General features: G+C 37.0%; 1 protein-coding gene across 3 annotated transcripts; it reads left to right on the forward strand.

Moving 5' to 3' along the window:
• The first annotated feature begins 8,628 nt into the window (after positions 1-8,628).
• LOC117208836 (carbonic anhydrase-related protein 10) lies at positions 8,629-234,336 on the forward strand. Of its 3 annotated transcripts, none has more exons than XM_033450241.1 (10): positions 8,630-9,917; positions 130,782-130,829; positions 161,675-161,811; positions 182,228-182,419; positions 207,500-207,595; positions 214,897-214,963; positions 231,747-231,901; positions 233,024-233,149; positions 233,949-233,997; positions 234,083-234,336. In XM_033450241.1, the coding sequence occupies exons 1-10, from the start codon at positions 9,863-9,865 to the stop codon at positions 234,148-234,150; spliced, it is 993 nt and encodes a 330-aa protein (XP_033306132.1). In that variant the 5' UTR covers positions 8,630-9,862; the 3' UTR covers positions 234,151-234,336. The 3 variants fall into 3 exon arrangements, with proteins under 3 accessions (XP_033306131.1, XP_033306132.1, XP_033306133.1); XM_033450242.1 differs by having other exon boundaries at positions 8,632-9,917; positions 234,101-234,336; XM_033450240.1 differs by lacking the exon at positions 233,949-233,997 and having other exon boundaries at positions 8,629-9,917; positions 234,101-234,336.
• The last annotated feature ends 54,022 nt before the right edge of the window (positions 234,337-288,358 follow it).

The following is a 288,358-nucleotide window of genomic DNA, read 5'->3' on the forward strand; positions in this document are numbered from 1 at the left end:
GCTGGTAAGGGCGACGATAAAGGTAAACGACGGTCTCGTCACATCTTTCAACGCGTTCCCGGGCCCGCTCCTTTATTTTTTTTCTTTTTTTTCCTTCCGCCCTTTCAACCCCCTCGACCCTCTTGTTCGCTAGGCTCGGTGATCTGTGCAGCGTCGCCATGGTCGCTCGATTCCGCCCGACGAAATGGAATATCGATACGCGGGAACATCCCGAGGGAAGTGTAGCGAATATTGAAAAATTCTTGGCTGAAAGATGAAAAAAATGGACCAGTCGATCGGGGAAACTGTTCCAGGGAAAAGGGTTGGTGTTGGCCGGGGATGTTTGCACTTTCTTTTTTGCACCTTTTTTCTGCCGAGGATATAATCGGGGCCGAATCGATCATCGAAGGGAACAATCGTACACGGAGCAGTTTGCTTATTCGTGAAATCTTGCCGCGTAACGAGCGTTGAAAAATCGGCCGATTGACGATTTCCACGCTTCGCGAATTTATTCTCATAACAGTCCACCTGTTATCGCGGCCCGCCGCTGATAGGCAATCAACTTTTTCCAACGATCGACGAATAGTCTGTATACGTAGATGTGTATGTGTATCTATACACGTTGAACGTGCATGCTGTATTTTTCTTCCTCATTTTCTATCGAATCACTGATCGTCCATGTGACTACGGATATCCGGATTTTCGTTCTGAAAAGATTTTAGGTTGTTATTATGTGACTGTTCATGACAATTGGAAGCTTCAGAATATATAGCGGTATAAGTCAGTTCATTGTTAACTCTTATAAAATGGTGTTTTACATTTACCGTTTTAAAACATTGGTGATATTTGTTCAAGTCCTTAAAACGTCGATCATAACACGGGATAACAGATACATTTATTTGTTATCCAACTAAAGGCATGATGCTTTTAAAAATTGCAATACTAAACTAGACTCAAGTTCTCAAAGTCTTGATATTATTATCATGATTTTCAGCCTATCAATCGTATACTCGTATATTATAAAAAAAGTGTTTGATTGAATTATAAATATGTTGAACAGGGTTAAAGCTTGTTTTTGAACTTGTTGTTTAATTTTTATTTCAATTTTTGTTTAAGTTTCATTCAACGATAAATCAGGACATGGACCACTTTTCGTCACGCCCATACCGCTATGTGAATTTTACTTCATTTTGATTGCTAGAAAGCATTATCGTGTAAGAAGGTGGGAAACTTTGACAAGAATCGTTTCTAATATGTGTCCCACAATTTTATGTTTATGCTCGTAAGGATAGATTTGTTTGTAATTGCAAGCGTGTAGTTGCAAGTACATAGAAGATATTTTACCGGGGAAGTTAGAGGATGATTTATGATAACTGATATTCACTTGTGTACGAAGAACACTCTGTATATGTTAGATACTTATTTTGAATACCGTAGATATCGCGAAATTGGAGGTTGAAAGATGAGAAGTTAGATGTTTGTGCTTCTTCGTTGAAATGATAAAAGCTATGAAAATATTTAGCGGTCTGAGAGCTGTTACGTCAAACATTTGTAACGCATTTAATTACTCTTTCAAGATGGTTTGTAATATATTTAACTTCTTGGTGTACCATTAAATTTCGAGGAATTTCCTGGTTAAATGCCGTTTCATTTTGTTCGAATCTCCATGTACACAGTGACCCAATAGGAAACAGTTTATATTATTTTCAAGATGAAGTAATTTTGTAAAACAAAGAGATAATTTCATACATAAAATAACTTTGTACAATACGTTAACTCTTTAGTAGCAAACGATGATTCTGATTTTCATTATCACTGTATGGCACAAGAAGTGAATAGCACGTCATAGTTATGATTTGACGCTAAGATGCAAAGGCTAAGAAGTTGATCATTTTTATTAATTTCTCAAAATATTTTCATACATAACGTATTTCAATACTGGTACATATTTACATACTAATTATGCAATAATAACACAAAATTGTAACGCATAATATTATGTGCTAATATTACAATATTAGCACAACATTTTAAACAGTGACATTCATAAGCAGTTATTACTATAAATAATTTTTCATTCTGCTTTTATTTTTCATGGTAGTGCATTTTATTTACTAGATCACCGGGGTCAAAGGTTCGGGACCGGGAAATTTTCACGAAATAACAAAAGGAACACGCGAAATAAACGTGTCTACCAGGTAATTATTTTGTTTCGACGAACGGTTTTATTCGAGCTCACTTATTTAATCCGATATTTCTGGCTCCAATTAGTTCTCTCAGTTAGAATTTCGAAAACTGACACGATCAGACCGTAGAGACCTGCCAGTCTGACTGATACCTTAGCCTGACGTTCGCCTTTAAACGGTATATTGTTAATTGCACGAGAAGCGGTGCTACAAATTCATCCGCGTGCGTCAAGCGAAATCTAATTTCTTTGTTGGATAGCCACGCTCGGTCTGTATTTTAATGATCGCGCAGCAACGATCGGTTTGCTCGCGGAATGTCAATTAACCGTTGATCGAAATATCGAATTAAACGTACATAAACATGTATCGACGGTAGCTGTATGTCTACATCTGTTGTTTGTTGCACTAATTTTCCATACTATGCCGTTGGTTTTATTATAAAAGTGATAGAATCAGGAAAAGTAGATATTTTTTAAGAAATCGGCTTGGAATAGAAAATTGTTAACTGTTAATTACTATATTATGAATGTTTATGATTTTGTGGAAAATTTGAAGGTACAAAGTACACGCAAATTATATGCGGAAATACAGGATGTTCCATAGAACTGGGGTAAAACTGGTAAAATACAAGACAGTACTCTTGTGTTTATGTTTCTCTTTCTTTTTAAACACTAAACAGTTAAAATACTTTTTAAGAGACGCATTTTCAGAAATAAATACCTCAATACTTTTATATGAATAGCAGAAATAGCGTATCAATTGGAGTATGAAAGATATATATGTAGTTGAAAAAATGGAAATGATTTTGAACTTTTTGCGAAGAGTCACGAAAGAAAGAAAGTAGTCAAAATCGAGAGAAAAGAGTTTCAAGACTATCGACAATCCTTCCGAATAAGAATCCTCATAGCGTCAAATTACTTTATTCCATTATCATCAATTTATCATGAAAGATACTTTTTCTGTAGCATTTAATTCTCACTAGCAAAGACCAGTCCACAACCCAACATCCTTACATTCACCACTAAAACCGCCAAATCCGGTCGCTGCGTACAATCCAGACAGACTCGCCATTCCCCGCTTTCTCTTCGAATAAATTCCCAATTCACTTCCCACCCGCTTTTCTCCTTTTTTTCTTTTATTCTCGCTTCTTGCAAATGCAAGGACGCGACCCGGGGGTGTGCGCGAGGGGTGTCTGTAATCGGGGAGGGTATGGGGAGACGAGGGACAGGGGACGGTGAACGCGGCTCATTCGAAATTTCGATTAAATGGGATTTCGATATGCGCGAAACATGTCCCGAAGGGAAATTTAGCGAACGCTGTAGCCGGGGCCGGCCAGTAGCTGCTTCGTCGGGGAACTGAACGCAACGCAACACGGTTTCGAAGGGGGTTGGGGGTTGGGGGTTAGAGGAAAGGGGATGGAGGGTGAACGAGGTAGTTTTCGCCGATAGAGTCATTGGCCGTTCGACTGGATAATGCGAAATGAAATTGTCACAATAATCGTTGGCGAACGGTATACGCCGCGGCTGGATAAACTTGGACAGCTATACGCGGTGGTCAGTTTATCCCGGTATAGTCCAGCGCTGTAATTCGCGCGAGCAGGAGTTTCGCATCTGGGGGAGAGGGTCGGTATAATGTCGATGGAGAACGCGCGCGATGTTTGCTTAAACCGGGTTGAATCGACGAATAATTAAAATTAAATAATAAATTAGGCGGCCAAACGGGGCTCGATCGATTGGATAACGAGATAAAAAACGAATAATAAATTAATAGATCGTGAAGTTTGTTTTATTGGATTTTCCTTTTCTTCGGTCGGGCAAGGGAATGTTTAGGAATTATTCCAAGGTAGAAGTAATTTGTCATTTTCTTGAGGATTTTAAAATCGGACTCTTGGCGTGTTGATTCTTTTTGAATCAGTGACTTGGAGTCGATTTAATCCTTTCGTCATGGTTGAAATATTTTTACTTTTTAATTAGAATTACTCTGATTGATTCTTTAAAAAAATATTTTCCGATCGTCACATTATAAAATCTACCCCTAGTTGATATATCAGCAGATTATATTGGTCACGTGATTTATATTGGACAATTGACACTTTGTTCATTAGTAGCTTGCGTAAACCATACGTACGTGTATATATATGTAGGTCCCGTTAATAGCGAAAGGATTGACGCAGAAAATTGGCGCCGATCAAAATCGAATAACAAATCGAATAGCCCAATTGATATATCGATTAACGCATTAAGGAACAAAGTAACGAATCAAATAACCGAGTAAGCGGGTACACGCGGAAATTATTCGAACGAATTCACGTTGCGTGGAAATTATTCCAACAGTATGATATTCATTTGGAACACGTTAATTAATCATTAAGCTTAATTTAAAAATTTGACTTCGGTTCTTCCACAGGAAAAACCGTGTCCCTTTGTAATTTTTAACAATCGCGTTTCACGTGTCTCCCAAGTACTCGACGTTTCTCGGAGTTTTAAAATTTCCTCGTGGTTCCTCACAAACTCTCTCACGATCCATTCATTTTCTTCTTGTATACAATACTTTTTATTTCTACTTTTCAATGTATTTTCTTCTGAACTTTCTTTATCTCGCAATTTTTGTTTCATCCTCAGCTTCGTTCGAATCTCCATATCGTTGGAATTTCGGTTTCACGTCGTCCATTTGCATATTTATCGGTCGGTTCGGTTATCCGACACGTACGTGTATATTTTTTAATTATGTCGGTGGTCTCCGTCGAAAAACGCGCTCGTTGGCACGAAAGTCGCGGACAACGGCGACGTTCGGCCCCGTTAAAACATTAATTTCGTCCGCGAGACTCGAAACACCGGCAACGCGCCGCGTTCATTATTAACGGCCGCGCTTTCGAACAACCTCTTTCACCCCCCGGGGCGAATTCCACGCGGGATTCAATAATTCACGGCCGCGTTTTCTTCTTTATTACAACCATTAAACGGACGGTTCTTGGTTTAGTCGGCAAGTTATTACATCATACGTGTTGTCACGAATGTTAGTTTTACTCGTCAATCATGCGATCGTTTAAATAAAATTCGTGCGATTAAAGATGCATCGGCCGAATAAAATCACGATGAGTTAAAATTAAGTACTTTCAACGGTAGATTTTAATAGATGATTCCGTTTCGCAGACGGGTTTTTAGTGGATTTTATTTTGGTTGAGGGAATATCATTTGTGACGGACGGGGGATCGGTTTTGTACTGTAATTTTGTAATTTATTCCGTCAATATGCATGCAAATGAACGTCACGCGATAAATACGTGCACTTTATGGATGTGAAAATACGTTTCCCGTTCAGGTTTTACAAATATCAGCCAATACTGACACGATACATATTTTATTCGATTTTAAATATTTCTTACGGGGCGACGAATTCATTTCACTGTATATTATTCGGAGAAGTATCTGATCTAGACTCGCGATGTATTTTAAACGAAGAAGTGGAGAGTAAAATACGAACGAAGTAGTATTTTGTGTTATATGGTCAGACGGGTGGCCAATCAATTCATTCGTCACTGCTTAATCGTAAAATGATATAAATCATGCATAGAAACTTTCTAATATAACTCAGAATAAAAAATAAGATGTGTGTTGCAATAGGAATCAAGTAGTATTACCTGGCACATGGCCAGCCGTGCGATCATTCGGTATTTCTCCACAGAATTCTACGAATCTTTTACGGCGCATTTTTAATATAATCAACAATCTACAACAAAGGATTGTCACTTTGAATTGTTTAAAATAAAAAATGGAAAATAATAAGCCAATAATATGCCCAGATCATAATAGAAGCGAAGTAGTCTTCATCAGTGCTTTTCTATAAAATTCTACAATTTTTTTTATAAGTAAAGCAAAGTTTTAAAGATCGTTATCACGACGAGATTTTGAAGAGGAAAGAAGGAAGAGTACACCAATAACTTGCACATGTATTATAATAGTAACAAAGTTGTATTAGTTTGTGTGTAGTCGGATAATTCCATTCATTTGCCATTTTCTCATCTTAAAATCGTACGAATCTTTTACGATGTCTTTTTCATATAATCAGCAAACGAAACAAAGGATCGTTATCATCTCCTAAATGAAAGAAAGAGAAAAAAATGTACCAATGATAGGAGATTTAACGGTAATAACATTTAAAAGGTAAAATTTTCAATCGGATCGTCCACGGAATAGATTTATTGTGCGCAGTGAAATCCGTTCCAGCTTGGACAGGGAAATTTTATTCTCTTTTAGGCATTAAACTCCTCCCCATAGAGGTACCAGCAGCGGTTAATGAGGGACAGCTATTCTCTTTTTTTCTCCTTTCTACCTTCACGAAAGCCGTTCTACGCGAAGCCGAAAATTGGTCGACAAAAGACGCGAATAAAGCGAAAGACGGGTGGACAAAAAAAAAAAAAAAAGGCGACGGTGAGAATATCGATATGCGGGTAAAGTAAAACAGAATCGAAATGAGACAGGGGGCTGATGGTCCTTTGAAGAACCGCCGATCAAAGCACGACCTGGCAGCCAAAAACTTCTTTTTTATCACTCGACGAATTCATTTCCGCCCTGTTTCTGCTCGGTTATTATTGAAATTTGCTAAATCGCCGAGCGAAAATCTGCCCATCTCTTGAAAGGATCGACTAAGAATTCACCGCGTTAGCCTATTCCATGAACGTTTTTTCGATTCTCCTGAACGAGTCCTTTTTCCTCGATTGACCGCGAACAAGCTGAACTAATCGAAGTCTCCAGGTGTAAAGTATCGCGATTTAAGTTGTTATTTATCTAGCGTATAAAGGGTTCTGTAATCTTTCAATGTGAGTCATTTCATAAAAAAGAAGAGATACTTTAATGCTCTTAATTTTTAAACATTCTCCTCGAACAATATTAATTTTTAAAGATCCTCCTGAAACAATAAACGATGCTTACAAAATTTCTCTTGAGACAGATGTTTATAATTCGAAGATCTGTACGTATAAAAGAGTCAGAACTGAATACGAAATGATAGTCTGCTTGCCTTCGATACGGATGCATCGATCGATATTTAAAGTTGTCCTGTGTTAAACGAGCTATAGATCAACGCGTTGTTTATTACAGATTACACTGTCACCGCTATTGGATAATTATTTACGTCTCTGTAGAGGCAGCAGAGTTCACGGCACTGCTTTGATACGGAGAAACTAATTAATAATTACATCGATCGTGTATGACGCGTAGCTCGTTAGTGCATCGGTAGCTTGCATTACTTCCGATATACCCGATCGTGTTGTAGAGATTAATTAACGATCGCCGATGAGTATCGATGCCAGTGGAATTTTCTCGTAAAAACTTCCCGAGGTGTCGAGTATTCTCGTGTTCGATATAACGTATTGAAAATCAACGGGATACGATGTTAATGATGTTCGAGTGTGTTGTATTGTCTCTTGTATTATTGTGACCAACCAATAGTAGAATTATGACATTCTAAAGATGAAATCCTAAAGTTATTACGAGGAAAAACTTTTTAGTACATTAGAAATTGTAGGTTTATATTGCTCTTGGAATTCCTTTTTAGTATTCGATGTAACATGGTTTTAATTTCATCTACGAATGATGCATAAATCGAAAGCGTACGAGTGCGTCAAGGGAACACTGTGCAAATTTTCATGCAGATTTCAGTTTGCAGAGTCTCTTTGTGCTTCGTATCGTGCCACAAGTATCGCATATCAATCTTACCGTTAATATTAATGTCGAATGCACAGATGAAAGTTCTCACTCATTTCAACAGTTGTTTTTAATCAAAATCATAAAAACATATACTTAAAACTCTGATATTTCCAGCGATAAAGAAATAAAATTTCGTGAATACCGAATTACCATAATCTACTTAATGCACTTAAATTAATTAAATTAATTAAATTGATTATTGGTATTAAAATTATCGATATTGATTGAATAGATATTGAATTAATATCAGACGATTCTCCATAGTCTAAGAGAAAATAAAAATATATATTTAAAACTTTAGTATCTTTAGTGTTAACGAAACCAAATTTCTTTTATTTTTAACAACCCTTCAGAACCATTTTTTTAAGAACAGAATCATTTTTCAAAAATCTGCGAGAAAATAACCGAACGATATTGCCACCGACGATATCCCGATTCCAAGAAACACAAGAAGAAGTCAAAAGAGACCGGTGATATTTTTGAAAAGCGTAGAGTGAGACGAGTGGCCGTTATACTAATTTGACGGGTGCTCGTTAACGATCCCTTTGAGGTCATAACTTGTGCCGCAAGTTGGATTCCCGCGCGCTCACGCTGACACGCTCACGTTGACACGCTCACGTCACGCGATCTTGTTACGTGCGCGCGTGCATACGTGTGTCTGCGCTTTACGTGCGCGACTTTCTCTCTGTTGCACCCCACCAGACGTACGCCTTAGCCGCTGCTCACAGTCAGTTCGCTCCTTGAAAAGCGCCGCGACGCTCGCGAGTCGAACGGCGAGTCACGCGTAACCACCGTGGGCTGGTAGTGCGTTTGCGCGACCGATCGCCGCGCGGCCTGTCGTGTGGCGGCCTGGCTGCCGATGGTGGGGGTGAGAAACGTGCTCGTCACCCTCGAAGAGCGCCTCGAGAGACTCAGTAAGCGCCGCGAGTTCGCCGTGGCCGGAAATCTATCGTGGCGTTCTTGTTCGTGTTTCATGGCTTTCGGCCTCTGACGCGCCACTTCTCGACTCTGTCGCTCCTACGAGTGCGTACGTCGAGCTTAGAAATATCGTTGTTTATCATTCGAATACCTTCGATACATGTAACACGCTGGAAATTGCTAACAGATCGAACTGCGATATATCAAAGTTTAGTGCAAGAGTCGAGTCGCGTTTCGTGTAAGAAAGTTGAACGAGGTCTGGTTCCTTGGTGATACAAAAGGATTTCGTTCCGGATGGTGCGCAAAGGAAGAAACAGTCGTGACCAGACTGGTTGCTTTGTCTGTTAAGATCCGTAGAAATTCGACACACGGTAAAAGCAATTACGTTAAGAGGTCCCTGAGTCGGGAGCAGTGTGTCTCGAGAGACGATTCGGTCTCTCATCCCTCGCTCCTTGCGGCAAGCTTGCAAAGGATCGCGGGACAGTTTGTGGTTAGCTGACGTCATCAAGAACAAACAAGCAGATCGAAGATCCGCAGGAAGAGAGATATTATATATCTGTGTTGAGAGACAAAGAGCCGCCTAGGAGTCGTTGTCCCAACAGAGGGAAAATCAGAAAAGGGAATATCAGTTGCTAGAAACGTACGGAGGAGACAGAAAAGAAGAGAGATTTCATCTGGAGAAGTCTGAATTCCTGTCGGAGCTTCGTTCTATTCGATGATGATTTAAAGTTTTTTTTTCTAATTAACTGTAATTGTTCGTTTTGACTCTCCTCTCGATCATCGAGTTGAAATCAATCCGAGTTGATTGCTGATATTTTCCATTTGGATAGTAACGGCGTGAACATCTATAGAACTCCCACGGAGTTCTCGTGCAAGATGATAACAAGTGTCAGGATCGCGATGAACGTCCGCCTGTCCCTGGTCGACTGATCGCCAGAGACAGTTCGAGAAAGAGGGAGACGAGGCTTTTTCCATCAACTAGATTGAAAAACGATGTCCGACAGAAGCAAGTGAGGATCCCTTTTCTTGCGTGTCCCCCCTTTTTTCGGTAATCTCTACTCGACGGAAGAAGATGTGCCTGCGACACTTGCTGCTCTGCCTGTTGGGCGTCATCGTCATCGTCAACGGTGAGCTTTTGTCTCGTTTCTTTGTAGGAAGAGCTTCCCTGACTTTCAACGAAAGGGATTGGTAACGCTGGATGTCATTGAAATCTGGTGATATCATAGAAAAGAGCGATGATTCGTGTAACAGTGTATTGGGAACTTAGTACGAAACGTTTTCGTGTAAAGATCTGTTTTCAACGAGGATTAATTGGAATATTTATCAAAGACACGTGTATTTTAGTTGCATCGAAAAGATTTTATTTTAAAAATAACGTCGATATGCAAACAGATGTTCGAGTTAATGAAAATGATGATGTGGTGAAATTCGTCACTAGGTCGATTATATCTGTCTTATTTGTTAATTGAAGACAATTTTGATTATTCTCAGAATAAAGTGTAACATTTCTTTAGACTCGTTCAATTTATCGAGCATGAATCTTTTCGTGACACCCAAATTTTTTAAAACTTTTTATCCGTAAAACATTACAACGTCGAATCTTTTCGTGTTAATTTAAACTATAAACCAAACTCCGATTCTGACACTATAGTTTACGATTGCTGGGATAGCTACCTAGATTGGTTAACCAAGCAGATTATGACTAATTAAGTGTGCACGTGTATTTAACGAATATCTGAACATGATTTTTTTGAAAAATATATACGAGTACGTACGTGTCCTTCTGTTGGACGAGTAACGAAGATTTCTTCGATTTTACCATGGTTTCAAAAACATTCCATATAAATAATGATTATTATTCTCAGTCCTTTGCGCTCCATTGATGCTGCAGACGTTAATAATGTGAATATTGTTTCTGATATTATTTTAACCGATGAAAATTGAAGAAAAACGTTTTTACACAGTTACATACGAAAACTTTTGGTTTCAACAAATTCTACCATAAAAATATTTTGAAGTTGGCGTATGATCGTGTGAAAAATATTTTCGCAGTGCAGAGAATTCATACTAATAATAGTGTCAAATGAATGGCGTTTGGCCATTACATATATAATGCACAATCGATGTAGTATAATATCGTATACATAGTATTACAGAGTGTTGTATGGTAATATTATATGATATGTGCACTGCTATTCATAAGTCCTTACAGAGACCGTTAGCAGATTTAGGACAGTGATAAATTAATGTTTTACATACCAATTAAAATTGACAGTTATGAACTGTCTGCATTACAAAGAACAAAACTAGATTATACAATATTTCTACAATCCTATTAGGAACTTATTTGGATAGGTATTTCTTTTAAAAGTTAAATCTTGTTATCAAATGTTCAGTAAATTATGAATGGGTGTAAAGACAAGAAATCATATTCATATTATTATTATTATTATATAAAATATCCAAATTAAATTACTCTTCGCAATAAATAGTAGATAAAGATAGTAGATGATAGTATATTCATAAAAATATGAATATGTATAAACATCTGGAGACGATAATATATAAAATCAACGTAAATAATACACGAAAGAAATTGAATGAGAATCAAAATAATAGTCGAGGCAAATAGTATACAGTATGCAAACATTTTCGGCCAAATAGATTCTCCACGCCACAATCTAAAAGAGATATCTAATACCACTTTGTTTAATAAAAAAATAATACACTGAAATGAACACTGTCGTATACTTATTATATAATAATAGTATAAATTCTTTGTATAAAATATCGCTTTTAGCTGGACATGTATCTGACCAGAAACTTTTGTATCACCGCCGTAAATATGATCAATTTACATATCTACCGCTCGCTGATAAATTGGGCTGCAAAATTTTTTGAAAAAACAGCTAAATAGCTGCTCTGTTTTGTTAGTTTCATGCATCGCGATTTATCGAGAAAATCGCTATGTAAACATTTTATGACCAGTCTTGATTTGGTTTAAAACGGTCAGAAAACTGTGCTGTTGAATTGAACTGTCTGAATGTAGCAATTGTAGAAGTTGTTTTTATCCTCCCAAAAGGAGTTGGGTTCGTTGACGCGTACATTGTAGGTTGATAGGATTGTTCACGTGGATTTCCTCGAAGGAGGTCGTACAGGAGCCGTTTTTGTCCCGTATGACGAAGGAACGCGAACTCGGAAGTGTCGTAAAGCGCCAGACAAGTTTGCAGCTAACCACCACCTGACCGAAACTTTTTGCCAACTATTCTTTTTTTTTCCTTCCTGCCTCCGCGCTTCGCTCTAAATTAGTTAATAAAGTCGGAGAAAAAAGAAAGGAAGCTCGTTTAATCTGGTTTTAAACGAGTGGAATACGGTTAATCCTCGAGCTGTTGACGCTCGAGGACATTCGAACTTTGTACCATTTATGTAGCGACGACTTAACAAACTTTCAAAAAGAAAGGAAGAATTTTAATTTCCAATATGAATACTGATAGTGTTTTACTTTGTTACTCTAAATTAATTGTCAACTTGTTAAAGAGCAAAACCTAGCTTTAACTGTATCATGGTTGGTTTTAGACGTAACTTTTACCTCCAAATTAAATTGCCGTGTTGTAATAATTGCTCTTTTTTTGTAAGGATATTATTTTACTGAATCTATCATTTATCTTTCAAATTTTCAACTTCGTCGTGTATAACATTTTTATTTCACTAATACTATTATTCTTCCTTACGATAAATTAGTTTCCAAACTTTCGAAAAATATTGTCTAACGTTAATGTATAATTTAATTGAATATAAATCCTAAGGTGATACCAATCGATTTTCATCGCAGGGATTTATTACGAGTGATCTTAATCGCCTCAGAATTCGATTTTATCCCCAATTTTCGAATGATCAACTCTATTAATTTCTACGTAATTAAATATTCTAATTGTTCGACCAAACACGAAGACCGGAAAAGAAAAAAAATTGGTAGTCGACTGTATCCCAATTTATCCCCAATGGGCGCAGAAAGCGGAAATCCATAAACTATCGGAGTCTCATCCTGCGAAAAAGACGAAGAGCGAGAGAGGATTCTTAATCCTCGCAGGAACGAGCCTAAAGTAGATGGGGTAGGACGGGTTACGGAACGTCACGGTAGAGTTAAGTGAAGCTAGATTACGGACGTTAAGTCGTCGAGTGGACGTTAAAGCAGCCGTGTGCCCGTTCCCAAAGAGATTTTTCGGAGTTGCCGGTTTACAGCAAATAGTTGCAAGGAAAATAAAACAGGGAACAACCCCGCGGGCTAACGCGTGTCGTTTTTACACGTGTCGGCAGATTTTACGGCGTGCCAGCCCTCGTAATCTACGCAGAGCGAGAGACAGAGAGAAACGGTCGGATACACAACAGTGAGGGAAAGAAGAGAAGCTAAACGGAGAGAGAGAGAGAGAGAGAGAAGAGATATAGAAAAGAAAATGAGAGAAAGCGAGAGAGGAAGGCGAGCTAGCAATGGACGAAGAAAAGGGGGATTGTAAAAAAAGCCACCGCGGATCGTGGGGTGTTAACGCGCGCATTAACAGAGCTTTCGTCGGGGGAAATAAAAAACGATATGCATGGATGGACGGTGGATTTTCGTGTCGACCATAAAAAAAAAGAAAAATAAAAATAGAAAAAAATCCTGCAAGGTGAAAGAGTACGAGGCCGTGAAAGTGAATCAAAACGCGTTGTTCCTGCCTTTTTTCCTCGCCTGTTTTGTACCTTTTTTCCCTCTCTATTCTTCTTCTCCCTTTTAGCCTTGTATCTTTGTCAAGAGGGGAAATAGTCGATGTCGATTCGCTTTAGAACGGGGAAATGAATGAATGAAAATGCGTGGCGTTTTATGAGTTCGTTTTCCCAGCTGCTTTTCTGCCCGCTTGTACACAGCTATTCTCTCCGTTTGCCTGATAATTCTTTCAGTTTTTTTTCTGGTTCGTGCTCGTTTCTCTCGTTCTTCTTCCTCTTTCGCGGAACTCTGACGCGCGAAAGATTCGTTTAGCACGGATCGATCGGTTTTCTAGGGAAATCGAGCAAACGAACGCCGGAAAATTGCACTGTTTACATTCAATTACTTACCAGTGTACCTTGCAATAAACAAGATTACGCGTCTAATGAAATATGTACTCGCCTCGACCCGTTTAATTTCATTTGCTCGTTCGAGTGTTCACCGCTGCAATTCACCGGTTCGCTCCCTCTGTTTCTCAACCCTAGCTTTTATTGCTATCGTTTCCATGAAGAAACGGTTCGTTTATTGTTTGGAATTAAGTTATATTCGTTTACATGCAGGCTTTAAAGTTAAACGACTCTGCTACAAGCGGATGGACAAATCGCTGTGTCACTTGAGGATCGTACGGTTGCTTGAAATAATCGCAGGATTAGCACGTTCGCAACGTTAGAAACGAAAGAAATTATGTTGTTGGTATATTGGCTAATGTGTTGGTAATATTTTGTATAGGGTATAAGTGAAGCGAAAAGTGTGTCGTAGTGTCGCAAGGATAAATCAAATGGATGTGTTTGTAGTTATCTGAGGTGGCTGATCAAGTAGTGTCTTGTACTACTTTGTCTCGTTTATTCTTTTTCTTTGCTTTACGTGTAAAAATATTATACTTTAAGCATATAAACATCAAATATATGATATCTAATATACATATATAAATTATATATGATATTTAATGTACATATATAAATTTTTTGCAGATACATCTATATGTACATATAAATGTATAACATCTGTGGAATATTTATACATCTGACATTTTATTCCATTTTGAGTTTGTGAAAGATATTCATTCTGACAAACAGACATATTTTATCTCTAGAATATAATTCTATTTTCAATTTATTATCTAATTATTATATACTGTACTGAACAATGTAATTTATTTCATTCAAAAGCTCGTTGGCTCGTTCTTTTCAAAAATATCGGTTTACCAGCAAGTTGGCTTTCATACATTTCGCAAAACATATCCATTCTGACAAGCAGCCACAGTTTATTTCCATAATACAATGTTATTTTATTTTATTATATAATCGACTAACTTCCTGAAAAAAGAACCTACAGCTTTATGATAAACATCTATATGTATATGCTGAATGTATCTTTTATTTCAAGTTTCAGTTCTTTACGAATCATTATAAAATTATAATGCTATCATTAAAAACATTAAAACCGAAACTTCTACCATTCGGTTCATTTTATCTTATGAAATTATTTGTCTTAAAAGTTTCTCGATTAATTCGTAATACCCAATAAGGTAATTTATTCTTTCCAAACGTCGGCGATTTATTCTTTTCAAATGTAGCGCGTATCCGGCATGCTGAGACGTCAGTTAAAAGCGCCGGTTCATTTATCGCGTGAGCCTCGAGCAGGTGAAACGAAAAGAGATAGACGAACAGGTAACCGCGACAGAAATCAATCTAGGCATAGGGCGAGACGGTGGTGCACGGTAATCTTCAGATTTACTTTTATTAATCCCGGTTGATCGACCCGGTTGCCAACCGAACTGCGAATATTTGTCGGCGAAATTTACCGAAATATTGCGGCCATTACGGCGTTTTCAAATATTTCGTAGCGAGCAAATATTTATAGGGAGCTCTAAAACTGTATCGTGTATTCGGTCGAAATGAGGAAGTAAATTTTTCTCTATTCCCCGGCATCGAGCCGAGCGTACGCCCATTTCCTCTTTCGCCCAAACCCCTCAAAGATTCAACAGGACTTTAATCGTTCACGAGCTTTTCGAATCGAACATAATTGTTTATTCGTCAATTTTCTGCGAAGAAATTAATACCGTTTCTCTTTTCTTTGTTCCATTTTTTCCTCCTTTATTCCTTTGTGCTTACGTCGGATCAACTATTTTGATTTAAAGTATCGAGTTTCTTTACTGTAAGTCGGTTTCTAAAGAATTTCGACGAAATTCAGGTGGAATTTATGATAGAAAATTTATTTCACACGATTCGTTTTCTATTTCAATAAGTTAGCAAAACGTTTTCGATCAGAGTGCAATTTTATCTGTAGAAAGAAGATTTTGTTATTTTACGTCTACGTTTCTAGACTTTTCAATTTCATATTATTGTCGGAATTATCGTCGTTACATGCGTTTAAATGGAATTAAATCATGAATATGATAAGATACATAAAATGGCTATAACCATCAGTGAGTCGCGCAGCAAAATGCAGTTTCCAGCGAATTTTAGTAATTTAAAGAGAGCTGTCGTATAAAAAATGCTGGCGATTTTCCATGGTGAGGACACGGTCGTTTCAAAAGCGTTACGCTAAGCACATTAATATTTAGGATGTAGTATTTGCATTTAAAAAAGTAAAGGTCCCTCAGCGGTGTACAGCATACGGATACTTAGAGAGCGCTATCTGTAATCTTTTACCACTTTTCATGCCACCTAAACCGACGCTAACTTCCCCGTTAATGTGATTACGTTCTTCCATTTCACTTGCTCGCACTTGTCCCGTTAATACATTACGCGGAATCAGACGTTAATCTAGCGGAGATTAACTGTGACTGACTTCCCACGCACATTTTAGGACTTTTAACCATAGCGGCGATAATTGTCGTCAAAAATGTTATACAACTGGCTTGGAAATTCTTTTTGTGCCATATAATTTCTTTGAAAATTGTTGCGCAATCAGATTGTACTATATCCAGAAAGTGTCGGATGATTTTGCAAATAGAAGTTATTTATTGTTATTTAAAGTATCTTCTTTAGAATATTTTTAGTATCAATGACGCTACATCGATTATAATTCAAGTGATTATAGCAGCGACGAGATTTTTATGATCTATGACTTTCATCTAATTTTTTCAAGTTTAACTTCACAATTTATGACCTATAATTGATCTTCAATCTTAGTAATGCGATATCGATGAACTCTTGTGGTCTTTAAGCGATCTTCGACTTTAATGATCCTTCGTTACTTTCAAGTGACCTGTGGAAATTCTCCAATTATTTTAACGCTCAACGAAATAACTTCGACGATTACGTTCCCGATTTAGAATGTCGCACTTTGTCTCAGAGTACAACAATCGGCAACAGAAATTTTTACGACGACATTTTGTGCAGGCGTAGACGTAATTCGCTTAAACATAACGCAAAGTTTAATTATCTTATTTGCACTTAATCGCTATATAACAATATCAAGGCATAGAGATACTTCATGTTCCTATTTTAAAAAAGAACAAACCAATGATATTTTTGAATCTAATTGATTAACGTGTAGACGTTTGGGATTAATTAGTCGCTCTATAACAATGTCAAAATACCCACAATTATGTGAAACTGCCTTATGTCTCCATTATGTAAAAGAGCAAGTATAATGGAAGTGAAGTTGAAACTACTATTGTTACGTTAAACTCGAGCCCCGCTTCTGGCTACTTGGAAGTTAAAACCGGAGTACGGAAACGTGGCTGGAGTCCCTCATTCGCCTCCGTCGTCCTTTTCGGTGAAAGGAAACGCGTGTCAGCGTTATACATTGAAACGCAATCAAACAAACAACCGAACGATGCGCCGTCTGCAGCGTAATAGCTTTGTCTCGCGATTTTGCTCTCACGTAATCTACGTGAACGAGGGGTGCATTCGAGAATTTCGTTCGTTACAATATTCTTCCTTTTCTTTGTTCTGAATGCTGGTTCTGCAACCATCCCCGGGTTAGGGGTTGACAATAATTATTTATTAATTAGTTGTTATTTATTTATCTATTTGGCGATGTTAATCTAGGTAGTCAGCTCAGTAGAGTCATTGTACTATGTGTAAATGGGAAGTTCGCCAAAGTATGTGGGATAGTACAATTGCAAAAGACGTACTCCCTTCTTTTTCGATCTGTCTAAAACATTTCCGTCAATGATAAAAATATCTGCGTCCTCTTTTTGAGATCGATTATCGCTGAAAATAGTCCTAGTGCACTATATATAAATTATACCTGGATTCCTCTCATTAACTTTGCAGAAAGAAGTAGCAATAATTCCGATATGAAAATTTTGAACGTCTCTGATTCTCAAGGCACGACACAAATGAGTCGTAAGATCGAGATAATAGCTTAGAGAAGTGTCGTAATTTTCAATCTGGATCTTGGTAGCTTCGGAACAGTGCAGCTTTAGCCTGCGTCTAATCGTTCACATTATCGCATAAACGTGCTATCTCGATTGAACCTCGTCGACTGTTATCGTCGTTATTGACAGCAACCAGCTCATAATTATGCGAGAACCTCGATAAAACGAGACTCGAGGCGGGCTTGAAGTGACTAGTCTAAATATTTCGAATATACGTGTCGCGTCGGGATTATTAGTACTTTGCTCGATGTCTTTGTTCAGAGGATAGTCGATTTAATTAACTAAATTCTCAGTTGGTATTTTCTAGAGGAACTGATAATAGGAAAATAGAAAGGGACGTGATAAGACTTTATACGATTTTGTTTCAGAAAGTTTCAGACTGTTTGTTGATATTTCACGCTTAGAGTTTGTAGAGTTTGGAAATTACCGATTTTTAGAACAAATTGAAATTAATATTCCTGGTACACTTAGTACTTTCCATATAATGCGGAATCCTAGATTTATAAATTTCAGAAAAATATGGATAAATTTATTATTCGTTTAATACCGCGTCTTAAACGATTTTATTTTAACTACCTACTAAAAATATTATTTTCGTCAAATTGAATGTCGTTACCTCCTCACCTAAAATTAATCACTTCACCAAACAATTAAAATATCTTCGTCACTGTCAATCCTCCCTCTAATACGTAAAGACAAATTAATCTCCGATGTAGCAAACAAAGCAACAGGAAAGACAAAGAAAACATTCATAATCGGTGCTGTAAAACTATTGGAATATGACAAGGTAAAAGATCGTTAGCGAAGGTGAAAAAGAGGATGAAAGCGATAGTTGGCAGAGTGTTTGTCCTGATTCATTATCGGCCGTGGCCCGACGAGTACGGTTGTCAGTTATTTCGAGCAAATTGTTATTCGCCGTCGGCTCGAAGCGTCAATCAACGTGATTGACGGCGCGTCGCGGCGCTCAGCGTCGTCAGAGGCGTCCTACGCCCTGTTCGTGCGCGATTCCGCCCCTTTTTTCCGCCCTCCTTCTGAATTATTCACCCGTTTCGAAACAACTATATCCCTTCGACCACGTTAATTGCTTCTACGCAAAGACGTCTGAAGGTTCTTTCCAAGTTCGAACCAGGCTGATGGGTCAAAAGTTCGCGAATGAATACAGAAGTGGGGTTTCCTGCGAAACTTCCACGGAGAAATAGATGGAATATCGAAGCGTGTGGGAGGATGGTTTGTATTTAGCTTGTACTGTAGCTTCTGAGACGATTCGCGTTTTAGGTTATTATTTTGTGTTCAGAATGTTGTTCCATTACATGTTTCTATATCTTTCAGCGTTTGGTCCTTAACGTGTAATATTATTGCGGTGAAATTGTTTTTTATTGTTTGAAAGTATAATTTGTGAAATATCACCGTATCTTTCTAATTATATTTAATCATTCGTAATCTACTTTATACACGTTAAATATTAGCAGTGAACTTAAAGAATACATAGTGCAGGAATATATTTCATCTTGGATGACAATGTTGTATTCAAATTTCTTACGAGATTATTTATCATACTCTAAAAAGATGATTTACTCATTAACTTGTTACTTATTCATGTCGTTGATGCGAAATATGTAAGAATAAAAGTTGAAAATTAAAATAACGAACTTAATTGCATTAGGAAGTTCGTCTTTAAAAGACGTAGCTTTTCTTTCTTCTATTCGATGATACGAAACACGCAACTGCAAGAAGAGGATGAAATACCATGAAACGAAAGTCCATTCACACTTTCGACGAGGAGTTTATCATCCTGACGGAAGGATGTTGAGATTATTTTCTCGAGTTTTCTTCGCGGCTCGAAACTGCCTCGCACAGGATCGACCAGGCTTACCAATTTGAAATGATAATGCTCGAGGTCTGGCTCGAGATAAATAGCAGTTGCATCAGCGTTCTTCTTCCGGTTTGAGGGCCTTGCAAGCCACTCGAGGACACTCGAGGTACCGCGTTGCCATTCTCAGGCCTTCGTGACGCGTAGAGATTGGCGTAGACTTTCGATGAAGATCCTTGATTATGACGATAATGGCTGTTGATGGCGGACCATTGAAATAATTAAACAGAGAAACTTAGATTTTTCGATTAACGCGATCTTTTTTTATACTGTACGATTACTTGCTTTTCTCCTTTATTCAAATCTTTATATTACTTTATATTATAGCTTATTGGAAACCGCTTTACATGTATTATTTAAAAAAAGAAAAATGTTATCGAAGACCTTGGAATCGATAAAAATTTTCCATTCATTTTGTCTCTGGCTCTGACTCTGTTTTTATACTTGACAAACTAGTTGCAAGGTACAGGCAAACTTTTTCGATCCTGACTCTATTAGTTTTGTGTGGTTAGCGTGGCGGAAACTCGTAAGTAACTCGGCGGTTCAAGATATAAACGCGCAAAGTCTAGAAATAAGACTTTCTGGACGTTCTGTTCTTGTCAATGGTAGTCGAGAACCGATTTTAGCATCGATGTTTTCACCTAGAGATGTCACGAATGAATCAATAGGCAAGAGGGATTTTATTTTTGAAAGGTCTCTCCAAATATGGACTCTGCAAAATGGTACTTCGAGGATGCATAAGTTATTCGAAGAGTAGGTATTTGTATGCGCCTGTATTTTTTATTTCATCGATCCGAAATGATTCCATTCAGAACAATGTTACAGCTGAAGAAGATTTATCACATACTGTGTGTATGGTGAATTTGTGTTCACTTAGTTTTTCTTTCTTATACTAACTGTATCGTTTACTGAACAAACACGAGATAAAGAGGCCCGTGACATCATCAACTTAAATACCTCCAATTTTAAATCTTGACACTTGAGACTTTCCCCATTAAGTTTCTCATAAATTAATTTGTCATAAAACTTGATTCACTATAAATGAATAAGTTAACGTTTATCGATTCGTCATTTCACTGCAAACACGCGACGATAATAGAAGCAAGTAAAATTTCAGCCCTCTCGTTCGACGTAGAGGAAACTGGCTGGGTGCATCTGTATTTGTGCATGGGTGACTCGTTGTCCTCGTCGTCTTACACCGCGTTTCTCGTATGAAATACTCATCGTGGCGCACATACGATATCCAACGAACGTATCCCGTGTTTCGCGTGCGTTTCCGCGCGGATGGCCACGCTTATAGCTCGCCAGGCGGAAACGCGCCGCTGCCACGTCGCGTCGGTCTGCAGACGTTTCCGTGACAGACTGTCAAGTTGCAAGCAGTCGAGTCTGTTACGCGATTAGTCGGATCGATCGTACGTTATCTATTCCATATGTGTGACATTCTTATTTCATTACTTTATATGACGTCATGATTGTATTGTATATTTCTCGACGAATGAGAGATGACTTATGATTCAATTCGATGAAAATGCGTCTGATAAAAATACCTAGTTCTCTAACATGATTGCATACTTGTATTGTAACTTTCTTATAGGGTGTTAATGCATGTTTTTAGATAATGAGGTTATTTAGTATTTAATAAAAAACATACACAAGAAACACAAAACCTATATCACAGACGCGAGATATAATTTTGTTAAGGAGGATTAACAAGCTTGCAGGAAATAAATTTATTTAATACTTAAAGCAAATTGCTGTACATACGACGATCCAGGTCAATCGTATACTTAACTGTACGAACGTAAAGAGCAGCAGGTTTAAATATCTTTTGATGAATGGATTTAAGAAGATGAAGATACAGAAACGGGTTGTATTAAAATCTCTATTTAGGTGATAAACAAACTATAACGAATTAAAATGATCTAACATGAAATTATGATGTTGAGATTAAAATAAATGCCATCGAATATATTAGAAAATTTAGCTTTTATCGATGAACAAAATTGGCTAAGTGATCATTCTATTAATTCTATAACCATTGAAAATGCTCGGAAGTAATTGCAAGGGACAGGTTTAAGAGAAACGGAAGAGTCGAATTCACGGGTCAACTTTAATTCAAGACAGAATTACGAAGCAGAAGAAACGGAAATGAGGGAAATCTCCCCCGACTGCGGGGGGTTTCATAAGCAAGGGGGGTTCAGAACGAATTCTTTTCAACTACGAGACACCTTCGCTGTAATGCTCGGCATGTAATATGCTGTTGTGTGCAATATGCATCGCTGCCGACCAAATGGAGTTGGAAGGGCTTTCTCATTCCTAATTTAACGCGATGAGATTCGAAATGGCGAATTCAACGACGGGCAAAATGTTCTGTACAAGAAATATTGGACGAGCGAAAAACGATTAGAACACGTGAAAAAGAAAGATTTGTCCGTTCGTTAAGCCTAGAGACGGTAGTTAAATTATCTTAATTATTGTACGTAATTGGTTTTATTTGTGCCGATGGTGATATTGAATTAGTAAATTATTAACAGTATTTATGTATGAATATTTGTGTATTGCTAGGTTTCCTTTAATTGGATATTCATACGTTAATTAATATTTTTGATATTATATGTGATACGATGTATTAAATTACGCTATTTAAACAACTAAAACGTATATTATATGAATGGATCATTGTGTATTTTATTGTGTTTAATATGTATTATGTTTCACACATTCTATTTTATTTATTTCTCTTTAAAACTGAATGACCGGTGTTTCAATGTGATTTTTGTTTTTTTACTACCATTATGTCAGATTTGTTACTACATTTTACTTTTTTTTTTTTACGAATTTCATGCAATTTTTACAATCTTTCCGTTTATAAATCCACGCAATTTACGTTTAATAACTCATTGGTAATTTCTGTTTCTACAGTGGAACCTTTTACTCTGGCGTTTTATATAGATTAGATTTAGTAATGTAACGTAATGGAAATTTTTAATTCAAATGCAAGCAAATTACTGGAGCGTAGGATTACCGGAGCGAATTACTAATACATCAAGGATTTTATAAATTAATTTATAAATATATTTTAATCCTCGTTGCTCGTACTATATTAACTTCTCTATTATCTATTCATCTCGATGAAACTTTAATTAACCAGTTACCACTTCAACTTATACCTGTATCACATATCACGAACAGTTATCATTCTACATCAAAGAGCAAAATACTAATTTATCTAGAGAACAAAAAAAAAAAAAAAAAGAGAGAAAAGAATTGTTTGTTCAAAATATTCAAAAAAATGCTAAAATTCATATACTTCCAAATTATTCACACTACTGTTACTATTTCTGTGGTTTATTTACATCAAAATGGTTGTCCTAGAATTATCGATACGACGAGGTGCCCGAGGTGTAAGCAGAAAGCTAGAACGTAATCGCGATCTAAAATTGCATTAAATCGGTCCGTATGAACAAGTATCTCTTGTACTGCCGTTAATAACGTTAATGCTGACTACTGTGTGCACAATTTAATTTGAAACCAAATTACGTGGTAGAAGCATTATCTAAATCGGTATTTTCATCGTACAATGTCCTCTGAATTAGAAATTACGATTTCGACTGCAGATCCCACGGCTATGAATTATCGTAGTATTATCAAATTAATGTTATTAATCGTTAATAACTAATTGCAGGGTTAATTAATCCATTTACTTGTCTAGTGTACGCAATTATATAATACGCAATGTTATAGAAACCAATTATGTAGCGACAAAAGGAACTGAACCTTTCATACTTGAAAATAGGTAATGATAATTGGTCCTTTACATCTCTATTAAGTAAGATTATTGCTTTGTTACAAATTATGCATTCCGCATAAATACATTGATCAATAAATACATTGAAAAAGATATGATTCTGTGTTGAAAGAGAAATTTGATTGTACTGTCATTATATGTCTTTTGTACGTGCATCTGCAAAAGGAAAGGGATAACATCAAATTAAGTTCCTCTTGAATCTATTCAACTTTTATTTAGAACATTTTCTCATAAAATAATTTGTTTATGGGGAATTTATTGTTGGATACCTTGCTCTGTATACTATTGTATAGTATTGTATGAGTGTCGTATTGCAAGCATATCATATTCCATAAGCGAACTAGAAGTACACTGCACACACACCACCATACATGATAATTGTGCAACTACATGAAGTTCAACCTTGGTTCAAACGTAGAAGATAGAAAAATTTGTCTGTCATTTTACTCAACTATTTCTATTTAAGGAGCTCAGAACTATACTTACTAGGTACAACTATGTACCTTCTTTTGCATAAATTGACACATGAAATCACTAAAAATGGACTATTAAAATTTTCCAAAAATTTACTGCTAATATTTAATGTTCAATATCAGTTTACAATTACACATCGTCCATTATACCTTCTACTACCCGATCACGATATTCCTTATCAAAATTAACTAATATTTGTCAGTAATTTTTAATAATCACAAACATGTTCGTTAATTTAAACTAGACAAATACTTGAAGCACAAAAATGAAATCTCATCTGTAGTCTTTCCTTTACTCAGTCCATTCTAATAATTCAGGCGAAAAAATTGCCTAAATTGCCATAAAAATCTATAGTATTCCAGCATAGACATGTTTGTCGCACTTGCGAGTCGCGATTTAACGAGCTCAAAATGCACGCACGGCGCTTCGGTCGCGAGCTCGGTTTTTCCAGCCGCGAAAAAAGCGAGATTATCGCGACGGAACGTGCCGCGGGACATGGAACCGTTGCAACGTCGAGCTTCCCTGGGGACGAAGGAGGTTTTTCAGGATCGAGGCGAGGAGCGATGCGATAACAAATACCGTGCGCCATCTTTTTTCGACGCATTGCGTTATTTAGAGACGCAGTCGAGCATTATAAGCCAGCTCGGCGATCGTTTAAACGCGGTACAAATTTTCCTTCGTTTTTCCTTTTTTCTTGATGTCTTGTCTGTTCGTTTAGAGTAATGGATTAAGTTTGATTATTCTAAGATAGCTCGGACAACTATTAAAATAGTCAGCCTAAATTTACACGACGTTATAATACACTAATAGACCCTAATATCAATTACCCTAGTTAAAATTAATGTAAATTGCGCTAATGTACGCTATTATGGAGGACTTCTGCTTGAATTTCGCAATTGAGGATTTGGATTTTTAATACTTGTCATTTTTACGTAGTCGGAAATGACATCGGTAATTAAAATCGACATTCTCCGCTTGATACCAACTGGGGTAACTTAATCATACTTTTCGGCCTTACTTTGGATTATTCTCAGACCAGTGTGTGTTCCAAAGATAATCGTTCAAATTATCTTCTCCTTTAATTTTGAACTACCTGGCTAACTTGTTCTTTATTCCATCCATCCACAAGCTTTTCACTGCCTCCCATATAAAAATCAATAGTAATATTTGCCAAACATTTTTATTTACCATATGATTGTTTTCACACATATTTTAGAAGCTAAGGCTCTCGTTCAGAATCGATACGCGTGAAAACGGAGAATTTCCAAGAGAAGGAGAGAGAGAGAGAGAGAGAGAGAGAGAGAGAGAGAGAGAGGGAGAAGGAGTGAGAAGGGGTGAAAAATGCATTAAGCCGAGCTGGAAAATATCAGGATGCAGAGAAGAGGCTTATTGCGAAGTATCGTGCATATAGTCGAGTGTTGGAGCGTTTGGTATGGTTGAAACGCGAGAACAACGTGCTAATTAGGAGCGTAATCGTATTGTGTGTGTCTATCAGAGGGAGCGAATCGTGTAATGTTTCGCACTGGTAAAGGTTTGTTGATTCAATAGCAATGGGTTTCTCTAGTGAGATTGATTGATCATTGATGTTTTATACGGTGGCTAATTATCGTTGTTGACGTGATCAGATTTTCCAGTGTTCCTTCGTGGTTACTTCCAGATTTGGAAAATGTTGAATCCTCGCAAAATTGATTTATCTAGAGAGTTTGATATTTATTCAAACATAAAGAATATCTCTTCATAACGAATTTTTGTACGATATAATTAACACTTGAATTTCATTTCATTCTTGTTGACGTTGGAGACAAGAAAATATAATTAAAACAAGATGACAACTCTACCAAGGTTATGATTTTATACTTACTATCAGTATAGTATCAAATGGAAAAATTAATTTGAATTATTATTTTTACTTTCAATACCATTGCGAAGCATATTTTATATTTTTATTACATCTGTTTCGTAACTTTATATTATATTATATTTTTACCAAATTACTTCATAAAAACAGTTATAACTGTAATTTATCCCCTAAAACCTTCCCTTTCTAATATTAATACCTAAAATATTTTCCAACCTGTCTTTCCTATATTCTATCCAGAATATCCTGTACATCTTCCTTATTAGAATTTCCTGTAGAACGGAAATAGCGAAATTGCGTTCTGAGCTGGTAAAAATCCTATTGGCAAGGCCGATGAAATTACGAAGAAGATGGGAAAAGTATGTTGTCGTGAATTATAATGCAAGTGACACCGCGTTTTGCTATAGCATTAATTTCCTGTCACGCTATAACGACCTGTATTGTGGTTGCAATTTGCGGTTAAAGTTCGTACGCAGCCTTGTTGTTCATCTTCGTTTCGCTATCATCGTTGCGCCTGGTTTCGCATTTTGCTGTTGTTGTTAATAATAGTCATGGCCCTGTAGTTTTGACCACGGAACGTTCGAAATCAGTCGTTTCGAATAAATGATAGACGACATAACTAAAAATTTCTCTAATTTATCGTCTAAGCGAGAGTGCCTACGGCTAGCCATTTACAATTGCACGAAAATGCTGTAATACTCTCCTGGTGGTTCATTTTATCTAATTAAATACAAATTTTCGATGCAAACGTAATTCCGTAATTGGTTGAAAAAATGTTCTGCTTTAAATATTTTATCGAAGATATACAAATAAATTTAAAATATTACATATTAATTCAATTCCACCATTAATTTAGTAGCTTTTTAGATGATCGTTGAATTCTTAACGACCATTTCCTTATCATAATAACTTCATCACAAAGGTAAAGGTCACTAATTATTTTGAAATGGGGAACGGTTCTTCAAATAAAGTACTGTTATCATCGCTAAGGAGAGTATCAATGATTACTCGTGTTGCAATCAAGACGATAATTGGACTTTATCGATGTTCGAAGTACTGATTTCTTAATTGGAGCAGTAAATTGTTTCTCATTATGATTCTACGGGGTTTAGGTATATTCAAACTATCAACGTATTATTATTTAAGTAAGATATATATCCGCAATCTTTTAATGATATTTTTCAAAGCATCTCAGATCTTGTTTCCTACAGGATCAGCCGGAACCTGTTTAAAAATAATTTCCAGCCCTTCTCAGGCACCAGTTTAAAATAATTAAACTTTCCAAATTCCTTTCAAGATGAACGAATCTTCGAACTTGGTCCCCCCTCGATCTAAATTCCATCGAGTTGAAAGAGTGTTCGAGTGGCGAGGATTTCTTGAAGATTCATTAAATTACAGGAATTGACGAAGGGAAAGTCACTTGCCTGCCACAGATTGTCTATATCGTTCCTCGTTTCCCGGACACCAAGTACACGTCGTTTCTCCCGAGATTCCTCGCGTTCGAAACGATTAACTGAATTCCTTGGGGCAGTTGTGCACGTACCGGTGGAAAAAGCATGGGTTCTTTCTACTTCTTCCTCTTACTCGTCCATTCAATTCAACCCCCTTGATACGTGCCCCTTGGTCTAGTTTACACAAGCATTGTCGTGGCGATTAACGTCGAGGAACTAGCTACACTTAGCAGTAATTTAACGACGATAGTGTGTGTTTAGGTTTATACGTGTTTTAGGAACGTGAAATCAGAGGGTGTAAATAAGGGTGAGTTCTATTCGAAGAGGAATACTTGATTGATGACAGATCGAGGGGGTAACTTCGCTTAGGGGAAAATATTTAAACGAAGTTTAGAAAGAATTTTAATCGATGAGAAATTGTTGACTCGAAGAAGCTGAAATTAGAGACTTGTTATGTTGGGTGTTTGATATATGCGAGATAATTTTTGAAAATGGCTAAGAATATTACACGATGAAACTACAGGTGAATTTATCGTTTAGTTATTAACTTTGTTAAAGTACAGTATTATGTATTGAAATTGGGGCGCAAGATCTAGCGTGGGAAGCTTAAGAGAGAAATTAAAATGAAATTTGCTTATATTTGTGAATTATCGGCTCGGTAATTGTCATAAAGCATATTTAAATCTGTAAAACGATAATAAATAAAGTCTGTGTGGAACAGAGATTTAGATCTTCTTTATATTTTATGGCAAAGGCTAGGCATTGCAGTAAGTAGAATAAGGACCGTATCCGTCCAGACAAGTAAGATATTGCTCATTAGAAACACACCTTTTCCCTTGTTGTAAAAAGACACATAGCGCGTTAAGATTTGAAGGATGTTGATCATTTTCATTCGTAAGTAGAATGAGGATGGTTAGATAAATGGAATATTAGCTATAGAAAGACATTCATTTTTTTTCATTTTTTTAAAAAAAGTGCGTAGTTCACTATAATTTGAATGTATTTTTATCAAAAACAAATTTATGATTGAACTAAGCTATAATGTGTTGCAAATATCTACACAACCTAAAACGTGAACGAATGAATATCTTTATTATTTTAAGACTACTACTCAAAGTTTTAAATTGTTCTTCGATTCATACAGAAATTCGCAATGGAGTCAGCAAACTGAGTACAGTATCTAGCGATCGTTGGATCCATCACCATAATTAATTTTCTCGCATTCTAAAGGGCGCGGAGTCATCCCGACGTTTCCGACCGTCAAAGATGATTAAACCGCCGGCCCGTTATTACGACGATTTCACGGCTCGGTCGAGGTTATTCGGTAAGCAGCGGGATTATAGTCACGGATATAGGGTAATAAGGATTCGAGGTGGTAAAGACGAGAACTTGAACGTACGTGACGGGAATCGGAGCTCGAAGAAAACTCGAATTACTTTGACAAACTTCGCCGTCATACGTGCTTCCTCTTGCTTTCTCTTTCTCTGTTTCTACTTCGTTCTACGAACAATGTTTTCCCTGTCTCATTTCTCGTGTCGATTTTTTCCAAATGTTGCATCGACCTGGTTACAAGTAGACGACAAAAGCTCTACGTGCTGTCAAGAAAGTATTACTCTTTGTTACAACTGTTTGTCTTCTATCGTGATTTTCTGAGTTGGTCGTTCCGGCTCTCGATCATTTTTTGACTTAATGGTGGCATACGATGGCTCCGAGCTCTAGGTCTTGATATAGTACTTTACAGTACAACGTTATAGTCACGTGACACTTTTTTGAGATAGTTCGGAAGTAAAGCGCTATCCGTTAAAACGAAAGCTACCATAAACGCCTGAAAGTCGGGCCATTTGGGTGGCCGACGTGTTTTATAACATCGACGTATCAAGCTGCCACGAGCAACGAATTTTCGTTTCTAAATGTGCTGTGAAAACCCATAACCCGATTTTCGTAGATTAGTCGAAGTTTTCATTCATCGTTATTTTTCGAAGACTACACTGGCGTTACAGTGGAAATAATTTTTAGCCTTTAAAGTATAGAAATTTTCAATTGAATTTTCCCTTGTCCTCTTCCCTTCATCCACAGCTTTCTTTTACTTCTTTTATTTCTCAGAATATATGTAGTTTGAGGAATAAAAGTTCTTTACGTATAACGTACGGGATGCTCTACAGGTTACAAATTTTCCTGTCGTGTTCGATAGGGTAAAACGTAACTAAAAGTCGGAACGAAAGTCTTTAACTTTGTTAAAGCTGGAATGACAGTATGGAACGCGAGAACAGTTACAATGTCCTGGAAAAAGTAGCTAAATGATATTTACTAGTTCGTATATCGGGTTACGTTAATAGCTAGGTTTATTGAATTAATGTTTCATTTTATCGATAGATTTAAATATTTGCAACATTTCGTTTTGCGGGTCATTAATTTGTTTCTCTTTTATTTAGAAGCATGTACGATAAATTAAAATTGATTGAAAGTGAATCCATTATGGCTGCTTTTATATTTTTATATCGAGGAATTAACGAACGTATAAACGTACATATTTATACACGTCTGAAAACAGATGTGCCTTTTTGTATATTTAATTAAATGATTTAAGATATAAACGGATAAATAAACGTTATTGACGTAATTACGTATACCGAGCATTTCGTATAACCATATTATACAATTATGTTAACTGGAAATTAAAAGAGGGTATATTAATACATTAATATATACATAGAGAATAATTTGTTTGGAAAAGTTTGAATCGATTTTGAAAGTTACATGCAGATTCAAAATGTAAAATACGATTTTGATAACATGAGGTTAGTTGAAAGCACTCTTAACTTCAAAATCGCTCTTATACTAAAATCTAAAATTATAATTCATCTGGTGTTTTCTCTACAATTTCCATTTGTAAGCTACACACATTCATCATATGCTTACAATCTGTTAAAAAGGATAAATGATATTTATAAAAAATGATTATATAAATATCAAGACAATCAAGAAGTTTCCTATAAAAAAATGTATTTTACTCGTACTCTATGCTCCTGATTCTATATAAACATCTTTTTTAATATCCTCTACATAATCTATAGAATGTTTACACACTAATTTTTATAACTACTAGAAATACAAAAGTTGTTATAAAAGTTTCAATATTAAGAAAGTAGAATGTTTCTTTGATATTACGAATATCGAGCATAATTTGGATCTCATGGTTTCCCAAAGAGCGATGACACTTATTAAAATTATGATTCTTATTCCCGTAAAAATTTCACCAAGGCTGCAACCGCATTCTGTGAGACAAGGACAATCTTATTACTTCTTTCTCCAGGGAAAATGCGCTAAGACCACGAGAGAAGGGAAAATTGGCTCTTTCGAGATGCATCGCGTTAGTTTTAGAATTTCAGATCAGAATAATACGGACCATAATACTTACAGTAAAGATCTCTCTGTGACAGTCAGAATGTTTGAAAGTAGAATGAGGAAATTAGTAGACTAAGCAGGTGTTGGATGGCGTACTATCAACTTTAATTCGCCATAGTCTAAACTAAAATAAACTCTTCAGATTAGGCAAAATATATTAATTCGATGCATATTACAATCTATTCTCTTCCACGATACGTTTTCATACATAAAATACGTAAAATACGTGATCGACCTTTCATAACAATAAATGCAAAACACTATTTTATGAAAATAGTGACCTTAACTCTACTGTCCTGAAATTTTTGTATTTCAATCTTGCTCTCGCTTTAGCAAACGAAAGGAACGTGTAATTATTCAAGAATATGTTTAACATAACGCTTTTTATATTTTCATCAAACTATCTTTTAATATTAGAAAAATATAATCCGGTTAAAAATAACCGAAAGAATTCAGCAAGGTTGGATCGCTGTAATTCTCAGCCCTCTAAATATTCTCATAAATGTATGAACACCTTCGACCTAGCACATCTAAAATAAGAAGTTTCCACCTAAAAACTTTCGGGCTTTTTCGAATAGAAACTATTCAGAAACGCTGTTTCGCTTCGCAGAAGATCGAACTCGCTCGATATCCTCGCAGTCAGTGGAAATTATATCCGGCTCGTCGAATTGATATCGACTTCCGGGTCGAAGATCCACCGGTGTCTGGACAGAGAGAAGCTGGATTTCCGACGACGAGTAAGTCCCAAGCAGGAGTCGTAAGTCGGTCGACAAAACGCGGCAAGCTTCTGGGAAGAGTTACGGCGAGGATACTACGAGGTAGAGAGAGCGTTCTTTCGAATAAAAGTAAGAGAATCGATGGAACTATCGCGTGGATGTAAACTCGATATCGGCGTCAGACAGTCGGACGATTCCTCGAGATGGTTGAGACGCAAGGATTTCCTCGTTGTTCCCCGTAACGGAAGAAGTTTTCGGCGGGAAAAGTTGCGACGACGATATGGCCGCCTCTTAAAACTTACATACGTACGTTTCGACAACGGGAAGCTGGGTCGCGACGTTCCCACGGGACGGCTTTTAACGCGTCGGCTGGAAGAATTATCGACGTGCCACGAGATACGCGAGATCTTCTCACGGTAACACGAGATCTCGTCACGGAGCGGATAACAGACTCACGAAAGTATTCGAATAGTTGTAGATGCGTTTTATGAACGTATTATGTGTGTTGTACGAAATGTATCGAAGTAACAAGTAATGAATTTTGGAATGTCATTAGTACTGCTGTGAAAATCGACTGTCATAATCGTGGTGGTAAAGTTTGAGGCAAATTTGAAAATACGTCACGCAAGAAGCCGACAAGAAGCAGACTGACTGGAAGAAAAACCGAAGGATATCGGAAAAGCATGATGAATTATATCCCTTATCTTTTATAGGATAGCAATTTGAAAATTTACTATTAATCAATTCGCATAATTCATAAATTGACATAAGTTTTTTCTGTATCTTATTATTATTTATTCTACCAAGGTGTTCCTTTTCTCAAATGTATCATATTAAAATACTCCATTTGATTTACGAGAAAATATCAAAATTAGAATATCTACAAAAATGGTCTTATCGTGTTTCTACCTTGTGGTTTTCCTGTCTCATTGCAACACTCTGTCACTATACTTGTATCAATCTATTAGGTTGTCCCAAAAGTTTCTTTCGTTTTATATGAAAATAATAGATGCACAACATTTTTTCTTTTATATTATTTTATTGAGTTATGTATGATCCATTTTGTTCCAATAGAAAGGAGCTTTTGGTGCAATCTAATACATTTTTTCAAAGAGCCAGTAACTTTTACTACTCATAACTTTAATTCTAGCCATCAAATACATTACAATGTTATTCTACTTCAAATAACATTCAAATCGATAAAGTAAAGGAAAAGAAAAATAAAATGAAAATGGCAATAACAATAGAAATTAATATGTTTAAAATATTTTACTTGTGATCCTTTCGTTATATTTTGTAATATTATGGTAGACGTTTTCGCCATTGTACCGGGAGCCCATGTTTCTGTTAAATTGTATTCATCAATGTAGAATTATCATAATACAGAAAAATTACGTCAATATATTACGTTACATATCCCGGAATTTTCTTCTATATAATTTCGTTATTTATTACCCATTTCACAAGCTCTAATGTTTTTTATATAATTAATACGTGTCTAGAATATAAAATTAAAATCTGGTTTATTTCCTGAAGAAATCAATGCCTCCGATACAAGAGTATGTAGTATGAAACAATGACAGAAATAAATAAAAATTGCGAACATTGTTAAATTCAAAATTCAAAATTATGCCAACGATTGAAGGTATTATACATTATGACATTCAACTCTTATTGTCAATTATTACACTGTAAAAATAAATCATTGAAATTTCACTATAATTTTCCTAAAGCTGCGTTAATGGTTCGTTAGTAACATACGTAACAAATTTATTCGAGCATTGATTGGAAAGTTGCAGATTTATCAGGAACCATCGAAAGCTTTCATAAAACGTTCAAATAACGTAACATTTTCTACCTTCGATCAGAAAACATCTTATGCCTAGGTAATCACGATTCACGTCGTAGAAATCGTTTTTTTCTGTCTATTCCTGGTTTTCCCTGGCTTCGAGGAAAACGAAGCTCGATAATGTTTGCCGAAAAATCGATAGCTATTAAGTCGCTGACCCGAAAGATTATCGAACGCTGTTCCACTTTCATTCTCGCTCGTATCTTTTCCCTTAAAAGTAAAGATCCTCTTCCCGTTTGATTTACATTCTGGCCCCGTGATCCCGCTTTCTGTCTGTTTTATAAGAAAGCAGAAAGACGCCTCTTTCGTCGATGTGATGGGTTCAGCCATCGTCAGGGGAATTTTTCGCATGGCCAGAATTCGATAAATAAGTCTCGGAAGGTGCAATAACAAGATTTCCTAATATCTAGATATTTCACATGTATTTTGTCAGCAAAAATTCCCACGCAGTTACCCCTAGATATTCATCAGTTTTTTGGAATTTCTTGCTTGCTAGAATTTCGAGTTATATATTTGTAAAAATAACATCGATATCATTTGTATTTGAATATACATTATTGGGACAAATTGCAGGATCGCTACGTGTTCTATAAAATTCACGAATTTGAAGAAGTCACGTTGTTCGTTCTGGTTTTGTTACTTTGGAAAAATTTTTAATCAAAAACTAGGAATTATTAGAAAAAGCCAGTATAAGAGTCTCATGGTGGGTACGACTGGAAAAGTGATTTCAAATTTTTTACCAATAGCATAGAGGCAGGTCATGCTGCATCGATCACTCTATATTTTTTTTACTTTAATTTGGACTAGAATAGACGAAGTAGAATAGACCACCAGGTTTATGATAGAAAATAGATAGAATTTCAAAAGAAGTGATTTATAACGTACATGGAATTTAATGAAAGGGGAAAAGTTGTTCTGAAGTTGAATAACAGGGACTAAATAAATGGAAAAAATAAAAATACTGTAATTTCATTCGCGATTTTGAGGAAATTTGGCCACTACGCGTTATTCGGTATTGTACGATTATCGTAAAGGATCAATCAAATTTTCATTATTTCATTTCGATCAAAATTTTCCATGAAATGGTCAATTAAAATATAACGATTATTCCCATTGGTCGGAAACGTTTCACCAGGTTTGGTTAGGTTAGATCAGCAGAATCTTGCCTTGAAACTTTATTCGCCTACTTCCTGTGATACGAACATCCGGCCATGAATGTCTGTGAAACTGTAGCTTTTCCTGTTTCCTGCTGAATGGGGAGAAATGGGATTTGGGGGATAAGTCGTAAGTCGACTAACAGGGAATGAGGAAATGAAGGGAGGTGGTTGGCGGCTGCAGCGGAGGATGAGTATAGAAGTTGCAACAAAAGGCCGAGCGAGAAATTATCGACTTTCATGAAGCTCATGAGATTTATCGTAATAATAACAACGAGCACGGGAACACGTTCGTAAAGCGTAAATCGAGAGCATCGTGAATGTCTCAAGAAACGCATGCCGCCATGTCTCCTGGAACTTTCAATTCTCGTGGTTGAATTTTCTTCTCCCAACTTCTTCTCTTTTACGAGCTTTCTTTCTCTAATGCTTACATCTGTGAATTATTGGCTCGATAATTGTCACAAAGCATATTTAAATCTCTAAATAAATATGAAACATAAAATATTTTGTGCCTTAATATATGATAAAAAGATTTCATAAGTAAATAAGTAGAACGAGGAACGTGTCTAATCAGACGAGTGACGCATCAGCTATTACAAATACATTTTTTTAAATTTTCTAAATAAGTTATAGAGATAAAATTGCAGAGATTTTGATCATTTTCATTAATAATTATTTTAAATAATTATAATAATTATTCATAATTATAATTTTCTCCGAATTCTTTCGGTCAATTCTTTGATTCAATTCTTCGTACCTATTTGTGATTATTTTTTGGTCGAACAATTTCATTCAACCATTGGAATAAGTAGTCCTCGTTTATTCGAAGATACTTCCTGGAATAATTTTCCCTTATTTTGGACACTAGCTTTTTTCCTAAACGTACGGCCGAACGAGGAGAATTTGAACGAACTGGAATTTGTCGCGATGTTGGTTGATTTTGGTGCAATTTGCTTTTAGCGAATAACTCGGTTAGGGGAATTTGCTTTAAATTTACTTAGTTAGCGAAGTTTACCCGGTGGAGCTAATTTTGGTAAAATTCACTCTCGCTAATTAAGACTCGGTTGTACAATGGGCAAGTTAAGACACGGAGACCGAGGAATGATGCTTTTTACGGTATTAATAATTTTATTCCGAAGTTATACCACGCTCGGGGATTTTTAAGTTATATTCGGTTTGCGAAACAGGCTCGGTTGAACAGAGATCTCCGAGATATAAATGAATTACGAAGTCTGGGTTAATGTAGTTTTCTGAATAATGCAACGAAAAAATGTTCGTATTTGCTCAATTTAAAACAGTTGAGACTTGCCTCCCTGCCTAATTAGTCGACTTATTTTTCTCGGGTTCATTAATTAACTTTGCCAAAATTCTTTATGTGGAAATCGAATAACAAGGAAAGCAAACATCCCATACAATAAATTTTCCTAAATACTAAACATTCTTCGATGATATCGTATGTTTTGTATTTAACAATTAACCATAGATCAAATAGTTTTACGGCAATATCTTTCTTGTTACCACAGGCGTGTAATTCAGATTACAATCGATAATTATATTTATTAAATCACTGTGATATAGAATTTAATGTAACACGGATGCTATCGATTATAAAAACTCGTATTTACTATAGTTTAACAATATTTAATAGCTTAATAGTTCATTATAAGAATAAAGTTCAAAATCGCATTGCTTTTCCATAATTATTGACATTCAGCGAAACTGTAGGATACTGTGAGTAAAATAATAATCGAAAAGGAGTTTACGATCGACAATGTGTCAGTTCGTGATCGCTGGCAGCATCCGTTAATGGGATCCGGGAAACGAGGGTGGGATTAACCAAAGAACTTTTAGAATCGATAGACCTTTAAAAGGAAGTTTGCGGTTATAACCTAAGTTCGGCAATAGAATTCCTGAGTTATGGCTTGTTCTCACACGCGAACGGAGGTCCCGTTTAGACTGATGAAAGTATGGGAAGAAAATGAAACGAAGAGAACCGAAGGGTTTCATCGTTTCAATTGCTTTTCCAATCAAAACTTGCTATTGCCGCAAATTATTTAAGTTTCCGTGTAGAGTAACGTATTTCATACAGTCTAGCGGATTGAAATATACTTAGAAAATCGTCAATTTTGAGATATGTTTCAGTAGGAATTGTTGACTCTGTTTAAATAAGCCTTTTACGAAAGTAGAATAACGGAATAGAATGATAGAGTTGTTTTAATTGTTTTCTGATAATACATGATGTTTTGGTGGATTTTCATAACACCAAAAGATTATTAACTAAATTAATTACATAGTTGACGTGTAGAAGTAAAATATCTTTTCTTTGTTTATATGTAAAATTTTCGTGAAGGATTTTATTTCGTAATAACAATAAAGTTAAGATTTCTTCTACGTGGTTGTGAATGTATAAATAACGTTCATTTGTTGGCCATCGTCGTTCGTATCGAGTGTGACGCAATCGGGTACTAAAAATTTATGATATATTTGATACGAGACGGTATGACATCGATATATCGACGATATTGCTAGTTAAATTCAAACGACGCTCGTCCTAGCACCTCGTTCAAAAACGCCTTCTATATTTCGCGTAGAATTCCCTTGCTATGGAAATTGTAAAATCAAAATCGAAATAAAATTGCTTTATATAGAACGTGTTTCACACTTCCTAAGTTCGGATCTTTTTGAAAAAAAAAGAGAGTTAGGAACGTTGACTAGCGTGCTTTTATCGATACAAAACAAAATTGTTACTTTGTAAACAATTAAATCCAACATTAATTTATATATTAATACGTAAATTTATACGTTTGTTTACAATATAATTGTATCACATACGATACGTACGAAAGTCTTATGATATGTACTTTTAATCGGATTTCTGAATTGTGTTTCAACCAAATTGTAAGTATATTAATAGTACGTACTTTAAATTAAATGCCATTTATTTATAAGTCTTCATTAGGTTCATTTTCTCTAATTTTAGAACCAACATATTAACTGTTCCAAGACTTTTAAACGGGGATATAATCAAAACGAAATCAGCCAAATCAAACATTGCTACAATCTCTCGTATCAATTTTCCGTTATTAGCTCAACTTTCCCTATAGTCAAGCTCTCTTTTTTTAACCGCCATGGGCTTGTAGAAGAAAGAAAGAAAAGAGTACGACTCCCTTAAGAGCAAAACTTTTCAAAACGTGTAAGGTGCGTGCAGTGTAAGAAAAAGCTCGTCGAAATTGTTGAACAGAGGTCGGTTTAATTTCAGTGAAGAAAAAACGAGTCATAAAGTGGCCACTTGGTCGAACTCAACGAAGGATTTGGTGGACGATGTCGGGTCTTCGTCCTCGTCGGTTCGTCAACGGTTAGAACGAGCGATGGAAGGGAACGAGGGATGGAAGTGACAATAACGGCGAAAGACCATAACGTCGTAACACCAATAAAACCATACTGCTGCCAGTCGGAAATGAAATGAGCCGACAGTAAAAGCGCGGGAATGCGACACGATGCATATAAGTTCCCGTTTATTTCAATTTGCACAGTTAGTCTACTTATGATCTTCTTGATTCATGACTCATTGCAGTCGTACTTTTCGAACGATTAGCATTGGAGGGGATATTTCTTGTGGTTGATTTCGATTTGGATTGGTTTGAACAAGTTTGGATGGATTAGACTGCTGCGAATAAGTTTGATGATAGTGGAGGACCGGTTAAGAGATTTGGTATGAGTTAGTTTAAACGATGATTAATCATGGTTGAATTTGAGTCAGTCGAAGATGGAATACATTTAGCTTGCTTATTTTATTTTTCAATATTACGAATTTGGAATTTATTAAATTTGAATATGTTAAGATAAGGGGAGAATATCTTTTCTTGTGTATAATATTTGTTAGATTAATTATACGATGTATTCTGAAAGTCAAACGTTCTTATAACTTCAGTATGATGACATATTTGGTCGTATGAGTTTTATGATCGATCGATTAAATATTTTAAACAGTCTGAGTACAATTTATCATGTTACACGTCGGTAAATGATCCTTTGAAACAAAGTCTTTTATTAAGCAATGGCAGGTTTTACAGGGTACGCAACGTTTTCCATAGAAAAAAGTAACGAGGAACATTGCCCGTTGCGCGACCAAGGAAAGATTTCCGATCGACAGAATTATTTTCCAATTATTTTTGCCCGCTCAATCGGTTCGCCTGTGCATTGCTTCGCGAAGAACGCCAACGTTCCAATAGTAGACGGAACGAACACATTCTTCTTCTGTATCGAGTCATTTCTTTGTGAAATAATACCTTTCAAAAGAAACGCCTCACTCTGATTAATTCGTATCCTTTGACTTTTCTTCGTTATCAACAATGGTTGTTTAAATAATCGATATTATTACCAACTATTGATTTAATCAAGCACATTAAAAGAATGAAGAATCTTATATAAATTTGTGTTAAATATTATTATACAATTATTACGTTAATATCACGTTATTCAATTTTTTCCAAGTTAATTTATTAATTACTATATATTGCTACGCTTGTTTAATGAATTTTCTGTATTTTAATCCCGCGATTATTAGAAACCAAATTCGCTATATAAATTATTGGGAAAGTGGATATTGCTTCGTTGACACTAGAACTACCGATAGTTAACACGAAGCTATTTCTACCAAAACCAGTCAAAATGATTGGTCTTTAAAAAATACGTAATAATAGAATATTTTTATATTTATTTATTTGTTACTTTCTTATAGAAATAATTCCATGTTATGCAGTACATTTTTGGTATTATTAATCCATCTGGGACGATGATCCCTAAACGAGGGTTGACACATTTATAAAATTGTAGAACCAGTCATTTTGACTGCTGTGGTACTTCTAGTGTTAGCATCTAGCGATCGATCCGGAATTTTCCTGATATCTGATATCGTCATATCGAATGATACGCAGTACAAATTTTACAAACGTGTGGCAAGTTGTACAAAACGAGGAAACTGGTTAATTGAGGTTCGATAAACAGATTGCAGGACCCTTTTACACTTTCACAAGTACCAGTCATTTTCACTGCTATTGGTATAAGTAGCCTTGATACAAAATTATTTTCAGTTTGAATACATAAAGAAGAAAATAAAATTCGTTATATTATTCCTTTAGTTATCGTTACGAAAGTCATTAGATCATCGCGGGGAAAAAAGTATAACATGAAGTAGGAATTTTAAAATAAAATTGTAAAACCAGTCAATTTGACTGATATGGTAGTTTTAGTGTTATGTGGACATAAACTATAATTACCGTAAGGGGCCTGTAATCGGCCGTAGGACAGCCATTAAAATCGTGTTATTTACCCAACGTCGGTTCACGATACTGATCGTTTAAGAAACTCGGATTTCGTGAACGTTGAAATCCCTTGATAAAACCAATATTATCCCGGTATCGAACTTGGTGAACTCTATAAATTTCCTTCTTATCGGCTCGCGAAATTTACGAGTCTACCCTCTCGAGTAATCGCGAGGACAAACACACCTGCATGTATGCACGGCGTTTCCTAACACGCGCGGGATATGTTCGAAGAACAATCTTAAATGCTGAAAATTATACGCCAAGTGTGCTTGTATATATAAACGTGCAATTTGTATATTATTAAATGGAATATCTTAATAGGTTCACAGACAACAATCACATTCATCTTTGTGTTTGGAGTCTAAACATGCAACAAGATTTTTTAAGGACAGGATTTTTTAAGGATTTTTTTTTTTGCTTTTTAAAGGACAGTGGATCGTGTACGTAATACAGTCAGAGAAAAAAATAAGAGAAGAGGCAGTGAAAGTAAGGTATCAATGAAATTAGTACCGAATTAGTACCAGTGTTGTATACTTGAGTATTATTTTTGGATTGATATCTATTTCCATTATCTGCCCATTTATCTTTACATCAACTTAATACATACGATATCCTACTGACTCGTGAAAAATTGCTTCTGCGATGAATTAATAATTTTCTCATTAGAGCTTTCTATGCTGCTTTCCTCTAAGCTTACAATAAATTTATGAATTCGTTAGTAAGTGACACAGCGAAACGAACTAAATTCTAACAAAAGAGTCTGCCTCCAATTATACGAATTACAACCCAGTAACCGACCGAACGATATTAATGTAGTCGATGGTGCGTGGTTCGTGTTCATTCGGCAGGTCGTCGGAGAAAACTGCGAAATTGGCAACTGGACGCGAACTGATGACATCAGCAGCGGTTCGTTCGGATGTACGAAGTTAATGGGACAAAATATAATCCGCGGAACGGATCGAACGATAACTGAGGCGAACGTTGGACCAGAAGCTCCGGATGGACGCGTCGAATCGGCAATACTCACGAAATTCGAAAAGTATTTGATATTCGTGGCTCGTTCAATCAGTACTAGTCCGATTGAAATAAACTTATTAAAATCGTACGGTACAATTCGATCGATGAACTATCGATAACATGGCATATATGTATACGTATTACATATACATATATTTATACGAGCCTTTTCAATTAAACTTTCTCTGCGTCGAAACACCGGGTGGTACGGCCGCGGAATAATGCAATTGCGATCGCAATATTTCGAGCGTTTTCCCGCGGACCAGTCGAACGCAGGATCGCGAATGCAGTCGAGAAATTACGTACGGTTTCGTTGGAAACGATGTGCTTGTTCCGTTCCCTTTCGCCTTTATTTAACCAACTCTTTTGTTTTTTCCAATTTTCTTCCTGTTCCTTCCCCTCTCCCTGTATTTCCATTGTTTCATTTCTGTTTTATTTCTTTTTTTAATTCGATTCAGGTAGCGCGGGTCGGTTTCGCGCACTTTCCACCCCCGAAGCATAACCCTGTCTCGCGTTCGATTTTAATTACGAGCCCGGCGAAACGTCTAAAAACGCCGACTCAAATGGCTGTTACCGTCGTTGGCAAAATTACGAGTCGTTTTACGTTTACGTGGTGAAATTATAGCGAGTGAATTGGCCTGTCTTTATTGCGAACCAACCGCCAGTCAGTTGCGTAAAAGGGAGACTATTTATTGAGCACAAGCATCGCGACGATGGTAGTTGATGTTGCTAGTAAAGAGATGGCTCGAAGATTTTCCTTCCGTTTGTTAATCTTTCGTGCTTTCGTTAGAAGACTCTCTGAGCTCTCGATGGTTCACCAAGTTTCGCAGTTTTTCATCAATGAGTCGCGAAGATATCGTTTTTCATTCGCATCGATTGGAGTCTATTTCCGTCGAAAGTGCGAGTTTGTCGATTTTTCTCGAGAATCTTAAAAAAACGTGTTTTTGTATTTGTGAATGGATAATACGAGGCATTAAGAGCGAAATTGATCTCTGACAAGGAATGAACGAACCGAGTAATTTAGTTGTTGAAATAAATGTGAGAACGAAATATTCAATGCAACAACGGCTTTTATTTATATTACTTGGGTTCGATTTGGAAAAAAGCGAATTCCTCCAATTTTGTATGATTTCCAGTTTATTGAACTACGGTTTATTGGAATAATTTAATGCTATAAACTCAAAATATAAAATATACAAACAATACACGAAATATTTGTCGCATTCTGTTGTTTGTTACATTTATACTTTGTGCGTTATGCGAGAGTACGGACTGGAGAAATTCGATCGTTGTATGATTTTAGATAGTAGAATCGAAAAGATACAGTTGCCAAGCCTTGATTAGATATATGCCAGTATAAGTCTAATCTAGGTTAGATAAGTTTAACCTTGTTAGAGTAATCTAACGCGGATCTTAATCCAGACGGAATCCAGACCTACCCGAAGTTAGGTTTGCAGTCGTACACGATTGGGCTGCAACTTTGAAACTTAATTAATGTCGAAGTCTATACTTCCTTTTTCATTATTAGTTATTTATCTGAACCTGGTATAAGTATCAATATTTGTTTTCAAAATTCACACAGATGAAATTCCACAGGTACTCTCTTTTCGATTAAAGAATCTTTTCAAATCAAATTTTAGAAACACGCTAATAACTCACATTCCCTTCTGATATAGAAGTTCAACGTTTGTGTTAATTTCATTTTCCAACTATAACTAATTCAGTATCATTTTAAATGTATCTTCTAATAATAATTATCCTATGACGGACGAACAATTTCATCTCTTTAGATTGATTCATCTCTAATAATTATCTCAAATTCAGTTATTCTTTCAATTTATGCTCTTTCAAAGAAATACCATCTATGCATACACAATGTTGCACCAAATAGTCGAACAGCGATTAAATTTACATTGTACGATTTATAAGTAAAGCTTCATTAAAAAATTCTAATCAAAATTCCACCGAAGTCAATTATACACCTAACGATAATTTATCACCAATGATTATATCGTGGAGCTTAAGGGAGGCTAAGTATTTCATTGATACTATAAATCCAAAGCTTGTCCCGTTTCTAAATGGACAGCACTCGCGATAGATTTGCTGGATTCGAGCTATATATTCAGCGAAAGACGTTCCACTTAGCTGTGTATCATCCTCGAGAGTGATAATTTCAAGTTGCAACGGCGCATAGCAGTGGCAAGCGTAAAGTCGTGAGGACGGAACGTCGGAATGGAAGTTAGTTCGAGGCGGTCGTTGGTATCGGCGTTGCCGGAATCAATGCACGGTATTGTGAAAGGGCGTTTAGCAGGAAAACGTGGGCTGCTTGGTGGCTAACTATATAACGGGTGTTCTCACAACTATCTCTACAGCTATAATTAACGTTCACGAAAATGTGCAAGTTGGGAGAAGAATGTAAAAAAGGATTGAAAAGGAAATTACGAAACATAGATTAAATGGAATCCTGTGTATTTGTCGCACGTTATCTATGCACGGGACAGAGCTTTTCTGATCAGATTTTTTTTGGAGTGTGAAAAATCTTTCTATGGTTTGATGGATGAATATTACAATTTATTAGAATCTTTTGTTTTAATCTAATTTTGTTTTAATCTATTTAAAGATAAACTAAGAGTTTAAGATAGGAAGGAACATTCTCTAATTAGTAGAATGCAATTATACAGAGTTGAACGAGCGAAATAAAATTATAAAAATAAAGATACGTGTATCACGCATTACTATAACGTGTTAATTGATGTTCTTCCTTTGTCTACATTTTAATTGAAAGAATCTATTTAATTTCAAAGCGGCGTTACCGAATTGTATCATGAAAATGAAGGTTTGCCTGCTCCGAGAGTGGTGAGATGAAATCAATACCTGAAACTTTAAAGTACAAAGGTAAGGAAGTCGCAGCTTTGCAAACCGGCATTGTGGGGTTGTAATTGAACTTCGTGTAAACGAAGTTGTTCGTGGTTACGATTGCAATCTTTGTAAATACGGGGAGAAGTTTACTAATTTCATTTCTTACCTAATCTACGGTCCTTTGGCATTAATTTAACGGTATGCTAATGATAGTACTTTATTATATCCAATTTATCTCTACCATCTCTTGTTCTCTCCCAACATTTTACATTTATAATACTAGAACTACCAAAACTGTTGAAAGTACCAATTCGAAATTTATCATAGAATTTTTGTAGATTTACAACTGTATATTTTTAAAATGATTTTTTCATGAAATATATGGATAAAAGCTTTTTTCTTTTTTTGCTTTCTATGCAAGTTTTATATTTTAGTCATTGGTAATCACTACCGATCAAACTGGTAGTTTGAATAATAAATCTTTACTAGCAGTCGATTAATCTTGAAAACAGTTTTCTCTGCAACGAAAAAAAATACGTTTGATTCATTCTATGTTTATTTCATATCTTCTTTTGGAACTTCTTCTTCACCACAACAAATACCTGTATCCGAAAAATATACTCGCTTTCGAATGGTCCACCCCTTATACGAAGAAGGCGAAGTTTTATCGAAGGCAAACGATCTCTCGAGTGGTCGTGCTTGAGTTTCGCAAAGCGGCGCCCTTTCAAGATCACTGATATCGGTTGACCGAGCCGAGTTGGACCGATTGACCGACTCTGAAACCGCTGGTCAGCCAAAGTGGCGGAAAATGAAGAAAGTGCACGAGATCATCTCTGCAACCATCTTCCAGACTCGCAAAATCTTTTATCCTTATCGATAAACCATTTCTATTACGCGATTAATAAATTAAAGCTCTCTCGACTTTTTATTTGGCAAAGGCGTATGTTAAGGCTGATCTTACCGAGACTCATTCTACTTACGCTCGAAGTTATTCTTTTATTGTTTCTCTAGACTTTTAGCTTGTTAGGAAATGTTATAAAATGTACAAAAATAAAGAAGAAAGAAAGAAAGAAATCAATAATGGAAATTTTATGTGGAGAAGATTGAAAAAGTTGTACTTAAAATTTAGAAATAATAAGATGGGTAATCGGAGTAAGTTAAACGACAGAATAAAAAGAAATTGTAGAGGAAAATTTTGCTTGGTTTAACGAGTCCTACTATCTAACCGTAAGATTTTCTCGCACGTGGGATAACAAATCGTGTTGGTAGAGCTTATTAAAAAATTAAAAATTCTTTACCACGTTCTCGTTAAAAAAAAAGAGGTACAACGTAATTCAATTACTATAATAGCTTTGTCTTTTGCTTCGAAGTTTAAATGAACTTTTCGTATAATTCAGAAATTAGGCTCATTCCTCGCGGATACTATCTTCATTGTTGAACATCGCCTTTAATAATCAATTTCATCTCGTTATTATAGTCCACCATACATTATCATGTTGATAACAAAGAATAAAATGGTTGTTCTTTTACCTGTGTATGTATATTTTGTAATTAAATTACGTCCAAAATAAACAAGTATCTGGGTACTTCTGTGCTGCATCGTGACTGTAATAATTCAAAAAGCACGAGTTATATTAAAAAGTTCACTGATTATACGTAACATAAAGTCAAAGAAAAACACGTGACAATTTTAACAATGCTTTTAATAACGGTTTTATTAATATAATCAATTCGTGCTACGTACACAATCATCAATTCGTCCCGTAATATTCCCGAGGAGTTTAAATATCTACCCGTTGATTATTTTTCCAAACATTGTACACCAATGTTTATTAAATCGATTTCTTTCTTTTTACTTTTTAACGCATTCTTGTTACTTGGTAACATAGTTATATTTCCAAAATACATCTCAATATATTTTCCTCAATATATTTCTACATTTTTGTTCCTTTCTATATTCGATTACATTTTTATACTATCGAGGAATAAACTATCGTCACAAGCGGATAAATTTATAAATAAACTATAACTCGAACTTTTCGGCGTAGCTACTACTTCCATGAACTTCTATGAAACTTCCAGTTTTATAGAATTACGATGATAATAAATCTCCTTTCTAAACGAAAAGGTATTGAACAACGAAAGAAGAATATAAATTTCTTAAATTATTTCTGTCCGAACAACATATAAAGAAGTAATTTCTCAAAATATTTTATTTCACCTGAAAAAATCATGCATTTAAATGTCAAAAGAAAAATCTCTTCATTTCCTCCTTTTTCTCCGCTCCACCACCAAAAAGCAACCTCCCTGGGACGCAGAGACTGATTGTATGAGCGTGCAGCTGCGTCCTCCAGGATCTTCCTTTTTTCTATTACGGGACATTTACCCAGGAAAAATAATGCTCGCGCACATTTCACTCGCGTTATCTGTTGGCCGGTCCAGCACCGGCTCTTCATTCCTCTTACAATCCTCGCGTTGCTTTCTGTTCTCTCGCGCAAACGACGCGTCTGACCGCGAAGAGAAATCTGCCAACCGGCTCCTCTACCCATGTCACCATCCGAAGAGCTCTTCGCGAATTGCGTTTTCTCATGCTACTTCTAAGCAAAATATACACCATTGATCATTTTCATAAATATACTGAATCTGTAACAAAGTTGTGTTAATTCGAAATAAACGCTACAGATATCAACAGACTGCGGGTGTATAAGGAAATTTCAATTTGTGCGAACACAAAGAAGTGAAATCTACGTGGAAATTCATTTTATCAACTAGACATGCATCTTTCGAAATATTTGTAGTCTGGATATCGATAATACCTTTCTTGTAGAAATAAATTCTCCGAAGCAGTAAAGAATTCTAAGGAAATTTTCTTGTTTTAAATTTCTTCATTTTACGAAATAAAATAATCGTAAGGTTTCATAGTCTATGTACAGTAACTCGCCTCAGTTGTATTCTGGTCCACTGAAATGGACTTGAACGTATCGATATTTTGTGTTTTTTTAAAGTTTGTATTCTGTATCGTATCATCGTTTACGTCATAACGCGCTTATACTTTATTGGGATACACAGTTACGAAATGTATAATTGGATCGCAAGTAATTTAGATATTTCTCTATCCATCGTTCCTTGCCTATTTCCAAATTTGTAAATAAATTGATCCTGCAGTTATCAGTGAAAATTCAACCGAAAAGAAATCACACTTACACCAATGAAATTCATAGCATCAGGCGAATATGGAACGCGAGAAATGAGTCCTAGATTCTAATTACGAGCCAAGTTCCCCAGGTCGTGTCGTCGAAGATTTTCATCAGAGGAGGGGAGAGGAGGCGCACCTCCGGGTTTCAACCCTTGTCGTCGTCGCGTACGCGAATCGAGAGTGCACGCGTGCGTACATCACGTCACAAAGACAGATTAGGAAACACGTGTGTCGCGTGTCATCCGCGCCACGGATAAACGACAGCTGACAGATATTCCAAGAGGCAGAACCAACTGAAACAGCAGGATTCCAGATAGGTATCACAAAGACCAGGAGATAAAGAGGTTCGTCAGCTGACTCGTTAATGCCAGTGTATTTCTAGCGTAAAATAGAATTCTTCCCAATTTGAAAAGTAAGTCACAGGCGAAAATTGCGTGCATAAAGCGTTTTTAACGTTTAGAATCGACAGCAAAAATATGTTGTTCATGTTTGGTGACACCTTATATATGAAAATCAGAAAAAGAGAAGAAAAAGACAGAGATGAAAAGAGAAGGAACGTAGATAGTATTATAGAAAAGTGGGTGGGATTTCATTCCGTTCTCTGATGAGAATCTTTTTTGCGAGGCGCAGAATTTGCACAAGCCTGCGCCGAAAGCTATAAACCCGGACCACGAGAGAAGAAACCGTCGGGAAAAACGTATAATTGTTAATTGTCTTTCCTAGACAAAAGACAGAATAAACCGCAATTAAAGTTTTTCTTACGCCCCCATCTTTTTGCCTGCTTGCTATCTGTCCTTTCCGCGAGCTTCCACGGTTTTTATCGTCTTCGGAAGTTTTCCCTAACCCCTTCCCTCTGATTGTTCATTTTCGTTTCGAACTCGAAAAAGAGAGAGAGAGAAAGAGAGAGAAAGAAAAAGAGAGACTCCCTTTGTGCGCCGTTTTAAAAAGGTACGCCCTCCACGATGTTCCATGTTGCGGACGAATGATTGTTTTAATAAGCCTTTTACATTTTTATTCACTCTCGTTCCGACTGTAACGAAGTCTTCTTCTACGATTCTGCTACCTCGTTTCCTTGATTTCGTAAAGGATGTACAAATTGTAAATCCTGTTCTGTTTATCTCGCTGTGATTCGAGTTTCAATTTACATCGTATCTCCACGTTATTGGAAAATGATCTCTGTAGTAGTGTTCCAGTTTTCTTTGATTTATTCCATTTGTCATAATATTACATACATACTACATATTAATGCTATGTACCGAAAAATGCTACAAACTTGACGAAAAATCGTCTTCAGATGATTTCGTAGTTCTTTATATTTCTTAATTGTCGAGTATACCCGTGAGAACTGACATTGTATCCAGCGGCAAGAATATTATTACGAAACTTTGGATCCGTTGGTCTTCGATTTTCGATATTATAACAGTTTCCTCCGCGAAGCAGCGGAGGGACGAAACGGTGGGTTTTAATTGAGATTTTTTTGCAACCATTTCCCGGATGGTATCTCGTGTTACAAGATTTCACATTATCTCCGATGGAAAATGACACCCATTCGGTTCGCGGCTAAGGGTCTCTTCTCAATTAAAGTTTGTTGCAAAGGATCGAGGTGTTTGCAACAAAGTTCCCTCGTAATCGTTGGGTTAAGATTGAGTTACTTCCGAGTGACAACAGAAGCTCGCTAACAACTTCGTTACTGTTTCTGCTTGAATATAGAATTCGTTCGGCTTTTGGTAAATTTGCGCTCGCATCTTGTTTATCTTCGCAGAAATACCAGTTTATCATTGATTTGTACACCTTGATAAAACGTACGTACTGTTACTACAAATCGATCAAAATGTCTGAATGCGTGTGAATGTCTATACTGTGTGCGTTTCAGAAGTTTCATTCTGCAAGACAATTACAGCCACCACTCGCAATCGTCGGTTGACGTTCGTCTTGTCAAACGTATACAATGCACACACGCGTCTATGCGGGTTTCCTAATCTCTCTTTAATGTAACAAACACATGAGTCCGGTTATAGTCCAGTCTGGAACGTCACGTACACGCCGGGGACAGCTATTCGTGGATAGTGCCGCACGCGTGATTAATAATTGCCACGGTATATGGCTCGTTGAAAAATTGTTTAGCCACGTGTTTAGATAGAAGCACGTTAAACCGTGCTCAAACGCCATTATTCGCATGGAAATCTATTTTCGCGTATATGCGAACTGCGCCAGGCTCGTATCAACATTTTCGCACGTTATTTATCTATTTGTCGCGTTTGTGATGCCATCTGTGATTAAAACGATGGCGTGGAATTTATTCCCTATCTTTTATGTTTACTGATCTTTTTTAATAGAGTCATGGTCTGTTTGGTGAAATATTTTTAGGAATTTTTGAATAATTTGTATTCTATAAATATAAAATGTTGAAGATACAGAAGATTGGAAGTAGGTCTATTTGTATCTGCATATGGCATCGTCAATTAAACAGTTTGACAAGCTTTTTACGTTCCGCGTCAAAAAGGAAGGCTCGATACGATTCGTTGATGAACATTTTGGACGAAAATGACACTGTAATTTGCTCGTAGAGAAAAAACGAGGACGCCATTGATTTTGTGCGTTTTCTCTCGTTAACGTGAATGGAAATTGCTGATCGATGAACCTGGTTAAAAGAACAACATCGATCGAAATTAATAATCATGTACGTTCCGAACGAACTAAATTAATGAGTTCCGATAAATTCGATATTGATCAGACTTTGCTTAGTTGAGAGGAATGCGTTGAATTTCTGTTACGTATACTCGAGATGCAATTTGTTACACGATCGACGTATCTCTGTCGATATGACTGAATTTGTGTGACGCGACTCTAGAGAAGCGTACATTTGTGTGTATCATAATGATTTCTCACTTATTGTTATTCGATACGATAAAAGCTTATGTAAATTCATGCATCGACTAGTCAATGCGTATTTACATTTGCTAAATCTTATGCTTTTGTTGCAATGTTTTACATATGTCGGTAAAAGTATACTATATCTTTACAAGAAAATTATCTTGAATGTCAGAACAGACGAGATAAATAAATTATCATTATAATTACTGTTATATACAGTGCAAGACAAATTACAGAATTCCATGATAATTTATTAACGATTTAATACCACTCCCTCGACTCTTACACGAATTTAGTTAAAAACACATATTAACTGAATTCCCAGAAAGCTTACAATTACACGAACCATTTAGATTATAGTCGATATCACGGGTTAATTGATTTTTTAATATCCAAAATCCGTTCAAGCGACCCGAACGAAATTCGCAAGCACGGATGCGATGGAATCTAATATCGTACAGGTAAAAATGATAAGATAGTACGGTTCGAACGGGCCGCGAACGCGATTCACGCGCAAAACGATGCATTTTTAATTACCAGGCGATGCATCGATGCCGTCGAGCGCGGCAGTTTTAATTAGCATGCTTGAATTTGTCGCTTCCCATGGAAATTAGGAAAATAATATTTCCGATAATGCCGTGCCTTTCTACGACCGCATTTTCCATTACTTTCTCTTGATGGTTTCCGGAACGTTCGCGATGAAAAAGAGAAAGGAAATGGGGGAACTATGAGGACTGATCGATCGTCTATGCGATCAGATGATCGCTTTAATTGTCGCTTATCAAAGAGATGAGTCTTTTTACGAGCTTAAGAGAACCTTCCTTATCTTAACTGTAGAAATCTGAGAAACTGATGGATAGTCTCCGTATAAAGAACTTTACTAGAATATGTTGTTATAAATGTTGATGAAAAATTGTGCCAGAATTTATTCCACTCTTGCAGATGCCAATATTCCATGGTATATCTATCGGACTTTTAAAATCAATTTCATCATGTCGTAATAATAAATTGATGATACGGGATCTAATCTGGAAGTACTATACGTAAAAGGAGAAAAGCATACTGGCTAACTTTAATTTCAAACTTTCCAATTCAACGATCTAGCGCCCGGTTTTACCAGTAGCCTCAATTAACCGACCTAAAAATACCTCTCTCACTTGAGTTACATGTCTGCAAAAATTCCAGCAACTCCGCACATCCCATCCCCTATCTTTTCAAATTTTCCCGCTACACCCTCCCATGCACTTGCGCACGCTGAATAAATACAAACCGCTACCACAGAATACACACGTGAAAAAGAAAAGAGAGGAGAATTTCGAATTTTCAGCTTCCAACCGACAAAAGGAAGATACAGAGAAGATACACATGTACGTAAAAGTAAAAGGACAAAAAGGAAGGCAGGCAGGATGTTGGAAGGTGTCGACGAAACGAAAGTCGACGACGAATTTCTGAGATATTTTTGGCAAGAAAATTTCGGGAATTCGACGATGCAACGTGCCGCGAATTCTTGCAGGAAATTTATGGATCCTCGACGAAGTCTCGGTCGCGCTTCGTAAGGGAGCGAGAGATATAATTACGACGGCGAAGCGTAAGAGGGGATGTGAGAGACGCGAAACGAAGGGTCGAATAAGGATGGAGGTCGTGCAGGGAAAATAGGGTTTCACTCGTTAATACCCGGAGTTGGTAGCCACGTTAGGGAGCAGTGAAAATAACGAGGCGTAAATCGATACAATAAAGCCGGATAAACTGGCCGTTGTTTAACTTTTTCGAGATTGCTCGAGGCCGCAATTACTCTGATAATCGGCGGCTAATAGCGGCTGCCCGGCACGATTCATCGTTGTCCCTGTAATTCTCTGTTTACCTGATTCCAATTGGATATTTTCGAGAGTCACGCCAAGATGTCTAAGCGGTTAAGGGCTATCGAACTAGCAAGAAAGAATGCAACGGTTTGCGCGTTAATTGACGAAGAGATTGTTCGCTGTATCGATCTTGTTTATAGGAGTTTCGAAGTTTTCTCGATCCTTCTCGATCTCTGAAGTTATAGTTACTAAGCCTCTGACTTGCGAGATACCTGGGTACACGGGTTATTCGTGAAATACCCGAAACTCGCTGGAAGTCCCAAAGGAGAAGCCGCTGATCGGACATTATTAAAATATCAAGATGATATACACATACAATGATCGAATCGAAGACAGGTTCTATTTTGTAGTACTTAAAATTGAGTACCAATGTCTGCTTTGTATTATATGGTATAGTAACCTAACCTCAGAAGGTATCAAAACTCAATTATTTCATGTATTTGAGTGTTTCATGATATACCTGGTTAGCCGGGTAATTTTTTTATACCCGGTTATCTCAGAGGTTCAGTTCAAAACGCTAGCTCTAATAGTCGTTGCTATGAAATACCTCTATGTAGGTAATTGATACTCGATATTTATTCTTTTCTATTCTCTATTTATGATAAAAATGTATAATATAAATACTGACATAATTAAGTATAATATTAATGAATTAGGTATGACACCGACGAATCCACTCCACTAATGTTAAACTGTCTACTATATTTCCAATAGAAACTTAAGTGTACAAAAATGGAAAATCTTGATATATTAGTAGATATATATCCCCATATTTGTCATACTAATTCTCTTTGTTAACCTGCTGTTTAATAGCAGTTATTATACATATACGATTATCGTCTTCATAATAATTCGTTAATTTTTTCTCTATACAAATTTTTCGTTTCTTCATTTGAACAATTTTCCATTGCTTCTTTACAGTGTTTACTGTTATTTAAGACTACGACAGATGCTACAACAAATTAAGGGCAACTCAATACTCGATAGATTTTTAGAAACATTTTCGTTGTTCATGCAAAAGAGTGCTCGTTGTTTACTTTGATCGTCGACGAGACGTAGGGCTTCGAAATTTGATAATATTTCACTGTCCATTATCGTGGATACAAACGGTTTGAATTACTATTTCGATCCTATTATATAACACTGAACAAAATGTCGAAGAAGCCTTCTCTGAAGATTTCTAGGTGTGCGATTAGAGATCAAAGTATATTATTCAAAAATTGCTTCATATTAGACCAAGTATCGCTAATTTTAATTTTTAGATGATACTTTGGTACAACAATTTATATTTATGTCTTCCATTAGATAGATGCAATAGCATAAGTATATAAGGACATTCGTGGTCAGACTCATTAAAAGTGTAAAAATTGCTTCATATTGCAATCTATTAAGCCCACGTTTCTTGAATGACACCTCAGTACAATAATTGACATTTATATTTTTAACCGAATAGACGCAGTGGAATAACCATATTCATAGTCTGGCGCAGTAGTAAAACTAGATATTGAACGTGCACAGTATTATAGAGACATATGTGATCATACAAGCGATTGCAATTCAAATAAACTAGAAAAAAGTAATAACTTGAAACAAAATAAACACACAACTATGTATAGAGGCGGTATGATAACAAATAAAAAATAGAAATTTATAAAAAAGAGAAATAGCTTATTGAATAAAATCAATGGTAGCTTTGCAATCGAGTGCAAGTATATTGTGACATACTGAAAGAACGATTGGTAGCAAGGCATCTTTATGGGAATTTCATTTTGGAGATTAAAAAGAGGAAATGGTCGATGGAGTTTTGTAATTTCCACGGACGAAAATAGCTGAAGTATTTGTAGTTTGACGCTGGCTGTTTGTTAAGCCGGAGCCAGGCCAGCGCTGTTCGATCACTTTTATTTCTGTTTGCCCGCGGCCAGTTATTTCGGAACTTGTTTCACCGATACACGTATATATGGATGTTCTTCTGCAATAAATATATCCGCATTGCCAGAATCTCGTTAATAAAGCGTCACCGTGAAACGTAAATCGTCCGAATCGTCGGAATATTCGTGGAAGATGATCTCGATATGCGTCTGTCGACGCGTTAACATTAATTCAGTTTAAGATTCTTCTTTTAACTATGGTATTTAATCTTGAAATAAATTTCATTTATTATAACGTTACATTCCTTTCTATTTGATTTCGGTTATCGAGGTAAATCGTATTACTGTAACATTCTTCAATTTCTATTTGCATAAAATTCTACTAAAATTCTATTAGCATTTTATGGAACAAAATCAGTCGTCAGTTATGTTCTATTATCTCGAGTAATAATTTATTACGCGTATCAGTAATCATAAAATGTCTGGCTAAACCCCGATATATCTGGTACTACTTTTACATTTTTATTTCAGATCCAATTCTCTCTTTACAGGATTTCATTTAATCTAACGTGCTTCGATCGTTTAAAAAATTCCCATTTGAATTCAATCCAGTGCACTGTATCTTTCGCAAATGAAAAAGTAGGATACTTTCCGAGCAACTTATTTCGTTCATAAAAACAAAACCAATATGCCCATCCATTAAATCTTTTAAACCAAATTACGAGCAATCAAATCAAATTTTATGTTCTCTACAATCTGTAAGAAAAATCGTATATTGAAAATTCGCTGTCCTTTCAACTGTACTTTTGAAAACATCAATATTCAAAAAAAAAAAAAAAAAAAAAGGAAAAAGAAAAAATAAAAGAGATAAATAAATGGCAGAACCATCCCTGTATCTTCCTCTGTTTACACCGAAAGCAACCATAACTTAATGCATTCACCCCTTAAAATCCTTCTGAATATTCTTTGCTCTCTCGTGCTCGGCTGACGAATAACGCAGATGATCTACAGCCACGAACGAAGTTGCCCAAGGGGTTGAAAGGGGTTACGGTGGAAAAGATGACGGAATCCAGGAACAAGTTTCATCGCGGCAGCAAACTACGAGCATCGTTTACCGGAAAACGTGTGACAGAAAGTAAGGAGGCGTCGCAAAAGGGGCAGGAATGCTGTGTCCCGCGGAGCAATGGGTTGGCAATGCTAGAACGGGGTGAGGGGTCGAAAAGGGGTGAAGAAACGGCCGAGCTTACGGAGCACGGGTGTAGGTTTACACTCGGTCCGTTAAAAGGTTCGCATTCGTCCGCTTTTATGGAAGGCCAACGAGACGAAATGGAATTGTACCCCTTTCACGACGACCAGCGGCTTGCCAAACAAGGGGATCTAGAAGAATCCCGATATCCTTGGCAAGATTTCTTTTGATCGGCTTTCGACCCTTTAATCGATTCGTTCGGGCGAGATTGCACCGAATGCTTGGAAACAGGGTGCGAATAGTTTTATTTCCTTTTGCTTTTTTTGAGGGGAGTTTCTGGCGTTGAATTTGGCGAGTCGGTTAGTTTAGTCATCAGTTAGGGAGTGTCATGTGTCGAAAATAAAAATCTATCGAGTGTTGAGAGATTGTGGAAATTGTAGAATCTTCTTTATAAAATGTGTAAAGTTTTTTAAATATATGTTTCGATATTTCGTACAAAAAAACGTATCAAATTTTCAGAATATCTTTTCGTATTCGCTATGTTAAAAATAGGAGAATTTTATAACGGAAATGCACTGAAAAAAGCTGGAAATGGAACGTTGCTTTATTTCAACGTTGTCTCTTAGTGGATTAATTGCCCATATAAAAAAATTGTGAAAAGTAGTTCACGTTTAAATTTTTTACGAGATTATTAGAAGGATGTGGAATATTTTATAAATCCTCGTTCGATTTTAGAAGCTACCTTTGCGTTTTATTACATTTGAATCATAAAACAGGGATAGTCTCTCTCTTTCTTCTCTGAAAGAGATATCGGTTAGAGATCATCGTCGTCAGAATATCTTTCATCTATTTACCACAGGAATTCCTTGCGAATTATTCCATGCTTTGCTTGGATCTTTTGTCACCAAAGGCAAGAATCTTGAACGCGCTACTGGTCAAAGAGGCAGGGGTGTCATTTGTATGCGGACGTGAAGATTTTCTAATCAACTTTGCTCGTTGCTGTTGCTCTTGTGTGTCAAAGTATACGAAAAGCACCTTCAATGGAATTAGTTGTAATTAATGATTTCTTAAATATTACAGTATATTAAAAGTAATTTAAAGGCATGGTCGATGTCGAGGAAGTAGTACGAGTGCATTCGTGATCAGACGATCGCGTAGTATCACTTCAATTAAATAACACGTGGCACAGTAGAATACACACATATATAACCAGACAGAGTAATAGTAGGAATTGAGGAATCATAGAATAAACAATTTTTAACTGTTTCTTTTTTATATTTGATACTGATGAATTATTTATCTAATTCTACAATTCTATACTTTGATTCAATTAATTATCATAGAATTGACGATTTATTAAAGATAGCCATGCAGAATCAACGAATATTTTTTCTGCGACAAAAACGTTGATTCACGAAAGCTAAGGGTATCGAAACTACCGCAATTTCATCAAACATTCAACGATGTCATAGCGATTCGATATTCGTATAAAAAAATTCGATACAAAAAGAATTTGATGAATCAAAAGCCGAGGAGAATTCAATACAAGATATATCAATATTATTTCCTAGCACATAACAAAATAAAAATGAAAATTCACATACTGGTCAAAGCATTGATTTTTAAAGCGTTTTTAAAAATTTAATTTATGGCGTATAATCGATCCAAATTTTCAACAATCCACCATGAATCCTCTATCACATATTAACACATTTAACTACAGTAGTATTCGTAGCTCGTACGACTGGCGACTCGATGTTTCGTCGTTTACGTAACATCCTTGTGTCGTTTATCGGGATGGAAAAAGCAACCGGGCCAGAAGAACGAGAGAAAAATGTGGTGGACAGAGGGAGGAGGAGTTTTCACGCGAAAAACGAAACGATCCGATGGCATCGTTGAAAGATGATAGCTGGAAGGCGCATGGAGTGTCCCGGAACGAGAGATCGAATAAAGGCAAGTCGTGTTGGTGAATAAAAGAAGCTCAGATGAAACCAAACGAGTTGTGCCGGCGTCGAACGGCAGTAGAACGAGAACTGAACGAGTGTCCGGCTGACGGATAATTAATACCCGATTTTAACTGGGAATCGAAGTCCCGTACGAATATAAGGCGTCATGAATTTATGGAGGAATATTGGACAACGATATCGAGGACATAGAGAAACGTTTCACGTTACGTTTTATCATTTCTCTTGCTTCTTTTAAGAGAAGTCGATGAAAAGACTCGTTCCGATCGTATAATGTGATTTTTATTATCACCGCAGGTTCATCCGCGTTAATAATAGAAGCACCTGCGTTGAAATTGTAATTGGAGATTTTTAGTAGAGTCGAATCATTTAATTTCGATGTAGTTTAACATTAATATAGGCGGTAGGAAAGTATATTTTTATGGAAATAGGAAAATTGGATTTTGGAATTGAAAATCCTTTAATTGTATTACTTTTTCTTGAATTTTTACATTAAAAGAAATTAAAATATAATAAACATTATGCTTTGGACGTTTCGTATAATTCTACATATTATGTGCGCTCTGTATATTTTTGCACATTTAAATTTCATATAAATTCATAATTATCCTTATTAATTATTGTTGGGTGATCTTGCGAAACACCATTAGCTTTCCAAAAGGATACACTAGATACGATACTTACTGGAAATTTACGAAATAAAATCAGCGATATTGCAATCATTCCTTTATAAAAAAAAATTACGGTTACCATATCTAAACCAACGTTACTCTAACACAATCTTCCTAAGAGAAAATAAAAAACGACCTCCCTCAACAAACAACGAAGCTCATAAAACCAATCACGTTTCGTAATAAAATGTTGCAACTTCGTCGCGATAAGATCAAATAAAATAAAGAATCGTAATAAACTCAGCATCCTATTGTCGAGATGAATGTAGATTTTTGAGCTGATGCGGCAGTAAAAATTTCACTCGGTGAAACAAGTTTGTCAAATCTATGATGCTGCAGCGAGCAAGTTTTAACGAGGACACGAAACCGTGGCGGTTTATAACACGGCCATGGCGTAGTTGGTTTTAACGCGATGCTAATCTGGAAATTCAGCAACGCGTTGTTAGCATCTGCTTCGAAACGCGAACTCGTATCTTCGCGGAACTGAACTCTCCTCGTATTCTCCTTTTTATTCCTGTGTAGTAAAATCTTTGTTGCCGGAAACCACGGCCAAGGTAGTTGGAGGAAGGGCCACGTTTAACGCGAACTTTCTTTGAAATTTCATTCGAACGAATTCGTAGATGTAAAATTCAATTGGCAAAGCCTGATGAGCTTCTCTTTGTACAGGATGTTAAGAGCGGTGTAATTTTTAATTGCGATGCTAGCTGTTGGTGTTTTAGGTTGGCTATATAGGAAGTGGTAAAGGGTTACTAAACTGATAATGGATATGGAGTCATATAACGTGCTACGAGGAAATTGTTATTCTCCATTATTCGTGTTTATGTGGATGAAACGCAGACGCTGGTTTTAGAGTTTGATTAAACGATTTCGTTCCTTTGTAGAAAAGTACATTCTATCCTTTTATCTTCTGTCCGCTATTTGATATTTCTGATCTCTATTTTGAATTTTTAATTCTTGATGGACAGTTTTATGTCTCCCTCGGATATAAAACACATTTGTACGAATACATTTTAAATGGAAGAAATATACAAATTATGGTGCAATATCATACTGAGACTATAAATTTTCGACAAGTAGCTGTTCATGTAAAATAGTCGTACATATTAAAAATTATCTAACACGAGAAATTGTTGTAGAAGTATGACTTGAATTAAAATTTACGGCGCAATTCTACGTGTCATGCTATACGTACCGCGGTTCAAACAACCGTTCAGAACTGTATGTTTAAAGATTCAGAAATTAAAATTAGACGTGTTACACGTTGCACGAAATTACATATCTAATACCACTTGCATAAATGAATCGCTTTCGCTTATTATACATTCAGTACCAGTCAGCTCTACAAACCTTCCCTTATTAATCCTTCCTTCGAACTTAGTGTTCAGAAAAATCCCTGAAATTTTTTTACACAGAATTAAAGATCCAAGAAACTTCAAAAATGGGTTGCAGAAACATAAGAAGTCTACGAAAGGCAGGAAAGGGCAAGGTAGATTTTTAGGTATTCCAGGATAGGATCACTCGCTATTTCTACAGAGTGAGAGGGTAGATTTTAAATTACCTCGCCGGTATCTGCCGCTCGGTTACCAATTCTTTCTCCTGGCACGTTGTACATGCATTAGCGGCGATACGCTCCGGCGTCCTATTCCAATACCTTTCTCAACCCCTTATCACAACATCAGCGAACCCCATTCTACTACCCGATGTCCCGTTAGTGTGTTCTTCTTGTTTATTTTCGTCGACACCCCCGCCCTCCGCCACCGCCATTATGTAGCCAGCGCTTTTTCGTGGCCGACACCAGACGGTCTTTCTTCTGGTGCTTCTGTTTCCCAGTGGACGACAACTACTCTTGCTGTCTGCGACGCTGTTCTTAGGGCTATTGAACTTTGATAATTCGGAATGACGTTTATTGGCCTGCTTTTTTCTCGAATCAGCGCCAACGCTCAGCGTGCATGTTCGTCGCGCGATACATTAGCTGCTCGAGATAAATTGCAAGCATAGCTAACTCTATTCGATTCTTTCGTACCTTGTACATTTTCGCTAATTGTTTGAAGTCTCTTTAGTTTGATAGACGTGCGTTCGTTTATTTAATGATAGAGAATTTTGTGTTGAGTAATTTGCTTCTTTATTGCACTTTGATGTATACTCACAAGTATCGATCGATTTGTTTTTAATAAGATGAAGCTTAATTACAGAACCGCGCAAAGATTTCTTGATAAATAAGTATAAAGTGTGTTAATATTTATACCGTTCAATTGTTCCTTCTGTGATACACGGAATTTCTGTCGCAAACACAAGCAAATGATCGCGTATATTCATTATGAAAATACATATTCGTGCAGCGCGTCGTAACTCGGTTAATAAAGGCCGAGACTTAAGTTCGTGTAAGTACCTCGAGCTATTTAATCAATTAATTTGTTCTTATAAACGAGGTTCTATCGCACGCGTACAATCTCTGCATACAACTTGAACATTCATACTTCGCCTCGCTAACACCATCGCATCAAATTCCAAGGATTCTTAAACCTCCATTCGTCCATCAGTGAACCGTGTTCCTCGTGTCTCGACTTCCTCAACCGCATTTAGACGAGATCCGCAACGCTCAGCGTAACATCCACGATGCAGCATTCCACGCTGGCATTCTCAATCTCACGCAAGATCACGAGAAATCTAGAAATCGCGGTGTAGGAACGCGCAAGACGGGCAAGCAGATTCGCACGATGCTTCCCTCCCCTTTGACTCGTTTCAGTCGAATTAATACGTTCGATGAGAAATTCCGGGCTCGACGCCAGATACGACGGAAGCACGATTTCAATTTGCCAGTCGGCTCAAACAGGTTCCCCGAGGCGTAGCCACGATGCGTGCGCATACCGATGAAACCCTGTGCACACCTGGAAATATCCGGCACCCTGCCGCGTGCGTTCCTGTCACGGATCCGGCTTGTTTCATTATTCGCCGACTTCCTGCCGGGGGGTCTATTTCCGGTCTTGTTCGGCACTAGAAATAACTACGCTGCGATATTTAACTCGCGGGTACACACTATGGGAACGGGAAACGAGTTGAGTTCAAGTTACGGTTTGTAATTGGCCAGTGGTTTTTTACTGTTTGTGAGATCTTGAATTTCTATCTCTCGTAAAATGATCTTTCTTTGTTATCGTATTTTTCTGTTTTACCTTTCTGTGACTTGGAAATAGAGAATTAGAGTTTGAATTAAACGATCATAGTTTGATTTGCAATGTACCTGGTTCTTTGATCTATCTCGCGTTATTACTTTCTCGCGATTGGTCGTTATCATCCTATCGTTTTTTTACTTTTCGCCTTTTGTAAATAAATTTTGAATCCATACATTGAAAATAATAATAAGAGAAATCGAACTATACGAGAGATACGTACGTATGTATATTGAAGTCGTAAAAAAGGCGAATCCCCATTTTCAACCCTGTTAAATTATTTTGGCGAGCACTTAAAGGGTTAAGAGCATCATCAAGACCTATTACTTCCAACATTCTCCACCTTCTGTGCATCTCTAATACCTAACCCGTTAGCCTCCTTGTATTAGGAATTTCTATAATCATCGAATGAAAATTGAATTTAATAACGAATCAATTTTACTGCGAAATATAACCATGTACAACGTAATTTCTCTTAAACGGAAATCAATTAATGGATATGAAAAGAAAGCAGACTCCCTGAATAAAACATCTTGAAACAGAATACGTTCACATCTTTGACTACAGACTATTTTCTTCGACTATTCTCTTCGTCACACGCGAGTAATCTCTTGATTCTCTTCAAGCCGACGCGATACGCGGAGTCAAAGAGTCGAGACAGGCTGTTCGATCGCGATATATAACACGACGATGCCCGAAAACGCGAGCGTATCGCTCGAAGAGATGAGATAAAACGATGTCCCTGACGTTATACATCAGCAATAGCGGCGAAGCGGCGAGCCAGTATCGTCTATCGGCTTCATATTATCTCGGGCAGCGCTCGTCGCAAATGGCGCGAACATCCGCGAAACGCCTTCCTAACTTATCGTCATAGGAAGTGGCCCACCCATCCACGATGAGTCAACCCCTGGCGTTCCTATCCTCCGTTCAACGTTTATCCCTACCACAGGGCCGCTTCTCCGCTATATCCGGCGTGGCAAGAGGCAAAAGAGCCTCCAGTAGCTTTAGAACCTCTTTCTTTGTGAAATATACACTCTCTAAGTCCTCTCAGAAAGGAAACCCCTATTTTCCTCGAGATCCTCTCTACATGCGAGCTGAAGTACGCAAGTCGCTCGAGAAGTTAATATTTGTGGAAATGGAAATTGTGGCTGCTTGTTTATTGCGAGTGTGTGAGGTTTAAGGATTAGAGTGTTTGAGATTAGCGTGTAAAGGAAGAGCGTGTGTGTATGGCAGATATGGGGGTAGTTATTGATTGTGCGCGTGAAGATGATAAAATAGAGAAAGAGAGCACGTGCAGATGTCAGGATGTTCTGTAGTACATTAGAACGTTTATTGTCAGAAAATTGCGTTTTTCTAACTGTATCTATATTGATATATGTGATGCGTTAGTTATTAATATATTGATTTATATAACGATTGAATTATTAATTTGTTAATCGATGCTACAGAGTAGAAGATATTTCAAGCCTAATATTTCGAATTAATTGAGCTGTGGGATCCTGAGAAGGACATGAGAATCCGAGTTGCTGAATATAGTGGTCATCGGTCCTGTCATAAACCACCTGCAAGTTGTAGGAGCTACAACGGACAAACCGAGGGTTGCGGGATTTATTGCAGACCATCCGGCGGTTGTAGAACTTGCTCATCCAAAACCCGAGAGGTTTGTTACGAAATAGCAAGAAATAATGAAATTTGTTACAAGTTATCCAGAAATTGTCGATATTTGCTTACACGATTTTTCGGCGCGACAATTATAAACTCGAAATAAGAACGGAAGAATCTTGTGAAATCGAAACGAATCTAGTTAAGAACGTCGAATTATATGCTCGAACATTGTTCTTCCACGACAAAATCAACGGGATCGATAGAAAACTCGTCATCGTCGTAGGACTCAGTCCACAGTTTATTCGCAGATCATAGAAGAGACATATAAACACTGACTTGTATTAAGAAAAATATCAGCTTAAACTTGAAAATCACTAAACATCACAGATATCGACAACAACCCTCTCATATTCTTTTCAAACTGGAAAATTTTTTTTAAAAAACACGTCTCAAAAAATGTATGTCGATCTGCAGCACACCACAGGGTTCAAATCTTCATCCGTCAATCGTTATATTTCTTGGGTGAGAGTCAAGTTTGCCGCGACAAAGTATATCCACGATTCGTCGAAATTCGCGAATAACGTTCTTAATACCCTGTGTCATGTTTTATAGAGATCGTGCGAGTATACGGAGGCTGTAAGTTTCGCGCAGCTGCGCGAGTTCCAACCTCTCGACCGACTAGTCGTATTTCTCTAACTTCGTTACCACAAAGAAGCTTGCTGCTTCTTTTCCCTCGTACAATATTTTCCAGGCACTTTGCAACGCCCGTGGAAATCTCGGCTTCCATGGCGTATTTTCGCGTAAGAATATCGACGCGTTGTGTGACAGAACAGAGAGCGTTAGAACCTTTGTCTGGCTTCGTACAATTAATCACGAACTCCCATTCTTCTTTCACAAATTCTTCTAACTTTATGATCTTTCCTCCAGACGTGACTAATTTTGCTTTTTCGTCGTCCTGTTAATTTCCCGAAAAAGCTTTTTTGTTTGCCCAACATTAAACTCCTTCGTTTTTACGTATACTTTTTCTGAAACTTCGTTTCCTCTTGATCGCAGCTGGTTTATTCTGACTTGCTTGTTTAAGCGAAGGAATTCTAACGAAAAGGTTTGTATCGCGATACTCTTCAAAGTTTTCCTGTGGTATTTTCTCGTTGTAGAAGCGTTGTTTGCAGTAATGTAGGTATTTGAAGTATGTAGGTTGTTGAAATGTCAGTTATCATTAACGCGTTAGTCACGGTGAAGCCGATTCTGATTAATACATTGAAAATAATAGGATAGACTAGGCCTGAAGATAAGGTCATTGAGGGAGGCGAGTAAAATGAGTTTTTGATGAGTTTTTCCAGGTTCTAAGAATTTACTTAAACCAAATTCTAATTTCATCCGGCAAAATGTACGCGATACATGTATACGATAAAATATGTATGTTAAAAATAGCCTTTCATCGCGATTGTGTCATTACCTACTTCGTTCAAAACATTTATAAATGACTTGGTATCATTTATTCGCTATTAAACCATATAATACTTGATACACATCGTTTATTCGTTCCACTGCTGTGTCTCGGACTAGTTATAATTTCAAATTCCCACTCGTATTTCGCAAAATGTTGCTACAACGTCGAAGGAAATTGCACGAATCATAACACAAATCTAATTCGAGGTCGAAGAAAAGGATATTCAAATGGGTTTGTCCTTTCGTGAATTTTTAAGAATTAACTGATCAGAGAGGTCGGTTTAAGTAGTACATTATCTTTCAGTGAAAACTTAATTCACTGTCGCTGTAGAGATCCACTTATCCTGTCTAGCAACCGAATACATAATCTCTCCGCTCCCCTCCTCTTCGTCTTTTTCGTCGTCGTCCTTTGCGTTTCTGTCTTTTATCCGCCTTAGCCTCGGAAAATCTTAGGAGATTTCTACCCTTTGGACCCAGTTACTTGGTCGAGTACTTCATCCCATTTTTTATCCTTCGTCGAGTAAGAAACTTGTAATAATTAACTAAATTTGGGATATTTTATGTACTTGCATATCTTGATCGACATTTTTTTATTAGGATTTTTATTAAGTATAAGGTCTTTTTTATCTTATTTTATTCTCTTCTTAACATCGTCCGTTCCTATTTCTTTATTATCTAAATTACTTCATCTAATTTTTCTTTGTCGAATTTTACCGTTTTCAATTTATGGTAACACCGTTGAATTATCTTCCATTTGAATTTCCAGAAATCAAAAAAGTATAATATTTTTATACAATCGAGATATTTTTCACAATCGAGATTTTCAATCGAGAATACAGCAAAAAGAGACAATAACGAAGCTACGTGAGTTTCGCGCTACCGGTTGGTTATTTTTCAAGCGGTAGCGTCGGCCAATTTCGTGGGATTTTCGAAACTTTACGGCTCGAAGGTTTCCCAAATTTCGTCGGCACGGTAATAGCAAAGTTGGCGAACGCGTGTATACAGGGGACACGAGGAATCCGACAACTAATTGCCCGGAACGTTAAAACGAAGCGAACTCTACGAAAACCTGTAATCACGCGAGGCCATACGCGTTCGTGCTATAATTCCTTTAAAATTTATCCTTTTAACCGGTCCTTGTGCCTTGTTCCTCTGATCATTTCACATTTTTCCTCCAAACTTTTGATCCATTGATCTTTCATAAAAGTTATCTCGTTTCGTATTATGGAAATCGCCGATGACATTGGATAACCATCGAACTTTAAACTTTCCTCTTCATCCAAGCAATGCTAGCGTAAAAAGCAGTGATTATACTGCAAATTTTTATGCATTTTTGCGAAATCCAGGCACACCAAAAATGCACGTAATATACAACAAAATATAAAATATCCGGAGCAGATTGTTCGTTGAAATTTTTGATAGATAAAACAACTCTCTATTTTAGTTCGGTTCCTTTGTTATCCACAATTCTCTATTACCTACAAAAAGTATGAATTTGCATACAAATCTGCACTTTAGCGATAATCGATAGCAGTGGGAAATTACGTGATATTACGCAGAGATATAACGTCGAATGTGTTTATTTCTTGAAGGGGTAGGGAGCGTAGCATTACTCACTATGAAGTATTCTTAACAATCTGTCAGCTTGAAAGGGGCGAGAAGAATCATTACGAGAGAAAGGAGGATTCGCGAGAGAGCCACAGCTGCTGAAAGATCAAAATGTATAGGTGCAACGAGCAGGAACGTGGCGGACGTTATAAAAGCGCGGAAAAAGAAATTCAAAGCACATTATATAAGCTGGCCGACTTCGTAGAAGCACGAAAACTTCGGTGAGGTTTTATTCGTCGTAGAGGGAAATTTTGAGCATACACTCGCGGATGCGAGTCAACCGGCTGAGTAACAAGTATTACACAAAGTGTTCTTGTCCTTTTTCTCTTATTATCATTATATCGTTGAGGATATTAATTTGAAGACGGTATCGGAATGCGCGGGAACTTCTATCATTCTTTTTATACTATTTCTTCTAATGTTGACGCTATATCTCGCTTATATCAATCGTCATCAATTACTCATTTCTATGTCATTTGTACGTGTAAGCGATAAATTAAATATACATTTAATCTCGAAAGACACAGATAAATTATTTTAATGTTGTTCCAAGTAAGACAAATAGATACCATAATATTTAGTTTACATTTACATTCGTATCGAATTGAAAGTCGTTCTAATACGTAAACGACTCGATTTTCCCAAAGCGCGAACAAAAATTCGCGATACATGGTATTCTCAAACCGATTAGACCGTTCCGGAAACGAATGCCAGTCGTATAGGTCCGGAATTCTCTTTCATTTCCCTCTCAGGACGTATTCTTTCCTTTCCTATCCTTTTCCTCTCTAATTCTCCTCTTTTATTTCCTTCTATACACCTTCCACTTTCGTTCCTACATTTTTCTCCCTCTCCAACCTTTTCTCTCAAATAACTTCACTATGTACTTGAACCTTTTCATATCTGCAACTCATTTCCCACCTCCTTCGTCCTCTTCTTTTCTCACTTTCATCTTTCTCCACGTTTCATGCTGTTTCTTTCGATCAAACTTATGTAAACACTCGAATGCAACCTATTTCCATCCCCTTTCTGTCTCCAAGACTATTTCCAACGCTCTCGTAGCCCGATGCGTTTCTACAAATAGTCGTCAGCGAGGCGAGACTTCGGGGTTTAGCATCCAAATGGCGGCAATTTGCAGTAGGTGATAAAGGTGATAAAGGTGACACAGTGGTTGCAAGCCTGCTAGCAGCCACCTAACGCCACCAGCTACACTCGCACCCCACCCGGACCTCCTGGCGAGGTGTTAAGCTCCTAAATAGCTACCCGTTGGTCTGGTTCGCCGAAGAAAATAGCTGGCTGGAACGGACGACGACGCGATGAAGTAATTTTCCTCCGAGATGCTGTTGATTTATATTGAAACGTCCCAAGACTTTACTTTCGATACAATAAGAAGACAAAGTTTGAAAGAATCTGATTTTTACATCGGCTAACTTGATTAACGATTCTTGCACGATATTTTGCTCAGAGTTTTATATGCGTAGGAGGTTTTATACATTTGCGTGAGAAATCTGAAGGTGCAAGGATTCACGCAATATACGCAAAAATACGTAGTGATATATCAGGTATAATACTCGAATGGGATATTTATTATTGGATGGAAAAAATCTCTGTGCCAGAGTCCATTTCTTTAGTCGTGGTTATGAATCAGGAAACGATGAGATTTTTGCCGATCGTGTTAAGAGCGAACCAAGGTGTGATGGTGCTACAATCGTTTTTAGTGGAAATTTATTAAAATTTTCTCACAACTTACACTACTCTTCATAGATATTTGTACGCTTATTTGTACGTATGAAGCATATACTTTTTTTTATTTTTGGCTTTGAGTTTTGTCCACTAATCATACAACTAATTTTATCCAATACAGATAAAAGACCGATTATTCAAGATGGACAATGATTGTCTAGTTTGAATAAAAATTACAAGTTACATCGATAAAATATGTGTTCCTAATAGTATTTTCAAATTTATGCTAATTTTACGAATTAAGAACGAGAGAAATGTTGCCCATACGAGGAATCACATAGAGAAGTGAAAACTAAGAGACTCACAAAGAACGGACAGATTGCAGACATAAAGAAAGAAATATTTTAAGTTGAAAAGAAGGAATTGATACACTATGTTGGTAAGTGAAGCGAGAGAAAAGAAGAGAGAACTCGTATCGGAAAACAATCGAAAGGTTCACAGTTGCAGGTTCGACGCATGTCAATTATAGCGTGTTTCTTGGTTGTTCGTTCAGTAGAGTTTTCTCTTTCCTTCTTTCGGCTGACAGTTTCTCGTCAGACAGTGATGACGTACAAACCTAATATCCGTGGAGGTTAGCCGGCTAATTAGGGACTAGAAGCCTAATGACCTCGAACGATGCTCACGCTCATAATCTTCCCCTTAATTGATAATCAAACCCATCCACAGAGACTTGGACGTAATTTGCGCTTTAAATCGCGGTTACACGGTCCCAGTCTATCCCTGTTTGCGGATTTTTCGCCCCTGAAACTCTTAATTTTCTTCGCTTCACTGTGAAGAAATGTTCAAGAGAAGATCTTTTTAAATTTTATATTTTACAGAATAGGTGTTTAGAAACTGTTTTCATAAACTGTTATTTAAATTGAGAAGTTTAGAGCCGGTAAAAGTACCGATTATGTGAAAATGGGATATCGAAGTATGGAGCTTTCTGTTTCATAAAAATTCATTGTAGTGGTAGAAGCTGGTGATTCTTTTATAATTCAATGATAGAATTTTTTATTTGGCAAGAAATTGAGGTAAATCGAAACGTCAATAATTTCCAGTGTGTTTCGAAAACGAAATGAATTTTAAATGGATCGAAGATGGAAATATTGTTGCGTTCTTAACATTTCTGTAAATAATATTGAATTTTCATTGTAACGTTTCATCGTTGGTACACTGCTATTTGCAAGATTTCATCTATCTAAGGACCTTTATTCACTTTCTGATTTTAATATGTTCAGACGATTTCTAAGTTTTAGAAAAATGTCCCGAAACCCTATTGAACTCACAAAGAAATCAAATCGCCCAGATCCTTCTGAAGATGCAATTTACAGTTGGAAGAGTAGTTAGACAGATGGGTTCAATGCCTCTCTGTGGTTAACGTTAATAACACCAGTCCTAATTTAAATTCCTTTGGTAAAGGCCGGTAAAGGGTGCTGATTAATCGCATCGTGCTAGACCATCTTGAACGTTCCAATCTTACAAGTCAATTCAGGTACCTATTGTTCCGAATTGCTGCTGATTAATCTAATGTAATCCATTAGGTGAATCGATTCAACTTTGTCAAACATCATGATATATTTTCCGAAATTATCTGATCTTATCCAGTTACGTTATTTCCTCAATTATGGGCAAACTCCGAGTGGAATCGTAATTCTGTAGATTAAAATTCGTAATTCGACTGTTAAATTTTACACTTACTGATCGTCAGTCAGATATCTCAAGTCTATTCCTAGGAAAATATAATACAAAAGTATTTCAAGCATTTTAATAGAAATAAAATTCTTTTCAAAGAAACGCGAGGGGGAAACTTCGCTTAGATCGTCAACGACCCAGTTTACCTGCAGAGGTTTGAAGAAAAAGAATACCAAGAAAAACACTATTTTATCGAACGATCGAGAACGTCGTTGTAGCGATTCAACGCAAAATGTGAAAAGAACGTGAAACGCAGGCGTCAAGCTTCGTGAAGACGTTGAAGCGGGTTTCGAGCTTTTCACGCGGTTACTCCCATGGGACAGGAAGTTCGCGACTCGTCTATTCCTCACGGCTCCCGAAAGTGCAAAATATTTTTGAACGCGAGCTAAAGTCGGTGAAATGAAAACTGGCAAACAGATGTTTCTAGAAAACTAGGAATTCTTTCCCATCTTTTTTTCCTCAAATCGGTTCTTTCCTACTGTTAACATAGTTATTAATTCATCAGGATTCGAGTTTCATTAATGATCAAAGAAGAAGCTATATGAAATCGACGAATTTATTAATCCTTGTGTTCAAAATTCATGTGTAAGAATCACGACGAGTTATGCCAGATTAATATATAACGTTTGCTCCATCTGGTTTTCTCACGGAAGAAATTCTGTGTTGTTAGACGCGATTAACCTCGTCTTGTTTTACTGAAAATAAGCTTATGGTGTTTGTCTAATGGTTAGCCAAGTATCATAAACACAAACAGCGCACGCTAACGATCACAAGTTTGCGGGAAAATGAACACTTTGTGAACGCAGCCTAGAATAGATGATTTTACTTTACAGAAGCAGAGAACTTAAATTTTCATCCTTAGCAACTAAGTCCCTGTATTTTTGCTATCACCCTAGTATTTCATTGTATGATATATAAGAAACACAGGAAAATGAATTTAAGCGTTTTGAATATCGCATACCTTTAATTGTCACAAATAGCTCTTTGTAAATTGTAGCAGTTCATGCATCTGAAAGTATTCACGATTCAAATTAAACTTTATATGCTTCAACATATTACTATAAATTATACTTTCGTTGAAGTTTCATATTCATTGAGTTATTTGATATTTATTGAAACAATAATTAACACCATCCTATAAATCTTCCTTTAGAAGCACAGAACGATTCCTTTTGGTTTCTTCGAATTTTGTTCATTCAATGAATCTCTTTCTTCTTTTTTCTCGTCGTTCGTTCGACATTTGATAAAAAGTTAGTTTAATCATAGAGAAATCGAGCGATTATCGATGCGTAGTCAATCGACTCGTATAAACTCTGCAGGCTGCTTTCATAATTTCGTGGATTTTGTCTGGTCGCGTTAATTAACGCCGGTCAATTCCCAGTCGAAATTTCGCTGCGCGAAAAACCGTGGCTTATTGCGACGCCGCGAATTCGTGGATAAACGCGAATTGTCGACCTGTCTCGCCGCATTTGCCGGATTATTATTCGCACGAGCAATCCTCTGTCGAAATGAACAATGCGATGCGCTTCAAGCTCTTCTATCCTCAATTTTCAACTATTCTTTCTAAATTGTCTCTGCCTTTGCTGTGTCATTTGAAACCTATGCTCTGCCATCGAATAGATTTTAACTTGAATTCGAATTCGAGCATCACCGCGGTGAATACACACCAACTTCTTACTGTAGTAAATTTTTCCATACATATTTTGATATACACAGGCCAACAAAAGTATTTGAACATTTGTAGAGACATATTTCCCATATACTATATGCGTTATACGAAATATTTTGTTAAAATTGCATCGTTTTTAAAGCTAAAGGTCGATTCGACGTTATCAAAAATACCATGACGTTTCTGAAGTGTTACATGGCAAGTGAAAGATACGTTGCTAGGTCAATCATCGTCTACGATATTTTGGTCGATGAACGCTTAAAGCGGAAGTAATCTCTCGCTATCTGTTCCCTCCCATGGAAACTTCTGTGGTTTTGACGTAGCCCTCTGTGGCGCGTGTCTTTGATTATCTAGGGAGAAAGAGGACCACTGGACTGGGATCTAACTGGTCTGCCAATTGGACTGTCCAGACCGTCGACAAATCCCTTCTCTTTAAGACAAATGTTCGAGATGTTCGCTATCTGGAATTGGAATCTGTTTAACGTTGTAGGGATAGAAACGTTGGATGTCAAACTTTCAGGTATTTCCTGAATATTGTAGCGAAGGAGAAAGGCCATTTAAATTTACCTAATATCTCATCGTTTTCGCTATAGTTCTGCCAATACGTACTGTGACTGGAAAAACGTGACGTTCTATCTTGACAAAATGTTAGTTCAGTCATCTGAAATGTGTGATTCATTGGAAGAATGTTTAATCTAATTTATAGGAATATGGCAATTATGCTGATCTTCCAATATATCATCTTTTTTAATTGAATATTATAACAAGCAATGCTCGTGCATGTCTGAACTACAATATCTGGTACAGTGAATCAACGACGATTCGGTGGAAAGCGTTTTTTTTTTCTTTTAGTGTGGAAATCCTACATTACCATTTTTCATAAATAAAAACCACAAGAGGAAACATGATAAATTACATTGTTCTTTCTGTACGTGGGAGTAATTTCAAAATTCAAGAGCATCATCTCTGTTGCGACGAAAGTGCTGAGCCACGACACTTCGGCCGGGCAGCTTGGTTCTCGAGCAGCGGCGAATTAAGTTCTACAAAACGAAATTGCATGGCCGATCGCGTTATTTGTGGCCCATTACACGGCCGCGGCGTCGAAAGAGTTTCGGGCCGATGAGAAAAAAGTTTTGTTCAACGTTTGCTGTTAATTAATTAAGGACACCGGGCTGTTTCCTCTAATGAACGATGACAAATGAGAATCGATGTGGCTCCGAGGGACGGTGGTCGAAAAACTTTCCCCTCTTGCGAATGAAATTTCGAAATTTCACTGCGTGAAACACAGCCAGCTACGTGTATCGAAGCCCGAAATTCAATGGGCGGAAGCACGAAATACATATCTCATCGATCATGCTCGCGCCAATCACTTTCGTATCGGGATCGATCAATATTTGATGCTGCAAACACGGTCGTTCGCGCTCCTATTTACAATATAAAGCGATCCGCGCCACGGTCAGAATTTAACGAAACTACTCTCCGGTTTGCCGATTCGAACTTCTTAATCGCGTGGAATTTGCCTTTGAACTTTTGTTAATTAAGGAAGGGAAGTTATGTATGAAAAGTTACCATCTCCACCTTTTATTAATTTCTTCATTTCATTGCATATATAGGTACACGATTAATGTCTGATTCTCAAGAACAGATGACTTAGACCAGTTCCACACTGAGATACGCTTGTAACAGATACTGAACTTGTACACCAATAAAAGCATTCATATTCTCGCGATATTATTCTGTGTAGCTTGGCAACGATATTTTTCGTATGAAGGAAGAAACATTAATACAAATATTTAATAAAATCACGATACGTGTATCACGATGCTAGTCTTATTTTTATAAATTGATTTATTACAGGATAAATAAGAAAAATTTAAGGAATGATGTTCGTAACATCATCGTTACTTTTCTCTATGTTTTAATTTAAAGATCGTCGATCAATATGGCTTCTTGATATTAGAAAGAAATTTGTGATTTGACAAAAGTACTTAGGGTGTACATACTTCATTTTTCTGTTCGATTTACTAACTACTTTGCCGCAGAATAATTTTACAACAGCAGCATATTCTATCGTTTGGTAGTCGTGTTTTTACACACTGAGACCATCTGCTAGAACCGCAACAGTACATTAGCATTTTTACGCGGCTCTCATTAAGCGCGATCTAATCTTATTAAAACCAAAAATTCCCAAGAAAAAGAAGCACAGGCAAGGAACTTAAAAGGCGTAGAGAAGGGAAAAAAGACGACCGAGGAATCCGGATAAAAGCGACGAAGAATTCTTTCGGAAGTACTCGAAAAACTCTCGTAAAAGTTTTACTTAAATGCATTTCTCGCATTCCCCGGCATGCGTTCCACTAGTTCACGTGACACCAAGGGTTTTAACCACCGTAACTGTAAATTTTTAAGCGAGTCCATTTCCTGCCGCAACACAAGGGCCCTTTTTACTATTTCATCTCGTCATCGACGGAACTGCCACTGGACCGTCCATTGATGAAAGTTTTCTTGTCGCTTATCCGTACCATCAGAAAAAATTGAATTTCACAATAAGCAAATGTTGTCACTCATTTGATCCTTAAATACATAATCTTGCTGAATGCGATAGAATTCTTTGAAATTGTCGATTTACGTGTGATAAAATCAGAGAATGCAGAGAAATAACTTGAAAAGTCTATCCAACTTTTTGGTACATTTAGACTTAAGAAATTTAGAAAAAGTTAATTAGCCTCGGAGAGATTCAGTACGCGAAAGAGGTTTTAAAGCAGTGAACGATCTCACCGACCAGGCTTCCTTATGTAATAATAATTTATCAAGTATTAATACAGGTGAACGTATACGTTGCGATTTATAAGTTAAAGCCTTTCTATTTTCACAATTTATAATTATACGCGAAAAGGGAAATAAAGTATCGTTTTATTTACCATCAAATTTCTTATTCGAGAGAATTTGTTAATATTAATAGCTTGTAACTTGTCAAATTTCACTAATAATATCGCCTCGGTAGTCTACAAGATCTCTTGCTTGAAAATTTCATTCCCGTAATGTCTTCTCTTATATTTACTGTCGCGTAAAACGCACATTTGTGTGTGATTCTGGATGAAATTTCACAACATAAGTTGACTACACTAAGACTACACTAAGACTACACTACACGTAAAATTGATCTATATAATTAATAGTTATTTAAATAATTGAATTAAATAAAAAAATGGGTAAATATCTTTTTGCTTAATTTCATGAAGCGTCGAAGGTGTTAATTGCTATTCGTAAGGGTGAAACGAACGTAGATTAGTTGAGACTAGGTTGACGTAACGGAACAGACAGGATATTGAAGCGGAACCCTGTCGGCGGCACGTTTAATTTGCAATATTTTCGCTGCATAATAATCGATGTAAACGAAGTTGCTACTTTTCAGCTATGCAAGAGAAATATTATGTTATCTAGGTGGCGTGAAAGCAGCCACGAAAATTCACGGGACTGTTATTCCGCAGATATTTCAGGGAACTAATATTACCCGCTTGCAAATAATTCTACACGCCAATTACGTAATAATTTCCTGAAATGTGTTCCTTGTAAATTCCATCAGTCCTATTAAGCCTCATTAATTCCGCTCTTATATCGATTACACCTGAAACTTTAAGCTCTATTTAGTTATTGCATGAAGGATGTGCTGTTCCATAAAATATCAGGATAGTTATTTGCTCGAATGTTATAGTATTTTGACTTTGTTCGAAGACAGAAATTTTACTTGGCATTTACGACTACCGATTTATACAATACTTTGAGCAATATATTTTCATTATGATAGTATAGAAATACTGTCGATCGAGACAAGCAGCATTTACATACCCCAAAGAGATTCTCCAAACAATAAATAAATTCTGAAGCTCGTCACGCTCGTCATCCCGTGTACTTGTATGTTCATCGAATTTTATAATGAAGTTATAACATGTTAAAATTGCCTATTGGATGCACAAGCTTGCTGAAAATGAAAGGGAACTTTTTGTTCGTAGCGTGTTTTTAAACGCGTTCGCTATGCCAAAGAGCAGGAAGATGGAGGGTTGAAGGGGGGTTGCAGTGGACATATAATAGCATCGTCGATTGTTCTTTGTGTCGAACGAAGTTTGTTGAACGCGAAAAGGGTGGGTGCGCCCTAGTAAAGGTCCAACGAAAGGCTGCCGTACTTTCTGGCGTGTAGCCAGTCTATGTATTTGGATGCAAATTCAATCGAGCTCCGATGAATTTTGCAATACGATCTCCGGGAAACAGATGGGACAGATGGCGTCATTAATTCATGAAAGATTCGCATGGCAAAGTTAACGAGATGTTTAAGAGAATATTTATCTTACATTCGATTACGAAAACTCCTTATTGCTTTTCGATCTATCAGTTACGAAGTTTATATTTTATCAAATTGCGTATAATTCTTTTGGAATGAAAAAACGACTCGATTTCCATAATTAAAAATGTATAATGTAATACAGTTGTTGGTTATTGCAAGAGTAGCCAGTCTTCGCTGTTAATGGAGATATTTCTTAGTGATCAATAGATTGCAAATGTTTGTAAGTACATTTATAGGAAATTTAAATGCGCAACGATGTACAAGATACGACAATAGACTCGTTATGATATCTAAAGTGCAAGATAAATCTTGATCTAGATTTTATTCCTTGAATTATGTTTATTAAGATGTGAATTTGTATAGTCCTTGGTCTAGCGAGAATTTCGATGAGTCTTTACGATTGCGTATTTCGTACTTAGTTGAAATAAACATTTTATAAAGCACAGAATTATTTGGAAAAATAAAATTCGATTAAATTCAAACAAACTGGTAGAACGACTATTTGCTGCGCTTTATTTCTTCCGACGAGTACGATTATTGGCTCTCGATTGGAAAGGAATCCGCTGTTGCTATCGATCAGATACTATCCTAAGGTACGATTTCTTAATGGACAATTAAGTTAGATCGTTAAGAATCCATCCAAGTTGATTTTGAAGTGAAATATCTTGACAGAACGAAAAGAGACGTGTCTCAATTTAATTAATGATTTACTTACATTTAACAATATTTTATACATTGAAGTTTGCACATTAGTAATTTATTTATGAGAATTTTTTATTTATTTGTTTACGAATAGTTACAAACAGTGAAACAATGATTACAAATTGCAAACAAAATAAAGACAAGTAAAGTCAATCGAACTAAAAAGAATTTGTAAAAATATTACGGGAAAAATTGATGAATTATACAAATATTACAAGGCACATGGTAACATAATTAACTGCACCAACCGTGATTCGCTGTCGCAATTTTTCTCCAACAAAATTCTGAAGTGTTTGCACATTTCACAAGGAAGCGACAGTATTTGCCGACAACGTTTCATGTTCTTGATGTACTATTTGTATATGTACTATTTCCTTCGCGTCGTCAGAAATATCTGCTAGTCGTGAAAATTGTGTGCACGTCGGCAATTCTGTGCGAATCGACAGATTTTTCAGATATTTTTCTAATAACTCTGAAAATGTTATAAATAGACTGCGGATATTTACGTAAATTCATATTTTTATGAACCCAGTTAAAAGAATAGTATCCTAGCAGAGGTGTCTCCCACGTATTAAATATTTGAACAAATAATATTTTATATATTTTTGCATATTACGTGCGTTCTGTACAATGTTGCATCCTTAAATTTTCTACAAATACATAGAAATCCGTAGTCTAATGATAAAATTAGTGAATTTGGAGAAAATTATAAAAGATCGTATTCGTCAATAACTGTAATCTTATTGCAATGTGAAATCCGAAATTAGATTAGATTCAGATTGGACTTCAGTGAGCATGAACATTTCTTTAGAAAACTGGTAATTAAAACTTACCCAATTACTAAGGAAATGATCAAGACGATAAAAATGTATGTGATAGAGTAAACGAAGTATATCGCATTACTCGTACACATGAAATTTCGATTATCGACATACTAAATTTTGTCTAAATTACATATGATAGCGCGGCATTCATACGCATATAGTTGCACAAGGAAGTTAGAAAGTTTGGCAAACGCTGTGGCCATCGTGTAAGGCAAAGTTTATTTGTCCGGAGTTACGAAATTATTTTCCGTTGGTGAACCAGAAAATCAGGACTGAAAGCAGATTTTGTAAAAGCGTCTCTTCATTCTGAGTTATTTCCCACCTGAATACGCTACTTTGATATTGATCGGGACATAATTTAACGTCTTGGGAGCGAGATTTTCCAGAGATTTTCAATCTTTCATTTTAAAGCGGTTTAACGTTATTTATATCCTTTTAATGAAAGTACCTTTACTACTCTCGTAGTGGTATATACCACCTGTTTCAACAGACGTAATATTAAATTGTAGTATTTGACATTTTATAAGAAGAACGGCTGCGAAATTTCTAAGAAATTAATCAGAACACTATGACAATAAAACGCTTTTGGAACACAATACTCTAAGTTAAATAGCTTTCTGCAGTAGATATTTACGCGTATACCATATTTTCGAACAAACATTGCAACGAATTATTACCAAAAATTTAAAATAACTCTCGTATCAATTGCAGCTATAGTGAATCTTCCGCGAATTTTCTCACTCTGTAATTTGGAATCAATGTTATAGAGATGTGAATTTTCTTTGTTTATATTCCATATTCTTCCTTAATAATAATTTTATTTATTTTGATACACTTTTCATTAAAGAACTGCCTGTGCATACAAAATTATAATCTAAGATTTTTTAAATCTTTGGATTCTGCATTCAGACAAAATTACAGTAATCGACGAATAATAAAAATATAATATCTTATAGATTTTCTCAAATTTACGAATTTCACTTGTGTATATATCCCCTTTTTTCCTTTTCCGTTCGAAATTAGAACTCATTCTGAATAGAATAAGTTTCGAAAGAATTTGATAGCTTCCGTTGCGGTACAGTCGTTCGAGATAAACGACGAAATTTGCATACGATTCTCATCGATTTAATGCGTCTCTTTAGGAACATGGAATAATTTGGAAGTAGAAAGGCAGCAAATATAATGCGCAGCCAGGTAAATTCATTCGTAGTCGATGAAAACTTTCATTTTGATCTTCATATTTGAGTAGAAAACGTTTGTTGTTAGTTCATAAGAACGCGGTTAACTGTACCGGTTATAAGACCCAATTCGACCAGCTGATAACGTATGTTGTTTGCAGTTCCTTTCGTTCCCGGTCGGCAGTGTGCATTTTTCGTGACCAAAATCCTTTGTATCCTTAATTCGATTTAATTAAAATTTCGATGATAAAACCCTAGTATCCGCGAGAGAAGTTAAAAGTCCCATAAAATTGAGACAACAATACAAATATGCGTTACAATAAACTTCTTATCTGCAATTGTTATCTACTTTACAAAATTTCATACATTTGTTTTACATATTTTTAACTAACGGTAAATAATATAACTAACAGTTAAAAGTTCGCATTTTATGCTTATGAAGTTTTAATAATTGGTAATAAAAAAGCAGACTTAATTTTAAAATTTCTACAACTTCATAACTAATACATTAAAAGTAAAAAAATACAAAATTCAAGAAGAAAGTACAAAGTGTAAGAATATCTCACCGCATTTAGTTTCAACGACATTCATAATTATTTATATTCACCGCGCGTTGTTTAACCAGTAACATAGTACGTATTAAGTAAAACGATACGAAATTAAACATTCGCGTGTCAAATTAGCGCGCCAAATTCACGCGCCAACCTAACCTCGCTATCAGCGACATCTATTACAGCGCAGTAATCTGCGATAAATAGTCACGCGTCGAAATACTCGTATTTTCTTTTAAGCTGGAGAATCTTGTGAATGATTTCGAAGAAACGGCGTGTTTGATCTCTAAATTAGTATAGGAGAAATAGTTTCATGTAAATAATGTTTCGTGTCGAGACCCGAACGAAGTCAGTCGTAGTTCGCGCGTCGTGGTAATAATATCGTTGGCGTTTCGTGTTCCACACAATGTTTATAGTTTTCCGTGTTGATTCAGAGCCGGCGGAGCAACGTGGATCATGCGTCCGTTCGTCGTGTTCTAACGTCGTAATGAATTATTCGGCCGGTACAGTGACGTTTTACATCGCGTTTTATTCGCTCAGTCATTCGTGTGGTGCGGTGATGTTGCGTTTCGTGCCTTGCCGCCGAGCTATTGATAAGTTATGAGGTTGGTGCCACGTTCGTGTTGCATTACGGGAAGCTGGTAAATAATTTTCGGTGTTGCCGACTACTGTTACGAGGCATTCCGGTACAAGGTAAGAAAATTGTAAAATCTTTATGACAAAATATTTTCATATTTGTCTTTTACTGGCGTGTAAGCTCGTTTTTTAGTATACAGTGGTAGGAAACAGAATCGTAAATTATTAATCAAAGTATAGATATATGAATGGGATGATTTTAAATATTCATAAGCAATAAAATTGGAACTTTTATTGATGGTAGTATATATATTCCACTATCCAATAAAGGAGTATATTTTCTAAAGGTATATTTATTTATATTTGTTCATATTTTCAATATAAATGCCCTGTGAGTAGATTGACTAATCAGTGTATATACATTTACTAAACTTACTCCTTCATTGTGACACATTGTAGTTTATTTTTATAAATTGTAGGTACCTTTTCGAAAGTATAGATTAACATATTATATATGTGCTTAGTAAAGGAGTATGAAGTATAACTTTCTTCTAAACTCAGACGTTGAATTATAGATATATTGCATAAAAGTTTCTTGTGTACCGGTAGAAGAGTCAGGAACATAAGCAATTCTATAGTAAGGTTAGAAAAGAAACATCTAATAATGAATATGTATTGAGAAATCAATTTTGTAGCAGATAGTTTGAAATGAAATGAAAGGTACATTACTAAAGATTGTTCTACAAATTCCCATGATACTATCTCAAAGCCAATTTACTTTAATCTCTAGTTGTTTTACAGTTTACAGTTTAGTTCTTTCAATCTTTAGTAGATACGTAGATAAACATGGTAAAATGAATATCTGCACGACATACATAATAAGAATATGAAAGAAAGAAATCAGTCTTTTGAAACAACCTTCATTAAAGAGATAAACAATACGTATAATCGACAATATGTAATTATGTACGATATGTAAAAGGTCTAATGGATCTTTGCCAATTTTGTTTCGATAAACTGATTTTTTTTCTTTTTTTTTTTTTTTTGTTACTTAAACACTTATAAACTTGTATCTCACTTGGGATTTTTGTGTATTTACACTGTTTTGGTTATAAACTCTCTGTATCTTTACTCATATGTAATTTTTTTTACTAATGGATTTCTTTTCGTCAATAATCACACAAACACGTTCGTGTTTATTTTGCATCATCGATATCGCGTCACGTAACTGTGTCCAACGTCCTCGGTAGCGAACGAGGTCAAACGTGCGCGATCTTTCATACGTAAGATACCCGGCGCTTCTAGCACGGCGCACTTTCGCATGAAGGCGGTGGTCGTCCATCGCTTAGAACGAAATCACACGGTTCAATTTCACGGGTCAGGGCGCGCCACGCACGTGAAATTCCCCGCCGCGCGATATATCGACTCACGGCATTCGAACAGCAAGATACTGGCTACGGAAAAATGCGCTGGAAAGGAATATCGATAATTGCTCGTGGGGAACCGATCGACGTTCACTCGACGGAATAGCCTCGGCCCCATTTGTTCCAACGGCGTGCTCCAGGTCCCGCTGTGTTTGGCCGGAAGCTAATAATCCACCGTGGAAGCCGGAATAATACCGGTCGATCGAAAAATGATGGAAGATTAATTAAAAATCTCGGTTCCGACGATCCCATCGTGGCTAGCCGATTTCGAATCGATCGTGCATCGCTCGAGATTTAATTGGGCGAGCTTATACGCCGCAAGCGAAAGTGGATGAATATGTCTATGGTTTTATATTGGGTGATCTGCTTCTGAATTTAGAGTTAGTTGAATTCCTAATGAAGGTGAATTAACGGTTTGAAAATCTCGAGTTTCGTTGTAATTGTATATTTAGATAATTTAAGACCGCTGCTTTCAATTTAAGAAAAGGTAATTTAAGATCCGCAGCTTTTCGTGCGGATTGAATATTCATTCAAAAGAAGGTATCTTTTTTAAAACTTTTTGGAAGCTTGTTTTTCTTTTATTTTGGTTGTTAGCGGTATATTTTTTCGTCATCTGTTTTTTAATAGACATCAAACTACATTGCAAAAACAGCGGTCTTCCTTTATCACGAATCACTATATTTGAAAATATTTTGTCTGTCCGTTGGTTGACAAATGGATCTTCTATCATCGAGGTGGACAATGTACTTCCCTGTCAATTTCTCGTGTACAGAAAACAAAAACATGTGTATTTTCGAACAAATTTTTGTTTGACTTAAAAAAAAAGCCGGGATACCGGTGATATTCAGTCCCGAAATGGTGAATTCGTACAAATGAATAGGAGAAAAATGAAAAAAGAAAGGTATAAAAAAATCCATTCGTACAGTGAATTAGATAGTTGCATCCATTCGTTCACTATTTTCATCATAAATTTTTTCAAATCGATTTAGATCATAATTGACAAATCTCTATTGTACCCAAATCAATCCATTTCTTCATCATTATTAGGTACTTTCTTAAACTCTGTTACGTGTAAATCATTTTCATGATATTTATTTCGCAAAAATACAAATATGATCTTATACTTTATTTAGCAAACGAAATATGCTTTAAATATTCTCGGAACTATTCGTTTCTTCAAAACTTAATATAATCTTTTAGGCAGAAAAAATTCTTTGTCCCAAGCAATTGGAGTTTATTAAATTTTCTAATTGAAGAAAGAGTTGGCACAATACTAAAAAAAAAATAATAATACCGCGTTGATATAATATGTTGTCTTCCTAAAATTAATAACGACGATGATAACATAATATTTGTTTTAATATGCGCAAGAAAAGCAGACATTTTATTACAAAATGGCAATTTAAAGTGTTAATATCAATGAAATCTTTATAGGAAAGAAAAAGAAAGAAATGAAATTTAATGGACATGAACTGGGATAGCATACAGGGCTAATTCTGTATACAGGGCGGTAAAATATAGGTGTGCGATATTCATAGGAGGAAAATCGTGTGGGTACTTTGTTTATTAGCAAACAAATAAGAAAAGCTTTTCTATTTCCTCGTAAACAAGAAAATTGCAATTATGAAGAATTTAATAACTACCTCTGGAACCATTTGGAAAAGAAAATTGCTTGGGAAGGTTAAATAAATACCCTCGGAACCAGAAAACTAATCATCAACCGTACACTTCTAAGATCGTATGAAAGCGCGTATCTCGGATGCGCGTCACGTATTTCGAGACACGCGATCGAGTGTCGCGGTGACAATTTGTTTGATTTATCGACGCGCTTGACACTTGGTGAACCACGGCGGCAACAGCAGCAGCACCGACTTGCAATCGATACCGGTGTTTCGAGCTAAAGAGAATAATCGTGTAATCATTTCCACGAACCGAGTTATTCTATTCTTCGTATCTATGTTCGGATGCAAGAAAATTTTCCTAGATAAAGACTCACGATTTTACCATTTTCAAGAATTTATAACGATTTCTTCGTCTTCACGGATTCTGTAAATCCACGGTCTCGAATCGAAAAATCCAGGAATCGTTATTCGAGTTCGTGAAATTCAAGATCACGTGAAAGATATTGGAAAGGCCTTCATCCTTCTGTATTGTATTTTCTTTTCTACTTCTTACTGCGGATTCTTTTTTTTTTTTCTTACATCGATTCACGTCCACGTGTAGTTCAGCGAAATCGATTCCAGATCCCTTTTCCATCGTTTTATCTTGGTCCGATGTTTCAGTTCGCTGGAAGGCGCGATTCGAGAGCGTTACGATTCGATTTGGTCCGGAGAAAAAAAAAAAAAAAACACGACTGTTGCGTGGCTGACTATCGAGCCTCGTTTTTTCCTCGTCGATCGTGCTACACTATCGTGTAATTTATTTGTGATTTTAATGAAACACGAAAGTGGAAGGAGGGTCTGTTGTGGGGATTTGATAGGGAATAGCGTGATTCGTTCGTCTGGCTCGGTCGCTAGATCGCGCGAATTGTTCTCGGAAATTAACAGCAGACTCGATGTGAAATGTTCCTGGTAAAAATCGTATCGCGAACTACTATTCTCGATGATTTGTGCGTGATAACGCAGTGAATTATCCGGTTCCGTCTGATAGATTAATGGAAGAAGTATACGATGTTCAAAAGAGTCTGCAATTTGCAATAATTTTATTTGGACATAAACAAGTTCTTTTTTACGAAGTCTATTAAAACTTCGTTTCAACGTTATTCCTGTTTTATATTGTGATAATATTCGTCAAAATAAAATGTGTTATTTTACTATAAAAAAGAAACAACGTATCGTGGATCAACGAATTCTTTGCGAAATAAGCTACACGTTTCGAATGAAACGAAACGAATATTTTCTTAAAATCTCAGAAGCATCTTCATCTGGACGAGACTCGTGTATATAAGAAAATATCCCTCTCGAGACAGAAGATAATGGATAGTTAAGTGGAAAATTTATATAATTTATCATTCTGATTGGTTCGATATAATTTACAACGAAATTTCTATATGAAATTTCAGTGTAAGAAGATATTTCTCGCAAAATCACATAATAAAGGGACGAGAAAGGAATTTAACTCAATATAGAATTTCGAAGGATTAACGATAGAATCAATATTCTGACAAAATGAACGATCAATTCTGTTTATTTATTTCTGAAAGGCTTTACTGAAAAATTATTTCCAGCCGAATTGGATATACTGTCCCGCTTGTTTTGATAGATGTATTTATAAAACCATCTACTGATCATCCTGTGTGAAATTTAACCGATGCCTCCACATGTTCGAGTTTTTCCATTCACTGGTGACATATATTCCGACGTACACACTAACAGCTCTACCACCCTTCCATATATCCGATTATAAATTGAAACGAGAAGCATAGTGTGTATAAATTAAATCGTTCGTTTCGGCGGATTGTTATGACGGTGAAAGGGTCGATTTGCAAATAACGATCTAGAAGTGGCGTTACAGCGACTAACTAAATACCGTGTACCCGTTTATTTTACGCAAAAGAAACAAAAACAAAAACAGGAGAATTAAAAATGGTAGCGGAGGGGGGTGGGAGGAGGAAAAAATTGAATCAGCCATTCAACGCTGCACGCGAATAAATAAGCCCCCGATATTGCTTTTGTAGCTGAGAAAATCGATAAACTTGTGAATTATTCTAGGGAAAAAAAAAGCGGTCCGAATCATGGCGCGAATCCGACGTTGGATAAAAAAAAAAAAAATTAAAAGGAAGAAATAAAAACGATTCAGGGTATTTTATAAAACGACCGATGATTTCTAAAATTTATTCTCGTAACAAATGACCGAGGTTTGCCGACTAAATTGTATACGAGCACATAGTTGTGTATGTGTGTTTTTCTTTCTTTCTTTTTTTTTTTTTATTTGTAGGTAAACTGCAATCACGGTCGAACAATTTTGTTTTTTCGCTATTAAAAACGAATTTGTAATTTGTTTTATTGTTTGTTCAATATTTTCTTCTTTTTAAAATTTATTTTCTCTGTGGGAGGTGGTCAATTTTTGTGGGCCTATCCTAAGTCTATTTGTGTATTTAGTTGGTGGCGATCTTGAGATTCGATTAAAATATTGACAGTAATTTCTTTCGGCGAAAGAATGACCTCACTTTCTCTGATCTAATCTCGACGAACGCGCAGTTTAGCACGTCATTAGCATAATTAACAGCCGAGTAATTTCTACTTAACACTCGTTTTGCCGGAATTCCTGTCGAGAGTCGGACTTTCATTCCGTTGTCAAACATTGTCCGAACGAGAGTTAATTACCTCCTTTGTTGCAGGTTATATCGCTTTCAAGTAGATTCGTTAGTTACCACATAGAGGGAAATACTAGTTAATTTTAATTAATCGCAGGTGATTCAAAAATTTATCTCTTAATAAATCACCATTTCTATTATCCATGCTATTACAGCATCCTAAACTTTCTTATTGTAAATAATTACAGTACTTTTAGATAATTGTGCAATTTCGAAGAGTGCAACGTATCTTCGATTTTTTGATTTGATCCGTAGAGTAAATTTTAGATGAATTAATTAGAGAATTACAGAATGGGAAATCTAATAATGAGAAATGTTCAGAAAAGATTCAGAAAAATCTTTATGGACGAAAAATTAAATTCTATTATTTATAAGATTTTTATTACAACATCGAATATATGGATTCTTCACAGTCTACGTAGTTCCGATGGGAATAATAATCATAAAGGTTTCAAGTATACATGTCGAACCGAACAAAATCTTACATTTTAAGTAAATATCTTGTCTACAATTTAGAAATCACGTACATATTTGCAGCAAGATCGTTGCATGTCAATCAGCATACACGCGTCGAAGTTCAATCTGAAGGTCAATTTGGAAAATAGGTATCTCGAGCACACTGTAAATCCCATTGCAATGCAAACTAAATCACCGTTGCCAGATGCTCAACTGCAATTCTATACGCGCATAAATCCTACGGCCGTAGCTGATATAGTTTGGCTTTATACACGGTGCCGGATATATCGTTCTTCCTTCGCAATTGCGAGTCTGCGAGAGATTCTCTCGTCGCGTCAGAATTCCTATCGCGATAACAGCTGATTGATTCGAAACGGGGCGCAATATCTCCGAATTGAAAAATCCGGTTATAGAAAACGGATCTCTGTACATCCGGCTCATTCGACGCCTATAAAACTGAAATTTCTAACAGATCCGATGATATGCCGTGTTTATTATGTTTTAGAAGCATTTTCAAATTTGAACTAATCCTCTTTGCTGCGATTTTCGATGAGACACGTCTCAACTTGTCGGACACTTTCCAACTATATTAAGGGGGCGGTCATTTTAATATTTCCGAAAGAAATGACACGAATGAACAATATTAACAACATTAACAATTAACAATATTAAGACTTTATTTAATTTGTATTTTCCTAGCATCGATTATTATTTTCAAACAAGGTTTCCTTTTGTATTACAATAATGTATTAATTAGAATTAGAATAATTTGAAAATAATTGGAATCAGAAATTAGAAATTATTATTACTTAGAAATTAGAAGAATTGGAGTTGGAGTTAGAAAGTGTAGAATTATATACAGATTTAAAAAAAAAATTTGGTGTACTGATTTTATGGAGAATACGTAATATGCAGCAATGGTATAACCAATATTACACTAACCACGGTCAAATATGTAATCATGCGTCGTTGATGAGAGGAACTATCACACATACAATAGTAGGTGAGTGTGTAAAAATCGATAGGTTCGTTAAAACGATTAATTCCATTCGTTCCTAGCCGAAGCTGCTAGCAGACCACGGGCTACTTGGAATTTTAGCTGTTTCGCGAGCAACCAATTTCTCTAACGACTGAAATTCCGTAATTTTTCACCCTCTTCCTCCCTTTGAAACTCGTGGAAACTTTTGTGCGCGTCCGCCTCAAAGGTTTCTCAAAAATTACCATAAATTCGTCGACGTTGAAAGAACCTTCACCTGTATTCTCTGATTGAATCCTAATTTCCCTCGAAGATTAACCCAAAGCGGTCTTTGTACTATGAATACAAGCGCCATTCCACTGGCGTTTGTTCTAGAGACTGTCTAATCAAAATATTTCGCCGTAAGATTATCGAAGAATTAATTGCAGCAACTGAATTGAATACATTTGATAATAGGCTGATTAACATTACAAGGTCCGTTTTATTTTATCTTGTGCATGTATGTAACTAGATATCCTCGTTGAATTTGTTTGAAAAGATAGTGAAGATCGGAGGTGTTCAAGCCTTACGACGCTGCTAGAATATTTTCTTTTTATTTCTTATGTGTCGATTTCTTCTCTCCTTTTTTTTATGAGAATTCTAAAACAGAAATGGAGGAAAGTTATATGCTAGATTAATATCTAATGATCATAGACAGTCAATTACATTTTCTTGCATTTCCCTCTTTTTACGCATATCTTTGTATTTTATGGTCTACGTTTTTACGATTTCTCATGTAGAATCTATTCAAAGGTGCAAAGAAATAAAATTCCTTTTATGCTTGTTTGCATTTATTACCGTTTCTCCATAATGCACCGGAATATGTACTTTTTACCTATTTTCTTCTTTTTTTATAGTGAGTTTACTCTTAAGTATACTCATCTCTAGATTAACTCTATCTTTACGTCTATAACATAGATCTATGGATCTCTTTCTACATTCTATTTTCTATATAATATACGACTGATAAAACACGCGAGAATCTTCGCTCGTAGGTAGCATTGACTAATCGTGAGTTAGCTAAGCTCGTGCAAAGGATAACGGCCTAATTGAAAAACAGAGGTCGAAGGATAATTTCTCTTTTCGATCTCTAAAGCCAGCCTTCCCCTAATCGTACGATGCCCCTACACGTTTCTCGGGCTCTTTGCTAACCGTGGACCGGCTGTCGAGGAAGTATTTGCAGGCGACTGTACAGAAACCCAATTTAGTCTGCGGTCGACTAATCCTATCCTACTACATACCATCAGTCGATAGCTCGGGCTTGAACCTTCTCTCTCTCCCCCTGTTTCATCTCTTCTTCTTCGTCCACCATTCGTTGTCTCTGTTACTCTACGTTCTTGTGCAGCCTGTTTCCACGATTCCGTCGAAATCGTTCGATGCTTAAGAGGGCATCGTTTTTCAGACAGACAGGATCTTTCTTTCATGTGTGTACGATTTAGCGATGTTTATTAGATGCCAGACTTCTGATATTCCTTTCGTTTCGTGAACACTCCAATCTACTTTCTCAGGACAGATCTGAAACTGTTGCAATCCTGAAGAAGTGGCCCAGAATGTTAAGTCAGATGGAATAATCATCGCAAAATTGTAAAAGAGGAGTTCGTAGTTTGTAATTTGTAACTCGATAATTTATCAATACTGTTAATTGGTAAATTATAGTATAAGAGGACTCGATTAAAACACACGCGTAAACACCTAGAGCAGGTGGTGTAAAAACGAAGTACAAAGATGGTATGTATAAGCATGGCATAAGGATTAGTATAAAGATGGGAAAATGTAACATCACGGCTAGTATAATCCGATATAGCATTGGTTACATGGTCGGTTCAGACACGTTGACGCGACATAGTTCGCGGAACGTTCACGAATAGTTTGGCCAACAATTTTGCTCAGTATTTTACGTCGTTCTACGAGAATCGCCATGTAGTACGTGCTATCCGGTCCGCATTGCGTGCTTTCTCGTGGCTTTCTCTTGTCGGCCGATTGGAAAAAGAAAAGAAAGAACGACACAGGTTAAAAGGTTTCGTGCGACCAGCGAAATTTAATGACGCCGAACAACGAACTTAGAGAATTTATGCGTTTATACATTGAATAAAACCCGAATGTTCTCATTGCTGCGCCAAAAATGTACAACCGTGTCAGGTTTCACTCTGTTCCGTTTGATTTATGGATATTCTTTGCAAGTTTCTTGAAATATGATCGCTTAAATCATGTTGGAAGGAGAATTTTCTAAATTCTTCTTTTTTGAAATTTATAGGGGCTTGTTCGTATGTCATTTATTTTTGTTCCGACATGATTGCTTGATATTCAATCGTGGGATGATTATCGAAGAGTGAAAGAGCTTTAGGCAAGTGTCTTCATTTTTGATATTCTATATTCTAGAATCGTTATATTTAACTTTTAATTTAACTTTAACTACTTGAGGACCGCACTATAGAAACAGAAAAAAGGAACACATTAGTAAAATTCAATTTCTAAAAATTCCATAGATCTAACAGGAATATCAATTCATCCAATTATATAAGACTTTCCGTCCAAATTACGTATGTATAATTCATATCCGATACGATTTCACATTTCTATGAACCGAAAGAATCAAATTTTCTATCGATAACAGTATCCAAATGAAGGAAACTTCAGAAACGAAGGGTGATACTCTCGATAGGATTCGATGTTTATACAAGTGCGATGCCAAAAGCGTGTAATAACGAGAAATTAATCCGGGCCCTGTTGTTAATGAAAACAACGATGCGAAGTGATACAAGTGACCGCGTAATTAACATGGCCGCTAGCGAATTCCTTAGTGACAGCAGATTTCTACGTCCAATGTTGCTTTCGAGTGACTACTCGTATAGCGTACACGTGCAAACGGGTTGTGAAACCATTGCAAATCGATTAACTTATCACAGACGTCCCAGTCCCTTAACCAATTGCCTTCAATTATTCAGCCGGTCAAACTGTAACTAACTAACTCGTCAACGCAACGGTTCACGCGTTATGCACTTCGCATCGACCGGATTCGCGTAATCGATGAAGCTGATTAGCCGGATGGTTAATAGTTAATCGAATAAATCGATCAAGTAATATTGTGGACCAACCGATTTGTCCTCATAACCTGTGGTTGGTTCCTAGTCTGTAATTGGTTGATCGTGTTAGCCAGAATCAATTGATCGGTCCATTCGTACGGTCCAATTGATGTTTATTGATCATTCTATCTGAGTAATTCTTCTTGATTTGTTTCAATCATCGGGTTTCTGTTTCGAGCATGAAAAGGTTGATGGATTGAGAGAATTTTAATTTACACTGTTGGCCGTAAGTATTAGGATTCCTATTCGTTTTATTTATTGGAAAACTCGAACAACTTCTATTTTATCTAATGCCTTGTACTACAAGCCACGTATCATGCGAATAACGAAATATATAATAAAAAAATAAAATAAATGGGCGAAAGTAAGAACAGTGGAAAGCGTACAATTTTTATTGAATGTGAGCAGGTGTCTCAGTATTTCTGGTCGAAGGTCTATGTTTTTGAAGTTATGTTTGAGTTGATAGTTTCTTTTTTAATCTTAAAAAAGTTCTCAGATTTAAAGAGAAACTTAAGAATGGTTTTTAATCGATGTTTATTGATCTATTTGGATAATTTTTTCTGATTTGTTTTAATCAAAGTTCTCTTTAAAGCATTAAAAGCTTGTTCGCTAGAACGCAAGAGAGTTTTGGAAATACACGTCCGAAGAGCATAGCAAGATTAAATAATTTTATGGAATATTCCATGCAAACGGAGAAACGAAATTTTGTTTTATTTATCTCAGCTGTTCAATCGAGTTAATGCGAAAATTGATTATATTATACTCGGCTCCAGTTGCAATTCAAGCTTTTTATTTACCTGGAGCAAACTGTTTCTCCACAAATACATTAAGAATTAACTATATTAAGCTAATAAAAGAGGTTTCTAAATTAAAATTGTTGCCAGAATAATTGCAACGGTGTAAAGCAAATCTCAACTTGGATATAAGCTGGGGAACAGAAGTCTTAAAAAACATGAGGCTGGGCGGTTAATATTAAAAATGCAAAGCATCGACTCAAGAAATTTGTTTTTCTTTACACCTGGGTATCTGCTTGCCGAGATAGAGCTCCAATTTATTGCGTTGAGAGATAGTAGGTCTCCAGAGCGTGTAACAGAGTGCAGATTTGTTTTCGTGTTCTGTGCTTTTCAGAATCGCATGGTTTTATGATTCGTTTCCGCACATAGCCTGTATTTCATAGAATACTTTCAAGCCTTGTTAAAATACAATTTTGTTCTTCCATTCAGGATATTACCAATTTAATTCTTTTCCTTACATTCGTAATTACGAAGTATAAGTATATACAAATTTTTATCAATCCCACCTACAATTACGCAAAATTTTTATTTAACGTACATTTGTTCACGTCGGATCACATCAGATTAAAACTATTTGTTACATTGTAATCTTATATTATTGTAGGGACGATAGAGCGAATGACTATTACGGGACTATCATTTTATTGCTATGTAAAAAGAGTCTCTTGTCTTTACGCAGACACTCGTTGCAACCGTACACACACATCCATGTAGATCCTCTTTAGTCTAGGCCAAAAAAAGATTTAACAGATGGGTTCTCATTACCGATAGCCTTGTTCCCTTAAACTATCTACAATGTAAAACTTACCCTAACTTATACACCGATACTACGTTATGATACATTAAAACTACTATGATCCCTATTTCATAGAATAGCTTCAATCATTGTTAAAATACAAATTTCTTCTTCCATTAAAAAATTTGTAACATGATTACAATTTAGACAAAGTTACACCACAAAGGTATTTGTACCCTTCGTAACTTTCACTCCTCGTATTCTAATCTTGCTATCTCATAAAATTACACAGTTAAGTAACTTCGTGGAATGAACGATGCGAAACCTAATGCATTTACATCGTCTGCAGAGCAGGGCCAAAAGTTGTGACGTTCAATCGTCGTGAATCATTTCATAGCATTGTAGTTGCTCCATCTCCAAGTCAAATAACCATACGCGTTTCCCGCTTCGCGGAGGGAGCTGGAGAATCGTATTGCCGGTCTCGTGACACGCGTAACTGTTTCTACCGCTAGAAGCCACGCGGCTTAGGTTCCCCTAGCCGAGGATCCATTTTTCAGAATGCCGAGAACGCATAAAGTTCGCTTCGAGATCTGCAAGTCGTCCTTCTTCTCCCTCGCCGCTGGAGTAACTCGACCGAGTTTCCTTTATTTTTTCCCTTTCCTCGTGTCGGTGGTTCTCTCGTTTCCAACTTTCGACACAATGCCCTTTGAATTCTCGGCAGTCACCACGCAGAAGGCGGCAGTGTAATCTAAAGTTCGAAGTCTCGATTAACGAGAAGTCGAAGGAGAGGGAGAAAGGAAAAGGAGACAGAACGAAGGAGGGCGAAAGATCGAGTAACAATAAGAGAGAGAACGATAGGAAGGATTTGGAAGGATCGCGGAGACGAAATAATATTTCCAGCCTCCGCTGACTCGAAGAATTCAGCGAGGAATAACCGACTTCAAAGTTGTATGCACCCCTTTCAGAAATATTCTCTTCGATTCTCCTGTAACCATTCTCGCGTCGAACGAAGCGAACCCATTAGCTGCTATCGTCCCTATTTACACATCATAAAAAGAAATTTATGTGTATAGATTTCGTACCATCGATGGCCATGTTCAAATCAGGTCTTTTCTCTATCAATATAATATATAGTGACTTGCGAAAGAGAATTTTATTGTATGTATTATGTAAAAACATTTTAAAATTTCTTCAGCACTGTAATCAGACATTACACGTAACTAGGGGTAACAATGATTATATCTCTGAAATTCGAAACCAATCTGCAAGTGTTTATAGAAATTACGAAATATCTACTGTAAGAGGAAGAACAGCTAAGAATGCAACCAAAAATAAGTAGAATGGCCTCTTACTGGCCAGGCGCCAAAGCTGTCAGTTGGTAGAGGCAATTAAAAGAGTGTAGAACGAAATAAGTGGAACAATCACTTGCGGGTCAGACACAAAATCAATTCCTGGCGCCAGACAGTCAAACGTTTTTCTATACTGATTCCGTAGATATCCCAAAACATACGACAATCTTAGTACAAATATTACACGAGAAATATAATAATAATACAATCATGTATCGTTTACATTTTTATGTACACTTCCATAATTCATTGTATTCTAATCTATCGTACTCGCATGTCGAACAGGCTGTAACAGACTGTCTCACTGTCTCACCCGCGTTTCGCGGATTTTGAACTCGATGATACAACCGTTATCGTCGTTATTATCGTTGTTATTATCTTTTCTAAGCAGAGCACCGTCGCCGAGATCTTTTCCTGGTGGATTCTCGGGAATCTGGAAGGAATTTATCGGGGCCAAAATACCGAACGGAGAAACGGGGCCGAGTTGGCGAGAAAAAGGAGAAGTACGAAATAACGGTACGCGACCTTATTTCGACGAGGTATTTGCATGAGCTCGTAGGTATTTCTGCCATGGAGAAACGAAGCCGTAGCCGGAAGTCCAGAGGAAGGGTGGAAAAAGATTGCGTTCCACGTACGGTCACACCGTGGTGTGTATAACCTATCCCCACCACGACTAACGCACGTTGAGTATGGTATAGTGCAGGCTACTAGGAATTATCTTTCAACGTCGCGATGCCGTTACGTACGATATCGTATAGGCTAACTCTTCAAAGTTGCCGCTTTTAAATTACTGGTTTCGCGAGAGGATAAGGTCGCCCTCTTCCGGCTAGATTCTCTGTAACGGTGGTTCTCTGTGCTCGGTTTTATTGCTGCTCGTGGAATTGGCGGAAACGAGGGAATTGCGTTGGGCTAGAGGGTGGTTCATGGTTCGGTCTGGTTGCGTGGCTCGAACAGAGTTGAGGCGATTGTAACAGGAACATCGAAGGAATCGACTTCGATTTCGTATTTCTGGAATTTCTTGCTGCTAGATCGTAAGGTGCTTTCGCGATTTTTGCTATTGTACACTTGTACAGTTGCGTTATGTCAGGTCGTTTTATACGTTTGGTTGGCTCTTATTAAAAGTTTGATGCGAAATTGTAGAAAAGCGTTGTGAATTTAATCGTCGATATGTTCTACTGCATATCGATATAATAATTCAAAAATATATTAAAAAATCGTATTGTTCTAGAAACCAGATATTGTTCGAAAAATTTACATCTCGCGTTTAAAAGTTGCGATGTGGTTATTTAGTGTTAATATCCTAACTATAACAAATAAAAACAAATATCGCTGACGTGGCGTCATTGAAATCAAAAAGAAGGAGCTGGAGGAAAGTGAAATATTTGATAAATCACCGAGGATACATCAAAGATCGCAAAGAGTCAAGTAGTAGAGTTTCAAAAAATTTGAAAAGTCTTGCGCGTAGATACGACGTGCACCGTATTTTCTACGTTGTACAAGTAGCACAGTACGCTGGAGAAACGAAAATCTCACAGCCGGTCCAAGAAATTAGAGGAAGATTTATTTGACGTGTCGGGCGGGGAACGTTCGCGAGAAATCTCCGTGTCCACCGACCCAATTCTTGATCCATAAACACACGAAGTCGACCGGAAACGCGTTTCTAACGTGTGTTTCGAGAGTTGCAGCAGAAGGTCGACTCGTAAATTTCCGGTTTATTCGATTGACCACTACCGCGAGGTTCGCCCATAATCCTGCCGGGCGTTTGGTTTCATTGCTAGTGCGATAATAATTATCCGGGAGTCGAAAACGCAGCCAACAACCGAATCAGAAAAGTAGTTTCATCCGTTGGAAACTACGCGCGATACGAGATTGCCTGCATTCTGGGCCGCGATCGCCGCGAAATACTGTGTTGCGCGCAAGGCGGGACAAGGTCCTGGTAGAAATTATCCGGCATTTCGAAACCCTTGGATTACCCTTATCGCGCGACCCAAATTCAAGCCTCACCATTCCCGAGCGGATTACCAGACCTCCCGCGCGTGCTAACATTCCGGAGAAATCCTAACCTGAAACATCCTGTGGGGGTTATGGATACACACACACACATATATACACATTCATACGGCAACGATACACGGGCGCATCTTCCTACAGATAGATAGGGGCTATATGTTGCGCGAATTGAAAATCGTGTGTATGCGTGTAGGGTTGCCTGTGTGCAAAGAGGAAACAGAAGGGAGTACACGCGAACGGGTTGCAACGCAGGAGCTCGCGTTCAGTCCGATGAGAGAAATGGCTTCTGTGTACGTGCATGAGTCTACATAGGGTGACTGAAAATTCGACAGCGTGTGGATGAAGTTGATGCTTGGTATAAGTGACGCGATTTTAAATGGGAAACGCTTTATTGATTTCTTTGAAGAGCTGCAGAAAATAGGTATCTAGGGTGTAGTAGTTACCTTCGGCGTTTGATTTATTTGTAAGAGTGATAGATAATGTAGGATAATGGAAATATCGAAGATATATTGAAAGAAGAACGTTGATTGATCCTTTCAGGAGCAGCGTTAATCACCTCTAGGAATTAAAAGATACACTATGATAATTTTTACATTACTGGTATTAACTTTTATGAATGCAGTGATAGGATTGATAAAAGAAAGCTGAGCTTATAAGATATATTATAATATTATCACAGTAATATTTTGAATTTAAATATATGACAAATTCAGAGTATAATATATGTAATGTGGCTCAGAAGAATATTCGCAGCAATTTAATTGCAAAAAACCAGTTTTTACTTTTATCTTCATGTTTGAAACATTCACAGCCATACATAATTAGATAATCGATATAATCGCAAAAATAAATATACTTTTTTCCATTTCGAGCGTCTATAAAATAACGAGATGATTAAAATTCGGACACTCTGTAGATGGGGATGAAACAGGGTGGTATAAGTGAGAACGTACACAGAGGCAGGGATTGAACGCGCAAACGCGGCAGACGGAACCACTCGTACGCACTCGTAAGCGCACACCAGCGGAGGGGAAACGGAAATAGAGGCATATGCAAACGTATGCCGTCAACGAGGGTATTGTCGCCGGTCCCGTTGGCATTATTGGATTAAATACACTCGAGTATCCGATCGTTGAGACAAACGACCGGCCACAACGAAACCGCGCTTGTCATTCGTAATTGGCTCGATGAGCAGGGATCATTTCCGGTTGGCTTGTTGTAATTCGGTTCAGCCAATTGATTGACTTTTATCCGTCGACGTGTTTAGGATTATCATTGAATTTTTGAAGACAGATATTAAAATTTTATTAATATGGCGACTGGGAACTATTACATTTATTTATATATTATATATTATTTATTATATATATTAAATTAATGGTTTCAGTGGAATAATTAAATAATGAGTCAGGCGTAGAAGATGTTTCTTCGAGACTTTTTCACAGATATAAATAAAGAATATATAATAGATATTCCTGCGTCAGGAAGAATTCATGAGTGTATATAGAAAAATTGATAGTATAGAGAAATAGTGTCTAGTGGTATAAGTAAATAATTAGCCAGATATGGAAATTTTTTTATACGAAGATACATAGAAAGCATCCAATATTTTTTCTTTCTCTGGCAAGGAATATTTATGAATGCTGTATAAAAATTATAGAGAAATTCAAAGTTCTGTTTGTATAAATAGATAATTAATCTGATATCGAATTTACTTTTGGATATTTTATATGTATACGTAAAAATAAGTTATTTCATATTTCTTCTTTCAAATATCGTGAATTGTGTTCAGGTAGATTAGTAAATACTGACATCGTTGTTGATGTTATTGTTGTCGTCGTTACTGTTATTGTTGTCGTCGTTACTGTTATTGTTATTGTTGTTGTTGTTGTTGTTGCCGTTATTAGCTAAGAGGATTGAATTACGTACAATCTTAGTTACAACTGTACCTGCACTACGTATCTGAAATGTCATGGTTGAAATGGTAAAGGGCTTAGTGGCGTGTGATTAAGATTTACGTATTAATTAAAGTGATTATGTTTAATCCCCTACAGTCGTACAACTATGATGATCGATTTCTTTTATAAATTATCGATTGATCGCTTCGAGTAGCGACAGAATATTTGATAGAAAATTGTAAGGTAATTGGAAATTACTCGCCCGATTAATGCGTATGTGAATTTCATATTAGACCGTATATATGCATCTACGTATGCGATTAAGTAGTATATGCAGGCATGCGTCAGACATACAGATTCGCGTACTAAGCTCAATTCATGCATCAGGTTTACATACAGTTGACAGTAAGTTCACCATACGATGAACATGCGATGAATATTATCTGTGTTACGTGTTGAAATATCATTAGTACCGTAATTTCGATGTTTCTTGTTAAATTTTTTGGAAGCAGACAGAAATATATAGCATTTTGTCTTTGTTTCTCGTTTTATATTTTCGAATAATTTCTGTCAAATGGCTGTATATTACTAGTTGCAAAGATAAATTTAATACCTTTATATTTAATCATTTCTGATCTAAATTCTAATATTCTCAAATTTCAACAAGCTAAACGAAAAAGATTTCAAGTTTTCCTCCCTAATATCTTCACAAAACAAGATTATTCTTTTTCGTCTAAATCTCAACAATCCACCACGATACGTAGTCCATTTCTTCTCAGCTTCTTCCCAACGTTTCCATCCGATACTCAAATTCTATTAATTTTCACCAATCCCTTATTCTCAAATTACGACAATTCAAAGCGTAAACGTTATCTATTTGTTCTTACAAATTCCTCAGTATTTCTGAACATATAGGATTTCTCTTCAGCACTTTCGCGATACTTTCATCGGTTCAATTCCCAAATTCCAGTTGAGTTCTAAATAAAGTACGCGGTACATGCTGGGGACCTGCCGCGTATTATAATATTTTGCAAGATTTCCCCACGACAAGCGAACGTGCACCGCTGTAAGGATTTGCTCGCGTTGCACAGCCGCCAATGTGCAAATATACATGTACGCTCGGGAGCGCCGGTCGCGTTTGTACATAAACACGCGTTGAATACGTAAACTCATCCCAAACAGCTGTGCGTGTCTCAAGCGTAGTGGCGAGCTCTCGCGAGCGCGCGTTTCCCCAGAAATGGATGCATATGCGTGCAAACGAGGGAATTGCCCGTTGGTTCAATTGGCATTATTGGATTAAATACACTCTCTAATGCAGACGGACGTCTAAATGGATCTGCGATTGTTGTCTGTGGTCACGCGATCCACACGTTCGATAGCATTCGAAACGTACATCCTTCTCGATACGGTAAACTTCACTTTCTTTTTCTTTTGATTTCTTTTTTGTTAGTTTTTTACCTCTTGTCTTTTCTTCCGAATCCTCGGTCTTCCAACTGAAATTGCTTGCACATCCTAAGTGCCGTTCCCCCGGTTCTCCACGTAGTTTCTAGGTTTCTAGGCAATCTGTTTGGAAAGTTTAGTTATTAGAGTTGTTGAGTTGGATAGATTGATTTTATTTTATTTTCTCGCACGATTTAAAATGTATTGGATAATATGCTTAATACGTGGATACATGTTGGTTAATCCTTTTGTAGCCATCGAATTTTCACACTCTAATCTCACTTTCAACACTCAAACGTTCACCCTAATCATAGCGTTAACCTTAAGGTTATTTCTTAAATTTTCTTAAAAACTATGACCTTCTGAAAACACACAAGAAACGAAAGATCTTCGTTCACACTTTAGAAGTATTTTAAACATATTTACGCGACATTCTCTACTTTTCAACATCTTTCTCAATATTTCTTCAAAATAACCGAACACCATATTTCATCACTCGCCATTCAATGAAATCACATGGCCAAAGAATAACCTGTACAGAACACAATAAACCATAGCGAACGCTTGATCACCACACAGCTACTACCCGTCGTCAATCCCTTGGCTCTTAATGGGCGGAATATCAGGTGAAAAATCTGCCACGAAAAAATTGTTATTCGAGCCGTTTCCACCGTTCTCGTGTTTTCCCCTTACCCTTTCATGTAGACTGGAAAGCAGTGTTAGTCTCTGGTAAAATTCTGGCGGAAGCCAGGTTTTCTACAATGGTGTTTCGTAACGGGACGCTACATCATTGCAGTATATAGAAAAACATAACGCACCGTATGAATAGTCACGGTTCGTGAGAGCATTGTTAAACACCGATGAAACGCGACTCGAATCGAGAACGCGGTTCGAAGTCGAGCACGTACGTGTCGTCGGCGGGGGAATTGTTGCTGGCTATCGGGCCCCGTTAACGTTATTGGATTCTGTACACTCGAATAAGCCATCAGGCGGACAAGCAGCCGCTCGAAAATCGTATTCGTTACGCGAACAGTCACGCGTCTTTGTTATTACCGCGTGCTACCTTCTCGCGACCATCTGTAAACGTATTCGCTTTGTGATGGGGAACGTGCACAGGCCCTCGATACAGAAGGAGGATACTAGAGAGGAAAAAGGTTGGCTTGTTTTACAGGATGAACCTCGCTGTAGCTCGAATTACGGACAATTCGCGAGAGCAGTACAGGTTACTGTGAGCGTGATGCCGAGTGAAAATTGCCTTGAAAATCTCCGCCTTTCGGTTCTGCTACCTTCTCATAATGTACGTAAGTATACTGTGATCTTTGAATGTTTTGTTTCGGTTCCAGTCATATTATCATAGATAGGTTGCAGTGATACGTTCTCGTTAATTATTTCGAATATTTGCTAGCTACTTTTGGTAACTTGGATATACGAAAGTAACGATTTCATTGGAAATTGAAATATTTTAGTCGTGATTTCCTATGGGAATGATAAAATATATGTACAGTATACATTTGTACACAATATGGGTGTTTAGTAAACAGTCGGAAATTACTAACGCACTACACACACGTTAATTAAATTGCCTAATTATTATTATATAAAGCGTATCTATGTAATGGTATCGAAGCTTGTAAAATAAAAATCATATAAATATCTCGCTCTAGGTACTACAAAATTTACAATAGAATGAGAAACAAGACATTCATTTCGATAGAAAAAACAATGTACTCGCCTTTTGAAGAATCGACGCGTGAACGTCTTTTTACGTTCGAAACAAACAATACTCGAACAAACTATTCAAATATGCTAGCGGATCTTCTAAAAACCCTCTATATTTATACATCACTCTCGATGCCCGAACGTTTCATTTCTGACGAAAGCTATATCAACGGATAATCGCAGGAAAATAGAAAATTAGACCAACGAGTTTGGCATACCGCAAACGAGCAATTACAGATCCGGTAATTCGCGCAAATGACCAGGATGACAAAGCTCGGGCCGGTGTGTACGCGTTACGACGAATGTTAAAAACACAAACACAAACCGTAATCCCGTTATTCAGCGTGCGCTAGACGGGCTCCGTGGGAATTACATTAAATCGCTGGTGGAACGGGATTTCACGGGGTATGAGAGCGCAAGGGGGAAGGGGGAGTAGCCTTTGTGGCCGGCGAATTCGTTTCCATGTAATTAGAAGTGCGATGTGCGGTTCGGGGTGAAATTTTGAACAAGCCGGTACTCGTCGAGCGACGAGCGTGCAACGCACGACGAATTTACAGGCGGCCGTTGCAACTGACGCTTTTGTCGTTCACGTGCACGCGTCAAAATGTTTATCGGATTAAGTACACACAGCCGATCGTCGACCAGAAGAGATGTGAAATGTATAGGGACGATTATTATCCGCAAATAATCGCCGGATCCTCATTGTCATAGATTTGGAGTTGCGAAATTCGCGTTGGATTCGCGGGTTAGTCGTGTCGTGCTTTGTTATTCTAATGTTTTAGCAAATCAGGGATTCAATGGTAAAGAGGTACATTTTTTGTATCATTAATTTTGGTTGGCGGAATTTAGAGTACAGTCTACCATAAGTTGGTATTGTAGCTGTCTTCTTCATTCATATTCTTTACTTGTTATGTCACTGTGTAATTTGAGGATATACTACATAGTTTAATATATAGTTCCGACGTGTATGCTCAGTATTGCCTTCTGTTTATTTAGTCAGCATATTGGATGTTGCAGAAGACTAATGTTTTCTTAATGCTTGCTGCGATACACGCCACGTTTAAGATATAATTTTCTGACTGTATATCGAGAGAATTTTGTTTCGAAAAATCATGTAATTTCTCAGTATTGTAAAATATGTATTACTTAAAAATGGTATAAAGGTTAGGTATGTTATATACTCAGGAATTGATTGACGGCAAATTTAATTCTACGACTAAAGCGAACAAACATATCCTATAATATACATATATTTGGCAATATATGTACTGTCTTAAAAATAAGAGAATATATTCTTACAGAAAATGAAGAATCAAATAGAAAAAATAATGCATCGGGAAATGAATTTGGTATTCGATATTCTTCTTACCATCCATATTAACGTACTGTCTGACCATATACGGAGTCATTCCACTAGCACGCCATTCAACTTGGATGTTATTCTTAGGTTCTCGAGTTACACGTTGTACTATGTGCAGAACGGAGACACGATTGTGTTAAGGCGTACGTCAGCAATAGAATCATCGTAGTTCCTGTCGGGATTATTGGATTAAATGCACTCGAGTAACCGATCATGTAGACGACAAACGCTAACGCTTCTTGTTGAAATGGGGTTTGTCATCCGCAAATAGTCACGCGACCCTGGTTGTCATGATAACTCAAACACTGTGACAAGCTGAAGGCGAAGCACACTCGAGTCTCACATGACGAAATTCATCGTCGAAGCACGCTCGTGCTTTGGAAACTGCGATAATGTTCCTATATGGATTATTGAAGCTTTCGCGGAAGAATCTTTAGGATTGGCTATCGAAACTATCGTTGCAATATTCTCTTCCAGTAAGCTAACCTAATTTTAAACTAACCTAATTTTAAACTAACCTAATTTTCTTAGTAATTAACAGGGACAGTTTGGTAGTTTGTTAAGCAATACAATGAAAAAATTAATTTACTTTTAGTACGATAAGTCTTCGGGTATGCTTCGTACTAGTTGTACAATCTATTATTGAAATGTTACGATTAGTTAAAAAATAAATAAAAGTTAGTTGATTCAATTAAAAAAGATTTTATAAATGATAAAAGTGCGTTGATATATTTTTTGCTACGATATGCACACACACACACAAAGTATGCAACTGCTTCTTTAGACTAATTGTGTATATTCGAATAAAATTTAACATTAATTTATTCAAAAAAGCAGCTGTACGTTTTTAATAATTTGTTAATAATAATACACCTGGAAGTTGTAGCTAATGCTCTTCCCTTGTTTCATCATCTATATTCTTTTCATCCCATATTTTCTTAGAAAGTTTAATAATTGAGGTATCATACACATTACCAATAGCAAGATACTACGATAAAACACGGCGGTATTTTTATAACTCAGACCTGAATAGGAGGCCGTCAGAAAATAACGGTAACGTTTTCCGACCTTCTAGCTACCGCCTCTATTGGGGCGCAATAGTTTCGTCAAGATCCCCAGCGAAAAGAGCAACTTCACCGGAAACATCTGCGCACAAAACGACATAATAATTCTGAGACAAAAACCTGTCCGTGTACGAGGCAAATTCGCCACGAACAATTAAGATAAGCGGTTGAATCGAGAACGTAAACGGAGATAGTTAAGGGTGTGCACGACAGTCTGTTTCACGGAACAGCCAGTAAAAGGGTTACGGCCGACCGTCTCGACGTTGGTTAATTAACATTCGCCACGCGTCGATCCCACTCTCACTCTTTCTCCCTCTCTCTTATTCTCTTTCTCTCCTTCTATATGCCTCTCTTGGCTCCCTCTTCGTATCTCACGATATTTACAGTCTCTGACTATCGAATTAGAATCATATAGAATATACCTTACATATAGAAACTTGACAATAATTACTAAATATAGTTTCACTGGATATTCTGATTTACTAATATAATGGATAGTCTAATTATTTTTGTGATTTCTGCGAAATATATACTTGTACTAAATATCTTGTACTTTCTATTAGGTTGTCCGGAAAGTGTCTTTCTTTCGCAAACGTGTTTTTTACAACAATACACCTCCTTACAAACGTGAAACCAAGTCATTGAAATGTGTTTATCTCAACAGAACAAAATAGATCGTACGTAATTCGACAAAATAATATAAAACAAAAAAACGTTGTGCGTCTATTATTTCTTCATAGAACGAAAGAAACTTTTCGGACAACCTAATATATATCTTCCCAGATTTGTTTTGAACTTTCCCAATATAATCGAGATAATCGAAACTTAATGGTGCAACTGAAATATCAAAATATTTCGTGTAATGCACACGATATATTCATGGAAGGTGTTTAGAAGTATTAAAACACTTTATGTTTTCATAATGCTTTAATAATGTATAGCGAATTGTGTTATTATAATTCGTTGGCGTTCTTCAATTTTACTAAAAATGCGAGAAATATTGCAAGGTTTAGATTTAGAACAAAAGTTGGAAAGTTTCGAATCGGATACGATGTATTCACGGCAGAGACAGAAAAGGCGACGCAATGCTTTTGGATGATAGGAGTGATTCAAGTGTAATCCTAAATACGGTCCTGGACAGTGGGACGGTTTTGGTCGGTCGATTTTCACGAGGGCAGAAGGCGTTAATTGGCCGGTCACCGGGCGTGCCAGTCGGCGGTTTCGATGCACCGCCGGTGAGCTTCCGGTTTGCCGATCAAGTGTAATATCAAAGAGGAAACGAAGTTTCCGATCGGACGAAACTTTTACTCTCTCTGATATTCGTTATGCTTGTTGGAGCTCGTTTAACCACGAATTATCGCTGTCGACCGAATTAATATCGAGCTGGATCACGTAGAGTTGTTAATTAATGCGGATGTGAAAAAACATAGAATAAATATTCGAAAAATTGTGTAAAAATTGTTCACGAGAAGTATAAAACAACGATTGTTCCGTAAATCGTTAATGCTGCCTCGATTTACAGCTGCCATGCTGCACCCTCGTTATCGTCGTATTCCGATTTTAATTACAGAGTGTAATTGTCTATGCTTTATTCGTTAATTTCTACTAAACTCAATCTGGCTGACGTCATTTGCATTTATTTTATTCAGCTTCTGCAACCTTTCGATACCGTTGACCTAAATACCAACTGGTTAAGCTTTGAGGCCGGAATTTGAAATTCTCTTGGTGAATGCGACACCAGAATTCTTCCGCTGGGTTCTCCGTTTCTCAAAGGTATTTTTCAAAAATGCATAATCCTCTCTGAGATGTGCTCTCTTTCATGCCTCACTTTTCATTTTAATTTCCTTCTCGTTAAACTCGTTATCAGATGCAAAGGATAAAAAATACGAATGGTACTTTCCGAGCGTTACAAGGATACAACTATTCGTGTGAAAGCGACCAGGTATTGACGAAGAATTCTGAATCAAAGAACGTTGACGAAGAATATTTACATTCTCCAATAGATCGCATATTTTAACAATTCCTGATGATCCCAATTAACCAAGTGCATTCCTTATTTAATAGGGCTTTGGAATAATAGTTGATATAATACGTTAGCATAAAAATAGATGAAAAACTTGTTCAAACGAAATAAAAAGACGCGATTGTTTTATATTTAGTGCGGACTGCGTCACAAGATTTACATTTGTGTCCGTATCATAAGACTTTACGCAAGAAGATAGGCCATTAGTTGCCTTCATTCGCTTCCTGATCTTCCACATTCACCCGCCATTCACTTGAATTCAAAATATTCAATCTAAAGTCAACAGTCGAATATCTCATCATTTGTTTGTAATATATCAAATAGCAATACATTCTTCTTCATTCCAAAAATTCTCCAAAGAAACCCATTAAAAATAAACCCATTTAAACAATCCCTTATCATACCTAATGACAAATTTCATATTCGCCAAACCGCTGTTTAACTCTCCGCTCCAATTCCGCTGCAGGAACACCTCGGTACCTCCGGATCGAACGAGCCACCCTCTGACATCCACGGACTGGCCATAAAATTCAAAGTTGCGAAGGAGCAAGGGTGTCAGTTCGCGAAAGGTTAACAACCGGAATATGGATTCGCGAGATGGGGGAGGTTGGTCGGGCTCACGACCCATAAAGATGGCGCATACGCTCGGTTTTCTTGGCGGGTACGCGGAAAACACGAGTGGCTTGCCTCCTCGTGGCCAGAGATTGCCAGGACGACGGGGCTAACTTCGTTCGGGGTTAGCGGTGATTCGATTTACCTGGAAGGCCAACAGGCCAAGTGTACAACACGTTGCAAGCCGGGACAGCAATATGTAATCCACTTTAACCGCACACGCTGTCTCGCCCTTCTACTCCTCTTGGCTCTCGGCTGGTCCACGTGTACGTCGCTACGTTTCTACCCTGGCTGGTTCTCTTTTATCTCCAGCCTCTGACCTCTCTGTTGATCCTCGACAAGGCTTAAGCATCGGGCGCCATTCTCCAGTTTTCTCGTATTACCCCGGCTGGAAATTGATTTCCACGAAATTGGAGTGTAGGGGATGAAAGATTAAAGGGGAAGATGATGTTGACGATGGGTGGAGGGTTTCTAGGGGCGATTGCCAGTCGTACATGCATTATGGTGTCAAGAGGCGGGAAGGAAAAATGGGAAGGACTGTTTGTCGGCGGATGATGTTGTTTTATATCTGAAGCTGATTCTTATTGTCGATTTCGTCTATACGTAATTTGGGGTTTTCAACGCGTGACACGTTGCACGCGACACTTTTGCTATCCAGCAAGCCTTTTAGATAGATTTTGTCAGATGCCCTATCCGTTTCTCTTCGTATTGTACAATATGAAATTTTTTATATAATCAAAATCTTCATTGTTTATTATTGATGTTATTATAGAAATACTAACAAGTTACAATTACAAACAGTTTTGTCGAAAACAGATATATATATCGTTTAGTTAGATGATGATACAATACATTAAGGTGTGTATCATCATATGATATCATCATATATTACAGTATCACGTTGTTTATATGTAAAATGAAGGAATTAAAAAAATGAGAATTTAAGCGAATGTGTAAGAAATTTCGTTTGACCATTTTTTTTTTTTTTTTTAATAATGCTATTCGACTGTAGCAATCTGGCTCTTTTTTTACAGTGGAATGTTCTGGAAGTTATAATTAAGTAGTTTCGTCTAGAAATTCGTAATACTTACGCGTATTTCTATTAACCTTCCACGCTCGGCGTTTACTTTAAATCTCGGCGTGGTCCAGATTCGAGATACCGGCATTACGGACAATTGGTATTGCTGCAGTAGCTGCTACGTAGTTTTGGAAACGCGTAAGACTGGCACGTGATCGAAATTTTCATCGCGCTGTTGTATTCCGCCGCATTTTCGAATTCGCTCAATGTGTTGGAACCTTTTGGCGCGGTAGCGACGCAAGACTATGGGAACAAAATCCTGGCGAAAGAAAAAGGAACAGCGTAAACGCTGTAGTATTTAATAAAGCGGTCTTAGCAAACTCCGCGCGTGATGCAATTAGGAAAATCCGTGGAGAGAGAAAAGGAAGAACTATGAAATCTGTAGGAAAATTACGTTTCGAATATAGTAGCACACCAACGAATACTTTCGATAAACGCGAAGACCAGGCGGAAAAAATATGACGAGTGCAGTTTTCGTTTTCCATCACGAAAATATTTGAATACTTACCATGGAAAACTTTAATGCATGGCTATGTTGTATCATAGCAGTAAAAGATTAGTATACGATATGAATAGAAGAATAAAGTAATAAAAACTGGGAAACTTGTTGATGGAACTGGAGATGAAAATGAAGATATGAAAGGTGAGTGAGAGGATACAAGGAAGCTAGGAGGGGACAAAGCAAGATAAAGAAGAAGCGAAAAAAAGGAAATAAGGAAAGAAGAGTAAGAAAATAAGAAGCACAGAGATGAAAGGAAGAGAGGAATATGATTATGTAAAGAGGAAAGACAAAGAAAATAAGTTGAGAAAAGATGAAACTAAGGGAGGAACGAGAACAAAGGCAAAAAAAAAGAAGAATAGATGAAAAAAAGGAGAAAATATCAAAATGTGTATTGCCATAATTCGATGAAAACTTTGAAACAAACTCTATCTCGTCCGAACTTTTTAAAAATTTCTAACTATTAAAACCAGGTCAACCGTATCTTACGACTGCAGCAAATATTAATTAAAAACGACTATTTTTCCTAATTTCATAGAAGGCAGGGAAGTTGGTCGAAAGAAAAGAGGACAAATTTCGTGGCAATTATTCCGTGTCGCCCGGATTAAGAATGGACTGTCAGAGATATAGCAACCTTTCCAGTTGATCCAGCGTTATAAATGAAACTTCTCGCAGGTGGTTCTTTCGGGCCTACAGCGAGAGGAGTGGCCAGCTAAAACGGATTACATATTGCCATCCCAGCTTGCAACGGACAGCGCACACTTGACCCTGCTGGTTGTCTGAATAAATCGAATAGCCCCTAACCCAAACGGAATTATGTTCTCCTTGCCGGGCGATCCACGAAAATTAAAGAAGACTTTATCCATGAAGAGTTCTCTCGTAAAAACTTAGCCTTTTCGTTCCCTTCCGGGGAAAAACTAACCTAATTTTTTTTTCTCTTTATTATAAAGTAGATCCACGAAGTTTATTATTTCATGTGAATTGAAGGGATTACGCGTTTAATCTACCAATGATTCTTAGATGCAGTTTTTAAGGATGTGGTTACAAATTGAAATATAAGTTGAGAAAGTTATCCTTGTAATTAGAGAAAATTGAATAATTTTGTTTGGAGAATTTAATGCAGATATTCGATGAATTAAACGTTGATGTCATTTTCTGCAAATTTTCAAAACTTTAAGGCCGTTAGATGCTTTATAAAATTTAAGAATGTAAGAGAAAGTATTAGCTTAGAATTTATTTATTTTAGGACATTTTTGGCTTGAAATATGATCGAAGCGTAAGAAATTATTATGTATTTATATGTGCGGAATTAATTTCGAATGAATAGTAGAATCAGTATAGATATAATTGGGAAACTGATCCAAAATTTTTGGATCGTATATATATATCAAATTGTTGATTGCACGAACGAGAGTTTATCCTCCTCGTTCCTATCAATCATTCTCGCTAGAGCACGCTATATTTTACAACTCCGATTTGTGGTTATTACAATTATGGAAATGTCGAGCGAAACCATGAAACTGCAGCGGTATTTCATCTAATCAGTATCAATAATTTAGTAAATTAATTCAGGAAATCAATTATCAGATCAATTAACTTTCAAAGATTTATTATATCTTCTTATCGTATTAATAAATAGCAAATATTATGTAACAATAATATAACTAATATTCTGTCTCGTTAGATCTTCCACTAAAAACGTTTTTCGAGATAACAATTCCAACGTGACTTTTTTCTTTGATTCTTGGATTCTATGGAATATGTAATAAAAGAGAAAATCTTTCGGTAGTGTAAATAATTTCTTCACCGCGAAAAATAAAGATATTTCTGTTATCAAACATTTTCACAATTGTTATTCATTTATTCTTGCGTCTTCGATTACAATTCAAACGATAATCCACCTAGCGATTCTTAATGGGATGGAAATTTATGAGACGCTGGCTGAGTCGCCAAGCAAAGTTCACGAAGGAAGAGAGAAATGAGAGGAAGAGAGATGCCATTCGCTTGGCAACTCGTAAATTCTAAGCAGCTTAGTCGCGACGCTCGCTATTCGATCCCTTGTTACGTTCTGCTCTCACAGATTGCGGCTGTAAGCATATTCCTGCTCTCTAATACTTTTTCTCATTTATTAAAACTACCGTTAGCTTCAAATACAGTTTTTCCAGCCATTAATAGAGCGATAATGAAAAGGAAATCATGAAAAATTATAAAAACGCGTAATGATTTTATCCTACGATTGGACGTTGCGCGTTATTAGAGAACTAAGGGAAATTTAGGAAAACCAAGAGAAATTGAAAGTTGTATATTTGCAACTGATATGACAGAGTGATGGAAGACAGTGAATTTATAATTTTAATATGAACGTGGGCATAGTGTTTCGAGAGCTATAAGGAAATATTACATACGTGTGATGAAGTTGATTTTGATGACACTTTGGCGTTGCTTGGTTAATTGGCTATACCAACGAAAATACAGCTATCGAAAATCGTACAAAAATCTGCCGGTTCTTCACGCTCACGATCGATAGCATTCACAACGCAATTTCGTAACGTACGACTCAACAGCTCTCGATCAACCGGACTAAAGTCGCTCACACGAAATTAATTCAGTCTATGTACGTATATGTGACGTATTTCAAATTGCTATTTAAAAAAAACGCTATACAACGCTGTATATCGTTTGGTTTTACGACACCAGGTACGAGCACAAAATAGGGGAATATTAAATAGCCTATTAAGTCGGCCAGGCATGATTCAAACTCATCAGCGTTCATGGAACATCGAATACATCAGCGCGCGTTTCGTGACTCGTTTCGCTCGCCTCGTTAAACTTCTTTCGCAATTTCACGTACGAATAGAACGACATCGGGAAATACAAATGACCGCCGCATACCGTACAGACGACGAAGAAATTAAAATCCAATTTTTGATCTGATACGCGGGATATCCAATCGACGCCATTCGAACGCATACACCGCAATTTCTACCGATAGCTCTTTCTACCGATTCGAGACGATGATCTACGATCGACATTCGTCCAGTGAGTGGGCAAACTGAGTTTCACCACCACCCGTCGGTCACTTAGAACGACTCAGAGCTAAAAAAGACAAGTACATAACACCGGAAAGCATGACACGGGGTCGACAACCTCGAACAGAGACATTAACCTTTGAACTGAATGCTTGCCACGGTACCATGGCGAAGTGTTAAGCCACGATAGAATTATTTTTAAAAAGGATGATCAATTTATGTGGCTGAAGTTGGATATATATTTAACAGGTCAGATATAGATACGAATTATATTTAGTTTGTGCAGTTTCTGCCAGTATATTTTAGTTGCGTTCTACAGTTACTTCTTTGGTATTGGTACTTTTGTTTGATTTAGCTCTTGCAAACAGATAGGTATATTTTAATGTACATATCTACCACTGAATGCAAAAGTGTAGAAAGTTCATGTATATTTTCGAAGTTTTTAAGTTTCATTTGAGAACTTTTGTATTTTAGTTATATGAGAATCTTAGTTATTTTATAACATAGTATTTATGTTGTTGGAAGGGAGAAATTTTGGGTAAATAAATTTAATATTGTACAATTTATCTGCTGTCGTCAATCTGATAATCGCTGTGATTGCGCTACCAAACCTTGCAATCAAAAATTCAAATTTGGGTCACAGCTGATAGAGAAAATGTTTTGATCACCAAATAAAAAAATCGATTTTTTCTTCGTTTCTTCCTTTGGATTTTAATGACTTTGGACGCACACGTTAATCAGAAGGTTACGCTTAATCCAATGCATACGACTGAACAAATATGAAGTTGGTTGAAGCTGATGCGGAGCGTAAGGACGAGGTCCGGCTGGGTGAAACTGAAGTTGACGAAAGTTGTGCGGGTCAGTCGAGCGAATTGTTGACAATGTTTAAGAGTTCCGGAGTGGAGTTAATTACGAATCCAATGGTAAGCCTCGCGAATGTAGGAATTGTAGCAACCGGAAAGTTTCCATTCCGGGGTTGAACGAACGCGGCAATTCCTTCATGGAAATTTTCGGTCAATCGAATGTTCTACCAATGCATTCGGCTTTCGTATTGCGCAACTTTGTTCCACTTTATTTGCACGTACGAAATATTGGAAAATGTAACGAAATGTGTGAAATTGGTTAATTGACGTCTTCGTTCAGCAAATACAGTTTTAGAATCGAATAAAAATGAGGAAGATTCAGTCAGAATTTAACGAAAGAAAATATAATGCGTTAGCCTCAAACACATTGTGGTGCCGTTTATATTTACAGAAATAAGAAATTCGCATGTCGTAAACGGTAATGAAAATTCACAATGCGAAATCAATTATAAAAGTCCACTCGAAGTTCATAAAGTTCAAATTCGTCTTGACTCTCGCACTCTATCAATTCTAACTCAAACTAAAATATGTATAAAAAATATACAATCCTTAAAATCCTGTATATATCATAATTTCTATCAAAATCAATTGTTTCCATAACATTATCACGAAAATAAGGAAAATTCATTGAGACGTCGTTTTTCCTTCTTGGATTATATAGATCAAGGAGGAACTGGTTATTTCAATGTTACTTTGTAAGTCGAAATAAAACGATGGTGGGGTTAGGGTTGTGGCTTAGGGGTTCATTATACAGCTGTAATTAGAGCGGCGCCTAGAAAGCACTTGTCGCTGAGAGGGTGAGACGGGACACGATATTAGTTCATTTTCGTGTCCTAATGTCACCGCACCAGCACGTGTTTACGAGGCTATATTTACGAGTATACACTGCATACCATTCTGACCTGATCCTCATTTTCACTCCCGTCCGTGCAAACCTAACTCAATGGCGTAGAACAAGCGGGTTGACCAGGAATGATCCAGTTTCCACGAAATAGATGAAGCGTTTTGAGTAACGTAAGTACTTTGACTTAATTTTAATGACTCTTTATGGAAACATATTCCGGTCCTTCGTACAAACTTTTTAGAACTTAGGAGCAATTATCTTTTAGTATACTTTTAGTCTTTGTTCATAATAATCGATCTTGTCGTATTTTATTTCTATTATTTCTTCGATATTTATTTATCAATATTATAAAAGCTAAATAATTTCGTTTAAGAATTGCAGTTGACTTAATGAACTTTTATTTTTATAATTTTTTCATAGTTTACGATTAATAGAAGCCAAACAATTTTATTTGCCGATACATCGAATAATTGATTACCCAACAATTATCTTGACTTCGTGAAGCTCTGAATTTATTACCTTTTAACATTTAATTGTCGATGAAATCTAGACAATTTTCTTGTTTCAAGTAAAACATTGAGATGTTACAAAAGTAAAATTTATTTCAGGTGTGGGATAAAAATAAAATATAGGTTTTAGTGGTATTTGAAATTACGCAACATTCATAGCCTGTAAGTTTTACGTATGAGTTACGTAAATCTCGTCGACAAATTTGCGCTGCCCTTAAAAATTCAAAGAGCTAGGGTAAACATCCGGAAAATTTAGTAGAATCGTCAAAATACATCTTGCAGAACTTATTGCGAAGAATGTGCGATGTTACGCCACTGTTTCATTTCTCTCGAATAGTGAGACCGTGGGCAAATATATGGGCGATTATTTTCACGCGGGCAGACATCACGCTATACTATGACTCACCGAAATTATTCATAAAGTAATACCGTGTTATGCAATCCCGGTGACAAGCGAATTAACTTTTAAAATCATTTCCACTCGTACGCTAAACCTTTGATATATTCTTCAACGACAGGTGGTTATTAATTTTTTTATGCCGCATGAAAGTTTACCAGATCTTGTTACGAACGAAGTAATTAAATTTTATTATCGAGCAATTATCTTGAACTGATATTATCTAACAAGAATTTTGTCCGACCGTTTTTTTCATCGCCCCAAAATTTTTTTGTTAATTTAGAACTTTTTAATTTAGGATTAAACAACCCGCAACTTCACTGCCACCGCCGATAAACATGCTTTTTTTTACGCGAAATTTTGGTCGATTAATCTGCAAAATGCATGAAGTTTTTAAATAATTAAAAATTCTACGTAGCTAGAACGCAACGAATCGATAGTACAAATCTCATTCTGATAGAATCTTCATTATAGAAACATTTTACTATTTGCATGTTCTAAGTATTAAAGAAACGTTTGATTAGCTGGAAAGTATATTTCTTTCATTTACATTAGCTATAAAAACTAAGGGAGCGTTTATAATTATTTTCCAATGAAGTATTTTATCAGCTCCTACCTTTCATTTTTGTACTATCTTGCAGTCACTTAAAAGTGCTACTAAACGATATGATGAGCTATTTATTTATCTGTTACCTATAAACGATTAGGTATTAGATTTCAGACTACAAATAATAATTTTATCAGTGTATTCTCCAATGTGTAGAATAAATCGTGCTCGCAGTTAATTTAGGTTACTTGCATACTGGAAATCCACTATAAATTCTAATGAAACCTATTTGGAAATGATCAAACTCAACGCGATGTAAATATCGAACGCGTGTTTCCAGTTGCTGTGACGATTTATTTGCACCGACGCGGAGTGTCGGTTATCGTGACGTACAAGCTTATTGACGAGAAGCATTTTACAGTTAGCTTTCGATATTCTGCCTGTGACTGCTTACCAAGGAAGAAAGGGCACGTGCGACGCGATTTGAAATTTCATGATCGCGCCCCTTTCAAAGCGTTCGCAAGTTAGCTTTCCATGAAAAACTTGGTATCGATTGTGTCAATTTTATTGCGCCTCGCTAGCTTTCTCGATCAGGACCGATGAACGCGTTTGAAAATTTTAATGATAGAAATAAATATCAGGGTAAACCGAACGTGTTTTCTGTACGGTAATTCACGAAAGTATTCGAATTCTTATAGAAACTCTTTATGAATATATTATAAGTCTTTTAATCGAAGATGGAGGAAGAACTAAAAAAAAAATTGGAGTTAGATAAGTAGAATAGTCGCTTATTGGTCAGACAGCATCTTTACACTGTCGATGAAATTTCAGAATGTTTTGCACAACAGGTGCGACATAAAGGTTTTCTATGGCAAATGTTTAAATATTTCTAGCCGCTGTACGTACGAACGTGGTACAAGGATTTTCTTTCTTTTTTTTTTTTTTTTCTTTCTTTCTGAATCGTAAGAATTCTTGTACGTATCAGCGAATGATTTATAAGTTTCGAGGCAGCTTTGAAGTTCGAAGAAGAATAATAAATAAATTTCGTATGCGTGCAAGTTTCGTTTCTGAGGCTGAAACTTATCCCTTCTCGGTGAATGCAGCGTTCGCCCTTCCTGTGCAAATGAATCATCCGAGTTTACTGCTTCGAATAACCCGTCCGTGTACAAGAATCCCTTACAATCGCGTTTTTGAAGTTTCCAAGATGTGGAAGTTCCTTAATGCGTTTAAGCAACTTTCCTCAACTGTCATTTGACGGTGAACGGAAGTTTGCTCTCTTAGTTAGTCTTAAGCTATTACTCTCTTACCGTCAGAAAAATCACTCTTATTGCTATTTTATCGTCTCGTATTCTTCCCCAATTATCCTTTATTCTTCCCCATTATACCGTTATCATTCCTTTTATTATTTTCCTCCTTTCTATTCCTATATCCATACGGAGAAAATATATGAAATCAAATTAGCAAAACAGAATAGACAGATTTTAATTATCCGTGGGATATTATAGAGAGAAACAGCATTCATTCTTTGCTCTTGTCATTTTAGTTTATTCGTAATGTTATTTAATCAGCTAAACAATTTTTACTTATTTTCATATCTGCGATAATTAGATACGTATAACGTTATAAGATTAAAAGCTTTTAAAAAATTGTAAAAGTTTCGTAGGAGAATGATTCTCATAAAATCAGATTCTGAGAAAATGCACGAATTTGAAATTCGAATTGTTTAATTTTCCAAGTAGTAATGTCTTCGTAGTGGAACGAAACAAGCGATAAGTTAAGATATGATTTTTGTTTGCGCAATGCAATGTGTGCAAACATATAATCGTGTGAACACGATAGAAGTTGTGCACTGTGGCTCGCGCGTTAGACAAGACCACTTGCGACTGCGGTTTGACCTCTCTAACTTTACGCATTCTGATCCAGAGTCTGAATCGAACCGTGGTTTCCACTATCGGTCTCCCAATGGCCAACGAGAACGGAACCAAGCCATGATAAACACTTGTTCTGATTCTCTGGAATAATAATATTGGATACGCTAGAAATAATATACCGAGTAAGAAAATATTTCATGTATAATAATTGTTTTAAATATTCTAGATGAAATTTGTCCCACGTTCATTGTCAACAGAGATTTTTCAAAGATTCCATTGGCTGTTTTTAATTATTGTATTCGTTTTTGACGCAATGTTTAAAATAATATTGTGAGAACTTTGTATCGTACTTATGTGAATTTATTTTGTTGAATAAGAAAGGACAATGAATAAGTTAAGAGACGAGTATTAAGAAAGAAATCGTGGTTTCTGGTAACATGATCTTGATTGTATTATGGACTGTAGTATAATCATACGGTATCCTATGCGGTGAGCTAAACCGCATGATGAGATACGACACAGTCGCTCAGACCACATCATGGATTAGAGCACAGTGACGTGGATCATATCACAAGCTATGTTATGAGCTATAACACAGTATCTTTGACGAGGACTGTAGAAACATTCGCGTTTTCCTTGACGTTATACCGAATAATTCCTTTTCAATCAAATTTATATCAATGAGTACCTTCGAGAGTGATGATCTAGGGAAAAGATTCAGACTTTCTTGTCAATTTATTTTACATAGCATCCTCCTAAATTTCCAAATAATCGATCGTTCCATTTATTCTAATAATCCCAATACCGCCGTATTACCGAAATAATTTGCACTTTGAATATCACAGATCCGAACAACCACGTTCTTCAAGGATTACTTCAAGGATGATATATTATATCAAGCAAAGATCTTAGCATATTTGTAAAACCAATGATACAAACATTTCTACCACTTCCTGGCTCTTTGCACGAAAGAATTCGTCTTTCTATTACCGGTGCGAGATCCCTCTCACAAAAATCCACTTTTTCAGTCTCTAATGTCATCAATTACCAAATCGTACTGCGAAGATCTTGCACCTTTATTAGAGGCACGAAGCTCTCGCCACGTGTCGAAATCTTCGCGACGATTCACCGAGATATCGTCTAAAGGAGGGAGCGAGATCTGCTCTAAAGCAGAGAATCTGGGCTTATCGCGAGGCATCTTTCTCTCGGCGACCTGTTTAAAGCAGCGAGACTAGTGGAATCGAGGGCTTTTCTGACCCGGCAGAGTATTTTCACTCCCGATCGTCCTCTAATCCCATTGGCCGGCCCCCGGGGATGGGTGGTTGGTCTGTTCCGGCTGGGGTGTCGAGATCGTTTGATTCGGCCCTGTGCGCCACCGCCGCCGGCGATGCTCGAAGAAAACGCCGGCGATGGTGAACCGGAGAGAAAGAGAAATGAAAGAAGAAACCTGGGTTCAAAAGGGGACGAGCCGTTGAGTAAACAAAGGAGGAAATGGAGTAAATAAAAAGCAACCGTCGAGAGAGGACGTTGAGATTCGTTGAGAGCTTGCCTGTGTGCACGTTCCTTCCTAACTCTCTCTCTCTCTCTCTCTCTTTCTATCTTTTGCTCTCCCACGTACCCGGGTTCGTACATTAAGGAAAGCAAACTGGCGAGAGCGTACGGTTCGTCCACACACACGCGACTCTCAGACATAAACTTCCACGATGCACCAGACCGGGCCTCCACTCGAGAAAAAGAGAGAAAGAAAGGGGGCTAAGAAGCGGCTGAGAAAGGGGAGAACCGTGGAAAAGAGGAGCAGAGAGGAGTAACCGGCAACGATAGCCTTCTGTCCGCGTTGGAAAGAGATAGAAGAAAAAGGAAGGGGATGGTTGTTAGTTAGGGGAAGGGGTGGAAAGTTGCGGAAAAGTAATCCGAACCGCGAGCTTTATAGTTTTGTTTATTCCCTCGCATACAATTACGCTGATGACGCGGCGTAAACCCAGCTCAGACCTTTTATCCTACGACCTATCCTCCACCTAACCCGCGAACACCCCTGCCGCGCCACCAATTTTCTATGGTGAGTGCGAACTGCTACGTTCGCAGCACCCGTTGCTTAAGATGAGAATCGGAAGAATGGGCGTGGAAAATTTCGCATACTGTAAATTGTGCATGATGACTGCAGGTTTATAGGAATCTCACGAAAAGTATTTTATCGAGAATCTTGAGTAAAGCATTCTCGCCGTAAGCTGCGCGTTCGTACAGTTAGTTTCTGCGTTTCGATCGATTATTACACCTTTTTTTTTAAGGAATAAGTAGAAATTTTCTTTTATTCGATACTGAGATTTACAGAAATCTACGATGTTACATGTATAGCTTTAAAATGAAAACAGGAGATTCTTAGTAAGAATTTTGTATGTCATTGTATTGGCGATTCTCCAAATGAAAAGGTTCTTATGTTATAAGTTGTGCATGCAAAATTTTGAATGAAGTTGTAAATTAGACATTTGTTGTATTAGTCTCAGAATCTTGATCAGAATTGACAGGGGGTGAGTTAAATCTTCATACGAATAGAAAATTCGTATGTGAAACGTTATATAAATGAACAGAAAATTTCTTTAATTCAACGTCTAAAAAGTATCTTCACTCCTGTACATGAACGATATTAAGATGGATGGAGAACTTTCCGCATTTTTCCTCTTTCTTCTTACTTCGCCTTCGAACTGATTGATCTATTTACACAAACTTCACGACACGTTACTCGAATTACTTACTGCAACAGTGTATTGGATACCTGTGTTTTCGCGCTGTTCAGTTCTTCTCGAGTTCGCGGCTTTTAGAGATTCAAGATAGGAAATCAAGGAAGCTTTACTTTGCTACAACAAACTTCGTTGTTTTAACTAGTTTCGCAAAGATCGAGCACACAAAGAAGAACCATGCCGGTAGAATGAAAACTATTTTGCGCTTGAGGATAAAATATTATATATTAACTTCATTTGTGTCCTTTATTGTTCGAGATAAAATTATAATCTGAAAATAACTTTTCGCATCTAAACTGAAATAGAAATTGGAAATCGCACTTAACTATAATTTTTTCCTTTCCCACTAAACGTTCTCTTTTACTAAGTAATTACGACAATTAATTTTATTTATACTCCACTACATATATATACACACTAAACGTTCTAAACATTCTAAAATTATGTAGCCCAACTTAAACATAATTTAAACTATCGTATATTATCACGAATCGTGATCCAATGATTCCTACTAAAAGTTAATCACTTTTACTGCAACAAAGAAATTCTTGAACCATATCTTCGAGACCTGATTTTTACTAGAACCATTCGAAGAAAGAGTCGACATTTGTCAAAGGTCCAACCTCGAATTGCACTTTGATTCAAAGACTAGCGAGACAAAAGTTGAAAGGGGTAAAATGACGGTGCGCCGGAAGCGGTTCGGCTAACTTTTAGCGGCGGATCCGTGGCACTCGGTCTCTGAATAGTTAGCTGGCGCGATTATCCGCTTAATGAATATCGTTTAATTCATGACGCGCGCCTCATATTTGAAACAATTGTATTCCACGCCGCAAGATGAAACACGTCCGCATGATTATACTACGTAGCATAATCGCGAGGTCAGCTGCGCTACTCTCGTCGTTTCTTTCTCTTTTTTCTTTCTGAAGTACTCTCGTCGACGCTGCTTCTTTTTCCTACATACGGCTCAGGGCGAGAAAAATGTTCGCTGCGAAAGTTTTCACGCGAGGAGACATTCAGCCGTTCTTGTTCGAGTTACGATGCGAAACACCGTGCAAGACGCCTCTATTAATCTTGCGTTATAAGTGGTCGAAGAACTGTTCTGCTTTCTCTCTTTTCTTTTTTTTTTTTTTTTTTTTTGCTGAGTTCACTGTTTTTAAAAGACAGCTGCTGTTTGACAAGTTCTACTTTTTTTACTTGTGCATCGTTATTTTATTTTAGCGTCCAGTACTTTAAATAAAAACTTTCGAAATTGTTTTCATTTATCCGTTTTTATTTGAAATATACACATTATTATATACATACAAATTATATACATTAAAATTAATTATATTTTATTATAAAAATTATATACATCTGTGTTTTACGTACAATAAGGAGCTGAAAAGATTTCGCTTAGAGGGAATGAGGATCTAAGTGATCGGACAGCAAGGAACACGTTCCATCTCACACGTATTTTTCGACGACAGCATACTATTTGCCGAGACGGTCACACAAATTAATCCGATCGCGTGAACGAAGACAGATCCCTGTTTCCTTTGTGCCGTCCCAAGTGAAATCCTTCCCGTTCTCGACGATAAGCGGGACAGGCCGGAGCTCTGAAACAATAAAAGATAGAAAAAGATTTCGTTAATGAAAATTAAAATATTTTCAAATAATATACATAATCTGATGTATAATGACGTATATCCATACTGATAACGGTGACACTTTAACGATTTTAAGGTCACCTGTATTCTTCAAACAGATTTACAAATTCTTTTTATTATTTATTATAAATTTAAAATACTTGTACGGTGGCTATAAAAAGACATCTATACGTAATCTTAGTTTCCAATAGAACTTTAGGTCATAAGATTCCACATTTCGTTTTCATGGTATCAAATCTACATAGTCGTACGAATTCTCATATAAACGCTATGACAAATACGATGATAGGAATAATTTTTATAGCCACTGTATCTGAATATGTTTGTTCCGCGCAGAAACAGCGCGTACGTGTAATATTCGTAGATCGATGCATCGTTATGAAAGTTGTAAAGCGTGGCCACGTGTACGTGTGCGCTCGCGAGGCTGATAGAACGCGTACCACGCCTAAGTTCACGAAGCCAAACAGGAGGGGTTGTGACGTAGTGTTGCGGAGGCAAGGTGATAGAGGGTTAGTCAGAATGGGTACGGAAGAGTTGCTCTATGCGGGCTGAATTGTAAACTAGCCTGAACTTTCTGCCTTCTTTTCTGGTCGTTGCCCGAGGATGGGATGGAGGGTCGAGTGGGAGAGGCTTCCTTCTTTAAATTACATTTGACCACTCGTTTGGGCACCCTCTTTGTTCTCCTACTCTCTCCCTTCTTCCGTACGCTCGTTTGTTCTTTCCTTCTCCGCTTCTTTCTTGTACGTGCAGCTCTTTCATTTTACGCCCACGGAGAGAATTTGTTTGGTGGCACTTCCCGTGGCAGTTTCAGTTTCGTATTTTATTTCTCTCCTGGAATTAGGATTACTTTCGGCGGAAATAGGGCTGGAGGAATGGATGATTAATACTTGGAAAGATCAGTGAAGTAGTTTTCAATTGAGAAATATTATTACTTTTATCAGCAATATATTTTGTCTCTTAAAGCAAAATTAGTGGTTTCTCTTGTTCTTTTTTTTTTTTGGAAGAATGATAACAAGTTACTCCTTAACAATTGTTTTTTAGATGTATTAAAATTATATTTAAGATAAATTTCAAAGTGTATTAAATTAGTTTAAAGATATGACTCTTGTTTCTTCCATTGAATTGATATTATATATGTATATATTATATCGAGCAGGCAATATTTAGAAACTCAAATAGATATTTATTTATATCCCCATTTCTTCGTTATATCCATGGAAATATAAATCTGTATAAAAATTCGCTATTTATCTACGATATTTCGTTTTCTGAGGTTTCTGCCCGAAATTCTAGCAGTTACTTCGTTTCGAAGTTATGATCGTCAGTAGAACCGTGAAGTGATTGGTATTTAACTTCTACCTCTTCTTCTGAATTTACTCTTCAACAACATCAGGCAGCTCACGAGATTCTCCAAACCCTAATTACACCTTAATCGATCACAATTGAACCACGTACAAGTCAGATCAGCTCCATCAAGATAAATCATTTGAATGTCAGCAATTAACCGCTAATCGTGTATTCGCTCACCAAAATTAAGAAATTTATAAAAAGTGGATTTCATTCAGAAGCAGACTATTTTCGGAAGATTCCTTTTTCCAAGAATCTAATTCCTTCGAAAATTTCCTTTCGATTCAATTCCCCTTATTCATAGAAACTCGACTTTCGTATCGAAGAATGAACATTTTCATAAATCCCAGATCTGTTTATCGTCGCACAAGTAAACGACCGTCCGTACTATCGAAATGCTGGGAACAATGTCGGTAATTTTCTGCTCGAGATCAGTCGTATACCAGGCTCCAATTAATAACACGAAAATGTTTCGTGCACCGTAAGTCTGAGCGTGGTTACAGGCATCCCGGCACAGAGATACGGTCTGCACGGTTAGTTATAGACTTATTTGATATGCCCGTTGATAAAAGAAAGGCAGAACCGATAGTATCTACACCGTTATTTGCCCAGTCTTATCTGGCCGAAACACAGAGGAAGAGAGAAACCAGCCGGGTCCCGTGGACTGTAATTTCGGTACGGCCTCGACGATCGATATCGTGTTTAATCGGTATCAGGCTCACGTGCTTTTCATTTGTATCACGTGATATTTACTTAAATTATCGAAGGACCACGGCTTTTAATTCGTCTGGCATCCGACGTCCGGTGGGTGAACAGTTGCTACGTTTTTCCTTAATCCTCGACTTTCTATTCGATCCTGCTCTCTCGTTCAAAGTAGGCACCACGTGTTCACTTTCCCTCGCGTTGAATTAATTCTCGCATAGTGGCAGCCTCGATTCGAATTTCATCAGTCAAGTTCCCTAGGTTTTTTTTGCCCTTTTTATTGCAATTTTTCTCGCTTTACGATTTAAAGTATCGAATCGTAGACGAGTTATCGTATCCTCGACGTATATATTATGTGTTTAGTATATAAAGCTTTGTATCAAAAACTTGAGTTGTGTCATTTGAAAAATATCCTCTAGAAAATATAAAATTCGACGAAAGTCAGCCTTTCGAATTTTTAAATATTATTTCTACTCAGTCATAAATAAATGAACAAGCAGCCCTAAAATATCTGAATAAATACTCCAAATCAATTATAATTACACAACGACCAAGCGAAGATAATCTGAAAGATAGAAAAATTCGTAAACGAATCTTCCACATCCTCAAACGTTACTTCCATCCAATTCCAAACGAATCAGCAACGGTGTTCTAATATTTTATTAAATTTTGCAAAACAACGTTGTCACCATCTACCTATAGGCTCTTAATTCTTTCTTCCATACATCGCAAGCCCTCCGTTTGAAGCTACCCTTCGATCACCCTAAGCAGAACTCGCCACCCGTCGAATTATTAAGCGGTAAACCATCAAGTGAACGTTCCCCCGTATCCTGCGATTCTCTTCTGCCCTAATAATCCGACACCTCGGGGTCCGCGCTTACCATGAATTATTAAAAACTCACTGGAAAATTATTCCTGCCGACCTAAGGGCAATTTACGGTCGCGCGTGTGTTGGAGTACGCGAGTGGTGAAAGGGCGAGTGCGCGAGAAGAGGTCTCTCCCTTAGGGAAAAAGCGTTCGAGAAAAGCGGGATAATGGGCGACGAAGGCGAAACGGTTTCCACCAATTGCTCGTGTAACAAGCCCGACAATTTGCCGATCGAGAAAGGTGTAGATCCGGTGATTACGCGACTGTATTCATCCACTGTGTACACTTTCGATTTCTCGAACAGTTGCTCGTGAATTGCAGCCTTTGAGGATACGCGTTCGAACAGCGAGCGACTCGTTCGAGTTGTTTCAGTGAGTGTTCGTGAGTTGATTATGATAGACCTTTTTGTGAGCTTTTGTGGTATGGAATTTACGATTAGCATAATGTTTGGAGATGTTGTTACGTGGAGTAGGAACAGTTTTCTTATGGCATTCATCGAATATAATTTCGTCATAGTACTTTATCGAAGCACGAGTACAATTTTTAAATTATATTTAACAAAAATTGTGCACATGGCAAAACTAAATTGTGAATTAGCATTCGCTTACGTATACGTATAATGTTCTGAGAACTCGTGCCAAGTTCTATTGCTCAAGCTGAAGAAGTGTAACATCGAGGAAGTAGTTGACAGAAAAGTCAAACAGACAGATATTTGTAGCTGTTGAACTTGTAGAACGATGAGCATAACGTTTTCAAATCTTGAAATGATCGTGTGAATAATTTGTACTTGTCGCGTAATAGTCATACGAACGTTTATACCTATGGAACAAAAGGATTAAACGAAAAATATAATTTCACCTGAAAACATGAAGTTTCATGCTTCTTATAAAATTAGAGCTCCTACAGCCACCGTATTCAAGGACCTGCTAACGGCAGAGGGCAATAAAGGCGTAGAATAGAAAAGAAGGATGCACGAGGTGAAAAGCGGATGATGAAGAAGGGAAAATAGAAAATATTAAAACGTACAAGGAACAGCACGAGATGTAAGTTGGCGAGCTAAGACGGCAATTAAAAGCGTAATATATTATACGCTCGCGCTTCTTGGATTAATCCTGTTTCGGCTGGCGGAAGTATACGGATCGAGGAAGGTAGCAGTTTTATACAGCGTTGCTTAGATCTTTTTCGTGTGTAAACCGCGCAATATCCTTTCTCGCACTGCGTATCGTCTTCCCTTGAAGGCTTAAGATGAAAGAAAAAAGGAGGGAGAGGTCGTATTACATGTCGTGATCTTTCTCTAAATCCTCTTTTTCTTGTAACGGTGGCGCATAGAGAGGAACCAAAGCTTATAAAGGGCTCAAGCCGTGGACAGTGGCAGAGTTTAATTCGTATTCGCATCATGGCGAAGTCCAGATTAAGAAAACTCTCCGGATATTGCAAGGGTAATATGCGAGTTGCTCGTCCTGAAATTATATTCATTTTTCCCGCCACGATGCAGCTACGTTTTTCTGCCGTCGTTTTCCCCGTACCGTTTAATCCCATGCGCCGTTTTCTTTTTTTTTTTTTAAATTATTATTGTCCACGAATGAATCTTCGTACACGATTTTCGTATCCTTTAGTTCGTTCTTGCAGGAATCGATAGTAGTTAAGTAGCAGGGATGTTGTTATACTACGACAGGAATTAATTCACTGTTTCAACATTTTATCAATGCATTCAATGCATATGAAGCAGCGTTTTTACTGTAAACTATTACTATATTTAAATTAGTATATTATTATTATACTAATTATTTATATTAAATTATTATTATACTTAAATATATAATTTTTGTAAAAATGGCAGAACACTGTAAAATTGCCAATTTACGTATTCCAAAGTGGTGGAAAGATAATTTTTAAGTAACTTACCTCGTATTAAGTTATATTCATCAACAGAACAGAGAAATCTACCAATGTACGAAGCTTCAAGTAAATACTAGGGTAACTCAAAGGTTTTGTACTTCCCTTACAGGACGTAAAAGAAAGTATTCCTTTTAAAAAGCCTTTCTGACGAATCTATTAGCTGATCTCGAAACGCGTTTCCCTTTTTTCTCTCCTTCTTTGTCGTTACAATTCTCTTTCTTCGTCATTACAACAATACAGAATAAAATTTAAAGAAAACACGTACATACAAACAAAACGAGAAAAGGGAAACGAAGCTTCGTAACCAGGAAAATGATCGAATGGAGGTCATCTGAGACAGAAACGGCGCGGACGAACGTCCAGAAAATTTCAGACGAAATATCCAGAAGGCAACGTGTACGAGCTTCCTGTTGATTACGTTTCCACGTCGTCGGCCGCTAAAGAGGCAACGGGCACATTAAGTGGTGGCGGAGGGTCAGCATCGCCATTCAGAGGCGTTCGTTTAAGCGAAATGCGAAAAACGCGAGCGCGGAAAGGGAAATCATATTACGGTGGGTGCGGAAGGCGAGACGGAACTACGGATCACGCCATCTCTTTCACCCTCTTTTCCCGTCTCGTTTCATTTCCTCGTTTCAGCCAACTTTTCTTTCGACTCGTGTGCTTGATACGGCCCGGCTATCATAATTAAACAACCGACAATTCGTCCAAGCCGACGGGAAAATGAATAGCCGTGTGCCGCAAGAGGCTCGTGCAAAGCAGAAATATTGCGTGAAATATTTTAATGCATCCACGAACGGGACTTGATGTGTGTTCACGAAAGGACGTAGACGGATCTGCAGATGAAAGTAACGAGCTGACGTTCTTGTATGTATTAGGTTGTCCGAAAAGTTTCTTTTGTTTTATAAGGAAATAATAGACGCACAGTGTTTTTTGTTTTATATTAGTTTATTGAATTATGCACGAACATAATAATAGAAATAGACGAAATGGATCACACCTAGTTCAATAAAATAATATAAAAGAGAAATTGTTGTTCATCTGTTATCACTTTATGAAACGAAAGAAACTTTTCGGACAGCCTAATGCAAGTTGTTTTCTAGCGAGCTAAGAAATATTTACACTGTTCGTTATAAGTATTAGGATAACTGTTGATATTCGTTATAAATTGAATACTCTTGTCTGGTTTTGCATTCTGGTTATCTTGCTTCATACGCTTTGTGATTTTTATTGTTATGTTTATAGTGTAAGATACTAAATAAAGTATAGTCTACTATAATTTTTCAATAATCGTAACAAGTTTTAAATATTTTATACTGTTTTACGAAAAATTTGGAAATTTGATTAGCGTTGTTGTGAGACGATTTACGGTTACGTTGGTCACGATTATATCGAAACTGACTAAAATAACTATAGGTATACATATCGTTAAGGTATAGAGAGGATTTGGAAAAACAAATAGTTTAAAATTTATTTGCAGATTATTCAACTCTGCATGTACGTTACTCTCTGAAGGACTCGATAACCTACTCGTTTTGTTTTTTTTTCTTCTGATTACTTCTGATCACTTCTAACGGCTTTTAACCCTTTAACCTACAACATAGTATACGGGCATAGCCCGTAGTACGATGATCGGGCCAAACGTAAATAATACGGGTATTCTCGAACGTAAATTGTAGGTTAAGGGGTTAATAACTTCTAACCGCTTTTAATCGCTTTTGCCTCAACTGATACCTGGACATCCTTCAACGCTCACATACACTTTCACGCGTACAGTATAAGTGTACCATATATTTAACACATATATCTATAATCTACAAATTATTCGCAAAACTTTTCGATATCCTTCGTAAATTACTCGATCAGTCGTTTTGGTTTTTTAAATCTCCAAAATCTTCAATGCTTCATTCGTTCATTCATTACTGTCACAATCTGTTGATGAAAGTAGTACATACATACTGACCTACATCCGCTAGGTAAAGTTCTCTAAAGTCAAGGAAACCCCGTGGGCACAATAACTTCGAGTTACACAGGCAATTTCTTCCACGATTCATGCGTAGAAATCTCCGCTTTATGACTGCGATACAGCGCCGATAAAAAAATGGAAAGGAGGCAAAGGAGACAGAAGTTGCCTTGATATTTCAACGACAATTTCATCGACAACGAAATCACAGTATCTATTCGATATGTTGCGGAGAATGTTCTGTTCTGACCGTAATTATTGCTGGTAGATACGTTATTATCATTGGTAGTATTGATGAAACAGCCCTAGCGGCGAAGCTACTTCAACGATTCAGCGGTTAAAACGTGGAAAAGTCACGCGATCGAACGCACGAACGGGCCGAGTTGAAACGAAACCTCTAGTTAACAGGTTCGATGCGTTAGTTTGCCCAGTTGCGTGTTTCCGCTTCTCGAAGTTGCGGTTACATTCTCGAATTTCAAGCACCGAAATAATTAGCCGATGTTCACGATTTTGTGGAAAAGCCAGCACTTTTCTAAGGAGTACACGCCGTCAGTTTTTGCCTCTCGTGTTCTTTATGTAATTTCTTTCAAAACGCCACTCTCTGACTCATTTTTCTTTACGAATATAATCCCGTTAAAATTGTGATCGAAACAACAAGAACGTTAAACAACAATTTTGTAATATCGTTCTCAATAAAAAAGAAGGGTCAAGACGATTGTTGCTTTCATAAAAAATTTACATTCTTGAAACAAATTACAATATAATTTTTGAAACCATTTATCTGAAAACCGATATCTATTGCTACGTAGCAACCCAACAGTTATCAAAAGATATTCGACAATCTGATCCAAAAGAATAATTTCATGCTTAAAATATTGAAATCTATTTATCCGATAATAGACCTCACTCAACAATTTCAACGACTTGAACAATTTATCCGTCAAACACCAACGAACTAACTTCCAATAGAAACTTCTCTTCTCATGATATGTCGGAAAATATCCGTCAAATGAGAGTGAAGAGCGTCGTTCCACACAGTCGGCAAAGTGTCTTGCTGTTCCCATTAACCAACACTTGAACACACTAGGCTAGAATGTGACAACAGGTGTGGCAATTTCGCAATTACCTTTCTTATCGTGGCTGAACGAATAATACTGGAATTACAATGCCGCTGAGCGAGAGCACCTACGGTGTTAAAAACAGACAGCGGGAAGCGCTAAAACCGGGCACGGAAGTTACGGGAAGAAGCGAGTGCCACGCGGCTAATAAACCTCTTTACTGCTGGTGACGAAGGGCGAGGAAAGGTGTGAGACGAGCAGAAACTTGATCTCGCGTGCTGTCATGGAATTGGTTTTAATAAAAAGTGTGTCAGGGCGTTAGAAATAGTTACTTTTCAACCGGGCCTGTGATACGGATGTAATTTCTCAGCCATTTTTTAGTTCTAGATTTTTTGTCGACACTTTTAACATACTTCGTTTTAGGGTAATTGTTTAGAATAGGATACGTCTCATGTATTTTGATAATCGAATAAAAGAGTAACGTGTCTAATCAGTATACGATTATTCTACTTATTTGATCTTACAGCGTCTTAATTCTTGTTATTGGCTTGCATCTTTGACTAAAAATCTTAGGATAGTTACATTTGCTGCGAATAGACAGTTAAGAATAACGCGTTTGACCAATAAGTAACTATTCTACTTATGTGATCTTATATTCTTCTAATTCTTATTGCCTTACATGTTCGGTCGAAAATCTTATATTTGTTGTGAATGTAAAGCGCTCAGAGATACGAAGAAGTATTATCATTACTTTGCTTTGTTAAAAGTCGCAAATACCGAGCTACTCGTGCGAGGGTCCGCGGGACAACAAAAAGTGTTATTTGCGGTGGAACGTTGATTGTTGGTGAGAAAGTGCGAAAACGTAGGTCTAGGCAGCTATCTGGGCTGGGAGCGAGCCCCGTTTAATCCGACCATAATTTCGCCATTAAAGTTAACAACGTCTCCAGGTCCCAGGCAGTTACGCGGCTCCTCCACTCGGTTGGCCGTCGTTGAATATAGAAATTTCGGTTAACCATAATTATAACGGCGCGACTGGAGAGTTGGGGTCGCGCTGACGATCCTCCGCGGCGCGGAAATTATTAATTCCTTCTCTCTCGAGCCCTCGCTCATCCTTCCGTAGGCGCTTATTTTCGTCGAGATTTGCTACGCGGACCGAATGCCGGAAGAGATACACGAACGACGTCGGAAGTCCCGTGAAGGCCCGAGGCCACGCGATTAACCTGCTTTCCAGGCTTTCCATCCTCGGTTCGTTCGAGTGACTTTTAAGCGTATTTACGTTTCCTTTCGATGGAGTCGATGGAGCCCGGGATTCGCTCGCTGAAAATTGGACGACGACACGGTTGCTGTTACAATTGCTTGAGGAAGGAGTGACATGGGGGAGCAGGAGGAGCATGGAAAGTGGAAAACGAATCGTGGAATAGTGGGATGGCTGTTTATCGAGCACGGTACAATTTAGGTTTTTGAATGTTTGATGTGCAGGATTTTAGTCCAGAAGGTACAGCGACTCGCGAAAGTATTCGAACACTTACTATCGGAAATGTTTATGAATATATTACGTGCGAAACTTGTTGAAATCTTACACAGTGTTTACTTTTCTGAGTTTGCGTTTCTCACAGTAATTATCGTTTTATGGAGTTCTGTATTATTTTCTCTTATTAAGAAATAGGTACTGTTATAAAATTTACATCGCGCGAAGGAATTTATGACGAACATGAGAAAGTTTGACTTTGTTCAACATTTCGAATATTATAGTATTTTTAGTTTTCCTATCGCTATTCATTTCCATTAATGTGTGCAATATTAACATGATTTTCTAAGTTACTGGTAATATGATATATGGAGTATCGATGGAGTAATTTGGTAGTGCAATTTTTGAGAAAGTGGTTTTTCAAATAAAATAGTTGACGTGAGAGATAGGCAAGAGATAATACTTAGACCTGGTAGAAACTGGATACTAAACTTATTTCTATGGGATAATACACTTCGAATTCCCCGAAGCGCTGTCCCAGGCCACTTGCGATAGAAGTTCACAGTAGTGCAATATTGCATGAACTAAGCCTTTGCGATAGTTAGTAAGAAATTAATTCGATCTTGCTTCAATCTAAAATTAATTCTGCCCTCGAGCAAGTCTTGCAAGAGCTAATATAAAATCGTAACTGGAATATCTAAGATTACAAACTGTTAAAATGTTATTTAAATACGTAATTATTAAATTTCAGTAAGTTAACAATATATTACTTGCAATATACTTTCGCATTCATGTTTCAAAACCAATTAATAAACATACGGGTATCTTTCGAACTTATTTCAGAAATATTAAACATCATATCGATAGTTTAAAACTAGCTTCGCTATTTCCTAAAACGTCTATTTCACGAAACGTTCTATATCAGAAATAGTGTAGAAAAAAATCGAAGATATTATAGTATAATTAGACTCGATTAAATTAAATTCGACTATTCATGACAGAATGACAGGCTGAACATGTTAACAGTTACTATAAAGTCAATTCAGCTGGATAATAAAAGAGAAGAGAATGAAAAACTGAAAAAAGGAAAGTTTCAAGTTCGATCTTCGGAACATACGAGAAATATTTTGAAACGGTAGCCGAGGAGGAAATTGCAAACAGGTTTTGCGAAGATGTAAAAAGCATAATTAAAGTGAAATTACCGCGGGCGAAATAGAAAAGAAGCCATCCTCGTTCCGCTGTTTCGTTTAAATTCTTCGTCCTTTCGTTTTACTTCTTCTCCCTTTGGTTGCTCGCGTCCTCGTACACGCGCCAACCGTCTAGTCTGTGCATTCTGTAGAAACGTTTCATCGACAAGCGGTTCCTTCTTGCCTTCCGCCAAACGGACCACGGTTCATTTCTCCTTCGATGTTTAACAGCGCTCGTTACGCTGCTACGTAAACGACGGCAAAAGCGGTTCGTCCCTCGTTGCGCAATTCGACGCAATTAAATAACTTTCTTTTTTGTCCTGGCACTATACGAACTCTTATTTTTCGAACCTTTGACCATTCGATCGTTTAAAGGAACGACACGACGTTTCCTTTATTTTAGGAACTAATTGAAAAAACAGAACTCAATGGAAAATTGTTCAAGCGCACTTGTTTTCTCATTGGTGAAAATAATTTATTTCCAAGATTTATCGATGAAGTGTTATATATTTATTGATGAATTACGGTTTCATTTTCTTCCCATCAAACACTTTTTGTAGCAGAAAATTTGTTGGTGCATACACCTTCGTAGCGTTCGTTGGAAAATGCACAAAGTGCACATAATACGCAAAAACGTATGAGATAGCTTTACCGTAATATTTGTTACGATATTTAGTAGGTAAAACAAATTTACGTCTGCGTTCAGTTTTTTTCAATTACATTCGTAAAAATATAAATTTGCGTAATTATCCGCACTGTATCCGTAACAAACCCGATGAACTCTATCGCGAATTAAGAGAACAAGGATGTGAAACGATCATGGCTCGCATCGAGATAGGACACGGTACAGAGAAGCATGGGAGATTGACAATGGCGAGAGGAGAGGGCGGAGATCAGGACAGGCCGAGAAAGTTTTCCAATTTGAGGCAATTAGTTTGCCCGTGCGGGGTTGGATGGCATGCATCCAGATAATCGAATATGGGTCACCGTCGGAAGTGGAATGAGTCGCGCTTTGGTCAGGCCGAGAGTCTGACGACTGTGGTGGCAAGAGCGGAAAGCTAGATAGAGAGAATGTTGGAGAAGGACATAGAGTAATAGAGCGAAGAGAAACGATAGAGGAGAAGAGAGAAGGTTTGACGTGCGCACGTGGACGAGGGTCGACTAGAAAACCGGAGCTCCAAGCAATAATTGTTCGAGGGAGAATCTCGAACTATTCGATACGCTTAGGGCATTAAAACGTTCGCCACGGATGGAACGCCGGATGATTTGCATATAGAAAAAACGACGAGCCCTGGCTCCCGACAGCACCGGCCGGCTGTTTCGAGGCGGAAAAAGTAATGAATATGGAAAGGGACGCGGTAATGCGGAAGATAAAGTGTTCCTCGTGGAATGAGAATTCAATTATGAGGACGTTGAGTGCTCCGAGACGAGACACTCTCGCTCGCTGAATTTTAAGCGATTTAACGATTACCGTTTCCGATCCGATCTCTCATCGCGTTTGCAGATTTCCAGCATTTCTTTTTTTTTTCTTTTTTGTTTTTCTTTTCTCTGTATGGAGTGTATATGGCTGGATGCGAAGAGTATCGGGCACTTTTTTCTGTTTTTTGAATGGAAATTTGAAGAAGGTTTTTACGATGGAATCAACGATCTCGTGCTGTTACGTTTAGGAATCCTATGTTGCTTTCTCAGAAGGCGTTTGAAATTTCATAGGCTTCGAAAACGGACGCTGGTTAGTCTGGTTTTATGGTGCTTTCTCTGTGATTATCGAGCCCAGAGATTAAATGTTTTACGGAGTTTTGAAACTGTGACCTGGCTTCCTTTCCTTATATTTAAGTTTTGCGTGAACGTAGAGACATTGAAAAATTTCCCGGGCTTCAACAAATATATTGTTATCACAGTATCACAAACGCATCAGTTTCTTCAAATTTCATGAAATATTGACAAATTCACGACCGAACCCTTGCAATTTTTTTCTACAATCACAGTTTTGAAGAAGTAAAAATCTAATTGTATATGTAAATTAATTGAAAAAGATAATAAACTGAAACGTAGTACGTCAATGTCAGCTTGTAACGAAGTAACATAGAATTATTACATAGCTGTATAATTCCTTGAAAGAAACTTTTGAAAGAAAATATCTCGTTTCAAGAGTTACAGTCTTACTGTTGATCGCATGCTTCAGTTTCAATTCTGAATCACTATTATCAATCGATTGATCGATCATTTCTCGACGCTAAGAAGTTCAATTGATCGATGCTCTTCGTTGCTTGATGGAACTTTAAAGTTCTCACCGGTGTAGCAGAAGTTTCTAAAGATATACGGGTTAAGAAACTGGCAAATACCATGCATTAATTCACTGTACAACGTAAAATATATCCTTTCTCACGCTTCGGATATACAAATCTATTAATTTATATTTTTAATTTCAATATCATCGCTATTCTAATAACAAGTTTAACAAATAACAAATCAGGTTTATTATTTTCCAATTAGAACATCAATATATTATTCTAGTATTCTATTATTTGTTGTATATAAATGGATCGTACATAACAGTTAAGTAATACATAGCGTGTTGCCGAGTTCCAAACACTTCGATAATAGTTGTGTTTCATTGCTTTACAGAATCCGAGGCCAGTTGGGACGAATGGTGGACCTACGACGGAATTTCAGGTAAGTCTTTAATCCACCTAAATCCGTCGGTAATTCAACTAACAGGGAAAGACTTCCAGAGTGCAAACTCATAAGATCTCAAAATATTAAGACCAACGATTTAAACGATATAAATATATCCTTATTTTTAATCTTCGCGTTAAACAAATATCACGATATAGTTAATTTTCATAAGTAACGAGTAAAATGGAAGTAAAAAGGAAATGTAGTATCTCTTTGATGAGAATTTCCCCGCCCTCCCCCTCCCCTCCTCCCAGTAACTAATATTACATCGCGCTGACTCTCTTGATTTTGGAAGATCTGATTTCCAAAGGAATTTCCATCAATTTTCCGAGTTGCCGGATAAAGTAATCGCCTGTGTAATTGCGAATCGATACCGATACCGGGCTGCTCAGAAAGAGAAATTAATCGGCACGAATTAATTTCCATTAATATTCGAGGATTTCACAATCGATTGCGTCAAGTTCGTCGAGCAACGTTCCGGTCTTTCGAGAACTCGACGGAATAATGAGATATCGGAAAGATTCCGCGTTAAAAATCACTCTTTCTCCGGTTGTCTACGGTAAGGCTAATATTGAAAAAGTTCTCTGACGAGCTGATACCTCCGGGACTATATTAAGAAGCTATGTTACGATAAATCGACGTTTTGTTTCTATGCAGAAGCTTACATACTTATTTTCTTTGTTTCAATTTCTTTTTATGTGAAAGTTTGTCTTCCTCTCTTATCTTTATCATGTATGAACTTCCGAATAATTCGATGTATATATGTTGGTAATTCAAAGTTTGCACATGAACTGTAGCATCTTCTTTTTTTATAAGCTAAATATTATGCTTTGCCCTTTATGTGTCTTCAAATTATTTTCAAAATTCTACTGCAGAGAAATAAATTATTCGACTCGCTTGTTCATTAACATACAACACAGGTAATATAATCCACTTGTGCGTTGTTAAAAATTCATCATCCAATTAATCCATACCTAATTTCGATCATTCTCGAGGTAACAAGAAGGTTTCGGGATTTAAGTTGTCGGAGACAAGAAAAATTGATCAGTTTCCGTGATATACGGGGTTGGTGGCAACGCGAAGGTCCCCTAATTTTCTTAATTTTAAGTTACGACGCCATCGAGTGGCTCGTGGCGCCGGCACGAATTTTTTAATCTCGCCGCGCCGCCGAGTTTTTATTAAAAATAAGACGGCCACCCGATAGGGTCGTGCGAGGCACGAGAGCCTCGAGTTTAGTGTTGTTCCGCCATGTGAGCCAGCTGCCACAAGAGATACAGTGCTGTATAACCTGGGTTAAGGCACGGTTCCTATAAAGCCTCGACCTGCCCCTTTCCGCAAAATTTTCGCTTCGCTTCTCGGTCGAATTCCTTTTTATCGCGTGAACTTTCTCACGTTCGACCTTCGTCTCACTGTGTATATATATATATATATATTTAGAGCTTTCATTCGCGCTCTGATACTTCAAAGTATGGCTAAAGTGAGAATTCTGGCACAAATGCAACCTGATTTACGCTTCTACTTATTTGCTGTTCTTTCTCCTGGTTTTGGAATATTATATTTTTTGTGCTTGAAGCTAGCGTTCATTTCGCTTGCGGTGAAGCTTTATGCTGTTCAATCAAACTTTGCAGAACTCCATTTTGTTGGTTCAATAAAAATCAATATATCGCTCGAATGGTAAGTGTTAAGTCAAGTCATTAGGAAGAAATTCAATTTCCTGCAAGCATGGAAAGATTGTTTTGTAATTCTCAAGTTCGATTGAGAAGTAGTTCTTGGGTGGGTGGATGTAATTCGTTTCAAAAAATATTGTTGATAGGGTTCTTTGGACTAGCTCTTCTAAGATATTGGCGCTTATGTTTGCTAGAGACCCAACTTACCCAACTACTCCCTCTGCTTACAGTAGGTCCTCGACTATTAAATTTTCCAGGCTCAGAAAATTCGGTTTGTCCCCCGCTATCGTCTTTCTTGAGCCTGGACAACTGTCGTCTACAATGTTTGCCTCGAGAAACAAAGAATCCATACCGCTGGATTCTGTCATTGAATTTCACTGGCAGGCACGATCAGACCACTACAAGATCAGAGCAGGGGACTCTGTGTGACTTATTACCGTCATTGATGGCTCAGGAGTGGATTTTTAGGGTGCACCGAGGTCTCATATTGCGGACAGATGGTTCGGCCGTTTTTACAACCAATAACGGACTCCCTCCGTAGATATATACCTGTACCATCTTACGCTCGTCTATCTATACGTTCAACATATCTTTGATTTCATCCCGACTGTGGAGAAAAATATCGCCATATGTAGACTCTACTTTGTCGTTTCTCTTCGCTGCGTGTACTCAGTGGATACAACGTTGGATGTAAAATGGCCCACGAAACCTATTTCAACACTCATCATAGAAGACTTTTATATATATATGTATGTATATTGTACGCGTTGTATAAAACATTTTGAAATAACAAGTATAATACAACATGAGTTGAAAGTATAATAAAAGAATATAGCAGAAGACAGTAATCCTGACAAATGATGCGATTTTAAATAACAAAACACAGCAACAACGAAGTTAAAAATAGACCCGCTAAATATTAAGATTTTGTAATACCAAATAAAACATTTTTTTCAAGTATCAGGATATGTGACAGAGCTTGGAAATACAGAAGAATTTTTTGAGAAAGCGCGAAAAAGGAGAATGACAAACGAACCCCCGGACAGATATTCGACGTGGAATGCGCTGGGGAATGAAAAATTTTCAATGCTATGAAACTCCTCCAGGTGGCTTGGGATTAAGTCGGCCCCCATCGTGGTCGCGTGTTTCGCGTTGATACGCAACTGGTAACCGTTGGCAAGCCTTGTGCAACATTTGAAGAGCACTTTTCCGGCCCTTGGAAGTACTATTTCGAAGTGAAAATGAAATTTCTACCGCGAGACGAGACTGCCTTCATTTACACTATGACGTATGCCAGTAAGGGACTTAATGATACACTTGTTAAAATGCTCAGACGGTGCACCAGAGAGAGCATATCTTGCTTAATCCGCGAGCATAAGGGAGTTAATTAAGAATCTCTCACTAAACGCCAATGGCTTTGAGAACTAGGAACACGTTTATCTTGAAACATTGTTATTAGTGTTTGACTACGCGTTTGAAAAGTTGAGAATTATAGCGATGTAAGTCAGTCTAGTTTTCACAAAATAAAGACTTTTATATTTATTATTGTTGAGAATTGTGGATCTTGATAGCCGAAATAATGTTATAGGAACATTAAATTTATACTTGGAATTAATATTAGAATAGTTATATGTTTATTTTATGGACGATTTCTAAGATATTCATCGATACACACTTGCACGCGTCTCAGCACTTTCTTCTATACTCGACTGTTAACCCACTGAATAGTTTACATTCATCTGTTTTCGAAACGCCACACACTGACACCCACATGCAAGTATCTCTACTACGCATTTAACCCAGTCCAAGACACAAAATTATACATATCTCAATAATTATTATAAAATATCCACTGTATTTCTTTAAGTCGCGAGAACGTATCGCTTATATCGTTATAAAGGTATAATTTAATTTATTATAAAGATGAAGGATGGTATTTTTCAAGTTGAGATGAACGTGATTAAAGTCAAATTTTCAGCTCGTTATTTGCGTAGAGCAGTATAAACTTAAACTCACAATAAATACATTGTTTGAACCGATACTTTTACATAAAATTTCGGAAATGTTCGATCACTCCTATCACCCGAATTTTATCCTATTCATCGGAAATAAAAATTCGAGTCAAGAATCAATTTTTCAACAAATCTGTGAAAAAGCATACTACATCCGCGAAAAAGAATTGCATCGAAACTAATTAAATTCAAAGCTGTGAAACAAAAATTGAAAAGTTGCAATTTCCAAAGTGAATATCGATACAATCAATTTTGGTCGTAACATCGATGCACACAAATACATATATTCGGAGGGAGAGAAAAACCCCGATAAAATTTCACAGTGAAAAATATCTGTAATTTCGAGTGATTTCAAGGTAGTACGTATTTCATCACACCCTTTACATTCATTGATGAAGGAGGTCGATAGGATAGTAGGTCGAGGACTCTAAAAAACCACGTAAAACAGAAACGAATATATCTATCCTCCTCGTTTGTTTCATTGACGTTTCACGAAAAGAAAGCGAGGTATCTACCATTATGTCTGAATTCGCTGTCGTGTCGAAATCAGTTCTGTGTTCACCGCAGGGTCGTACAAGGCTAACAGGGCTGCCCTTTGACCCAGACTTGAAGTCGTGCGTTCGACAATGCACTGGGGAAGGCAATCCGACACAAAGGGTCGTCGCAGAGGCGGATTCCTTTCATCGAATTTTCCGTAGCTACTTGACGTGGAGAGTACGGTTGACCTTGACGAACCTCGATAGAACAATCCTTCCGTTTGCAAATGAATCCACACAAATGGCCACTTTCAAGCGAAACGTTGAAATACCAAAGTGCAAATCCTACAAGGATTTATAGGATATTTGGAACAGGTACTAGGAATGCTGGCCTCAAACAACTTCTTAATTAATATCAAAGTGTTTAATATTAAAATAAAATAATGTAGTAATAATTTCGTTGTAGATTGTAACATATTGATATCTATTAAATGTCTATCAATATGAAAATTTACGGTAAATAATCAAAGCAAGGGAAAAGGATAGGAATCTCCAATCTCTTTATTGAATCAAACGAACATTATACGAAGAGCGTGAAGTAAATAAAGATAATTGCACATAAATAACGTCGTAGTAGCTCGTAATTTTCACTTTTTCATCTATTCCAATATCGTCGCGTGGTGATTCAGCACGAGGCCACGCGTTATACGTTCTCTTCGATTTCATCGCTTTTTTATCTACCACGTGGAATTAACGTGATAAACGTAATTAATATTTCCTCAGACCTTAAATATATATTTTTAGCAGATTTTGATAATTACACGTGGTAGACGCTACAGATCGACTTACAGTTTCGACGCTGAATTCTATTGTTATCGCAAAAGATTATTATCATAAAATTGTATTAACCGTCACAAAGATGAAGTTCCAGATAACAAACGATACATTTCTCTTCTGTCTATGAAACGATCCAAACGATATAGTCGTAAAATACTGTAAAACGATGAATTAGAAAATACGATAAGAATTCCATGAAAGCATTATTTCAATAATAATAATAATGTTATATCAGCATTGATAAAAAATATTAATAAACCGAGTCAAAAACCTCTTAAAATTCAAACAAACATCAGTCACTTTGGAATTCATTTACCGAAATTGATTTGCAACTACAACATTTGTAACAATCTACAACTAATTACCTAAAATTAATAATTTTAAATAATTAATAATCTAAAATTAATAATTAAATAATTAAATAACAATCTAGAGTTGAATCAGTAATTGTGCATATTATTGTGAATATATATTTTAGTATATCGCAGTGGTTAATCAAATTTTTGCAATCGATCGATTAATCAAAATATTCATCCCTGTTTTTACGCTTGTTAGTTTATTCGATGATCTACATGGTTTACCTGAATGATTTTCAGTTGACCTGTCTTTACTTCGCGTTACAATATCCCTTCAAAATAAGAAGAAACAGAAGAAGAGGAGATCCTTGGAACAAAATGAAATTTTACCATCATAATGGCAGATCGTTTGGTTCGTGTCACTACCCTTATTCACCGAAAATGAATTTTTTCTTTTTCCCTTTTATTTTCCTTCTCTGTTTTTTCCCCATTTTCAAGTTATTCCAAAGCGACGAACCACGAACATCTAAGCTCGTAGGCGGCCTTTTGGAACTTATTAAGCGAGCTCTTTATGAAACGGGCTTCGTTAAGGTGAAAACCAGGTCCGCATTGAAAGTGGAAGCGGCTGTGGTTTATTTTATAAATCCGAATGAAAGGCAACAATCGCATCCCTGTTATCCAACGAAACAGATAAATTTGCGTTGGCCTGGTTTCGATGACAAGATTGCCTGAGCGACGGTACGATAACACTGCCAGTCGTCGTCTCGCTGTTCGCGGATTAATAAATTTTAATCGCGGTGTCGCGTTAATTTCTATTCTATTCTGACAATAAAGCTCGGAGACGTATGAGAATTTTCGACCGATTGAATTTTTCAACGAATCGCGTTTGTTTGGAGAGAAGTGACTGGAACAAAACTTTGAAAATTAATAAACTCTAATATCGATTTTAAAAATTGTAAGAATTGCGAAACGAACATTTTTACGGATGACAGTTCGTCCTAGTTTGAAGTTCTCCGTGTAAATGACGTATATACCGTTATATTTTTGAACCGTTGATGTGTATTTTAGTATCCGCGAGAGAATTTTCAAGAATATAAAGAACTGTAAGTAAGGAATTTCATATGGCTTCTGTAAGAATGTATCAATATCTTAAAGGGAATTGTGAGAATTGTGAGATCAGGTTAACATTTCAATGACATTTGACAGCGGTTGTGCAGCATCTATTCTTTTCTCCTACGATCGCGGCATTATGAATGTTTTATGCCGCGTATTCCATCGCTGTGGTGACATTAGGCCTTTCGTCCGTGCAGTTCCTGGATAATCTCCTTTGGAAAGCAACAACGTCACAGATAAATAAATAATTCGTTTCTCAAGTAAGTTCTGAAATGTATCGACTGTTGCGTATTTTTAACGAACTCGAGAACAATTCGGTTGACGCGATATTTATATCGTTGTCGTGTGATTTTATGTATCAGGGAAATTAAATTATACTTATACACATATGATTATGCTCATATATACATATACTTATATCAGAATATATACGATGAACCTTTTTTTTCCTTATTTAATTCTTCAAAAATGAACCTGTTGACACAAATGGCGTTGATCAATTTCCTTTTTGTGATTTCTATCTGTCCATTCTCTTTTTTTGTTTGTAATTCGTAACAATCGGCATTATGGTCATCTGTAACCATGAAAGATAAATATCCCTTTTAGCAAGATTTATCCCATGACGCTACGAATACTAGTGACCGTGACAATATTACGCGAAATATGCACACCAAAACGTCGTTTCGCGGCAGAATGTGGAGAATTTCTGTAATTCAACAAACACAATGAAGACTGACCGCAGTTCCGCTTAGCTTTGTCGACGTTCCGCTGATAAATAATCGAATTCATTACCATATCTTTAATGCGATCGCGAACCTGCTCAATTAAGCGTACTTTAATCCGCGGATTATGGTTGCATTATGAACTGACATAGAGCGTTCTTGTTTCCGTGAATCGTCGAACGTAAAGATATTACTTTAGAAGGGGAATTCACATCTGTGTAAATTGTCATAAGAGAATATACACGAATCACTTATTTTTTCGAGACGGGACTGGTTTTGGACCGTGGAAAAAAATTTGATCTTTGTCAATGTTGAAGTGGTCACCACTTCTAAGAAAACTCTACATCTGGTCATTTTAGTTTCCTCAAGCACTGAAGCTATCGACAGCGTATAGACAATAGACTGGGACGAAGGCAAACCATAGACAGTAGACAGGCGACGATGGCCTCGGGGTTTTCAGTTATACGGTAACACTGCTAGCGTGCGGATCTGGACCAGCTCAAGTTATATTCCTACTTGTACTTACACTTCTGCATTAAAATATATTTTCTATTTTACAATTTATCCACGTGTTTCTCTGTTTGTACATCTAATAACCTCAACAGTCAATTATTGAATGATAACTCGTCATTGAATAAACGAAACATTCTATCTGACGTTTTTATAGAAAGAACATAATGTTTTCATACTTCACCAGCATCCGATAGACATCGCGTTCACCGTTCGAAGACGAAGAGGACGAATCGCAGTTGCTTTCGAGGCGGCCTCGTAGTATTTTCCCACAGCTAGATGCATCAAGAGTTGCGAAAAACGAGAAAGTAGGACGAGTCTATGAATAATAGAAACGAATGAATATTCGAGCAACCGGGAATATTCGTAGCCGGAATGTATGAAGTAAGGTGAACGTTTTCGAATAATCTCGCGAATCTGAACGGAACGTATTTTCTAATTCGATTCGGAGACTAAGGTGCTGGGTTCATTCGGTCAGATTGCTGCAGTAGAATATTATTTTAGGGGGCGACATTACTTTTTAAAAGTAAGAATTATGTGTTTTCTGTGGAAGGTTTCATGGAATTCGCGTAAGTGCTTTGCGAAAATAGAATACCTTTGCGGCAGAGAGACGCGTAAATTTCAGTTCCGTTGACATTTCTTCGACGTGTGTTGCACATCTGTATATCTATTCATGTCTCATTAACATTCAGAACATTGCGTATAAAAAATTAACATTGTCAATGGTATGAACGTCAAACATGATAAATTATTATTTTGCTCGTTCGAAATTAAAAAACCAAAAAGATTGTTAATTAAAATACACTTGTTTACATTAGATAGCAGAATGAAAGAAAGAAGTCAGTAATCATAAAAGAAACAACAATGGCCCCAATAAAGAATAACACTTCTATTTAATAGCCTGATCATGCATTGGCTTATTCCACTTAACCAACAAACGCTATGTATTTAAGATCATTTCAAATAATCCTCTACCATCTTTCTGGACATACTTCGACTATTCTGACCACGTACCAGGTTACTCCACTCTACCAGCCGTATCATCTTCTCAATTTCTTCAACAACAAATACACAAAAATCGTATCAAATACTACTCGTCCAAATAGAACGTACAGACCTATAAATATAGACGATCGATTTAGATGTGAACATTTCAAAAATTACTGAAACATATAGTGAATTACACTCCTCGCATTATCAGGTAAAGATTTTAAAACAAGTCAATCGAAAATACATTTCGTAATATTCTCATTGTCAATTGTTTATGCATCCAAGAAAACACAAAGAAAATCCTGAAACATATCATTGTTCATGAAACATAACATTGTTCCTTCCTTTTCACCAGTGTCAACTAATCTTATCAAACCGCATCAAACAAGAAACCGTACCAAACTTATTTCCTTATCTCTTCGTTTCAAACACTTGGTCGTATTAATTCATCAGAAATACGGAAACAGAAAAAAAAAAACATGAGAAACAAGACGAACTTAGAAAAGTCGTTTGCCGACCGGTTTGAAATCTGCGCGGGTGCATATTTGCCCTCTCGAGCGGTGGTAATGTATGCGTGCAATCCAGCCGGCTGCTGGATGAACCGGCACCAGGAGAGTTGGTTTTCCGGAAACGTATTCTATGCATACATGCATGTTCAACACCTGCGAAGCCCGGTCCGGCCAGGCAGGATGTTAAATTACGGCATTTAAATAATTTCATTTAATCTTTGCGCACGGACCAGGCTCTCGCTCCCCTGCGGCCCTTCCGCGCACCACGTCCTTGCGATTCCTGGTTCGACGGTCGAAATATTTTCTCGTGTAATTTCGCGGACCGCCGAAATAACCGCGGGAACTGGCACGGCCACCGACCGGCCACCGGAAACGCCTTCCACATTCTCGTTACAGCCTGTTTCGTTTCACAGGGATCAGAGCTCGGTGAAACGATTTTCCCTGGCGACGAACAGCCAAAACCCACGAAACATTGATATCGTTCTCGGATCGTTTTACGTTTGTAGATAATCTCGACTATCGTTGACGGAATGTAGGAAATTTTGAAAACTTCAAGGTACTTGGATATATTTTTATTTCTAGCGATATCTATGGATTATTTGCAATATTTGTATGGGCAGAGGTTCTCATATATTTAAAGTTATTTACTTATTGAATGTTTAAGATGCTATATTTCTTAACATAGCGAACAGTTGTTATATTGTATAACGAAAATTATAGAAATGGCATACGATCGATACACCAAATAATTTATTGCGTTTTTAAAATAATTGTTCGTTATGTATCGCTAAACTCTCTTTTCAACTGGAAGGTACAAGAAACTTGAAATAGATTTCACAGTTATATTATTACATTATTATTATTATATAAAATTTGTGCATATTTGAAAAAATAATGCATTTAGGGATTAACGTATAAAATAAGACGCGAATTACAATTTCTTGCCTTGCGAGAAAACAAAATCTCAGTTATGAGAGATTAATGGAATCTGAACGAACCAATCGTCCAAAGTCAACAGTAAACATCTAAGAAACGAAGAATGTCTACTTAAAAATCCCATTTCTTCAATTCGCATCTTTCATCCGATCATCGCGCAGCTGATCTCTCTGAGCTGAATAATTCTCTCTTAATCTTCCCCTCCGAAGTATCGTTATCTCTCTTCTATCTCGCGTCACTCGAAAACACCGGCGCGGATCGAGTATATTTAAAAATCTCTGGCTGATCCGGCCACGGTCGGCTTCGTTCTACTTTCCTCCACTGACGAGAACTTTGTCGAGCCTTAAGTCAGCACGACCGCATCCTCCGACCACTGATAAAGATGGAAAGTGGCCGGGCATTTGCATGTTTATTCCGCTTCTTTAATTCCAGCTATCCTCTCGACGCGAGTCGACTAGCGCCGCCGTTTCCATCCGGAAAATACGTAGGAAGGAACAAGAGAAAAGAAAAGGTCTGTTTCACCAGCCTCTCTTTTCTTCGCCGATTCGCTAGTTTTTTTCTTGCCTTTTTCGAAGCTTGCGCGCCATCTGCCTTGCCTAGCAAGCTTCCCCAAAATTTATACGCGTATATTACGCTCGCTTTCCGTTTTCTCTCGCGTGAAAATTAACGAGCCTGCGGCGAAAACAGGAAGGAAAAAATGTCTGACGCGATAGATGATGAAATAGCGAGGATTTTTAGCGAACATTTATGAGACAATAGTTCGAGATATTTCATTTCGCGAAGAAAATTTACAGTCAATTTTTTTCTATTAGGAAAAAGAGAACTTTATTCTAAATAATAATATTTAACATACAGGTCGCTATATGCTTCTATTTGTATGTATGAAACTTGCGGTCAATATGCGTGCTGATTCGTATGATTGCATCGACTCTATCAGAAATAACCAATCAGGTCCGCATTCCTTTGCCTAGCTATTTCATCGTTTCTTGCATAATACATTCACTAAATTAAAGCAGTTTCCACCGAAAACAATTCTCAAAAATACTTGTCCGACTATTTTTATTTTCCTGCTTATACAACTTTTATCCGACAACTGTTTCAATGTCTAAGACACTGGTGTGTTAAGTTGTTTTACTAATGAGCCCACTAGCAAGCTCCGAATAAAACGTTCTCTTTTTTCTCTTTTCTTTTGTCTTTCTCTTTATTCTTTCTCCACAGCGCCATAGTAATATATATCACGTATCTATACCAATCGATATCAACTTGGACTCTTTCATTTTTGTTACTTTGAACCCGCTAATTTTCGTTTCCTCGCACGCAACACGAACTTAACTGAAACGGTGCCATTTCCAAACTTAGACCTAACCCTATTCTTTTTCCACCCATTTAACAATTGTTGCAACGGTCGGGGCATTAAACGTTGAAACACTGCCTAACAAAGGTGAAATGAAACGATTCTTGGCCGATTTTCGTTCGGTTCGTGATCCGACACCATTTGGACGTCGATAAAAGTTGAGCGGGAAATTCGAGGCCGAAGAATTCAATACAGAGACGAAGGTTGGGTAGTTGGCGCGATCAATCCGACGATTAATCGCCTGGCGAGTCTATTTTTCATCGAAACTTGGAAGAACTGAATTCCCTGCTGTTCGCTTCCCTTTCTTCGTCGGAAGTTTGCGGCACGTTTCTTAGCATCGCTCTATTAATTAATAATTCACGACCCATTTTGACCGGCTTTCCCCTCCCATCTCTAACTTTACGATCGATATTTTCTTCTTCAACTTCGTACGCTGCCGCTGTAAATTTTCTTTTATGGCTGCCGCGGTTTCCACCGACTCGTTTTCCTTTTCGTTCGTTCGTTCGATCGAGAAAATGGAAAAAAAGAAACACAGCGAGCACGATCGTGCGAGTTCCCCGTTAAGGGAGAGAAGTAGAATTTAGTTAGAGACATCTGTCTCCCCTTTCGAAGTTTTTGCGTTTAATTGGACGCGAAAATGGTCGAAGAGATCCCTTCGAGTGAAGTAATTTAATTCACGGGGACGTGGGCTTCGTTGATTCGTTCGACAGCCGCGAAGTTGTTGCAGCTTTTGTACTGTTTTCGTGTTTAGTGGAACGGTTGATAAGCGGAGCAACACTTTGCGCTCTCGGTTCACAGGGAAGAAGAGGTAAATTCTATTTAATTCCCTGTTGAGGATGGAATTCCGTTCTTTTAAGGACCAAAGTAGAAGTAATTAGGACCCTCCTTAAGCAGAAGAAAATCTCTTTGCAGCAAACTTTTACCTCTGTATAATCTCGACCTTATCACTCATTCATGCGCACCCCCTTCTTTTTTCGAATTAAATTCAAACTCGCTCCGAAAATTTCCGAATTTTAGTAAATGGAAATTACGTTCTTTATATAAATCGCATATGCTTGCAAAGTTACAAAACTCTAACGTATTAGCTTGTTCGAAAAGCTTCTTTCGTTTCATAAGAAAATAATAGACGCGCGATGTTTTTTGTTTTATATTAATTTATTGAATCATGCACGAATGTAATAATAGAAATAGAACGAAATTGATCAATTCAATAAAATAATACAAAACAGAATTTATTTTTCATCTATTATCCGCTTATGAAACGAAAGAAACTTTTCGGACAACCTATAAACCAGTTTGATTATATTTTGGGCGCTTATAACGCGTTAATCCATTAGCCACTTAGGAAAGTGAAACTTTACGAAGGAGATGCTCCGACGTGCAGTGCATCGTCTTGCTTCATACAACGACGACGCTGTGTCTTCCTTTATAGTCGCTCATCGTTCATTTACAAATATCGAAGCCATCTATCTCTCTCGTTAATATCACTACTTTTGATCAGATTCGAACATTACTATTGTAATATCGTGGACGGATTGTCTAAGAAATATCGGGTGAACCATAAACAATATTGCGAGAAAGCCTAAGTGCCGACAGGCCTATCAATGTGTCGTCGGACCTTCAGTCGAATAGTTACGCGGAAAAAAGGCCACGGGCGGTTGCGGAACACGTACGTGGTGGGACTATGGGAAAAGACAAAAGGATGCTTAACACGTTCGTCGCCACGTCACACGTATCTATGTGATGGGTATATTCTCGTGGGGGCCCCGTCACCAAAGTATGGGCGACGCTCTTCTTATTCGACTTAATTAAATATAGGATATTATATATAGGAAAAACACATTATACCATACTTTTTATTCATTTATATTCTGGATGATATATTACATTATTCTATATCGCATGGTATTTGCTAAAACATTCCAAACACATTTGGCGTGATTTTGGGCACTTCGAACAATAGTTGTAGACTCCATCATCACTACTCTCCTCGCTTTCAAATATATTTTTACACTGTTTACCGAACATTTTGAGGATGAAACAATCGCTGATGTACGTCTCACAAGTGTGCTTCTCGACTAAATGGAAGATCTGAGATATCTGCCATGAGATCCCTCGGAATACTCTAACTGGAAAGCTTATCGCTTTCTCCATTTCAGAACTAAATAATCTTTTCTTTACAATAAATCGAAGGCGATAAACAACGAATTCCCCCTTGTCGCTCTATTTACGTTCTGCATACTGGCGGTTGGATTTGGGCCGAATCACGCTGGGCGACGAACGTGTTGGGAAAGAGACGAATTCACAGGCAGTAGTTAGTTGAGAAATCAGAGTGCGGTCAGCGATGTCAAGGAGGGTGATCCGCGTGAAAGAGAGCGTTGGAACCGTGGTGACGAGAGTTGTGAATTAACTATTTAGTTGTCTTAGTTACAGCACATTACTGTATTTAGTTCACATTAAATAACCATCGTTTCCTGTTTAATGCATTCTAAATGAATAAAAAAATCCTACACTATAACGTTAAAAATTTCTTCAAAAATAATCGTAACTCAGCGCTTACTTCTAAACACTGTCATCTCTGGATAGCAGTTGGAAAACGAAATTCTTATAGAATGGGAAGAGAGCTTCTAGCGAAGCAGTCGACAACGAGTGAACTGCTTATATTCAAATTGAACTCGTCGGATCGGCTGTTTCTGGCTCCGTATGATACGTGTTCGAGCGTATTCAGGGGTTGCTGGGTGAATGCATTACCGGGCTACAGGTGCAATTACCTTAGTTAATTAACGAATTTACAACAGCGACAGCGACGGTGTGTAAATCGGCCTGTTGTACGGCGGGACCGGCGCGGCGTCGCGAATTGCGAACCGGCCGATATCGTTATCGGTCGCGATGCGTGTAAGCTTCGAAAGCTCGTTCCCGTTGTTTGTATACAGCTTTTCGAATTGCTCGTAATTCCGGCCGTTACTCGTAATTGCCTCTCTGCGGCGTTTTATCCCTTTTCGCGCTTTTGTCCCCCGTCCATCCCTGCCTACAATTTTATTTTTTATCTTGCTATCTTTTTTTTTTCATTTTGTTTTGTATCTGTTCTTTTTTCTCTGTTTTCGTCACGGGCTTGCAACTCGTATCTAATTTTCGAAGCGAGTTTTTTTTCCGCTGTAGAAATGACTCGCGTATCCAGGCTTTTACATGGAAATTTCAATTTGAAAAGTTACGTGTATAGATTGTTGCGTGGATGCACGCTGTTCTCCGAGTGAAAAGCTACGATCGCGTTTCGGATTTAGGATGATGATTCGGTTGAAGATACGAGATCTATCGCGTGTCCTGTGTCAGAAATTTGTATCTTCTGCGAACTACACGAACAGGTGTGGCTGTGTCTGACGATATTGTGTTTTTGATGACCGATACATCATTTTCGAGTTACCGTACTATCTACGTATTTCGAGTATCAGATTCGAATAGCTTTAGCTTTGATTGTTTGGATGGTTTTAAGGCAAGTGGAAAACGTTTCTGGAATTTCTATGGAAGATTAATACGTCCCTAGGGGATTCAGACGAAATGTCAATTCTTCTGTTACAACAAAAAACTGCAATAAAAGATAATTTCTTTTCTTCGCCAAAGAAAACCCCAGATATAATGTCCAACCGATCTAATCCAACAATAGCCATTCGATAAAACACATATATCCAAGCAGAATAGAAGATGTCGCATAGTTTCCATAAAACCCGCAAAACTTAATCGAATTTCAACAACCTTTTCAAGCTTAAGTATCATCTAAAACATATCCAATGTACGCTCATAAGTATACGCCTACTTCAGTCGTATTAATTTGTAGTAACAATATTGAAATTTTATCAAATTGTAGAAATTCAGTAGTCGTACAAGTATTAGTATGTAGCTGTACTAATACTAGAAGCGTGTAACTCTCATAGCTACGTGAATGAACATATTGACAAAAGAGAATACTCTTCTAAAAGAAAACTTTACGTCATAAAAGTCACAGAATAAGAAGTAACATTACGTGACAGAAGTCGTCGGAGAAAATCATATGTTACAGCATAGTCAAATATGAATCTATGGAAACAAATTGACCTAACATTTTTCTGAAATCCCGCTACTTCCATTGTTGAGAATTGTGGATCTTAATTGCCGAAATAAAAGTAAAGGAACACTAAGCTTACACTTAGAATTCAAATTAAAATAGTTATAGATTTATTTAATGTTGGAATACAACGATATTAATCTTATACAAACACTTACACAGGCATTTGAACAGGACACTTACACAGGTCATACTCACTACTGTATAGAGAGTGGGGTACAAAATCTTTTAAGGGACCATAGGTCACTACGTACAGTCAGTCTGAGAGTAACTGGCCAACTGTCAACAATCCATAACATTCACTTATATTTCAAATACATTTGGTTCTGTAATTTTGTCTAATAAATATCACACAATATTATTTCAACATAAACATTGTGTCTTCCACAGATTATTAATCTTAACTTCAAGATTAAATTCTAACATTTAATAAACGATTTCCAGGATCTTCGTCGATACACATTTGCACGCGTCTCAGCACTTTCTTTGTCTCGCCATCTTCCATACCAAACTGCCAACGGAACACTTACATTCATCTGTTTTTCGAGACGCCGCTTACACACATACTTCCACACACTTATATTCATATACGTGTGTCACTACTACGCAGCCAATCTAGTTAGCACATAAAATTATACATATCTCAATATCCATAACTTTTCAAACAAATCAATGTACATCTTACGAAAACTAAGCAAACGGCTGGATAATTCTAAGAGGTAGCGAACACAAGCACGAGACTTCATATCGTTTGCTCGTAAAACAGAACCAATTACCTCGATCGATTTCCTTTAACGAACAAAGCGAGTACTCGCTAGGGAATCCTGACCGCGTGGAAAATCAGCCATTCAATGATATCATCGTTTAGGGATGGTGGATGCGGGGTTACATCTAGATTTGAACGCACCCGATGAAACGACGTTGATTAATTGGACCACGGTAATTAATTCGAAACTCGACAGACTAAGGTGTGACGAAGACTTTAGACGTAATCCACCTGCGCACGCGCCATTCCGTCCAAGTATATTTCATTTCACCCCGTTATCTGTCGCTGATAATCTCGAATTTAACTATCGGAACTCGAAGACTTTATTTTTAGTTGGAGCAGCCGTGAAAGTTTTATTAGAAACCCTGGAATTTTTCCGAACTCGAACTAGAAGCCCGAGACGAATGGGATTTTCCTTCCTGTTGCCAAACTTTTTCTTTATCCTTACCAGCCTTCCTCTGTGCTCCGTAACCGAGCAGACGGGGGCGGGGGCCGATCGTCGATCGTTTGACTTGTCGCTCGTTACTTGTTACTTACGAATGTCGTCGGAACTTTCACGGTGCGTTGCTTCCACTTCAGAGAGGAATCGAACGTTTTATCGAGCGATAAAATCGGCCCGGATCACTGGGATTATTTTAAGAATGGTAAGAATTTCAGAGTGTTGCTTCAGAGTTAGGGATCGCGGATCTTGTTTGAGAATTGTGACGGTGATAAATTTTATTTCGTTTTTAATTCGACTAAAATAACAGTCTTGCTCCTGCTTGTTACTAAACAGAGTTGAACAAATTTTATCAAGATTGATATTCATTGTACGACTTCATCTCTGGAATTATTTTTGCATTAGAAATATATTTATCTTGAGCCATAATAAATATATATTCCAAGCGCACTATACATTTATTTTTTTTTTTTTTATAATTGGATAAACAGAGCGACGCGCCGTGTGCGTTAATGGCAGCGAAAGTATAAAAAGTCTAAAGATATGAGAAAATAATTGATGAATTGCTAGCAATGAACGATATTATTCTTAAACCGCTATATTAGCGGTCAAGAACTTTTAAACAGAGAAATGAACGGATCACGATGGTAGAGCTATCTTGGTCGAAACATTTTTTCCTTAAAATAGAGTTTTGTCCCGCGGACACATTCTAAGAGGTCCGTGACAAGTTTCGCGGAAAGTTTCGTCCAGATCGGAGTAGCGTGAAGTTTAAAATTATTTCGAATGTTATCCGAACCGTGATGGGCACGGAAGCTCGAAAGTCTCCGGAGTGCTGCAAATCTTGAAAGCTTTGAATGTGTTACCGAAACTTTCGTGGCTTCTGACGGTCTCAAAAATTTCACAAACCCAGATGATTTTAAAACTTTCGGCCTGTCCTCGAATCGTTCAAGAAAAGAAATTAAAGAACGCGTAATCGTTTCCAGTTATTTTTTACCAGTTTTATAACTGCTCTTCCTGACGTAATTTACGAACTCGCGACTGAAATTTGGAAACTGTGAGTTTGAAGTCAATAATAGTGAGAGAGAGAGAGAGAGAGAGAGAGAAAGAGAAAGAGATAGAGAATGGAGGGACCTACATTACAAACTAAGTAAAATAAGTACCTTCTGAATGGCCCATTGTGAGTTTTTCGACATTTTGCTACACTCTCAAAAGATTAATAGAAAAAATATTCGAAGAGCGCGGCCTATCTATAAAACACTTAATCCCATTTACATTTTTATCTTTTCAGAAAATCCACTTGTCTAATAAAAAATTTCAATCCCCCTACCCATCCACTTGAATCATTTCCACCGTCAGTGTACCTAGAATCTTTCGAAAAGGAACGAAAAATATTTAAATAGAACAGAAACGGAACAAACCTCATCGAACAAAAGAAAAGGGTCAGAAAGGGAAGCAACAAGGATAGAAAGAAAAATTCTAGACACCGAGCGTACATTCGCGGCTTTCATTGGTCGCCCCTCGATTTCCACGGCAAACTCTCGTTTTCACGGGACGAGAGAAAGAGATTTATCGGCTCCGTGAGAACACGAAAAGTGTCGCAGCCAGCCAACGAGCCTCTCGTTCAACCTGGCTGAATCAGGGGTAAGTAGGCGGGGGGCGCGGGTATAAAAGGGTCGAAGGACTTTTTTCTGAACTCATCGATCGTCGAACCAGGTTATCTCTTTTTTCGCGACGAGACCCCTCTTAAGATTGCTGTTTGCAGCGAGCTTGCCTGTCAAAACAAATTAATCGGGGATATTAATGAGGCAAACTGAAGCGATGCAAAGAGATGGAGAGGGTGGAATTTATTAACAGACGGAACAATTTAATTAAGGTTCGCGACCGGTCACGCCGAAGGTTGATTTAACGGACGTTTATTTATTATTAAAACAATTAAGAAGCTTTCCTGAAATTGAACGCCATAATCGGGAATATCGAATGTTGTGTCCTTGCCTTTCTGCGGTTCTCTTATTTTCCTTTCGCTTGGTCCTTCTTCGCTTACGGTGGTACTTTTTGAAACGATAAATCTAGTAATCTATAAGTCGAGTATTTTCTTCGTTCGATATTTTATCATTACTGTTTGTTCCTTCTGTTCGAAGCGTTTTAATAATTTTATTATTTTCGTACTTTTTATCATTCGGAAATAATCGATCGGATTCTAAATTATCTTTTAAAATGAGAAAATCCTTTTGAAAATCGAGGGATGGAAACGTAAAGATTTCATCTTTAAAATAAGCCCAGATAGACTCACGTATGATATTTTCTCACGAAGTTATTTATAGCAGTTCAAAGAGCGACAATTTCTCGATCGAAATTTAGTGGTTCTTTAATTTTATGGACGAGTGTAAAACTACATTCGGGTCTGAACTTTTTGTTATCCACTGTACTTCCTTCTACCCAATACGAATTACAATAAAAACGAGTATCGTTGGTGGGTTTCATCCCTTACGATATCGACGAAGGGGAAATCAACAAACGCTAATTACGATCATAAAGTTAGGTTGAACGGACACAAAGTCAAAACGGTCCCATGATCGTCGTCGATGATCCCATCGTAAAATGTTATTCGAGAAAATATTTTCTCTCCCTCATGGACCTTTTAACCATCTTATATTCATGCTTTTGTTTCGCGTCTACTTCCTACAACGCTCGTTATTTTTCTTCCGTGCCTTCATCCGGTATTTCCGAGTGCATCGCGCCGCTTTTAAGGCTGTAATCATTTTGTTTTTGAATATTTCATGCATATCGAGATTGATCCGGTAGGGATCGGGAATTTTTATGGAAATAGCTCTTCTTTCTTTCCCCTTTTCTGCCCCTTCCAAACTTTCTCCAACCCCCTTTTCTTCCTGTCGCTCCACCGTGCTTTAACGTAAGTAATCCTTCCGCCGTCGTATTTGCATACATTCCCTCTGCGTATCCGGAATGCTGCCACGCGTTTCCGACCTTTCCCTTTTTCCTCCTTCCTCTCTTCCATGCTTTATAAGGCTCTATCTGCAGATGTAAAAAGGGGAATTATATAGATAAGAGGTATAAACTTTGTAGCATGGAGATATTTCTTTTATTAGGGAACAATGATGTAATCTTCTTTATGTCTTAAATATTTAGTAGGCGGTATTTACATTTTATTATAATTTGATTTATAATATAATTTCTCAATCTTCAAACGTATTAATCTTTTCGTAAATTCCTTTTCTATAATAAAATCTTTTAACGAATTTGTTAATATCTTAATCGCTACAAGAAATTTATTAATCTTGTAATTTACTTCATTCTATCGTTTCAGAGAATTTATAATGACTTTCTCTCGTAGCAAATTATTCATTTCATATATTCGATGTTGATGCTGATTTTTCGCTACGATGTTTATCTTCTATATTTAATAAACGTTATACCAAATGCATACGTGGTCCTCTGTTTGTGTAACTTTTTCTCAGGAGAGATGGTAGATTTAATCAATCGTATATCTTATTTATTATTATAGGACTTTCCTCTATCGCGCAAAAGGAAATTTTATTTCCATTGGATTTAATATACGGTACTGTCACGCTTGCTTTTATACGATGTCACGTATATTATTGATCTTTCGCGTTGAGGCAATTTTGATGTTTGTTATCACAATAGACAGATCGTAAGAATTCCCCCCAGTGTCGATATCGAAAAAGGAACTTCACTGGTTTTATCTGCTTTAAGAAAAGTATTTTCTTTCTCAAGATATTCGTGGCCATCTCATCCATGGAGAGATATTGGCCGCTGTCTGGTTATCGATAGAGCTTTATTTTAAAATCAAATTGAAAAGTCATGGAACATTGTGTTATGGCCACTGTATTTATATATAGCTCTACTTAAATATAGATATTATCTAACTTTCCATTCCTCTTCGAAAACTTCCTCTTACCTATAAATCAGATTTCACACGCGCAATGTTTAACTTTAACACCTGATTCCTCAAAAAGATTCTTTACACGTAGAACAGGTTTCGCGCGTGAAGCGACGACTTTATCATTTGATTCCTAAGGCACTTTCTTTGTCCATAAAACGAAATGTTAACTTTAACACCTGATCTCTATAATCAACCACTTTCCTTTCTTGTCTTACTCAACATCCACAAAATGATCATATTGAAGATTTTCCATTTTCAATTCAAATCATGTTTATTTACACAATCGAACTAATATTATTAGAGAAATATCACAAACTGTCAGTTAAAAGCTTTTAGTTACCAATATCGACAAATACTCTCACGTAACAGCAACAAGTTGACAATCAAATTGCAAATTTGCAAAGTAAAAGTTTACAACCCGTATCCTGTAATTTGTCAATTCGGTAATATCATTAGCTGGTAGATTATTCTTTGAGTATACCTTTAGAAGTCAAAAGACGCGCTTAACACTGAAACACTGAACGACTTCCCATCGCTGGACCCTCGACCCGTCAATTATTGCACCTCGTATTCCAAGGACAATTCGAATCGCCCCATTCTTTCTGCCAGAACTCCCTAAAAACGAACGGGAAAAGAAAGAAAGCAAAAAGCAGAAAGAAGAGAACCCTTCAAAATGTCCTCACTCGTAACAAGATCCTCTTACGCCGCGAAAAGAGGTTCTCTCATTTTACATTCGCGTCGATCCCGACGTGGAAGAAAGCGTCTCCAGTCGTCTGGCTCTATCGGGCAATCTCGATTCCAAAATGCCGAAGAAGGCCAGATATAAAAGGGAGGGGGTGACGGAGAGGGAAGGTGCAGCATCGAAGGCAGCCTGTTCACCCCTTAAAGGATGGGAGAAATAGGGGTCCATTGGGATCGCGACAGCGCGCCAAGTCCAATTAAGATGTTTTTCAAGCAGCCAGCTTTTAGCCCGTAGCAGACATCGAGGCGTCGCGACGCCTCGGCCTCCTCCTGGCTTCTGAATTCATATGCATACATGAATACATTTCGCCCAATCAACTATCCTTTTCCGAGGTTGCCGTCGCGAATGCCCCCTCCCCCCTCCACGGACGCGTATGGGGGTGGCTGACGGTTTTTAGATGGCAGAAAATCCACACGCTAATGAAGGCTACCCCCACTACTCCACCTGTAATCCACCGTTTCGTAATTAAGCTTTTTCTACGATGGATCTCGCTGCTTTTTTACGAGCTCTCTTGGAACTCGAGCCGAGATATCGCGACTCATCGTGAGCTTTCCGAGTTCCAAGAGCGACAAGATTGATGGATGGGGGTGTTTATAGACCGATCTGAGTTACGGTGGTCGAATTGGTCAAAATGGAGATACGGCTTGAGAAGTGAAAATATTGTCTGGGATGGATGATTCAATATTGTTCGGGTTTATTGTTCTCGAGAAATTTAACGTTTCTGCCATCTGTGTGGCAACACTTGTCGGCGCTAGTCGCAGAACTTTTAAACACAGTTCGATAAGATGGTACACAGAGCAATTTGTCATCGTTTCTGGTTCGTCATTCCAAGCTTTCGTTTATACTCGGGTGATTCTTCAAATTAATAAGAGGAATTTAGAAATTACGATCGAGTAATGTTCAGGGTCGTCCATCGATGCCGACAAAGGTTTCGAGGTATTTTTATAACCATGAAATTGGAGACAGTTTCGTGGAATCGTTGCTTAACTCGGGAAGATCGTGGTGGTAATTGCACGAGGTCGAAAAGTTTCTTCGCCACCTTGAACGGTCGGTGATTAGCGTTTTCTCGGAATTCTTTTGGTCTTTCGTTTATTTTCTAAATTACCGCTACGTTTGATAGCTGATAGGCTCGATAATTGTATGCAATTTGCGCGTGATTTTCTGAATGCACGATATGAACCTAAGAGGGGGAAAAGAAACCTTGAATTACGGCCATAGCGCCCCGATACATCCGTGCTTTTGTTTCATTATTCATCGCTACTCGAGAAAATTAAAATTCTTTTAGCAAGGGATTCATTTGATCAAAGCGATGCGATAAGAACCTGACTTCGTGCATTAGATCTCTTTGCATTAAGCGGTTATATAACAAACAACCAAATTAAAAGAAAGCCATTAATTTTTACACTTTTTAGATGGATATTATGTTTTACTATCTTCCTATATTACTTTTAGGATATAAAATGGCCACGTTACAACTATTCAGAAATACAAAAATATTCGTGTTACATTTTCAAACAATTATCTTTTTGTATAGATGAGCAGTATAAATATTTCAAGTCGCTGTTATCTTGAACCTTGACTTTTGTTTGCACTTTGGACATTTCTTGGACATTTGAAGAATTTCAATGGTTGGTCGGGAACGCCACTGTTAGCCAAGAATTGACATTTCATTGTAGCCGAGCAATGCTTTAAGCGTCGGAGGTGGCAAGGATTTATGATCAGGAAATGCCTACAGAGATGGTTAGGAAATCTTCGAAATAGATATATTGTTCGAATTCTCCGGCTAGTGACAATCTCGAATGACATATGTCTGGTATCGAAACTATTCCACTGACCTCGTACAATTAACACCGTTTGCATATTGCAGTAGATTCTATCATATATTTTATCTCGTATTATAATAAATGGAAAATGTTATTAACACCGTTGCACTTGGGTAAAGAATAAGATATTTTTATTTCGATCAAAAACATTTCAAACATTTGTTTATGTACCATAACATTTTAAACAAAGAAAAAAGAGACACGCTTTTCTGAACAGAACCAAAACTTTTTAACTAAAAAATTTGTTTAATTTTAGTTGAAAATTTCTTGGAAGACAGGTCGATGACTCGTACAAATACGTCATTAGACTTAGAATAGAAAATGCCCATGACGACATACGTGGGCACATCACAAATGTGATCGTGTCAACGAAACTAAGGATGATTTAAAAACCAATCGAACCCCTATAATTCTTACTGTGGAAAAAAATTTACAAAGAAGTCCTCGATCATGAAATAAATCAATCTTTCAACTACAGAAACCTCAGAATCCTGGAAAACCTTACGATCCTTCTTTCACCCATCGATCCAAGTAAGAACAGCCCCCGTGGCAATTTTCAAGCCGTTCCATCCACCGATTAATTGTTTTTATCGAGAAATCCCGGCGGGGCTAATCCGCCCTTGATTAATTCCATCTAGCCAAGTCGGTGCTCCTTATCGAGTGGAATCTGACGAACCTCTTCGTTACCTCTATATTTAAGCTCACTGACGGACAGTTTAAGACAGGAATCCAGAAAGGATAATTTCGCCCTTCTTTCTTAGAACAGGCGGAGGGAAAAAATCCCCAACAATTATCCGCAGCGGTGGCTAGCCTGTAATTACGTCAGTTAACAGGTCTCACCCTTCAGAGGGTGTGTATCCACTTGTCCTTGTCCGTTCATTACGAATTATCAGACGCCCGTCCTTTCTTCCCCGCAGGAAGGACACGTGGATAATTAAAACAGGTGTCAGTGAAGCAGTTGACACCGGGATGGGGAAGCTGGGATAGAATAAGGGTGGAATCCAGACCGCAAAGGGGATCAACAACGACCGCGATGTAACTACGAGTTGTGTTGCTTCTCGTACTGTAGGGAAAGCTGTAGGTGTGTAGAAGGAAGAGATAGGGTGGGGAGAGGTTTGCTGAACAGGTAACGGTGAGCAAGGAAGATGAAGCAAAGGGTACAGAGGATAGAAGAAAGGTTGGAGGAGGGCAAACGCGAGGCAGAGGACTCGAACGAGGCTGCGTTAGCTTCTACACTTAATCACTTTTGCTAATTGCAGAATGATTGCTCCGCGCTTGAAGTTTCAATAATGGGGTTGTTACACCTCCCTTCGAGAAAGAGAGAGAGAGAGAGAGAGAAGGAGCAGTCTCGCAACTGGTTGTACACTGGAGTAAGGCTCTCCAGTTATCACCCTTTCTCCTGTTATCTACCGCCTCTTACCTTACCTCGTTCCGAGGCCACGTTTCCCTTTCCTCCAGAAGCAACCCCGTTTTGCAACCCCTCTCCAATGGCTGCTTCCTCCAGGTACCTGATGAATGCCATAATAGTCTACCTGCCTTCGGGTGATAAGAAAGTAATCATTCCATCTGGCCACCGTTATTTCATTAACTCGAAGGTTCACCCCGACCACTGGCCAACCCCCATCTGGATCGGAGTTTCCGCGAAAACGGCGTTGGAGAGACTGGCTGGATCCGTCAGGCTGCTAATTATGCAATTATATCGTTGGTTAGGGGGCGAGGCTCGGTCGCTCGCTGTTCGAAAATGAAATTCCTCGGCGAGTGGGCTAGGCGATGTTATAAATATCGGGTTAATGTTGCGTCGCTTGACAAATAGCCGACGCCTGGACGCGATACGCTCAAGCGAGATACTATAAATCCTGACGGTGTTGGTTGGTCGTGTGGACCGGGTACCAAGCTGGTGTTTTCAGCGTTTTAGGACCTGTATGTCAGCTACGTGGCTTATACATTGGCTTTTGATCGAAGATAATTATTATGATTTTTAAAGGAAAGGGGATTTTTTAATCGAAGAGAATCCAAGTTCTGTAATAGGCGTGTGTTTTTTGACGATAGAGCAAGTTTGATCAGTAATAATGTTTGTGTTTAGATTTGCAATGTAATAATAGTCAAGAGCTTGCGATGTAGTAGTAGTCAAGGGCTTGTGTTGTTTGTGGTTTCTATTGGTTTCCATTTTGCCTTAGTCTTATTATGAAGAGAAGAGCTTGATTGAACACACATAATGAGAATATAATATAATCAATAAATTGTTGCCATATTAGTTTTTTAATATTATATTTAATATTTTATTATATTTCATATATTTATTAACTTATATTTAATATTATACAAGATACATTTCGTATCAAATATTCTGCGAATTTTCTAAAATTAACTTTTTGAGTCATATGACATTAAAAAAACACGTTGTATACATAGACATATTTTATTGACAAATTGAAATGGTATACAAATATTTCGAAGCCTGACAAAATTAATTGCTATATTCTCACTAATTTAATAATTGGAATAAACATTTAGACAAAATTACCGAATAAAATCGTAAAATCTCTTCCACTTTCCAAATAATATCGAAGAGTAATAGCGGAAACACAGGTTCTCGTCGATAACGTAGCGCTAGGTATTTAAAAGGAAATTTTAATATTTAACATGTAAAAACTGCGCTGCGGAAGCAACAGAATATCGAAAATGCATGCATTATACAACGAAGCGTTGAATGTCAGGTATTACGAAACACGCGTGAAAATCGACTGTGTAAACTAGTTTTCTCCGAGGCAAGTTCATCTAATACAGGTATCGATACGTTATCTGATATTTTTTTCATTATTACCTTCAGTTTTCATATTTCGACCGATAAAACGTTCGATATCCTATCACATCGAAACGTATATATTATGTATGCAGATTTTACATTATATACAGAGTGTTCTAGTTTTTAAAGTAAAATTTTATTAGGATATTCTATACATATGAATACGACAAAAAAGGTTGTACGAACATAAAAATCAATAAGGGAAATAGTAAATAAAGATAGAACAGTACTAAAGTAACTAATATCGAATCTTGAAAATTTTGCTTCGTAAAAGTTGGAATATATTCTGTATAATTATAGAACAGATACAGATACGGTGGTAACAGATATTGGCGAATATCGTATCGTTTCTTTCGTTTTCATCTCGCGTAATAAAGCATAATTTCCAAGAAAATTGGTTACTTTCCACGCGAATGTAAAAATTTTCCAAATCGAAGTTCTCATTTACACAACGCAGAACAAACGGAGATCTGTACCAAATGCTGGGAATTTGAAACTAGCTCGCAATACAGGATCAACATCCTTATTGCAAATTACTCGACTGTTCTATCGCACGATGTGTTTCGTTTCGTATATCTGTTTACTTACCTATGAATATGTACATTGTAGAGAGATCTGTCCTCTCTACTCACCGGCACGCTATTTCGTCCCTCTGGCTCATAATAATTTTACATTTTAATGGTCGACACGTACGAACGAAGAATTGGAGCACGAGACGAATTAATATTTCGCTTTACATATTTTCCATATGGACCAGCATTTCTAATAAATTAAACATTATCCAATAGACTAGTTACTTGCATTTGTATTAACAGCAAAATAAGCGTGCTTGGCCATACACTTCATTCATACAATAGGATATGCTAGAAAAAACTATGCAATTGATCTTCCTTTCTATGAAATAGATCTTTCTTCATCATAAACATCGATTTGTCCCAGCGTATCTATACACTGTGGTACGTATCTAAATGTATTTAGAGATTGAAATAAGAAAAAAAAAAAAAAGAAAAAATGCCGAAAAGATAATATACAATTAATTTACTTAACTTTAACACGTAGTATGCAGGTTTGAGTATTTATTTTATCATTTCACTAGTTGTTCACTTTTAATTCCTGGGTTCAACTTGAAAGGCGAAAGAGATGAACTTTTCCACCGATTTAACGATGATGATACTTGATACGAGCGTATAAAAAACCGGTTGAGCTTGGAAAATGTTAACAACTTGAAAAGCACCGGTACTAAATTAACTGAAAATCCTGTTTCGACGAGAAACCTTTAAAAAAAAAGTGCGCGAGATTGCTGAAACGGGAACATTTACAAGCACTCTACCAACAAAATCGTTAAATGCGCATTTCCCTTCCAACAAACTATAACACGCAGCGACGCGTTCAACGAGTCGTTTGTTATCATTCGCGAAATTTACGGCTATGTTCTTCCCCCAAAAATATTCCCAACGAGTCCAGATAAACTAGAAAAAAAATACCAGTGATTTTTTCTGTTTTCACCCTGTGAAAGAGGAACAAAGAGAAACCCGATCGTGGAAGAAGAGGGGTTGTAACGGGCCATTCGAGGGTGAGAATCGTGGAACAAAAGGGGTTAATTGCGTCGATATGTCGATGATAAAGGCGAGAACACACGACTAACAATCGCATCGCGGTAAAAACGCGACTGTGTGTATCGGCATTGACCCCGTAATTTTTAATTGCACTCGCGTGTCTCGCTATCGTTATCGCACCCCTCTCATTAACACGGCAAAAAGAATCGTCCGTGAAACGTTGCACAACGATCGTTGGTGAATCGTTTTCGGAAATGTTTCTTTTAACGAGCAGGCTATGATAGGGCTGCTGTTAAGAGGTTTTCCACGATTTCGAAAGGGGTGAACGTGGCAATCGGAGATTAATTAATAGGGAAATTAACCACGTAGTTGTGTTTGAATAAGAATGATTGTCGAAGAATTGTTAGCGTGAGATAGGAATATATGTTGGAGTTTATTAAATTCACGATCAGAAGGAAAAAGACTCGAAAAAATGGATTTTCGAAGAAATTTAATTAAAATTAAAATTAAAATATGTCCACGAGATATTGAAGCGTCACCTAGCTTAGACAAAATCCAAATTGGCAATTGTTATCGAGGTGCAAGAAGGAACACCGAATTTTCCAAAATGAAATGTTCTATTGGCTATAAACGAAGCTAGAACGAAATATGTTATGGAAAATCTGAAACTGAGAAGCAGCAGGGAAATCACGTTCCCGTCGTAAAACCGACTTAAAACTATCTTTTGCTAAAGCTTTATTATTAATTGCTATTGTGTACCGTCCGAATGCACGAGGGATCTTTAGTTAGGGACGAAATTTTCACTATGGATCGGCCAACAATGTCGCCGCGAATATTCTGAATTATTATGCATTAAATGAAGATGAGAAAGTATCACGGAACACTTTGCTGGAAAATCGCGCGGCGTGTATGGATCGTTGTATAAGATTCTCTTTGTGTGCAACGTCGCGTGCCGTCACGGTGGCAAATTCCCGTGCTGACGTGCCTGGGGCGTCGGTTATACGAGTTGTTTATACGAGCAATAATTTATTACTTACCCTTACGACGCGTCGGATCGTTAATATCATAGACGTCAGAACTATGGAAGATGGAGAACGCGGCGGAATTGTATCGTGCTTTAAACGAAAAGACGCGCGATACTTCAACCGCGACTATGGTCGTTTTAGCTCCCATGTTAACGACTACTAACGAGAGATTCGGCGTCGTTCATATCAATTTTCCCTATATTAAGATTCGCTATCTTTGTATTGTTCTTTGTATTGCTTCTTTTATAGTTATTTTTTAATTTTATAGTACTCGTCGAATTACGATCACTTGTAGAAATTTCATTGTTCTAATTATAAGACTTGCTGTATCATAAATGACATATTGTCCGTGGCTGTTCAAATTATTAGTGAATGCGTAAATGGTTGTGTATATGGCAATTAATTTATTACTCTGTAATGCCACAGAGAAAAGTCCATAGCAGAGTTTTTTCCAGGAAAGTACATTTTCGCAGCGAAGCAATTTCTCTGACTTGAAAGCTTATATCGCTTAAATCATTTATGTACTCGTCCCTGAACGACATACTTTTGAAGGCAAAAGTTCAAAATGTTTGGTGAAATGATGGGAAAAGTACGAGCTATAATCTAAAGGGGATATTTAGCTCTTTGAAGCTTCTACGCTTATTCTGATTGAAGAGGAGACGAGAATTCGTGCAACAGTTCCAAAAATTGATATTTACGAATCAGTATTGAAAAATCTATTAATATCAACTAAATTTGCATCATATCGAGAATGTATCCTTAAATTGAAAAAAGAAAAGAATCTTTTTCTCATTTGTTGTTGCATAGCGTACAATCTTGTAAATGTTTTCTATCGTGTAATTGTTACTGACCTTTAACACGGCGCCTATTGCAATTATATGCGAACAAAAGATGACGTATTTCCCTAAAATTAAATAATTTGCATCGTATCTTACATAATGAAAACCCTATAACAATGAACAGTTCTCGCTGCTTCTTGTTCAGAAGTTCAGCAAAAGAGCTTGATGCAGATGAGAAACGAGATCATTCCTCTTGGTTAACCCACAGATTCACGAAGGAAGGATTCGTTAGTTGGAACGTTCTTGGTATATCGATCCTCGCGATCCACGCGAAAAGAAAGTTAAATTTCTCAGAGGAGACGGCGGGAAATGCGAGCGGAAACGGGCTGAAGATGAAGAGAAGGAAGAGGGAGAGCTCCCTGTTGGTTCGTGTCGCCCTACGAAACGAGTTCGAAAGCCCTTTTACCGAATAAAAGTTGACGCGAACTGCTAAGGTTCCGAAGGCGGGCTACGCCGGCGCAGGCCACACGGAAAAGTTGAAATTATAAAAATTTCAAATTTCCAAACGGCTGACAGACGACAAGACGACGATTCGCGGTCGCCTGGGATAGCCACTGTCGCGGTTTTTCGACCCGTAAACTTCGCCGAACTTGCAACCGGGGAAAATTGGAAACCGCCGGAAAAAAATTGTTTCGTCGATGCCCACGCGACGTTATCGAAACGCTTTCCCAATTTCAACATCACCTGATAACGCGTTGATAACTGCAGTTGCGATGGTTTCAAAAGACTGTGTTTTTTTTCCAGAAAGAAGATTCAGGAGGGGACGTTTGATACGAATGATAGTCTTCGTTTGGAAAATATTTTACGTCCAATTTGTTAGTCGTGGGTATTAACTGATTGATTGGATTACCAATCTCTTGGATGTTATAATCTCTTTATTTACGACCAGTCAGAAGTCAGTATTAATCTACAAACGGGAAAGTAGAGGAAAATTATCTACGAACAATACGTTCTTAAATTTACTTTAGAATTTATGACTTCTTGTATCATTTGTTTGCGATAAAGCAACTTATGGGGAAAAATCGCTTGTCTGTCACTGATTGTAATAATTCGATGATCGTAAATCATTTCGATCTATTTTCTTGGCTGGAACGATTAATTAATTTTAATTAGAAATTTTTGAAATTTTAAACGTCGGTACGTAAATGAAACGTGAATTTACATTATACCTTTGTGGAACTTTGTAAGAGAGCCAGTTGTAACATTCCTCAAATAACAGTGGTGTATTTGATAAAATAACATGCTCGTTATTTCTGAAAACTAGCGACCGTAGTAATTCAGAAAATAATTTTAAGATTGCAAAAGAACGATTTAATTTATATGACACGGTAAATATAAAAAAAATTGCTTGTAAAAGAAAATTAGGGAAAATCGTTAATGTATGCATATTTTCACTTTGTTTGCAGGACCTTCGTTTTGGGGTCTGATAAACCCCCAGTGGTATTTGTGCAGCAAAGGAAGACGACAGAGTCCTATCAACATCGAGCCTGACAAGCTTCTCTTCGACCGCCACTTGAGACCAGTGTCGGTCGACAAACATAAGGTAATTTATCCAGTGTTCTTCAATGTCCCTTTATTTCTTCTCTTTTTATTCCTCGTTGGCGGTGCTTCGACTTTTGAGTAAGCTCGTGTATTCAAAAGTAAAGGAGGATTGTATACCGAGTCGATTCGTGACAGAAATTTCTATCGTCACGCCTTTGTTTCAATGAAGATGATGCTCTCTTCGTGATATTTACTTTATTTAGTATTATACGTTTTGATATAATTTATATCTAACGTCAAAATTGGCATCTGTATTATTATTAAAATTAATATTATTAAAATGATATTATTTATATATTATATCATTTCTTATACTATATATATATATTATTATTATTTAATAATTTCGAACTTAAGATGTATTATTAGTTGTCTTGTAATATCAAATCATTTCATTTCATTTATTTTCATTAATTTTCGTTCATTTTATTTCTGTTATTTGTATGTATGTGACAAAGTCAATTGAAATGTTTCTTCGGATCAAACATTGTACATTTTATTAACTGTCATAAGATATCTAGTTTTACCCCTTAACACCGTAGAAATAATTTTAATCTGAGCTTTAGGAAAGAATAAAAGGAACGGGAATGTTAATACAAAAATGGAATATATTGTATGAGCATATTAATCTAGGAAAGAATACATTAATTACAACAGCGTTTCAAAGAGGAACAGTATAATTAAAATACCACGGAATAATAATAAAATTAATAATAATGACACGTATAGAAACAAAATAATATTAGCTTTCACAGTCCCCATTTGGGGATCTCGTATATTAAATAAGTTATAAATTTCATAGTATCGATTGGTATCCCCAGCAGGGGATTCTTCCTAAATATTTCATACTTTAAAAATACTTTAGTTAAATCCAACAAAAAAGCGATTAAACGTTAACTCATAAATGGATTTAAATTTAAATTATAAAATAAATTTATCTGAAAATTTCGAAGCAAAATGGTAAATAAGCGATACTATCTTAAATAAGATAAAACACGAAAGACTAATGGAAATGGAAATAATAACAAGTAATGAAAAATATGGGAACAGAGTATGTATGAATAAAAAAAAAGACGTAGGAAAATTTCTAAAAAAGAATGGCGTTCATCTTAATCGAAACTCACAAATACCATCTCAGGTTAAAAAATAAAACACATCAGACAGCGATTGGTTCGACGCGTCGCAGATACGTGAAGTAGATTCAAGTGAAAATTAACATTTTTCGGATGATTTATTTGACTGGGTAGACTGATATCACGGGGAGACGCATTCAGTTGAACGTGAGTAGCTACGCCGCGGCTATTCCCAGAGCTGTCGCCGGCTAGTAATGGATTTTGAATTCACTCTGGACCGTTCTCCACTTTCTCTCTATCCATTTTTCACCACGCCAGGGAGTTCGTTAGTTCGATAATATATCCATTAATTACCAATGTGGCTGTTTAACGTTCGTCTTATTGGTTCGTGATACCTTAAAACCACGAAAATAATAATTAAACGTTTATTCGTTCTTCAGTTTCCCTACGCGTGAAATCATGCTAATTCTCTTTTACCCTAAAAGTAATCACTGATTTTAATATGCAGCGTTAGACTTCTTTGACAATCTTATATCATAGATAGTATGACTTTAAAATGGAAATAATTGTCATTTGACAATCTAATTTAAATCTCTTTGCTCTTAAAATAGTCTTTGATTTTAATAATAATTGAAATAAAAACGTAATACAGTTATTAACTTTATTCTGACGCGTGTATATTTCGCAATATCGGGAGAACGATATCAATTTTATGAATTCAATTATGGATAGAGGAACATTGAGAAACAGTAGCAAAAGAAAATTCTGACTTCGAATTCCACATGAAAGTTCTCTCAAACCCCTCGTTACTCAATTTACCTAACCGCAATCCAAGCTGAGATTCATCCATAGGATGTTCATCTGAATGTCAACCTCGCTTGATCAATCAAACGATCACATATTACAACGTGCCACTAGTTTCTTGAGGCTACGGAAATATCTTAAAAAATTCTAAAATTCCCCATATTTTCCCAGCGTCACAATTCGTAGATTGTGGACCTTCTACTTTACAATCGTACAATTTTACGTTAAATACAACGATCTGTAACTTATCAAGTTCATCTAAGAAATTTAATTTCTTTTATTAGCAAATCTGTTAATACCGCATACAAGAGAATGTATTAGTACCAATGACTCGAAAATCGCGACTTACAAAATGTCACTAGTAAACGTTAATTCTATTTTGCAAGAAGGTGGCATATTTCGCTGTTACAATTTACATCACAATCGCGGCTTAATTTTATCCTAAAGATTCGCTTCGAAACAAACTTCATCCAGGCATATCAAGCGATAGCAGTAGCAACCGCGAGGTAAATGGAAAAAAAGCGGTCATTGGTTTCGCAGATGCGAGGATAACAACGGTGCGCCGGGCTATGGGGGCTCGGTTTCGCCGTCATTCGTTTCCCTTCCGCTTTTTGTTCGCTACGTCGGGCTGGTTTTATCGAGCAGCCGCCGCGTGGATTGCATGTGTGGAAATTAACGCGGCGGCCGATTTACGCGGGGCCCATTTTCCGCTGTGAAATTGATGCGCGCTGCGGCGCCGTGACGAGTCACGTAAATATTGTAAATCTCGCCGATGCGACTTGCGAACAACGACGAGCCACTGCTTGATTAATCGTCGAACCATAATTAATGAGAGGACACAGGCATCGAGGACGGTGAGGGTGGAATTTTGTTCTCGAAATATTTTCCTATTCATCGGCTTTCAATGGCTTTGGGAAATATTTGAACGTTTGTCATAAAACATTTTTATGAATGTGTTACGTGCATTGCACGGAACTTTTTCAAATGATCGAAAGAACGCGGTAGGATCAAAAAGAAAAAGTAAGAGAAAGAGGGAAAGGCGATTGTTTGCTTTGCCAGGTGAATATTCATCGAGGGAAAGATTGCAGTTCCACTTTTCAAACGCGAGCTGGAATTTGCAAGAATCCTTGCAACGGTCGAGCTGATGTATCTCTTCTCCCTTCAGATGGCGAAGCAATTTGTTTAACGGCTCGACGACACACTGTTGTGCGATTGTATGTCGTAGACACTGTCGATACGCTTGGAAAGATCGAATAGATATTGGTTTTCTAGAGGGGAAAGGGTTTTACTTGTAAGATTAATATAGTGAATAATGAGATTCGAGTAATCAAATTTTTCAGAAGGGAAGTTTCTGTAGTTTATAGAAAAAGAGATTTTTGTTTGTTAATAGAATATTTCGAAAGTAATGTAATAAATATATCGAAGATAAGGGTATATTAGCATTAAATTTTAAATTAAATTTTATAGACAATAAGGTACGGCTTGTCTGACCAGAAAACGACTATTCCACTTGATGTGAAATATTTATACTGCAGTGTATATATTTATTATGATTATTTCGTTCATTCGATTCATTGTATATTACACATACTGTGTCTGACCATAGCGATTATTTATTCTACTTGCTGTGCAATATATTCTTCCCATATTAATATGTAAAAAAAAGATACACACATGTAACGATTTAGTATATTACTAATAGTATCGAAATAGATATATGTATTGTTATGCCAAGATACTACGCCAAAAGATGAAACGTACTGCGATCGAAGCTTTCATAGAAAACAGCCAAATCCAGGATCGCCTTATAATAATATTAACTCGTTATCGTTATTAATCCTGCTAGCCTCGACATCTCTATCTCCAGATCTCAGCTCTAAAATCTCTCAACAGGCCATTCAATTTAATTAGCGAGCCGTTAAATCGACTTACTAACGAATGTTCTAATAATTATAAAAATGACAAATTCTTTATTTAAATCGTTAATTTCGTAAATAAATTTGAAAATAATAAAACGGTATGAAGCACTTATATTTACACATAGAATTCCACCAAGTGACGTTTGCTATAATTTTTCGCAAGAAGGCCACGTCGTCGCGATAAATTTCCGGTTGATCCCCAAGGGACCGTAATTCACTATCATTTCTCGAATTTATCAAACTTGGAATATAATTCTTTATCAAATAAAGTATTCATAGAATAGAAGACCTTTCGAAGATCTTTTATTTGCAGGATCGATCGATTAACGTTGCTTTCGTCGAACAACGTTATTTCTTGTAGTTTCCCTCTTGGATGCATGGCTTTATCGCGTATTCGCGTGACGTAACGCGACACGAGAATTCCACGTCTACTCGTCTAGGACGCGAAAGTGCAGTTGCGGAAATTGTTTTATGGAAATCGCTTGGCGAAGGCTGCTTGTATCCACCGTGGAATAAACGTCGATACACTTCGACACGAGCCAAAGAATATTTAGGAGAGACTGACGCGTTCTATTACTGATTTCCACGAAAGCAGTTTGGTTAAATTGGAGAAAATTTACTGACCGACGTAACGCTATAAAATATTTATCACAATCGAAAGGAATTTCACTCCTTTGTTAACAAGTTCGTAATGGGCTCGTTCTTGCAAATTGCTTGATCGTGATGATTTAAATATAATTATAGTAAATTTTTGAAATTGCGCAATTGTTTCATTTTCTATAACTTATTATTGTGCTTGTAGTATAAATAATTTTATGTACAGGAAGAAGTTCGTGAGTGTTGTCGTCCTATGTGTAGGATAAAAAATCTTTTTATATATTTTCCAAAGAATTTTAAAATTGATCTTTTCATTTACTATAACTTGTTATTTGTAGTGTAGACAATTTCATACGAAACAGTTGGTAAGTGTCCTCGTCTTGAATTAAACGACTGGACGATAACGTCGATGGTTAAAGGAGTCAAGGTTAGAGATATAAATGTGCTGATAAATTTGTCCACGTCCAATGTGAATTTTTAATTTTCAATACATCGTTCGCGATGGTGTTAATACACCCATCTTCCATTGCAGCAGACGTAATTAACATAGAGCGTATTAATATATTTTTTAATTACGATCGTCAATTTCGTCTGAACAACGCCGAAATAAAATCGCCGAATTCATATTAACATACAAATGCATCGTTGTTCACGTAACAATATATGCCAGATCGACAGCGATTTGTTCGAAAAATATCGAGTTGCTTGTTGATTACAATGACGTTGGAAAAGCATGCGAAAGTTGCCAAAGTAATTAATACGTAATTTCGATTGGGAGTCGTAAAACTGAATCGAGCGAAGAATTGAATTAAAAAGTAGGTAAGAAACTTTGACGGTGTATAAATCTAGCGAATCGAGGCGAAGACCGATAATTTGAAACAGAACTGGAACGAGCAATTTACGGAGATAATTCGATTTTGCCGAAACCTTTCTAAAATTAATCGTAGTTCCCTTGGTCGTTTTTACGTGCATCTTCGTGACAAAGTATCGACAATTCTATCGTAATTCGGAAATAATTGTTGTTAACGCTGCAATTATTTTTCGAAAATTTTCCTGAAAAATTAACACATGGATAGCTGAACGTTGATTAATTTAATATATTATTCCTATTCAATACACAAATTGCGATATATCGTAGTAAAACATGTTCTTAAAACGCTACAAATTAAAATCTTCTAGTATCTACATATTTCTAACATACAAAATATTCAACAACTAGACTGTAAAAAGTATGCGAAATAACAAAAAATTACAAATTACTAATTTTGACCATTCCGACAACTGTACGTTAAAAAGTACTAGTTTTATGAAATAAAAGACTTTCCATTTTTCACCAGAGTTCGCTGCTATTCAAAGAAAGTTCCATGACCGTTTGAGCGTCGTGGTGATGGTTCCATCGTGTGAAAAGCGCGAAACACTGACCACGTGCGCTTTGTCCGATTTTCGCGAAAGCTGTGCTGGCTACGGTCTCAAAGGCGAAACCTTTCGTTTGTTACGCGAAACGTGCTAACTCTAATCGCACCGTGGATACGATAGAAACGAATCACGTGGCCGCCTCAGCTGACACGGTGATTGCCGGCACGTGAGCAGAAGTCCCGATTCGAAGCTCAGCCCGAACATGACTGGAACTTCCTTTAGACTGTCTATTTCTCAGCGAGAAATGGCTCGTTGGCTCATGAGCCGAGCTCGTATTGCTTCTCCTTTTCTCAGATTTTATAATTTCTTGGAAATGGAATTAGTTGGAAATTTTGATAATTTTAGGTATACATGTAGACCTATAGCAACAATGAATAGCAATTTAGTTTGATGTAGATACTATTGATAAAGTGGACAATTTTTATCAATATATTATATTAAGACTTTTTGATATTTCATTGGTACTGTGATGAAACACGAGTATCATGATTATATTGGTAAAATTTTACACCAATCGAAAAATGTATATAAAGTTACAGCCCATTTACTACAAATAGACTATTAAGTAAAAAATTAATACATATAATTAGCGTTAAATGTCCCGTGAAATATTAGGGTTTATCAATGTAGTGGATAACTGATTGTTTAAATAATTTTCTGATTGCTATAAATATACACCTGCAAACCAATTTTCTACCTGGATTTAATTTCTTTCAATTATATCCACATGAATATAAATTTGTATAAACGTACGTATGTATGCATGAGACAAAGACGAAACAGAAAGGAGAGAATCGAAGTTTTGTGATTAAAACCGCGCAAAATGTAACAAACTCAACTGCAGTTCGCAGAGTAATGCATCTAAAGGAAACAGAGAAATGAAAGGGCACGAAAAAGTTTCTTACATAAACAGCAAACAGCAGCCAATAAAAATAACGCAAAGCCAAGGTACTTGGTAGCTCGATGATTAAACGACTTCGTTGGTTTCCTCTTCTGAGGGACTTCATTGTTCCGGGCAGTTCGCGAACCGCGGGACTTCAAACGAACCAGAGGCGCGTCATTTTTGAGTTTATCAAACAATAACACTCTTGGCGAAGTAGCTTTCGTGCAAACACTCGTCGCGAGCCTTAAAGCCCTAGCCGAGAGTCGTTTGTATTTCCTCCCTTTTCTTTTTCCCTTCGTTTCTTTTCCTTTCTGGCCGCGGTTGAGTTTCGCTTCCGCCTACAGCTCCATCATCCACGGTGTTGCGATACTTCTTCCCGAGAACTGCGAAACGTTCGAGACTTTTGTTTCTTGGCGGGTCAGCCACCCGTTAATGAAATAATTGAAGCGTTTCTTCGTAGGATTTCGAATCGCGCATCGAATAGTTCCGCGGTATGTTCCGCTGCTTTAAGTTTTGATTTTCGATGGAAGAATCTTAACTCGTTGAGAAAATGTTTAACGTTATTTAGGAAAAACGAGTTACATGACTTGCCACTCGGGTTCCTAATTTTTTGGATAAAACCGTCTGTTTACTTATAGAGCTTCGACGTATTTAGAGTCGTATCGTATCTGTCGAAGATGAATTATATCATATTTATACCCATAAGGAGTAGAATCGAGCTAGTTGGAATTAAATTTGTCTATGGCAATTTCGAATTCTATAATTATGAATGTTTTTGGTTATCACAATGTTTCTGGTTCTGGTTTTAATGTCCTTTGTAAAAGTTGTCTTCTTTTTAAAAATTGATAGACATATTTACCTACTACTGATTGTATTTTAAACATTTGATTCTATGGGGACCGAGTTTTATTAAAGCATGATAAAAATTTGATTTTGTTACTCGTTTATGATAGAAACTCGTCCTTTAACGTTTTTATGAATAAAACATAATTCTAAGCAGAAATCAGACATAATTTGTCATTAATAACGGAAAGACGTTCTTTAATATTTTTATTAACACGTAAATTTACAAACCCACTAACAATTACAAATCAACTAACTCATTCGCCCGATAGCAACGCCTCTGAAAATTATCCGTCGATTTGAAATTAAAAAAACAGCTAACCAAATCATTCTTCAAACACAATAGAAACGCCTTATCAAATTATCTTCACTTCCAAAGAAAAAAAAAAAAAAAAAAAGAAAGACATAAATCAAGGAGCACGAATTCCTGATAATAACGAAACGAAAGGTATTCCTTTTTCGCGAATGGTCGATTGTTTGACTTAAACAACGCGTGTGACGCCGGCTAACCGATGCGAGTCGGGAGGTGAGCAAGAACGCTGGAAACCTGCTCCCTTTAGGCGCTTTTGTGCCTTCGGAGGATAGCGATTGGACGTTGGAGGGGATGATTCGAGGGTGGACCAAACAATGAACAGAACCCAAACCATGGTTCGTTTCAAAGCGTAGAATGCATCCGATGAGCTTGCCTCGTGAGAACGCGGCTACTTGCGCCTGAGAAGATTGACTCCGGCTCCGGGAAGTTGGCATCGGGGGGTTGGGTTAGATTCGAGGGGTTGGAAAGAAGATGGGAAGAGAGAGGAAGAGCAAACGATCCCTCGGGTGCGCGTTTAAACCTTTTCACGGGCATTTCCGTGGAAGGCACTTTGTGTCCTGCCCGACAAATTCGAACTATGCGCGTTTCTTTTCGTGCCAACCCCTCGCAAACCACCCATCCCCCTCGGACTCTTCAACCTACCGAAACACTCTGCATAAAGATGAAACGTAGCTCGTGGAAATTCCACGAGAAATTTCGTTCGACCCTTCGACAACGAAGTCGCAACCAAGAACTTCTAAATATTGCGTGGATTTTTCTGAAACTACTGTTTCCAGAGTTCAGCGGGTTTCGAATTGCGTTTGAAATTGTATCGTGAATACTAATGCGAGATGAAGTTTGGGTTGCTGAGACGAAAGTTATTGTTTTTCTTTAAGTAACATGGTAACATGGAAATTTTCATATTGTCAGGAGAGAATTATTAATTGTCAGTGTAGGATACTAAGGTATTGCGGAATGTTGTATAAACATTAGCCTTGGAGTCTTTTAGAACTTTAGCAACTGTGTTAGAGTTTTATTCGACTTCTAACTTGGAGAAACAGCCTACTTACTATAAAGCTAATTCTTGGTGAAACTTTGAAATACTCGAATAGAACAATTGTAATCCAAATTGCCATAAACAGTCATATCGTATCATTACAAGGCTCGATGTTATTCGAGATAACTGAGACATTTAGTGTCACATGCTACTTGAAAGGGAAATTATGCCAGTGTTTACGACGTTTGCGATATTGTAACACCTCATAATAGTAGTTAAGAGTTAATCTACGTCATACCATTCTCAATTATAATACGCCTTTAAGGGTAAGACATTTCACCTCGTACCTTTTGTATTAGATTTATATAGGAAAAGATTTTATAGAAAAATTATTGTTATGCAACGATACCTTTATTCACCACTGTATATGTATATATATATGTTATTGCATATTATTAATACATATCAGAAACATTGAGTATATCGAAAAATCATAAAATCATTCGATGTCTTACGGAGCTATATGAATGAAAACAAATCGCGTATATTTTACGTAAACTAGAGTAAATTTGTCTGACTTTAAATAAAGTCTCGAATCGATATTTTTGTCGAACAATTTACTCTCGTACATAGTCCGATACGATTATCTCTTAGTTGTTGTAACCGTAATTCAGAGTGGGAACAGAACAGGACGAAATACACCGAGACAAGTTATGGGTATCAAGGTTTTGCCCTTTGTCACGCGGTTCCCGACTGCACATGCACGTTTCTACCCGGAAGATTAATAGTTACATTACAGGGATGCGTCAGGCCAGATCCATTTGGGCCTGTTTCGCGGTACTTCCTTAGAAATTAATATTCTAAACAGCCCATTAATTCCGCGGACACGCGAGACTTGTCGCATTAATAATCCAAGGATAATTTGCCATCTCTCGCGGATACCGAATACTGTACACCAACGTAACGTTTGGAAAATTTGAACATAAACTACTATACTTTATACGTAGATACAGTTGCTACAAAAAGTATCGTCGTACCATTGCGTTCATTATATTTACATATTAATTAATTTATTTGTACTTTCATAATACATTTATGAAATTGCCAGAACAAAATCCCTGAAACCTGGTATTTTAATAGATTTGATTTCCGGTACCAGCTGTAGTACGGTATCGACAATTATAAATTATAAAGCGTCTCTTCTATATAACTATATCCCATCTCCTGTTCTCCAGACGGTATATGAAACATAATCAACTACATAATCACGCTAGCTTCGTAAAACAATTCGCTTCGCCTTAGAAACTGAAAACTTTATCCCGAGGAAACCTAAACCTTCTCCCGATTCAGCAACGACTTAAAATGTCCGTAGTCGGCAGAGGATAATCCAATAGCGAATAGCAAAGTGAAAAACCGGATAAAAGCCTTAACTATCGTCAGCCTTAACTACCCGAGCCGGAAGCCGCAGTGACGTCACATCTAGTTTCAGCGCTATTTAAATACATCCCTCGGTCCATTTCGTATCCTCACCAATCCCCCTTACAACACCCACTATTCCTAGGACACGAAAGGTATACGCGAAGGGCAAAAGGAACAGTCGAAGGGTGGTTTCATGTACCTCGTGAATTTATACGGCGTTTAACCTGGTTTAAACTTTGGCACTTAAATTAAACAATAGGGCGAACCACCGAACCACCGACTTGCCGAGTCGAACGTACGTCTTCGACCGAGGTTCCTCCGTGCTTTTCTCTCGATTCCATCCCCTCTGCCCTTTTTCATCCCTCTTCAACCACCCTACATGCAGTCCTAGTTCTGATCTTCGCCCATGTGCACGTTTCCGCCAGTTTCAACTGGATTCGTCGTTCGCTAGGCGATCCCAAAATTGTCAGACAGCGTAATTTCGCGATCGAAACCGAACCGATTCGGCGAGAATCCTAATTCTCCGCGGATTGGGACACGAGCCACGAACGTCTGGACTTCCGATCATCGTGACTCGTTTCGTATGTGACCCAGGATGGTTGTGTTAGCCGGGAACGTTTTGAAATATTTCTGTTCGGTTGGAGAAACGGAATTCAGAGTTTATTGACTTTCCACCCTCGACTCTTTCCCGGCCCTGACAAAAATTCGATGAACCGAAGTGACGGCAGAAACGCGTTCGAGAGGTGGAATTTGTGAACCGGCCAGAGGAACGTTTTATAGGGATTCTCCTGCCTGTATTTTTCAGTTCCGGTGTTACTGGCGAGTTTATTGGTTGGGCAGATTGGATGGGGTAAAGATACGTTCAAGATATTTCAGTGAAATGTTTTTGTTGTTTTAACTGGCTTCGGTGTACGCAGCAGTATATTTCAATCTTTTTCGAACCGTGTAACGTCTTTTGTGATTATTGAATAACGCGCTACTTTCTCTTTGTAATAGGAAAATCATTTCGAATACAATATGACTATTTTTATTTGACCCAGTAACGTAGCCATCAAACGAATGAGTATTAAAAATCTTGAGCGGCATCCAATTGAATCGCGAAATTGTGGAGCTCGCGATAAAGACTGTTTTTATAGAATCCATTAATCTTCATTGAACAATAAATCAAGATATAGATTATTTTTACGATATCAATTCCACTATATCGTCAGACTGTTCCAACGACTAGAATGCGTTATTATCTAAAAACTCGAGGAAAAGAGAAGAATCACTTTTATCGCGAATCTTTCATTTATCGATCTTTAATACTGAAATCGAAATGAATAGAAATTTCCAATCAACTACAATCTTCAGCCTCGTAAACGAATTCTAAAATTCTACCTATAAGGATTTAACGAATCAAAGTGACGAGTCAGAAATAGAATCCGTAAGAAATCTACGCCGTGCTTAATTTCTGTAACTCACGTTACTCGCGTGATCACTGGAAGCATGCAATTTTAGCTATTTTCACAGAAAGATAGTCGTATGATCGATAACACGACAGCGTAATATTTGCCGGAACACGGGCTGCTTGGTGGCAGAGGGGAGGAATTGTTACTTACAATTTATTTGAAAGCTCCATCCATATCCTTTTGTATCCTCGTCGGGTTATGCCCTGTCCTATTCTATTTCAGTCCCCGTCCGACCGTACACGGATCCATTCTACTCGCTCGCGTGGAAATACACGAGACCATCCTATTCCCCTTATGTCTGACCATATGCGGTGCTGTTCTACTGGGCATCCGTTTGAACTTACGCAAACCCGCTCCACTTCCTCCGCCTCTTGGCCCCTAACTTTATCAATAGCAGCCACGACAAATCCATACAAAATACGACGGCACCCCGACGCAATAGAAAAAGAAAGAAACACGACACTCGTTTCGTTTCGTTCGATATTCATTTGTAAGCATACAGATAAGCGAAATCGTGACGGAGTAGCAACGAATATTTGAATGTATTCGCCGAGATAATACCGTGACTCTGTAAACGTTCGTTCGCGAACTGGAGCTCGTTTACTCAGGGCAACGGCTTTCTGAATAAAGAGGTGCCATTGTTACTTTTTCCTCGCGAAAGAGAATTCCCTTCGACACGGCCATTGTTCGCGAATAAACCGCCAACTATCCGCGACCAAGCAAATACTCGGCCTTGTCCGTCAGTTTCGCTGCTTGCATCTTCTCCTCGAAATCAACTGTGCACAGAAGTGAGACAGAGTTATTACAGTTAATTATCATTCCCACGCCTCTGTGCGAATATCTCCTGTCGATATAATCAGTAGCGTTTTAGGCTTGATTTCATTCTGTTATTTCTTGTTTCCAGCACTCGGAATTTCGATAGAAGGAGCTCGATTCGTAGACATTCCAACTATACGAAAACTATGAATTTCCATAAATATCTGCAGTTTAACAATTATCGTTCCAGTTAATATATTGTCAATCCTAATACTTTTACAAAAATTCTATATATTCTCCAATTCCAACAATGTGCAAAACAATTATTTTTGCAAATGCGAGTAAAAATACTGTGGTATATAGCATCATGCATAAAATGCTTTCGTATATAGTATCGTCCATAATATAGTAATAATATATTAATAATAAGTAATATAGTAATATAGTAATAATATATAATAAATAATAATTTCGTATATAGTATCGTCCATAATATAGTAAGTCCAAAAAACTAGCGATTGCCATAACACGCGAGAGCAATACGCGTGTCAGCGTCCCTCGAGTCGAACGGAATTCCTCGTTCTTTATCCATCGAGAATAATCGGAGCTCTTGGCGTTCTAGTCCAACAGGAGAAAGCAGAAACGTGGCCGGTATATAAATCGTCGTAACTGTCGTATAAACAGCGGCTGGTTGTTAATTAACTCGCGATCAGACTATTGTTCCATAAGAGTTGGGATTCCCGGCGCCGCGTTGACTCCTTTTCACTCGGCGCGATACCATCTTGGTTGTCGATGCTCAGGTATAATCGTTAAATAACATTTGCATTTCGCCACGCTTTAAGCAGATTTTCAAGGATAGTCGCGAAGCGTTTCAAATTCTGTTGATTTGATTTTACGTACAATGGATCTCTGTTGATCGGATGGTTTTATTTAATCGAGTGAGAGACGTAAATTTACGAGATGAAATGATGATATTGCTTTTACGAACAGAGGTGTTAAGGTATCGAAAGGATTCGGAAATACAAATAGTTTACTTTATTCACACACAACAGTTATGCATATACAGGGTGGTTGGTAACTGGTGGTACAAGCGGAAAGGCGGTGATTCTACGCGAAAAAAGAAGTCGAAAATATAGAATGAAATTTTTTTTTCTTTTAATTTTTCCATCGAGACAACGATCTACAGTGAGATCCGTTATAACGAGACGCGATAAAGTGCACGCGTACCGAGCGAAAATTCAAAGTCGATTTTCTCGAAAACAAAGCCTCAAACGAAAAATTTTTATTCTATATTTTCGACTCCTTTTTTCGCGTAGAATCGCCCCCTTTCCGCTTGTACCACCAGTTACCAACCACCTTGTATATTACACTCTGACAACTTCTGACTTCTAACAGCTTCCAATCGTCTTTTGTCTCAACTGAGAGCTGGCGCTTGCACACGCATTCACATGTACAGTGTAAATGTATCATCTACCTAACAAGAAGAAAATATTGTCAGTGATACCTATGCATCGTAATAAATAAACACCTTTTTGGATTACATTTTGACATTTTATTAAGAATTAATTGATATTTTATGTACAACTCGTTTCCTCCTTGTATGTGTTATAATTGTATTACATTTGAATGCAAATAAACACAATGTTAAATACAAGTCACACGTCACAAGCTACATGGAAATGAAGTATCCAAATGGCTAAAAGTATCTATAAATTTTATGGTAAGAATAAACGCACACTTCTCCGAGCCAATAATTCCACGAATAACTTTCTCGCCAACCCACCGAAAGGTCAAAATTCCAGGTAGTAAAATTGACGATATCAGGAGGAAAGGTAACATTAGAACCACCCATCACCCTATCAAAATCCCGTGAGACACTCGAGACAATTCCGGCTCCGTCAGAGCGAAGAATCCTTTCTGCGTGAATCCGCGAACCCTTTCGATCGATGGAAAGCGCGAAACTTTCCTTTGATGTTCGAAACTCAGCTAAAAGAAACTCGCCAGCCGCACTAATCACCGATGCGCCGATGAAGTTCGTTCACCGGCGGACGAACGAAAGGAAACGAAGAAGATTATACCGCAATGGTGTGGCGGTTCTTCGTCTCGTGAATTTTCCAGCCGCCGCCACGGGGAACAAAACCACGAGGCCACACGGCGATTCAGGAGAATTCGCGATGACGATTGTTCGTTCAGCGGCTGAACGACTTCCTGCTTCTATCGTTCGTTGCCTTCGTGAAGGAAAAGGGTGGAACGCGTCGAAAAGGCTCGTGAAGACGGTTTGAACTTGGAGGTCTTGTGGAAAGAACCAAGGGGACGGTCTTTGTGCAGATTCGGCCTCGTAGAACTGCTTCTCGCGAGTCTTCTTCCGGCGACGGCCTCATTGATCCGAGTTCGAAGTTGCCGAGAATGGAAAGGGGGATGAAAAAGAAGAGGGAGAAAGAGGGAGGATTATCCGCGAATTAGAATCGGAAAGGTGGAGATCCATCGGAGGGATAATGAGTTATGTTCTTTTGGGTGAGTTATGCTACTTCTTGGCGTCGTTGGATTTATATTCGCTCAAGTCGAAAAGACTCGACGAAGAGCTAAGATTTATTCCGGCTCTCATTCCGAATTTTTATTCTAATATTCGGCTGATGGTTTTCGATCATTTTTCATTTATTGGTGCTTTTTATCGTTATAGAGCTTCTTCGATCTGAAACAGATATGAAAGAATCGTCATTAATACGTGCGATATCTTTGTTCGTATTTTGTGTGAAAATTTGTCTCGCAAGACTAGCAGTCTTTGTTTATTAAAAGGCAAATTAAAAATTGAAAATTAAAAATTTCATAATTAAGCAAAGTCAAAGTGGCAACGAGATAGAACCGGTATATTCATTAAGAAATTCAGCGTACAGAATTATCGGAAGCGAAAAATATAAAGTTTTATATATAGCAAATTCTTGAAAGGGACGAAGTTGAGAAAATAAGGGAAATAAGGGAAACGTAGAGAAAGAAAATAGCAGAGAAACCTAACGCACATTAAATACAATTTACTAGAGGAAACATCGGCAATCGAAGGAAACTTAATAAACCGGTTAAAGAAGGGAACGAAGCGAAAGAAAAACGGGCGCGACGAAGCGGAAACGGCGACATGTTTAATGGAAGAGAGTGGAAGAGAGTCAGGGCACAGCGTATGAAGTTGGCCGGAATAGAGCTCGGCCAGGGCCAGGCGCGGAAATCTATTGCAAAATAATAAGTTATCTGCCGGCGACTTTTGCCGACGTGTCGTCCGCGGCTGCTTTCTCCCCGAGGTTACCTCATTATTTCTAACTGATGACGCTATAATTCAGCTTCTCGCGACGTACAAGAAAATGGACTTCCCGGCCTCGTCTTGCACTTCGTCGGAACCTCTAACTCTCGTCTCTTCCCTTGGTTCTTCGCTCAACCAGTAAGTGTGTATGTGAGAGAGAGTGAGTGAGAGAAAGAGAAAGAGAGAGAGAGAGAGAGAACGGCGACAACGGCGCACAGTGTCTGGCCTTGCTATTCCGTCCAATTAAATGCCTAATCAATTATCCGCCAGTAGAGGGACGAGTTCACGCCCTTTCTTGCTCGTAGCTCCCGAAACACGTTCTCCTTGTCCCGTCAGCCGCCCTGCCGCGAAGAAATTACCAAGGTATCAAGGGGATCACCCCTGACCACCCCCGTGTTTCTGCCGCCTCGATAATTGGCCTACCCAACTTGCCGGAATTCGTGCAAGCCTGAATTCGTGTCGCGAACCTGTCAAACAACATTGTTCGTCCTTCGGGCAGCGCAGCCTGCTTTGGGATTTCGTGATGAGTATTTTGTGAAAGATTTATGTTTAGTGGCGTTTAATTGTCGCGTCGTGATTTGAAGAACGTTTCACTCGATTAAGTTTGATTTATGGAACTGGTATAACGTAGCTGTGTCGTGGTTAATTGAGATGGGGATTTTAGAGAAAGATATGACATTTCTCTGACTTGAATAAATCGTTTCACACAATCTACGTATCTCTGTATCTTTGAAACTACTGTAATCTTTGGATTTTTATGTTTCAATCTAACCTGGATCTCTCGTTTCAGCAAAGGAAAACGTTTTGTAACGTTGGAAGAGGACGTTTAACGTAAGATTGAGACGAGAAGTCACGCGTGCCAATGAGAATTTTCTCATATTTTGTTCGAGATTGGTATAACATTAGAAAGGTACGATTGGGTATTTAAAAATAATCAAAAGATTCGGCATTACGTTTCACATGAATACGTAAAACTCAACTATCTAATTATAACCGTAAACACAATCCAGAATTATCTTGTGCCTAAACGTAGTCCATGTTAATACTTTTCTATTTTTGTCTGAAATTTCTTTGGAAAAAAGAAAAAGAACAGAGACTACTTTATTAAATAATCTGTACTTTGATCAGTAGCATTTAATGAATAGAGAAACCGAATATTTAATCTATGTTTAATCCACATGGTATTATTCTTAATGAATAAAGGAATCGAATCTATATTTGATCTATATAATAGATAACGAATAATGAAACTGAAACGAAATGCCTCACAAGACTCCACTATGTTATTTTCCATCGTTTCGGCTCACGTATGTATATTCGGCACACGACTATTAACAAGAACGAGATGAGAATTACACGTGATTTCACAGATCTGAGAATTCGACCAACGTTTCGTTTTGCTGATGGCGTACTAATTAGAAGGTCGCCAGCAAGGGAAACGTTCCCGTGGTGGAAAAGACCGAAGATGAGAGCCACAGAGTTCAAGATAGAGTCGCGTGGGAGGTAATTTAGGAATTTGGGAGGGAGGAAATTTAGTAAAGCCTTGACCGTGCACAGGGCTCATCTGCCGGTCTTACGAACCCGACGCGAAATTAACGCTTTGTACGCGGCTTCGAAACTGCGAAACACCGCGAAGTAACGCCGGTGTATAAAAGGCCGCTTCATTAACTTCGTTACAAAGAACTCTTCCCTTTCTCCTCTCGCCTCTGTTGCGCATATGTATTCGTGGTATCAGTTAACATCTTGGCGATCTTGGTAAAATCTGTAACTTCTACAACTTTTCCTCCGAGCGTCGTTTTGACAAAAAAAGATCTCCCGATGAAGAACAATTATCATTAGGAATTACAGGAGAATCATTGGGAAGAGGTGACAATATGTTTTCTTTTCATTTTGGGGAAAATAGCTTAAGAATTTTCAGGAAAAATTGTAAGGAATTCATGTAGGAAAATAATTGGAGAATTTTTAATGAAACTGTAGTATGAATGTGTACAGTAAATAATTTAGATAGGAAATGACAATACGTTTGTGGTGAGTAAATAGTTTGAGAAGTGTCAAGGGAAATGGTAGATAAATAAGAGAAGATAATTTATTGAGAATTTTAATGAATATTGTAAAACGAATTTACATGGTAAATAATTTGGAAGGGAAGCGACATTAAATTTGTAAATGAAAATTTATGGAGCCTTGTTATGGAACGCTTTTACATTGGACATTACAATATTTTACATAAATTAATACTTTATATTTGTTATTTTATTAATATTTCGTAATGAATATTTTATCATGTGTTTAATACAAATTATAAATTATAAATTAATATTAATTTATCATTATAAATTAAATTGTTCAATAAAATAACCATATACATACATAGCTGATGTAGAGCGATTATATTTACGGTACTTTGATTGTGTTGTACGATTATAATGAAAGATCACATTAATTCCACAATGTTATTTATTTGTAATAAATTTTAAGATACATGCACGCGTAAGAAATAAAAGGACTATTGAAATGATTTTCAGAATGAAACGTCCATGCATAATGAATTCACAGTAATATGTCTGGCTAAAGACGGTTCATTACTACTTCCACTGCTTTGCTCCGTATCACACATGTATTCTTCGTTTATCTTGCATATAATCATCCTGTAATTTTTCTCTATAAATCTTTAATATCCTTGCATGAAAATTAATTATTATGCTTCCTAGAAATCTAGAGAGATTTATATAAAGTTAGATTATGTTTTTGAAATAAACCATATTTTTGTTTCTATATAATGACAAAGAAAAAGGCGAATTCGATACGCTGTCTACAAGTGATCTTGATAAAAGAGATTTTATTGAAACAGATATAAAGCTTTCTATTTCTTTACTTTCCGTTCAAAGCGTGCTCATATAATATTTGACATATGTATATCTCGTATCGTGATATGACAACTTGCATTGCCTACATCATTCTCAAAAAAGTCATTTTATAAAAACTATTGCAACCAATTAAATACACGATCATACGAAATATAATTGTTCAATTATATTTAAACAATTATTCGATAACATTTATTCAATTTCGATGAAAGGTAAACGCAAATCGTAATTGCGGTTTTATAACACGGAACCAGGAAGAGGAAATGCACTTGTTTGGCGTACATTGATAGCATGAAAACAAAATAAATAAATTTGACATATATCTGATACTATCCTAATATGAAAGCATCATTGTCTTTAGATAAAGGTTACACGAAACAAAGCAATACGTGAACACAGGAAAATAATTGTATATGGTGTGTCAGTACCACAGAAACACAATGACCAGATATCAATAAACAAATGATGAGAGAGCAGCAGTTATCGATGCAACAATTAGTAGAGTCATGATGAACGGTTTCGGGCGTTAAAGCGTGCTGGACAAAACCGATCGAAGAAGGTTTATTGAAGACAGTTTAATCGGTCGTTAATTCTTGCTTGAATTGTAGAACACATCCGCTACAAGCTGGTCGAAATTTTACGCAGATCGCCGATTAGTAATTCAATGGACGCCGGCTGGATTGAAAATTTCCCCCGGAGTAGCGGTGATTTAAATGAAAATGATTTGCGCGGCACGCGTAATATGGGATAATTGCGTTTCGTGCGGGACTTAATGGAGTTACGCCATTTTAATTATACATCTCGCGTCGGATCGTGTTTTCCTCTGTGGCGTATTCTTCGGGCCCCCGGTTTTTCATCGCGTTACCATCGCGACTTTTATTCAGTTTCGATGAAAGGAAAACGCCATTCGTAATTACGGTTTATAACGCGAAACCAGGAAGAAAGAGGAAACGTGCTCGTTTGACGTTTATACTTATATTTTCCGTTAAAATATCGTGAGGAATTTTTCATGGAAATTTACGTAAATTACCGTATCCTTGTGGAAATGGATTTATCGAATTTCAAACTGTAGAAAATATTTAGGTTGAAAAGCAAATGGAACGGGGCGAGAGAACCGTGGCTGCGGAGTGGGGAAGTTTCCAGTCGACAATATGGAAACGAGAGAGGGAAAATCGAAGTTACAAGAAATTTATCAGGCAGTAAAGTTATGAAAGTGATGGAAGAAACGTTCCTTGTCGAGATTTCGATCGATGGCAAACGCGACTATCATTTCCAACGGTTTTAGTATATTTTCATTTGTCAGGAACCGTGTTTGCTTTTCCTGCTTGATAAAATCCGTCGTTTTGCGTTTATTTTACGCTATAGATACAACTAGATTACAAAAATGTTACGTTAATTTTACGTTGTGGATATAACTACGTTGATGTTACTTTATATCTACACAGCATAATCATTTTTTGAATAATTTTCTGCCTAATACGTTTTAATAAATTCATAGTATGAATAATTAACGATGATAATTTATCATACAGATTCGTTTACAGTAGCTTTAGCTTTTTCCATTTTTGTTCGTTTGTAATTATTTAAATTCCGTTTGAATCATATTTGAAATTTGGAATTTCAGAAATGGAATATTTTAAAATATTTATTGGAAATATAATGAATTGCCATTATAAGACCATTCTAGTCGAGACAAGACTTTTTCACATTTAATCCAGTTTAAAGTAGAACTTTAACAACAAGTTGGCTAATGATAGAATGGTAGATCGATTACGCCAACGAGTATGATTTCGAATTGATTTCGTTTTCAGGTTTCCGGGCATTTATACAACACCGGTCAGTTCCTGGTATTCAGAGCGGATCGGGAAGCGAAAGTGCGAGTCAATATAACAGGTGGCCCACTCGCCTATCATTATCAATTCGAGGAGATCTACATACACTATGGAATGGATAACGATTACGGATCGGAGCATCGCATTAACAACTACGCTTTTCCTGCAGAGGTGAGTAAAAGGTTTAAGAAATTAAACGCGAACGTGTTCCATTTCGCGAAAACGATTGCCGTTAGAAGAATATTTATTATAAGTGAAATTTAGCTGAAAGCTTACCAGAGAAGAGGAATTATAAGATTGTCCATTAAAAAGTGATTATGAGAATTTATTAAAATATGCAAGGTACAAAATTATGAAGAGAGCATGTTATATTCCTAAACCGTAGCTAAATATTACACAGGCAAACACATATTCTTCGTGCACAAAAATCGTTGAAATCTATTTCTATTTTGTAAAAACGATTGAAATGATAAAAATCAAAAATGATCGCTTGACAAACCGAGAAAGAATGTCGCGCAAAACGTAGCGAAATTCGTTAACAATTTTATGGCCGCCGGTTGAAAAGTCGAAATTCCAGAGACTTCGGTCGTACGCGGAATTTAATATCTGCAGTCCGGTGAAACTTGATAAAATCCGGTCATGAAATTGGGAAAAGAAACAGGTAAAAATAACAGAACAGAGAAAGAAACGATTTCATATCACTTAAGCTACGAAACGAATCTAATTTCAAACAATATCACTGTTTTATTCTGTACAAAATAAAACTATGGAATAGAAAAATAGAGGAAATTCATTCGAACGAAAATAAAATATAAATTAGGAATAACGTATTTAACGTACGATGGGAAATTATTTGTTAAGCGAAAAATTTTAAAGTCATTGAATTTTTCACCGACATTGACCATATTGATCATTCTCGACTCATTATTGATGGTTCTCGTTGAAAATCTGTCAGTGCCTCTGCCTTTAATTATATATTATCACGAGTCTTCGTTTCAATGTGGAAATCGAAATCATCGAAACGAATCTCTTTCGTGTCTCTCTTCCCACTTTCAGTTTAACGTTGAAAAAGTAAATTCAGTTGTTTCCTGTTTTCATCTTTTTTTTTTTTTTTACTGTGCCGTTCCAACAGAACAAATGGTAGGCAATTTTTGTCTGTCCACTTTTTTTTACGCGTTGCTGGTCCCATGGTCGTTCTTGCTTATTGCCTAAAAATTGCATTCTGACGAAATTCAAAATCACACAGCGTGTCGGAGCTATGGGATGAAGAAAGACACGAGGTAGTAAATTATCAAGTGACATATGGTCGGACCACTTTAGAATTCGAGAAAGTGTAATTAAAGTGTGCAGGACACGTAGGCACCGAGAGATCTACGGAAATAATTGAAACGATGTACGATAAAATCCATAAACTAATTTTGTCAAATTTTATTCTATCTGTTCGACGCTGTATTGCTAGATTTAATTAACACGCCATTATATTAAAATTGAACAATCATATTTTGTACCAATTATTAATTTTAATATTTCCAATATTAAAATGAACACTCCTCAATCAATAAAACGCTAGCTACACTAGGTTGAAAGTACAAAACAGCCTAAAAAATATTAGTTAGATCTCTGATATTCGTAACGAGAGTCATCAACGAATCATGGACAAGGTTAAGGGTGCAACCAGGACGCAGGAACCTGACAGCGTAGTTAATCGAAATTAATCACGGAGCCGACTTCGTAACGAGACAAATTAAACATTCGTTAAACGCGACGTGACGATGACCCAATTAACTGCGACCTGCTCATCCTGCCGGCAAGCAGACCCTCTCCACGTGCGACCCAATTCTCGTCTCCTGGACGGTCGGCGAACCGCGAAAGAATATCGTCGAGCTACGTTGCCCGTCCTCCACGACTTCTCGATTTTAATTAGTGTAGAAGGCAACACGCTCGTTTCCACGATTTTGTTCCCCGTGGCGGAAAAATATAAAAGTTACTTTTCCTGGGAGTCACCTTGGACTTCCAAATTAGGCTATGATGTTGGAGGAATTAATGTATTTGATATTTTACTCGTAGACGTATATTTTCCATATGATTTTGGAATTCCTTTTTTACTGATACATCGACGATGATAATTTTTTTTTATTGAGAAATGCAACATATTATACATTATTCCATCACATACACTATTTTACATCACAAAACACGAATTACACGTATATTATTTTCTTAAACTGCTAAGTATCATTTTTAAAAAATGAAATAAAGTAACGAACGGACAATGACAACGTGACAGATGTCAGTTGATTTTGCTTTCAATAATAAAGGAACGAAAGTAGAAAAAAAATTATTTGAATGACAAAGATCCATCTTAAAAATACGAGGGAGAAAAGATCGTCTCGCACTCAGAACCATTTAATTAAAGAAAAAAATAATTAAATAACTTCATTGGCTTTTGAGGAACCAACTTGTAGCACTTATAATTTCATGAGCTGGGTATCTTTAAAAACCAGTAATTATCTCACTCGATGCTATCCTAAAATTGTAGAGATGATATAAATACGGTGCAGTATTAATATGCGCACACAGTATTCTACCGATTGATATTTCGCGTCTCACTACCTATTTCGATGAAATTAATATCGGATTCTCGATAAAATTCCAACGAAAGTAAATACAGCGCCGCATGATCAAATGGAAATATCCAAATAATTTCCATGCAAATATCCAAAAATTTGATAACACTTTATCTCCGTCATTCATTGTATTCACTAACGAATTCATTTATTCCATACGAAACCATATTCGTCTAACATAAGTAGTCAATGGTAATTTCTTCTTTCTTTTTCCTTTATTCCACTTAAACATATTTTTATTGTGTCTTATACAAATAATCTATTACTATTTTAAATGAAACGCAGAAAACCATTCATCTTCCTTCACAAGCCAAAAGTTTGCGAATCAATATACTCTTTGGTAAAAATGATCAATCTTATTAATTGGTTAAAATAATCCAACTAATCTTTCTATTATCAAATACAAAAACGCATCTGAAAATCAAAGAAATATCAATACCAATATTGCAACACCGTCTTTCTGAATCACCAAAAAAATAAAAAGAAGTAGAAAGAAACTATTTTCCACTTCAACTGCCCTTCAAACTATCTTACACTTGTCCATACCTCTTCAAACGTAATTCAAACTTGCAACTAACTCTTTCACTATCGATATAACTCTTAGAATTCCCACATTTGACATGAACAAACCGGATCAAACGACGTCAAACCACACAGAAAGAAGTTGCCCGAATGGATCATAAGCCGGAAAACAATTATTTTCGAATCAACGCGGCTGCGACGCGGTTGAAATCGATTCGAGGTTAATCGAGCACATAATTCAGCGGCAACGCTGCGTGTTTGCACGCAGCAAATCCGAAATCCACACGCGAGCAGGTGCGAGCGGGACGCGGCGCAATCAGCGGCCGTGCTTGTGGCCCGCAGCCGCATCCATTTTCACCGCGTCCTTCTTTCGCGCTTTTTCCGACCTGTTTTCCGCCGCGCCGACCGTGTAACTCTCGCTGACGAATGAACTGGCGAACTACCACTGCGTTGAATGATAAATCCTCAACTCGTCGCGTTTCCAGATCTGTGTACGCGTATGTACGGCTGTATACATTCCCATTCATAAGTATTAAGACACTTGGGGAAACTCAAGTTAACCTGAGAAATTATTAGAGAATTGTCAAAACGTTTAATTCTCAGCAGGAACCTCTAATAATTTATCTACTAATAATCTTAATGAATTGCCAAGTCAAAAGTTGTAGATTATGAACTTCTAGTTTATAATTTTAAGACTTGAACGATTTGTAATTCGCAAAATTTTCTGCAGCGCTCATATTTGTTTCGTTGTTGAACTTGATGCTATTACGCAAGAAAATTATTAGAGCGTTGATAATTTGTAAGTTGCATGTTGTAAAAATTCAATAATATTATTATTGTAATGCCGTGCAAGGGACAAAATTAATGGATTAATTTATTTCTTGTAACAATATCGTACATATTTCGTGAAATTAACGTTTAATAGCATTGAATATTATGTTTCCCATTGTTGTCTAAATAGAACTTCAGAAATGGAAACGTATTTTCATTTTGTGCATACACGCGACTTTAATTGCTGGGAGAAATAATTTCCTTCTCCTGTGAAAAGGTTATGAACATGTAGATTAACTAAGGAGAGTAAAGAATACTTAATTAAGATTTCTTAAAAGCATGATGTAATTTCGTATTCATAAGTGCTTTAAATATGTAAGAAAATTGTAATTCGTTCTGTAGGGAAAGAAATGTGCGAAGGAATATTAATTTTGGCACAAAAGCAGGAAATTCTCCGAAATTCTAAACGGAATCCTCATATATCCTCGTTTTAAACATGATTTTCTAAATATAAGATAACTCGTAATAATTTCGAATTAAATTTATCAATCTGAGTGTCAATATATCACTCTCTTTAAACGTATCAACGTTAGCTGTAATTGAAATTCCGCGGAAATTACATGAAACTAATTTCGTGTAACATTATGAGTTTTGTTACTTTTGACATTGAGAAATTGATGCTAATCTTGAAAGCTACATATTCGAATCAATTAATTTTCCAATTGTATATTTCGAATCCCAAGATTCTTGAATATATTCCTATTCCTGTATCGCATACGTATTATATGAACGGTTCTTTTACTCCCAGTAGCATAAGTCAACTGCGCGCTCAGTAGTACAAATCAATCATAAACGGCCAGGCTGCTTCTGTTGACATAAACAAACGTTCCACGATAAATTTTACAACGATGCAGCTTAGCATATATCAATGAATCATCGGCAGTGCGAGTCAATAAATATTGAATCATTAACAATTCCAGTGGCAAGAGTCAGCCTTGAATCATTAACTATCAGTGAGAGTACATATCATAACTGGATGCGTGGTCTGGCATAATAATTCCAAAGCTACCATCTACAAACATTGATCTATGTATGTACCTCTACGCTTCCTCATTTTATCTACATATTTTAATTAACTCTTTCGATTATAGTAATGTTTTTTTGTACAACTTTTGTCCTACAACTGTACGATAATAATTAATATAAATATTATAAATAGACTATCTAATATGATAGAATATTATAATGTTGGAAATAAAACAAAAATTTATTTCAGTAATTTTAAATGTTTTTTATCTATATACAAAAGAATTAAAGAAATCGTAAAATAACTCCGTACAAAGAACAAGCTCGCTAAACCATTTATTAAGGAAATAGAAAAGACCTTGAAACACTAATGGCCGGAACTAATATATTGAAAAGTAGTGGTAATTACGCTCAATAATAATGGCGGAAGATCATGCTAGCCGCAAGGCAATTATGATTAAAAATTACTCTTGTTCCCGAGCTACCTTTTACGTTAACTGTTATTCGTAACTGTTCGACGTGCGTGTTCTCAAAAATATTCACGTAGATTCATTTAGCAATGGGAACAAGGACAGGCCGATTTTACAGTTCTATTAAGATCACTCCGATTCTTCATGTCGCAATTATTTATTTAGTTACACGCGATTCTTCGGTCTCAACGAATCACTGATTGTTTTTAATAATCACGAGAAACAAAGTCGAATGAATCGACCATTACATGCTTCATGACCTGTTCCAGTCGTATGTGCTTTTCTTTTTTCTGTCTGTTTTTTCATTTCATTTTACGTTTGTTGTTTCTCGTTTTATCAGAAAGGTAGATCATTGCGACGGCAAACACAGCTGGTCCATCGTCGTTTAATTGCAAATAAAATTTTAATCTGGAAAGGGATTGCATTGATTCCCGGCGTAAACTGCCTCCGCGATTTCCATTTTTATTCGACCGGGACTCTGTGCATATCTGCACGCAAATCGATTGCCGTTCGAATTCGTAAACGACCGAGAAAAAAGGAATGAATGATGCGTCTATCTTTCGACATTCTGGCCCGTTGACGTCCTAATAGAGATAGAAAGCTGAAATTTTCGAAAGGCTGGATCCGATCGTGAAAGTTTCAATTTGCTTCTTCATTGTTATATAATAGATCATTCTCGTTGATATTTACATATTAATTAATTATGCCCAAGAACATTAAATTTCGTTTGATTTAGCAGCATTTTCATATAATTACAAAAATGAAAATGAAACGTAAAAACTTGTAAAACGTTTCTTCGTTGAAGAACAATGCTACCTACAAATAATTTTGGTAGCCACTGTATTTCAGTGCCAAATATCACAGCAAACATTTCTTCTTACTTCATCAGCGCCACAAAAGAGATCGTATTAAACATTTGCTAAAAACACTCTGTAAAAAATTCCAAAATTTATCGAAATCAGTCTTAAAAATCATTAACTCGGTATCATCATCGTCTAAACCATTCATCTATCGAACGAGTCGGATCAATAATTAATCGACAATACGATGCGCTAGGCTAATTCAGTCTAGCACGCCGGCCATAAATTCGTGACTCTCAAACCGGGAACGCCTGTGTGGACATCCGGTTCAGGTGCTGAGACAAGGAGGGACCATTCGAGGAGCCACTCGAGCCACTCCATCAGCTCCTTCTCGAGTAGGCTTTCGGCATCAAAGCGGCTCGTCGCTCAAACATGCCGGTAATGGTTCAGACTCGCTCGAGTGCCGTGGCTCTGGGAATCCCCTTGTCCTCCTGCCAGCCCTTTCAAGCAGACCCTTCGCCCTTCTCCGTGACCCGTGCTTCTTCTCGCTGTCTCCCTTCCTCACGTTCTATTCTCCTATTTCCGTTTTTCGACGGACAAGACGACACGACGCTGTCTCGCACGGATTTGCTTCGATATTTTTGTACCACAAGGTTTCGTATACAGTCGGGGACAAAAATAAGGATATGGACAGGTAATAGTAAAAGGTAAAATTTAATCGAACTAATATTATCGTTATATACTTATTTATTATATATTCTCATAATAAATAGATTATTTAGTAAATAATTGAAATAACATTTTTGTGTAAACGAAAGATAGTTAACGAAACATCGTTGATATCTAACAAAGGCGGTAATTTTGTAGGTAGAGAAATTCTGTTTTCGATTGAAAAATTCTTTTTCGCGAATTAAAGATTCATCTTAATGAGATATTCAAATTCGTTGTCTCTAATTCTACACATAGAAAGGACTAGCATCTTTAATATACAATCGTAAATTGGTTTTTCAATTTTAAATAAAAATTTACGATATAAAATTTCGTTCTGTACGAAGGGAGAAAATGTTAAGCTGGATATTTCTGTAACATCGTGAATTAAATCGTAGTTACAGTTGTTTGAAGAAGATTTTAATGATAAAGCGATTTAAATTGAAATTGAAACTACTTTCATTTGCCGCATCTGGGGACGAAAGTAAATGGCCGTTTGACGATTAAATCAGTGAAGACGGATTTCGTAAATACGTTAACAGACATTCTCGCCGCAGGCGGACGGACTATATACTCTATCACGAAATTCTGAGATTATAACTTGAGCTCTAACCTGGTTCCGGTTCTCATAGAGCAAAGCGATCCCACCTCTCCGTCCCCATAGCGTCCCAATAAACCCGGTTAACCCGTTCTGTTATCTCCACCTCGCTCTTTGACCCTCTATCCATTACATTTTATCTCGTAATCTGTTCTTTACTTTTGATCACTTTGTGGATACACTCTACATATACAACGACGTTCCATAACGAAGGATAATATCCATTAAAAAGTACTCAAAGGTATACTTGAATTAAATTGAATTATTTTAATTGGGATAAATCATTTATTTTAATCGACGATTATGAAATAATATTTGATTATTTGAAAACTTCCTAGAGGGCAGACTTTTAGGAATTTTCCGATTTACAGTATTTACGTTAGGTATTTAGGTATGAAAAGTTTCACAAGACCTAAGTAATTCATAATGTACTTAGATTAATGTACAATGTGAAGTTGAAACTTTGAAACAAATTTTCAAAGTCGTCTTTCCCGAGACTGAAGGCTCATAAGTAAAAAAAAAAATTGTTCCACATTTTCGATTTATAATTTCTTGAAGAATCGCCCATCTCTCAGTTTTATTATCGGTAACTGTACTCTCTGTATTATCGTACGGTTAAAAGTTTTAACGATTAGGATGATGATATAACACTCTTTTTCCTATTTTCACTCATATACAAATTATATTATAACAGTGTTTAAGAAAAATACCTGCTACACGTTTGTATGTTCTTATTAAACGATGTATCTGGTGAGACGGTAATTTTCGCTCAAGTTATCAGCATGATCGGTGCTGTATCATTTCCCGGGATTCGTAGTATCCGGTGCACGGAATTTGCTTTGTGCCGTTCTTGTTTACAGTCTCGTACAAATTGGCCGTAGCTGCGGTTGATGCCCATACAGACGTGTCCCGTTTGTATCGGTTAGACCGATTACCGTCTCTGTTTGCTTTAAATCGCGAACGGTTCGATCAAAAGCTCGCCGATTGGAATTGAAAAAAATAAAAAGAAATGCGCGCCAGGGATCATCCTAATCGTTCTTTCATTATCATTCTACGAACGTTGCACTATACAGCAGCCATTGTCTTTTTGTTTCCATCGCAGAATAGAGAAACACGACGAGATTCGTTTCTACTCTAAACTTTGGAAAAATTGATCCACTATGCTAGCAGCGCGGAGGAATTTTTGAAATCTCTCTATTACTTCTGTATCGGGGGGGAAATAGTTCTGGGAACTGTTTGAAGAGAAGTTGTGCAGCTAGAGAAACTTTCAGATTACTCGAATTGCGAAGTTAGTTGGTGGATTTTTGGAGAATTCGGGAATTTAACAATTTCGATGTTATCAAAGTTGGCAAATTCTTTGCTAGAGTTTGCACTATTTTCATTTTTAGTGTTAGATTAGCGTTGTAGGAGAGTTGCGCAAGTTCTAGAGTTATTAGAATTGTTAAGGTGATTATCTTACGATCTCAAAAATTCTCAGACCACAGGACTTCTTCTATCTAGAAAACCTCTGTAGAGATACACGTGCTTTCTTCCTTTCAATGAAATTGGCTTAAAACTAAATTCTAGAACGAAGATCCTTCCTGACATTAGTTCGAAAACTATAATGCAAATTTATACTACTCGATAAATTGTTCCTGTAGAATTTATTCTCCCATAAAATAATACTCGTTGTAACAAGATGGAGAAAATACAGGAAATCTCGACAGATTATCAAAAAGAAAGTGAGACAATTTATCGTACCAACAACGACGAAAGATCGAATGCATGGTTGATATCGAATCGTGTATTTTGCACGGGTGAATATCATCCAGTACATTCGTGCCTCTGCAAACATTTCGAGCGTTTTCGCAACATTCGATAACGTTCGACGGTACATACAGAATCCACGTATGCAGAACACCTCGCTTTTTGCAGATTCTCGTAATGTTTTCATATTTTTCGCGACGGTAGTTCGTGTCTACATTTGTTTTCGTTTCCATTTTAACGGAAATAAAGAAAACTTAAATAAATATATTCTTACAAAACGAATATTTCATTGGACAAAGTGTTTTGATCGATTTATTTCATTTTCATTCGTTTCTCTTAGTTCGTTATTTCTAGCATACGTATTATATACGCAAAGTAGATGGAATAATCGTGATTCGTTTAATTCGTTTGATTCTTTACTTTTAAAACAATTGTAAAACGGGTGTATATTTTATTATAAATACACTGTATTCATAAACTATATCCGTTTAGAGTTTTTCAAGATTTATGAGTCCGTTGTACACACATACGGATTTCGAAATCCGTCTGTGAACAAACTTCAGTTCTTTTTACGATATACTGGTATCGACATACACAGTTATAATATGATATATATCCGCATGTAAATATTCTGCGATTGTCGATCTTCGAAATTCATCGACATCGATACTTACTATATAACATTTCGGAACATTATCAATCAATCTAGCGAGACTTATCCAAAGAGGAACTTTTCGATTAAAAATTTGCATGGAAATAATAGCCATCGTATATATATTTTTATTCACAGCTGATATTTTACAATTCAAAGAACATCACGTTTTAATTCTCTGTAGCTTATGACAGAAAGCAGCTGCAATATTAATTATAGCTTTTAACAACTAATATTAAACGTGAATAAACCAAATTATGACTAAGTATAAGTATAAAACGTTAGTTTATTTATCAATCTGTATCTATTTAGAATATAACTGGTAAAGAACAATTATAATCTGAATTAGAATTAACAATATGATAAAATAGCAAAACAAAAATTTACAGTAGAACCGCAGTTATCTGAACTTATCGAGAGACAAACAGTTTGTACAATTGGAGTTTGCTTGTTTTCTCTACTATTTCTTATTTTTCATTCGTATCATGAAAGATCAAGTGTTTCATTATTGTATGAAAATATTTAATTACTTACAAAATGTTCACACGTTTTAATAAATAGACGTCCACTGTATGACCTAAATTATTTTCTAATTTCCCGATTTACTAATATTATCGATTGATAAATCATTATGTAAATGTTATTTTTTTATATAGGCGATCAGTACGGATAAACTTTTATAACTCTTGATACGAGCAAAATGTCCCAATAAAATAAACCGTTTCCGTTGTCTGGAGTGACGAAGCGTGGTCACGTCGAATCGCAATTCAAAGTCGTTCCTCCCGACGTAATATCCGGAAACGTGGCGGATACTCGTTCACCGTAAACGTTATTTACATACCGCGAGCTATACGGTTCGCGACGGAGCGATCTCGTAAAAGAATACGATCGTTAAATTGGACGACGTCGTGTATAACGCGTTCGAACGAAATTCGGTTTCCGTAACCGCACGTTTCGTTCGCGTCTAATATCGTGAAATTAATTTCCTTCGAGTCATCGTAAAATCAGAGCGTGGACGATCCGTGGCTTTGATATCGAATTAAACCTCGATCCAATTATGGAAAGCAGTGATCGTTTCAGGAAAATTAAGCTGCATCGTAGACCGAACATTTCGAATAGTTATTCGTTATTATTTGCATTAGTTTAATTTATAGGTTAGTAATAGTTTATATCTTTTAATTATTAAAATCATAGGTTGTAGGTTTGATTAACACGCTATTGAAATAAAATACTAAAATATTCATGAACAAAATATTCAATCTAATTTCAGAATATTTTGTCCACTTAGAAAATATCAAAATTATTCAAAAAGTTTTTTGAAATTTTACACCCTATGAGATGAATTACGTTCGTTACAATTATTAAAATGTGGTGTTTGATTAACGTGCTATTGAAATAAAATATTAAAATATTAATGAACAAATATTAAATCTAATTTCAGAATATTTTGTCCACTTAATTACTAATGTACCTACGTCAGTAATTATAACTGTAGAAAATATCAAAATTATTCAAAATGTTTTTTCATTCAAATTTTACACCCTATGAGATGAATTACGTTTATTACAATTATTAAAATGTGGTGTTTGATTAATACGCTATTGAAATAGAATACCAAAATATTAATGAACAAAATATTAAATCTAATTTCAGAATATTTTGTCCACTTAATTACTAATGTACCTACATCAGTAATTATAACTGTAGAAAATATCAAAATTATTCAAAAAGATTTTTCAAATTTTACATCCTATGAGATGAATTACGTTCATTAAAATTATTAAAATATGGAGTCCAAAGCAATCCGAAAGAACATTTTTAAAGTAAAACCTCCTACTGTTACGTTCGCAATAACATCCGTAAAATAAAACTTTTCACTAGCATCACCTTTTTGAAAAGGCTTTTCTCTCATTAGCGACCGTCAATCTGCACTATGAAATCGAGTTTGTCAAAAATAGTTTATCCTTTTTCAGCTTCGACTCGCTAAAATGATATTTTTATATAATAAAAGGGAAAAACGTAGAGAGGAAAGGATGGTTATAAATTCACGCGAAGTAAAAAGCAATACGGTAGAAGATAAGTGAAACGCTAAAAGGAAAAGCGTAAATAGTTGCAACGAGAAATGAATGATAAAAGTGGATGGGGATGTGCTTAACGCGGAGGAATGCGGTCGGTGGTAAATGCCGTTGACTGGCGTTGATTCATGGCGCATTGAAAGCACCCGATGCTGCTCATCGAGAATGCTCAGCTATAATTGTTGGCCGCACTTCAACCTTTTCATTACTTCACGGCTCGACGTGATCTCCCTCCATTCGTCACCTGTACTTCCATACTGTTCGTTTCATCTTCAGGCCACTATGAAATCATGAAAAAGATGTACGATCGGTTTTTATGAATTTTGGATTGTATTATCAGCAAAGGAATGTTTCCATTTTTAATAAACTTTTTCCATCATACGATTACGATTACGAGTTGATTAGTAAGTTCAGAGAACGTTTGAAAAATAGATTGGAAATTATAAAATGTGATAAATATATTTGTAGCAAATGACGTCAAGGATTCACTGACAATGTTTTGTATACGATTCCCTGGAATTTTGAAGTATCAGCTCTTTAAGTATTACATTAAATACCATGCTTCCTTGTTTTTGATTACAATAATTATCGTAATAAATAAACTTAATCTAAATAAATTTAAGATATACACTACTGACCAGAAATTTGGTATTTCGAAATACTGAAATACATTCGATAGAAATGCACTGAGTTAAAGAAAATTATTAATTGATAAATGTAACATCAGTTTATCATATTCTTCTGCTGTAATCTTCGCGTAATACAGACAGTACAATAAATTCCTCTAGAAAAACGCTCGCATTCTATATATAGCGAAGAATTTTCACGGAATGCGAGAAAGTTTCTGCATTGAAGGATCACACGAGGAAAATGTATTTCATTCGGACTTTCGTTCGTATCGGCATTCAATTTTTCGTCGAAGATTGAGCTGAAACTTCGTGGCAGTGCTGCGTGCAATAAGAAGACGGGGCTCTATCGCATGGTAACATTTTTCGTCGGAGAAATGGTTCCCCATACGGGTTTCTACGGTGTATCTTTTGCGTGGAAAAAGTAAGACGTGCCATAGAATCCGAAAATCGCCTCTTTCGGGCACGCAAGTAGGTCAGAGAACCTGAGTCAGACCATGGCTGTGTATGGTTGGGCACGAATGGGAAGCTTCCCTGGCCATTCTCGAGGAAATTCCATCAGACACACGAAATCCTCGGCTCAAGATGCTCCAAGGAACTCGATTTTGTCGTTAAATTCCACCTCTTTGAACCTGGTGTACGCCCGACGTCTTTTTTTTCTTATCGTGATTAAATTGAATGATTCAAAGTGATCCATGATGCGTGCTGTACCATTCGGTTGATGTGAAAATTAACGTTATAAAATATCAACTTCTTTTAGTTATTAAATTTACTTTTACGTTATTACATAACATATACGATACGTATTTTGATGATAAAATACACACGAATATAAACACTATTTTCCCTAATATCAGATAACTTAGGCGAATCTTTAAATTCTTCTTCTCTGTTAAATCTTGTAATACTTCACAATTCGAAATTTTTCACTACGAAAGAATCTATTCGTCAAATGATTAATCAAGCCAAAGTAAACTAAACCACATGCAAAATTACATAAGATATAGGACATGAAATACAACAAAATTTAAGCTTAAAGTTAAATAACCCAGCTGAAATCCAAGTTAACCTAACAAAACTAGTGATATTAAATGAAATATTAGAATACTCCGCTATCCGAAATTTCTTACCATAAAACAATCTACCCATTAATTTGCTAATCGAACCAAATCAACAAGGATATGCACGAAAGAATTATAAAAATGATATTGAACAAGAATTAGACAAAAATCAAACAGAATCCGCGAGGCGATTAGATCGAAAACGAACAACAAAGGGGTTTAACGTGAATCGCGAATGTAATTAGTCGCGTTCCAGTCGATGGCAGTCGCGGATTCGAAATGCAGGGTGGCCAATCGATCGGTTAATTCTAGCATTGGGTTCAGAATAGATCAATGGCTATGGAAATCGGCGCTGCGGGATTCTGAGGACCCTTTTGATGACCGTAGGTATTTACGAGAAGCATGACAGCCGGCATGCCTCCGTAATGGTCAAACAGCGTGCGACGGGATTCGAGTGCTATTATTATGGTACCGCGGAGGACGCAAATTGACAGGCATAATTGGTTTAATTTCTACGCGAACGTACAACTGGGAATCTCGTAAAAATCGTTCAACTGCCCAGTATTTTACTGGAAAAGTTGATTAATTTGTCGTTCAGAGATTTTCTGAATCTTCTTCTTCAACATACGTATTACCATTATATTGTTGGGAAATTAATTGGACCAAATCTCGAGTATTTTAACGAATTTTTAGAAAGAGAAGAAATCTGATTAATTCGTTGTTTAAAAGTTTTCTGAATCTTCCTCGACTTGTCATTATAGAAACAGTCGCCTATTACTGGAAATTAGTTAATTCCAAATAAATAACTAAATTAAGATCAATTAATTGATATAATTAGTTCAATTTATACACAAAGTTCTATAGTTATAAAGGTAGTGCAGACAATCTTATAGTATCTATTTAATACACTAGCAGAAAAGAACAGAATAATGAAATAATGGAATAATTTATACAGATCAATTACTTAAGATCATTTGTATTAACTGAATATTTTATTAATTGAATGTTTGTCATATTGTAGATAAACGTTTATAATTTTAAGGTAGTTTTATTCTCAACTTATAAATAGAAATACTTGTGTCATTTTCTTACATCGTTAATTAAATGATCTTATATGAAAATAACAATGTTCTTTTAAAAAAAATGATCTTTTAAAAAAATGTAACCTTATTACATAATCCAGTATGCAATAATTTCTGGTATTTACGGATAAATCTATCTCGAAACACAAAATCAGTGTGGCTCTATCCAGCATATTGCATAAATTACTGCGAATACTTCTCGATTTACACTCCAGTAATGATCCCAACAACCATGACGCCTGCGCCAAATGTTTTGTCGAATAATCAACGATTTGTAGAAAGGTATTCTCTGTGTGTAGATAAAGGTATGCGAGCAATTCATCAGCACAATATGCGTTATCGCACGCGAGCCCGTTATCGAGAGTATTCTGATTTTACTGCTCTCGCTCTTTACCTCTCACCTCCTATCTCTCACACAGTATGTAATTTAACTTCACGGTTTAATCTTTCCGATGCAAATGCCAGATAATAACGTAAGAGAGGATTATCGTCGAAAGTAACCAACTATCGCGGTATTATTACTGGAAATCGTGTCATCGGTTTATAATTAACTAGAGCCACTCTTGTTCACGAAAAATACGAATATCAAACTTCCACGAAAAATATTCGTAACTTTCGTTATCAAATTAAGCCTTTATTCCCGAAATATTTAATCGACCCATCAGTTGTCTAACAATTCTGAAAGTTTTTTATTTGATATTCCTAGGAAAGTTAATTCAATCGTATTTTTATATAACGTTCATCGTATCTTGTAGTATTTATAAATCTTGCAGTATTTATAAATCTGGCAGTAATATGAAATATCTTGTAGTAATTATAAAATTACGTCATTGGTTTTATGATAAATAGCTCTATTTGCAGGAAGCCATCAACACGTTGTAATTTCATACAATTCTATTATCGATTGTTTGTCGCTTCGTGGGAAACTCGACTCGTTAGTCTAGCAGGCATGTACTCGGGAAACCACGTGCTCCAGACTATTTCCGCGATTCTTCTCGCGACACTAGAGAGCGGAAAGCACGGACAAATTCGCCCACGCGACCGCCGGTAGAAGTTAAATCAGAAACGTCGGCGCAAATTTGCTTAATTATTCCGCGCAGAACGTTAACCAGTCGAGAGAGCGTGGCTGCGCGTTCCTCGTAATTGTAGTGGTCGTTTATAGTTGAACGACTCTCGTCGCGTTGCAATTGTCTGTTGTCAGAAGTGGCACTCTTACTTCCGACCGGTGTTAAAAGGCCGTCAACTCGAGAACACCTCGATTTTTTCCTCCTCACCGACGCAAACCAACCGAAGTTCACGGTGAACTTGCGGGGAAATCAACTTCTCCCTTCAATTCTACGTTCTTAGGTAATATTTTCTTCTCGTTTTTTCTCTCCTTCTCTCCTTCTCTTCCTTTTTTCTCTTATCTCCGTTTTTCTTTCGCCAAGTTTACCCGGAAGAAATTGACTAATGAATCGACGCCTCCGTGTTCCTCGGTTGAATCGTTGTTTAACGAGTTCGTCCATCGAAACAGTTTACCGAAAGCCGCCCTTTGAAGGGCCCTTTGTTGTCGTAACTTCTCCCTATTTCAGTCGATACGAATGGAGAGTCGTTGTTATCGTGAATTTCGTTGGTTGTCGATTGTGCTTGGTGAAAAGGGGATGTCTTCGTGAAAAAAAGCACGAAGGCTCCAGCAAGTTTTACATTATCATATTATTCTGCAGGGAAAAAAGAATTGCAGTAAAATTCGTGTAAAAGAGTTGCTTTAAACGTCGCACTTAACGTTGGCTCGTTGTAGAAATGATAAATCGTTAACTCGATATTTGTCGTGACCCATAAACCAGAAATACGATTTCAATTTGATCATTTTTTATAGAAATTTGATATGACCTACGTTTAATTCATCATCTCGTACTATAGCCCATCACGCTCGATGCTAATCATTCCAATCGATACAAATTGTTAGAAACCATTTCCTATTCCATCATAAACCGCCGATATCTCTATCAAAACCGATAAACCACAATTGTAGTAAAAACTTAACTGCCATATATTACGATCAAATGAAATTGTTAATACGATTTGACGTCGATAATAAGCTTGTTCCGACTTTTTTCACAAATTAAACCGGTTTACTTGTACGCATCTACATATGAATGTGGAAATCCCAACGGGTACACGTACACGCGCATCTACATATTAATGCACGCGCACCCTCGAGCTCGCTATGCATTGTCGCGTTGGTAGATGTATAGGGTGGTACGCGAGTGCTGTTCGTGTACGCAGTACTCGTGAGTTAATATAGCTAGGGAGAGAAGGGTGAGAGAGGGTGAGAGAGGGAGAGAGAGAGAGACGAAGGGGATGAACGCGTGGGATTACAGCTGTATATCTATCACGCTGGAATACAGCATTGTGCCAGAAATCCTGATGGCATGCCCATAGGCCGCAGGAACGTCGTGACGCGACGACGCCACGTCTCTAACGCACGAATTATCCTTCAAACCTCAAGCCGTCGCGAATTTCCTCCAGTAGACACGGTTGAGAATTTTCCGCGAAATCCAAACGTTAAGAAATTTGCCAGCGATTTTACGTATCGTCTTAACTACTACTAGCGTTTTTTTTTAATAAAGGTTAGAGAATTTGTTCTTTTCTATTTTGAGAAATTGGATATTTATATTTATATTGGATATTATATTATATTGATATTGGATATTATATTGGATATTTATATTTATTGGAGATTTTTTCTAAATTGTTTCTTTCAAGTGTATTCGATTTTTCATTTTTTTTACATTTGAAATTAGTTTTTTTTTCAGAAAGAATCGGAGGTTTAAGAGTTGGAGGTATCTGTTTTCTATTATCATTTGCTTTCTTTTCTCTTCTTTTTTTTTGAGGTGAAACTTGGAGAAATTGAAAATAGTTTCCATTATGCCATAGACGCATTAATTGCCACGCATATTCACATAATGATCATAAACAAATTATTCCCTTTCAAAACATTTTTTTATTACTAATTCTTACTAATACACAAATTACTTCGTGAAATAAATTCTGTAAAAAGTAAATGTGTTCATGAAATATGTTGTTCATAATTCACAATAAAATGGAATGTGTTAAATTATAACTAGATCTCGTATTCTGATGTATTTATAAAGAATTTGCACGTGCAAAATTGTATAGAATGTATATAACATGAGAAAATATATAAAACATCCGAAGTATAGTGCTTTCTGTAATATTTGATAGGCAAACTAATTTTCCATCGAGGTTCTACTTTTTTAATTATATCCATAAAAATATGAATTTGCGTAAAAAATCGCAGTTTAGTTATAACATACATTGAATTTCCTTATACCAAATTGTAAAATTGCAAGGATCTAACTTACGATAACGTGGCTTGTGGGATAGTTCAGATCACTATCCTATAATTCATAACGTAATCCAAAACATTACATAGCAGAACATGTTGCGATCCAGGTCACTATGCCATAACTCATGGCGTGATCCAAGTTGCTATACAAGGGACCGACCTATGTCTCACCTACTACGCAAAACACCATAATACAACCTAAATTATAATATATTTCTACACGATTTCCTGCAATTTATACCTCGTTCTAACCCACAATCAAATTCACGTTACTCAAGTAATCATACAACCAAATTACCATATAATTCAAGTATAATGTTATGTTCTTACTCTTTAATATACATACAAAAATTAATTTCAGCTACGATGTTTTAGGGATTTACTGTGTTTTACACAGGCTTTTCATTCGTCATTTCTTTAAGCAATAAATAATAAAAGGTATATCTAACAATGAAACGACAATCACATTAACTATTTATACGAAGATATATAAAACTTTCTCAATTCTCAGATCTTAATTCTTAACTCTGACTGATGCTCCAATAAATCTCAATTTATCATTTAGGCTTACAATGCCATGTTATGTATATACTTTTAAATTTGTTTCAAATTTGATCAAAATAACCACGTCGAGTCTCACTTATAAATAATATAATAATAAATTGATCGTAAGAAAATAATTTGATGTTTCATACTTTAGTCGTTCGATGGTTCTAACGTTGATCATTTCTGAAAGAACAAGACTATCGTATGATTCCATACTCCACGCGAGTATCTGCAAAAGTATTCGAGCAAAGCAGATACGTAATGCCCGTACAAAAGCTCAATCTGTCCCATCACGACATCGTCGTCGGAAACGAAATCGCTGAAACAGCTTTTTCCAAAGAACTAGTAGACCAATTGAGCAGAGATATGTGACACGTACACGTGTGAACGCGGTTTCCATCCTTCAAAGCGAGTGTTTAAAGCGTTCTAATACGTAATTCTGGCTTCGCTTGCGGATTTCCAGTGTTTCGACCCGGTGATTATGCAGTGGTGGTAACAAAGTATCGGCCAAAGCATAAAGGTAGTATGGGCGAAGGGTGGTAAGAGGCAGAATGCGGATGGAGCGCGAAGATCCATCCAACGAACCATCGGATAAAGCGAAGATACTTGAAAGAGTATGTCTGTGTTTGCGCTCGTAGACGGGCTGAATCCTGAATTTCCGGCAAACCACCCCCGACCCTAAGATCGCCGAGAGCCGAGACGATAACGAATCTCGATGTCAGCTAGTGGACCATGGTGAAGTCGATCGATCTAACGAGCCGTAGGAAAAACAGGCAGCTCGTAGCTACCGATATTCGGAATAAGAGTATGAACGAAGTGGATTCCTCCGTCGACCTTTGAACTTTCGGTCGATGTTGAATCTTCACGGATTATTGCTTGTTCTTTGATTCGTGTTATAGGAAGATTGGAAAGTTTGCCAGATTTCGTTCTTTTTGCTACTTTTAAATTATTTCAAATTAGGTATTTTTCCTACTATAACACGAATCAGAGCTATATATTTTACATTTACGACCTCTTCATCTTTCAGGATGGAAGGTTAGAGATTTTCCATGTCATAGAAATTTGCGTTTGTGTTATAGAAAGATTGAGAAGTTGGTAATTTTGTTGGTTTGGTTTGACGAATGTCGACGATGAAAGATTAGAGATTTTTCTTTTAAATAATCAGTAGGTGTTTTATAGTGTTTGATAGTCTCTTTAGAAACTAATTCCCGCTGTAAATTTCATGCTACGTTCTAAATAATTTTCCAGTCGAATTCAATTGGAGATTCGTGTAGAGATTGAATTCCCCAAATTTCGATGAGTAATTTGTTCGGCGAGTAACTGTACCGAAAAAAGAGTATCCTCTTTTCGCTTCTGGCAAAACGTGTAATCCTCGTTTCTTCTTTTCTTTCATTTCTGTGCGTTTCTATGGCGTTTTATTCGGCGGACGTAGGGTTCGTTAAAACTTTATTGTACATTATTAGCACCGGTGGAAAATTACGGTGGCGCTCTCGATATCAATAAATTAACTGCGCCGCAGGACGTTCTAAATTGCATTTACTATTTCCCTGCAGGGCATTAAACATAGAACGACTTTCGTAATCGCAGTTGTACTAGGATTCGATTACACGGGCTGCCTAAAATTTAATTAAATCGACACACGGCGAACCCCTTCGCGCACAGGTACGCTTTTCGCACCGTCATTTACCAGATCGCATCGTGAAAATTGTAAAATTTAATTTACATCCGGCTGGATTCAATTTGTCTCGATCATTGACTGCTATAATTTTTTAGGTGTATTCCCCTGGCGAAATATTGGCGACGCGAATGCAATCATGAAACTTAACGAGAAAATATTTCATCGACCCGTACTCTACACCTCCTTGTGTAAACCAATATATTATGTAAACATGTTTTTCGAATTATCACTGTGAAAAATTTCCCAGAACTTGCTTCAATTTGTTGAATTGCTTAAATTGAATTGTAAACTAAAGGTGACAAAAGCGACATTTGATCCTGTTTTAGAAGTATCATTTCTCTTACTGAAAAATTTAATAAACAAAATAATGTAACGGAATAATGAGTTCGTTACATTTTCTTAAATTCTGTTCTTGAATTACGTCACGTTCGAAGCAAGACTGCGATATCTGACTTGTTACTATTTAATCACGTCTCTAATACTTTTCCAACGAATCTCAATATTTACCATGAACGAATTGAGCAAAATTACCTGTAAAACATCAACTGCAACCCTTTTAAGTAAACCGGAATCAATGAAAATAAACGTTTCAAAAACCATTTCAAAAAATAAGCTTATTCCACTTTCTTTGCCTCGTGAACGCTTAATGACTTCAGCATCTCTTACCATAATTTACCTTGCCGAAATTCTAAGCGAAAGAAAACCACTGTTTACATGGACATCAAGAAAGATAGGAAAACTGAACCAGAATCTACGCAGTACACTTAATTTCCCATCCGTCTCGCGGTATCAACAGTTGGACTATATTTTCAGGAGAAAAGTCTACGTTTCTTCTTACATTCCGCGCGATGAGCCTCTGGAAAAACAAAAGGATAACTTTAAGAGTGTAGCATGAAGTGAAACGCGGGAAAGTCTAAGGGAAGTGAATTCGTGTAGGACGCGGTGAATCTTCCCCTTTTGCAAGTAGTGCTAGTCGTACTTTGATCAGACGCGCTGGATTTATGCTCATCCTTGGCTTTCTCTCTCTCTATCCATCTATCTATCTATCTCTTCTATCACAAGTGTCGTCGCTTATCTCTCTTCGGAAGGTTCATCGTGTTGCAACAGCGTCAGCGACGTCTTTGAAGACTCGTCGCATCGTAGGCCTTTCAACGAGGTCGAAGCAGCGGCGGAAGTGCCGCGGCAATGCCATTATCGACAGAAAGAAACGAGTGCGCTGCCTGCATGAAAGAACGAAGAAAGCTGGATCGGTGGTTAAAAGTCAGCGTTTGATTTTCTACCAGTCTCTGCTGCTCTTTCTCTGTTTGAGCGTGTCGCCTGCTATGTCAGATCGAAGCAATTACCCTGAAGTTGGTATTTGTAATGGTTAATTTGTAATACGAATTGTAGGTTGGTCGAGTGTATCGCTATTTAAGAAGAGTATGTTATGTTTTTAAATACTACGGTGATTTGATATTGGGAGTTTTCATTATAGCAGACTAATAATTTAGCCAATTGAGTTCTTTGAGCAGATGAGTCTGTTTTTGAAATCTGTTTACAAAGTACTGTATAGGATTATTTCTTCTTTGCAAGTATGCTACGATTCCTCAATTACATTTACAAAATATTCAATAGGTGTTTCAGGATTAGTTTTGTAAAGTGATTGATAAATTTTATCCTCCATTAATTCCTTCTTCGTTTTTCTCTTACGATCAACAGATTATATAAATCAACATTTATTTCTACCGAGATATGTATAATTTTGTGTGCTAGACTGAATTGACCGCGTAGTAGTGATACATGTGTGTGAATATGAGCGTGCGGAAGTATGTGTGTGCGCGGCGTCTCGAAAACAAAGGAATGTAAACTATTTAGTTAACAGTCTGATATGGAAGAAGGTGAGACAAAGAAAGTGCTGAGACGCGTGTAAATGTGTATCGACGAATATCCTTGAAATCGTTTATCAAATAACTATAACTATTTTAATATAAATTCTAAATGTAAACTTAGTATTCCTCTGCCATTATTTCGGCAATTAAGATCCAAAATTATCAACAATTTCTTCTTCATCCATCGAATTATAATCGACGAATTACATTAGAAAATTTCACTTAAAACAAGGAGGTTAAACAATTTGCCAGATATCTACTAATTCAACATGTAGCTTGTTGGGAAATTCTAATCAACAAATTGCATTATCAGTAAAGAAGCATAAAGAGAATCGAAACAAAGCGAGACGAATCGGTGCTTTCCGAAAGACTGGTCGAAATTTATGACGATGAACGCGAATGGTCGTTTCTGTAGGGAGAAAAAAGAATACGGGATAGGGTTTAGGGAGACGTAGCAGTTTGTCGCGTCGGTAAATTTACAACTGTAATTTACACGATCGTCGAATATCCGTTTCGATCTTAACATCAGCGTAGAAGGAACGTAGATGCTTGAAACAGCCCCGAGCGTGATTGAGAACACCTTTGAGATGCGATTTAGGAAAAACAACAAAGGGAATTGAGAGAAGATAGACGATACCTGCAAAGCGTCGCACGTTCGTTCTATTTTCTTAGCTGCCTCCTCTTTCATTCAGCTTGAAACGATAACGATAAAGATTCGTCGATATTTTTCTCTGTTTCAACAATTTTCTCTAAATTTGTCCTCATTTCACATGACTCGTGTATATTTCAATTCAGCTTAACTTTAATTATCTTGCTAGTTTCAGTTCTACGTGTGTTTTTATAGATTTCTAAATTTATGTAACATTTATGAAATTTTTTTCTAAGTAGTCTTTATACAGTTTTTCTAGTTACAAAATCTTTATGAAATTTGTTTCTAGATATTCTTAATAAATTCCTTAATTGAACAATTTTCATAAGATTCATACAAATCGATTACTCTTTGTAATTCCCGTTAATTGTGAAATCTGTGCGTTGCTTACGAAAGAATTTATGATTTCACAGTGAAATACTTTTAAAATCACCGACGTTAAATTAATATGGAAGTTGGAGAGCGGATAATTCCACAAAAAAATAATAGAAAAATTCCGCGATCCTGAGAAACGAATATCCAAGAGTGTTTCACTGATTATACGAAATTACAGTATTTCCTTTACTTGGCCGTTTTATCGAAAAATTTCTTGATCTCGTTACCGTGAATTTTCCTTGGCAAAACGAGCAACGAGAACCATTGACTTCCTTTCGTTTTACGAAGGATAGAAAAAAAAAATACAGGCCAGTATCAAGAATGCATAGAGGAATCTCTATCGACCAGTTATTTACAAGGGAAAAATGCGATGCTCATAGAGCCGTTTCTGTTTTATCGAAATAAAATCTCTTAATAAAGTGCACCGACATGGCGTGGGAAAAGGTATCAACCGACTCGATAGCCTCAAAAATTTTTTATTATTACCTGACGATACGTTGTCAGAATATTCCGAATAATGATTTTTTTTCTGTCTATATAAAATACATATAACCTTCTGAAAATACGTGAAACGTATCGTTCGTTGGTTCATTGATTTGAATAACGTCGGAAGAAATATTGAAGGTGCAAGATGAATTTTCATCGAGAACGAAATTATTCACGTGATTCCATTTGACCGAATGAAACATAAATCGTCGCGACAGTGGTCAAACAGCTTAAGCAATTTCACGGGTTAATATCTAACGCTTGATTAATTTAGTCGAGCCGAGTTAAGCAGGGTTAGCAAAGTTCATCCACGCCGCGTCAGAATCTTGTTTAATTATTAAAAACCTATCTCTGAGGTGAAATTTTATTTCCAAAAATGGCATTATATAGCTTTTCAAACTGATTTTCATGTCTGATATGTTAGTAACGCATTGGATAGTCTCGTAATTAACTTAAATGTTTGTTACTATTATTTGTGAATAATTAATTGCTGTAATAATCTTTTGTTCTTTCCACTAGATTTTCTTCTTTGTTTTTGTAAAACTTTTTTCTTGGCTACTTCTATTATTTTTGGCTTAACTTCCAGCATGATTTAAGGTCTAGATTATAACATCTAAATACTTTGAATATATAAAATGTAAATATAAAATTATAAAAACTTTCTTGGTTTCGAGAAACATTCCAACAAATACCTTGATCTGACTGAAATGATACGTTGATAATAATTGACATTTATCCACTGTACAAGTAAAATTCATTTAAATAAATAATAGAGAAATAAAGATAAATAAAAAATAATCTAGACTAAAGAAATTTTCCATAGAATTTCAACTTTCTCAAAGCACGACCATCGAAGCGAAGCATTTAATCTTCCCGAGTAAAGGAATCTCATAGAAATCGCAAATTTCTCAAAATTCAAAAGTGGAATCGAAACTACGGAAAAAATGTGCGAGGATCTAAGCTGAAGAAAATTCGATCGTACCGCCAGAATACACGAACTTCCGAAGAGCAGAAATTTTCCAAAAGTTCCACATACTGAAAACTCAAACACAGTTAAACGTACATAGATGGTAAAATGAAAGGGCACCGCGTGTATTTACCCGAACGAGGGTGAATCGAGGGAAACAATGGGAGGGCGGCGTGGCAAAGGTACGAGGTATGCTCGTGCACGAAGGATTAATTCTCGTGATGTACAGGAAATCAGTGGAGATAGAGGGGCGAAGGGCCGGCAAGATCCCTTTGAAATCTTTCGGCGATTAATTCATTCGAAAGCGGTGCGGAACAAGGCTCACGAAACGAAGCGGCTGCAGCGGCGCGTGCAATTTTGGCAAGACGATTCCGTGGCGGGCGTTTTCTATGTACACGTGTATCGTCGGGCCACAAAGCGGCCACGATCCCGCTGGTTGGTTCGTGTGAAACGCGAAATTTGTCGGTGTAATTACAGCAAGGGGAAATACGGAGACGCGTTGCGATTACGCGGCCAAATAAATCCCAGTCTGCCTACTTTCTGACGTTCTTCCTCTCTCTGTGTTTCAGATACAAGTGTACGGGTTCAACGCGGAACTGTATCACAATATGAGCGAGGCGCAACACAAAAGTCAAGGCCTGGTCGCGATCTCGTTGATGGTACAGGTAAGCGAATGTAGAATATTGTAGTTTCTACGAAATGATTAAAACGAGGAAGTTTCGCGGTGATTTAGGAGCTTTGTATGGCGGGATATTTAGATTTATGTGTTTGCGTGTGTGTGAGCACAGAAGTGAATTTGGTATGATTTGATTTATATGGTTTTATGAAAGAGCAGGACTTTGATATGTTGGTTGTGTTTTCAATTTTTGGAATCTAGATGATCGAATCTTTGAATTTGAATATTGCCGAATACTTATCGTTATTTCGGTTTGCACGATTTGTTACTGGAGACTTTATATCGCCATTTTTTTTTTTGTTACATGTTAACGCTTCGTATTATGAGCGTATTTACATTGCTAAATAAAGTGTGCGTTCCATCTGTTTCGCATCAATTTTGTAACAAACGTTCCACTCTGCCATCGTGGAATTACTAGATAAATGAATATGCATGAGATATATGAATGGTGTTTGAACAAAGAGAATATATACGTACGCGACAGTTATTTTGATATCAAAAAACATTTATAATTCCTTTCATTTCGAAAAAAGATAAATAAATAAACATTGGCGAGATTGTAAAAAAAATGAACGCATTGGTAAAATAGCAATGAAATAAGTACCAAAAAATATCTATACTATTGATACTATCGTAGAATTTTGTAGACGCTCCGATTAAATTTATTTTAATGACGATTAATCAATCTATTAGTTATAATCTATATTAATTAATCTATATAATAATCTATTAAAAACACAAATATGAATTCCCAAATGGATCATGGTAACGAGACAGAAGGGATTGAAAAATAAGGATAGTAATCATAGAATTCTATATGTCGACGAGGGGTAGTTTAGCAACCCTGGAATTTGTTCCCGAATTTGTAAACTAGGTATCGCGTGTTTACCGTATTCTTTCGATCGATATAATTTACTCCGCCGTTAAAAATCATAATTAAGAAAATTACAAAAATTACGAATTTGTTATTAACGAAAATGAAATTCTAAATATTTGTAATTCACAAATTTTTATTCCCAAACAGATTACCTCTGCAAATTCATATTTTTCTAAATGCAAATTTAAAAAATGCTACTTAAATAGACATTTGTTTCATAGATATTTCTTGTGTATAATATAAATAAATAAATAAAAAAATAGCTTTCTAGATTCTCGAATATTTTTTCCCTTTCTTTCTTCTCGGATTTGGACCAAATCATTTTATTATATAAAAACAGAGCAAGATGTATTTAAACAAAATCGAGATGAGTAAAATAGAAAAAAAGAAGGAAGGAAAATGTACGAGGAAGAGGTAGAAAGATTTTATTTGCGACGTTCTTATTGGTGAACAATTATTTCGAAGTCTCGCAGACAAACACCCGGCAGGCTTCCCGGGGCTGCGTGCCGCTTGCTCCGAGAATAAATTCCAAAGTTTCGAAGGAAACGTTCTGCTTTCGCCAGCTCGTTCCACCTCGTTCTTATACCCTCACATTTTCTCTCACGTCGACGATCGTCTATGTTCTCTCTCTTGCTCTTTCACCCCTTCTAGAACCGGTGTTCCGCTAGAAGAAACTGGAAAGCCTGCGATTCTGAGGCAACAAACGCCAGGAAACAAGCGTTTATGCTTCTGATTTCTGGCACGATAGTTCAACAGAATCGGCTGCTGCCGCTTCACTCAGACTGTTTATCGAAACATCGACTCGTTTCTAGCTCGTTCTATTTCCTTTTCTGATTACCATTCCCGTTTCGCTCTTCTATATATATCATGATTGTTAGAAATGTTCTTGCAATAAGTTTATGCATTCTAATGTTATCATTTCGAGGATTTATTGAACGAGTGCTAATCTAATGATTCGTTGAGCAGAATACATCTTCTGTAAATTTTTATGAGTAATTCTACAAATTAGATCAAATTCCTGTAACTCCGCCTCAGAAATCTTCGCTTCTTTCCTTCGATCTCTGAATTAAATTTCTAAATCAAACAATTATTCCATATTACTCATTTATAAGTGGCGAATAAAAAAACTATATTTTAACTGGAAGATTTACCAAAAAATTAGTCAATTCTCGTAATTATTGTATCATCCCCTTGGGGTTAAGATTCTGTTATTCAAACAAATGCGCACACTATCGAATCGGATTTCTGCAGTTGTGTAATATTATTATTAAAAGCCAGTACCCTCTAATTTGAAAAATTCCCATAAAATTAGTCAACGATAATAGCTAATATTTCCCTGGTCAAAACGATATGATCTTCAAACGAATTGCAACAAAATTCAAGAAATCAAACAGTTCCAAATTAAACGTTCATAATCATACAGCGTTACTACTGAAAATAATTACTTGAAAAACGCTGTAGCTTGAAAAATTCTCATAATATTATTCAACTCTGGTAGTTAACATCCTCTTTGCCAACATCCATCAGCAGTCACGCACCATCAAAACCCAAAGTGGTGTTTTTCGCGTGCAAGCGTAATTTTCATCTGCCTTTAGCAGCGGTTCCCAGCCGCTAATGACACAAAAATCCACGCGCGGCTCGTTTCCAAATCATTACCCAAAATCAGTGGTCGTCAGCCGAGGAATTAACGACGCGAGACCGGAGGGGAGAGAAGAAAAGGCGAGAGCGTATTCTCGCGAAAAAGCGTGGTACGTCGGTTGACAGGGATTTTCCCTCGTTTTGCGCGGCCGCGCCGTTTACTTGCGGAATAAATTTTCAAAGTTCCAGCAGCCAGCCGGCCCCCATCTTCCTTTTCCCTTACCTTTCACGGTCTTTAGCGGCTGAAACGCGCGACCGTGAAACAGAGAGAACAGCAAAAAAACGACGAGGAGGGAAAAGAGTCCTTTAGGATGCATTAAGGACGCGGCGTGACGGAGGTAACCTGAATGTAAACCACTTATTAGGTGAAGTAAAAAGTTCTGAGCGCTTTTTCGCTTTATTTCGACGATGAAATTAACATAGTCAAGATTATTCGATTTAGATTAAATATGCGCCGTTTTGTTCGATTACTTTTGTCCATTTTGAAGGCAATTTCATAATTCCGCGGTTGAAGAAGTCCTCGTCCCTATTGGTAAAAAACTTGACCAGCTCATTTTCACAAGCCTCTCTTGAGGCCAGTTTTGTACCATCAAGAAAATTTTGCAAAAACTTAAAAAGGTGATAATCGCTTGGTGCCAGGTCTGGACTGTACGGCGGATGCGATAGAACCTCCCAGCCAAGCTCTCGGAGCTTCTGACGCGTCGTTAAAGATGTGTGCGGCCTGGCGTTGTCTTGATGGAACACAACACCTTTCCTATTGGCCAATTCTGGCCGCTTCTGGTCGATCGCCTGCTTCAGTCTGGTCAGTTGTTGACAATAGAGGTCCGAATTAAGTGTTTGCCCCGATGGGAGCAGCTCATAATGGATGATTCCCTTCCAATCCCACCAAACACACAATAAAACCTTCTTGGCCGTTAATCCACGCTTGGCGATCGTTTGGGCCGGCCCACCGCGATTGGACCACGATCTTTTTCGGCTGTTGTTCTCGTATGTGACCCATTTTTCATCGCCAGTCACCATCCGCTTCAAAAATGGGTCGATTTCGTTACGTCTCAACAAAGAATCGCAGGCATCAATTCGGTCCAAAAGGTTCTTTTGCGTCAATTCATGTGGCACCCATACGTCGAGCTTCTTCTTGAGACCAGCCTTATGCAAATGGTTCCAAACGGTTTTCTGGCTAATCTTCAGTTCCTGGGCAATGGAATAAGTGCTCACATGCCGGTCCGACTCGACGATTTCCATGATTTTATCCACATTTTCGACGATTGGCCTACCAGAGCGTGCCTCATCTTCGACGTCCATATTACCAGAACGGAATCGTTGGAACCACCGCTTTGCTGTTGCATTCGATACTGTACTGGGTCCATAAACAGCACAAATTTTTTTGGCCGCCTGCTCCGCCTTTTCACCTTGGTCGTAGTGGTACTGAAGAATGTATCGAATTTTCTCTTTTTTTATCTCCATTTTCGAACGCTGTAACACACAACTGGCTTCACCGAACACAAAACTGACAAAGAACCTTTTTGATGCGTAATATCACCTTGAAATCGGTGTATACTATGACTCGATGCGATGTGCACATCGTGAGATATGGCTCACTAAAGACATCTAGCGAAAAACGCTCAGAACTTTTTACTTAACCTAATATTTGGAAAGTTTACAATATTTTAAAAAGACCATGATATTATAGAGACGAGGTACCTGATTTTTCACTCTTACGTATTTCTTATATGTCCATGGTTTTAGGGAGATATCGTGTTTCTTGAGAGTTCTTTAAAATTTGTTGGACAGGTAAAAAAGTAAAAAGATAAAAAAGAGATTGAGAATTTATGTGGCGTGAATGAGTTTATACGTTGGTTGGAATTTTCTATGTGTGAAAGTAGTAGATGCTTCTCTTTCTTAGATTTCATCATACCTTCTTATATCATTTTTTCATAACACGTCACGCAATTTTACTTACATTGTTTCATTTATTATTCTCGGTTAAGTATTCGACGGTTAATTATTTTTTACTGAATGTAATTTATCAAACTGCAAACTTCCTCAATCTTTCTCAGTTTGAATCAAGCTTGAATTAGGACTGAGTTAGGTTTGAAATAGATTTGAATCCGATTTGAGTTACATTCAAGGTAGTTTTTAATTAATAAATTAAAATAGATTTCAGTTAAATTTGGATTACGTTTAAATTACGAACTTGCTCGAGTCTTTAGATTTAAAGTATATTTGAATGAAATTTGGAATAGATTTACGTCAATAACTCACACGTGCACCAATTCACATTGTTCAGATTACGATCATTTCCTTGATAACATAGTCACGGCAACGACGAAAATATTTTAGAACCATCCCCAAAGCGGCTGCCGTGTCGCGGGCCAATCTTTAACAGGTGCTCGATCTCTCGACAGGATACGGTGGTAGCTCGTAAAAGTGTGTCGTGGCAGAGGGGCGTCGTGTTGACGGGTGTAATTCAAACGGATTATACCCTGGGGGTGTCTGAGGGATAAGATCCAAATGAGTCGGTGGCAGCATTCCCTGTCAACGCTTGAACAATCCGAAGGGTCTAAATGAGCTCCCGGATATTTTCACTCGCGCGTTTCTACCCCATTCCACGTGTACCTTTCGTGGGACACTCGTGTCACCCGTTTTCACCGGGATGGATTTATCGACTGGAATTTTAGTCGTTTGTTCTGGATCCTTGATGCTTGGTGGGAATTACGACACTGGGTTTTAATGAATCCGGGGCGAGGTGAAATTATTGGACAATGTTTGCGTTGATTGAAAGCGACGTAGGAGGGGGTTGGTAATGAAAACGACGTGGTTCCCTTTTCTACATTTTCTGCTGGATTTACTTACACGATTTTTTCGTTTGCTTTTTAAAATTTTGTAGGCAGATTTTTCTTCCTTCTCGAGAGCAATAAATTTTATTCATTGCAAACTATTTTCTGCTTGAGAATAGAAAGCAAAGAGAAATTAAAGGAATATTTATTTCGTAGAATATCGTATTTATTTTCGTACGTTTGGTTTCAGCAATAAAGACATTCGTAACAAATTTAATGCTACAAGAATATACGGAATGTACGTAATACGCGAAGATGTAGAAAATATTGAAAGTAAAGTGACCATTTAATGTTTAATTTCCGTATTTACGTTTCCATGAAAATATTTAGTAATTATACATCGTACTAATTTAATCGTAAATCTTGATTTTCGTAAATCTTTGATTTAATTGAAATTTGACTTTACTGTCTTATAGTTGGTAATTTTTACTGCGTAATAATATCTCACTGTATCATTAATTACTAAATATTTTATACACGTCATTGGAAGTAACTCTAATATGTATAATATTTTACCAAGGAAAATAAATATTATCGTTCCCTTATTAAACCGCGTAACAAGAAGTGCAAAGCGAACGTAATAATCGCACGTTATATTATTAGACCGAACGACCCGTATAACGCAGTAACGTAACCATTGAATTTGCTTTATTACAGCGAGCTGAAAATTTTATTATCAGTTAATAAGTTATCGAGCTCGGAAGCTAATAATCCAGCTTGCCTCTATTTTGTCTGCCGGATGAAGACGCGATAATTATGCCGGATATTGTCAGAACATATACTTGAGATTCGCTTCCTCCTCGGTATACTTATGTATTCGAAAGAATATTTAACAATATCTTCCCTTAGTCATGTCTCGTTACAATGCTCATGAAATTTCCAAACTTTTTATATAATACATAAGATACCAACATAAAAGTTTTCCATGGTGAATGTTCAAATAGTTTCGTAAGCCAATGCATATAACAATACACTGTAATATCAGTCCATGTTGTATTATAGTTTTATATAGCATTTTCGCATAAATCGTTTAAAGTAGTACTTTATACGTGGATTATAAAATTGAGAAACTGAAAATTTCGAGGAAATATGAAATGAAATTGTCATTCCGTATCTGACCTACGTAAAAGTACCTTACCTTTCTTATCGAACATGAATGCTTTGATTGGCAAAATTAACCTTAAACAAACCTTTATGAATCTCTATACTTATCTATATCGATCCTCTTCCCAAGAAAATCAAGAACAATATATATTCAATTGTTCGAACCGTACCAAACCCAAATCATTACCTACCATCTTTCTGACATTAACACCACTCCCATTCACATAGTGACGCCACCTTGAATAACGAATACCCCGTAAAACGCCATGAATTTCCAAGCGTCGTTGTCGCGGCAACAATGATACTCGTAAAGTCACGATGGCCTCGAACTTCCCGGTAACGAGACTCTTAAGTCGAAACGAAGATAAGGATGGACTGTGAACGAAGATAAATAGAGACGGAGGAAAGAGTACGGGGAAAAGCTATGACGCGTATGATCGGTAGACTAGGGCCCTGTCCCATCACCAGGGGAAACGACGAAACTCTTGATCCAGCCTCGATGGCCAGATGAACTTTTATTATTTATCTCTTACTTTAGAGAGTTGTCTGGTCGGTTTTAGCCGGTTTAGCTTTTACGGTTACGTTTAATAGCCGGCCAGTGTGGAAGTTTCGAAACGACTGTTCGCCTTTGCCTCTTTATGCGATGCACTTAGCAGCGTCGAGCCTCCCATTTCATGGGAAATCGATGGAAAACGTATTAGGGCATTAGGACATAGAATGAACGAGGTGTGTTGCAAGGCAAGATACATGGTTATTGTGCATATCTTCGCGACATTAATACAGGATCATTCATAGTCGATGCTAAAAATGAAATCTGTTCTTCGCATGTTTTAGATCGGCGAGACGCTGCACCCAGAGCTTCAGATCATAACGAGCGTGTTCAACAAAGTTAAGTACCGCGGTAAGTAAATTTCTTCTCTGTTAGATCAGTGTATAGGGATTGCGTGTTTCGGAAAGATTTTGCTGGAAACTGTATAGGACATAATAATAATTTAGTGTAATGCAAATAAGCTGAATATTTTCTAATCTATGAGATTGTAACGGTGGTACTAACGGTATAGTGAAATCGAATAATTTGTAATTCATAGAAATTTTATAGATTTACATATGTCAGTCTACGTCATATAAGTATATGAGAAATTTGAGTATTTTGACAATTTTTGTACAGTATACGGATAAAACATTGATTTATTCTTTCATAGATCTTTCTCGTTTCTTTTTTCTTTATTCTGAATAGGCTGTTTTCAAAATTTCAGGTATCGTCGTCGAATTATTAATTCAGTAACCGTAGAATTTTGCATCGAACGAATTTTGTTTAATCTTGAATGAAATAAATTCGTAGTTCTGAATAATGCAAACTAGTATTGAAAACATAAACAATATAAATTCTATCTAATCCAGAAAAGTACGTTTGATCGGTTTACGAAGCAGAAATTTCTAGAACATAGAACGTAAATTCATGAGGTTTGCAGACCATGATCTATTGTAATTTCACGTATAATGCGAACGCCTTTCGTCTCTGCCGCTAGCGTACACTATCAATACGCATTTACGCACTAATACTGCCGCAGACTATCTGATGGTGTTATAGGCTTTCAACTCGCTGGCAAGCTCCGCTACCGTTTGCTTTTGCGATGGGATATTAATAGTTTCGTTCGTGCCGCGCCGTATAATGATCACGATTTATCCCCTGTTACTTCACCATCCTATTAGGTATTTCCGACCTCTCACATTTGCCGAAATTCCAAAGCTTGCAATCTCATTAACAGTAAGAACTTTAATGTTTAAACCTTGTCCTTACGTTTATTTCAAGTTTCTAAATTCTATATTTCACGTTTGAATTCTTGACAATTTATGAGGTATTTACTTGAGAAATCGCCGGATAACATTTCCTTGTTGCTGAAGATGTTTGAGCTAAGATGTAGTGAAAATCCTAGATATAAAATCTGTCTTACTTTTGAACTCTACTAAACGTTAATTTTATGAATAGAACTTTATGAATGAATTCTCGCTAGAAAAAAAGTGAATTGCTCTATTTCTGAATATTTCTATAGAATTCTGTGGACTTGAGCACACCATCCATGTGATAAAATAACTATTGCAGCAATTATGAGTGAAAAGCGCGAACAATAATATTATTAGAAACTGTACAAGTACCCTTTCAACTCTATAGAAAATTCTTTCAAGAAAATATTTCATATCTCAGCCTATTCTAAACCGACTCATTGCCACATATTTCCTCGTGAAACACTTTCCGACACTTCCAAGCTTCTTCCGCTGAATGAGCTCCCTTTACAAAAATCCGGCTCTATCTTTTCTCGCTCGCTCACCACGTCATTCGGATAACTTGGTTGTATAAGATGGACGTACGTATTGGATGTATGTCTGTAACCTGAATAAACATCGCTAATTCTGTCTCGTACGACCATTCGAAAGTCAAAAAACGCTCACCCGTGTCATCCACTATCTTGATGAAATACACATAACAGGCGATTCATCGTTGCGTGTCCGTGTCTTTCATTCGCGACTGCAATTAGTGGACCGTCAAAAGGTGTCGCGTAAGGCACGTGGAAGAGCCACAGATGAAACCCAGGACCCCGGGTTCTGGTTTGAAAGCGGAAACGAAACGGAGAGTAGCTTGGTAGACCGACGGGGTGAGGTAAAGAGAACGCGCGACGATGAATGCGCGGTTCACGCACCAAATACCACCGTGGACCGCTTCAGCGAGCCGCGGTGGAAAGTTGGCCGCGCACTCTGTCGCTGGGATAACCCCGGATAATAAATAAAATGGTGCCAGGAAAGGGAGTGTGCCGACGCTCCAGGCTACGTAGGGGTGGCGCGGGACTCGCTGACTCGAGAGGGTGAAAAGTCGAGGGACGGAAAAAAGGAGAGAGAGAAGGGGGGATGGAAAATGACTCTCTTAAGGTAACGAGTCACTTCACCGCGGCAGATATCCAGGTTTCTCGAAAGGGCGACTTTATCTCGTCGTGAGAGTCGATATTGTGGGGTTGTTCGTGGCTTGAATGAGAGGAAGAATTGAAGGGTAACGGGCTACGATTAGACGTTTAAAGCGTGGGGTACGTTTTCGGGATTATTGCCGGTGATGAGATGAATGGCATTTTTTGAGAGTTTTATGAGAGGATGGAGATATATGATTATGGTTTTGGAGTGCGGTTAGGTGGAATAAAATAGAGGTTAGATTTGGGGGTTGTTTATTTGGTAAGTTTTAGGAGATCCTTTTTTTTCGGACGATTTCTTGTTTTTTGACGAGTATCTCTTAACACTTTCATTCACGAATTATTTAATGTCAATGATTATTATCTGTATTTAGGATGAAATCGAAAATAACTTCGCAAGATCAGATAACGCTGTTAGAAGGATTTTATCTGCGAAAAGTAATTGACGTTATATCATAAAAGATGCTATATATTTCCGAAACTCGTCTCTTTGTATCTTGTCAATTGATGCAAGAGATTTCTCCCTTTGATCATCGATCAACAAAAACAGACCTTATCCAGAATTACTTTCTCAATCGACAATCGATAAAAGCAGCGAATAAAACAGCCAATAAAAGAGTCTATAATCAACAACAATAACAAGAAACCTCATATAAGAACCAAACTTATAACGTCGTAAAAGAGTGTAGTCTGTAAAAGAAAACACGTCACAGGAATTTCTCAAAAAAATATACGAACGAAAGTAAACGGGAGAAGGTTTAAACCCGAAGAATGAATTCGATGGAGCGACGAGATGCGTCGATGTTCCCAAAGGGTGATCCCTCCACGGTAAGGGTACTCGACGTTAAACGATTCGTCGATGGAAGCTCGGTTGCGCAGCTTTTTACGCGGTGGACACGATCTACACGACAACCGGTCGATTTACAACGAGGGACAACGATGCTCAGCGTCCAGCTAGCTTGTGTGTGCATAAATTCCTCTATACACCGTGGCGTCATATTCTAGTGTGCGCCGCGTGTACGTGTGCCGTTGTGTGTGTATTTTAATCAATACCCTGTTGACACCGCGACCACGGCACATAAATCATGAGACAATGGAGAAATGCCGTGGGGGGTGGACCAACAGGGGTGGATCTAAGTATTCCATTGTCGTGTACCGTCGGCTCCTGTACCGTCGATGTGTGCATGTACGCCATCCGCGATAACAATGGGGACCCACGAACGCGCGCACGCCATCGCTCCTCGAAAAGTTTCCAGGTATTTATTGCGAAATTTCGCGAGAAAGCAAGATTGTATCGCACCACTTGACTTCCGGCCGAACAACCGGTCGTCGACAGCCTGCCTTACGGCTCAGGCATGATTCTGCAGAACGTACCGCTATTTTGGAGATTCTAACGAGACGAAGGGGTGAGTTTTGAGATGGTTGGTTACAACGTTACAGATATTGGAGTAATGGGCTTGAGAAATTTGCAGATGGGAAAGTATAGATAAGTTTTGTGTAATAAGTTATACATATTTTGTTGGACTTTTGCTAATAATTTCCGAAGATAATTGAATTTTTTGTTTATATGCCTTTAAATTCTGCAGAGAAATGAATGTTGTAGAATGGATAATACATTTTATATAACATTGTAAATTAAATCTATTTTATTGGAATTTTCGTGATACTTTAGTGTATCAATTTAATTTAGGCAGATAGTTAAATTTTTTTAAATTGTTTATTTATTTTTCTTGATACAAAGAAGATTGTAAGATAGTATCTACAATAAACGTTTGATTTGTTTTCTTAAGCGATACCAAGTACACTGCTTGCGAACGAAACGACTATAGGAAAATTTAATCAATGCTCGTAAATGGAAGAGGAACAGAACCCAGGGCCACGATCTAATCCCATTACCTGCCATTTTATTCTATCGTTTCGACGCAATGGAAATGACAAATGAAAACTTTACCGCTTATCTAAATGAAATTAACGATACCATTTGACGATACTTAAAATTAAGAAAATATTTTGCTGATGATGGATTACCAGGAATACTCGTAATTGTAACTTTTCATCATTGTCGAGAGATTGTGTCATGCGCCCATGATGCACACGTTCGCGCTTTACGAATCAAATGTAAGCGTTCCCCGTGTATCGCGCACCGCATCGTAAATATCGTTAATATTTATGAATCAGTTTAATTCAAACGTTGTGTACGTATGCGAAATTCTATGCGCGGGAAACGCATGACCCGGTTCGATTGGTTCATCAGAATCAGTTGTTAACTCTTGTAACGCGATCATGTGCGTTTATCGATGTCGAGCATGTAGAATATGATGGAAATTAGGGTCTTATATGGGTCATTACATAATACACGTTGCAAGATAAAATTATGTTTAACGTTTGAGAAGTTTCGAATTTCTGAGAAATTTCTTATTTTGAACAGTTTTGTGTATGTTCGTCTATTATGTTCGAATTTTATGAAATTTAGAACTTTTGGAAAATTTGATAAAAATTTGTTAATAAATGTAGCAGAGTCCTTATAATTGAGGTTCGTATGTAAACGTGTGCGACGAAAGTGAAGTAAAAGAATTGTAGAAGAAAAATTTAATTGTGAAATTTGAAAAAGAAATTTAATTAAACGCCAGCTTAAATTTGAATTACATTACAGGATTTGTATAATATATGATTCTAGTTTAGCCCTCATGTGAAAACCTATCGAATCACATTATAGATTTAGTGTATAGTTGTAGATGTAGTAATAACGATTAATGCTACATGTTGTCCTGTTATCACTTGTTAATTTATATGTACATTTAATTATTGATTATCAAAACTAATAGAATTTAGTTTACACGAACACAGCCATCGAGCGAATGGAAGTCAATATGCAGAATTCAATGGTTCAAAAGTGTAGAAACAAATTAAGAATTACGAAAAGGACAGGCGTAATTGATAAACTCTGTTACTCGTTGTTAGATGTTTTGCGGTATTAAAATGAGTGGAGAAAGACTGAAGAAAAGCGATTTATTATGCAATATGAAGAAGAGCCATCGATCTTCAGAACTAAATCCTTTACACCATAGAACTTTTCAAAACTGAAATATAAGACACAGTGTTCAAACTACTCGTGAAAAGAAATTTCTTAAGAACTGCAAACTCCTCAAAACTCAGACATAAAGCCAACTCACTTTCGATCCTTCTCGGAGGTATTAACAAACTAACAATTTTGTCAAAAGCATCTGTACGTCTATAACGTTTCCAGAAACAAAAATAAAAATGATAAAATTGCTATTCTGACAGATTTACAAGTTCCTAGTGCGAAAGAAAATACTGCATGTATTCGTGAAACGGAAGCTTCGAATAACAGAATGGAGTTGATGGCGAATCGGAACGTCTTATACGTTGCAAGAAGGTCGGCTACATCTTCCGTTGTCTTTCATCGTAAACGGCCCCGGTAATATATGGAAACAATAAAACACAGAGAGACGAAATAAGACAAGAACGGGCAACTTTCCTGAATATGAATATAGCTACGTGTCTATGCAGGGCATTTTCCAAAGTGAGATGAAAAATGCGACGCATTACTCGTCGACGCAGCGAGCAAATATAAAATTCTTTATAGCTTCCTGCTTCGTTCGCGTGCCAACGATGAATCCACTGCGTCGTAATGTAAGCATTTATATTAACTTCCATCTACTCGTGATATACGGAATGACACGCGGAACGAAAAATACTTGCCGTTACGATCTTTCCAATTTCGATGTTACCAATGAAATTGAAGAGAACTACGTTCGTACAGTACGATAGAAACGCGAGACACGACGAGGAAATATAAGTAGAATAAGCGATTCGATGCTTACATTGGAGCAAATTCGCCTTAATTGGAGATTTTGCAGAATAAATTAAGAATATTTTCTGATTAATCGTATTAGTAATAGATTTCACATTTTACCAATTGTTTTCATTGTGGTTTATGAATTTTGTTCGGTTAAATCCTTGGGTTATTGATATTTATCAACTACTGTTTTAAAAATACCGTCTGACGTATTCAGAATATTAATATTTTTTGGAAACAGATATTGGAAGAGAATGAAGTCACTGTAAAATATAACGTTGTTTAACGTGACTATAAAAACAAATAGACAACACATTTAAGGGTTGGTGTCATTCTGAATATCGGATTTCTTAAAATTAAATAATAAAATCGTCTTAAAATTCCTACTAGGCATTTTTTCTATTTGTTACGATAAAGATATGAATTTGCATAAACATCCATAGTCTGCTTATTACTTTGACCTCTGAATGGCTTATATAAAATTACAATTTAACATTCATAACAATTAAGCGGCATTCTGCGCTTTTCTGAATATCATTCATCTGAAAATTTGTTAATTACTCGTAAGACAAATCCACCTAAATTACTGTGTCGGTAAATTACAACCGCCCATGTTCATTATATCTACGTGTATATAATACGTATGAATCTCTTGTAATGGCTGGCAGATACCACGAGAAACAATACAGAAAATACGATCGTACAGTAGACCGTACGATATTCGAAGCAACCAGAAGGATTTGAACCAGAAAAATCCGTACGCTGTCTTTCCAAGCCACTTTACGTTGAAAAGGTCCATGCTCTATTATCTTCGAACGCGGCTCGAGGGATGCCATGTGCAGCATGCATGCATCGCGTATTTCCACTTTGTTTCGCTTAACTAATGGCGAGCTTTCGTCGCGACCTTTTCATCCCACGATATCTTACCCGCGTCCTCTGAGAATCGTCACACGTTCCTTCATATGAGAACAACCAACGAATAAATAAAACGTTACGTCGATTCAGCTGCGATTAAGATTGTTTGTTTCTGTATGAATTTCAATTTTTTTGTAGAATTAAATATCCGAGATAATTTTTAAATAATTGTTAATTGTGTTCTGTATGTAATTGAATTATTTATTGTTAGTAATTTAGTTGAAATTCACGTTTAATATTTTCTAGAATATTGTCATTTATTAACTTAGCTATTTAATTTGACTAATTTTATTTATCGACTAATTGTGTCATTTATTAATTATTAATTTAATAATTGTCATTATTAATAAATGGTAATATAATGTTAGAAAATATTTTGCAAGAGATTATACAAGAATGTGAGATATTTGTATGAAAACAATGTCTTGCTTCGTTCTTGCTTATTTCGTCGACGAAACTTTCCTCAGTCGATGAAAATATTTTCCACGGCTAGGAAAGACAAAAAGGAGGATTTACCAGGGTGACGGATCGCTCTCGTGAACAATTCTTTTTTTTTTCGACAGCTCGTTCAGGGTGTAAGAACCGGCAAGATGGTAGCGACTTCAAGGACCGAATTTTCGGCAGGTTTTTGATGGATTAAGGGAGGTTTGACACCCGCTTCACTGTGTCGATCAAGAAGTTACCCTGGAGATTGAGGAAATTAATGAACACGTCAGAAAATTAGTAAAGATGGAACCCGTTATACGAAACAAATCTTCTAGTTCACACAGTTATGAAGATACTTCTTTAATATCTGATACTTATCTGAGACAAAAAATGGCGAAATAATTCCGCCGAACGTAAATTTTGATTTAATATAAAAGATGAGAGGCAAGAATTACTTTAAACAGGCAAACATAAACATATTTTGCGCAAAATTGAGAAATCTTCAGAAAATAAAGCTGAATAATTTGGCTTCTGAGTGGCTCAATTATTCTACAAGTCCAACAAATATTATCTTTTCTTAAGAAATATCGCGATTTCTATAAGACAACAGTAAAGATCGTCTTAGGTAATTAATCTTACAAACAAATCTAAAATTAAGGTACAGGACCTTAATATCAGGAATATTTGGTATGCATATGAATATGTATGTGTTATAAACGAGTCATCCATCAAATATATTCGATCGGTATCTAGCCGGGAGCAGTTTGACGCGTAGATTCCTTCTATGTTGGGCGACGGCATTTCTGAAAGCATAGAGCGGTCATTGTTGATAGCCAGGACAACGAAAGGGGCGCGGTTGGTCCGTTTGCACGGCTTTGTTCTACTACAGAGGGCCGCGTACAAGAAACTGATCCGCGCGTGCAAGCTGTCGGCTGGAAATTAGCACGATTGCAATACGTGCTAGCAGCTAAGGGCTTTACCTTTGTGCTCGAATTGAGGAATTTCGTGACGCTTTGTAACTCGTATTTTTCACTAATTTTCTTGCTTTTATCGTGATACGAATATATAGCTGTTGGTCACATGGCTGTATTACCAATAAATCAAATAATTTCAAAAACTTACGCGAATTTAGGAGCGAAAAAGCAACATGGTATCGAAATACACCCTGTATTATAAATTAAGAGTCTCCGAAAGTATTGGCAGATATCGAGGTGCTGCAAGAAATGGCAGAAACGTAAATTGCAAATTCTTTCATACAAACTTTCGGACAACTTGAAAAATTCGTAATATGAAATATATAATATAAAGAAAAATACAAATACAAAATTCGTAATTGATTTAATCGGATCATAATAACTCCGGGCAATTTCCCCTTATTTACCATTTTCCATTTTTAATTTTGCCATCTTTATCACTCATACTGATAATCCGAGAATTTGTATTGTATCCATGCAATAACACCTTACTCTACAAACTCTTTATCGACGATACCAAATACCTATCAATGCACACACCGGAACGCAAACACAATCGTCTAATTAAATCATTCAACTACAACGCGGCGAACACACAAAAACCAATGTCCATCAAGCGGGACAAAAGAATGATTCGAACCTCGGTTAAGCAAACAACAGTGAGCTCCGGTTTCCGCGTGGCAGACATCCAGGAAGCCGTGGGAAGGAGCGCAGGCCGGCGCATAAATTTGAAAACGATTTTGAATACGCGATTTGACGGCGTGGTCCCGCGAGAGCTCGCGTGCGCGCACGAACAAGCGATGCCGGGTAATGAACACGGTGAATGTACCATGAATCATTGGGAACGCTTGTGCGCAACGCGGATGAAAGAACGGAAATTTCATTCTTTCCACGGATTCTGGCCTTGACACGGTAAAATTCCTTGACAGCCGGCGCGAATGCTCCCGGGAAACCGACGTGCATATTTTAAAAGACAGACGGAAACGGGAATGTGATGCCACCCTTTCGGTGTAATCCGTTGTTCCAGCCTCGCTCCTGACTTTTCTCTTTTGGCATGCCACGCGATAAAGCCATTTTTCCCCTACGAAAGCGATCCGACGTGTTCTGCTTTTAGGTCAAACAGCTCGAAGCGAAATAATAGCACCCCTCGGTTAATTAGGGAGAGAACTAAACGATTGGACGTTTAGTGGCCCCCTTTTTCTTTCTTCTTTCTTTTTTTTCGTGCGATTACAAGTTTTAATACGAGCAGCAGCGATCGTGACGTTTTACGAAATTAGTTATTGGTCAAAATAGTCTTGTTTCGAAGAGTGAGTCGGGAAATAAGAAATTTTGTGTGAGCTATTCTTTGCTAACTTCAAGTTGTAGTAATGATTTGAATGATACAACGATTTTTTTGGTGCAAATTCGTATTTTTATGAAAATAATATAAAAGTGGCATCTAAGCAGAAATCTGCTTCAACGATTGAATATTTTAACAGCTACTGTATTTTCGATATTTTCGTGTAATATGTACATTCTGTGCATCGTTTTCGTTTGTTATTAAACACCGATGGAACTGGGTGTCACATTACACACGGAGCAGTCTACATACTTTTGGAAATCTTGCTTGGATTCCTCTTTAATCTCTGTTCTTTGGTTTTCTCATCAAAGATTCGGAAGGATTTGTACATCAGACCCATTGTTTCTGATTTCAAGTTATGAAACAACAGAGCAAGTCTATAGGTCGGGCTTTTATGCAATTAGGTTGGTAAATGGTTGCCAGAGTTTGATTTAATCATACCGGTAAATACAGAATTAATTTGGAAAACTGAGTGTGTAATGAAATGAGTGACCTCGAAAGATATCACGTTTGTATAAATGAAATTAAACGCACGCGTAACATCCCATTAATGAGACGACCGATCGAAAATAATTAATCTTGTATCAATTAAATGGAGCTCATTGTTTCATCCCACTTCTTCACTGTTTCTCTTGTTCCCATCACAACAAAACAAATCCTCATTTTCGTCCAAAATTCATAGTAATTATAAGATATAAGCTTATACCGTATCTCGTGGTTTCTATTAATTATGTTAATTAACTTCGCAATAATATTTCGTTCAAATCATTTATTCCTGCTACCTGACACAACATTTTAGAATATCGTTTAAGCTTTTGCGCGGTAAAATTCTACATACTTTTCTATATACTTCAATTTTGTAGGTTCTGTTTATTTTCACACCTTCAAATATCACGTGAATGCATAAAAATCTAACGATAGCTGTTATAACTCTTGCCCGATTCAGTCGCCGATTCATTAGAAGCTACATGAAACTACAAACATTGCCAATTATCCTAATCGAGCGCATTAGCCCGTTTAAGAGGCTTATCGAGACAAATATACACTCGTTCTGTTATCTATTATCGGACAGACCCAGTGACTATCGGCGATGCTTCTATTGCGTCAAATGTTCTTCGAGAAACACACGTGTGGCTGTCGTTGCGTGGAAGTTGAGGGCAAAGGGCTCTTAGGAAAATTGACCGACCTTAATGGGTCGACCACACATCCGGGGATAATGATGATGACAGTGGCGATAATCGCGATATAAGAACAGCGATGGAGCACGCCATCATAACCTGTGTCCTCTGCTGTGTCAAACTAAAGATTAAAACGTAATCACTATATGCGGCGAGGATGAACCTGCATGACATTATCGAACGTTTGTTGTTTATGTCAAATATTTGCGTTCACGGGTATTTGTAAGGGATCGCTCTATTTCCAATAACGTTCAGCTTTAAAAGATATTGAAATTCTTCGAATTGGTATCGTTAGAGTCAGTGAAAAATACATTAATCACGAGTTGGTTTACTTGATTTTTAATTTGTTTAATATTATGTTAATTTTACACGAACAACTATTAATAATCTTTACCTTATGAAACAAAAGATACTTAAAATTTATTAATTTGATTAATTCAAATTTAATTTGTTGATCTGTTAAAAACGAACGTTGCGTTGATACAACATCTTATTTGAAATTTTTCATCGACTTACATTATTGAGTTTTGTCTTTAACATTAAGATTATGAAAACCTTACTTCGTATTTTCGGATCACTATCTTTCATACCATATGGAGTCCACGATTGTACGAAGTTTGAATAAATCATTGTATGTGTTCAGTTTATACTGTATATTTAGTTTAGTAAATTAGTTTATGATATAGTTATATTCAGGAAGGAGATTGAACCCTTTCAAGCTGAGATATAACCAAGGATAAAATAATACAATAAGTGGACATGGATAAAAAGTATGTTCAGCCGGTATTTTAAATGACGTTGGCTTTATCTTGAAAGTTCATTTTATATTATTAGTATTCAGCGTGACGCCTCGACCTCACGTTACGCGGTTATAAATCCGCCTTATACCGCTTCTCTAATTTGGAACACGCTCTGCCTTCCCGCTTGCTCTTGTTAGATTTAGAACGAAGCAAATATTCCTTTGTTCTCGCCACTTTCAACCATATTTTCAATTGAATCTTTTTTCGTTCCGTGACGTTATTTAGTACGAAAAATTCTACAAGAGGTTAAAATTCCAAAATCGGTCATTTTCAAACGGCGCCAGCTCACTCGAAATCGATGAAATATTTTCCTCATGCAAATATTAACCATTCTTCCTCGTGATATAGTTTCATCGTAAAAAGAGAGGGAGGCGGGGAGGGAGAGAAATGGTGAAAATCAAAAAACTTCATCCATATCGAATGAAATTCCTGTTTTATAAAATCTGAACGTGTCTAAAACCAACGAAATAGATATCTTTTTATTTCTAGGCCAGCAATACACGCGTGCAATGAAAGATATTCCACTATTTTATCTTAAATGTTTCATGAGGAATCATTTTCTTTGTGCCGAAATCATATTTTTGTCCTTTTAAGTGAAAATTTCCGTTGATTCTTCATTTTATATAGATTTCTTTATTTTATATTTAACAAAAGTGTACACGTGTTCTACAGTACATTTCCTTCCATAATAAATATCTATACTTTACCATTTTACATTTCAAGTTATTAAATTAACCAAATCAGTGCCCTAGCAGAATAAAATTGAAAATATCAATTTCACGAAAATTGTAAACCGCGGCAGTTTGACGTCACGGGACATTGAAAAACGTTATAACTTTTTTATTTTCATCACCTTTTTTCCCCATTTTTTATAATCTGTGCGTCGTTCGTGGACGCGTGCACGCGAACCTTCTGCGCCACGTAGCAGAAATTCGAGAAATCATTGCCTCCGCGTTGAAGCGCTCTCCGAAATCGGATAGAACGAAGCAACGTGTGACACGTTTCTCAATTTCTTCACGCTTTTTTCTCGCGACCTCTGTGCAAGAGTTAATGCATTTCATTAATCACCGGACGACCCTCTGGTCTTCTCTTCTTTCCATCTGAATTTCAGAACTGGTTCCATCCCTGCTGTGATACCTGGCCTCACCCTCATTTCCATCCTTTCCACATCTTTATTATTATTTGTCACCTGCTTCGATGCTTCTCTACTTTTCCTTCTCCTCCTTTCTTACTTCCTCTTTTCTTTTTACTATATCAGTTCTCTTTTCCATTTCACGCGAAAATTCTTTTTAAGGCATTAGATGTCTTTTCGCGATTGTTAAAACAAGAGAAAAATTAAGATACAAATAAATTGGAATTTGAAACACCCTTTGCTTTTCCGGTGGAACAAACTCTTCCGTACATTTTACAAGGAAATAAGAATACTACAAACATTGTTTCTAAATATAATTAATTACTATTTTAATATGAAACAGTAATATCATAGATAAAATATTTAATTCCTTAATGAAGTTATCTGTTTGATTGAAGCAAATTCTAATATAATCTAAACTTTAGAGCGCCAATGTACGTACATGACATACCTTGAAAAAATATTCTTTGAAATATGTATTAAATTATACGTCTGTATACTTATATATTAAAATAGGCAGACTGAGCGACGGATAAAAAGTTGTGTCAGAAAACGTTTCTCTATAGAGTTACGTTATTTTGCATAATTTATCCTCCATATTATATACTCTACAAATAAATACGATTTATCCCAATAACTAAAACATCTTCCTAGCCTCGTACTCAAAGCCAACCACCCATTTGCAACATTGAAAATCGGCCACCAATCATCCTCAATTAATCCACATCTCGACTCATCAAGCCATTAACACTCCCACAATACAACGTTCTCGCTGCAGCCCCATTCTCCCCATTCCAACACAACAGCCCATTAATCACACAAAGAGAATCCTTCCAGCAGCACCCTCCTTCCCTTCGATCCTCGGACACGCTTGATATTTCTCCGTCTCGGGGCGTCCTCCTTATTATTTATCACAGCGCTTTCGCGTGTGACGCCTCGAAGAAAGAGAATCGGGGCCGCGCGATAAATAAAAATAAAGCGCGGGGACACGCGTCTTCACTGCGCGTCCGACGTCGAGAAAACGAATGGAAAGGAGCGTCTAAGGTGAGGTAAGAGATGGGAGAGAGGGTTTGTGGATAGAAACGAGGGTCGTGAAGAAAGAGAAAAAGAGAGTCCGCCACTTTCTGCCCTCTAAGCGGGCTGAATACTGTCCTAAAAATGTTTCCTCGCCGCGGAAGACGAGAACAAGCCGGATGGCTGAGGGTCGCCACATTTATCCGTTGTGTCAGCTCACCATTTGCCCCGACATACGCTCGCTCCTCCTTAGTGTCACGTGCCTCGATACGAGGGGAATAGCTGGCTCGCAGTCGCGACGTCGCGACACCGCAACAAGAAGCTTTTCAACTCGCCACGACTCTCCTATTCGAGCGTTGGCCATTCGACGATGATTTTTATTAAAGCTCGATTAATGACGCCGGAAGAAGCTTGTCGAGCGATGGGAAAAGGATAGAGAGTTCCTTTTTACGAAACGGTGTCCGACTTTCAGATTAATCATCCCTGGGATTAATTTACAGAACGGAACGGGAAAAAGGGCGGAGACCACTGAATCGAGCTATGGGATTCAGTTGGTGGATCGTATGATAGTTTATGAGGATGATTAGTAAAGTTTCCAGTGGAACTCGGTTTTGCCAGGGTTTAGGGTTTTTGATCAGATTTTATGTTGCGCTGAGGTTTTTCGTTTGCAGTATGTTTGAAAGAGGAGGTTTTTAATGAAAGAGATTTTGTAGCGTTTGCTTATAGTAAGAAACGGAATGATTTGTTTCTCGTTTTGTTTCTCAGTTATTAAATACGTAACATTTTGTTTCTTAATGAACAAGAACATGTTTCTACATAAACATCCGCAGCCTGTTTATGATTAAAATAATTTAATCTTCATAAGTAATTTTGATTATCACAACCTTTAGAAAAAGAAAAATATGGCAAGCTTCATTATGCAAAATATTTTACCATTAATTATACTAACGATTGCTAAAAATTACCAGTTTAAAAATCTGGTATCAGGGGTTTGATAATTTCTATAGAAACAAGTATCTTCCTGTGTTCAAATGTAATTAACATAATCGATAAATCCATATCAAGAAACCCTATCCCATAATAATTTAACAAGTAGTACATCAGCTTCCTAAATAATTAATATCCACTTCCTATATCAAACTGAATATTTCAACATTTCTTAAAAATTAAAAACAAACAAATATATAACAAACACTCTTCTTTAAAGTTATTTTAATTGTGAAATTTTCGGTTCGATAAACCATTCTATCGTATAATTCGACGATTATTCGACGATTAGTCGTGTTTCATTGGTTTTCCAGTTCGCTTGCGATTCGCTCACGGCCGAGCGAGCCTCGTTCAAGAATCGAAATCGCCGCTGTGAAGTGAATTTCTTCGGGTCCTGGTCACACCCTATCGATTATTCGTATCGTTGCGAGACGACGACGACGACGACGACGACGACAACGTGATACACGATACACACACGGGTCACCCCTTTTACGAGTGAACGCGCCACGTCGAATCGTTAAGTCGACGGAATAACCACGATTTCTCTTTACGATCGTTCGACGACCGGCATCAATTTGTTATTGCTTCTCTTGCGCGCAGATTTATATGCGCTGCAGAATTACGAGCTCGTTCCTACTTACCAACTATGCGCAAATCATCCATAAGCAGTCTTGTCAGTTATGAACAGACAGAATACTTTGATGGAGGAAAGAAATCGTGATTTTTCTACAGTGCTCGATCTTAATTTGTATAGTCGAGTGTACTAGCTATTTCCTATTTATTAACTCATCTATTAATACGGAAAAATATACATCGAGGTTTGAAGTGTTTAATAAAATCATTAAGAATGAATATAACGCGTTGTACTAAGAAAGCAATTTCGATCATAAAAATAAGAGCGTGAGGTCTTCTATGAAAAGAATGTCTATGATATAACAAATAAAAAGCGCAAAATAACAAACACCAAAGGAAGAATTTCGATACGTAAAAGAAATAAACGAAGTAAAAATAGAATTTGAATAATTAAAAAAGCGGCGGACGAAGAAAGGAAGTCGTTAAAGACAGTGCCTATAAAAATACTAAGACAAAATGAGAAGAATAAAAAAATCCTTACACTAATAGTCGTAGAACGAATTCTAGTAATATGTAGAAAAAAAGCAGTGCAAAAACAGGCGTAAAAGGATATTCCAGTAATAAAAAGGACAATATAAGGTTACCAGTAGAAACAACAGTCGATTTTACGACCTCGTTGTATCGTGGAAGCTACTATAGTCCCCTACCTCCATTTACCACGAATAAATAAATAAATAAATAAATAATATATACAGTATACAAAGTTCCTTTCTCTTGGCGCCGGCGAGCCAGTCTCCTGCTCTTTTTTCCAGGCTGTCTGTTTCGCGAGTTGAAGTTCAAAGAGTGGCCTCGGACGAATATCGAGTAATTTTGTCGCGTTCGAAATAACGTCGCTGAATATGCAACGCAGCGGTTCTACCGATAGAATAAGAGAACCCGCCGAATTTTGATCGTTTAGCATGCAAATACTCTGGAATTTAGACGACAGGCTCCGCTCTTTACCGATGCGCTTTCGTTATGCCGCACAAAGAGAGTTTGAAAAGTTTAGCCTTTATTCTGTTTGCTCAAGGTAGAGGCGATTTTTCTGCTCATACAGAATCGGCAACATTGATTTCCTTCGATCAGTTTAATAATCACGCCAACGATTTACACAGCGCGTTACATTGTTTAAGATCGAAAATTTTACGTCTTACGTTTTGGTATCCTTGTTGAAACTTTACTCCCCTAATTTTTATACGTCATACGCACAGAATATGTCAAATAAATGGCAAATTTCTCTTGATAATCCAAATTATTATTAGATTATGGAGATTAGTTCGAACATTCACAGCTAAATTTTAGAAAAAGAATGTATCATTTTAACGATTAACGTATGCACTGTTTTTTCCAGTATTTTTCCTCAAATATCGGATAACTTCTAATTCTTTTTTTTTTTTTTTAGGATAGTTTTCGTAAAAAATCAGGAAACATCGAAAGCGCGTATTTTTGCAACAATTTCGAAATCAACAATGCGATGGTGGTTTAAATGTCCCGTTGTCCTCATATAGTTTTGGTGTTTCTGTGCAGGCGATTTTGCGCCCGTACGTCATCTGTCTTTGAAGAGCCTCCTTCCAAACACGAACGATTACATGACTTACGAGGGCAGCACGACTCACCCAGGCTGTTGGGAAACAGCAGTATGGCTGATCCTCAACAAACCTATTTACGTAACAGCGCGAGAGGTAAGTGTTGATCCTCTTTACCTTCTCCCTATCTACCTCAATTTGTATTCCTCCCTCGAGCTTTTTTTATTACCCTTTTCGTGTGTAGAATGGACAATTAGTCAATCTTCTATCTTTCGTTCTGTGTAAACGCGTGTATATAATATAAACGTAACACGATACTAATTTTGAATACATGTACACGCATCCGTATCCACGACAGTAGTTTGAGAGACTTCTTAATAGGACTGAAAGGATCGAAGAAAGTTGCAATTCCATTCAGAAACATTTATCCCATTATTAGAAACATTCAAACATTTGTTCAGTTACAAATTATGGGAAAAACCGTATTTGTTAAATAACCAATTTGTAAGCAATTTGTCGTTTTCTTATATATCAGTAATATTACAAATATTACACCCCTGCCGTGTTAGGTCGAACGAGCGTACCAGCAACTTTCTTTAGTTTATCTATATAAAATATTAAATAAGAGAAACGTCTCTGCGTTGAAACTGCACATGTAACAGTTTATATTTCGAACGTATTTGAAATCTGTGACCAGTTGTTAAACGCTAAAAGTCATTTTTCACAAAATTACATTTTGACCAAATACGCGTACTTGGATTAACACGGCATATCACCTATGAGTTAACTCAAGATCCTGCGAAATTGTCCTCGTAACACGGCGAGGAAGAATTTATACGATCGTTACTCCAACACCGGCACACCAAATGAAGTACATATATACATATACAGCAATTTCGTTTAATTATTCACCGTCCAAGAGGATATCTATTTTTACTAAAAAGGCTACTAGAGAGAAACGAAGTACGCTAAATTTTACGATGAAATTCGCGTAAATCGTTGGTCCGCGTTATTAATCTCCTTGCACCGTTGCAAAATTAATCGCGGGACAATAAATAATTTAATAAGGTGTCAGGCGCACCAACACCAATACCTTAAAGTACATTACTTTCGAGATTCAACTCCCGTTTTCCCGGGGCTATTCTTACGCTTCCACCACCCTTATTTCAATCCTTCTCCCTTCCACGACCACGCCATTACTTAACAAGCTCTGCTTTATGGTTAAATATTGAACGAGGGAACGGCATCGTTACATCGTAATCCTAATCCCATTTCCAGCTTTACGCACTAAGGCAACTAATGCAAGGTCCGTCGACCACCCCGAAAGCACCCCTGGGAAACAATTCGAGGCCGCTGCAGGATCTTCATTACAGGACTATACGGACAAACATCGATTTTCACAAGGTGAATTGCTCTATTCTATTTTCCATCGTCTCTCCCTCCATCCATTTACTTGGGCGCTTCTGTTAATTTTTCATCGACTAATCGCATTAACCGATGTGGAAGCTTGGCTACAAGCATGTAGAATAAGTCCGATTTCATCGTTATGAATGTTAATTCGAAGTTGAAATATAAAGCGTGTAAATCGAGAGAAAGCGATATCATGATTTGTTTTGTGTTAATGGCGATTGAGTACGTTTTTAACAGAATAATTTAAGGATAGGGTTTGTATTCATTTTCTGGATCACGAAAAATTCGTAAAATCGGTGAAAATAATTTCCGACCAGATCGCGCCATCTAAAAGAAATTTATTGATCAAAATTAACTTTTAACAGTTTAATCCTGCTACGCTCTCTGGGCCATTACCGATTCAATAGATTCTTTTGTTGCTAAGAAACTTCTTAAGTTTGAGAAAAATATGAAAGATGCTAACAGGCATGATTTCTTATCTCAATTTTGTGCTAAATTTCTTCGTAAAATACTACGCGTCGTTTCGCTCTTTGAAACAAGAATGAGATGGAAATGTAGAAATTCAGAGTCCAAGAAGAGTTCAATCCCAGAGTTGAAAAATCGCAGCAGGATTATTATTTATATTATTTGGTCACTATTTCTAATTATTATTATTATATTTAATTATCGAATAACAGAGAACAATATTACTCTTATATTTCATCTTACTCTATTAATACTTTAGAGGCGCTAATAATACGTTCCGACGAGAAACGATTAACGAAAACCAAGTTTTGTATTTTTCTTTCGGCAGCGACCGGATGCGAAGTGTCCATCGATGGCTCAGGACATGCACTATAGAGGTAACCCAGGATAATATCCAGGCTCGAGCGGCCCCAAACTTCTTACCATCTAGCGAAGGGATCGTCTCGATGAGAATCTGAAAAGATGACTTTTTCTTTCCAGCGAACACGTGGCAGGACGATGGCTCCCTCTCGCACAACGGCGTCGTCTGAATCGCGGCCGTCATACAAACCAGAGACGTTTTCGGCTTTCAATGCGACAGGTTCACGCGAACATTTCGTAATAGGCATGCAAAAAGAAAAAGACCACTGTGTACAGGCTTGACAAGGTCACGGTTCAGGGAACTCGATTCGTCCAAATGGCAGACAAAACTCTGCAGATCTTTCTTATTTTCGTTACGAAACGAACAAATGAAAAAAGATCATCGAGAAACTTCCATTTCATTGCATTTGTTGTAATTTGAAAATCGAACATTTTTTAATTCCATTTCTGTGTTATTGAAAGAAATGTCAAATATTCGAATCTTTTCCATTTGAACTCGAAGATCTTCTTTGGAAATCTATTTAACGAACCGATAAAAGATTTCTTTCCGGAAGCTTTAAAGCGATTCAATTCAATCGATAGACGTGACATTCAAAAATGTCAAAAGTCAAATTTCGAAAAGAAGATTGCAGAAGAATCGGTCGTTCTAACTTGTACGTCAGAATGACATGTTGACATCTTAACTGAATAGATATTCTAACTAAAAGTATTGCTGCAGGAACTAACGAACTACGTGAATTTCGATTAATTTCATTGAAAATTGATTCGTCCAATGATAGTACACGTTCGGTGGGATCTCTCCCTAAGAGAAACGAAATCGCAAACCAGTTTGATACTTGGAAGCTAAATTTACGCGCTGATAATCGCCAACAGATGCGATAATTAAAACGAAGAAACGATCGATAAAGATTTACTGTATTTCGACGTGGCACCGATTTTCGTCGATTCCGAGCAGCTGCATCCACAATTCGAAGGTGTGGAAGAAGATTCACGAGCTATCGGGGACGGGCACGGGGGTTCCTCGAGTTATCGCGGCCGAACCGATTTTGACGGGGATGATAAGTGTGTTGGAGCGCGGCTGGAATTTGTATTTGTCGCCTGAACACCTTCCGGAAATCGTTCCTGTCGTTCGTTGGCGAAAAAGGGGAGGCAAGCGCTCGAAATCGAGGCGAACGTACCAAGAGATGGGAATATTTCGTGGAACGTTCGCCTGAACCAGTGTCCAATGCCCTAATTGATCGTGTTTCTCGTGAATTTCGAAAATAGCGAGTTAATTAGGAAATATCTCTCTGTTCATGATTGTGAATCAATAATTGACGATTTAATAATTCACGACGAAGATGTATGATTTGAGGTGAAATTGCAAATTCATTACGATTCTGGGAATTCAGGATGAATTATTAAAAATAAGGGAAATTTGGAGAAGTTTGTACGTGTAGAAGAATGATAGCAGGTTTGTATGTAAACGCGATCGCTTTGTAATAATTCGTTGTGGAAGTCGACGCGAAATTTGTCAGGTGTGTAAATTGATTCGGTGTATTTTTTAAAATCGTCGAAATAGTTGTTGCACAAGTATTGCGCAAGAGAGCCTAAGTCGTGCGTTCTCGTGAAACGAAACTGCTTTAAGTAATGTTTCTCCCGATACACTGTCCATTAACATTTTATATCTTTCCAGGTGTTTCGTTAAAGCGAAAAAAGAAAGAAAAAAGCAAGAGTCGTGTAGATGATATTTTCGTAGAAAGTATCACAAAACGAACGAATATTTGATCAAAGTATTTAATTGAAAAAGTTAATAGAGTTAAAGCATCAAACTAATTTACACATCGAATAAAATTTCACTGGAATATTCAATAGAGAGTTCTAGAAATTGATTGAAAGAAATCTCGTGGTAGTCGATACGTTGAACTACAAATAAAAACACTCGCCATAATTGTATGTCTAAAGCAAACATCATTTCGTAAATTGTCGAGAAGAACAAATTTTATTCGTAATTTGTATAATGTAAGTGATCGTAAAACTTCGCCAAAGAGTGACCATTGTCCTTTCTGCGATATTTTTTTATTTACTAAACCAGAGAACAATCGTGTGCCTGTCGCTGCTAACAGAAGAATCGTGCTCGTTCCGCTCTCGAATAAAAACCACCCTCTAGAAAAGAAACAGAAGGGAAAAAAGGGACAGAGAACAAAAATAATAATTATAATCCGGCCATTGGCCGGGCACCAAACGACACTTGAAAACGAGGGGATGGAATTGTTGACTTACTTGACAGGTTTTTGTCAATTATTTTATAACCAATATACGTAAACGTGACGCTAAACGTACGACGAATAGAAACGTGTCAAAGTAAGAAAATTTCGAAATAGATGAAGAGGATGATAAAACGATCGAATGTTCACGATTTCTCTGAGCGGAACGAGCGATTCGACGAATAAAAAAATAGGTTTGGATGTTTGGAGGATGAGAGTGGAAACTTAAAGAACGATAAAAAGAGGAGAAAGAGGAGTGATATGAAATTAGAGTCGCGTGCTAGACCAACCGCAATCGCGAGAGGAATAAAAATTGGATTGTTCATAGCTTAGCCGAATGGACGAATGATCCAGCGCTTTTGTATATAAATACAGATACTAAGAAACCGTAAGAAAAGGAACTACTATTAAAAATAGGTGTAAGCAGATTAAGAGGACACTTAGAGGGAGGCTGGAGGAGGATGTGTATAGAAACCTAACGTTGTATCATACGAAAGTGAACGTTTAACGATTGTGGTTAATGAATAACGATAACAATAAACGCAACGTTATATTGTAGATCACGTGTGTTCCCTGCGGATTTTTTAATTTCTTCATTCACCCTCTTCTTTTAGCTTCGTCTAAGGTTTCTTCGAATAATTACTGTCGGACTAATGGGGAATAACAATTCGCGTTTATTCCTGAGGCATAATTGGAACTTTGAATTTAAAGTTAAACAAAGAATTTCTTAATTTAACGAATCGTAACATTATCTAATAAATTTTTAATTTATATGAACTATAACACGTCATATGTCGGTATGCATATTAATTTATCATTGGATATATCATGAGAACAGTTGTAGAAAGAATCGTTAAAAGAACTACTAGAAGAAAAGAATCATAAACTACATATTTTTAAATGGTTTATACCTTTGGATTTAAGAAATTATTACGTTGTATTAAAATGGTACTCCTATAATGACACTGAAATCAGAAAATCAACAAAGATATAGATACATACTAATCATATTTATTTCCTATATCTTCAAATAATTTCATGTAAATACTTCACGAAACAAATAATTACAATCAATTATATTATGCGTTAACCACGATCAATTAAGATTAATTGCAGTCGATGGATCTATTTAGTTTGACCATGTAACCGCAATTTTTATCAGTTGGGCGAAGCTTTGAATAATTATTCGAAGAAACGGACGATCTAGCGGAAGTTTCTTTATGGAGGACGAAGCCCCGTGGGTCTCGCGACAATCTTGCGAGTAGACGATCGAAAAATCCCGGTACATTGACAAATTGTCTGGGTGGAAATTGGGTCGAACGACGGGCAAAGTTCGCGCTGCGAGGCTGCGTCTCATCCTTCATTAATTATCTCCTTGTCGTGGCAACTTTCGACGACGATGCTCCGCCGGGACCAGCCAGAGGTAAGTGAATTTCATTTTACGAATTTCCGACGTGAAATTTTCGCGCCCATTGCTAGTTGCTGCTGTTTTTGGACCGATCGATCATCAACGACAATGTGTGCTATTTGAGTTTATATTAGGGTCGATTATTAAGTATGACATAATTTAAAATGACTTTTATTAGCATTAGAACCACTCGTCTGTTATTTGTGTTGACCCACATATCCTATAAATATTCGTGTAATTGTCCTCTTGTCTGAATAGAAGTCAAGATTAATTTTGTTAAAAGACGAAAGTATCTGCATATTTTTAATGATTGTAAAAAATTAATTTTTCCATTTTCACAAACTTTATGAAACTGTAAAATCTAAATGGGAGAAAAATAACAAAGAATAATATTTGGTATTTATATATATTACAAATATATATAATGTAAAATTTATATAAAAATTGTATATATTACAAATGGAATATGGCAACGTTAGTTAACGATTCCTTTATTCGAGAAATAACTACGCAAACTTAATAAATCATGACATTATCATTAGAGGAGAAACAGGAAACGCATCGACAAGGGAATGACCGCTCAAATGTGTCTGTCATGATAAGTAGCAGTATAGACGACGTGATGCCGACGTTCTCTCTCTCTCTCTCTCTCTCTCACTCTCGAGGAGAGGACATTGGACGACAGTTATGACAAACGAAACAGCCAAATATTCAATTTGCACGACAGGCTTTGGAACCATTCCGCGGAGAATAGCTCGCGTCATACAAACCAGACAGACTTATCAGAACGTGGACGACGTCTGACGAGGGCTATTGACGTGCTCGAGGCCGTGGAAGCCTCGATTACGATTCGATCGAGCTGTTTTATCTCTCGCCTGTCAATTAGCCGTTTCCGGTGTCGGCTAATTGTACCAGATTGGGAAATCTGAACCGTGGATTTTCCATGGAATGTTATGGTTCCAGTCTTTCAGTGTTTTAATGATAGACAAATCGTTGAGGTCTAAATATGAAAAGTTGAAGCATTTTTGATGAACGAAAAATCATTTCTATGACTTCAATTTCGGTTCTCTCATATTGATTGAATTATATTGGTACCTGTGATTATCGGTAGCTCTTTTAAATATCACGAAGCCTTATATTTTTAGTTAATCTTCCTCTATGTCACTATGTTTGTCTTCTGGAATTCACTAGGTTTGTCTTTTAGAATCGCCGATCTTTTGATACTGAAGCTTTCAAATTGACGTCTTACACAATCGACGATTGATAGGATTTTGACCGATCTCGATCTTTAAGTTCAATTGATTGTACAATTCATACTTAATACCTCTAGGATTAAAAATTCAACAATTCAAATCTATACGCACTAAGATTATAATATACTTCCCGTTTAATCCTCGTTTATGTTATAAATAAATTGATTTACACTAACCATCAACTCATTGAATATGAAGTTATGTGAAAATTATTTTGTCACTATATCGAATTTGTACGTATTTTAACAGATTCATAAAAAAAGAAGTATTTGAAGTTTGTATTGGGTTGTCCGAAAAGTTTCTTTCGTTTTATGAAGAAATAATAGACGCACAATGTTCCTTGCTTTATATTAGTTTATTGAATTATGCACGAACATAATAATAGGAATGGAACGAAATGGATCATACCTAATTCAATAAAATAATATAAAACAGAAATTGTTGTTCATCTATTATCGCCTTATGAAACTAAATAAACTTTTCAGGCAGCCTAATATATAGAATAATTTCCTACTAATTGTTTATTCATACCTAGCCGATAATTAATGATATTCAAGTGCACTTGATAAATTTTCAAATACGATTTTCTCTAAAACAAAGCCTCGGACAAAAAGGGTTTCATTCTACATCTTCTTCTTTTCTTTTCATAAGGAATCACCTCACGTCCGCTTGTACATGTTATTCGACCACATCCTGTATATCCTGAATAAAAGCAGATTTTTCCAAAATTCATAGTTCTCAAACCACCTTCCAATACAACGTTATAATTTTTACTCCTCGTTAACACTAATCTTTTGTTGTATTTTACGAGCATGCACCATTCTTCACACGACATATTTATATTGTCAATTGTTATTCGCTATCGATACCATGAAAACTCATCAAATTTCTTCCTTTTCTACCTATAATACTCTTTTCTGTAACCTTCTTGCGTTTCATCGAACCATCTCATCAATTACACGACTATAGAGTTCTAAACTTCCTCTTTAAAATGTTTTTTGTCTCATCTTCCTACGACTTCCCGTTTCGAAGATATGGCCGTTTAAAGATGGCCATAATTTTGAATATTTCCCTGTCGTCCTCTTTCTCGCACACTCGGGCCTCTTCCTCGCACGCACTCACTGACCTACCCCACACTAGCTGCCCACCGGCGGACGCTGAATCGACGTTTTTTTCTTTACTATCACTACTACGCTGCGTGCGTATTTTCACGAAGGAAAAGTGGGTCACGCCGCTTCCGGGAATTCGACCGCCATTCAGCTTTGCGCGCGCTGTCCTATAACGTTCTTCGAATCGCTGTATCGTGCAAACCGACTGAGATATCAACTTGGAAAAAGATGTATTCTTTAGAGTAGGGGTTGCTCTAGCTTTTGAGTGAATTGGGTCGAGTTTGGTTGATAGAATAATTCAGACCTGATATCTTTAATATTAGAAATTCAACGCTGAGGTTATAACGTACAAAAATGTAAAAGAAAATCGAGTGAAAATATACTTTTTCTTTTTTCCGATGGTTTGTGTGTGTGTTTTAGTATGTTTGGTATGAGAAGGATTTTTATTTATTGTTGGAAATTACGATTTGCTTGATTATAGGCCTTTAATTATGGATACTAATTACCGAGCTAGTTAAGGATAAGATAAAACGATAGAATGTGAACGATAGACAATTGAAGATAGAATGTGAGGAATAGGAAAAATAGGGAAAATATAACGAAGTTAGTTGATAGATAAAAAGAAAGATTCCCAAATTCTATGTAACTTTGCTACATTGCAATTCAATTAATGAAACTAATCGAGACACGGACCAGAATTTCCTATTTGTAAATCAATTTTTACCCCAACGCTGCTGTAAGATCTCGAGGGACACCAAACTTTACGAGTATTCTAATAATTTTTCGTCTCAAGTATAATGCTTATTATACGCCATCCACGCCTTTGTCAAGCTTGTCCTTCACAAATCGTCGAATTCTCAAACGCTTACACCTCCCTTATCAGGAACAAGAGAATTAAAAAACAACGAGCGATTAAAAATCTAAAGGATGTACCGATACATCAAGTACACGAGTGTCGCTCAAAAAACGAACAAGGCAATGAGCAACGAGGTCCCTCGCCGGTAATTACGTTGACCTGGTCTGACACAAGGCAAGCGTCACCAAAAGAGACAGAGAGAAGAGCGGAGGGTGTGCTGAGTGGCAAAGTCGCGAACGAGGTAAGAGGATGAACAAGATATGCTTACGAAGCTTCAAGTTCCTCGAAAGACAGAGACATCTTCTTACCCGTGGGAGGATCGGGTAAAGGGGAAAAGAAGAGGCAAAAGTAAAAGGCTAGAGGAAGAAGATAAAAAAAGAGATGAAGAAAATAAGAGGCGAGGAAGGCACTCGATCGAAGTGAGAGGAAAGAGGCCCATCGCACTCTTTTATGGAAATTAAGGATGTGATTTCGGTTCCCGTGAGAACAAGCTTCAAACTCACTCGCTTTCTGCTTTCGACCCTGTCCTTTGAGGCCTGTTCGTGGCCCCGCGGCTCGCCATTTTTTATAGAGCACTCTCGTCGCTTCGATGCGGCAAATTGTAAATTGATTTCCCTCTTATCCTTTTCCCAGCTGGATTTCTTCTAGACAGCAGCTCGAGACGCGGTTACATTCGATCATGGTCGCAGCTTCTTTGATTATTCTGTTCTCTGCGAATTGCTTCTTTCAGGTGTTCTTTGAACATGGAGAATTTCAGGAAATTACTGGATGAGTTTAAGGACGCATCCTCGCCAGTCGTATATTTATTGTTTCTAAATTTAGAGAATATATGTTGGTTAGAATCTTTGTTGAGAATAAACTTACAATTAGACGGTATTTCTTTGGAAATTAGCGAAAGAATGAATTACGAACATTGAACTTCCATGAAAATGTATATAATAAATTTTGTGAACAACTCGTGAAAAGTTGCAAAACAAGATACATCGTCAAGTATTTCTTTGCTTTGTACAAGAAAGCATCAGCTTTTAAGATACGTGTGTATCTGTGTGTATACATTTTTTTCACATTCTCTCTAATTAAAATACCAAAACACCGACTGAATAACAATTAAATATCTAAATAAAATTAAACGTCTCTTAACAAAACCATGAATTATAAACAATATCCGCAACTATTCTACATAAACAACACACTGTGAATTCAATTTATCCCAAAATAGATATATAAAGCATATTTGCTTGCTACCAAATCAAATTCCCACAATACTAATTCAACCAATTATCAATCGAAATCAACAAATTATCATCCGATCTAAAACCACGGTCTCTTCCTAACCCCATTAATCATAAACAATGTCCAAAATCGCACGAATCAGCTTCGGGTATCTTTCAACGGGATCACCGAACACCGGCAACAACTTTCATCAGCCGCGTCCACCGATCAGCAAAGCAGTCGATAATCGATTAACGTAGTTGAAGGTAATCCGCGATGATCAACGAGGCCCGTGGTTAATCGGGCCACGTTTTTGCCAGAGGAATTGGATTTTTCGTCTCGCGGAGCTCCTCTTATTCTCGTTCCTTAACGCCATTCGATACGATCTGCTCCAACGACGCGATTTGTGCCCGATCGAGTCGGTGTGCGAGCCTCGTACGTGTGAAATGAGGTAATAAAAATATTACGACGACCTTCTAATCTTTCTCCTTATAATGGTATCCATAATTCCTGGCCGCGTTGCGTTGCGAAGTCGCGATCGGTTCCAACCCCCTTCCGGTTCTGATCCTCGTTCATCTTTTCACCTCTATTCGACATAAACCATCATGATGGTGGATGTTAACCTTCTGCTCGATGTAGCTATTTTCGTGAACGCTTCGGAGCCATCGTGCTTTTGATGCGCACTTTTTTCAAAGGAGATTGATGGAAGAATAAGGTTTTGGTGGAGAGACGTAGACGACACTGCTTTTGGTGAACACTTTCTACAGGATTTGTGAACTCAGCGTTTCAGATTGTTGAGAATTTGGAATTTGAGATTCTTGGGAATTTAGTATGTGAGATTTTTAGGCACTCGCGAATCTACCGTCTGAGATTTCTGGGAATCTAGGAATTTGATATTTGGGATGTTTGACGCTTGGCAATTTTGTCTTTCGGTTGTTTTAAATCTTCAAAATTTAATATTTCGGATATGATTATTTGATATTTGAATGTTTCCGAAATTCGGTAGTTTATGGTTTGGGATTTTTCAAGATCTTGTAACTTCTCGTTTTTTCCGAAATAAAATTTCCCCTTTTAAGTGAAACACTGGGATATTATAATTTTAATGAAAGAATTATAGAAAAGGAATCCTCGCGGTACTAAGAATTTCTTGATGAATACCAAAATCTGCGATCTTCGACCGAAAGACTTTCCTTTAGAAAAAAAAAATTCCTTTTTACAATCGCTAAGTACCGACAGCAAAACCTTCGCAATAATACACAATGCCGCTTAAAATCCAATAACAGGATAATTGACGAAGAAAAAAAGGCAAGCGAGACGAGAATATCTTGGAAAGGAAACTATACACACGTTTTTTATTTTCGTTCGTCAGCTTTCAATCCTGTTGAAAGCTGTTTCGAAAAAGAGGGAAAGCGTCTGGATTCGGCTGAAAGAACGAAAGAGAACAAAGACGTTGCCTTTTTTCCAGCTCTTATTGATAACGTGGCATAATACAGGAACGTGATTTAGATCTCGTCGAGTTCGCCAGGATACTGCGACGCTACGTATACATCGAGATACCAAATCGTTTCTATTCGACAACGAGGAATCGGCTTACCTACCACAATGGCCGCTTGGAAAACGATTTTCCACCGGCCCTGAAAAGGACCAAACCTCCATAACAGACTTACCACGTTCGAACAATTCGACCCCGTCGCGCTGAAAAGCTTTATACTACCATTTCAACGTGCTCCGTGTGCATTCGACGCCGGCACCAGCCGGACTTCCGGCCGCTCAAAGAACCCGCTGCCACACTGAATTGATTAATTAATCACCGGTGAATCGATCGCTACGAACTCGACGATTTTGTAATAGCGTGATATCCGGCTATTAAAATAATGATTTCTCATTTTTTGGAAATTGATATGGATGGTGTTGCTTTTTAAATATCAAATGACTTTCTTTTTTTTTTTTATTCTTATACGAAAGAGTTATGCGCGAAAGAAACTTTCAATTTGACAGAATTGTTGAGACGAAGCTCGATTTTAATAGGGAAATTTTATAGGAAATCCGCGTTCTCAAATATTAGAATATATTACAGATATTAGGTAAATTGTTTGGTACCAGGCACAGAATTTTATCGTATCGATCGAGGATGAAAAATATCGTATTTTTCAACTCTTAGAAATTTGTAAATGGCAGATTTCTTTATCTCGAAAAAATTGAATTTCTTTAGAAGAAAAATCTTTGATTTGTGAATAGAGTTGTGAATAGAGGTATACTTGGTCAGTCACCTGAATAATGTCGCACACTTTCGTCGCCAACTGAAAACAACTTGGTCAGAATCCGATAATACCATATGTGATACAGAAAGCAATCAGACTGGGAACAGTCTGAGAGCAACATAGTTAGAACTGGTTCCGGTAACTAGGAGAATTCGCATAAACCACGTTATGACTTGGTCTGTACTCGACATAGGCAGAAACTACTTGAGTCACTTCAGAGAAATACGAACAACAACTGTATTAACAAATAATAATAACATATATACATGTTGTTTGTTGGAACAAATGAAAGATTTCTTCGAGCGATGAAGTTTACGCTAGTTTTTGATCGATATACGTATGAGAAGTTGCAAGAAAATGGCGAAAGATACGCCATCGCGTAAGAACATTGTGAAGTTTCGGTCCGTTACAACGATCTTGCCACTTTATTACGCTTGATGAAAAAGCACTGTGCTTCCTCATATTTACGACACTTTTATTACGAAAACAACTGTTGGTCGTGGGCTGAGAGCTCCGATAGTTCGCCGTTAAACTTCTATTAACTTTCATGAAACTCCGACTCTGTCCTGGCAAGTGCATTAAGGCCGTGAGTTTCGCTAGATATTCACTCCACGTCGTATGACTCATCATTTTTTCAATAATCTTCAGCCACAACGCATGAATCTTACCGGTAAAATGGTGTGCGAATTTCCAAAAATTAAATTTAATCGCCAGGAGAAATTGCAAATCGATTCACCGAAATATTCTATCAGATGCGATTTCGTATAAAAATATTAACAGAGCTTTTAACTATTATTTACCATGGTCTTCATATAGGAATCGTAAATGGAAATTTTTATAAATTTCCAAAAACCTAGTTTTCGAATGGGTATTTGTTTTTGGCTCGAGAAAGTATATCAAAGTAAACATATACGTTTGATATTTTAAGAACATACGTCGATTAGCCATTCGTTGAAAACTAAGTAAAACCTATCGAAATACAAAAAAAAAAACTTTCAAAAATGAATAGAATCAAGAAAATCTCAACTCGAATAATCGTAACGTATTTTTAGAATCTCATAATTACAACGAAGGATCTGAATTACAGGGAAATTAGTTGGGGAAACTAGTTGAAATACTTTTCCCATTTAAAGGGTGTTGATGATGCGAGCGCCATGGGGTAATCGAAAAACTGGCGATCAATTATTTACGCCATTCCCATTAACAGTGTCTCTATCAATGTATATCTTTAATCCATTTTCGTTCGTACATCAATTAAACCGTCCATCTCCATTCGCGATGGACGTCGGGCCAATTAAATAAATTGCCGGAAGCTCTCACCTTCCATTCCTCTCCCATGGCGAAATGGAAAAAATGTTGGATACCAATTTCGAAATAATATGGAGCACGGTTATCAATCGAGCAAAAATGATCGAGAAAGTGCTTTTTCCAAAACGTGTATCCCAACGAAATAAAAAAAAAAAAAATAATAGAAGGAAGAAATAAAGGGAAGAAGAGGTAGGGAAAATTAATAAATGTAAAGGGATGGAAACGAAAGTGGATAAGTATCAGTGAATAATCATTAGTTAATTATAGGCGAAATAGCCAAATATCGAAAGTACGTTTTTAAAAAAAGTGAACTCGTTTGAGAAAATGTTATATCTTATTCTCGATTTATTTTCCCTGTAGGTATGTTTCACATAATATACGTATATAATTATGCTACACATAATACTTGCGTATTATGAGTAGATATTATTTGCATTTTTACACCTCCGAATTTTCCATAAAATGGATAAACGTCCGCAGTCTAATCGGATTGCTTTATTACGAAGAATGATTTGATACAAATCGACGGGGAAAGGATGAAGAAATGACGCAATGCTGAGTATTGGATTTCAGCGGATAGGATTGTTACTGCGCTGGATTATTATTAAGTTAATAGAATTACGGCGTGCTGCCGTCAAATCGTGAATTTATAGAACATAAAGAACGGAAAAATGAATTTATATATTTATAAGGCAGAATTCGAATATCTTGTTGCGTTATTTATCCTATTTTTTCATATATTTATGGCGCATTTTTTATGAGATTGAATTATTGCGAACTTTGTAGTATTTTTTAGGATTGACATATTCCACCGTATATTCGCTGAAATTGGAACGGGGTTATTTATTATGGAATCCTGTCAAATAACGAAAAATGCTGAATTGAAAAACGTACTGCTTCAAATTACGTATCAAATGCCATTAATTGAATTAGATCCTTAAAAATATCATTTGCAACGATATTCAATATTCATTAAACGTATACAACGTATCCCGAAAATAAATACAACATATATATAATGCAATTTAAATGGATATAAAATTGTAAACATAAAAAGAAACTAAATGAAATACCCGTCGGTATTTCTTCCGTATTAAAGGATCGGCGATAAAGTTTTTATTTCTGCTTTTAAAAGAATCGAGCTCGTTTTATTTCGCTTGAAAACACCGATTCAAGGGACGTAACTCGCTTTAAAATATTCCGTCGTTGATTCGAGGCCAAATCGAACCAATCGAATTGAAAATTTCAGATTTCCCTGAATACCTAAAGAACCCATTAATACTTTATCTATAAGATTATTTCTAATTGTGTAACATATATAAGTACCTCTATGTATATGTGTATGCGTGCGTGTATGGGGCGGCGTGTATGAGCGAGATTACAAAATAAAATATTAATAGTTCCATTTGCAGTATGAAATTTTGCTTCGTCGAACGAATAAAAAATTTTGATAAAATCGACGATTATAAAAAAAAAAAATTAACTGTTCTGATTTTCGCGTATATCGGGCTCGAAAATCGCGCAGAATTTTCTATAGCGCGGGTTAAGCACGGTTTAACGGATACGATTAAATTAATTTTAACTTCGTATTAATCCGCCAAACAAATGAATTTCAGGCATGTAGAAATCCGCTCCCGTCGTCGTTTCGTACCGCTATTATTCCAGTTATTTTAATTACTTTCTCTGTTTGTTAATACGATTTTATTACAACGCTCCCGTATCTGGTAAGCTTCCTTATAACCTATTTTTATTTCTGAATGATGTCGATATTATTAGAAGAAGATTATTAACCAATTAGAAACACGTAACTTGAGTGGAAATAAATCAAAATCAACCGAGAACTGTATGTTACGTAAAGATTGTTGAATTGGAAGTTCGATCGATCAATAGAGTAGAACATTTTTTGAAGTACTAAGTTATGGAGCAAAGAGCGGAACAACAGTGAAGCAAAAAAAGATTAAACGATCATAAGAGGTGCTCTAGGTGAACATTCTCGTGGCGGTTCCTCCGAAAATACTTGGAAGTTGCACAAAACAGAACTTGCATCGTGAAGGGAACGTGGAAAATGCAGGACGTAGAGGAGAAAAACGAAAGGACGACAGTATGGAAAAGGAAGAAGACGGAGAAGAAAACGACGAAGAAGCTTAGGAGGAAAGTTTTCAATTCACTTCGCCACTTGCGATCGACAAAGGACGTCCTCTTTTCCGACTCCCTTCTTTTTCTTATCGTCGAAACTTTCGAAACTGTCGTGTTTCCGGGCCAGCTTGTAGCTTCTTGAATATTTTCCGAAGAACAACGATTACTGTGAGCACGTGCTGTGTAATTTTGTTCGAAACACCGTCGATCCTTAAAACGCGATCCCTGGAGGACTCGATGGCACAGTTTTCAATCTTTCGTCGCTCGTATTTCTGAAATTTTAGAAGCTCCTATTGTACCTGATATTCTTCGTTGAATGGATATTCCGGAAAATGGAAAACACTGATCTTTTATGTGGCAAAATATTTTACATACATTTGTTTCTTCATACGTCCAGAAAATAAGTAGCGGAAGAGCATTCATAGTCAGATACTGTGAAATCAGAAGAAAATAAAACAAACGATAGTAGATCGTTCGTAGTCGGATATTTTAACGTCAGAAGAAAAAAACAGGCCAAGTAGCAGTAGACCTTGTGTAATCAAACGATATAACGGCTTGAGGAAAATAAGTAGTAGTAAACCGTTTATAGTCAGACATTGTAACATCGGAAGAAAATAAGACAAACAGAAGTAGATCGTTAACAGTCGGATGACTGTAATATCTTAAGTAAGTGAGTAGTAAAGTAAGTAGTACTAAATCGTCCATGGCCAGGCAATATAACATCTTGGAAAAGGACAAGGAGCAATAGGTCGTACGTAGTCAGACATTTTCACGCTTGTCATGGAAAGTCCTTTAAACAATAAAGCAAAGCAATAAAGCATCGAAAAAGTCGCAAAGATCGCATACCAAAGAAATATCTCACTATCTTAATTTCCGTTAAATTTTCTCGATTGACGGTGATACGATAAAGATAACACGTGGGATAAAACGCAATCAGGTGGACGATTAAATATACATACCTCGTTTGATTTGGTGCGTCACAAAGGATGCAACGCGATGAAATAATATTGCAGAAACGTTTCGAACGTAGCCAGCAGAAGGCTGCATACCTTAACGAATCGTCGATCAACAATTTCACGCATTCGACAATAAAGGGTGCACGAGAGCTGCTGGCAAGCGGCGTGGGGAAAGAGGAGGGGAGGAAGGGTAGAGAACTAATTTCCGGGGAATTTACAGATCGTTAGCGTGTACAACTGAATGTTGACGTGAATTTTCATACAGACGTCTCCAGTGCTTTTAACCAACAAATCGCGGTAAATTTGTAACGACTGACAGCCCCATGGAACGCGTGCTGCACTTCCAATAATTAATTCGCTAAACGTTGAAATCGTTCGGCCGTTACGATGCGAAATATTTGACTCGGTGGAATTCCTTCCGAAGTGAAAAGCGTTTGGGAAAAAGAGAGAAAGAAAAAAATGTGGTGGGAGAAGATCGGCAATTGAAGTTCTTTGTACTATTGACGGAATCGCGAATATTTCGCGTGACAGCGAGCCTAGCATTGGAAATAATTTCTTTTTTTTTCTGTGAATGCGCCAAAATATCTGTGTAGTTCATGAAAATCTGACTGTTCGACCTGGTACAAGGTATAATGACCATGCACATTGTAAGTATGTGTATAAGTAGACTGTCGTAAAAATGTTTTTCTTTTTTAACTTTTAATATTAGAACTTCCATGTGTATTATTAAACAAAATTTTGATTTAAAAAATATGATAAAATTGTATACGAGATAACATAAGCCATTGTGCATTACATATATTTGTATAGAATCGTACTCGTGTCACGATCAGCACACTTCAAATCCGATGATGGAGATAAAGATGTGGCGGTACTCGGCGACATATACATACGAATACGGGTTAATTCAGTGTTAAACTCATTCTAACCACCTCTGTTATCTTAATCGAAACAGAGGAACGAATTCGCGGCGTCGATTATCCGAATCGTAGCGAGAATTTACGTCTTTCGCTGACGCGTTTTCCTCGCGACCGCGTCTCTCCGCGAACCGGTCGTAACAACTAGAATTATTAAAAATCATACAGCATTGATTTCTATTCCGAAAATCGTGTCATCTTCAACGAAATAAAATCAATTTTATTCGAAATCCGACACACAGAAGTTCTAGCCAAGAATCAGAGACAACATTTTAAATACCGAAAGCACGTCATACTGCTGCAATCGAGCTTTCTTGAACGCTGTAACTGTTCATTAACTATACGCCAGTTTCCTGTTTTCATGACGAAGAAGAATACCAAAGTTTAGTAAAACACGAACTCCGGTCTGTAAGCAGTTCGCCCCGTTTCTCGTCGTTGAAAACGTTTTGAAGCTTCGTAATTTCCATAACCGCGTTACCGGGGGCATCCCCGATGAAAATAACGCACGACCACTAGAAAGTCGTCTGAGAATTTCCTTGGCCAAACATCCGGAAGAGATTTGAAGTCGGATCTTCGTGATCGAGCAAGAGCATTTGAATTTTGGAAATTTAGAGGAAAATATTTGATATAATTTAAAGTGGTTAATACGTTATAAAAATATGCTTTTTGCATGAATAGATTGATGTTTTAACAGATTTTGATCAATCAAATATCAAAATTAAATTTACATCAAAATTGAAGTTTCAAATAAAAATATAAGAATTTAGATCAACATAAAAATTTTAAATAAAAATACAAGAAATTTATGAAACAGGAGATACATTGCTATGTATGCAATGATTAAATGATGGTATGGAAAAGACATGCTTTTGCGTGATCAACGCAAGACATGTTAATAAAATGTCAAACCTTTGGGAATTTTATCCCATTTGAAACCCTATCAGAGGTCATTTTTATTACATGTCATTTTCTTCATTCCTTGCGTGTTGCTGTTAAATATTATTTCGCCGAATCATATTCAGTAACGTTTTCCATTAATCTCATAATCGATTAATTACCTTTGATTGAGGCGTTGCACGTGTGTATACCCAATAAGTGGGTACGTCTATACTCATGAAAATATAGAAAATCAATAAAATTCAGAATTCCATATAAAATGGATATAATACATATAATATCAAATCGCAGAAATAATCGATTATTTTAAATAATTACAAAGCGAACTTGTCTCGATAAAACGTATAAACAAAATATCTTTGTTTATTTGTTTCCCTTTCATTCTTCATACGAATTAGAATTCATATAGAATCTTTTCACAGTTCTTTAAAAAGTACAATTGTAGTTACGAAATTTTTTATGCTGGAATTTCCACAACGTATTAAATCGATAAATAAATTTTTTGATAACATTCCCAGTAACAATCTAGTTGAATAATAAAATCTCCATTCTCGATAAATGTTTTTCAATAATTATTTTCGACAATAACAATTTCATTCATCAATTGTATTTCCAATAAATTTGAATAATAATATAGTACAACAGGAGCATTCGCAATAATGCCGACAGTAATTTAACGACAATACTAACGATAACATTAATATTAGAGAAAAGTACAAACAAAGAGAGAGAATACACCCTTTTCCAACTGTATTCGATATATTGCTATTTACTCTGCAGCAACTTTAGCGCTGCAGGTTTCTTCTCTCGGCCCCTGGGAGGACGAAATCCATTTACTCTTCATTATGAAATAATGAGGGGTGGATTAATAAGCGAGGATGCAGCCGGAGTAGTCGGAGCGAGGAGAACGAAATAGGGATGGCATCGAGCAACGAAAATTTCAATTCGAGACAGAAAGAACGTTTCACAAGCTCTTCTGAATTTATGAATCGGCGTTTGTGGTGAAGTTTGCATCACTATCGCGCATTATTTCGCCTGCTGAAACGTCGAATGTAGATGGAAAAATGACAAATTGTCTAGATATAAATTCGCGTAGTCGGGAAACACACTTTTAAACTTTCCCTCGATTGATATTCTTAGCACAATGTTAAAGAAGGAGTATCTCGATTGATCGATTTGCCTCGGCGAAAATTTGCGAACGTAAGTTACAAACGAATATTAAAATGGATTAAAATTGTAGTTTCAAGAATCGTCACAAAATGTTAACGTCATGCCGATTTACTTTACTCCATTTTTCTTTATGACATGACAATATTTGTAATAATATCAAATAACGCATTCTTTGCTTTTAACAACACACTCTAATGCGTATACTTCTCGAAAATATGATCTTTCCAAGATATATATACCATCAATATACACAACAACATATATACTTTATAAAATGAACAATATCGCATCCCTCGTCTGTACCAGGTCTAATAGCGGAAAATTATTCAGTCGCAGACTGTTATCGAGTTTCGATCGTTCTCGCGACGAAACTGTGCCTCTAACCGAATAAGAAAAGAAAGAGCGAAAAGGACAAACACGGAGAGAAAGCAGCGAACAGCGAGGAGGATGAGGGGCAAGTTTTCGCGATGCCTCGACACACAATAAAACTCCATCGATTTTCACTTAGAGAAAAGTCAGCCGTTCTTCCCTTTTACATTTATTCGAGTTATCTTCGTTTGTGGTGTTCGCTGGGAAGGCAAGAAAGCGGGAAAAACCGTCGCTCCTCCGAAAGTCCTCCTCTATCGGGCCGCTATTTTTCTGTCCCTTCATCCTTTAACCTGAGCAAAATGGAAACTCTTCGACGACTCATTGGCGGCGGTTATCGGCCGCCTTATCTCCCTTACCAGGTTATTTATTATTACCACGGTTGGGACGTGCATTAAATTTCCATTAACCGCGTTAAACGCAAGCAAATCAACGAGTTCGCTTGCGTAATTTATGCGCGACGCCGCTGATTCCTTCGACGCGTCGACCAAACCATCCTCTAACGTTCTCTACTTTATCTTCGCGATTCTCCTCCAGCCTCTTATTAAGCTCCTCGCGAGCTATTTTTTCCTTCAGATAAATGCCACGACGTCGTTACGCGTTCTCTTTACACGATAAGCGGTGATGTTACGGAGCTTTCTTTAATGGGAAATCGTTTTTTCAGAGATTTGTGATTTTTCGGGGATTTTGAATGTCGCGTTCACATTAGGTTAGAGCGTAGAAGGTAATTTTAACAATGATATAATTTTTGAAAATATATGTACGTTAAATAATTCTGTATAAGATTCTCTTGAATCTCAACGTATCTTCTATACAAAATCAACAAATCGTTTGCTCGTATCGGGCCTTAGACCTCTTTTCTGAACGTAATCGTTATTTGCCATTTCGATAAAAAGCTACGTTAATTTGAAAATCGATAAACAGATATCGACAATCTCTTACGGCTAACTCAACACCTACACCTAATCGATGATAATTTCCATTTCACGATGCCCTATACAATGTAGAGATTTCTCATCGCCTTGGCTTACAAATGCAAATGATTTCTCATTATATTTCATCGTAAGAAAGTTGCAGAAACTGGTACAAATACGTAGATCGTTTATAAGGAAGTTAACTACTTCTCACGATAAGATAAACTATTCCAGTAGAAAATTTATTCAGAGGAGAGTTTTACTGAAAAGAAAGGAAAAGAAATAGAATTTTCCAATGTTGCAACGGTTTCACAACTCGTATACTTTAATCTCGCGTGCTCGTCATAAACGCAACTTGTTTGCTATTTCTTAGCCGGTCGTTTCGCAGTGAAACCTCTTGCTTTTTGATCAACGTATAAAGAATTGAGACTTCCAGCTAACAAACAGAACGGCCAATATTCATGGAGAGGCTATCCGTGAATTTTACATTTCAATCGAAGCGAACTGGCCCGTTCTGCTAGCCATTTCCGTTTCGTATTTCAGTGAGCTAACAGACGTGGTAACTTTAATGGGTGAAAACAATAGCCAACGAACTCGAAAATAACATTAAATAATGTCGCGCGATTAGTAAAGATTCCATACGCTTCATCGAACTCAATGAAGAAGTTAAGTTTATTTGTGTTGATAGGATATATTTAATAAATATATCGCTTATCCGCAGCAACGACGACATAAACAAAAGATCACGATTTTAAGAGAAACGAGGGTTTGGATATTTTGCATCGTCGTAAGAATATCATTCAAATAACGAATTGATATAATAAAATAAAAAATGTGGGATGTTCTATTCCGTATAATGATCCTAAAAATTGATATTGTATTATATTAAATGAGCACCGACCAATTAAAATGGAGCATAAATTAACACCATCCTGCGGCAACTTGAAACAGCCGCGCGAAAAAGCGCGAGTTATATAAATTATGTAAATTTAATAGAAGCCCGGGATATGAGTTAATTAACGAGCTGAAACGCGATACGGTGATATTTCGAACGTAGAGAAATTTACTTTTAACGCTCGAAGCTGCGGCTCTGCCAGAATGAACGTGTACGGAATAAGTATTATATTTATACACACACGAGAGATTATTGTACGGGACGTTTGATTTTTAGAAACAAGTTATAATAAAATTGATAAATTGTACACGTTTAAATACGAGCGTAGAAATTTTACACTGAAATCCTGCAAGCTTGGATTTCACAGCATGCAAATTTAAATGTAGAATAAATAAAATAAACAGAAAAACTTGCAAGCTCGATTTTTGATTGCGTAAATTCCGAATCTAATGCAAACTGGGAAGCTTGAATCTTGGAATCAGAAACTCGAACTCGAACGAGCCTAAGATTTAAGCCAGAAATCGAAAATAAATCGGCAAGCATACAATATCAAGTTAAGAATTCCTTGAAAATTGCAGGTTCGCACGTTGGTGAATTTCAGATAAGCGCATGCACAATTTAACAAATTATTAAATCCTGTAAACTCAAGCATCAGATTCAACATTCTACAGGTAAGTCTTAAATTCTGCAGTAGATTCTTCAGGCAAGTCTTAAATTTACAATGAATCAGAAGCTTGCGGGCTCTCCGTTCAGAAACTTCTTGGAATCTAGAAAAAATCACGAACAATGTTTTCACATCATCAATCTATGAATCTCTAAATGATGAATTGATTGACGATTAATAATTAACGACGCTTGGAAAGGTAAGAGAGGATCAATGGCCTTGCGACATATTGAAATTTACAAATAACCGCGTTAAAAGTTTATAGAATAAAGAAAAGAAAGTGGGAATGCTTCCTTTCTGGGTTGTAAAAATTTTACGATGTCCACGTCATTTCGTGCAGTGGTCTTTATTTACCCGTAAAAGTTTCATAGTGTTATCACACTTCGCTGCTTGCACCAGTGGGACGAATTGTTTCATTGGTAAGTGCTTGGATATTTTTACGGACCTGTCCAGATCTTACACGCGCTATCTCTTTTTCTTATTTCCTCTCAGTAAAAAGTATAAGAAGAGAACTCCTTAAAACGTCGATATAATTTTCTATCTTGCAAATTATCTTCCTTCTTGTCCGGTTTCTTGGTAAATAACATTCAAGAAATGATAGAACTGGCATAAAATATAATATATAGAGGTTTCGATATTCACTTTCTCAGTGAATCGTTTATTTTCGAGAGAAAATAAAAAAGATCCTACAATAGAAATTTTTATCTCGATCACGGTTTTCTATCGACACAGTATTGCAAGGCAGTTTCACTGGCTTTCAGAAACTTTGCCAATTGTTTACCTGTCAAAATGGTATTGCGTCTAAAGGGAACAGTGGTTCCATAAACAGTTGTTTCCGCGACGTTTACGGTTACGTTCTAAAAGGAAATTCGCTATCATGGTCGACGAAGTTCGGCTAGATCGCCGTTGCAATCGTTCTATGATTGCGCCAAGCGATCTAGGTACAGGCATTCAGGTCGTTCAGGGCATTCGAACCGTACTCGGTATTGACATGCACGCTATGTCAGCGATCCTTCGGTTCCGTTCACCGTCGCGTGATCCAGGCATTCGAAATCTCTGAAACATCTTGCGGAAAGAATCGTCCAACGATCGTCGAGCAAACGTCAATGCAGCTTTATATCTCGGTGATACTTGAAAGAAAAAAAGAGTGCAATTGCAGAAAAGATGAAAGGAATATTAAATATCTTCCAATTATTTTCCTACTACTTATCTTTAACGTTGGCATGAAAGAAAGAATAATTTTACGGAAACAATGGAATTTACAATAATTTTGTGAATTTATAATAATTGTGTAACGATAGAATTTATATTAAATAAGTTTAGAATCATTCAGCTAAATGAAACGGTATATACAATACGATATTTGAAAAAAGAAATAAGATGAAGTACCATTTTTAAAGTAGCTATTGATTAGTTAATTTTTCTATTTAGAAGGTAGAAGTTTACGAAGTTTGCACAAGTTGTGAAGTACGATAAACAATTTTATTTTTAAATCATGTCAACTCGATTTAACACCCTAGACTGCAAACAGTAACGTGAAGTATGAATTCATACTGCAAAGTATCCTATATTTATTTTGAGTAGTAATTCACTCCCATTAATAAACTCTCGTTGTTGACACTGATATGACAATGTATAAATATATATGTATATATATATATATATTGATTTATCGATAGGCCCTAGCTTTTGTATATTTCGCTATAGTTGTGGCAGTATATTCGTAGTATTTCTATCGGTTAGTGGCACGACGAGACCAGACGGGACGAAGCTAAAAACAATGAAACACGGTACGTTTCTAATTCCTCTATAGACCGATTTGTTCAGCTTGTACGTTGGAAATCGGCGATTGTTTGACAAAAACTTCGCTTGCTAAGCTCGATTCGCGAACCGGTTTTGCCATCCTCAGCTCGAAGAAATAATGGCAACTATTAATTTGTTGTCGCCACTACGATCTAACGAAATAATCGATAAAACCGAAGCGACAATTATTATCGTGCTGGTCGATTTATTGGACTCGGATTCTTTATAAAATTCTTTTCGAAAAAAAACCGCCGCTGCTATGACAAAATCGTTCCTATAAATTTCCAGCATTCTTACGATCAATTCCTCGGGAAAAAATAACGATCTCCACGGGAATATACGGTGGGTCGCGGAAATATTATTCGAGAGAAAGTAAGGAGAAAAGGAAATTCGGCTGATGAACGCTTTGTAGCTTGTTAATTACAAAGGTATTGTTTACTTACACGTGGGTACAAATGAGTGGAAACAGTAGAACCGTCAATGAACAAAGTGTGAGATTAGTATGAAAAGGAATAAAGATGAAAGATATATGAAAATATATGTAATAATAAAAAAGGACGCAGTCTATATGTATAACAATTATTCGAGTCACCAAAAATACACTGTCGCAAGTCAATAATATTGCTACAAAAAGTGATAAATTCGTCCTTTTTATCATTTGCAATTTATGGTGTATTTCGTTTAAGATTTGCCAAATGTTCGGATAAATTATGAAAGTGTACATGAAAATATTCAGGTCGATTACATAACAAACGAAGCAAAAATTGAAACAATAATGGGACACATCGACGTTTAAAGTTTCAAAATTAATCGAAAGAGAGGACAAAAGTTTCAATCGCATGATTCCTGGTCACTACGTGGTAGTCGATAATAAATTGAAAATCGTCCCGGCAGTGCAACGATAGCTTTACAAAATCTGTCAAAATTCCCGAGCACAGATTAGAATTTTTTAGCTCACGCGAATTGCGCGAATTTCGACCGCCCTGGTTGTTTTCGCGACGTAACGCGTCGCGACCGACGACCATCCGAAAATTTCGTCTGGACACGTAGCGTTTCCCTTAATGGGTCGCAATTTTCTCCACCGATGGGGAGAGAAGCGTTTCATAATTGACGAGTACTCGCTTTTTAACCCTCGTTACCCTTCCCCCTTTCTCCCTTTTATATTTATCTCTCTCTCTCTCTCTCTTTCTCTGTTTTTCTTCCTCATTTATTTTCTCTGTCCTTATACAGGGTATTTCATAATAAATGGGAAATATTTAAAAAACACATTCAGCATCTAAAGGGAAGAAACCGTTCGCAACATAGAAGTTAGAAAAATGTTCAGATATGGCGAGCTCTGTCGCTTCATATCTAAATAACATTATAGGAGATACTCAAAATGACTGTCTTGCATCTCGGTGCATGCATCCATTGGATTTTTATTTGCAGAAATATGTACTTGAAACCCATTGTATACTCAACGTCTACCGACAGCGTTCAGATACTTCGCCATAAAATTGAACAAGGGTTTCAATAAATTCAAGGAATATCGATAGCTATTGAAGGAGTCGCCACATCTGTAGACGTCTGCATGCATCCATTGAAATGCAAGAAGATGATTTTGCGTGTCTCCTATGAAGGTAATCAGATACGAAATGACAGAACGCAAAACTCGTTATATCTCGTGAACGATATCAAATAGAATATACGTTGATACGAGCATTTCTCATTACCTTTAGGTGTAGAATCCGTCCTTTAGATGTTGCCCACTTATTATGAAACATCCTGTATATATTTCTCTTTCTTCCTTATTTCCGCTAGCTCTTTTATTCTCGTCACAGCAACCGTTCCCGCCGTTCATTTGCCGACGAGCCAGCCGAAACTTCGACTCGACCTGAGCGCGTAGTTTCGAAAATCCAAAAAGTCACGTTTCCGGATGGATAACGAAGCGCCGCTTATTACGCCGTACGCTTAATTGTGGCGGCGAGTGTTGTTCGAAATAATTATGAAGCTACTCGTAAACGATTTTGACCCCGCGCTCTTCCTTCGCTTGGCGTTATTAGTGACGCTTTAAGCGAACGAAGGCTTGATCCTTCTATTAGGTTTCACGGGATTAACGTCTGGGGATGGTGCAGGAAAGACGGCCTTCCCTGCGCCCGCTTCGTCCACGGTTAATTCGCTTATCTTTTAACGTTTTCTTAAACTACTCTTTCTCTTATACCTGGCAAACACGTTCTTGATTTATTAAGGCAAATTCTGGTCAATTACTTTCGCGACCCCTATATATCCAGCTTTATTCGATGCTTGCAGATGATATATTATATTGGAAAATATAAATATGTACCTTGGATGCCTCGACTGACTAAAATAACCAGCTAAATTCAAAATTTATATCTATATAATAATAATTGATGTAACAAATTTTTGTCAAAATCCAGCAACGTTTTAATCCTGAAACAGGTTAAGGAAAATACGAAGGAATCGTCGTCGATTCTTAAAATTTCCCACGCGAATTTCATTTTTATATTATCATCCTGTAATATGTCATCGCAATGCCGTTATTTATAACCACTGGCCAAACTATATAACTTTTCTGCTCTTCGTTTGACATTGAATAACAATAAAACGTAAGTAACTTTATCAATTTTCTAGTTTAGTAAAGGTATACCTTTAAGGGTTACCTCTCGCTTCGATCTGACGAACGATGTTTCCCATACAAAATTTAAAAGCTTTGCTCGATGGCGGAAACAAAAGTGAGATTGCGATATAAAAATTCGAAAAACGTAGCAGCGGGTTAACCAGCATGCTTTTTCCGCGTCTTGGTGCAGCAGCTACGCATTAAATAAATTAACCGATACTTGGACCAGCTTTCAGCCAGTGTCCCGTGTATTCTTTTCCCGTTGACGTTGCCCAACTCCTCGTGACGTCTCTCTCGTGAATGATACACGAGCCTCCCTCGCTTCTAAGCCCCAACCCTTCGCTCGTCGCCCAGTCCAGCGGATATTTCTGAATTATGGACGCCGTTCAGCCGTGTACCATTCTGTGTACGAACGTGCAGGACAGACGTCCTAATGCCAGGACGATTGTTGCCCACGAAATACAATGCGAACGTGTTCCCATAGAGTCCACTGCCACTTATCGAGAAATCGTACCCGTGAATCGACTAGCGAAGATGGAACGATCGACACGTTATTGTATGGACCAACACGTCGAAGCTTAATGGGCGATGCGTTCGGATGAATGTTTAATACGTTGATGGGGTGGCTATGATTTTTTACCGGTCTTGATGATTACGCCATTCAGTTACGATTGCAGGCTTGTGAAGAAGAATATGGATTTTTGTACGAATTTGTCGTTGGTGCATTGTTTCATAGACCATTGACGTAAATTGCTATTTTTATGAATGTTTTTGTCAAAGTTATCTAAACCCCAGAGACACAGTGTAGTAAGTCAGAATTTTCAAAGTTTAGAGAGCAAATGAAAGTTGCAAAAACGTTGTAACAAGATACGGATTTCGTATTACTTTTATACCGTTGTATTAAAAACAAAACGACTTGGAAAGGAGATATTTTTACCATCGGGAAGAGTAAAAGTTTGATATTGAAAATACGTAAAATGTGACTTTTTAAAAAAGTGCACTTTACGCTGATACACTCTGGCTTTGTGATTCAGATATAGGACTTAAGCGAAGATTTGTTCTATCAAATATGATAGTGTTTGTAGAATATTGTACACTGTCATACTTTGGGTATTTTATATATTTCTACATTTCTGGTACATTCTATTCACTAAGTTTAATATTTTTGTGAACACAATTAAAAAAAGTAGAAGAAACACGCTGTTACTATTAAATATGTACTGATGGGAACAGCGATTAAAAATACCAATGGTGAAAATAAACAATTAAAGAGCAATATATAATAACGAAAACACGGTAGAACTTACGAAACGATTTCATAGTATTGCGTGGAATTAAATTGGTTGTAGATGGATTTTTAAATTCGTTGCTGTTAGGTTTCATTGTTATACCGTGAATGATATTGTTTCGCAATGTTTACAGACAATGAAAGATTTTTTATAAGTGTTGTTTGTATTTCTATGATATGTATACCATATTTTTATGTAGTACCGAGCATGGAGGATTTTCAGATTTGCTTTTGACATGTTTTGTTGTCACAATGTGGTTGTTGCCATTTCACTGCGATTCCAGCGATTGAAATATTTTTTTCTAAATATCATTGTTGTTTGTATTACATACATAGTGTTGCATAAAGGATTTATAAAATCGAAGAATGGACCTTCAGATTCGCTGTTTCTGTGATTGCAATGAACAAACGATTTTTTGTAACTGACGTTTATGTATCTTTGTATCAAATACTTTTATACAATAGCGCTCATGGAATCGATAGATAATGCGTTATCGTACAAAATTAGTTTCTTCAAATTCATAAAGTTCACGTGACAAATACATTTCCATTAGGTTGTCCGAAAAGTTTCTTTCGTTTTATAAGCAAATAATAGAAGTACAATTTTTTTTTTGTTTTATATTAGTTTATTGAATTATGCACGAACATAATAATAGAAATATAACGAAATGGATCATACCTAATGCAATAAAATAATATAAAACAGAAATTGTTGTTCATCTATTATCATCTTATGAAACGAAAGAAACTTTTCGGACAACCTAACATCTCATTAAAAACCAGCACGAATTTCATCAAAAGTACCTACAAATTTTTCGTAGTTGCAAAAATGAAAAAATCTGAAATTTAATGATTCTACTATTAATTACGCTGAAACGATCCAACTAGTTTCCTATATTATTCTCGAATGTAGAAAAATAAGGAATGTAAAATTAAACGATCCTTCGATCGCTGAAGTGAACCAATCGAATCGAAATGGAACTACAGATCGAGTACGTTTCTACGTTTTTCAAACGAATGGTTGGCCGATGAAATTTTCGCGACGCACTGTACCGTCCTTGCGCACTGAGTGTAAAGAGCTGGATATAAAGTATCTGGCGCCACGTTTACGACATGCTCCCTTCTTTTCCACTCGATCTTTCCCAAATGCTACCCATGGAGCGCGTATACCAGTACCGCGTGACTCTTTATTAAATCTACATCAGTGCCCCAGAAGCGATACTCGAGGATTGAGAACCCGAGTCTTGTTGCGACAAAGCGAAAACTAGTGAAGGTACCATTTTTCAAATAACATCGTATTATATCGTGAACGTGATACCATGTAATTTTTTGTATAGATCGAATACCTGAAACGTTGACGATATAAATTATCTTTCGATTTCCGTGTAGATAGACGAGATACAGAAATTTTGCTAACTTACAAGATACGTGTCTCTAAATAGTTAATTTCTTACTTAGGGGACATTCTAGTATTCTCAATATCGCGAAAAGTGACGTTTCAGTATTGTGACATTAGAGAATTAAACAAAGTGACTCTTCCTGTATAATGAGAGTGGCATTTGGAAGTGAGGAATTCGAGGGAGCGAGTTAAATAGGTCGTTTTAAAATACAAAACGCCTCCGTGCTATAAAGTGGTATCTTATAATTGTTTGATTTTTTCCCTACGGCAACGATGGTCACTCATAATTAATTAAAGCGAACGTCAGAATACGCAGCGGCATTTTCTACGTTTATTTTTCTTCATTAAGATAATCGCTTCGGTGCTGGAAAATACAGAGACATTTCACGAAGACGTCTACTTTCGCATTTCGACGAGATAATATCCTATCTCTTTAATTCTTAGCGAATAAATGGTTCATAACGCTATATATCTCCCATTGTATTCATTATGTATCTTCCATTGTATCACGCCTGTCTACTATTTTGATAAATAATAATGTTTCATTTCTTTTGCATCTTTGTTTAATTCACGCGTCTCGAAACAATCCTTACACATCTATTATAATAACTATCAATTTGTTATAAAATAGCCAAATAATTACAGTCTGATACATATGACTGTTAAAGAATTTATCACCGATATATTTTTCATCCCCTAATGGAATAAACCATTGGTCAACTTCAATTTCTGCGACTATAGCTTCTAGGAATTATTGCACAGAACGACGAGTCTCTCGTCCAGACCTTTAGGACAAAAGCTAATGGTACGAGATCGACGAAGGGAAACGCGTCCAGGTCTGCAAAACGGGAGAACAGTCAAGGGGATATGGCGTATCTGGCGCCAGAATAACGACACGCGGCGCCTTCTCGTCTGCGTCTCGCTGTAACCGGCGCCAATCGGACTCTCCATGGATCGGAGGTTCGCACCCAACCCCCGTCGGGACATCTAGCCAAAGCTCCACAGTTCCAAGCTCCTTCCGTCCTCCTTTCCTTATTCCGGAATCGCCCTCCTCTTGTTTGACTAGTGTTTTCTTATCCAAACGAGTTCTGCAGGAACGACTTTTAGGAAAAGAGATTATTAGATAGAGCAGAAGTTCGTTTATCCGAAGCTCGTTTATACGAACCAGTTTTTGTTTACCGTCAGTTATATGAACTCGTAACTGAGCCTCTATTATTCGAAGCGCGCTCCAGCGTACTTTCAGTTATACGAACACGCATCCTGAAGTCGTACGTGTGTTTTGTCTAATCTGATATATAATTGAACACAAGTTGTGTCGAAATTGTTGTTAAACCTCGGTTGTACGAACGTCAACCTCTATTATCGAAACTCATAGCAGTGTCTGATGGGGGTAGTAAACGAGCCTCTATTATCCAAAGTCATTGATTATTGTATTTTGTTGGTCGATTGGTTCGGGTAAACAAAGCTCTACGTTATACAGGAAACATACGTAAATGGCAAAAATAGCTCGGTGGGATTTGCTCTGTAAATTTCTCACAGAGCCATCGCTCGTTTAAAAAGATTAAATTCTCAAATATACAAACTTCGAGTTAGAAACAAAGTATTTATCGTAATTTTACACAGTATTATTAAGATATAATAACAAAATTCTAAAAGAAATCTCTAAATATCTCTATTATAAACGACAAAAATATCCTTCCAAAATTATCCTGCGATCCGTAACGAAACCTCCTTGCCCCTGAAACCTCGCAAAAACAACGCTGATCTTATTCCTCGATTCGTTGAACCTATGATCCCCGCATTCCTATATCATCCTTCTTCTATCCCAATTCCCTTTTTTCTTCTCCTTTTCTTGCAACCTTGCCATCTCTCCTCTCTGCCCAGCATCCTTATCACAACAGACTAACTCGTCTCCCTTCGGTATTCGACTGGTTTGGCAGGAAGGGAAAGGGTCGCGTCTCCTATCGATCGAACGAATTCCACACGGAGAATCTGTTTACCCGAATTTCGCGCGCCGTGGCGCCGGCCAGAAGGAAATATTCCCTGTACGTGAAAGCACGGCCGGGATCGTCGTCGTTGTGGTCCAACCACCGACGTCTCTTCCCCGTCTCGACTGCTGCTACTTTCTCAAACGGTGGTCGGAGAAGCCACCCCCAGCTTCGTTCGATCCGTGCTGCTTTCTCTCGCCTGGCAGTTTCTCATGCCAAGTTTCTTCGTATCAGGCCACGATGAATTCGAATCTCTTGGGAGAATAATATTTGGAACGTAACAGGGAGGCTGGCCACCCTTGTCTCGGGGCGGTAACTCCTCTTGCGGTCTGCATGGATGAAGATGTTATTTGTAGTTTTCGTAGGACATTTTTTTGCCAGAAGCGCTTTGTATAGCAGAGGGAGATGGATTGGGTTTGTAGAATATAAAGGGTTGGATTATCGATTGTCATATGGGGAATATTTTTTATTATGGGACAGGAAAAATATTTATATGTTACTCCTGGTTGAGCTTCATGTTTATTTATTGGCTTGGCGGATTTGCATATATTATATCTTCTACCTAAAAGCATTTCCATTTATTCCTAATTTCCAATGATCGGTACACTTTGCATATTTTATTCGTCTTTGTGTATCGTGTGAATTATATACATTTCTGCAGCGTTGCATAAAAATCCGCAGCGTATTAACGAGTTATGTAACGCGTCAGAACGGATTATAAATTATTCGACACATGTATCTTAACATGTTTATTTAGAAAATATACAGGGTGGTTGGTAACTGGTGGTACAAGCGGAAAGGGGGTGATTCTACGCAAAAAAAGAAGTCGAAAATATAGAATAAAAATTTATTTTTTAATTTTTCCATCCAGACAACAATCTACAGTGAGATCCGTTCTAACGAGACGCGATAAAGTGCACGCGTACCGAGCGAAAATTCAAAGTCGATTTTCTCGAAAACGAAGCCTCGAACGAAAAATTTTTATTCTATATTTCCGACTTCTTTTTTCGCGTAGAATCACCCCCTTTCCGCTTGTACCACCAGTTTACCAACCACCCTACATAAAACATTTAAAAATTATAATATCTCTATAAATCGTGTAAGATAAGAAACCATCGAGCATGGAGTAATCTAGAGCAAAACGACAACAGCCCCAAAATCAATGAAATACTTACAGCTTAGCGAATCACCCCTTAATTATGAATATTTCAAACATCGGAATCAATTCTCTCAAAAGCAGAAAATAACAAAATACCAATTAATTTCGGTGAGAAATCATAGTAAATAGTTCGGTTTACATTCGATCCAGCGTCCAATCATTATATATCCCAACATACCCCAGTTAATTACAAATATTTTAAACGCTGAAATCAATGCTCCCTAAATCCAAAATTTCACCCGCAAAATATCGAAATAGCCATTAATCCTCGGCAAGAAATCATAGTAAATAGTTCAGTTTGCATTCGATTCAGCGTCCGTCCCTTATCTATCCAACATACACCCGGTAGCTGGCTGCATTCGACGCTGATCGATCTAATCCCCAAGGACGCAACCCCTGATTCCCAGCGTTGACTACGTGTAAAAGTAAAGGACTGGCGCGCGTCGAAGATTAAAGTATCAAGGAACGTGGGGGTATCGTGTGCTCGTGTCGCAAGGTTAATCTTCCATTTAATCGGCGAGCAGAGGCAACCGGGTGAACGAGAAGCTAGCAAGAGGATGAAGGGTGGCGGCGGTGTTTAGGAAGTTGCCGCGACAACTTTCGAAGCGAAAGCAGTCGCGGTGAAAACACACACGGTACGCAACTTGGAACGTGAATTCACGTCGAAGAGGCTAGGTTTGTCTCGCGTTAAGGCTTCGAAGGGTTGCACGTACTCGCGCGGCGAAATTTAGTGTTTCAGGTGACCCTGGCTGGTTTATACTAATGTCGAGAAGACATGGAAGTTACACGACCCTAGAATTAGCATAATAAACCGAGGGAATGGAACATCGAGCGTGGTAAATGAGAAGCTGACTGAAAGGTCGCTGGCTGATTTTACTTTATTTGAGGGGTGTTTTTCTCGGTGAAGCTTGTCTTCTTCGAGTTTCTATTGACATTGTTGTTCATAGATTTTCGGCGAGTAGAAAACCGAAATGTTGTTGCTGTTGAAATGAGTTTGAAATGTTAATAGTACTTGGAACCTTTGTATATAAATCTGTGTAAAAATATCCAGAGAAAGTAATAGTATTGTAAGTAATTTAAATAATATTCTAAATAATTTACATAGTGTTTCAAATAATCTCAACAATATTCTAAATAATTTAAATAATCATAGTGCAATTTATGAGTAACACATCAAGCTCCATAAAGAAAGTTTAAGCAACACGATTAATCTTTCTCCTCGTTTTCGTTCATCGTAAAAACGACGCTTTTGATAAAACGTTAAGAACTCTTAACAGAACTTCTCTCAGCGAAAACGAACCAAATCAACGAAGAATCGAAAGAATTAACGCGTGGAACGAGCTATCCTTAACAAACACGTGAAATAAAGAAACGAATGGGTTGAGGGAGGGTTAGACGGACATTGGAAAAACGAAGACGGTGGTGGCACGATAATATTCCTCGGGCGAATTCCCACGAAACTCGACCCTCCTTATTCGCCTTAGTGAGATGTCAGCCTCGAAAACAATGCGGCCCACGTACTGAAGCCGAGGAATCAAATGGCGCCGGAATACTAAACACGTTGGAATACTTACCCTCCGTTACCTCCACCACTAGTAAGCAAAAGGGTATTCCTTCCGCTCTTGTGCACGTACAGCCACGTGACCGACTGTTTTTCGACCGTTCGGCCGCTCTCTCCTCTCCTCTCTCGCGATCTCTCTTCGCGTGGCTCGCAATGTCATCGCGTTACGTGAAGAAGAACTTGATTCCGTGGGGTGGCGCACAGAGTTGATGCGAAGACCGATTTGTGGACTTGAATTTACGTAAGCAACGAATTTTGAAGATTGTTTCCTGGAAACAGAAAATTTATCATGAAATTATTTGTTGATTTGTTGGCATTAATTTGTTGGTTAAACTTGTCGAAGTTTGGTCAAAAATTGGTAATGTGTATCATCAAGTGAGTGTGTCGGATGAGGGAGAAACGAATAATAGTTTAAACAATTTCTAACGAACGTTTCGGATTCTTGGAAAAAAGCGATTTGGTTTGTGACATAGTTTGGGGTAGACTTAAGTTAAGTTTAGAGACTCAAAGAGTTGCTCAAATTTATTAAGAGAGTTTGAGTCAAATTTTAGTAGGTCATGGAAACAAAATTGGAGAAGTTTACGAGAAAGTTAGATTTGAGTTAATTTTAAAACTAAGGGGAAGAGATGGAAAAGAATATCACGAAGGGCATACAAAGCGCAATATATATTACGTTGTTAACGTATTTAAATTTTAAAATGGATAAGAGTACGAAAATATATGAGAAAAGAGAAGGGACTTTGTCTACCGTAATTAGTCGAAGCTGCGATGGAAAATCCATCATTTTTTATCTGACAAGTGACAAAGTCTGGAGATAGACACTGGCGTGCGCACACAACAGGAATTAATGGAGCTCGTGGGGGTTGGAGACGTCTGTTCACTCTGTGCCAGACATGACAGTAACTAAAATCAAACAATGTTCAAACCTCGTATTCAATGGTCGTCAGTGTCAACAATTTTGCCAAAAAAATACAGAGGAATCCGAACTTTATCACAACTCTTCGCTCAGAACGTTATGGATGAAAATAATTTTCACATAATGAAATAGGCTTTTTTAATGATTAGCTGGTTTCATTATTACGATTGTATAAAAAATTTTAAATTCTATAATTGAAAAATTCTTGCAATGGCTCTGTTACGACTTTTTCGTTTATGGTTCCATTTAATGTATACTTAGTGCATTAAAAATTGTAATAAATTTATCTTATCTCCAACATTTACGTTATTTTCTCTTTTGAGCTCGTACAAGAAGATCATACGAATAAATAACAATAATAAATAACAAAGTTCTGATATCTCTATTATAAGTCTATTTATTTATAACAAATTTCTACTTTTTTACTGTCGTTGATAATTCACGATAAATGCAACAAATTCAAACTTCGAAGAAACGACATTTCACAAGCAGCAATCTAATTGATATTATTAATTATCATTTGCCAATAAATTTCTAATTAGACTAGAAAGTTCTGAGGAAAAGTGTGTAGGTCATTTTCTAAACAATTTTCCAGATAACAAATAATTTGGCCACCCAACAACCTTCCCCAATCCGGTTAACTAGGAACAGATGTTAATGATCGTCGAATGGACAAGAATTTCGCCGCTGGCAAAATTCGAAATTACGAACGGGGTTGCTCGGTTTGTTCGCTTATTTTCTTAATAGCGATATAAATGAATACGCGTGGTAGCGGCATAAAATTATTTGCGCTTTTACGCTAGGTCTGTTGAAGAAAGAGAAATAAAAAACAAGTTGGAAAAGGAACGAAAGTCGGGAGTTGCAAAATAAATTCACGGTGAAACGAAGATGTAAAAATGCCACACATGTGTATTCTTCTTCGCGTAACGGCAGTTCCCACTCGCCTTTAATTAGCGCTTTTCTAAAAACGAAAACCATTGCCTTGGAAAATATATGCGCTCGTTACATCCCGCTAATTATTCAACTTTCTGCAACGCAAACGCACAATTGCTAGTCGTCTTACTATTTCGTATATTTGGGAACGTTGAAAGACTTCGTTACTTGTGTCTCTTCCTCGTTTAATTTCTTCCTCATTTTCACGTATCCTCGCCGTATTTCCTGAACCGTTATTTTACATAAATATAGGAATTTGCTCGATTTATAATTTCCCTCATTCTTGTATATTACTTGCATTGTATTAATTCTTTCTCACAGCGATACACTGCTGTTAACACTTTGTGGTCCGCGATTACTTTCAAAGTACTATTCGCCAGATCTGTACCAGGTATTTACATAGACGACACCGGCAGGTCCGACATCAGCAATTGCTAGCTGAAACTAACGTCCTAAGTTTGGACTCACGTGGCGAACAAGATCGAGGAAGACAAGTGTTCCAGGAATTGTTCGGACTTATCAGCCGGAAGAAAAAACCAGATACACTGAAATCGAGTGAAGCGCGAAGCTCGACGGCTAAGCAACGCAACTTGATCCGAATTCAATCGTCCATGGAACGATACTAATGTATTTATGAGATAATGATGAAACTTCTTTATTTTTCACCTTTTTTAATTACACGTTTACTATTAGTATTTGTGAGTTGTTTCTAATTAACACGAGACCAAACACGATATACTTCAAATCACATTTCAAATACACATCAGACTGAACATTGGACTTACCAGAAAAAATATCATCGTTCAGTAACACTGGACATCGCATCTACCAGAATAAAATCGTTGTCCAAACAGACTGGACATTGAACCTACCAGAATGAAATCGATGTCCGGGCAAACTGATCATCGAGCCGCAAAGGATTAAGAAGAAATTCAAACACTCGAACTGTCCATAATATGCATCTCGATTAATTCAAATGTAACATAATTACCAAAGGACAAAGGCCCGGCTAAGATTATTCAATTCGCCCTACGACGAACTTCAAACTTCTCAGCTACCCCTATCCCTTCTCCGAGACATCCATCCCTTTACCCGCGACAGAGAAATTCCGATTTCCATTCGCCGTACGATCAGTAGGAATCGTCGATCGATAATTATCATCACGATCAGGTCCATCTCTCTAACAATCAACGAGCCTTCTCACAAAGACCGGAGACTGGTTTCGCGCGACTCGTTAAGAATAAATTAAGCAAATCGCCAGTGGACGTAGCTACGACATTATTATTCGCCGAGTGGATGCAGGTGCACGCCATCGTCGCGTCTTTCATCCTGGAACTCCCGGTGGCAGGACAGCCTCTTAACAAATCTAATTCCGTTTCTTGAGACGCCAGGGCCACGCTTCGCCCCTCCGTCGCCGCACTTAGGACAGTTTTCTCGCGATATCATCTCTCCACGGTCTTATCCGTTGCCGCATCGAGATTTCAAAGCATTGATAAAGAAAACGCTATTCATCCTGTGTTCCTGTAACGGAAGAGGGATGCTAGGTACAGCGGAAAGACGATCTATGGGGTGAATCGAGGGGTAGGAGGCAAAAAACTGGCGACGAGCAGGATACAAAGAGCCGCGAGGCTACCTGGGGGTAGATTCTAATGATGCCGATGTACCTCGCGGCAAATACCTTCGACGATAGCTGAGAGAAGCTTGATACAACCCCCTTATACACCTTTGTACCATCTTCCATCTATACTTTCTCTGTTCCTCCTGCTTTTGTTTCTTTTTATCCGCCTCTCTCTCTTCGGGATTGAAGACGTACGCTAGAGTGTATATAACGAATATAGAAGCAAATCTTTCCGTGTTATTCATCACCACTGATAGTGATTAAAAATTGCCTTCTATGGGGGTATTTCAGTTAAAATCTGAATCGAACCAATACATTTTTTGGAACGCGACGAGATACTGGAAAATGATTTTTATCGTTTTCATGAATTTTTCGTGAGTAATTTACTTCTTGTTTTCAGTAAATTGCGTTGTTTTATAAATTATATTTTGTTACATCTCTCCCTCTGCAGGGCCGAAGATGTACACTAAAATAGTGCAAAATATAGGAGAAAATTTGTTTGCGCTATTCATGGCTATTAATAGTGATTAAAAATTGCCTTCCATAGTTGTAATTAAGTTATTAAAGTTCTAATCTAACCAATAAATTTTTCGATGTGCCGTAAGATACTCAAAGATTATTTTTATCGCTTTTATGGATTTTTTGCGAATAATTTACTTGTTCACGGCAAATTATATTTTTTTTATCATATAACGAGAATGTGTATGGAGGATCTTCTTTAGCTGTCTATTAAGACTGTTCCTCCTCGTTCGATCAGCTGAGATTGTCCGTTCTAGTCACTCGTGGAATATAAGGAAGTATTCTTTTCTGGCCTGTCTCGTTGGTACTAGAGAGGTTCGAGACAGGTACGAAAGAAGAGCTCGAAAGAAGAATGACGGTAGTCTGGTAATGCGATTTTCAAGACCATTATTGTTTTTGCAGAGTGTTCCTTTTCTTGAGGCGTTTTTTAAAGGTTTTGAGAATTCTCCAGTTTTATTGTACGTTCGATTTTATTTTATTATATTCGTCGTTAGAGGAGTGCGTGTTTCGTTTATCTCTTCTTTGGATTATTCTTAATTTACTCGTGTCTTCTTATCGTTAAAAAAGAAGAAATTTAAGAACTGTAATAGAATTAGATGAATAATAATAGCATTTGATAAAAATGGTTTCTTTTTTTTTTAGAAGATTTTTTATTTATTTAGGTTGTTCGATTTAGTTGGTTGTTGATCGAGAGATTTTTCTGTTTCACAACATTTTAAAGCGGTGTTGCTTCATTGTCGATGTACTTAACGAGACAAAGACTCGCAGGTGGCACACACATAGCAAATCCCCATAATTCTGCGGATTTAAAACCTGGAATCTCTTGCAAGTAAATTCATTTCACTTTGTCGTCTTGGTTCTCACGAATATGAAATCCTTACCCATTTTACACAACTACTAGAATAAAATCCTTGTTAAAATTATAATGGATAAAAATACAGTGAAAGTTGTTATTAGAAATATAAATAATATTTTTAATATACATATATCAATAGCTTTAAAGTAATTTATTCCAACTCTTTGGATTATCACAAAATATAATCCTGATCGTACAACGAAATTATAATTGGAAAAGATAAAAGTATCCAGCCATTAGAAAACTTCGTAGCATTTTTCTTATGAGTTTCTGTCAAATAATAAAACGTCTGATCCCGTCTCGTTTAGATCAAAAATTCGTTGTACATCTGTGCAGAAAATAAAGAAGGAAGCGGAAAACATGAGCTAGTTTGGTAGGCAGTCGCGAAAATCTCGTGACACGTGCCGATTTTCATGAAGATGTCAGCCGTTGTGACACGTGATTCCTCGCTTTCCAGCCGATCGAGCTTCGGAAACGTCCTGCGTTTAACCTCCTCTTTTTCTCCACCCATAAGGGTATTTCCTTCAACCTCCTTTGCTACGTGGATGTCTTGCAAGAAGGCCAGACGCAACCAACGCGGCCTTGTCACAGAGAAATCGGCTTTCGAAAAAGCCGATTCGAGGCAATCGTCTTCGATTGCGCTTTGCGTTTTCGACGTGCCCTTTCTTTTGCTTGTTGGAAATTAAAATTCTATTTCTTCTTTAAGATTTTAACTCTGCGTCCGACGGATTTATGTGCTCCACAAAAGATGCAGAAATTTCGTGTTTAACTTTGTTGTTTACTGTAATGTTACATTCTCTTTGTTGAGAATTTGTGATTCTTTTTGCTAGAATATTACTGTTGATATTCTGCATTTTCCAGTATTCGATCTTCATCAGTAATCATTTATTTTGCATTTAAAATTAAAAATTTAGAGCAGAACTCTCAGCTGTCGTTAATTGGAGGTGAATTATTGATTAACCAGTATACAGTCTTTATAATATATGTAGAAATGCTATATTATTAGATTGTAGGTAACAGTATGATTAATACAATATCGTTTGCACTCGTACGTAATCGAATATAAAACCCCGTTTCACGTATTCGTTACTCACTACTTCTACGATACAACGACACAACGATCTTCACACAACGACGGTAAATTCAACTCTGACTCTCTCAACTCTCGTTACAATGTTTTCCACGCTCACTTTTTTCCAAACATACCTTGGCAACGCTCACGACACTCTTTGACAACGTCAACATATCTTGACGTCCCTCCCTGACGTCACACCATCCCACATATATATCAAAAAATTATACAACTTTTGCGTTAAATTATCGAATGATCGGCGCAGTATAATTATACAAATAATTTCCTCACATTTGCCTTACATTTCTTTCAGTGCCAATACGTCTTTCTTAATCATGTAGAATATTTCACCGTAAGGGAGAGAAATTAAACCACATTGAAGGAAGAGAGGAGATCAAGACAGAATTGTCAGTAAGACTGGAAGCCGATTGATTTACGTTGATGCACGCGGGAAAAATTCCACGCCTCACGCCTTGCGCATTTCGAGGTGTAACGAGGGATGGAGGCTGCCGCCACGGTCTACCGAGACACGTTGAAAGGCTTTTTAAATAAACCGATTACCATTCGCGGTGGCGTAATTATAAACGAAGCCCCGGTCGGCGTGGAACGTTAACGAAAACGCACGTCGTTCCGCGCGTCGCATGCAATGCGACAGGCGAACGCACGCGAGCGCGCCGACCTGCACCATCCACCGACCATTAAATCAAAAGCCATTAAACTAATCAACGTTATAACCCGACGGTGTTGTCTCGCACGAATATCATTTCCGTTAACATTTTTCGCCAACGATTAAGCAGTCTCGTGATTTTCGTATTGCGGCATAGATCATTTCTGTAGATGATTGAGTTTCTTCGTAACTAGTTAGCTGTTGCGACCTCTTTGAAAAGCGGGTACGTAAAATGTGTCGCAGAAAGTAAACGACGACGAGTATACTCGTGAAACACAGACTGTGTGTGGCTGTTATAATACAGAATTAAAAATTAATTGAACCGACAATTTTATTTGTTAATTTTATTACTGACAGGTGTCGTCACAACACGAATTATTGCCATTTTTTCATAACTCAAAAGAATGTCAAAAACAGCTAACTGGTTAATATCCAACTAACTTTGATCGAACATTTCATTGTTTGACAAAACTTGCTGGCAGAAACGCTACGAATTTTTCGATCGACTCGACGCTTTCATCTTTTGCAAATTTTTGGACACAGCAAATTCATCGCAATAAACTGCATTTAAAAGACGATTTTCCAGCTACATATTACAGGAAGCGTTGCTCTTTTCGTTTGGTTTTTATTCGACAGTTGATATCCGATATACGTAATGAAATAACGGCGCTACCAAGACGGAAATGTCGTGACGATCCTGCTGCTCTGACGGAAGACATACTTCAATCAATGCCACGGAAGACATAAGGCGCGCGTTGAGTTGCCTGCGAGCCAGCATTCCACCGAAACGGGAATATTTTTCCCGGAGAAAAGATGGGCAACTGATTTCCACTTCTGCGACGCTGGTAGGATTCACTTTACACAATCGACATTTTCGGGACGTTTTACATTTTACCTAGGTCAAACTGGAAGCTCCATCGTAGTGGAGATGTTGAATAAATATTTGATCTTGAATACTCGATAAATGCTGAATAAATATTTGACCGTAAATGTTCGTGTGGTTGGTGAACGAATGTTTAACCTGTGAAGTTTGAGGTCAAACCGAAATCTCCTTTTTGTGGGAAGGCTAAATAAACATTTAACCTTGGAAGCTGAAGGTCAAATTGAAAATTCCATTTCGTAGGAATGTTGGTAATAAAATAAAAAGATCATATTCGTGAGAAAATTGTCACTATATTGTATATTGTAGCTAATTTAAAAGAGTTACGAATATACATGTACATATGTATATTTAAGATTTGTATTTTGAGAAAATAATTATAAAACTATAATTATCGAATACCTTTTTACGATTTACCTTCCTTGGAAGAGTGACTTAACAAACCGTTTGAGCTTCATTTCTTACCGGTAATCAATGCCTTGATTAAACTTTTAACCCGATTACCATTTGCCCGGAAGTAATTCGTTCCCTCGAAATTAATCTTTGAACTTCTTATCGTGAACCGCTCCGGTGTTTAAACGGAGAACTATTCGCGATTCTCTGTGAATAGAGAAATTTATGTGACAGCTTCGAGCAAAAGTCTATCGCGATAATGTATCATTTCGTCCGCCATGCTCGAACAAACGATTATTTAATAATTCCTATGTTAAAAATAATTGATATCTCGTATTAGAACTTAATTATAGTATGAACATCCTCTTACATCGACTGCGAGAAACTTGAACAAATTTACGTACAGTTAAAAGAGAAAAGACATATACATTGCGGAGGGGATTTCTCGAAAGCCGACTACATAAACCACAGACATACAACAAATTTTCATGATTTAATTTCCTAGTTTTTTGAAAATCTTAATCTCTTATTTAATTTCTTCAAATCTTTTAAAACTCTAATATTTAGGTGACAGAAAAAAAAGTGGCGACAGAAGTGACCTAAACCTTGGAAAATCTTCACAATTTTAAAACAAATAAAATTAAAACTAACTGAGAAGAATTGCAAATGAAATACGCCAAATCCACCAATTCCACAGCGATCATGCAAATAAATTTTCAAAATTAACTTCATTAGTCTCGTGTCCTATACACGTTTCTTGTCAGTATTACACAGCCGAATGTCGAAACAGAGGAAACAGGAAGCATTGTCCATACGCTTGGTTCGTTTCAATTATATCCAAGTCGAAAAAGAAGAAGATACCAGAAAAAGAAGCTCGTCACCAGCATTCTTCAAACGCATCTCGCGCTTCTATATCTTCTCATGGGAATACACGACGTTCTCTGTCTGAATCGAAACCCAGGCCCGTCACTGGTGGCGCACGCGCCCCTAAGACGCCGTCGAAATATGAAAACGCGTACCCTCTCGTTTCCTTTAATATTCTTTTCCAGCCTTGCTCGTCGCGTGGCTTTCCGCGCGTCCGCGGAAACGCGAAACGAGCGTGACCGGAGAACGAGGGGTTGGAAGATGGAGAAGCGAGTGCAAAGCAGAGAAAAGACTCCGGCATCCATCTTTTTAAATTCCTGAAACGTTGATGGAGAATATACGTAGAAAGGGCTGGTCATGAGCTGAAAGAATTATAAACGACGAGCTCTGAATTCAGAATTGAAGAATGAGCACTTTATTGTGATTGAGATTACGAAGTTTCAGGCTGCTTTATTAAACAGGTTTCCCAGCTTTCGTTTAAATGCGCAAGGATCGGGGCCTCGTTTTCTGGTTACATTTCCGAGATACTGATGGGCAACGCGTGTGTCGCGTGTTTCGAATTCCGAAATAGAGCGGCAAGTTTTCATTGTAAATAATTAAAATTTTAGTTACGAAGGTTTAAGAGAGTTGAGAATATTTTTCTTTCTTTAATTACGTTCGTAAAACTTCGATAAGAGGTACGTTTAGAAGGGATGAGTTCTGAATTTAGAATTGAATTTGCGAGTGGAAAAATTATAAATTGATTGAGAGTCGAAGAGCAGGGTTTCTATCGTGATTAAGATTACAAAATTTTAGGAAAGCTGAGGATATTTTTGAAAGTTCTTAGATTTCTTCACGACATGTATAAATATATTTTAGCACACGAGGAATTGTGATAAATTACGAGGTATAAAGTGGTAAAGAAAATAAGAGATTCTTTTTATTCTCGTAATATAGATCGAATTATAAATATCCTAGCGAAGATGGTATTAACAAAAAGACTTAAACGGAAAGGTGTGCCGGGACGCGAACGTGTATATGTAGACCGTGGGTGAACTCGCGAGTGTATTTTCACAAAAAGCGTGCGGCTGTGAAAAGAAAATGTAACGAGTGGTGCCATAAGAAGATTTAGGAGAAGGCTAGGGGGTTAGCGAAGAAAATAATACAGAGAAGAGAAAGGAGCTTTCGAAAGAATAACGAGATATGGCTGAAGGAATTCAACGGAGAAAATTGAGGAGAAAGAAAAGAACAAATAACAGAGAAGATCCAAAAGAAAAAAAAAAGGGAACAAAATTTACACACTTGGAACGATATAACGAATAAAAAAATTATGACCTAGAATGAATTGACCAGGGAAATCGATGAAGAAGAAATCCCAGACAAGAAATATGGAAAATAGGTTAGAGAAACGGCAAGAAAGTGGAGAACAGCAAACAGACAACGTCTATCATGCTCGCGATAAAATAAACGGAAGAAAGGAATCTAAAACGGTTGGCGAATGAATAAAAGATTACGTGGCTAACGACAAGACGAAACGAGAGAAAGGACGGTAGTTGTGCCGGTAAAATTTGCACGCGTATTCGCCATTGTTCAAAAAGGCAAGAAAGCGAAGGTAAAAATAAAGAAGAAGAGGAAGAAAAAAACAGTGAAAGAGAGAAAAGAGTAGAGGCGAACAGAAATAGCATAACGCACGAATGCGAATAAATGGAAACAGAGGAACGAAAGCACGGAGGAAAACTATGATACCGTTTGTGCGTATCTTTGCGCCCGACTAAACGGAAGAAAAGGAGCACCTCGAAAAACGGAAGAAACCATAGAAGGAAGAAGGGGGTGGAAAATAAGGAAACAAAAGGCCGAATGGAATAAGGTTGGAAGGGAGGAATAAGAGCGTTCGGGCCGAGAAACCGAGGAAGAAGAACGGAATTTATCAGTCTGAGGCGAAATGAAAGAAAGCGCAATGCGAGAATGGACGGGAGGGGTGGAAAAGCAAGAAGCTTAAAGATAACAAGACGGGGAGGGAACTAGTTGGAACAGAGGTTCCCAAATTCTCCTTGTAAGACACCTTCAAGCAATACGTTTACCTTGAGATAGCGAAATGTCGGATCGAGAACCCTTTCGCTCGAAGATTTTTTAATTGTCGATATTCTAAAATTTCGTAACTCTTCTATGTCGTTTGTAACAATAAAAAAAGTTGGACTGCGCATCTACATGCGCTTATAAAAAATTAATAAACGCTGCGTTGTGTAAATAATATGGAAATTTAAACGAAACAGTTAAAAAGGGGCACTCGTTATGCTACGTAACGTATGAAATAAATCTCTGCTCGCAGTGGTAAAAATACAAATTTCCAACAATCATCCGTTATTTAACAATAGAGCTGCGCAACAAAATTGTAATCCCGAAACTGCGAGCCCCTGAAACAGATGCTATCTGTTTTAATGTGTACATGTCAATTTGCGAAATAAGTAGGCCGCGTTCAGATGCAGATGCGCATGGTATCGCGGAAACATAACCGGAACCAGTTCCAGGAAGCACACCCCTTCGGTTGTTCCAGTTAGTTTTAACGACGAGTGACACCACTTGAAGATAATTAGTCGGAGATCTGTCGTCGCGATTTACTGGATCGAAACTATTATTGTCGATCGAGATACACGCTCAAAGCGTACTTATGAAAGGAAATTTCCATTTCCGAAGAAGATCCTCCAGCTACGGTGGTTTCTACAAAAGTTCGACGTGTGAGAAATTCGAAACGAAAATATGTTTTTCGCTAGACAGAGGTAGATGAAAGTTATTTTAGTCGATTATAGAAGTGTGATAAGTATATACATTCTGCAAAATTTGACAAATATCGCTCATCATAGTATTAAAATATAGCGTGTCATAATAATTATACCTCTGTCTTCAAATTCACATTTGCTGCATTTGCACATATACAGTTAGATAGCCATTTTTTAAAATGCAATGTTTTTTTAAAGTTGAACGTTGAATATGACAGGATTAATTATAACGTCTTGCCACGTGTATTAAATTTTGTTAAAACATGAATTTTCAAATACTTCTTTTTGGTCTCTTCAAAAAAGGCTGTTAACGTGAACGAAACAGTATTTATTATATACATACGAGATGAAAAAGATATATGTGTGAATCGTTTTTCGTTATCGTTAAGTTGTCAGCCAGGAAGAAAAATGGAATTAAATTTGCTCGTTCAGTGTAGACATAAAACGCGGCCAACAGGGCTACCACAAAGAACAGACGACTAAATGCAAAAATTCGTACGCCTCGAAACACGTAAAGCACGCAACGAGTCGATCTCACTGGCGGAAATGAAATAATCCATCGAAACTGGAGCGCCGTCCGCTAAAGAGTCAATCAAAATCCAGCAACCCCGTTTCGAAATACATTTCTGGCCAGTATGAAACACAGACGGTCGATTCTCTTCGAGGGATCATATGATATATCGAATCTTCATTGAACAATGTAGATATACATTGCACAAAAATCAGAAAGAATGATGAAAAATCTGCGCAAAATTTTCAATATATTTCTCCATTTATACGCTATAAAAATACATATATATATATACATATATTAAGTACCATATTCTGAAATCAATTCCTGGCTTGCAAATAACAATTTTATACGTCTACAATAAATTCTATTTCTACTTACAATAATGAATCTACTTATAATGTGAAATGGGCAAAGATATTTAAATGGTAGATACTTTCTAAAGTTTCAATAATTTAGCTGCCCATTTTGAATACATTTTCTTGCACACATTTTAGTATAATGTGAAAATAAATATTTGATACTACGAGAAAGAGTTAAATATCAAAAATCAAATTTTCACATCAAAATTTTACATTGACGTGATCGAATGTACATATAAAACGTCTCGGTTTACATATATTATGTGCAATATCTGTGAGCGGAATAGTAATTCTATAAAATTGAGAATGAAAATTATTCGAGTCTTCATTTTTATATAAAACTGTCTTACAGTTGCGTATTTCTATGAGAAATCTCCCAAACTCAAAGATTGTTAGTTAAATACTTATTTATTTATATATGCTCCGATAATTAATCACTTTCTTACTTCTATTTCTATTTTCCATTTCTATATTCGCGTCTTCTTCTTTTCAGCAAACCGAGGATCTATGACAAATTGCATGCGATATTATATGCAAAAAAGATAGACAGAAAAAAGGAAAGAGAGATCGCACACGATCCAATCTCACTGAAACGCTTCAATTTTCCTTGGTACAGCGAAACGTCCACGTTCAACTAACGCACCGCTAATTTCGCGATCCAATCACGTCGGATTACAATTTGTATCTTGCCATGAGAATCTTGGCGCGGGCACAAGAGCGTCGCGGCGCTAGTCGGCGTTCGTCGGAATCGGTAGTTTCGTCGTGGACCTTTTTCATTCCGTCTCGGGGAAGAAGAGACGAACGAGAGAGGAGGAAAAAATCGGATTGTCCAGTTTGTTGGACCGGCAGCGCTGACTCCGCAGGCTCAGCCAGTAATACATCAGAAGCTTACCGACCCCTCAAACGTAAAATACCCATCTAACCCCCGATGTACCCAACCCTCTCTTCCTCCAACGTTTTCAAACCCTTTTCAAGCCGTGTCGTGGACCAGGAATTTCTTCGTGTATTTTTGTACACAACCGCGCGCACACTCTCCCATGGCGATCGTCCACCTAGAAAAGGATACGGCCAGCTCTTCGTGCCGGAAAACCTGTACACGTTGCAACTGCGAAGGATTATTTGCGACCGCGCAGTTTCGATGATTAAGGTTTCCGTGGTTTAGAGTTATCGAAGGAATAATTCTAGCGGAGGTAACTTTTGGATAACGGAAAAAGGACGCTATATTTTGTACTATGGAGAAATATATTTTAGAGAAAAGTTGTGTCGTTCGGTGCTAGAACTAATGCAAAAGAAAAGCAAAGCATTTATCTATATCGTATTTTGTTAAAAAAATCTTGGATGTGCATCGTTGTTTAAAATTTCTAGAAGAAATCGTGAATTAGTCATTTCGATTGCGTTTGTAACGTTAAAGTGGGAAATTTGGAAAGATCTTTCAGTCTTATTTTCAAAGAATAATAACTTGATCGCATCGTTGAGGAGACTTCGAAATGTATCTTAAGCAAAAGAAGAAACAGAGGTAGAAATGGATGGAACGATGAAAGTTGTTAAAAAAAGGAATAAGAAGAAAAGATGCTATAGGGGAAGCAGATAGAAAAGAGAAATAAGGGAAAGTGCTTAAAAGCAAACAGAGAAACTGAGGGAGAAGTAGTAAAATGGAGAAAAAGAAAGAAAAAGAAAGAGCAGAAAAAAGGAACGTAATGAAAACGAGTGAATCTTGAGTGCCGCAAGGCACAAAATATTTTCAGGCGCAGCAGTGCCGACGAAAATTTCAAGCCGGAGTATTTTAAGCTTTCACGACCCGCATCGCTGTTAGTTTTCGGCTATACGTGGGGTTTGTCGCCTACCTTTCGTAAACACCGTAGTTTACTTCATCAGAAGGGAGTCGACACCGATACACAATATCAGTATATACTGGTGAAACGGTAGACTCTTTAAGGGATGAAAGAACGGAAACATTCCAGATGATTTTTTCATGTAAAATATAATTTTTTATGTGATTACAAAATACTATCGAACGTGCAAGTGGTATTTAATCTGTCTATATCTGAAATGTCTTTTTAATTATGAGAAAAAGAATTACAAATATCGATTAGAAATTTTTGGTATTTCAGTTTCTTACACTTAGAAACTAATTATTGTTACATTTTTACATTTAAATACATTGTTAAATTTTTTTTTAATTTTCTTCCGTTTTATGTATTTACCCATTCTTCTCTTTCTTCGTCGACTGAAAACATTTCGTGATTGCATGCACGACTATGTTCCCTAATTTCGATTTCTAAAGGTATTCTGATAAAAAAATTATATCATAGAATTTTTTAAAATTCTTGTAAATGTAAACATGTTTCACAAAAAATGTCCTTCGTAATTAACCCAAAATTTCTTACGTTTATACCAGTTATCAATGATTCCGAAATATATTCACGATATCTAATTGCTGTTTACATTTTACGAATATTTTCAACGAACATCTTCAAGTCTACCCGAATATAACGTAGACGAAATTTGGTGGGACGGTGCGGGCGATGCGTAAGTAGAAATACTCAAGCTAGAAGCTTCCCTTCAAAGGCAAGTTCACGGTTGAGGAAGTGGCGGAGTAACGACGGAAACCGAGGTCAGACATCATCCAACTCGTACAGCAACAACAACTATGGTGAGGCTGGTTACCTTAGGCTCATTGTCGTCCAATAGCGACATCCACGAGATCGTTGAACTTCCTGCGCGGAAAAGGAAGTTTGGCCAGCCGTGAAACTTCGAGGATAGAAGATGGGTTATCAGTTGCATCGGTCAAGTCACACTGGGCAAATTAACGATCGCACGATCCCACCGAGAACTATTACTCGGAGTGCCCTGTTTGCTATCGCTTTACCAAACATCTACGAGTCTGAACGAACGTCGATCATTTAGGTTGCTGAAGTTTTGTGTACATTGAAATGAAAGATGAGAATTGATTTTCGTAATGACAGCAGAAGATGGTAACACGTTATTTCAATGAATAGTTAAATGAGATATGTAGTAGAAATCGTCGCTATAATTCCAAAGTTACTTAACAGTAGAATTACCGGTAGTTAACAAGAAACTATTTCTACCAAGACCAGTAAAAATGACTGGGATTTAAAAAATACGTAATAATAGAGTATTTTTATATTTATTGGTTTATTACTTTCCATGGAATTCCATGTTATCCATCTGGGACCATGATCCCTAAACGAGGGTTGACATTTATAAAATTGTAGAACCGGAAATCGATCCGGAATTGTTCAGTCCGGAATTTTCCTGATAACTGATATCATCATATTGAATGAATAACACTTACTTATAAATTATTATAAATTATAAATTTATTATAAATAATTAGCCATGTTACTGCGCCACGCCAGAAAAAATTACTGAAAATTCTCAATTCGAGAATTGATTGTAAATATTAATAAATAAAAAAAAAATCGTATTGAATGATACACAGTACAAATTTTAAAAACGTGTGGAAAGTTGTACAAAACGAGGAAACTGGTAAATTGGGGTTCGATAAACAGATTGCACGAGTCCTTTATACTTTGACAAGCACCAGTTATTTTGACTGGTATTGATATAAGCAGCCTTGATACAAAATTATTTTGAGTTCGAATATATGAAAATCAAAATAAAATTCATTATATTATTCTCTTTAGTTATTAAGTCGCTACATCATTGCGGGGAAAAAATATAACATAAAGTAGGAGATTTAAAATAAAATTCTAAAACCAGTCAACAATTTGACTGGTGGTGACACTTCTAGTGTTAATGCTGACACAGTAAATTGTAGACAGCTATGACTAAATCACATATGACACGTATACTTTTTAGACCAAGTTCATATTAGTCTAAATAAATACGTAGCTACTTAATTACATATCTTCGATGCAAAAATGATAAAACTAATCTCTATTTAGATTTTATTCCAACGATTATTTGCTGGAAAATATCAATTGCATAAACATCCTCGGCTTAATTATTCTTAACGCATATTTCCCTTGTGAAATATATACGAAGCGCTAAAAATGCATTCCATTCTTTCACTCGAATCAAATCTTAAATAAGTCGATCATAACCTGTTTAACAGAAAAATCATATATCATATATAATTGAAAATATTTCTCTAAATTATTTCCTGCTAACAATATTCAATGCCTATAAACTTGCTCGCAGGCAAACTCAAGATCCGCCAATTGAATTTACATCGCGTCCCCTAAATAAGTAGACGAAGATCATTACCAATTCTCCGTAGTTCGAGACGTTGAAAGTCAATTTGTTACAATTCTCACGCGAATTGTTAGGTCACGACTTCGAAAACCACACGATGTTCAAAGAAGTTGGTACCTTGAATTTCTCATCGGGAAGTCTCTTAATAGCCCCGGCTCTTGATTACGCTCTTCCGTAGCCGCCGTTTTGATAGGCCGCCATTAAAAAGCTCGCGGAAGGGATATTCCTGCGATAAGACCGATTAGACAGCTCGTTCGATGGAAACGTTGTTCCGTTGAATGGTATGCGAGAGCCACGGTGAAAGGAGACGGCGCTCGAAATCGTGGACGAAGAGAAAAGAAAGGAACTCCGGATACCTGCAGGGTGGAGAACGAAAAGGGGGTGAAAGAGTGCCGGCCGAGCACATCCAGTAAGATTCTCAGATAAAATATCCAATTTAAAGTTTCATCGTAATTTTACGATTCTTGGAAGTAAATTAATAGTATTATCTGCCAGTACCGCAGTCCCCTCTACGTCTTACCTGCGCCACCCTTGCCACCTAACCCAGCTTGGGGTCGAGACGTCTCTTCGTTTCCTCGAGACCCAACCCTCCTTTCAAACCTCCAGCCCGCAAAAGGAACTTTGAAAATAAGCAGCCTATTACTCATTACTCGCCACCCTTATCGGAGGGCGTTCCTGAGGATTCCTTTCCTGCCACTAGAAAAGTTTTACTTCGTACGGTGTGTGTTTGCGTTGGGGACCATCGCGAGACTTTCGTGCGATCGGAACTATCGCTTGTATTACGGAACATCGATCGAAAGTGAGAGATATACGAGCCATTGAGAAGCCCGATCAACTTCGTAGATTGAAAAATAGGAAAACGATATAGATATTAGGTTGTAGAGAAAATTCGTAGCGAGAGTTAAGAAAAATTTAATTATAATTTGACTTCTTGCCGTTTGTAACTTCACGAGCCTTTTCTTGAAAAACTGTTCGACTTTTTCGGTAACGAATTTCTTCGCGTAGTGTTCACAGACTTGCAAAGTATCTAATTTCGTATAATATCATATTTTGTAAGGATCAAAATAAGAAGACTACGGCATATTCGATATTCCGTATACATTTTCAATTTTGTTTCAAACATTCTCTATATAACCATGATTTTTCTATTTTATTACAATGTTAATGATACTTTAGAACGATTTATGTGTCGAGCGATAAAGACATACAAGTTTTCTATGGTATGCGTTCAAATACTTTCCTAAGGCACTGTATGTGCTTCCGAAATATAAAATTTTTTGTTTTTCCATTGCAATCGTACTTTAACACGCTTCTACTTACACATATCCGGTTGAGATTCGAAGAGCATTAGTTACTTAGCAAACGTAGCCTGTAAATGACAGTAAGACAATCGTGTTTTCTAGAGGCAGAACTCGCCTGCACACGGGCGAGAGATTCGTAAGTGTTTCATATAGAGCTGGCAGACTTATACGGCCATTATATATGAAAGGTGTTGGCAAGCTTAGCAGGAGAAGTCAGTGGCAGAGCATCTTCACGGTAAATATATGACTTGGATCTGTAATTTTTATTCCGTGTCCGTATTCTTATCTTCTGACGCCACCGAGATCTATTTTCCTTGTCGTTTCTTTCGTGCTACTATCGTCTTATGTCTCAGTCCAATAGATTTACTTTTAGTTACGATTTAAATGTTTCTAAAAATGTCCAATTATTATATTACATGTTTGTAAAATATGTCTTGTTTTTTCAAAATTCGAACTTGACAGGTCAATACTACTCATCAAAGTTTATCATATCGTCTGTATTTTCGACCAATCGTGGGGAGACGCAATCGCGAAGAAACACGTCAACGGAAGCGTAAATTCCCGTTACGATTATAATAATCGACACCACGAGTTCATAGATCCCTTGATTTCCGTTAAGATGATAGGGGTGGTTGAGAGGATATAACACTGCGGTTAACGGGGCTGTAAACTATATATTTTTAACACTTAAGTTACACCGTTGCTTATGATATACAACGTCGACAATGATTTAGCGTATAGAGATGCGATACACTGGCACAATATTCGTTGGTGATCGAGCAAGGCTCTCAGAGGTTTTGTTATAGTTTTTTTTTTATTTAGTTGTTTACATTCACAATTTGTCCGATTTGGACATTTGGTAGAATTTTTTGGCTGTTTGATTATCATGTGGGTGGCTATCCCCAGCGGAGTACCATCTTCGTGTTTGTTAAGTTATATCTTTTATGAGATCTGTTTGTTACAGTTGACGTAGCAATAGGGGAAAAGAACTGACATGTTGACTATCGAATCGAAACAATCGAAAACGCTAAAATCCATTATAAATGCACCCTGGTATGTCACCAACGAACTAATACATCGCGACCTCAAGATAACCACGGTCAAAGAGGAACTAGCAAAATATAGCGACAGATATAGCAAAAGAGTCAACAAACATCGAAACCCCCTAATTACTGGATTACTTGATACGTCGGACCAGATCCGTAGGCTGAAGAGACACTACCCGTTAGACCTAAACACTAGATTTAATTAGATATTTATATTAAGTAATATTTACTTATTTATAACGCTTACTTATAAATTACACTTATCTATAATAAGTATTAACTTATTATAAATAATTAGCCACTGCGCCACGCCAAAAAAAATTACTGAAAATTCTCAATGCGTCAATTGTCAACTACATTAGAGACAGACTAGAAATCCAGTATATTTGGTCATGAGAAGGTTTATACTAAAAATTATTGTTTGGTACGAATAATAAAAATATTCATACAAATTTCGAAAAAAGAGCGTTGAATCATATTTGATTAAATATATGTAGTATTTTAAAGGAACTACCTGTTAAAGTTTTATTTGAAAAACGTACCATTTTGTATGTACTAAAAAATTATTATAAATATAACAATAAATGTGTGAAAATTGTAGAGCCATTTGTATTAATTTATCATCACGAATATAATTTGCTGACGTGCATAATTTCTTCATAAGTTTTAATCCAGCAATATTATACGATGAAATTACATAATAGATAATATACCTCGGAGCTGGGATAAAAATCTGGATAAAACAGTAAATAATATTATCCGATAAAACTTTTATAACGGCATCATCGTTTCATACACAATTTCCGCAACAACGTTACAGCATCATATCCCGGCTATTTACTGCAAATAAAATAGAGTCTAGGAAAAAACGAAGAGACGTCGGGGCGTCTAAATTAACGTTAATATAACGTCAACGTAACATAAAACCCATATATAACACAATATCGAAATTTATAGATCGTAAGGCGCGATACACTTATTGCTGCGTAATAAAGATTGATTAAAATTACCTTTGAGATTTTTTAAAATATAACAATTCATTGTCTCTAAAGGATATTAAAATATTAACATGACACTTTATGTTTTAGAGATACTACGTTTCTTTCGTTTTAAATTAAACTTTTCGCAATTTAATATTTTTGCTCAGACACGTCTGAATTTGTTTTAATATTTTAAAAAGTAATATCTTTTCTTTAGATTAAATCTACTAATTAAATTATAGTATTATTGTTATCTGAAATAATTCGGCAGATATGTCTGGATTAAGCAAGATTTATTAAATCTTTTATTTAAAAGCGTGGTTTATTTAAATTATTTATTTAAAAGGGTATTTAAAAGGGAGGTGGTATGGATAATACTAAATTTTCAATTTTATTCAAAATTTTACTAAGATCTTTTGTTGGGATTAAATTCAGTTTTGTATAGCTGTCTACAATTAGATACATTTGAATGTATTTAATCATACAAAAAATATTGATCTCTTTATAAATCAATACTTTTATCCGTCACCAAGACAAATACAAGCTTTCAGACGTAATAAACCGCGCATAAAAAGAAAATTCATATTCAATTCCAATCAAATTAATCCCAGCCACGGAGGTTCATGGAGAATTCTAGAAATATTCAAAATTATTCTCTGGTCAGGGAAAAAAGAATGGAAGGACTCACGTTATGAAAATAACAATCTCATCAGATTTCCACGCGCATCGCCGGTATTTACCATTAATTAGTACTTTTACAAGCGGACGAACAGAGCGAAACAGGCGCGCGCGTACTCCGCGTCTTTGAGCTCCGCGTGAATATTCATCCCCTTTCCCGAATGCATAGAATTTCAAACGAAGTCCACGCAACCGGCCAGTACGACGAACGTATGATCGCACGAGAAACGATTATGCTTCCATCTTCTTGCGTCCAATATAAAACGGACACCGTACTTTGCTTCTCGACTCGGACTCGCGTTAGCGTAATGGACGAAGAGATTTTCGCGTGACCGAGTCGATCGGATTTGCCATTGGCATTCATAGAGACCGTTCGATCGTAGAAACTTCTTGGAAATACCTTGGCAAGATATCTTAATCGACGACGACAATGCTGATTTGTATTATATTACTTCCATATCGGTCAGGCCAAATTACTGCACTGCGGGTTTTTATGCATTTATGGGTAATTTGAAGGTTGAAAAACGCACAGATTACACGTAATAAATAAATCTATGAAATATTTAAAACGTGGTGTTTCTTATAATTAGACTGCGAATATGTATGCAAATTCACATTTTTATGAATATAATTTAAAAAATGGTACCGAGATAGAAAACTGTTTCACCTATGAAAAATATTATAGGGACTTTATCATACTATACTTTTATTTTATTACTATGCTTTCTACGTATACTATACTTCTATTATTATACTGTACTTTTTATTACTATTACACTTTATCCTGGATATTTTATACATTTTTATCGGTTATTTACATTGTGTACATTTTTCACAATTTAAATTTCTTATAAATATGTCGAATGGCCAGTCCAGTTATGATATGTAAGTAGGTAAAACAAATCTCTAGATCTAGGTACGATTTTTTAAATTATATTCATAAAAATGTTCATTTGTATAAATGTCACCATCCTGGTCATTACCCTCGAATTTCAACACGCTAATGTCTTCGTTACGGCCTTAGATTACGGAGAAACTAGGTCAGCCGAGGGTCTAAAAGCTTCGAAAATATCGATCACAGGCTTGAATAACTTTTGATATCATTGTTGTCGATGTCGTTGCTCGATATTGGTGAAACATCGTCGCAAAGGGGGTAGATAACTGCCGAAGGAAAAAGGTTTAGGGATTATCTGAAGATGAGGTGAATGGTTCGAGGGGTTATTATAGGCTCTTAGGGTACGTGATGACATGGTGATTATCGCTGTTTGGATAATGAGAATAACATGTAAGAAGTATCTAGCTGTGTAAAATGAAGGTGAAGGATCGTTTGGTGATAATTCAACATCATAGAAGATCACTAAATTTTAGTAATCATTTTACTGTGAAACAGAAGAATTTTAATAT

Source organism: Bombus bifarius, unplaced genomic scaffold (assembly GCF_011952205.1).
Source record: "Bombus bifarius isolate JDL3187 unplaced genomic scaffold, Bbif_JDL3187 scf7180000008162, whole genome shotgun sequence".
NCBI classification, from domain to species: domain Eukaryota; kingdom Metazoa; phylum Arthropoda; class Insecta; order Hymenoptera; family Apidae; genus Bombus; species Bombus bifarius.

Excerpts from the sequence above, each read along its gene's own strand:
- LOC117208836 (XM_033450240.1), top strand. The coding sequence starts at position 9,863 with ATGTGCCTGCGACACTTGCTGCTCTGCCTGTTGGGCGTCATCGTCATC. Across the intron at positions 231,902-233,023 it reads TTTACGTAACAGCGCGAGAG|CTTTACGCACTAAGGCAACT; the intron begins GTAAGTGTTGAT and ends TCCCATTTCCAG. Across the intron at positions 233,150-234,100 it reads CAAACATCGATTTTCACAAG|CGAACACGTGGCAGGACGAT; the intron begins GTGAATTGCTCT and ends TTTTCTTTCCAG.